Source organism: Rhineura floridana, chromosome 12 (assembly GCF_030035675.1).
Source record: "Rhineura floridana isolate rRhiFlo1 chromosome 12, rRhiFlo1.hap2, whole genome shotgun sequence".
Taxonomy (NCBI): Eukaryota; Metazoa; Chordata; class Lepidosauria; order Squamata; family Rhineuridae; genus Rhineura; species Rhineura floridana.
Window position 1 is genome coordinate 41,617,171 of NC_084491.1, and position 283,970 is coordinate 41,901,140.

General features: G+C 44.8%; 12 protein-coding genes, 1 long non-coding RNA gene and 1 pseudogene across 25 annotated transcripts; 8 read left to right on the forward strand and 6 right to left on the reverse strand.

Moving 5' to 3' along the window:
* The first annotated feature begins 3,599 nt into the window (after nt 1-3,599).
* Nucleotides 3,600-19,006, forward strand: C12H11orf52 (chromosome 12 C11orf52 homolog). The gene is made up of 5 exons (XM_061592483.1): nt 3,600-3,611; nt 6,382-6,920; nt 15,689-15,729; nt 18,328-18,377; nt 18,745-19,006. The coding sequence occupies exons 1-5, from the start codon at nt 3,600-3,602 to the stop codon at nt 18,994-18,996; spliced, it is 894 nt and encodes a 297-aa protein (XP_061448467.1). The 3' UTR covers nt 18,997-19,006.
* On the forward strand, nt 8,227-8,345 carry LOC133368892 (5S ribosomal RNA; annotated as a pseudogene).
* A 197-nt stretch (nt 19,007-19,203) lies between the features above and the next one.
* On the forward strand, nt 19,204-104,603 carry DIXDC1 (DIX domain containing 1). Of its 7 annotated transcripts, XM_061593432.1 has the most exons (23): nt 19,204-19,288; nt 25,661-25,831; nt 30,587-30,758; nt 57,805-57,934; nt 59,058-59,183; nt 63,608-63,866; nt 64,647-64,754; nt 77,640-77,752; nt 81,229-81,380; nt 86,922-87,011; nt 87,091-87,144; nt 88,371-88,421; nt 90,949-91,011; nt 91,392-91,496; nt 91,725-91,778; nt 92,156-92,248; nt 92,358-92,432; nt 93,109-93,195; nt 93,382-93,543; nt 94,875-94,941; nt 96,654-96,762; nt 96,965-97,073; nt 100,582-104,603. In XM_061593432.1, the coding sequence occupies exons 3-23, from the start codon at nt 30,702-30,704 to the stop codon at nt 100,660-100,662; spliced, it is 2,145 nt and encodes a 714-aa protein (XP_061449416.1). In that variant the 5' UTR covers nt 19,204-19,288; nt 25,661-25,831; nt 30,587-30,701; the 3' UTR covers nt 100,663-104,603. The 7 variants fall into 7 exon arrangements, with proteins under 7 accessions (XP_061449416.1, XP_061449417.1, XP_061449415.1 ...); XM_061593433.1 differs by lacking the exons at nt 19,204-19,288; nt 25,661-25,831 and adding an exon at nt 26,913-26,997; XM_061593431.1 differs by lacking the exons at nt 19,204-19,288; nt 25,661-25,831; nt 30,587-30,758 and adding an exon at nt 40,584-40,712.
* LOC133368797 (uncharacterized) lies at nt 64,586-74,210 on the reverse strand. 2 transcript variants are annotated; one of them, XR_009758756.1, is made up of 3 exons: nt 73,671-73,950; nt 67,106-73,110; nt 64,586-64,823 (listed from the first exon to the last, which is right to left on the reverse strand). It is a non-coding gene; the product is annotated as an uncharacterized LOC133368797 (long non-coding RNA). The 2 variants fall into 2 exon arrangements; XR_009758757.1 differs by lacking the exon at nt 64,586-64,823 and adding an exon at nt 73,987-74,210 and having other exon boundaries at nt 66,854-73,110; nt 73,671-73,815.
* Nucleotides 104,604-106,611: 2,008 nt separating the features above from the next.
* On the forward strand, nt 106,612-118,898 carry DLAT (dihydrolipoamide S-acetyltransferase). Its single transcript, XM_061592283.1, has 14 exons — nt 106,612-107,082; nt 109,378-109,479; nt 109,831-109,955; nt 110,645-110,816; nt 111,395-111,521; nt 112,086-112,282; nt 112,902-113,046; nt 113,145-113,212; nt 113,835-113,939; nt 114,752-114,859; nt 115,572-115,687; nt 115,932-116,094; nt 116,281-116,417; nt 117,108-118,898. The coding sequence occupies exons 1-14, from the start codon at nt 106,837-106,839 to the stop codon at nt 117,235-117,237; spliced, it is 1,941 nt and encodes a 646-aa protein (XP_061448267.1). The 5' UTR covers nt 106,612-106,836; the 3' UTR covers nt 117,238-118,898.
* A 1,303-nt stretch (nt 118,899-120,201) lies between these two features.
* Nucleotides 120,202-125,223, reverse strand: PIH1D2 (PIH1 domain containing 2). 5 transcript variants are annotated; one of them, XM_061592286.1, is made up of 7 exons: nt 124,668-125,223; nt 123,906-124,081; nt 122,797-123,084; nt 122,294-122,417; nt 121,781-122,020; nt 120,867-121,123; nt 120,202-120,736 (listed from the first exon to the last, which is right to left on the reverse strand). In XM_061592286.1, exons 3-7 carry the CDS (start codon nt 122,977-122,979, stop codon nt 120,599-120,601), a joined length of 942 nt encoding a protein of 313 aa, XP_061448270.1. In that variant the 5' UTR covers nt 122,980-123,084; nt 123,906-124,081; nt 124,668-125,223; the 3' UTR covers nt 120,202-120,598. The 5 variants fall into 5 exon arrangements, with proteins under 5 accessions (XP_061448270.1, XP_061448269.1, XP_061448271.1 ...); XM_061592285.1 differs by having other exon boundaries at nt 123,906-124,085; XM_061592287.1 differs by lacking the exon at nt 124,668-125,223 and adding an exon at nt 124,575-124,592 and having other exon boundaries at nt 123,906-124,085.
* On the forward strand, nt 124,758-134,527 carry NKAPD1 (NKAP domain containing 1). Of its 2 annotated transcripts, none has more exons than XM_061592292.1 (7): nt 124,758-124,994; nt 125,371-125,571; nt 127,893-128,038; nt 128,554-128,654; nt 129,555-129,713; nt 130,116-130,169; nt 130,615-134,527. In XM_061592292.1, the coding sequence occupies exons 3-7, from the start codon at nt 127,970-127,972 to the stop codon at nt 131,126-131,128; spliced, it is 897 nt and encodes a 298-aa protein (XP_061448276.1). In that variant the 5' UTR covers nt 124,758-124,994; nt 125,371-125,571; nt 127,893-127,969; the 3' UTR covers nt 131,129-134,527. The 2 variants fall into 2 exon arrangements, with proteins under 2 accessions (XP_061448276.1, XP_061448275.1); XM_061592291.1 differs by having other exon boundaries at nt 127,929-128,038.
* TIMM8B (translocase of inner mitochondrial membrane 8 homolog B) lies at nt 132,813-136,934 on the reverse strand. The gene is made up of 2 exons (XM_061592293.1): nt 136,705-136,934; nt 132,813-133,955 (listed from the first exon to the last, which is right to left on the reverse strand). The coding sequence occupies exons 1-2, from the start codon at nt 136,789-136,791 to the stop codon at nt 133,788-133,790; spliced, it is 255 nt and encodes an 84-aa protein (XP_061448277.1). The 5' UTR covers nt 136,792-136,934; the 3' UTR covers nt 132,813-133,787.
* On the forward strand, nt 136,867-199,746 carry BCO2 (beta-carotene oxygenase 2). Its single transcript, XM_061592284.1, has 13 exons — nt 136,867-137,058; nt 139,822-139,923; nt 183,336-183,540; nt 184,981-185,192; nt 185,673-185,788; nt 187,784-187,886; nt 190,086-190,217; nt 191,596-191,756; nt 193,001-193,168; nt 196,161-196,298; nt 197,444-197,626; nt 197,726-197,836; nt 198,748-199,746. The coding sequence occupies exons 1-13, from the start codon at nt 136,998-137,000 to the stop codon at nt 198,862-198,864; spliced, it is 1,809 nt and encodes a 602-aa protein (XP_061448268.1). The 5' UTR covers nt 136,867-136,997; the 3' UTR covers nt 198,865-199,746.
* Nucleotides 150,961-165,776, reverse strand: LOC133368732 (interleukin-18-like). Its single transcript, XM_061593348.1, has 5 exons — nt 165,648-165,776; nt 158,403-158,685; nt 154,284-154,433; nt 153,137-153,276; nt 150,961-152,026 (listed from the first exon to the last, which is right to left on the reverse strand). Exons 2-5 carry the CDS (start codon nt 158,674-158,676, stop codon nt 151,796-151,798), a joined length of 795 nt encoding a protein of 264 aa, XP_061449332.1. The 5' UTR covers nt 158,677-158,685; nt 165,648-165,776; the 3' UTR covers nt 150,961-151,795.
* TEX12 (testis expressed 12) lies at nt 176,290-178,178 on the forward strand. The gene is made up of 4 exons (XM_061593349.1): nt 176,290-176,304; nt 176,530-176,641; nt 176,736-176,787; nt 177,276-178,178. Exons 1-4 carry the CDS (start codon nt 176,290-176,292, stop codon nt 177,439-177,441), a joined length of 345 nt encoding a protein of 114 aa, XP_061449333.1. The 3' UTR covers nt 177,442-178,178.
* A 6,792-nt stretch (nt 199,747-206,538) lies between the features above and the next one.
* Nucleotides 206,539-215,534, forward strand: LOC133368345 (6-pyruvoyl tetrahydrobiopterin synthase-like). Its single transcript, XM_061592484.1, has 6 exons — nt 206,539-206,627; nt 208,200-208,279; nt 208,949-208,971; nt 211,950-212,006; nt 212,702-212,772; nt 214,158-215,534. The coding sequence occupies exons 1-6, from the start codon at nt 206,539-206,541 to the stop codon at nt 214,297-214,299; spliced, it is 462 nt and encodes a 153-aa protein (XP_061448468.1). The 3' UTR covers nt 214,300-215,534.
* LOC133368346 (6-pyruvoyl tetrahydrobiopterin synthase-like) lies at nt 214,306-220,268 on the reverse strand. Its single transcript, XM_061592485.1, has 5 exons — nt 220,171-220,268; nt 217,855-217,928; nt 217,255-217,277; nt 216,355-216,411; nt 214,306-214,332 (listed from the first exon to the last, which is right to left on the reverse strand). The coding sequence occupies exons 1-5, from the start codon at nt 220,266-220,268 to the stop codon at nt 214,306-214,308; spliced, it is 279 nt and encodes a 92-aa protein (XP_061448469.1).
* A 6,307-nt stretch (nt 220,269-226,575) lies between these two features.
* On the reverse strand, nt 226,576-234,019 carry LOC133368381 (uncharacterized). Its single transcript, XM_061592566.1, has 4 exons — nt 233,795-234,019; nt 230,610-230,805; nt 229,176-229,234; nt 226,576-228,156 (listed from the first exon to the last, which is right to left on the reverse strand). Exons 1-4 carry the CDS (start codon nt 233,964-233,966, stop codon nt 227,885-227,887), a joined length of 699 nt encoding a protein of 232 aa, XP_061448550.1. The 5' UTR covers nt 233,967-234,019; the 3' UTR covers nt 226,576-227,884.
* Nucleotides 234,020-283,970: the final 49,951 nt, after the last annotated feature.

The following is a 283,970-nucleotide window of genomic DNA, read 5'->3' on the forward strand; positions in this document are numbered from 1 at the left end:
TGAAGCTCACTGGGTGACCTTGGGCCAGTCACTGCCTCTCAGCCTCAGAGGAAGGCAATGGTAAACCTCCTCTGAATACTGCTTACCACGAAAACCCTATTCATAGGGTTGCCATAAGTCGGGATCAACTTGAAGGCAGTCCATAAGCTGATTGTATTTTTTGAATACGTCAGTTTTTTCCCTGTTCCCAGGCCAGAGTTACCAATGCAGTGCCTGAAGGCACCTCCATGGTGCCCATAAAAGGCCTCAGGAAAGATCCCCTCAAAAATCCACAGTACACAAGCAGCTGTTTGCTCGTTCTGCTCATTTCCTGTTTGCACTGTTTCAGCCTCTCTTACATTGAACATGCCCCCATAAGCATGCCCATAGTTCATTGGATGCCGGACTGGACATCTGGGAGGAGGCATGCCCACCCCATTTTGTGGCCTTGCCTCTTCTTCTGCTCTTTTAGGTGTGGCAGCCATTTTGTATCATGCCACACGCCTACGTCAATCATTTTATTATGCCACATCCCAAGGGAGCTGTTTTGTGTTATGCCATGCCCCAAGATTGCCATTTTGTAACTGGTGCCCACATCACTTTATCAAATTTCCAAATGTGCCCAGTGGCCCCAAAGAGTTGGCAAGCCCTCCCCTATTGTATCACTACTGACACGGATGGACTTTTTTCTTTTTGTGTGTGTTTTAATTGTTAAGCCTCATGCTCTGATTGTATAACTTTGTGTTTTTTTAAAAAATTAAGAATCATGGGAGTTGTGTGCATGTGCACACAAATCTTTGTGCCTCACAGCACCTCTGTATGTCACTAGCACTGCCAATTGCCACGTGTGCACTCGTGTGGGCGTATGGCCTTTTTAAGACACTGAGAGGCATGGGGACAGAATGTTCATTTCTCACACACGTGCATGCAAGGTATATAGGCGTGTATCCAGAATTTTTTCGTGGGGATCATTACTCATGTGTGCTGCTTGTACAACACACCTTGTAATTTACATGCATAGCATATGGTGCTACAACCTGTGCATTTTCCATGTGTGTTTGTGTGTGCCTGCTTTCTTGCTTTGAGTCACATTCCATGGCATTTTGAAGCTTACAGAGAATGGCAGAAAATCCTTAGAACTGGGCATTTGACAGCGCTAATGCAGAAGAGTGTTGCATTCAAGCGTCATAGAGGCGTCAAGAACAAGGAATGAGGGATACAGAGAGAGAACACCTACGAATGGGGGGGGAGACAGATGCACACAGTGCAGCAGTTTCCTGTTAAGAATGCCATTCTGGACATTTTCTGGCATAACCCCCTCCCTTATCAAAACACTGGCAGCTTCATATGACTCGTCAGAAAAGGGCTCCCCATGTTCTAGAGCAATTTCCTACACCTTGGAACCATTGGTGAACATTCTATGGCAGCCTTCACCAACCTGGTGCCCTCCAGATGTTTCACACTGCTGTGCTGGCTGGTCCCAAACACCTGGAAGGCACCAGCTTAGTGAAGGCTGTTCTGTGGAAAGGAGCAGCAGAGAATGCTCTGTCTCCTTTACGGCTGGATGCTACCAGCAGAGAAAAGAGAGAGAATAGCCACTCTCGTTGCTCCTGGTAGTGTCCAATTAGAAGGGCCTCCTCTCTTTTCGTCTGCTGGCCAATGAGAACATCCCAGTGAGGGGAGCAGAGTGCCTAGAGGGCACCCTTGGGCTGGGCTGCTGCTATTAGTGCTGCTTGTGGCTGTAGCCACATCAACTGCTTACGCTGTCATGGCAAAAGGACACTCTGCCACCCATCACAGGGCAGTTTGTTTTGTCATTTCCCCCATTAGGTCAGTAGGTTCAAGGAGCTCAGGTTAGTGGGATTCTGAAAGAAAAGCAAAAGTTGGCAACAGTGCAGCAATCCTAACATTGATGTGGTCCCCACCCCACCCCATATGTGAGACATGGGGCAATTGCCCTCAGCGCCCTTCCTTAAAAAGGGCCTGCAAGTGTGGATGTTCAGCAAACCAGCACACAACAGCTCCAGAATATTTCAGTGGGTGAACATGGTTTGGTGCTTTAGCAGATATGGGACGGAGGAAGGAACTGGCTGTTTTGGCAAAACTATGATAATCATGCAGTGATGCAAGAATATGAGAGCCACTGCGGTGTAGTGGTTAAGGTGTTGGCCTACGACCTGGGAGAGCACGGTCCAAATCCCCACACAGCCATGAAGCACACTGAGTGACCTTGGGCCAGTCACTTCCTCTCAGCCTCAGAGGGAGGCAATGGTAAATTGAATACCACTTACCATGAGAAACCTATTTGTAGGGTTTCCATAAGTCGGGATCAACTTGAAGGCAGTCTATTTCCATTTCCCAAGAATACACATCACTCCGAGAGCTCCTTCAAACGTCCCCACACGTTTTCCTCCCACTTCCCTGAAGCTCTAAGCATGGTCTTCACATCAACCCTGTAAGGTAAGTTAGGCTGAGACATTGTAACTAGCCCATTCTTCACAGCCAAGCTATTGCACTCACGTCCTGCTTGTCGGCTTCCCATAGGCATCTGGTTAGCCAGGTGAGAAAAGTAGATGGGCCTCTAGTCGATCCAGCAGGGCCGCTCTTCTGTTCTTAAGTGAGGATTTGCTGTGTAAATAACTGCAATGCCTGTCAAACCATTCACTTCCCAGGGCAGCAAAACTTGACAATTCTATCCTGTCTGCATCTTTTATCTGCCCCATGTGGCTCTGGGGACCTTTAGGATGAAACTTTCCAGTGACGGGCACTGTCCTCTTCTATTCAGTGCCCAGTTTCTTCCTTGTTATAGAGGCAGAATATCACATACACCTCCGGTCAGGCCCCAAAGGAGTGGGACTTGCTTTTGGCCCCAAGCATGGCAGGGAACTGCATTTCCAGTCTTTTGACAGCAAAGCACAAAACCCATACTACTGCATTGTTAAGCCTGGGCGCTGAGACCCAGACTCCCTTTTGTGCCCACAGACACGTTATGAAAAGGGAATGCGGACTGGCAGCCAAAAACTGGCTGGCAGAGGTGGTGTTTTTGATGCCTCTCTTTTTCCCCAGAGGAGCTAAAAACAAGCAACCTGAGCACATGTCCATAGAGGGCTTAAAAGAACAGACATGCAAACCTGTCCTGGGGTTTGCTTTATTTTTGGATCCCTCGACACGCGGCTCAGAAAACTCAAGAGATGTTTTTGAAATCAAGCCAGATTCAGGGACTGGGTTCTCATAATCATAGGCCCCGAGTGCTTTGGGGGGGGGATTTATTCAGGACTCCTTCACTGTTTGCACTCAGGGTGGGTGGGTGGGTATGAGAGAATACAGCTGAAGATTGCCACTAAAATCAGCAGACACTCTGGAAGCTTTCAGGCAACCTGTTTATTGAAGATTCATCTTGGTTGGTTTTTCAGGGAGATTAGACCATGTTGGCTATTTAAAGAGCATGCATTCCGATTTGTTTGTAGGGCGGTTAGAGATGACATTGCGTCAAAGCAATTGTCATCGGACACTTTCCAGTGCATTTCCCTGTCATTTTCCTTATCAAGAAAGTCCGATCTTGTTGGGAAGCAGCTTTGTTGGGTTGGGTGTGACCTCCTAATCAGCTATAACTGCACAACATGAATTTGCTGGTATGTGATTGAATCCAACCTGAAAATAGCCTGGAAGTGCCTGCTTTGCCTCTAATAGCTAGTAGAAATAAATTGGTATTCCTCACCCCCCAGCACAGAAATGCACTGAGGCTTGGGAGTAACTCTGCACATCTCCCTGATTTAAAAAAAAAATTGGGCTGGCTCCACGGTCCATCTTACCCAGCTAACCAACCATTGTTTTTCAGTTTCAAAAACTACCAATACATTGGCAAGCAAATGAGGAGAGGCAGATCTTGTATCTTGTCAGACCATCAACCGGTCCAACTCTAGTTGATATTGCCTGGAAGTAGAGACCTTATCCCAGTCTGCATCTGTGTTGGAATTGCTTTTTAATATATTTTTAAACTTTTAAAATGTTTTAAAACTTTTTAAAAAATGTTTGTAAATGTTCTTAATGGTTGTTCTATTTTAATACATTTTGAAGTCTGATGTTTTAAAGCATTTTTAGTGCTTTTGTTTGCCGCCCTGGGCTCCTACTGGGAGAACGGGCGGGATTCAAATCAAATCAATCGATCAATAAGTGGCTCTCCACAGTCTCAGACTTTACCAGCCTTTCCTGGAGATTCCATCTGCTGAACCTGGGACCCCAGGACATTGCTGGAGATGTGGGCACAATCCTGCATTTCCTTTTGCTTCCCATTATGCCTTCTGCAAGAGAGACAGAAGAGGTGGCAAGCTATCACCCTGAATGTAGGAAGCTGCCTTAGACAATCTGTTGAGCACTCACCTTGATTTGTTTGCACAAATCTTACGTGGAAGTTAGATTATATCTGTTTTTTATTGAGTGCTCATTCTGAGTTGTTTGCCAAGCAGTTATACCATGAGCATTTGTCCTGCATCATCCTGATTTGCTTGTTTCCATGTCTTCCCGTTAGTCATTCGTTCACACTTTTCAATGCATTTCCCCATTGCTTTCCTAACCACGAAAAGTCTGTTTCTTTTTAAAGTGGATTTGTAGCGCTAGGGCGATAAGTGTTTTAATGCAGTTGCACTAACCTACATTTCCTGGCATGTGCTTGAATCCTTCCCGCAAAATGTAGACAGTCTTGAGGCACCCGTGGACCATGGGCCCATCTAGTACTGCCTTCTTTGACTGACAGGGCCTCTCTAGGGTTTCAGCCAGAAAGATCTTTCTATCACCTGTTGCCTGTGCACAGCATACATTTACAGAGCATGGCTTCCCCCAAAGAATCCTGGGAACTGTAGCTTGCTAAGGGTGCTGGGAATTATTTATTTCTATATTTATTTATTATTTGATTTATATCCTGCCCTTCCTCCCAGCAGGAGCCCAGGGCAGCAAACAAAAGTTCTAAAAACACTTTTAAAAAATCATGAAAACAGACTTTAAAACAAAATGTTAAAATGTTTTTTTAAAGCTTTGAAGACATCTTAAAAAAGGTTTAAAAACATATTTAAAAGCAATTCCAACACAGAAGCAGACTGGGATAAGGTCTCAACTTAAAAGGCTTGTTGAAAGAGGAAGGTCTTTAATAGGTGCCAAAAAGATAACAGAGATTGTGCCTGTCTGATATTTAAGGATAGGGAGTTCCACAGGGTAGGTGCCGCCACACTAAAGGTCCATTACCTATGTTGTGCAGAACAGACCTCTTGATAAGATGGTATCTGTAGGAGGCCCTCACCTGCAGAGCACTGTGATCAACTGGGTATATAAGGGATAAGATGGTATTTCAGGTATCCTGGTGCCAAGCTGTATAGGGCTTTGTACACCAAGACTAGAACCTTGAACTTGGCCCAGTAGCAAATGGGCAGAGAGTGCAATTCTTTCAGCAGCGGAGTGACATGTTGGTGATACCCTGCCCCAGTGAGCAGTCTCGCCACCGCATTTTGCACCAGCTGCAACTTCCGGACCAACCTCAAGGGCAGCCCCACATAGTGCACATTATAGTAATCCAGCCTGGAGGTTACTAGTGCATGGACAACAGAGGTCAGGCTATCCTGGTCCAGAAATGGCCACAGCTGTCTTACCAGCAGAAGCTGGTAAAAGGCACTCCTAGCCACGGAGGTCACCTGGGTTTCTAGCCACAAAGATGGATCCAGGTGCACCCCCAGACTACGGACCTGCTCTTTCAGAGGGAGTATGCCCCTATCCAAAGCAGGCAACTGACCAATTATCTGAATTTGGGATTATAGCTCTGTAAGGGGGTAAACTACAGTCCCCAGGATTCCTTAGGGAAAGCCATGTGCTTGAAATGTATGGTGTGTCCACAGCACTGAATGGGCTTGTCTGCATATTTGTGCAGGTGCTCTCTCAGTGAGCTATGGCCTTTCTTTGGGCCACAGCTGCCCCACGTCACCCACATCCTACTGGGGATCAGAGTGAATGGAGTATCACCCCTTCATTGCTTGTTGTCTCCTGCAGGGACAAAACAACTGATGGTGTATAAGGGCTGACTAAGCTACTTTCACCCTGGCTTTGTTTCAAAGCTTGGTGAGTCTAACTAGCTTTTGGAACCAACGCCTTTTTTATTTTCCTGGGTCAGCTGCATATATTATGTAAAAACACCCAACCAACTGGTGCTGTTTGCCTTGGCAACGGGATGCGGTGATGATGGCAAAGGCTTCACCTGTTCAATGTCTGACTGTTTTGCATCTCCGCCAGGAAAGCGAAAGTTAGAAGACAGTTTGGCCACCCTGCTATAAATTTAAAGGGAAGGCGGGAGGAAACTGGGCTAAGCCCTCTTCATGACCTTCAGATGCTCCATGAAGCAAAAAGTTGCAGGAGGATTAGCAAATCAGCCCCTGTCTCCACTGGGGAGGCTTTAGCCTGGAGGCTCTCTTCCTATTTGGAAAGGTTTTAAATAAACAAATCCCGCGTATCTGCCTTGCATGTGGATACGATTTCTCCTCTGCCGGCACGCCAAAGTCCTTCCCCATCGCAGCCCCTGTGGGGAGCCCCGAATGGCCTGGGCGCCACGCTCCGAGCGGAGGCGAGGCGCCCCAAGACAGCTGTGGGTCTGACTCCCCTAATATTGAAGCTGCCGCCGGAAAACCGCCGCGGCCGGGGAGCGAGAGGCGCCCTCGGAGCGCCTCTGTCCAGCAGGAGGCACCCGCCGCCTTGCCTGCCTGCCTGCCTCGACGGAGGGAGAAACCTGACACGTCCGTCCCGGCGGACACTCCCTGGGATTGGGGCTGCCCGGGGCTGAAGAGGCAACCAGGAAATGCTGGCGCCCTGCGCGCCAGTGAGCGCCTGCCCTCCGCCCGAGAGAGACGGCCTCTGGCGTCCGGGAGCGCGATGGGCAACCTCTGCGGCTGCACGGGAGGCGCCGGGTGAGTCGCTGGGCGAGCGGGAGGGCAAGCCAGAGAGAGCCGCGGCGCGGCTGGCCTCGGCTCCAAGCAAGCACTTTCTTGGAGCTCGGCCGGTTCTCCCGAGCCGGCGCGGCCGCTGCCCTCCTCAGCCCCAGGACTGGGAGCAGGGGCGCCTGGGAAGCCCTCGGTCCGGCTCGGGGGAGGAGGGAAGGGCTCCCGGGTTGGGACCCGTCTTCCGCCGCCACAGGAGGACGCTGAAGGCGCTGCGGAGCCCGCCCACCTCCTGGACTGCGCTCGCGTCTCTGCGGGCAACGGCCAGAGATCCTCCGGGAATTGCCTTCGCGTCTCCTGGGTCTGCCCCACAGAAGGCGGAGCTTAGCCGGAGAAAGGCGGCAAGGGGGCTCAGCCCCACAGACCCTCCTTTACGGACAAAGCTCCACCTTGGAAAATGTTTGCTGAAGGCAGGGGTATCTCTGAGCACGCACAGAGTGTTTTTCTTGTACCAACCAGAGCTGCCACTACCCCCCCCCCCCGATCAGGGGTGGGGAACCCGTGGCCTTTCAGATGTTGCTGGATTACAGTTTCTCTCATCCCTGGCCCTGTGAGCTGCAGGCTGATGGGAGTTGCAGTCTGGCAACATCTGGAGGGCCACAGGTTCCCCATGGAATTGGAAATGGACTGCCTTCAAGTCGATCCCGACTTATGGTGACCCTATGAATAGGGATTTCGTGGTAAATGGTATTCAGAGGGGGTTTCCCATGGCCTCCCTCTGAGGCTAGTTCTCCCCAGCTGGCTAGGGCCTGCTCAGCTTGCCCCAGCTGCACAAGCCAGCCCCTTCCTTGTCCGCAGCTGCCAGCTGGGGGGCAACTGGGCTCCATACCATCCCTATACTACCAGCTGTTAGGAGAAGGTCAGCAGGTATGAGTTTGATGGGCATCCTTCAGTTCTAGAACCTCTCCTTTTTAGAAATTTAACCACTCTGAGGAGGGCTAGGGAGCCATATGGCTGGCTACCCAGAACTGCTGCCTCTTTTAAGAGCTGGCGGTAGGGTTGCCAACTGTTTCCGTGGTCGTTGCTCCTGTCTCCTTAACAGCAGTTTTGTTTTGCAAATGCTTTAACAGGCAGTTTTGTTTATTGTCTCCATGCTGTGAAAAGCTTTACTTGCCAGTTTCTGTGTACCAAGTTAAAAGCAGAAGAGCAGACCAGGAGGGGTGTGTGTTGGCAGTCCTTGTTGGAATGGCAGCCACCTGGGAACCCAGTGTGTGAATCTGCACTGGGGGCTCTTTGGAGGAAGGCTGGGATTAAAAAAAGATGGATTACTTCTGAAAAGTACAGCCATACTACCCTGGACACACCCGATCTTGTCTGATCTTGGAAGCTAAGCAGGGTCAGGCCTGGTTAGTACTTGGATGGGAGACTGCCTTGGAATACCGGGTGCTGTAGGCTTAGAGGAATGAAATGGAATGGACTGCCTTCAAGTCAATCCCAACTTATGGCAACCCTGTGAACGGGGTTTTCATGGTAAGAGGTATTCAGAGGTGGTTTACCATTGCCTTTCTCTGAGGCTGAGAGGCAGTGACTGGCCCAAGGTCACCCAGTGAACTTCATGGCTGTGTGGGGATTTGAACCCTGGTCTCCCAGGTCGTAGTCCAACACTCTTAACAGGCAATGGTAAACCACCTCTGAATACCTTTTAGCATGAAAACCCTATGAATACAACCAAAAAAGATTCATAGGGTTGCCATAAGTCATAATCGGCTTGAAGGCATATAACAACAACAAACTTCTGAAAAGAAGTGCATTCTTTTCCTTTTATTGCAGCTGAGGCTGGGGAAGGGAGCTAACATCACTGACTTAGGCGACATTTGAATGGGGAACTTCCTGGTTGTCACTCAGACACACTCTTTTGGGGGGTTCCAACCACCATTTGAGACCCTAAACTTGGGGTGCCAAAAATGCCTTCAGCTTTGGTTTGGGGTTTCGTCCCCTCTCTTGATGTCCCAAATGGGAGCGAGGCTGGGGTCATCTAGGAACATCGAGTGCTGCCTTCTGCACATGGAGACCACTGGTCCATCTAGTTCATGACTGTCTTCCCAGACTGGCAGCGTCTCTCCTGCAGGGTTTCAGGCAGGGGTCAGATGCTGGGAACTGAACCCGGGACCTTCTGCATGCCAAGCAGGTGTTCTGCCATTGAGCTACGGCCTCTGAGACGCCCCGTCTGGTCTGCCCCTTGCGTAGCAGAAGCAGAAGCACCAAGAGGTGGCTTCCTTTTACGGCAGATGGAAGGGTCTCCTGGATCTGCAGGGCTTGTGCGAGGGTGAGCTCAGGTTTGCGTGGGAGTGTCTGAAAGGCTGCTTTGAGCAGCAGGGGAAGAGAAAGCTCAACGCAAAACAGAAGTCCCAGTTTTCGGTTTTACTGTGATGTTGATAAGTTGGGCTTGAAAAGAGAAATAGCATCATCTAGTGGAGAGAACTGCAGGGTTATTTCCCTGGCATAATGTTGTCTGGATTTGTGGGTGGCTTTTCAATTTGGTGCTTAATTCCTAAAAAGAAAGGTCTGTGTCCTGTTCATTACCCCCCACCCCCATGCCAATGCTCTTGCTTGGGATATCTGGATTGCTTCCTGGATCTTCAAGTGCTCCCTTCACAACAACCATACAAACAACCAGGGAGCCTTTCAGAATTAAATTGCCACCAAATCACTGGTCTGCGGGCACCCATCAGATGTGGAGCACCGAGCCCTAAATGTGAGGACCAATCCAGCATCTCATGGAGACTAGGAGTGCAAGGCATGTTAAAGCCAGTTTGGGGCAATGGAGGTAAATTAAAAACCAGATCTGACTCAACTCTCCCATCTTTATGTGTGAAAACGTGATCCATGTCACAAAGAGAAAGGCTGGTCTTAGCTCCAAATGAGAAATGCAGTGATGATACAGGAGTGTAGGCATCCCGGGTCTCAGGGGGTCTTAGACCCCTTACTTTTTGAGGAGGAGGCTTTTCCTTATATCTCCATAAATAACGAGGACTAGACGCTTACTTTTTATTTTTATTCCTGGACTGCAAGGCATCCCCCCGAATTGGCATTATCTCTTAGGCTCCAGTCCACACTAGCTCCCAGATCTCTTTCTGCCTGAAATCTTTCAACAGCAGAGTCTCCATCTTCACAGCCCCAATGACAGAAGCCCTATTGCTTTGAAGTGCTTCTGGTGGTGTCAGGGAGGGGGAGATGAGGCTTGTCTGCCTGCCTGTGCAAAGGGGTCTTCTTCATTGCCCCCTTTTGTCCTGCCTGAGCAAGGTGTTCTATGCAGCAGAGATTTTGCAAACAGGCTGCTAGCTGTGCCCCCCTTCCTGGTCAAAGCACCCATTGTGCTGGTTTTCTGAATACAGAGTGGCAGAGTTACCCTGAAGGAGAGAGGGAAGTGTGTGTGTGTTTGTGTTCACAAGAAATTGTAAAATCAGTATTTGAATTTCCCCCATCTGTAGCTGAAACGAACAAGGCTAGATGGCTGGGACATAAATCCAGCTTTTAACATTGCTTCTCTCTTCCACTATCTGTGTCACATTAATAATACTTACAATGTAGGCAGCATTTTAGAGTGTTCAGAGTGCTTCAGCATTTCTTAGCATTAGGGCTGCCATGTGCAATCAATTGGTTAGACCGATTGATTCAAAAACTTTTAATGGACTGAAACTGTGCACCGTAATTAATTGAGCAGGAAATTTAAAACAACAAGTTGAATCCCAGGAGGAGTTGGTTGCACTCACCGAAATCAACTTCTAATTGAAATCAATGGGGCTCCAGTTATGTTGTTATTAACCTGTCCCACTGCTTTTGATAAGACCTTTTTTAAAAAAATCTATTTATTAAAAGCCCAGGAAAAAAGGAAACTTGCACTGCAGAACATGGAAAGGGAGAGATACAAGCACCCAATGCAGGCTAAAATCCCACAAATCAGTTGCTTGGTGGAGAAGAGACAGGCTGAATCCAGACCTCTTCTCCCCCCCTCTCCCTCTCTCTGACAGCTGAACTGCAGAATATTAATATTTTTTGACAAGGCTCTGGAGCAGTGGCTGTGCAACTTGGAAATGTAGGGCAAGCCACGCAGAACAGCCTGGTTCCACCAAGCCTCGACAGTCGCTTCAAGGGCTGCTGCTGCTGTTGCTGCTATTGTTGCTGTTGTTGTTTTGCTTAGCACCATCAATGCACATGGCACTGTACAGACAATAAAACCATAAAAACGAGTCCCTGCGAGAAAGGCGTACCATCGAAATAAAAATTAAAATAGATGGACAACAGTGAGGGAGGGAAGGGAATAAAACTGATGTGGGCAAAACCAGCACATCAGGTACACATGCTCTGGATAGACAGGATTATAAAAGGAAAACCTAAACCAGAATCCTACAAGCTTTTGAAAAAAAGAAAGGTTTAGCTGAGACTTAAAAACCAAAATTGAAGGATCAGTCTCCAAGTGCTCTGGGAGACGATTCTAGGAACAGAGAGAGGCAAGACAAAAATGGACAAAGTTGAGCGAAAGAGCAAACAACCTTGGGATGAGTATGAAGCGCAGAATTCAAAGAAGGCCTATACTGAGAAATAAGAGCTGGGTGATAATGGTGAGCCAGCACTAGTAAAGCTTTCAAGATCAGAAAGAGAAGCTTTTACTGGATCCTAAAATAAATAGGGAGCCAGTGGTGTCTATGTTCTACCTCCACTGTTGGAGGCAGTATGCTTCTGTATAACATTTGCCGGGAATTGCAGGTGGGGAGATTGCTGTTGCACCCAAGCCCTGGCAATGTTACTCTACAAATCTATGGTGCAAAAGCACTTGGGGTACTGTGTACAGTTCTGGTCACCTCCCCACAAAAAAGATATTGCGGAGCTAGAAAAGGGCAACCAAATGATCAAGGGGATGGAGTGACTCCCTTACAAGGAAAGGTTAGAACATTTGGGGATGTTTAGAGAAAAGGGTGAGTAAGAGGGAGCACAATGGAGGTGTAAAAAATCATGCATGGTGCGGAGAATGTGGACGGGGGAAGTTTTTTCTCCCTCTCTCATAATACTGGAACCTGATGGGATCATCCAATGAAGCTGAATCCTGAAAGATTCGGTGTGGGGAAAAGGAAGACCTTCTTTACTCAGTGCAGAGTTAAACTATGGAATTCGCTCCCACAAGAGGCAGTGATGGCCACCCACTTGGATGGCTTTAAAATAGGAGTAGGCAAATTCAGGGAGAATAAGGCTAAATGGTGACTATCTACAATGGCTATATTCTCCCTCCATGGTTGGAGGCAGTATGTCTGTGAACTGCAGGTGAGGAGGGTACTGTTGCACTTGGGTCCTGCTTGCAGGCTTCCCAAGATGCATCTGGTTGAGAACAGGATGCTGGCCTAGGTGGGCCTTTGGCCTGATCCAGCAGCCAGGCTCGTCTAATGTTGTTATGGATTTTCTCAGTGCTTTGCCTGTCCATGCATGAAAGGCTGGCATGGGAATCAATGGAGACTGGTGGCTCCGATGTCAGTGGGGCAGTGAATCTGCTCCAGATTTTAGTCCAAACATTCAAGAAGCTGTCCAAGGGAACCTTGGACAGCTCCTTGAACATTCGGACTAAAACCCGAGCTGATCTACACTGACAGGATTCCATTGACAGGAAGCACCAGGGGCTCAAACGGGGAACCCTTGGCTCTGCATGTAGCTGCCCCATCTGGTGAGCTATAGAATTGTGGGTCGCTTCCAGAAGACCTGTTTGTTGAGCATCCATCCTGATTTGTGTGCTGGGAGGTTAGACGACTTTGTGGGATAACACTTGATTGACCCAACTTTGTCTAGCCTCCCCACATACAAAGTGTGGGATACTTTCCAGTGCATTTTCGCCATCCTTTTCCAGTCTTTTGGGAAAGCAGATTTGTCACAAAAAAGCTCCAGATCAACTCTTAATTGTACAACCTGTAAATAGCAACAGTTTGGACGCGTCTGTAGTTTGGTGCATCTTCCAGCGTAGGGAAATATTCTCAGGCTCTGGACTGGTCCTGCCCCACACACCCGAATTGGCCACTGCCTCCCCCACCCAGCAGAAAGGAAGGGCTATAAAGTGTTTCCTGTTTGGGCTGTAATGTTACATGTGGAACAACTGTCTTCCTAGCGCTGCAGCAACTTTCCCCAACCTGGTGCCCTCCAGATATTTTGGACAACAGCTCCCAGCAGCCCTAGCCAGCATGGCCATTCTAACTGGGCTTATGGACGTTGTAGTCCAAGAGATCTGGAGGGCACCAGGTTGGGGAAGGTTGCTGTGGTGACTTCCTCAATTCTGGCTGGTTGCTGATGCAGCTCATTGTTTCCCCTGGCAACTTCTTATGGCCCAGACCAGGGAGTCATTTCCAGTGAAAGTGATTAGCTTGAGAACTATCCTCTTTCCATTAGCAATGGTTTTTTTTAAAAAACCTTTTGAAGTCCAGTTTATATAGTCCACAGAATCAAGCTTTCCTAGGCCATATCATTTTAGGCTACAGGTATGGAGTTGCCTATTTGTGTTAATGTACATCGTCTGTATGTACTAGAAAAGTATTTCAGGGAGGATACCTTGAATCCTTCTCCCTGAGACATTATCTTTCCAGAGACAGAGAGTTGGCTTTGAGGAGCATTCAAAGTCATCCAGTATATTGTAGTGGAACAGTTCAGGAAGAGTGTTACCACATGGTTCTGTGGCAGTAAAACTGGCTGTAAAACAAGGAACCCTGCATCACTTCTGTGAGTGGAATCAATTGGAGACTCTAGCAGTTCATTGATTATTTTATTAATATATGAAGCGCTTGCAAAGGCCTATGGCTATATGCAATAAAGTTCATCATTCAATTTATGAAGCGCCTTTCACGTGACAATTTGTAAACATACAATAAAAATAGCTAAAATTGAATTAAAAAGCACGGCTAAATATAGTTGTAAAACCAATACAAAATAAACACCTTTTCATCCAGCTAGAAAAGCTTATTGAAACAAAAATGTCTACCAGTTTCCAGAAAGCACAGGTAGTGGGTGCATTTCATATCTCAACAGGGATGCTGTTCCACAAAACGGGCAGACCTGAGTCTGAGTTGCTCTGGAGTGAGCCTCTGATATTTTTGGACTTTAAGGAGAAACTCTCCTTCAGAACGCAGTGACCTGTTACTGGATACATACGGGGTAAGGTGGTCTCTCAAGAAAGCTCTATAGGGCCTTATATGTTAGTACCAAAACCTTGAAGTCGGCCAGGTAGCAAATTGGCAGCCAATGCAGATCTTGCAGACAAAGTGTTATATGCCTAGTCATTGCATTTTGCACCAGCTGCAGCCTCCAGACCAGCCTCAAGGATAGCCCCACATAGAGTGCATTGCAGTAGTCCAACCTTGAGGTTACCACTGCATGGACAACTGTGGTCAAGATTACCTGTGAGACTGCCCACATGTGAAAAAGCGGTTTGTAAGGGGTAGGACTTAAGCCTCAAAGGGTAAGCTTTTCGGAGGACATTTTGTATTTGGATTGGAGAGAGAGTAGCCACATCGCTAGAGACCTCTCTCCTGCTCTTGTCCGTTCTAATTCCAGTTGCTCCAACAGAGGCTGAGAGATGCCTGTGGACGGAGGAGGAGCTGGGGATTAGCATGCGGACAGCCTCAGAATAGCCGTTGCCTGCAGGCGGCTTGTTAAAACGGCCCTCCATTCTGCCAGCCCATACAAGAGGAAAGCAGCTCTGGAAAATGATCCAGGGCCTTGTACTTCTTAGGAAGCAGCCTGGGATGCCAATGATTATATATCAAGTGGAGCTATTTTAATTGCGCTGCCCTGGCCTTGGCAGAACAAAGAAATGAATAAGTTGGTGCTGGCATGGAGAGGCAGGCAGAAGAGCTGCCAACGGGTCTTTCGTGATGCTGCATCTGATTCCCTTTATAGGACAAGGGGGGAAGCAATCTTCTCTGCACTTGCAGTGGGGGTGGAGAGCATTTTGGACAAAGTTGAAGGATTTTTTTTAATCCACATTGCAGTCCATTAGGGTGAATGGGGCATGTGCCCCACGGACCTCAGTCTGCCCTCAGCCAGCCCTCACCCGCCTAGCTTCTTACATCCAGACCGGGGTGTGGCAAAGCCTCTCAGCTGCCTCCTCCTTGGCCTCAGTGTTGCCCTTGTTGAACTCAGCAGGGAGCAGGTCGCCAGGTTGGAGAAGGCTGCTTTAGGCAGGGACCATGCATCTTAGGTGATCCATAGAGCACCTGACACACTAGGGTGGTAAATCTCCATTTCCTCCAGTTCTGAAGTTTAGACTGCCACTGTGTATGTGTGTCTGTTAAAAACAGCCTAATGAGCATTGGACATTGCACTGAACTCCCCCCTTAGTGGTGATGGAATATTGCCGAGGGGGAGGGAAGGATGAGAAACCGGGCAGGAGAGGGAATGGCGGTTTGTGGAGGAGGGCATGGCTGACTGGAACACAGGAGTACTTTTGTTGCAGGCTCCAGTTTATATACTAATGGAAAACTCCTTCTCTGAGTGCCTGTCCCCATGTAGCCAATATGGCACCACCCATGCCCAACGAAGACTGACCATGCTCAGTAGGCACAGAATGCTGACTTGCTGTTGGGGGCGGCAGGGAAATGGATGGGAGTGACTGGAAACCTGAGCAGGAGTCTTCCACACTGCCACATTTTGTTGCAGATCCTGCTTGTCATCATTAATACACCTTTATCAAGTAGTGCCTAGTGTGCCACTATTAGATGATCCAAATCGTCTCAATTTGATGCAGCTCTCTGTCTCTTCTGTTTTAGGAACTGCCCTTCACCATTTAAAAGGAAAAAAGAAAAGCCAGGTAAATTATCACCTGTGCGCATTTTGTGCAATGCATGGCTGTAAGCAAGACACAGAACGACCTTGAATACGGCTTCTTTACCATATCACCCGTGTATCACTCTAGTCTCCTGCCAGCAACTCTGCAGTACTCAGCTAGTCATCCCATGATTCTGAACACATATTCTAGGAGTGGCCAGAGTGTTTTATGGTTATCCGTAACTGTGGCTAAGAGATCAGGGGTAGGCTGTAGCATCACATGCTCCCCCTGAAGCCCCTCCCCTTTCACACAAATGCCTTTCCCCCCCCCTGCAATGGCCCTGACCACCGTCTTCCTCCCCCTAATGGTGTGCCTTCCCCCCCAATAGTCTTCTTGACCATGGATTTCCTTTTCCTGACGGTCTTAACTATATTCTCCCTTTCCTGAGTCACCTTGACCACAGTCCTTCCCTTAATGGCCTAGTCCGTGGCCCTGCCCCCCCCCGACCTTAAGTTTGATGAAGGGCCATGGCTGCACCGGCTTTAAACAGACCCCCTCTTAGCCAAGGTTTGCAAACCAGCCTGGTTATGCTAGAACTCTGGTGAGTGTTAACATCAGTGGAGGTATTACCCTTAATTGTGAGTAATGCTGTTGTGGGAAGGGCAGGGGAAATTAATGACTCAGAGGGACAAAAGGAAAAGAGCAGTGGCTGCTGGTGGCTCCATGTCAGTGGAGCAATGGAATCCTCTCCAGGTTTTAGTCCGAACATTCAAGGAGCCGTTCATGATTCCATAGCCAGCTCCTAATTAGCCAATGGTGGAGACATACTCTCCAACATTTCTCAGATGAAAATGTGAGCATGCTCATAATATCCCTTTGTTCTCATCCAAAGGACTGCTGCTCCCCTCCCCCTTTACTACTAAGTATTGCTGAGGGTTCTACCCCAGGGATGGCGAATGTGTGGTCCTGCAGATGTTGCCGGACTACAACTCCCATCATCCCATGCAACAACATCTGGAGGGCCATTGGCTCCCCTTCCCTACTCTGCACTGTCTGTTACGTGCTCTATTAATTTACTCTTGAATAGGCCATTGATCTAAGAACCAAGGGCAGGGAAATGTTCTTTTGATTAAGGACATACTAAAAAAACAGAATTGTCCTAAAAATAAATGATCGACAGTCCAGAAGATAGAGCAGCAGCTGCAGCGTGAGAAATGTCAGGACATACGCTGCACGGTGCCCACAATTAACCAACATTTAAAGCACATGGCTTATCCCAATGAATCCTGGGAACTGTAGTTTGTTAAGGGTGCTAGGAATTGTAGCTCTGTTGAGGGGAAACTACAGGATTATTTGGGGGAAGCTCTGTGCATTAAATATGCTTTAAATGTATGGTGTGGATGTGAGCAATGCACATGCATTAACATGCACATGCTCACACTCTGAGATCTGACTTCTAGAGAGGTTCCAGGGACGGAACCTGACCCCTTAAGAATGACATCGCTAGCAACTCACACTCACAACATTTAATCAAGACATCCCTAAAGGCATTTATTAGAAGCAGAAAACAGGGACAGTTCTTGGTGATGGGGGCAGAGAGTATGCAGACCCTGAGGGTTATGTCTGCACCAGGCCCATATCGACCTGGTGATAAAGAAGCATCTTAATTTAGTCTTTCTGCTTCGAGCTGAAAACATCCTTCCTAAAAGTGAGCAGGAGCCAAGAGCAATAAAACCAAAGTGCTACCTGGCTGCCCATTGCAGCCTCAGCCTAGCAAAACACACCACTTGACAAACAGAAACGTTAGGACCCAGAGAAATAAACAGAATGTTCCCAGGTTTCTTGGAGGACTTGAAAGGAAAACTCTGCTGTTATGTTCCTTCTGCTAGATGTTGCTATGGACACAAGGGTCATCTGCACCCACTGCCTCATGGGAAGCTTTGTGCCAAAGGAATGGATCTGGGCTTTCTCGACGGAGGGAGGAAGTCATGTGTTCACTCTGGCTCCACTGGGTTAAAAATTTGCAAAGGTCACAATGAGGGGTGTTCATGCTTGACACAGGATCACTTCAGCATTCAAATAACTGAATAAATAGCGGAAGCTCTACCCACGTTCACACACACACGAGTCTCAAAACTCTTACTTTAAAGTCCACATTCTGAGATTGACTCTACAGACTACGTGATTTTGTGTACATTGCAAACAACATGATTTTGCATCCATGTTCTGAATTTCCATTTCTTTAGTGGCAGAATCTTATTGTCTTACACTTTTTTTAGGCTTTTTTTGTTGTAGAAATTACAGATTTTGTTTTGCTTTTGTTCTCCTTTCACAAACAATACTCAGTTTCAGAATGGACGTTGAGGAAGAAGGTTGAATGGTCAAGATGGATAGATGAGGACTTTGGATGTGAATGAAGGAATTCTGCTTCAGGAAGCCTACTAGAAACTTCACAGTGCCCACATATTTTTAGAGGGGTTGGTTAAACTCATGAGATCTAGAAACTTGCTCTTTTATAATGAACTTCTATATTAATAGGATACTGCAGGAGCCATTGTATTCTAGTTTAGCCTCAAGTTTCCTATCATTTTTTAGGACCAGCTATGTTACTTCTCCAGTTATCTGCTGTTTCTTCTGCAGGTACAAGAATCAATAAGTCAAGCACCAAACAGCACCCAGAGAGCAATAAGGTAAAACGGCAGCTTCCTCCATTCAGTGGGGCTCAAGCAGAAAAATTGCCCAGTAGATTGTGCCCCATGTAATTATTATTTATGAACTGATATACCACTTATGTGCTTGTTGCCAAAATAAGCTTCTAAGCAGTTTACAGGTATAAAAGCCAATTGCACATAACGTTAAAATAAAAGCATCCATGATTAAAACACACAATAAAACAATAACGTGATTAAAACGTTAAAATATACTGTTAGCGAATGGAACAGGGGTGCAATATGGAGTTAGCATCTCATGCACCAAAATGTATTTGGCTGGGGTTTGCTTTAAAGTGATTTGCCTTCCTCTGTCTCCTCCCCTCCCCCTTTCTCTCTCTCTCTGAAGGGATTGGATGTTGGTCCCGTTTATGATGATGTGTCCGACTTCCCAGTCTATGCCACCGTGAGCAAGCCAAAGAACATGAAGCGTGACGACAGCAGTGTGCATTACGCAGACATCCAGATCTTCAGCAAAATACGTGAGCGCTCGGCTGAAGAGGTGAAGAGCTTCCCGTTCCAGAATGCCACGGAGTATGCCACCCTCAACTTCCCACGGGCCACGCTGAAGTATGACAGTAAGAACGGGACTCTGGTGTAAGAGCTGAAAGCCCTCTTGCTGTCTGACAACAGAAGCACATCACAGATTGAGATGCTGTGGATTTTGTGTCTCGACTCTCTTGGCTGGCCAACATCTAGAAAGGGAGCTTCGTCTTTTGGCTGCGTTTGACAGGAGAAGGCTATTGTAATAGGAGCAAAAATGTTTCCTCTGGTGTGCCAAGAAATGACTTGTTTGCGGCAAAGTAACCAGAGAATTCTGAGACTAATGGGAGTCTCCCCGTGTCCCTTTTACAATAGAAAGATGTTACTGGGAGAACAAGCCACATGATGAGGTGGGCACAACTGGAAACCTGGTCCGCTTCCAGACAACTTGTTTATTGACCATTCATCCTGATACATTTGCAGGGAGGTTAGACAACATTGACTATTTATTGAGTATTCATTCTGATTTATTTGTGGGGAGGTTAGATGACATTGCATCAAGCAAATGTCAAGCCACACTTTCCTGTGCATTTTCCTGTCAAACTCGTCATTGCAAAAAGTCAGTTTGGGCATGGGGGGGAGAAGCAGGTTTGCTGTGCAAAATCGTCAAATCAGTTTTAATTGCTCAACCAGAATTTGCCAGCCTGTGATTGAATGGCACCTGAAAATAGCGACAGTCTGGAAGTGCCTTTGGAGTAAAAGAATATAGAGGTTTCCCCCTCCCGTCACTTCAAATCAATAGTTGCTGGATTTCATTACCACATTATGAACATTCACTGTGAAATTACAACTGGGGAGTACCATTAAGGATGTACTGTGAGAGTGATTGAATTTTAAACAGAAAACAGGCATCAACAAAGTCAAAAATTTCCAAAGGGGTAGCTGTGTTAATCTCTTGCACCAAACCAACCAACCAAAAAAAAATCTCAAAGAGTCTTGTGGCACCTTAAAGACTACCAGTTTCTTAAGGCATAAGCTTCGTGGACTTCAGTCCACTTGATCACTTGCAAATAATCTAAAATGTTACTGAAAGATATTAGAGAAGAAACTTACCTGAAACTTATTTTCATTTGAGTTGTCAGCCATGTAAACGCATTCATATCAAGATGATTATTCCCAGTGTTTTGTGTGTGTGTAAAAAATGAGGTGCTGGTACCTTAATAAATGTGCTGTGACTGCCAGCTCAAAATGGTTGCCTTGGGCAGCAAAAAAAAGTGATGGTAGCAGTGAGTTCCATCACAAAAAAGCGCTGATTATTCCTTTGAGACAGAGGTGCAGAGACAAGTCGTTTATTTTAGGAAATTCAGGATGTATCTATATGCAATACATCGGTACAAGCTGATTTTGTCCAAAGTAAGAATTGGGCAAGACCATCAGCAGCTCAGCTATTGCTGAGCTACCTATAGCAAAACGGTTCGACAATTTCTCTGATATAAGCTCCTATTTGTGGAGTACACAAATGGCAACGGTGAAGTTTATTGTACAGTGTCCATATAGGGCTCATGTACATTACCGTTTTTCAGGCAGAAAATCACCGTCAGGCGACCTTCCCACCCATTTTCCATGCAATGAAGCTGTTTTGTAAAAGGGTCATTATGTTGTAAAATTGCAGTTTTCTACCTCCTAACATGGTTATTGTCTAGTCTGGAGTAGTCAGTGCAAGGTCTGACAAGGCAATCCGCTTGTTGTGTGGGTGCTTGTAAAGTGGACTTGCCATTTCAGAGGGAGATGCGGGAGGGCAGAAGGCATAGATGTTCTAACCTGCTGGCGTTACTACAGATTACCTTTCTGCTAGTATATTTCATAATGTGTACAAAATTCTAAAAAGCCTAAAGCCTAATTCTAAAAAGCCTAAAACACATACACACACACACACTTCGACCGTGCAAGCAGCGACACGGATGGAGAGATGGAGCGTCTCACACTCCACTTGCCTCTGGGATGCACAGAGCAGTACACCCACCAAGGGCAGATTGCAGAAGGGTCCCTTTACTCAGCACTGGCACAGGGTATGGCTTGGTCCGCTTACAAAAAGAAATGGGGATCCCTTTGGACAGCACCCCTCCTGCCCTGGAGAGGGGCTTGTCTTTATGATAGGTGAAACTTGGCTCTGTGCTAGAAAAAAAAATCTGGGGTGTAAGCAACATGAAGGAGGTTACCTACCCAGTGGCCTAATTTGCACGTCACGGAAAGCCTGAGTATGGGTTACCACGATTGTGCGAATGTGATGATTCGCAAGGAAGAGTTCACACGTGCTCTCCTTCTCCCTGGGCTTTTTGGGTCAGTGTAGACAGTTTGGATTAGTGCATCATCCTAACAGGGGATTGTGGTGAAGTCCTCTCCTCCTTAACCACAATCTGTACCCAAGGTTTGTCCTATACTTTACAGGGCATGGTCAAAGAGGCCTTAACCACAGTCCTGAGTTTGGACAGCTTGTTTAGCCAAAGCTTGGCTTAGTTGCTGTACTGCATTAATCTTAGAAGCCTGGGAATAAGCATCACAGCCAGTGCCGGATTTAGACTTGGTGAGGCCCTAAGCTATATAAAGCTTGGAGGCCCTTTGTTAAAAAATTACACCATATATATATATATATATATATATATTCAGTACACATAAAATTTTAAAAGCCCCCCCCCAAAAATTCTGAAATTTGTTGAGGCCCCTGTGGATTGTGAGGCCCTAAACTGTAGCTTGTTTAGCTTATGCCTAAATCCGGCACTGATCACAGCTATGATCTTCTCCTCGGGAGACAGCACATTCGTGCCAAGCAATGGTTTGGCCTAGTGTTACATACAAATAATGCCACTTTCTTGTTCTGCTCTTGGCTACATACAGACTGCTTTATAACGGCATCATGATTGTCACAAATAAATGGTTTCTTCCATATTTAGATATATTTACTCCTGGCAAAACTAGGAATGAAACCTCTGAAAGTTGTCTTCCATCCTTGTAATTTGATATAATTGGATAAACAGGCCCTAGGGCTTTTTTTATATTCTGCACTTGAAGTAACAGCGATAAACACAGCCCTCAAATGAGCTACATGTAAAGTCAGGGCTTGAATTTTATCTCCAGTTGCCCAAGGGAACTTTAAGCTTGCAGATGAGTCTCGTATTACATGCTTGGTTTTAGAGGTGCAACGTATTTAACAGATAATCAAATGCTTCTGCAGAGAAAGGGAAATAATAACTCGCCTGTTTTGCAAGCAGTAATTAGATAAAATGTGAACATTTATATTTTTTTGAAAAGATTTACCTGAATAATTTGTTTAAATTATTTGCACTGAATTTATAGATCCTGCAGACATATCTCCTGGGGTTGCTGGGCCTTTTTATTTCCACAACTGGAATGAGATCAAACCAGAAATGGGTGATATGTAGTTCCTAAAGTGTTTTTGTCTGGCTTATAAGCAAGAATCGTGATAATCTTAAACATCAAGAAACTAGTCTTCAGGGTAGTGGAAGGAATACTTAATTAAACACACACAAAAACCGAGAAACTGAGAGGCACTTTCCGAAATCTTGTTATTTCTAAGCTGATCTTATTATTTTATGAGGTTTACTCAGGATTTTGAATATGAGGATGCTCAGTAACAAGCCTTTAGTCATCTTTGGTTAAAGCTGCAGATGTGAGAAGATAGAGCATTGATTGTTTAGTGGAAATTAAATGTCACAGAAGGCACAGAGTTTGAGAAACTGAAATTTGAAAAGAGTTGCCCTTACAATTAACTATCAAAATTATCAGCTATTTAATTGATGAACCACACTTTTAGTTGGAGTTAACAGACTCATGCTGCCATCAAATATTGAAAAACAAGAGAATTCCTGTTGCTAAAATCCTTGGACAAAGTATAATAACTAGACATGGTGCCACATGCACTTAAACTAATGTTCCTTTGATGTCGTTGAAGTATAACCTGAAATCTCAGTTGCTTATCTTCAAAATATTTTTGAGCACTTTTCCCATGTTGAAAATTGAACAAATGGCATCCAGAGGAAGTATAAGATACCTCTTACTTGCGGCTTAGCACCATCTAAATTATATTAATTACATGTCAATGTGCATGCAGATCAGCTGTTGCCTTCAGCTCAGGAAATGCGGCCTCAATGACACACAGGGCCACACATCCATGCATAAAATTATCCTTCAGTACAAGGGTCTTTCAACAGGTTAATTTTAGCTTGCCAGCCTTATAAATGCTTAAGCTTTGTACAGCACTTCAGTTAAGTTTGCTCTAGATCCTGGTAGGATTTAGTTTTAGTTTAATTGCTTATATTTATTACAGTGTGAGCAGCTGAAGAAGGTGGAAGCCAAAATGTTTTGCTATAAAAATTTTTTCTGTTTTGTTACTCATCACTGTGTGTGCGTGCGTGCTTGTGTGTATATATATATACACACACACACAGTATATATGACTCAGTGACAAAAGTGTTGTACATATTTTGCTGGTTCTCTAAACTCCGTGATGAATGTGAAATAGGTTTTGTGTGTGTGTGTGTGTGCTTGGCTGGTCTTGCTCATGATGTTTACCTTCATGCACACACTGAGTAATAAATAAAAGTTACGCTGTATCTGAATCATAAAATGGTCCACATGGCTATAAAGAGATGAATTGGGGTAGTTCGGGACTGGTTTATACTGGCAAAATGTAGAATTGAGCAGTTTGTTTCTCTGCTTAATATTATATGAAGGAAAGCTATTCCTATTTATTTTTGGCAACAGCAAACCTGAAAAGCAGAGAATTCTGTATTTATCCTGAATCTTATTTTATTATAATTATTTGTATAATCATTTGTATACTGTTCAACTAAAAGAGTTATTAAAAGGAAAATTTCTGGAAACATCTCTGAAATTGTCTCTGAAAGGGTTTTTTCCTCCCTCACCATTTGATTATTTGTTGATAAAATTATTGGAAATAGTTAATAAATAACTTAATGGCTCCTAGGTTTAGGGGGCTGCACAGTTTATTATTGAAAATAAATATTTTTTATAGTTAATATCAGAGGTTGTGCTGGTTTCTGATTGCTATTTATCACCTTCAAATGTATATTATTTTATTTTTGAACCTGGTTATGATTAAGGCATATTGTTTGGAACTGTTCTTTTCCAACCTGGGCTTAATTTGAGCCAGGCCTCACTAGAGTTGAGTCCCAGAATCTATTCTGAATGCAAGTGTGCAGTTATGAATCATGGTAAGAGTCTAGAGAGATTAGAAGAGGGCCTCTGAGTGCATATAAAATGTAGTTACCTAACAACAAAGTAATCTAGATTTAGGCCTAAACATCTGAGCGTTGACTTGTCAGTATGGTTCAATGTGGTTTGAAACTAGGGTGGTCTCTTGTGCAGCAGCAAAAAATAAGAAAAGCATCAGCAAATAAAAGAAACAGATTAGCATCCTTTTTAATGTACATATGCACATTTTAATATAATAACTTTAAATACAAATACAGTCTATATCAATCTATATATAAATAGTAGAGAAGACTGTGGCCAGGTGACCTGTGTGTCTGCTCATTCTCCTGTCCAGGACCTAATTGTTGAACTACTACTTCAAGGGCACTGTGGCTCTTAGAGTTCTTTATCATTAAACCAGATTTGGACCTAAAAGCTACCTTCAAATAGAGGGCACCTTCAGACAGAGGACTGTCCTCTGACAGTCCTTCAAATACTGTACTTTATAAAGCAAGCCACATGGCCACTGTGACGTCCTTCCCTGGTTCTCCCTGTCAGGTTCCCACCTGCTTGTGGCTACTGCCTTTCACTAGGCACCACCAGGGATACCACCAGTCCGGACCGTCCTTTATATGGTTTCTCACTCCGCTCTAGCACAGATCTCACTAGATCCCCCTGCTAGGCACCACCACCAGTCACGTCCTATAACCAATACTCCCAGAGACTTTGCCTGAGTCTCTCTCTAGCTGGTTACTTTTGTGACACTGTGCTTATGCTGTTCCCAACCCCCTTGTATCTTTATAGATAACGCATACAACTCTGGGTTGCTCTGGATACTTGAATTGTTATTATTCCTCCCTTCACCGCTGCCACCATTAGATACTGTTTCTGTTCAGCCTTGGTAATTACCTTGCCCTCCCTTCTGGTCTGTATATCCCCCAGCCAAGGATCAGGCCTTTGGTAAACCAAATAAGTATTTATTAAATATCAGAAATAACAAGATTAGTTTTAGAATGTTTCACAAGCGTATGGTTTCATCTATTCCTGTTTTGTACTTGACTTATTATTAATCAGAACTCCAACTCCCTCTTTCTCCACACTCCTGACCTCCACCCTCAAACACCTCTTTCTCCACACTCCCAACATCCAAATACAAACAGTGGAAATACAAACAGTGGCTGGATGGGTAAGAAGCTTGTAAAAACATATAATTTTAATTGGGAGGAAAATTCACAGAGGATTTGAAATGGCAAGGGCTGTGCTGAAGGGAAGGGAGGTGATAGGAGGCTGGAGAATAAAATGAGGGACAGAAAACTATTCCTACATGTCTGAAACGTTAATCTTAAACCTTCCTGTTTCTCATGTATGTGATTCTTCTCTTGTGGCCACTTCTCTGCGGCCCTCTCTGCCTTGAAAAATTTGATTGGCCTGCTCTCAATCCCACTTTAGTTTTCTCTCTCTCTTGCATTTCCCTCTTGATGTGCTATTTGCCTTTGCTTGCTTCCTTTTGCTGGGTTAATAATTATATATTTTATTTCCTTCTTTCACAGTCTCTCAGCTTGTGCAGTTTCCCTTCCCTACTACTTATTGTGCCATGTACAACCTACATGGACCGCCTGAATGAAGCTCATGGACCACTACTGGTAGTCTACAGGCCACGGTTTAGGAATCCCTGCTGTAAACCCTGAGTGGAAAGTAATCCTATGCATGTCTACTCAGAAGTAAGCACCATTGAAGTAATGGATTGTACCCAAATTCTTTTCCTTATCTTTTGAAGCTGCAATCCTGCTGGGAGGAAGGGCGGGATATAAATCAAATAAAAAAAAATTATCTGAGAGAAAGGAAGCTTTTACCTTGCTCTGAATCAGTGAGACTTAAACTTGATTTCAATGTAAGAAAAGACTACAGTACTTTATGAATACTGAATAGGAAAAGTGTTACTTCTGTCTAGGTAATTTTAGTTGGAGGCTGCAATGACCATGCTTGACCATTGCTCCCATGCCAGAGGAGAGGAGACAGAGAAGATGGCTCCTTCTTCTTCTGTGGTCTGCAGAGAAAACAGGAAGATGAGTTAGAGGCGAGAACAGCTCCGAGACGAAAATCAGATCCATATAACTTAATGGGATTACTTATGAGCAGGAGTGCAGAAGATTGCACTGTTAAGCATACGAAATTGCCTTATACTAAGTCAGACCTTTGGTCCTTCTAGCCCAGTGCTGTGAACACTGACAGGCAGTGTCTCTCCAGGATTTCAGGCAAAATCCTGGGGAGCTTGGAAAAGTTACTTTTTTGAACTACAACTCCCATCAGCCCCAGCCAGCATGGCGCTGGCTGCGGCTGATGGGAGCTGTAGTTCAAAAAAGTAACTTTTCCAAGCTCTTGGGACCTTTTGCATGCAAAGCAGATGCTCTATCGCGGAACTCCAGCCCTTGACATTCCTGCTTTTTCCCCTTGCGCTATTTGCAGCAAATATAAATGGGCTGTCTCCAACGAAGTTCTACTCAGAGCAGACCCACTGAAATGAACGAACGCAAGTTAGTTCACGTCCATTCATTTCAAGGGGTCTCCTCTACTGTGAGTACGACTAGGACGCAACCCCCATGTGTTGGAAATAAAACGAATAAAAAAATGTAAACCGTAAAAGTGATGTTTGTGAAAGCTCCTGGAACTAGGCCAGAGCCCGGCCAGCCACCCACATTTCCCTCAGAGAAGAGCGATGGGGCGGGCGGCAAGGAGGGCCTAGGCCGCGGCTCCCGTCACCATGGCGACGAGAACGCGCCGGCGCTGCCACCTGCGAGCGAAGGCCGAGGCCAGCACTTTCCCGCGGGAGGTCGCATGGGGCGTACCAGGAAAGACTGCCACGGCTGCCGCTGCTTCCCGAAAGTCGGTAAGGTAACCATGGCGGGTATAACTCCTACTCTCCCTCAAGTGACCCCCCCCCCCCACGGACGGCCCCAATCCTCAAGTACAGTCCGGGGACCCGCGCCCTCCTCGAAAGCAACTTTCCCTCTTAACTCTGGGCTCCTACTGCGGAGGAACTGGGGGGATATAAATCTAATAAATAATAAACTCTGGGGGGGATTCTGAAGAAAACATATATAGCCAGTCGATCACTGCGCTCTGCAGGTGAGGGCCGCCCGCCGATACCATCTTATCAGGAGGTCTGTTCCGCACAACATAGGAAATGGACCTTTAGTGTAGTGGCATCGACACAAAGGTCCCCAAATGTAAAGATGTATCACTGAACGCTAAAGTCAGGGTCATTCAGACCATCCCGATCTCTGTGTATGGATGTGAAAGTTGGACAGTGAAACAAGTGGATAAGAGAAAAATCAGGTGTTGGAGGAGAGCTTTGCAGATACCATGGACCACAAAAAAGATAAATATTTAAACCAGAAGTATCCTTAGAAGCTAAAATGATGAAACTGAGGTTATCATACTTTGGACACATCATGAGAAGACATGATTCACTAGAAAAGGCAATAATGCTGGGAAAAACAGGAGGGAGTAGAAAAAGAGGAAGGCCAAACAAGAGATGGATTGATTCCATCAAGGAAGCCACAGACCTGAACTTACAAGACCTGAACAGGGTGGTTCATGACAGATGCTCTTGGAGGTCACTGATTCATAGGGTTGCCATAAGTTGTAATCGACTTGGAGGCACATAACAACAAGAAATATTAGACAGGCACCTTCTCATCTTTTTGGCGCCTTCTGAAGACCTTCCTCTTTCAACAATGCTTTTAAATAGAGACCTTATCCCAGTCTGTGTCTGTGTTGGAATTGCTTTTTAATGTTTTTAAACCTTTTCTTTTAAAAAAAAGATGTTTGTAAAGCTTTTTAAAAATGTTTTAAAGTATGTTTTTGTTTTAATATATTTTAAAGTCTGTTCCTATGATGTTTTAAAGTGTTTTTAGTGCTTTCGTTTGCCACCCTGGGCTCCTGCTGAGAGGAAGGGTGGGATATAAATTAAATAATAAATGAATATATTAAAAACCGTTAGAAGTGCATGAGATTTGTTAAAATAGTCTTCTTTGCCAAACGAAAAAGGCTACGGTTTGAAGAATCAATGCAATTCTGAAGAAAAAATATAATTAAAAACGTTGCAAATGTGTGACTTTTGCTAAAACAGCCTTCTTTGCCAAATAAAAAAGTGTTTTGGTGGGGGAGGCATTGCCCCCCCATGCAAAATTACTTATTTGCAAGGCAATCTTGTGTGTGTGTCTACTCAGAAGAGTTACGTTTTATTTAGCTGAGTGAGACTTACTCTTAGGTGTATGTAGGATTGCAGCCCGTTTTTAAAAAACCAAAAACCCTAAATAATAATAATAATATTAAATTTATTAGTCGCCCATCTGGCTGGATGTCCAGCCACTCTGGGTGACGTACAAGATAAAAAAAATACATTAAAACATTAACATTTAAAACCATAACAATAAAAACCTAACCCACCCCAAAAGCCTGCCTGAAGAGCCAGGTCTTCAAGGCCCGGCGGAAGCTTATCATAGAAGGGGCATGGCGGAGATCATTTGGGAGAGAGTTCCACAGGGTGGGGGCCACTATTGAAAAAGCCCTCTCTCTAGTCCTCACCAGTCTAGCTGTTTTAACCGGTGAGAGAAGGTCTTCTGAGGCTGATCTTGTTGAGCGGCATCCCTGACGATGCTGGAGGCGCTCCTTCAGATAGACTGGGCTAAAACCGTATAGGGTTTTAAAGGTCAAAACCAACACCTTGTATTGGGCCCGGTAAACAACCGGTAGCCAGTGCAACTCCTTCAGCACAGGAGTGATGTGATCTTGCCGGTGGCTGCCTTTAATCAGACGAGCCGCCGCATTCTGTACCAGTTGCAGCTTCCGGACCGTTTTCAAGGGTAACCCCACGTAGAGCGCATTACAGTAATCTAGGCGAGAGGTGACCAGGGCATGTACTACTAAATGGAATTCAATGCTATTCTTTCAAGTAGAAACTACTCAGAATGGGTAGCAAAAATAAAAATAAAAATGAGTGTATTGGGAAATTGAAAGGAACGAATCCTACATGTGTTTGCGCACATGTGCATGTAACCATTTGTATCGCCACTTAGTTTTATGGGTGAACATTGCTGCTGCCTTTAACAAATTGAAATCATTGATACGTTTTCTGGTGCAAAAATACAGGACACTTCTAGACTGTTGCTGTTTTTCAGTGGAATTCAGTCACATACCAACAAGTTCAGACTGCACAGTTAAAGTTGATTTGGAGCTCTTGCACAACTATCTGCTTCCCCAAAATCAGACTTTTTGCGTTAAGGAAAGTAAGAAGAAAATGTACTGGAAAGTGTTTAACTTCAATAACATTCAATAAATAGCTGATGTCATCTAATTTCCCTGCAAACTTTGTGGAAACAAATCTAGATGAGTGCTCAGTAGCAAGTTGTCTTGAAGCAACCCTAACCTTAATCCTAACCCTAACCTGGACCCAGTCCCTAACCCTAAGCCTATTGGACAGAGGCTTGTTCATGTTGCTTTCTGTGACATTGTCTCCCATGTAAAACAAACATGGGTGATGTGTGTAACTTCAGCTACAACAATCCTAAAGCGTTCTGAACTCAGTGGGATTTACACCTGAGTAAACTTGCTTAGGATGATACTGTTCTTCTGATGAACTGTTGGAGCTTGTGTATAGGATGTCTTTGGTTCCAGATAAATGAGACTGGGGTCACATCCGGTGCATACATTTAAGGCACTATTATACCACTTTAAGAGCTGTGGCTCTCCCCCCTCCCCCATATCCTGGGAACTGTAGTCTGTTAAGGGTGCTCAGGATTCTTTGGGGGAAACCATGATGCTTAAAGTGGCATTATTGTTGTTATATGCCTTCAGAGTGCTTTAAATGTATAGTGCTCTGGTTCAGTCTTCACAGTCACCAATACATGATAAATATGTGCTATGGAATCTGTTTCATTCTGGATAAATGAATAATATTGCTGGTTCAGTCCTCGCAATCTGTAATATAAAGTGGGAATAGACCATGTACATGCAGTGGAAAAAATGGGAAAGGCCATATCTTTATCATTTTAAAAAATCATCTTGGTTTGGAATGGTAAAAGGATAAAAAGCACAAGGTCAATAAAACTGTGGTATAAAAGATAACTAATTTTTGCTCATTTTTGACAGTATGAGTCCAATTAAAGTGATGGTGGAAACCCTCAAATGTATTTTACAAGTTACTCTAAATCTTAGTAAGCCCTCTGTTGTTGAGGTAGACAGTAGTCTCTTTGGACTCAAAGTCTATCTGTTCTTCATTGTTAATTATTCTTATCAATCGTTGTTGCCAGGCATGCCAAATCTGGAACTTAAGGGTGTGACGTCTAGGGGGGAGGTATGTCTATGCAAGAAATGAGCACTTGGAGAATACATATATATAGCCACATTCTGGTATTTTAGCAGCATATCTAATTTCACTTGCCATCCCTTTGTCTTCCTGTTATTTGCTGCAGGTTGGAAGAGAATACGTCTCCTTTAAAGACTGAAAATGAACGGTAATTTGCTACTGCATTATTACCTCTCGATTCCAACAGCCGTGTTTCTGTCTTTCTGACTCCGTTTCCTAACATGGGGACCCTTTTGGAAGTAGGGTGTCGTAATCTGTCACAGCCAAGTGAAACTTCGGTAAGTGTTCCAATAATTATTTCTGATTAACTAGAGAGAATATGAATTGTTTGAAGGGTACAAACGGGAACTTCTTCCCCCAAATGACAAAGATTATTCTTTCCTTGTTTGATCGTTCACCTTTGATGTCTTTGTGATGACATAGTGTAGTAGGGGTAAGTAGACCTTAACTTTGAACTAATTCAAGATTGGTCTGTTAACAGCACTGCTAGCTAAATGGAGCCTCCAAATGCTGACTTAGTATCCCTCAGTTCCAGATGCCCTGCTTATGACCACTCAGACATCTCATTGGCCAGTATTGGGAATAGAATGCCAGATTAGGTGGTCCTGGTTTGACACAGGACAGTTTATTTATTTATTATTTGATTTATATCCTGCCCTTCCTCCCAGCAGGAGCCCAGGGTGGCACAGTTTGACACAGCACAGTTCTTAAGTTCTTAGGGCAGTGCATTATGTTACAGTTTATAAGATGAGCAAGCAGAGGATTAAACAGTTCAGGTACTTCGTCCTGTTTCAGCTTGTTTGCATCAGTGCTGCATGTATGTTTAGCTGACGTTGATGAGGGCCAGGATCTCTTCTTGGTCATCCCAGAGTGCAGGACATGGAATAATGGGCTGAAGGAAGCCAGATTTCTACTGAACATCAGGAAAAACGTCCTAACGGTTAGAGCAGTACGACAATGGAACCAATTACCTGGGGAGGTGTTGGACTGTCCAGCACTGGAGGCATTCAAGAGGCAGCTGGACAGCCACTTGTCGAGGATGCTTTTACTTGGATTCTTGCAATGAGCAGGGAGTTGGACTCGTTGGCCTTATAGGCCCCTTCCAACTCAACTATCCTATGATTCTATGAATGGTCTCTACCTTTATGAGAAATTTCTGACCACGCACTGTGTGGCACACACTAGCAAACTTCATCCCTTGTTTATTAATGAAGTTAGTGGAACACTCTACTACGGCCTGGAATGTTACTGCTTCAGCCTGATGTATTGGATAGGCAGAAATTTGTATCATCAGCCCTAATTATCATACGTAAGAGTTTTCCCATGGACTCCTATGGGTGGTGCATCACAGCCCTATATGTAGAAATGCATTTCTATACTTTTAGTATATTAACTTAAAATAGATTTTCTTTATGGAAGAGTGAATATCATTTTTTGTGGAAAGTACTTCCACATTAACTTGTATTTCTAATAAACTAAAAAGCTCTGGCTGCTATGTAGTTTTGTATGGACGGTAAGGACTAAAAATGTTATGTATATCGAGTAAAGTATGAAAGATTTTGCCTAAGCAGAGATGATTGACGGGTTTGGTGGCAGAGAGCACACATTTTGTTGAAATCCGCCACCAGAGGTCACTGTCTTCAAACGATTGTAAATTTTGTTTTGAAGGTCACAGGCGGCTGGTCTGTACAAAACAGCTCCCATAAAACACTTACTTGGCCTTCTTCATTTGTATTCACTTGTGGCTGTTTTAAGTGGTAGCTTGCACGATGAAGATTTTTGCAGGAATCGTTTCATCTGAACATTTGGAGTCTGGCATAATTGTGTTTTGATCATAGCTAGTGCCTGGGAATGGGGTAGAGAGTTCTGATGTGGGTGAGTGTTGTACATGACGCCTGAAGGTGGAGATATGGTCCTTAGGTTGAATTTAAAAAAGACTGAACTGTGTAGTCCAAACAGGGATGGGAAAAACAGCTGCAATTTGCTTTTATTATTAGCAAGAATGCTAATTCTGAGTCAAGAATGACCTGGCAAAGGCCATGTAAGGTCAAACTAGATTTCACTTTGGCCCTTATATCTAGTACATTGGCATTTTACTCTGCTAGCCTTGGTTTTTTTTTTCTTCCTATGGCTGACAAGCTGCATAGAATACCAGCAGCCTGGCTGTCACAGTGCTGCCCCTTCTGATGGCCCGATTTTTGCAGTTCTGTGCCATTTGTTTAAAGAATTTGTATTCTTCCTTTACAATAAAAAAATATCAGGGTGGCTTACAAATAAAAATAAAATGCAGAGTAAAATACATAATAAAACAACAGTGAAGTTGTTGAACAGCACAGATAAAATGGTGAGTTACAAGGTCTGGGAAAATAAAAAAAAAGTTTCCAGGCACCAGAAAGGCTCTAGAGCAGGTGGCAGGAGAGCGTCTCTGGGGTTATAGCCCCTGTGAATTGGGCCCTTGTGATACAACAGAAATGGGGAACCCTAAGCCCAGGGGCCAAATGTGGCTCTCCGGCCTCTCTGTCTGGCCTTGGGACTCTCCCCAGTCACACCCCTCAACGGCCTTGCTTTGCAGCCTCCTTGTTTTTGCCTGGCTGGAGTGTATATTCTGATAATGTTTCTTGCTTCCCTGGATGGAAGATAGAGAGAGCTCTGTGTGTGTGTGTAGAAAGAAACCAGCCCACTATATAAAGGTAAAATTTACATTCATTGCATCACCCACTTTTGCCGATGGCCCAACCCACCACTGGCATGTGTGGCCCCCAGAAGGTTGTCCAGAAGAGAATGAAGCTCTCGGACTGACAAAGGCCCTCCATCGTAGTGCTAGAAGAGGAGTGATTTGAAGATTATAGCCTTAGTTCTTTTTTTGCACGAGGCACAGTGTACTTGGCTTCCCTTGTGAAGTGCCTTGAGCTCTGTATCGTGCCACAGTTGTCTCCAGTCCCTGTTTTTCATCAGGTTTTTCCAGGCAGCAGTGCCATATGGGTCCCCATGCTAGAACTGGGGATTAGTACTTCAGATGATGTTATGACCCCCTCCCCTCCTCACTCGACTTCTGTCGACAGCAAATCTGCATCCCAGACAGGCTGGAGTAGTCTCTCGCCCTCCTGTGAGCTCATTTATTATGACTTCTAGAGCTGAATAAAAGGTTACATTGTCTGCTGTAACTTAGTGTCAAAATAAGCTCTCCAGAGCAGCTGGCAGTATCCGCTGCTTTGGTCAGGCAAAATGTTTTCTTGCCTCTTGCTCTAGCTCTGTGGGATTGAAGGACTGTTGGGGCATAACCACACCAGGCCTAACTTTAGGCTTTTTCAAATGCATTTGATCCCCAAGGTATACAAAGTTGGTCCATGTGGCTGATTTGGGCTGCTGCAGGTTCACTAAAGGCTGTCTGTGTATGTTTGTGGGCAGTGTGATAGGATGCACATGCTTTACACGGAGAAGGTCCCAGGCTCAGTCTTTGACATCTCCTATTTTAATAGGGCTTCAGGTTGAAAGGTTGGCAAAATACCCTTCTTGAAACCTTGGAGAGCCACTGTCAAGTCAGAGCAGACAGTACTAAGATGGGCTGATGGTCCGGCTGGGTAGCTTTAGATGTGCATTCTGTATGGTGCTTTGAGTGGTAGGTGAGAGGGGAAAGGCCACAGCTTTTTGTGGGGATGCTTCTGTGTGCCTGATTGTATTATTAGCAGAACAGGAAGCTTTCACTGGGTCATAACCTTTGCATTATATCATGAGTGAGCTCGGTCCACATGGATAGGCTTGGAGCAGAAAGCCCTTCGGAGCCACGCACTCGCCGGGAGGGCTTTGGACCAATCACTGTTCTAGGCCTCACTTCCTCATCTTATTAATAATAAAAGACCTAGCTTCTGTCTCTGGGGTCTCTACATTTATCAACAGAATCAAGCTTCCCGTGGGCCATACCTCATTAATACTTAGTGGAAGCTACTTTGGGTGGAACAGCTGATGCAAATCCTATGGGAATATCTGAACAGCTGCCATGATCAATGGCTCCAAAATGCAAGTCTTTCAGGAGATCTTTGGAACTTGCACATGCCTTTCAAAACATGAGGGCCCTGAGAGCAGGTCCTTGTGAGTTGTTGCAGGGAAACGGCACAATCCATGGAAGTTCCCTTGCGCATGCCCCACTGAAATAAATAGGGGACTCCCATTCAGTGGTGCTCACGTAAGAGAACTTCCAGGCTAATTGTGTTGCAGTACTGTGAAGAAATCTTACCTTCTACACACGATTACATAGACAGCAATCGTTTGATAATCAATTCTCACCATCACATGGCAACTTGCAGAAGATTTGCTTCATGTCTAGAGAGCGGTTTGGCTCACCATTCAGAACCTGAAAAAGAGTTGTGTGAGTGAAGCTCAAAAGCTCATCCACCCACAGATGTAGGCTTGATAAAAGATCCTGCCTGAGCTGTTGCGTCTGTTTCACGACTTAAACAGTACATTGAAGGGATTAAATCCTGCAAACACCTCCCCCATGGTGTTGCTATCAATATTATTCAGAAGGATTATCTCTCTCTTTGTAGTGTAGAGAGGGTAAGTTTACTCCCCCTCCCTGCTTCTGATCTAGGGCAGGGGAAGCCATCCTAGCAGGCCTCCTATTCAGAAAATATCAGTTTGTGCATTGTAGAACTTAGGGGAAAACACAACATTTCTGCGTCTGTTGGAATTGCTTTTTAATATGTTTTTAAACTTTAAAAAAAATGTTTTTAAAGCTTTTAAAATGTTTTTAAAGATGTTTTGTTTTTATATATTTTAAAGTCTGTTTTCATGATGTTTTAAAATGGTTTGGTGCTTTTGTTTGCTGCCCTGGGCTCCTGCTGGGAGGAAGGGCAGGATAGAAATCTAATAATAAATAAAATATAATAAATAAACATGTTAAACCAGATTTGCTAAGAATGTGAAGCCACTTAAAAGACACCTGTCACCTCTTTAAATAATGATTGTTTATTTACTTTATTTAAACTATTTATACTCTGCTTAATATTTAAAAAATCTCTAAGCAGTACACAACATAAAAACAAACAACACTATTAACAAAGAAATACAACCTAAAACCAATAAAGCAGCAGCATAAAATCATATAAAAACAAACAAAATAGGAATCCAGGGGATTCATAAAACAAGGTCTGACTCTGATCTGATGGGTCGAGGGAAGCCTGGGCAAAAAGATAAGTCTTTAGAAGACATCTGAAGCCACTGATGGTTGCTGTGTCACATATGGCAGAGGGAAGGGCCTTCCATAATACCTGGGCAACAGGAGGAAATCCCCACTTTCGTGCCACCTTCCTGTGACGTTCTTTAAGATGCGGTGCCATGAGTAGCATTTCCCCAAACGTTCTATTCTAAGTGATGTAACAGGTTCTAAACGGGCAGGCGGTCTTTCAGTTAACCTGGTCTCACATTGTTCAGGGCTTTATATGTTAACAACAAAATCTTGTATGTGGACTTGTGTAATCACTCATGTAGCCTTCCCCAACCCGATGCCCTACAGAGGTTGTGGGCTACGACTTCCATCAGCCCAGCCATCAACAGGAGGGCACAAGGTTGGGGAAAGCTGCATTAGTGTATTCTACTAATGCATTCTGTTTGGCTTCACTTCATACACCACCTGCTATCATGTTAAGTTACTGGGTGCTACAGGAGGTGAACTTTGACATGCTATCATGTTATTGTGCAGGGATTGGTTTTGTGGGCATTTTTCAATATACAGCAGTAAAGAAGGTTTATGTAATGCAATCCTTTCTTTTTGGGGTGGGGATAGCAGCATCAGTGTATCACAGCTACCAAGATTGTGAACATTTTTTTCTGTCTGCAGAGTTACTGAGCTTATGCTTACTATATGAGGAAGTGTTGTCTATAAATCTTAATCCAGGGTGCACTGAAACAACATTTATTTAACTTATTTCTCAGGCAACACTTGTTCTTACCTTAAGGCTTAAATATTTGCCTTAAACATTTTAAGAATAATGGTCTTAAAATTTGATTATTTCTTATCAAGGCCACACAATATTCCTTGATTTCAAAGACACACAAAATATCAAGGAATTCTTTGTGGAATGTAATGCAGAATCTTATTTGAATTCTTGTAGTCTGTCTCAGGGACAGTTTTGCATGTTATTCCTGTGCTTTTAATACAGAGCATAGTTTATAATCCAGAAGTGGAAAGCTCTGGTTTTATTTTCATTTAAATTAAGTTTCTAGTCATTGTGATGGCAGAAGAATTGTTTTAGAATTTTCTAGCTGCTTCTGCTAAGAGGTGCAAAGATAAGTCCTGTTGTCACCGGGCTTCTCAAGGAGGTGAGAGACTCCCCAGCAGAAACACAAATGAGGGGAGCACAAGGGCAGGATCCAGGATCAGTCCAAAGTCAAGAGTCCAGAGTCTTCCTCAAAACCGCGGGGGTCAGGCAAGAATCAGAGTCAGAGCAGCCTGGGGTCAAAAGCCAAGCAGTCTGTAAGCAACGCAGGTAAGGAGCGAGGCAAGAGGCAGGTCTGGGGCTCACAGGCAATCTTTGGACGGGTCAGGTGCAGAGCTGGAGTATAGACTTGTTTCAGCAGACCTTCCAGCCTGGCACTGGGGTTTTCACGCTAGAGCTGCTGAGCCACACCCACAACCTCAGCTGACTCCCATTGATCACCTGCAGCTAGACTTTTTCTCCCAAGGAGTCTGGCCTTGTAGTCAGGGCGGATCATCATCTGGCATTGGAGGCGATGCCTCCCACTTGTGCTCGGGGGCTGTTCAGCCTCCGTGTCAGAAGTTGCCCCAGGTGCAGACAGACGGTCCTGGACCTTGTCATAGGACCTTGGCCCTCATCCTTGGATGGAGGCTGATCCAGGGCTGGGTCCAAGAGTGGAGCCTCCTAGCCTTCCTCCTGCAATGACTCCTCTGATGAGGACTCCCCTGGCTGGGATCTGACAGGCTAGAACATGGAGTTCCCGTAACTCAGCTCATGCTCTTTCCTTTATCATAGTCTCATTCACTGTTGTTCTCCATCCCCTGTAGTCTTACATGCTGCTTCTTACCCCATTCTCATGCTAGGTCTTTTTAAAAACAAACAAGCAAAAACAACCTAACTCAAATTTTTAACAAACTTGATTATGACAGTGAAAATGTCAGGGTTCAGCCCTTCCCAGACATCAAACCTGAGGTCTTCGCAGATGAGGAGCAAGGGGAGCAGGGCCCTTTGTTGGGTCTGCACGCTTCCAGTGACCCTGAAGAGTCGTTGGGTCCAGACATCCTTGCCCTGGTACTAGAGGTCCCCACACCAGCTCTCTGGGCTCCTGGCCAGCTGGGAAACAGATGTGTTATTTGTACACTGACTTTTGTTCTAGTTCCTTGTGGTATCGAATATGGGCTGTAATCCTGTGTACACTTATTTGGGAGCAAGTCCCATTGAAAGTCAGTGGGGTTTCCTTCCAAGTAATGATTCCTGGGATTGGACTCAAGAGCAGAAAAAATGCTCCATTTTAAGTGTGTTTTAAGTGTACAGCCAAATTCACATGGTGAAATTATTAACTAATGATTTCAATAGCACTGAGATGAGATTGTCCTGGAGCGATTCTTGCATAACTCCACATCTGGTTTTGTTAATGTTTGAAGCAGGGCAAAGAATTACCATTATTTTGTTCACTGAAGAGGAAGGGGGCGGGATGAAGTAATTTGTTGAGCAGAGTGAGAGTTTGCATGAAAATATGATGGTGCAGACAATCTGTCACTAAAAATATGGCAAGGAGCTGGCGCTGGCTACATCTTATCCCACTCTCTTGTCCCAGATCAGTGTTTAACTTCATTGGCATCTTAAAGGCACTAGCATTCCCAGTTTAGTTGGATGAATACCTCACAAGGTCTCTAATTCTTGCCATTGCTGTTTTTCATCACCTTCTGTTATTGGAGAGTTTTTATTTATTTATTTATTTATTTTATTTGTTTCATTTTTAAACCGCCCATAGCGAGTGGCTCTCTGGGCGGTGTACAAAAAGATTAAAATACAGAATATCACAATAAAATCAACCTACCAACAGTAAACATAAACAGCAAACAAAAAAAGATTTAAAATTATAACATTAAACGCTTAAAATGCCTGGGAGCATAGCCAGGTCTTAACCTGGCGCCGAAAAGATAGAAGCGTCGGCGCCAGGCGTACTTCTTCGGGGAGGCTGTTCCACAGTTCGGGGGCCACTACAGAAAAGGCCCTAGATCGAGTAACTGTCCTCTGGGCTTCCTGATGGGTTGGTACCCGGAGGAGGGCCTTAGATGCTGAGCGAAGTGACCGGGTCGGTTCATAGCGGGAGAGGCGTTCCACAAGATACTGCGGTCCCACGCTGTGTAAGGCTTTATAGGTCAAAACCAGCACCTTGAATCTGGCTCGGAAACAAATGGGTAGCCAGTGCAAACGGGCCAGAACAGGTGTTATATGCGCTGACCGGCTGGTCCTCGTCAGCAGTCTGGCTGCTGCGTTTTGCACTAGCTGAAGCTTCCGAACTGTCTTCAAGGGCAGCCCTACGTAGAGCGCATTACAGTAATCCAACCTAGAAGTTACCAAAGCATGAACAACTGAGGCGAGGTCATCCCTGTCCAGATAGGGGCATAGCTGGGCTACCAACCGAAGGTGGTAGAACGCATTCCTTGCCACCGAGGCCACTTGCGCCTCAAGAGACAAGGAAGGATCGAAAAGAACCCCAAGACTACGAACCTGTTCCTTCAAGGGGAGTGTAACCCCATCTAAAACAGGGTAAACATCCACCATCTGGGCAGGGAAGGCATTCACCAACAGTGTCTCAGTCTTGTCTGGATTGAGTCTCAGTTTATTAGCTCTCATCCAGTCCATTATCGCGGTCAGGCAGTGGTTCAGCACATCCACAGACTCACCTGTAGAAGATGAAAAGGAGAAATAGAGCTGCGTGTCATCAGCGTACTGGTGGCAACGCACTCCAAAACTCCTGATGACGGCACCCAGAGGCTGCATGTAGATGTTAAAAAGCATGGGGGACAAAACCAACCCCTGAGGGACTCCACAATGGAGAGTCCAAGGTGTTTTTAATTGGAAATACTTAATTTTGCACAAATCTAGCTTATTTTTCTGTTTTTTTTTTTTAGGGGTAGGGAGACCAAACTGGGGTGGTGGTGGCAGGCGCATGGTGCTATGGCGGACCTTTCTTAATGCCAGGTACGCACTTGCAGACGTATATTGTTCCCCAAGTAATGGAATTACATTTATTGGTGTGTAATGGATGCACAGCTACGATTTCACAAAATCAGCTGTATTTTTAAAAATCCCAAGAGATGGAAGTGTGTCCTATGGGAAACGTGCACAAAAGCTAGTAGGACAGAGACAATGCACTCCTGTATACATTTTCTCAGAATTAAGCCCGACTCTGTTCATTTCAGTTTACTCTCGGGGAGGTGTGCCTAGGAATGCAGCCTAAATTATATCAATAAGTTGAAAGGAAACTCCATGAGGACACAGACATACCTCATTTGTTGGTTCCCCCCTCTGGGTTTTAAAGATTGATTTGCAGAATGCAAGCCACGGAACATGGTTTTCACTACATTTTAGGCATTACCTTCCTTTCCTTTCTGTATACAATGTACCCTGACACTGAAGAGGTGACGTATAAATTGGGCATAGTCTGGCTTGTTGCATCTACACTGGCATTGGCTTTTGGCATTTTTGCAAAGTTTATCCCCACAGTTTTAAAAGTAGGCAGTCTTTTTAGCTTTATTCCTCTTACAGCTCTTTCCCTTCTTAGCTAAACCAGACTTGACCACCCCCAGCCAAGTGTGCTGTGTGTCAGATGGGGGGGGGAAGAGTGCCTGGAAATAGGTTTCAGATGTTTTCCCTGACCAGTTCCTCAGCCTGCATCTGGTAAGCTGCAGCGTTTCTATAGGAACGGAACGATGTGACATCTTGCCTGCTGCTCCCCCAGTGGCTCCCTCCTGAGCATGCCCAGTACGAGTTTTGACTTTGGCTCAAGTATCCTGTTTGCGGTTAAGGGCTGCACATATGGGACTATGAAAGAGGTCCCCCATGAGCTGCACGTCTTTGTCTTTAGGAGGAGGAGGAGGAGGAGGAGGAGGGGGAGGTCGTGCCCCAGGCTGGAGGATTTGTTCTGTATGCTCCAAGAACTCAGCCCTTTGGGTGAGCTTCTGAAGAATGCTTGCCTGTTTGGCCCAGGGAAATTTATTGGACATTCTGCACGAGGGCTTCACAGAGGTAAATAAAACTACTTTTCTTTTGTGTCACATCTCTGGAGTCCTCTGAATAGGACAAAAAAATCAGGAAAGTGAGCTAGACCTCAAAATGAGAGGATTTGGAGGACTGGAGTGGAAGCATTCAGCCGCCACACTGATGCTTTGCAAAACATAGTTTTAGAGAGTTTGTGTAAATGATGTGCTCCCACCTAGCTGCTTATGCGCCAAGTTTTGCAGCAGCAACCTTTGCAGTCTGACTCAGCGGTAAAGTGTAGCTAGCAACGTTGGGAGGGAAAAGCTGCCTTGTAGAATTGGCAGGTTCTCAGCATTGATGATCGGTGCTGCTGGAAATGCTGTAAAGTCTGCTTTATGGGCATGCAGATTCCTTAAGTGAGGGCTTCTGTGCTAGTTGTTTCCTGCTACCCCTTTCCCCTTCCATTTTGGTTCTAAACAGTTGGGGACTTTGGAATCAGCACACAAGGTGTGGGAAGAGTAATTTAAACAATTCTTTTGCAGTCATAGGAAAACATGTTCAACCCTTAGGTTGTGGGAAGGAGATTCCTGGCTGATACTGTGTTGAGGGTGTGTGTGTGGGCATCTCCTGGTCCTCCTTCAAGCAGTAAAGCAGTTCAGTTTCCTCCATCTGCTGTGTGCCTTTACCAAGGAATGCCATCAGTGGTGGTGCAGTGAGTCAAGGGTTTGCTATCTATGTAAAAAGGCTGAGAAGGTAGGAGACCAAGATGCACTCAGTGATCAGGATTAGCAGTTGTTTTCCTCCTCACCTGATGGAACTTGCATTGTGTTCCAGACTTAACCTTGTGCTAGCTGTTTGTGGTGCCTCTTGTCAATTGCTGGCCTTGGCTCCTCTTGACTGTTTTATGTCCTCTTTCCTAACTACAAACACATCCCTTTTGGTGCAGCCAGCAAAATGAGACTGCACAAGTGGAGCCTCACACTTTAAAGATACAAAATAAGCACTTTTCTCCCTCTAGTTTTCTTTCACTGCTGTTTCCCCCCCCCTTTCATCTGAGTAATCTGCTACTATTTGTAGGTGTTAGGTTTAGTTTATTAAAATTAATATATTGGTTCCTACTAAAAAAGTTCCAAAGTGATTTGTGACCAAAGTAAAAAATGCAATAATATTCTGTTTTCTATTGGCAGGTTAGTCTCCCCTCTTCCCTATCTTGTAACCAGAATAGGGGGCAGATAGAGGCAGAGCAATCCTGAAGGACTTCTGGGATCTGTGGTCAGGACATGTTCTTGTTTATCATTTATGCAGCAAACAGTGGTAAAGTAAATATGCATAGGGTTAGTCTGCATGAGAGAAAATGACCTGACCGAGACTAGCCAGAGTTCATTGCAGACAGATAGCCAAGGCATGTCCCACATACATTTACATCTTTGTGTGGTAGTCTTGCAGATAGGTCCATTGAAATTATTACCCCACAAAACTGGTGGCCTGCCTTTCCACATGTGCCTGTCTTAGATATTTGTGGCCCAGAAGTTGTGAGGACTTCCTGCCTAGTTGTCTGAAGACAACTCTTGCCACAAGCAATCAAGTGAGCGGCTATTTACACCGTGGCCTGAACATTTCTCCAGCAATAAAATATTATAGTGTGAGGTCAGGAAAGGGAGCAGTCGCTCCACAGAAGTGCTGCTATCAGGAAAGACATTTTGGGCTCCTCCAGACTGGTGATTCTTTCTGCAACATATCATTGATGCAATAATAGTGCGTTAGTTGTGGGCTTATATTGGACCATCCACACATCATTCTGCTTTATTAGTTGTTCTGCGATACTTCCTCTATGTTACCGTGTTATTGCCATAAGGGGCATTTTTGTGCTATAGTGCAAAAAAAGCAGGGCAAAGGCTCTCTGGAACATTTGTGGTATGAAATGTTACAGGATTTCATAAGGAAGCTATGGAACATGCAACAGTTGGAAATGAAACAGGATGTCCACCCTGAAACTTTTGCAGGTAAAAAGGCAGGATTGTATATAACCATCTCAATACCATCATGAGCGCAAATTATCATGAATGCATGACAGAAAGGTTGTCTGGAGGGGCCCTTGAATCCCCTGCAACACATGAGGAACAGCTGTTGCTGATTTGTCTGGAACTTCTAGCTCCTGGTTTTAAGAATTCAAGTCTACCCGCTGGGCACCATGTTGACTCTCAGGTCCCTTGACTCCCAACTCACTCTAGGGAACTGCCAGATAAGATAACAGGATCATCATCTCCTTATTTCTTCTATCTTAAATGGACCATGTGCTCCACTTAACAGCAGGAATCTCAATTAGCTTTGAGAAGCAATTTTTTCCTCCTTTTTCCTTTGTGATAACTTCAAACAAGGGATGAGATGGAGAATAGGCATCAGGGGGCATCCAGTGTCATAGCATCTGTGGTGGTTCCCTGTAGACTTCTGAGCACATTTCATGGTATTGATCTTGACATACACAGCCCTAAATGTCATGAGGTTCACAAGAACACCTCCATTCCTATATTCCATCACAGTGTCTAAAATCCGCCAAGAGTATATCATCGCAACACACAGTTTGAACATTAAGAACCCATGCAGAGGTATTTTTGGTGATTGTTCACCAGCTGTAGCATTTCTTCCTTTGGTTAGCCATAGCTAGACTACCGCATCTTGTAGACAGAGCTGTTCCTAACGTGGGGCCTGGAGCAAATCGGTAGAAGTGTTTTAAGAAAGTTGTGGGAATGTGGCCTGTGCTAATAAACACAAAGGCAACTGAAAAATTCTTGAACTAAATAGAACTGAGAATCTCCCAGGCACCCCTCATAGATACCGGCAGCAATTTGGCCAGAGATCAGGGAACTGTACTTGAGGTTCAGCCTCCTTTTCTTGCAAAAGGCAGGGGCAGCTTCATTTTGGCGTGTTAGAGCTAAAAGAAACTCGCTAGGGTAGGATGCTGCCATTATCCTCAATTCGCAGATGGAGCTCCTGAGGCGTAAGGGAGCATGGTCTTGTGGTTTCAGCTAGAAAGAGAAGCAGGGAGTTGTGATTTGTAATCTTCTTCTTTGACCCACTAGCCACAATTGTACTGCACTGTTTTAAGGAGATTTATTTGTAAACTCGCCAAACTTTGAAGCAGATGCAGTCACAGATGTGTGTGTGTGCCCCCCCCATCCCCTGGCCAGGTGATGTTGTCAGATGCTAATACAGGATGCCTGTTGGAAGAGTGAGCCTTTCAGGGTACAATTGTAGCAGGAGTGGAAAAGTGTCTTGGCTGCAGGGGACATGTTGGATCATGAGCAGAAGGACTGTAGCTAATGGTGTATTTCAGTTGCATGCAGGTAATACATTTTCCATGCTATCTTTGCAAGCATGACAAGTGTCTCAACAGAAATTGATGTACCTTTTGCGTGAAGCCTGAAAGATTTGGTAATTGTGGCCCCCAAATGTGAAGCATGAGAGTCACAAGCATTGAATAATCTTGATGGGTAGGTACCATATAGTGCAGAAAAAAATAATGAGTTGGGTGGCTTCTTTTAACACCCATTTCCTTATTTTGGCACCTTAAAGCAGTTTTTGTCACTGTTTTTAAATATATTCTTACAACCCTGAAAACTAACTACTTTAAAAAAAGGAATATCAAAGCGAAGGGAATCCTAGTCTGGCCTCTGCCACTGGCCGAGGGACCTAATGCCATGGGAGGGTGCATCCCCTGCCTTGCAGGAAGAACTTCATGGACCTCTTTACCATTGGCCAACCAAACTGGCCAATGAAGGGCACCTGCACCAGTGCTTTCTTTTCCATTCCTCTTTCATTTTGTGTTTTTTCTATTAGATCTTGAGTCTGCAAGCAATATTATTTTATCTTCTAATATCTGTACAGTGCTTAGAAAATATTAGGTGCTTTCTAAATGCTAATAATCATAATCATGAGTTTGAATGAAAGAGTTCTTAAATGCAAATGTGCAGGAGTGCGTATGCATACACAGAAGAACATATGGCTCTCAAGTAATCTCCATCTTGCTTTTTACTGTTGTTCAAGACAAAATATACTTGTGATTTCAAGAGGACTGCACTGCATCTGTGGTTGGCACTTTGGAATCTGGGTTTGTCAGGTGGATTTCTTTCTACCAGTCTCTCTTGCTTCATTTGCTGGCTGTGAGCACCCGCTTGGTCCCATTAACCAGGGAGAAGGGGCATGAGAGCGAAAGAGAAAGACGGCCTTGTTGCCTTACAGGAGGAGGGTCTGCACCTGTCAGAACCTCTTTTCTCAGGGGTTCCACTACACATTACAGCATGCTTTTAAAAAGACCGTGCTGAACACTGGGACTTTTAATGTGAGGGAAAAGCATACAACCAGCAGCTGTTGCTGGTGAGGAGAGGCAGTTAAACGGTAAATAGCAATCTGTCCTCCCTCCCCCTCTCCTGCATCAGAAACTGGAGAAGCAGTGAGGGAGGGGACTCCTGTTGGGAAGTCCTCTGGGGTCTTCCCCTGTGGTGCAGCCTCCTGCCATTTCTGATAAGGGGGAGTGGAAGTGGGCAAGCAAGAGCAGCTCCTTCTTTTTCAGCTCGCCCACCTTTTCTGGGCACTGTGGTGGGGAGGACTGGGCCCATGGTTGCTTATGGAGAAAGTGGAAAATGCTTGCTCCCTCTCTGTCTCTCCCTGGACAACTTTCCCATTCTGCACTTCCCATTGGTGAGTGAGTGAGGAGGCTGCTTGTGACTTCTGTCTCAATAGGACCATGGGCCCAGTCCTCCCTGCCATGGTGACCAGAGAGGGTGAGAAGGACAGCAGAGGCAGGAGTGTGACAAATATTGCCCTGCTTAGGGTAAAGACTTAGGAGTACCATTATGTATCAAATGTTCCATTCAATGGTTAAAGCAGCACCTTAGATTTTCCCAGAAACAGCTTTCACATTGAAGGGTGTGTGTGTGTCTAACTTTGCCCTCCATACCAGTCAGCACACAGTACATTTAGGGTTCAGGGAAGAATCTCAGTCCCTTAATTTTGAAAAAAATCCATATTTCATTAAGCAAATATAGTTCAGGATTACAGAAGAGAAAAATATAAGGTTAATCAGTACATATACAGATATAATTTAACAAGAGAATAATGCAATATAATCAAATCTGTTGAATTGCAGAGTGAGGCAGAATGCTTGATTACCTGGGGCACGCAAGCTTTGAGTTATCTCAAGTAGATAAGTGTGGCTTGGTATCAAAAAGGCAACAATATTTATACCCCATCTCTCTTTTCAAAAGGAAGAATATATGGTACATATCTAAGATTAATTATAGCTTCCCAATTATCAGAGGGAGATATCTATTTTGAATCAAATTGTGCAGGATATCTGTATACTTGAAAACAATAATTCTAATATCAAGGTTGCATATACAGATGTTTAATCATGCAGTTGTTTCATCATGGTTTTTGTTATATGCCTTCAAGCTGAGTGTGACTTATGGCAACCTTATGAATCTGTTTTGGATAAATTCATAAGGTTTTCATGGTAAGAGGTATTCAGTGGTGGTTTACCATTGCCTTCCTCTAAGCCTACGGCACCCAGTATTCCCAGTCAGTTTCGCAGCCACGTACTAACCAGGCCTGATCCTGCTTAGTGTCCTAGATCAGACAAGATTGGGCTTGTTTAGTGTAGTATTTACTTTTATATAAAGCCAATATATTTGATGTACCTCTGAGCACATCAAGAGTTGGCATTCAAAGATGTGAATTCACTAGCTCATGATGTTCCTAAAGATGTGGATTCCACTAGGCCAAGGGGTTCCTTTTCTGGCTAGTTAGATTTTAATTGCCAATTATCCCTTAACGTGTGGCCTTGAATTAAGTGCTATTTGTTATAAAAGATTTATTGCTTCCAATAGAGAGGAGCTTTGAAGCTTAGTTATGTTAAGATAAGGAAGCTCAGCATCTCTTGTCAGGAGTTTGGGTTGCTTGTCTATTCCCTGTGTAGCAAAGAGAGCGGAAATGAATTTGAAAGTTAGGTATCCCAGTTTGTTCCATGTGTTCTGCCCTTACCTTGTACAGAAGCAGTCTATGTATCTATGACAGGTGCAGCGGCTGCCTTCTCTTGTTTGCATGCTTCCCCCTCAAAGTGTCAGAGGTCGAAGGAAGAGATGCTGCTTGGGGCAGGGGCAGTCCAGGGGGATTCCTACCTGGGGGTATCCCCCCTTGTCCATCTTCCGCAGGGCAGGGGAAGGGAGAAGAGATTGCTGTTTACTGTATACTCGCCTCTTCTCACTAGCAAGAGCTGCTGATCAGTTGCTTTTCCTTCAGAATAAAAGTTGCAGTGTTAAACATGCCTTTCTTTTAAAAAAAGGGCATTTTTAACATATTGTCTGACCCTCAGCCACTAATATAATCCTTGAATCAGGGTTCAGAGTAGAACATGACCCTTTGTTTTTAAACATCCTTAGGCTACATGTCCCTGTGTCAGTACAGTGTGTCCCATTTAAATCAGGGCAGTTGCAGTTAAAAAGCTGGAAGGTCCCTTACAGGGACTACACAGCCCCCAGCCCTCCATTCATCTGTGGATTATGTTCCGCACCGAGGCTGCTTTCCTGCTATTTCTAAAGGACACGCTCCTTACTTCTTGGCACTTTAATAATTCAGCCTCCCAGCTGGATGGAGGCATGAGAATGCAGGGCTGCTATAAGTGGCAGGTTGCAAGGTAAAGAAATTTAGACAGCAGGATCTTGGCTGCCAATCAGCATTTTGTGGTTTTAGTGAGAAATTACAACTCCCCAAACAAACAAATCAAAGGCACATGAAGAAACTTAATTGGGTGAACTGTGGTTCATAGTATAAAACAACCTTCCCCAGCCTGGTGCCCTCCTAGTGTTTTGGACTACAACTCCCATCAGCCCTACCTGGCACAGACTGGGATTTATGGGAGTTGTAGACCAAAACATCTGGAGGGCACCAGATTGGGGGAGGCTGGTATAAGACTTGGTTTCAGCATCTGGGTTCTACTTTCCATAGTGTCCCAACTCCTGTTATCATCATAGGGTGTCTCCAGACTCAGCATTTTGCAGGAGGGATACACGCACATACCAGCACTTCAGGTATGCATAATTAAAAGTGGGTTTAGTGCACTTCTATAAAAAATGGACTTTTTGCGTTTTGGAAAGCGATGGGAAATGAATTGAAAAGTGTGGGATGAACGAATGTCTAACGGCAAGCTGCATAGTCCCAAGGAGCCCAGTTGCCCCCAGCTGGCAGCTGCAGACAAGGAAGGGGCTGGCTTGTGCAGCTGTGGCAAGCTGAGCAGGCCCTAGCCAGGGGGGAGGACTAGCCTCAGAGGGAGGCCGTAGTAAACCCCCTCTGAATACTGCTTGCCATGAAATTCCTATTCATAGGGTCGCCGTAAGTTGGGATCGACTTAAGTGGTATTGCCTTCCTCTGAGGCTGAGAGGCAGTGACTGGCCCAAGGTCACCCAGTGCGCTTCATGGCTGTGTGGGGATTAGAACCCTGGTCTCCCAGGTCGTAGTCCAACAGCTTAACCACTACGCGACACTGTCTCATTGAGCATTTATTCTAATTTGTTTGTGGGGTGTTTAGACAACTTACATCCAGCAAATGTTATCCCCACTTTCCAGTACATTTTCTTATCATTTTCCTTATTGCAAAAGGTCTGCCTTTTGGGGGGGGAGGGGAAATGGATTTGTTGCACGAGAAGACCAAAGCAACTAATTGTGCAACTTGAATTTACCAGTATGTGATTGAATCCCACCCCAAAATAGCAACAGACTGGAAGTGTCCAGTAATGAAACTACAGTTCCCTCACTCTGAAAGCAGTGACTTGCTGGAGAGGAACGATGACTATTTGTTAAGCTGTTGATTCCATTTATCATGAGCCTATGACTTGGCCCTACATGGAAAAAAGGGGGCCGGGGAGATAATTTTCTGCCCCATAGCACCAGCTGATGTTGCAAAGAGATGTGATTTAATAGGCCCTTTGATTCGTTTGATATGGTGGAACCAATTGAGATTTCTGGTGAAAGAAGCGCTTGCTCCAAAGTGCAGGAAGTAAGTAACCAGTCAGAGAAATCTGGCTGTGAAGGACAGAGCTTGTTCTTTGTGAATCAGGGGGAAGGAATATGGAAAGATTGTTTCTCCTTGAAGAAATGATAATAACACCGTCTCATTTAAATAAAAGCTGGGAAAAAAGTCACTGAGGCATGCTGGGTTGAGAAGGGGTGATGGGATGGGATTTTTATAGTGTTTTTAAGATGTTTTGTTTTAATATATTTTTAAAGAGGTTTTGTTTTAATGTTTTTAAGTCTTTTGTTTTTAAGATGTTTTAAAGTGCTTTTAGTGTTTTGGTTTGTCGCCCTGGGCTCCTTCTGGGAGGAAGGGTGGGATGTACATTTAATAAATAAATAGTGTAGGAAGAGAAAAGATGCTTGTTGCAGATTAGTGGGGCTAGAACCTGTTTGCAAACCTGCTTTTGCTGAGAGACAGAGAGAGCCTTTCCGGTTATCATTTGGGGATAAAGATGTGCATTCAGAAAAACATGGCTCTGAAGGCCAGCTTGCACATACAGCCCTTTTGCCTAGGAATTTACTTGGCCTCTTGAAGTGAATGAGGTGAGACAACTGGGCTTTATACAGGAATAGTGTTCACGTTATTCCTTATGGAGGCAAAGTGGTTAAACTCTGAATTTGACAGCATACCTCCTTAGACTCATTCCTGCTTGCCTTTCCTTGGAAACAGACTTGAAATCAGGAGGAAAATGTTACAGCTATTTTTAAACTTATAGAACCTGTTGCTAGGCACTGCTGAGCTCAAGGTCGCCAGGCAACCGCAATACAGGAAATGGTAATCATCATTGGCTGAGGAGAAAGCCTGAGACGGATTAGCTTCTCAGACCTCTTGGTCTCCCTGTAGCCATTCTGACTGCCACATTCTTGTCAGACCTGCCAGCAGGAAGGACTAAGTGGACTGAAATTAGGTAGTCTTCATCCAGTCTAGAATTCTTGTCCTAAGTGATCCTCCCAGGTACATAATGGGCCACTTCACACATCATGGTTAATGGCTCCCTCTTCCCTCCTTCCCTGTGTGAGCAGAAGCAGCAAGCCAAGGTACTTTGCCTGGTGCCATGTCCAAACCAGGGATTGTGGATTGTTTTGCTCCCAGACAAACCATGATTGCAAAGCCAAGAACAACCCTTGGCTTCAGATCTCTACTTGCTGCTTCTGCTTGCTTTGGAGGAGGAAATGAAGTGGGAGCCACCTGCGTCTTCACACCGTAATACATTAATTGTGTACAGTAGGGCCTCATACGGCAGGTTACGTTCCAGACCCCTGCCTAAAAGCAAAACCCGCCTAAAAGCGGAACCCCATCAATAAAATGGTGCCCGACGCCCGAAAAACACCGTAAAAGCGGAACAAGTGCCGTATGAGTGGGGTCTTACTCTAATTGAAAGCCGCCATATTAGCGGAACACTGAAAAGCGGGGCCCTACTGCATTACCATGAAGTGCAAACGAGGCCAATGTCTCTTTCACAGCAGTATCATCTAGGAAAGCTTCTGATTCTTTTTTGGTGCTCCCACAATCAATTTTAATCAATGATAATAATAAAAATAATAATTAGCATCTGTGTAGCTTTCCCTTCATGTACTCAGTGTTTCATGGTAACCAGAATTCCTCGAGTTTGGATGTGATGGGGAGCTCTGGTTAGTTTAAAACTGGAAGCAGACACAGCACCAAGGGGCGGGATGGCGGGACACAGGGAACGCATGAGCCAAGACTTGCTAAGGCTTGTTCCGGTAGTGCTGACCCCCTCAGAAAGGGTCCAGAGTGGCTCGCTTAGTACATTTATTTAAAATATTTATATACAGCAGAACCTTGTAGTAATGTGGGGTATGGGGGACAAAGGACGTCCGTGCGTGACAGGGGTTCCACGTTATAATGTAAGCTGCATTCCATAAACAGTATTTTACTCAGGACATCGTCATATTTGCAGTATATCTGTACAGTTTATTGTACGGTCATAGACCCGTTATACAAATAAGAAAATTAAAACAGGCAAGATAAAAAAGGATAAACAAGTAGATACATCTAGCACAAGAAAATCAACACGAAATACTAGAAATGTATTTACTGCGTAAAAATTGGGCTGCATGGAGAAATTTGGCAACCCCAAGCGATACTGATTTATCTGTGCCAGATAAAAGGAACTTCAGTTTGTCCAAGGTTGTACCTCCAAGCGAATTCACGATCAAGGGATTTAGGAACTTGATGCGTTCAGTGGAGTAAAGAGGACAAATAAAAAGAACATGAAACAGAGATTCAATTTCATTAAGTCGGCAGGGGCAAAGGCGATTAGCATGTGGGATGCCCCGAAAGCGACCTTCAAGAAGGGCTGATGCTAAACAGTTAAATCTAGCTCTGGTAAAAACTAATCTATAGCACGGCAGATCTAAAAATTCAAGATACGGGGCAGGAAGGGGGGAAAAGAACCTCAATCCAGAGTGGAGGGGGGAACAGGTTTTAGCGGGGTTGGCTATGTCACACTGAAGATCTATGTCCTTTAGGCGCCTGTTAATGGTCATTTTGGCAGTGCCAAAATCGAGTGTGGCTAAAAACTCCGTAGAGAGGCCAAGAGAAGAAAGTTTGTGCTGAAGCACTTTGGCCCAGGAACTGCTGAAGTGGTCAATCTGCATGGCATTGAGATATCCCGGTGCAGGATCAGCAAATGCTATCTTGGACCAGAAACACAATGTTCGGGACCAAGAAAGGCATTCTAAAGAGGAGAGCCCGGCCTCGAGTCTTAAGACTGCATTAGGGACACAACGGGGCACTCCAAAAATGGAGCGGAGGAAATTGGAAAGAACAGCCTCAATTTTGGGGCAGAAATTCACGATGGGAATTGTAGTTCAGCAACATCTGGAGGGCCAAAGGCAGCCCACCCCTGTGCTAGAGGAAGCACCTGCCATTAGAAAAATGAGATGAAATGGGTTTTATGCTCTAGGTGAGACTCCTCCTCCCCTGCCACTACATACCTTAAGTTTGTACTGTTATCTGTCAACTGGTGCTGAATCAAGACTACTGCCACATATCACTACACTGGATAATTGCTCCAGATAAATGATAGTCGCACTTCACTTTAACTGTCACAGCTTTTTAAAAGTCATTTGTCCATGTGCACCTGTTGATCAGGAGGTGAAACAAACAGTGGCAGATCACAGCATGTGGTGTAGAGAATACCTCCTCTGACAGTAGTAAATCACGTGAAAAACTGGGCTAGGCACACCCTAAGTCTGACCTGCTGTTGCATTTAAAATAGCAATAATACAAATGTAGATGTGTTGTATAGTTGCTGCAAATGGTGCAGACTCGTTTTCCTGACTGCAAGTACTGAAGAACGATCCATTATGATCCAGCAGCTTAAGGTCCAGCAGGAGATCCCCGATTCCTTTCTTTTAGAAACCTTTATGTTGACCTTAAAGGTATGTAAATGACACATACATATAGCAAGTTAAATATGAGAATGGAATACTGCCTGAGAGCTTGTACGTGAAAAGAGCAGCTACTTTCCCATCTGTAGAGTTTAGATAAAGCAAGCCTTCTTTTGCAATGCAAAGCTGTGTTAATATAAATAGGATTACGCCTAACCCCATGGCAATCCTACTAATCAGTGCCCTGTATAGTAACTCCTACACCAAGAATGATACAGGGAGAAATTTGGATTTTGGTTTGGGGTTAGCATTCCTAGGCCATTTTGGTGTATTGTCAATGCTCAGGATGATCAGAGCTATTAACAGTAGCAGAAAATGAAGCAAATCTTTGAGGACTAAGGAGATGGCAGTTCAGGGAAAGTGAGGAACCTTTAGCGCGTTTGCCCTTACCGATCCTGAATACAACTGTGAGCCTGATACTACCACGAACTGACAAAAGGGCACCTTTGGGGAATTATTAAGTATTGTACTGTTTGGAAACATCTGAGCTAGAGCAGGCTGCTTAACTATGTCAGAAGAACCGATGTAATGGAACCATAGGGAGTTTTCGCTCCGTTGGAAGGACGGGGTGAGCAGCTGGTAGGATAAGTGTTTAAACGAGCCACAGGAAGATGCTGTCTGTCCCAGGTTGTGATCATACAGCAATGATATTTTCTCTGTGCCAGTCCAGTGCCATCCTTCTGCTTTTTCCATCAACACTGTTACTGGTTAATATTTGTTTAATGCCGTACAGGGCATATATGGTCCCTTACCAGAGGGGCTTGCAATGCACATCAGTTAGACAGGATGACGAGAGAAGAGAGAGGTCTGGGCTTGACAAAGAAATAGTGGAAGTACATTCTGGCCATCTTTCCTGTGGAAGATAAGGCTTGGTGATGTGTGGATGGGTGCAGTTGAATGCAAAGTCTGTTAAACAGCCAGAAGAGTCCAAAGCCGGGGCATCAATCTGCAGGGTACAAACAAGGTGAAAGATGTGTAAAGGTAAGGAAAGGTAAGCCAGAGATCAAGCAGTTTAGGGTGAAGACACTTGTGTGTGTTGCTAACAATTTATTTATTTATTTCTATGCCATCCTTCACAACAGAATAAAACAATAATAAAACATAACACTTAATAAGCAGAAACATTAAAATAATTATCATAAAATACATAAACAATTAGCAGCATCATAATTAAAAAAAACCTTAGCCATCGGCATCTAAAAGCTAGACAAAAAAATGTGAGTTTTTACATGGCATCTAAGCGAATTTAATGTTTGGAGCAAGACACACTTCAATGGAGAGGTCATTCTGCAGACATGGAGCCACCACTGAAAAGGCTGTTCCACAGGTCCCTGCACTGTGGACCTCATTCAATGCAAAGACCAGCAGGAGAGCTTCAGCTGCTGCCTCTTCATCATTCATTTTCATGAAGGCAGCACCACACCACACTGCATCTGCATAGATTTATAGGTTAGTGCTGCAGGTCATGCCTATTATTGGGAGCTTGTAGGTTGCCATGCACATGTGTCACGAATGCCTCAAATTGGCACTGACCTGCAGGAAATTTATTTATTTATTGATGCAGATGAGCATGGTGGAGAGGAGAAAGAACCCTGGAAGCTCTTCAGCAGGTAAAAAGCATAATATAGGAAGCAATTCATTGGTGAGTGTTCATTTGAAGTAGTTGACAGTTTACAGCCAGAAAATTGGCCTCAGGAGACTGCTGGGTCCTGATAACCAACTGTGCAAGTAAGGTCTCCTGGGGAATTCATATTCCCCAAACAAAAACAACAGAGGGTAAAATCTTAGTCTTTAAAGATGAAAGCTACTAATTAGTCCTGTGAAGAAATTTTCCCTAAGGAGAGAAAATGATGAGCTGACTCTAGCTTTATTGCCTGCAGTTGTATCCAGACATCATGTAATGTTACTTATCTTGGTTAATAATCCCCAAATGGATATTATACATGTCCTCCTCCATCCACTCCCAGTTTGCTGTGACTGCCATGCAAGGCCAAAACAGAATGGAACTTCTGTCACAGGTTAGCAACATACAAGTTCCAAAATCCATATTAGGGCAATCTTTATTGGGCCACCCAAAATACTACAAAATGGTGTGCAAGCTTTTGAGTTCTCCAGGACTCTTAATCAGGCCAGATGCTAAGGAACATGGCCAGTAGTAGCATACCATGAGTCTGTATCTGGTGACAGTCTTAAGGCAGAATGTGGAAAGAGGTGACAAACATTCAGCTTTTGTAGGTGCCGTGCAAGCATTGGGTTGTACCAAGGCCTACGTGGAAGAAGTAAGATTGCGGTGACTAATTCCCCATCTCTGGAATTACAAAAAACAGCTGTTACTCAGGTCTGTCTCCCTCTTTACCCCCAGCCTGTTTTGTTGACCATCTAGCCCAGTGGTTCTTAATTCCCCATCTCTGGAATTACAAAAAACAGCTGTTACTCAGGTCTGTCTCCCTCTTTACCCCCAGCCTGTTTTGTTGACCATCTAGCCCAGTGGTTCTTAACCTGTGATCCATGAATCTCTAGGGGGTTCATGGATGAGCTTAAGGGGTCTGTGAACCAGGCACAAGAAAAATACGATTTTTTTCCTTTTCCTTCCTGATACTTCGAAATTTTTGTTTGTGTGTTTATGTGCATTTTTTCTGGAGAGGAGGTCATCAGTTTCTCGAAGGGGTCTGTGACCCAAAAATAGTTAAGAACCACTAGTCTAGCCTGATGAAGAGTTCTGAAGAAATCAAAAGTGTGCATGCTGTTTCATTATATTTTGGTTGGCCTAATAAGAGTGTTGCCCTAATAAAGATTCTGGAAACTTTTTTGTTGACCAACATGACTATCTTTATTTTTTGTGTGACTTAGAAAATAGTTGTTAAGGTACTTCTGCCGCAGATGGAATGCTGGTACTTTGTATATACATGCACAGACACTTCCTAATTCTGTATTAATGTAACAATTTAATTAGGATGCACAGGACAGTTATGATGTAAGGGAGTGATCAAACAAAACACTTTTCATTTTGACAGTTCAGAAATCTTCAGAGTTGTCCAGTGCCTTGTGGTTTCCTCAGTTCTGTGCATTTAATGCTGTTTTGCCACTATTTAGTCATTAAATTTTAATGTCTTTTTATTTCTGCTGCCTGTTAATCTCGGCTTCCAGGAATGACAAGCTGCTGATGGAGATTTTTCTTTTTGCAAGAAAATGAAACCTTTGGGGAATCTTGCAGGAATGTTGTAAGTGCTGGGAGTGTTCTAGACACATAATACTACTGAAACTGCTGCAGGAAAATCTTACACTCTGAAGGGGAAAGATGAACAAAACCCTTAATTAAATGAGAGTCTGCAGTAACTGTAGCATCATTTGCTCCTCTTTGGGAACCAGCACATTGCTTGATAGTAGCAGGAAATTCTCTCCCATTTGAAAGGGACTCTTAAGGTGGAAAGTAGCAAAGATTTAGTAGTGATTGGCTAAAAGTTAAATAATGTTTATTTATTAATTAAATTTGTATCCTGCACTTCCTCCCAGAAGCAGCCCAAGGCAGCAGTGTTAAACTTCTAATCATAATAAAAGATAATGCGAGTGAAAGGTACTCCTCCAGGCAATCTGTTTATTGAGTATTCATCCCGATTTGCTTGCCCAAAGATTATGCAGTACTTAAACTAAGCCCAGCCTTTACTGAGCATTTGTTCTGATTTGTTTGTGGGGAGGTTACACAACAGTGACCATTCATCCTGATTTACTTGCAAAATGTTTACATGTCTTCCCATTAATCATTTGTTCATCCCACACTTTTCGGTGCGTTTCCCCTTCACTTTCCTAACTGCAAAAAGTCTGCTTTTTTAAAAATGGATTTATTGTGCTAGGTTGACAGAGCCCATTACTCCACTTTAATTTTGCAAACCTAAAATTCCGGGATGTGCTTGAACCACAATCTGGAGGCATCCTATGATGATGAGATCAGAAGTCGGGCATTATGGAAAGCCTCTGTATTAATACTATTGGCATGGTGGGTGCTGCTTTATACATTCCAAGTGTGCTTCCAGCACATTACAGTACAGCTTTGAACTGGCCTGTGCTACAGCATTCTACTCTGATAGTTTCTGGATTCTCTATATTGTATTGCATCAACCTGCCCCACCCTCCTGCTGCTCCCCTGTTTTCTGTTGAGCAAGGGTGTCCAACAGACATCAATGGTTGAACACTTTTCTGAGCGAGGCAGTCCAAATCGTGTTGTGTTGTGGCTGGAGTTGGATTTCTCTTGTCAGGATGATTACAAGTGGTGCTGTGATCAGAGTTTGTGGCGGATGGGGTGCGTGGAAGCATATATTGTGACTGACATTGCTGAGATGATGTGGCGGAAGCCAGGCTTGAAACATGCCGCGTCGGCAGAATAACGGGGAGCTTAACAGAAAGGGAGGCAATACCATAAAAGGAATAAAACTTGGTTATGTTGCCTCGATGGCACAGGCTCTTGTCTGTCCCTAGGGAGTTCCAAGCACAATAGGATTTCTGTTCATTGCTGTACATATATAATGGAAATTATGTATTTTGACATTAATGTTAATTAAACTGATAAGCACATGTGGTTTTATGTATGTAGGTTTATTAGGTATGTATGTTTTTTCTAATATTTGTAGTCTGCCTTTTGACCAAAAGTCTCCAAAATGGTTAACAAAAAATTCGACCCCCCCGCCAAATTTAAAATGCCCTAAATAAGCTAGCAACGAAATTGATCAAATGAGCAGAAACTGGGGAGAGTGGGAGGAGAAGAGTAATGGGGCAACCCAAAAGTGTTCTGAGAGAGGGCAACCTTGGTCTGGCATTCAAAAACAATTAGGAAAGGAGTGAGACAAAATTCTCTGTGGAGAGAGTTTTGCAAAAGGCTCTGTCCTATGTTCTCACTTGCTATACAGCATGCTGTGGGGCACATGAAACAAAGACTCGAAGGAAAATCGCAACACACAGATGGGCTCAAAGGGGAGAGGTTGTTCTTTAATATAGATTTCAGAAAAAGCACATTCAAGGACTGACCACCATGCATGAATGACCTGCATACCCCAAACACCATGGGGAACATTAGTATTGCTTTACCAGTCGGTGACTGTGGGCTGAATGTAAATGACAGAGGGATGTTGCCCTTGCGGCATCCACATTGATTCCAGTATAGTCTGCGATAACAGCATTTTGTATAGTCTGACTAGAGGCAACAATGGAAATGTATGTACACCATAAGAAACTGTCCCTGTAATTTTATCTGCAAACAAACAAACAAAAAAACCCCAACTGTCTCCAACCATGATGTCTGAAAGTGAAGTGCTGGCTCAATACAGAGTCTCTTCACATGCACGAGAGTTCCAGTGTGTATGCTGAACCTCCTGGGTGCATAAGAGGTTTCTTAGGTGACTTCAGCGGCAAGGGCAGCTTCTTACTTTCATCCCCATTTCATATGAACTGCTGCAGTCCTGAGAGTGAAGTCAGCGGGTCAACCCTTGCGCATGCAAGAATTCATTGTTGTATGTCAGGATGGATGTGGCATTTTGGATTGGAGCCTTGTTGCTCTAGTTCTCTGTCTAAGGATGCAGTTGTGCAAAGGGTAGGAGCTGCCTACTAGTGCTGTCAAGCAGCTGGCAAACTTGTAATGGCATTGTGTTCCAATTCCTCTTTTCAGCAACAGTTGCAGGCGTACGTGGCCTGGGTGAATTCACAGCTGAAGAAGAAGCCAGCAGTTAAGCCAGTACAGGACCTGAGGCAAGATCTCCGAGATGGGGTCATCTTGGCTTCTCTCATCGAGATTGTAGGTCAGTAGTGTGGCAGGCAGAAGCCACTCATTGCAAACATGTTAGCATTGCTGGTGTGAGTGCAACACAATGTCAAAAGTGCGCTGTGGAGGAAGGCTGCGTGCATGGAGACCCTCGGCCAAATTTTCAGTAATAGCACTTCACCAGAATGCTGTTCAGAATTGCCACCCTGGGCTCCTTTAGTATTGCTGTGGAGTGTTTCTGCCTACGCTCCCATTGGAAACTGGGCACTGGCAGTCGAGGGGGGAGGGAGCTGTGTATATAATGGCTCCCGTGCCTGTTGTGCTTAGACTGATATGGATAGACCTTTAAACCATTGGTGGGAAAGGTGGGGCAAAACAGGAGGTTGGGGGCTGATGTGGCCGGGCTTCTTTAGCTTCAGGTAAGCTCAGGGTTTTTACAGTCAGTCCTGCAAAATCCTCAATCGGAAGTTGTGGATCACAGAAGCAAACTTTCCATATGTGTCCCTTGCTAATCTGAGGCTTTTGTGGTGCGGCAGCAGATGCCAAAATGCCTTCAGTGACTAACTCCATGGCCAAGGGTCATTTTATGGAAAGGATGGATGGAATTTCTTCTCTCACAGATCTGTTGTTATTAGAAGTAGTATTGGCTACATTTAGTAAGAGCCAGTCATGGTGTTAGGACTTCAGATGCTTGAAGGCCATGTTTGACCAATGCCTTGTGGACGATGGGAATCCCTGCCAGACAACAAGAGGTTATCTAAACTGTGATATTATTTGTTCACATCGTTTCTGTGGGTGCTAATTTCTTTGCCAAGATACTGCTGTTTATTTATAAAGAGGAAATAGTAGGGTTTGACGTAATGATTGTCAGGATAATGCCACATGGTGCAGGAGGACATGGCTCACTCCAGCTGATACAACGAATAATGAACAATCCCTCTTTGCCAGCTGTGTTTCAGGGCATATGCTCTGCCTATTTATTCTAGTCTTCCTGTGCCCTAAGAGGATGGTGAAATCTCAGCTTGTACTCCCCTCAGCCTTCTAGGAGAAGTGGCTTTTGAGGCTAACAACTATCCCCCTCCACCTGCAACTGCTCCGGTAGGCAGTTGTGGTCACACAGGCTCATTCTTCTTGATAATTAGGTTGTGTCTCTTTCGCAGCTGGAGAGAAACTGAATGGAGTGGAGGTCAGTCCCACCAGCCCGCAGGAAATGAGAGAGAATGTGGAGAAAGTCCTGCAGTTTGTGGCATCCAAAAAGATTCGTATGCACCAGACATCAGCTAAAGGTGAGGGCTCTTTAAGGCCATGCCTATAAATCCATGAAATAGCATTGCATGGACATGCCAGTCCATAGAAACAAGCAGTTGACTTTCCCTTTGCTTTGCAAGCTGTGTTTGCCAGCATTTCCATTGTGAGTACAGCAAAACATGCAGTGGAAAAGAAATATAAAGGACAAAGCCAGATGCTTTTCCAGCTTGTTTTTCTGGCATTAGCATTAGTCACAAACATCACATGAATTGAGAGAAATGTTCCCCTAGTCTTGTTGGTTTCAAAGTGCTCTCAGTGGAAACGCTGCTCACCTTGGGGCACTGGGTGTGGATGACAGAGGGGCACAGTGGCTTCGGTTGGAAACAGAAAGTGTGTGTGACCTTCACTGCTGCTTCCAGGAGGAGAAGGGCACAGCCCTGCAGGCTGCAGATGTCAGCTTGGTGCCCTTTACACATATGGGAAAAACAGCAGGCTCTTTGTGCCAATAGCAGCACTCTTGAAAGGCTGTGAGATGCTATCAGAGAGTTTGTACCAACTTTTATGTAAACTGCACCAGGCCAATCTGGGCCTGAGATTTTCATCGCACGCTGGGAAACCATCTCTCTTTTACAAGAGTTTGGATGTCTTACAGTTTTAGGTAGAATCCTAGGAAATGATAAATGGGCTTTGTATTTTGAACATTGTGAAAAGTTTGTATGCCTTGCCTAGCTGAACCTCTAACACAGGGATGGAGAACTATTTTCAGCCTGAGGGCCTCATTCCCTTCTGGGCAACCTTCTAGGGGCCACATGCCAGTCATGAACTGGGCCAGAGGTAAAAGCGAGCAGAGCAACTAATGTGACATTTACCTTTGTATAGTAAGGTAGTTTCTACACGCAAGGCTGTATCTTATGCCAGTCCTCAGAGTAGACCCATTGAAGTCAATGAACATAATAATAATAATAATAATAATAATAATAATAATAATAATAATAATAATAATAATAATAATAATAATAATAAAATAATACATTTTATTTGTTGGTCTAATTTAGGTTCGTTAATTTCAGTGGGTCTAATCTGAGTAGGATTTACTTGGATATAACTTGCAGACTTCTCCCTACCTTCCATCTAGGCAAGCAAGAGGCATGATCAGAGTGCAAGGACACATTCCGGCCAGGCAAAACTCTCAAGGAAGGTGCAAAGCAGAACTGGAATGGGTATGGCTTGGGAAGCTGGTGTTGTCCCGGCTCCCAACCAGAGAAGCAGGGTCAGGACTCGGTGGCTGGGTTTTTCTGCATAAAGCTGTATTCCAGGAATCAGAAAAGGGATCTCATGCTAGGCCTAAACAGGGATTCAAACACGAACAAGCATACTAGACGTTGGAAGCAACAGCAGACGAGTTGTCGTAACAACAAATACAAGCGGGGCTACTTCTTATATACAGAAATAGGGTGGGCCCTTAATGCTATTAATTCAGTCTCTTTTCAGCATGAGCTGCAAGGTGGGGGCTACAGCGGGGGGTGGATGAGATTGTACTACTTATAACCATCTCTTCTGTATCCTCCGCGACCTTGGAGACATGCCAGTTTCTGACTCTGCTGAATTGCAATGTTTTTGTTAGCACTTAACTCTTCTGCTGTTATGTTTGGCCTTGGTGCCTGCAGAGAATCCTCACCGGCTGGCTGAAACAAGGAAAGACTGTCTGAGACTTCCTTAGTAACTCCAGCAACTGCCTTCAAGGCTCCTGGAGACACATCCTCTGTAACCCCCTCATTTCCTTCATCAGTGCTGGCCATGTCCAACCATTGGGGGTTGGACTTGATGGACTTATAGGCCCCTTCCAACTCTATGATTCTATGTCCACTGTTGGTAACCCCATCTTTATCCTCCCAACCTTGCCAGATATTCTCCTTGAGGCCCATGACAGGTGTGTGGCTAGGGAAGGGGTGTGGTCTGGGGAGAGTCCTGAGGGCCGATAGAGAGACCTAGATGACTGCATTTGGCCCCCAGGCTTGAAGGTCCTCATCCCTACTCTACCATTAGCCCAGCTACTCCTTCAGAAAATTGAGTGTATCCTATTGCAATGAAGAGCAGATTATAGCAAGATAGAATCAGATTGGGGCTCATGGTGGTTCCTCGCCTGAAACAGAATAGAGTAAGTTATTCAACAATTATTGCCTCCTGGAAATTTTGTCATGGGCATGATCACAACAGCTGGTAGGAGTAGGTTTGTGCAGAGTGGTGACTTCACTGAGGAGGAAAGCTTCATTGTTGGAAGTACAGCATCCCAACTGTAGACCGATATGATACTATTTAAACTATTCTTAGGAGGTTTACCGCTTATATTAATACTGGTTCTTGAAAACAAGTGGCATTGCTAATCAACACAATTAGTGCCTGTTAAAAAGTTTTCAGGGAGTCTGCAAACGTTCCCTGGTGGGTTATCCAAACAACCAGTAAACACTTAGCCCAGCCACATGCTTCTGAAGAGTTGTAGTGGGGGGAACTATGGTTTATAAATAGATAAAACTAAATAAATCACAAAATGGTGTGGGCATAGGACAGGGTGGGGTATTGTTTTTTCACAAGCCGTTTGAGTTAGGCGCCTGTGACACTTCTGCACCAGTTGCAGTTGCTGTGCTTTCCCAGAAACAAAATATCTGTTCTTTGAAAATACGATGCTTTGAACACTTAGAAAATAAAATAATTTCCAAGTATTGCATGTAGTATATACTGTTCTCTGAAATCAATAAACTGTTGATAACATAAAAAAAGAAAAACCAGCACAACAGAAGCACTACTTGAAGGAAGAAATCTGGTTCCTCTGTAATAAATTAGTTGCAAATGTGTGTTTCAAGCCTCTTTTCTTATTCCCACGAAAGCAAACTAGATGTGCAGGGCAATTGCTCCACTGCTTTTAACCAGTTTTTTCTGCAGCTCATCTCTGGAAATAGTTGGAGTGAGCTGTACTGGGAGAAAATTGCTTAAAAATATGTAGCGTAGCAAGTTAAGGCAGGGGTTAGATTTAGCTTCTCTTTTTTGCATTAGAAGTAGACTCTTCCTGCTGAGCTTTATATGTGGACAGGGCAAACACATCTTTAAAATAAAATGTGATTGCCCTGAACAAATTAGTTTGGCTGTAATTTGGGTTGTTTACTGGAAGGTGTCCCTCCCATAGTCATGTGACAGTTTCCCATCTAGTGACCCTGAACGTGTACCATGGAGTTAAAGGCCTGACCTGTAGGTGGCAGTGACTGATTTTATTTTGAGTTGCTTATTCAGATGTGTTCTCAAAAAGTCCTAATGGAAATTATAAAGGTTGGAGGGCTGAGCTCCCTCACCCCCTCTGCAATGTATAGTTCAACTTATTCTGTGTTTAGACATTATTGTGCTATGCGTTTTCCTGCCTCCATTCCACTCCATTGGGAGTAGGAAATGAATATTGTAATGAGTAAGTTGAACTCCTCATATCAGTGAGTGATAGGGATGGGCGAGAATTCAGTTGAATTCAGATTTAGCACCAGATTTTTCAGTGATCCACATATTCTCCATCTTTCCAAAAGCACCACTTGATTAATCCAAACTCCAAGTGGGAGGAAGCAAGCCAAGTCTCACCCATGTTGATTGCAGGCTTGCCGAGGAAGTGGGGGGCAGTCAAAGCTGCTTTCCTCTATCCCTTTCCAAAAGGAAAACTGCCAGTTTATGCTTGCTAACATGAAAATTGACCAGCCTCAGTCACAGCGGAGGCAGCAGCAGAGAAACTGCTTTCCTTTCCTTTATCAATATTTACTTTCAAATAATCAACATTTACTTTCAAATTATCAATATTTACTTTTAAAACATTGATATTTCCTTTCAAAACATTGATATTTTCCAAAATATTGATATTTTATTTCATTTATTGATATTTCCTTTCAAAATATCAATATTTTGAAAGAAAATGTCAATATTAATATCAATATTTTTGGAGAGGAGAAGAAATCAGACTGGTAAAAGCAGCAAATAGAGGACAAAGAATGGACTCAAATCAATACTGCCTGTTTGGTTGACGGAATGCTTTCGAAGCAGCACCAGCTGATGGATCCCATCCCTAGTAGGTGAGGAAGGAACTCAACTCGACCATCCTTTTTGGTGGCAGCCCTGTGTTCTTTCAGCCCTGGACATGGTCTGAAGGAACATGATGCAGCCACCTCTGAAGCTAAGCGGGTTTAGTTCTGGACGGTATGTGGATGGGAGATTGCCTAGGAATCCCATATACACAGCCTAGAATTCCATGGTGCAAGAAAGCTGGGATATAAATCTATTAGAGGTGTTTTTTGTTTTTTTAAGTTATGACATGTAGTTTTGTTTTTTGGATGCCCTCTTGAGTTTTAACTATAATCACTACAATTGGCCAGACTCAGTCTTCCTGGGCTTCAGGCAAATAACCTCAGTGTTTGGGCTCGGTTGTATTTTTCAGACATTGTTGATGGGAACCTGAAATGCATCATGCGGTTAATCCTTGCCTTAGCTGCTCATTTTAAACCTGGCTCAAGCAAAGTTGCCAATCAGGCCCCATCTAGTACAATGGGAAAGCGCTCAACGGGAACACGAATGTCATCAGCCAATCACAGACCTCATTCAGCTGCTGCAGTTGCCCAGGGTGCAGTGGCCGCCCTGGCAGATGTTCGCCACGATGTCTCACGCTTGGGACGTGATGTTTTCCGGCACAGACGGAGGTAACCCATTTAACTTATTCTTACTTGAAATCTGAATAGCTCACATATTCAACAAACAGATCTTGATTGGTTATGCTGATAACATTAGAATTCCTGCCCGTTTAGCACATCACGAATTGGTCAGAAAGGAATTTTCCCTTCAGTGGATTGGCTGCTAACCTTGTTTTTTATTTGTTTTGGGTGAGGGAGTTTCCCCCCCCCGCAACATGTGGCTTGGCTTGCTTTCTTGAGATATCTGGAGGTATACGTTTTGTAGACACCTTTCTGCAGCATGCCTGCCCATTTCTTGTAGCACTCTGCTGTGGATTGTGCAAGTGAACTGGTGAGTGCAAAATGCCATGTCAGAGTCAACAAAAGGAGAGATTGGAACTGTAGGCTGATGGGAAGAGGTTACAGTCTTACAGACCTTATTTCTTATAACAGGTTGGATTGCTGACCTGCCCCCTCCCTCCATTCATGCCATTAACCCCTCTACTTCTCTCTTTGGATGAAAGGTTGTCACTTGGCCAATTTTCTGCAACCTTTGTTTAGGTTGGTCACCCCCCCCCCTTGTGTACCTATTGGTACAACCTTTTCTTTAAAAAATAGTGCGCATGTTTAAATTAATTATACGCCAAGGAATGATCTTGTCTTTTTAAAAAATCTGGATAAGGAAGCAGTGCTAACCAAATCATATGAATGTGCCTCATTAGATTCAGCCCAGAATGAAGCCGGGGGGTGGATTTGTTCTTTATTTTTACCCTCTTTGTCCTTCCTCATGGTGCAGTCTTTTATCTTCAGAGATAGCAGCCTGGGTGAAGAGACTGAGCATCCCTACTGGAGCGTCCGAGCCCTGGTGCAGCAATACGAGGAGCAGCAAAGTGTGCCTTCAGAGTCCCACTCCTCCAGGTAATAGACATGTTCCTTGCAGCTCCTGTCTTGGTGCTTTCCCAATTCTATCCTTTGTAGAGATCAGTCCTGTTTTATTTTTTTAAAAATAAGTAAGAATATTTTCAGTACACATTGTGAGCTGCATGGAACCTTCACTCTGATGCAGAATTTTGTTTCCTTAGATTTTCTACTTTCATTTATCTAGTCCTCAGAGATCTAGATCTGTTAGAGAAAGATCACTGGTTGCTGAAGGCCCCCCAAAACAAAAGGGTTTCCAACACATGGCTGTTGTGGGACTTGTATGTACTACCCAGCTCTTTGCCTTCTCCCACAGCTTTTCGCCCTAGTGCCTCTGCCCCACAGTTTTGCCAAGGCTATGACTCCTTGGCCCTTACCTCCTGAAATCTTGCTAGAAAGATTTCATAATCCACAAAAGAAAGCAGTACACTGTTTAACTTGTGCTAACCTTTATGCTGTTTCTTTGGATTTAAAAGTGGGGAGGTTCTGTGATCACATTCATTAGAATCTAGCAGTTTTCCCAGAATTCCAGCATAAGACCACCAATTGTCTACTGTGACATAGTGGAGAAATATCAGATGCCTCCCCATCTGATCCCATCAAAATGTGGCTGTGTGCCTGTGATACATTTAAAGGACATGACTTCCCCCAAAGAATCTTAGGAACTTCAGTTTACCCTTCACAGAGCTATAATTCCCAACACCCTTAACAAACGACAGTCCCCAGGATTCTTTGGGTAAAGCCAAATGCTTTAAATGTGCTTTAAATATATGGTGTGTGCACATCCTCTGTTGCCTTAACTGGCCTGAAAATTCCTCTCCAGAGCTTTTATTTGTGGTTCCCATTGCTTTTTAGTCCCTGCTGAAATCCTCACAATTGTACAATCAGAAAGTGCACCCTCTGAACCCAGGATGTTGTATGTTAATCAGTTTGCTGCGTCTGCCAATTTGTGTACTATTTTGTGCTCACTAGGCTTTTTGCTACTTGCCAAATCCAGATTTCTGTTAACATGCATTTTCTTTTTTGGTTTAAAATTCACAGGGCACAGTAAAACATTAGTGCTTACAAGTGACTTCCCTCTCTCTGTGGGAGACATGAGGAGGGGAAGGAACCTTTGATGGCATGGTGGAAAAAGCCTGACACCCTGTAGAGGGACCTTTCATGGCCCAGTTGGGTGGAGAAAAGCTTATTTAAGTCAAGGACTGTTGCAAAAAGAAAAGGGAAAGAGCTTCCTTTTTGTGACTGAAAGCAACTGGGGCTTAGCTGCATCTTGTGCTACCATGATGCTGTTTTGCATTGTCTCTAGATTATTCATTATCTTGTTTCTCTGCTATCCTTAAACCACACCCACCCATCTTGATTTTCACATTCGTTGCAGTTCTGAATTTAATTAATTTCTGAAAAGTCTCTCCCTCTCCCTCCCACAAACCCCCTGTGGGGGAAAAAATAAGAGTCCCCCACAGCGAATGCTCTGCCTTGAAGTATTGAGACTTGCAACTAGGGAGCTATAAATAGCCCTACTATCGTGGCTGCGGACTCAGAGAACCTCACAGGCAAATTGAGGTTTGAGCCAGGGCAGTAGTTGAGAGGGAGGCCGCTGGGAAAAGGATCTTGCAGGAAGTGGTGCTTGTCTGTAATCACAGCTTATTTTCACTCAGGCCCAACCAAGAAGGCTAAAGCGGGTGCTGTGGGTGCCTCTCTGCAGCTTGGGCAGCAGAATTTATTCCTTCTTTCTCAGCTGGGCCTGTAGGGCTACAGCTGGGAGCACAACAGTGCAAGTCTGTGGGTCAGCTACACATCAGGGTGGCATGTGACACACCATGCCACACAGTGTTTTTTCTTTGTTTTGTTGCACGTGGATGTGATTGCTTCCAGAGTAGATTCCACACTCTGAAAGCAATATCTTCTCACACGGTATGCCATGCCACACTCTTCCTAATGCAGAGCCAGAATTTGTATCTGCTGTGCTGTGCTGGAGCTGCTAGTACAGAAAGAGTCTGGGTAGATAGCCTTCCCCTTAGTTTAACAGTGAATGGATGAATGATTTATTATGGTCGCAGAACAATAAAAGTGGATACACAAATAAAATGTACAGCTAGTTAAAACGTTAAGTTAAAAATTCTTTCTTTGTCCTGTAAGAACCCAACAAAAAAATTCTGATTTGCATTGAAGTTAGGTGGTTGTTTTTTGGCAACCATCTCAGTAACATGGGAAGAATCCTGCCAGACAGCTGTGCTCCACAGAAATTCTTATAGATCACAGTGAACATTGGGGAATAGAAAGAGAGAGATACACTAGCCATGTAAATTAGTCCACAAAAAGTTAACTAGTCCACGGTTTTTTTTCTCTACCTGTTTCCAGCTAGCAGTGGAGGAGGGGAAGCCAGGATGGAAATGCAGGATCCTACCCTTGTATGAGACTAGTAAAAAAAATAAAAAAATAGTCTTCTACCAAGCGGCTGGTAGAGACGGGATGGAGTCTGAGGGACTGATTTTCCTTCCTCTGTAGCCAGCACAGAAACCAGACGGACTGGCAGGAAAAAGGTGGAGCGTCTCTGTTCCTCCTCCACAATTCTGATTACTCACCCACATGGGATTCCTTGTCACCTGGGACTGCCAGGCGAGTTGTTTAAATGTAGGATTCAAGGTTCTCCGGGGCTTTCTTTGCCACTTCCTTTTTGTATAGAGACAACTGGTCTAGCACAGTGGGGAGGAGAGCCTGGCTGGGAGTCCAGAGTCTGTGAGTTCAAATCCCCGCTCGTGTCTCCTGGGCGTCAAGGACCAGCTAAAGATCACCCCACAGGGTGTGGCTCAGGGGTTACGTGCCCTGCCACCTGTGCAGCCGCGGGCAAGCTGCAGAGTCCCAAGGAGCCCAGCTGCCCCCCAGCTGGCAGTTGCGAACAAGGAAGAGGCTGGCTTGCACAGCTGTGACAAACTGAGCAGGCCCTAGCCAGCTGGGGAGGACTAGCCTCAGAGGGAGGCAATGGTAAACCCCTGCTGAATACCACTTACCATGAAAACCCTATTCATAGAGTAGCCATAAGTCGGGATCCATTGAAGACAGTCCATTTCCATTTTTTTTAATAGAAATGGAAACAAGGGAGACGGTGGGATAACAGACATGTATAATATTTGCGCGTCGATTCATTTAAACGCATGAAAATTTAAAACTGCCACCGATTTAGATTGCAACTATGCTTTAAAAAAACCTCCTAGGAGATATATATCTGTCTCCTAGGAGGTATGCAGTTACATGCAATGAAAACAGTATAGAAATATAGGAAGTTGCCTTATACCAGACCTTTCGTCCATCTGACTCAGTATTTTCTGCATTCACTGGCAGTGGCTCTCCAGGATTTCAGACAGGGAGTCTTTCCTAGCCGAGCTTGGAGAGGCCATTGGGGATTGAACCTGGGACCTTTGGCATGCAAAGCAGATGCAAACCACCCTTCCAAGGTGGCTGGTTCAATTCCATCCCTGTGCCTACCCTGTGTATAATATTTTAAGACATTTCAGAGAGTGAGATAGGGATTCTCAGATTTTGTCAGCACAAGCCCCATCAATCCGAAGAATAAATTATTTTAGCATACCCTATTTTTTAACTAAAAAATAAAAGTGAATGCAGATTGGTAGAAAGAGTGCCCTCTTGTGACAGGCAGTGGGCTCAGGGTAGGCATTTGAGAGAGAAAGAACATGGTATCCTATAAGATCCTCCAAGGCAGCCAACCGCTCTTAAAATCTCTGCAAGAAGCAGGGAGTTGCCCCATTGGCTGTTGCAACCATCAAGACAGAGCCAAACTAGACAATGTTTTAGCTCCGTATCTATTTTTAAGTTTTAACACAAATTGCTAGCTCAGGGGGCATGATCAAGGCCTTGCCGTGGGAATTAGGAGCTTTAACCCTTTACCCCGTACTGTGATGTCAGTTTGGATTGGACTCCCTTCACCTGCAATTTTCTTAGGAAAAAAGTTCCCGTTGAAGTAAATAGAAGCTTTTTCCCTATGCAAATTGCCTGTGTGAGGGAGGGGAGGCCAATCCAAACTACAACGGGAGGCAAAAGGTTCAAGCCCCCCATCCCCTCCCTGTGGTGGCAATTTGTATTTAAAGAGCAACCTTGCTCGATGCAGAGCTAACATACCACTGCATTTGGCTCACAGATGGATAGCTGCCCTTCCTGTAGAACAGCTCTTTCCCTCCTTCTAACCAAAAGCAGCACCATTCCACCATTCCAGCCTGTGCTCATCAACTTGTGGGGAGGTGCAGAGTGGGGGCAGGGGGGCTCTTCTTAGGCCATGGAGAAATATACAGAAAAACTGGTGTGGCAGGAATCTGCCAGAGTGTTTGTGCCTGACTTAGCAACTGTTCCAGCCCCTGGGTTTGAGATATGTGGGGCAAGGCGAGATGGTGCCACCAAAAATACCCTTTGAAGGAGAAATAAATGGAATTCCTGGTCATGTGAGCTCATTAAAAACTGTATGGCACATTTCACAAGAGTTAGAGTGATTGGCCCACAGAGCCCTGGCCCGATTCCAGGGAGGGCAATTACAATTTGCCTCCTGCAGTTCCCTCTACTGTTCTAATTGGCAACAATTTTTCCTTTCTTTCCCTGATCTAAACTCTGTGACTGCATTGATAATCAGTAGCTGAGATTTTTGGTAGTGAGCAACATGGCGATTCCACTATTTGGGAACATTAAAGAGTGCTTTGGAACCCCCCCCCCAGCTCTGTTGGTTCATAATATATTCATGTTTCACACAGAACAGGTTGTTATGTGTACAAATGTCTTGGGCCCAGCCTACAACAGAAATTACTTCATCCCTTTTATTCTCTAGACTAGAGCATTTCTTTGATTGTGTCATCTGTGCACTGTTTGAATATTGAGGACACAAGGAGAGGTATTCCCACAAGAACTGCCTTGGTGGATCCAAGTAGCCTCTTTAGTTCAGTGTTCTTCAACCGTGGGTCCGCAGATGTTGTTGGGACTACAGCTCCCATCATCCATGGCTATTGGCTAAGATGGCTAGGGATGATGGGAGTTGTAGTCCAACAACATCTGGGGAACCAAGGTTGAAGAACACTGCTTTAGTCCAGTATTCCGCAGCCAGCCAGATGCCCCTGGAAAGCTCACAAACAAGGCATGAAGCTGGTGACCTTTCCCCCATTGTTAGTTTGTTCCCAGCTTCAAGTACTTGGAGGTCTTCTTTACACCATGTTGTTGGACTGCAATTCCCATTGTCCTGACTATTGGCAGTGCTGGCTGAGGGTGATGGGAGCTGAGAGTCCAACAACATCTGGAGGGTCACAGGTTAGGTACCCCTGCTGTACATGGAGGTTCCAATTAAATACTGTAGTTTATAGTGGTTGTCTGTGTCCTCCATTATTGAGACTGTACAAGAGGTCAGAAACTTCCTTCCTTTTGACTTTCACGAAAGTCCATGTGTGAGTGTATGTTGGGAGCCATGTAGTGTCTGTGAATGAGAAGGAACTGGGTGGTTTCTCCATGTCCATGTCATATATTATCTTGGATCCACAGCCACAGGCAACTTTATATGCCACAGGGAACCTAAACTCCAATCATCTTCATACTGAGTTTCTCATTGAGGCATAGCCCTTCCCTGATGGCATTAAATCTGTCTCAACTTCCCTAAGACTTTTTGGGGGGCCTTCTTGACTCCTCCCTGCAGGTGCTTTGGTTCCTGTGCAGCTGCCAATAGAAGAGAAGACCCCAAAGATTTGTCAGGTTTGATCCAGCGTGCGAATTTCCCAGAGTTCTCCTATTTGTGTAGGTCTGAGAAGCAGGCAGAAGGACAGACAGCCTGCTAGGAAATTGATCGGAGATTATGTGAAGCTGGAACTAAAATGTGTTTTAATTAAACCTGGGACTGTGCTGTGCTGTGTAATTAGATTTCAATCGTAAATGTCTTGAGAACGGGAGATATTCTCCATCCGTCAAATGTGGATCTGTGTGCTTGCTTTGTAACTGTATACAGACAAAAGGTAAAAACTGCATTGTGAAACTGAGCAGCAAGACCCAAGGGACAGGTTGAAAAGGTTGTTGTCTCCATTATCGTAAGGAAAAAATGTAGTTTCTGTGTGCTGTTGGAAGCGAGTAGGGGAGAAGCTGACATGGAAATGCTATTTCTCCAGAGTAGGGTCCCAGATGGAGACATCAAATCCAGGCTACCTCACAGAATGGTTCTCCACGTCTCCACCGGTGTGTGTGCCTGTGCCTGTCTGTCCATCACAGCAGTGCCAGATGCACAACTTGTTGCATGTGAAAGGAGGCAGTCGATTGAGCCTTTCTCAGATGAAGGCATACGATGCTGGTTAACCAAATTCAGAGCTGTCACAGACATGGTAAATGTGTATGTACACTGCAGCATAACTGCCAAACTGGTAAGGGGAGATAGTGGCTGCAGGCTAGACACAGCCGCTCAGAGGGAGAATTCAAGCTTAGTCAGCATCAGGACAATTTTATGATGCTTCAAGAGGTGATGTAGGTGGTTCTCATTGGTTTTAAATCTAGGGCATAAACTCAAGAGCGCTTGCTGCAGATTAGTTATACCTTAATATGCTTCTTTAACCATCCTGTCGTATTCACCATGAGGGTGGCAAAAAGGGTGGTTATTTGTGTCCTGACCTTTTAAATGCATGCTTATCGGTGAAGTCAGGTTTCTAATCTATGCCAGTGATTTCAGGATTAACCAGGAATGTAAAGGACTCCCCACACATGACAGGGGAGGGCCCATGGCTCATTGATGGAGCACAGTGCTTTGCATGCACAAGATCTTGGGTGCAATCTCCAGCATCTCCAGTTAAAAAAGGAATTTGGATAGCTGACTTGGGAAAAAGCCTTTGTCTGAAACTTTAGAGAGCTAACAGGAGAACATAAGAAGAGCCCCGCAGCTGGCTCAGACCAAAGACTCATCTAGTCCAGCATCCTGTTTCCTATGATGGCCAGCCGGATGCCGCAGCGGGAACCCCACAAGAAGGACGTGAGCTCAAGTCCTGCTCATGATCCCCAGCAACTGATAATCAGAAGCATACCACGCTTGATATTGGAGATCCTAGCCACAATGGCTAACCTTATCCTCCAGGAATTTGTCTAGTCCCATTTTAAAGGTGTCCAAGTTGGTGGCCATCACTTTGTCTTTGGGGGATGAATGCCATAGTTCAGTTATATGCTTGTTTAATAACTGTTTCATTTTATCTGTCCGAAATCTTCCAACATTCAGCTTAATTAGATAACCACAAGCTGTAGTATGAGAGATGGAGAAAAACTTATCTCTGCCCATTTTGTTCACACCATGTATAATTTTATACACCTCTTTCATGTCACCTCCTTCCTCATCTTTTTTTCGGAAATAAAAAGCCCCAGATATTGCGATCTTTACTGAAGGGAGAGTTGCTCCATAACCCTTGATCATGCTGGTTGCCCTTTTCTGAACCTTTTCCAGCTCTACAATAAATCTTTTTGAGGTGCAGCAACCAGAATTACACACAGTATTCCAAGTGCGGTTGCACCACAGATTTTTATAACATCATTATGATATTGGCAGTTTCATTTCCAATCCCTTTCCTATTTATCCTTAACATGGAATTTGCCTTTTTCACATCTGCCACAAACTGGGTCAACATCTTCTTTGAGCTATCCACTACGACTCCAAGGTCTTGTTCCTGTTCAGGGTGTATGTTTGTGGCCATTACATTGATACATACGTTGATTATAGCATTGCAACTGCAACTATCTCCCCATTGTGTCCATTAAAAGTTTGAGTACCAGTGGCTTTTTGTTCAATATTTCAGAGACTTCAGTGTAGCTGGCCTTCTTAGTGCTTAAAATGCCTTTTGGATAGAATGTAAAGTGCATTTTCCTTGGTCCTGCCCAGTCACCCCTCTTTTCTGTGAGATCGTTTTGTATATAGAAATGGTAGCTGTTGCCAGTAGTAACTGAAGAACAGAGAGCGACTGCTAGATCCAAGTTATTTTATTTCTCTCTGACTCTGTGCTTTGCTTTTCCCATCTGTGAAACATGGATAGTGCATCTGATTGTGTCTCTGGCCTCTCCGGTGACTGTGAAGCACTTGGAGGTAACTCCGTGGCACAGATTAGCAGCAAAGCATGTCTGCTTGTCTGTCTGTCTGTCTGTCTGTGGTTCCTTTTGATCTCAGATGTCATCTTGTCATAAGTGATGTTCTATTCATACTTGGTGCATGTTGCAGTTTTTAATAATACTAATTTAAAAAAAACATGGGCACCAATAAAGCTGTCTTGTGCATCCTCGCTGCCAAATGGAAATTTCAATGTTCTTTTCCCCAAAAGGAAATAACAGCAGTGAACGAGTTGCTCAAATCTGACTGGAAAAAGACATGCCACCATTTTATTAGTGCCTGAAATCTATTTTATATAGATGGACAATGTCTGCAGCATCTCCCCATCCCCTTGACTGTGACATGGCCAGAGATCATTTTCTTTGGATCCTTATCAACACTCTCTCTCTCTCTCTCTCTCTCTCTCTCTCTCTCTCTCTCTCTCTCTCCTCCTCCCCCCCTGTATTCCCTATGCATATTCTTGGCGTCACAGTTTCTGGGGAAAAAACCCAGCATACTGCTGTGGAAAGGCAGTAGACATGATTCAGAGAGGAATTGCCCAAATCGCGCTGTGTTTTTTTTCTCCAGGCCATGAAGCACGTCTTCCTTCCCTCCCCTCTCAGCCCCTCCCCTCTCATCGACCATCCCTCTTCTCCACCCTGTGCTTAGACATCTTAGAGAATAGGTTTCTGCCTCGCACAGCGCTAGTGACAGCGGGAGGGAGACGGCGAGCTGCAGAGAGCGAAGGAAGGAGCAGCACACACATAGGCACTCGCCTGTGCACACAGACACAACACGCGCAGAGGAGTGGGGGACTGCTTGCTTACCCACCGACTGTGTCCCAGAGACGGGTCTGAGGCTGGAGGAGCGGCTTCTGTGGCTTGGCTTTGGGTCTCTCTGGTGGCTGTTGGGGAGCCGAATTGATCAGCATGGGATGAAAAGCAGGACTTGCCGTTCAGACTGAGAGCCTTGCTGTCGAAAAGATTTTGGGCATACGTCAGACCAAAATGCAACAGTGCAAAACAAACAACAACCCAACAGGCGACCGAGCCAAGCCGAAAACCCAGGCTGCTGAATGTTCAGCCTCCTCCTCCCTCCCTCTCTCCCTCCCCAAGCCATGCTTGTGGGCTGCAGATTTATTACCGATCTGCCCCCGCCAAAGAACCGGAGCTACTCTTTTAATTTTTTTTCTCCCCTTCTTCCTGCTGTGAATTTCTTGGCTCATACGAGGGAGTCCACCTGGCAAACATTTCTCCGTTAGTTTGACAGGAGCCGACATCCTTGGCGCAGAAATTCTGAGCACGTGAAGGAACGAGGCATGCCTGTGGCTGGGACTGATGGAAGACTGAGGCTCCCTGGGAGACTGGCTCTGTGAGGTCAAAGGTCAAAGGGGGATCATGGGAGGGAAGCAGGTCAAATGGTGAGCCATCGGCGGTGGTTGTTCTCATTTTAGAGAGGGGGCAGGTTGTTTGTAGAAATGGTCCAGGGAGGCAGTCTTGGTTGCAGAAACTCATTCTGTGGTCCCTTGTTAGCTGCTCATGTAGCTGACTTCTTTTTTTTTTTTAAAGCTAAGGAACCACTCAATGCTGGAGGGAATTCTGCAGAGCAGTAATTTCCCTGCACCATAAATCCTGCTGAAATTGATTTTATTTTCCAGAGCTAATTTCTATATGTTGCTAATGGAAGATGAATTGGAATTTTTTAAAAAAGGAATTCAAATCTGAAAGCTTCAAATGCATGCCTCCTTCTGGGAATTGATGTGAAGACTATGAGTTCCCTCTCCCCAAAAGCACTTAATTAGCAGGATGCATTATGAATGGAGATGACATTTGACCTGTGCTTTGGGCTTCAGGTGTAGTCTTTGACTCAGTGGCTTTCTTTTGGGGAGGGGTGGCCTGGTGGCTGTAACTGGTAATCCACGGGCCCACAAGTTATAAATGGTACCAGACCGGCACTGTTATCTCACATGCTGTGAAACTGCCTTGAATCTGAGCTGTGTCTGTCAGGTTGTTAATCCTGTTACGAAATCCTTCCGTAGCTGCATTTTGAAGTATAGTTGAGCGTTTTTTTGTCTGTGTTAACCCCAAGATGTTTTAGGGGAGGGCTTGATGGAAGATACTATTCCAAACTGAGTAGAAATGTTATTTCTGTGGACCAGTATTTCTAGATGCCCTCCTTCTCTTCCAGTGACTTCTGTCTGTTTAGTACCACCTTCTCCCACATGCATACCACTTCCATCTTGCTTTGCCTCCCTGTTGGGTTGCTACCTTTTTAACTGGCCCTGCTCCCATGCCTTTAGTAGAATCCTGCCTGATGTGCAGGTGAAGCTAATCCTGGCATGTTGATGGAAAGGCTGCTTCATTTCTGCAGGTCTGTTAAAGGCAGAGGACGAGTGTCTAATAAATTAATAAAAGTGGGCAGTCCTACCAACCTCTGTGATTTCTTCTGTCGTTGCTGTGTTGTTGAGCAAGATAGAAAATGTTCAGGTACCTTAATCTCAAAGAATCAGACCACAGTCTGTCTGTCTCCAGCATATTGTTTCCAACAGCATGCAGTCAGATGCCTCTAGAAGCTCACTAACAAGCACATAGGTGATGATGGTCCCTCGCTGTTTGTCCTCAGCACCTAGTTTTCTGAGGTGTACTGCTCCTATGCATGGAGGTCCCAAAAGGAGCTTCCAGGGTCAGAGAGTGTCATCTGTGCTCTTCCAGCCGATACCCATCAGGATTGGGTTGACTGCTGTGCTGAAGTCTCCTAGTCCACATTGCATGGGTGGCACAGCGCATACTGAGCCAGTAGTTCCTTAGGGTCTGATATGTTGGACTGCAACCAGGGTTCGAATCCCCACACAGCCATGAAGCTCACTGGGTGACCTTGGGCCAGTCACGGCCTCTCAGCCTCATGAAAACCCTGTTCATAGGGTCGCCATAAGTCGGAATCGGCTTGAAGGCAGTACATGCAAAATGCACAACTTTATGTCTCTTACTTTGTGCTCGCTGCTTGCCTGCCTGCACCCTTGGGGCTGGTCTGATATAGCACAGCTATTAGCGTGGGAACCTGTGTCCAAGCTCTTGAATGCAGTCTAGCTGTAGCAGAGTGAGTGGAAGGAGTACTCAGGAGCCTGGGAAATGAGCTTGGGGAAGTCTTGCTCTTGCACTGTGAGTTAACAAGGGACATGCTAAGAAGGGGCCAAGGTTCACGAGATGCTTTGATACTATTTGTTGTGTGTGTCACCTGGCTAGTGTGTTCCAGGCGCGGAGTCTGACTCCAAAGTGCTGTGAAGATCTAGAAAGCAGGCTGGCTGGGAAGCATCTTCTAGTTTTCCTTTTAAGCTATTACTGTTTTCTTTGCTCCTTTCCTTTCCTTTTGTTTGCTCTTCCTTTTGTTTCTATCTCTGGGAAAATGATACATTAACTCTTGCTCACACTTGCAAGGAGAAATTCTCTAGGGACACGTTAAATGGGTCAGTGAGTTTCAGATGCCTTTCTCTGTTGTCTGGGTGATGGATATGAGAAGAATTGGGGGGGCAGAAACTTTGAGTGGTTGGAGCAGAAAAAGCATCGGGAAGGACTGGCACTGAAAAAGAAAAAAAGCAGAGTTCAGGAATTTAAAGCCACATCATAAGTTGGTGTATTTATTTTTAGCAAATTACAAACTCCCATGAGAATAATCTGTTTAACTTCTGGCTTCAGTTGCATATGGCCCTTTGATACAAGGACCAAATGAGAGATGGGGTCTTTTGGGAAGCCTTTGTTAGCAACTTTCAACTCCCAAGGGAAAAAGTTGCACTGAGAAGTGTTGGTAAGCCAGGGATGGGGAAGCTGTGGCCTTCCAGATGCTGTTGGACTCCAACTCCCAGCAGGCAGATGGCCAGTGGTCAGAGATGATAGGAGTTGTAGTTCAACAACATCTGGAGGGCCACAGCTTCCCCACCCTTGTTGTAAACAGAACTCCTGGTGTGTAAGTGTAGAATAAACTGCTTGACTTGGGGGCTATGTGCTAGTCCTCTTGAACTTTCCTCCTTGCATCTGTGTACGTCAGAAAAAGACATTATAGAAGAAATTCTCCCAGTAGCACTTTGTTTAGCTGTCAGCATTTAGATAAGGGCAGGTTAGGCTTGGCAGCAGCAGTGTCCCCTCCTAATTGGGCAAGGTGAAATAACTGCATCAGGCAGCAGGTTCAGGTGCAATTTATGGTGGCAAAGGGGAGAGAGAGAGATCTGGCTGATGGAGTGATTCCGTTGGGAAGTTCTTCCGTACTCTCACACAAATCCTGTTCATTTCAACGCTGCTTGCACAGGAGAACTTCCTTACAAATGATGTCCCATTTTTAATTAGTGGGAGGCTGCCTAACATTGAGAGTTTTTCACAAGCCCCAGTTGGAAGTCGCAGTGGCCCCTTCAGATTACCCTGTCAACCAGCAGTGGCTCATGAACAGGGCAGAGGCAGCGACATCCTCCTGGTGGCAGTGCTGCACTAATCAGGACAGGGATGGGGCAGGGTGAGGTTGGGGGAGCTCTGGGTTGGTGGCAGTGGCAGCCTTATAGGTCCTCCTTCACTGCCTCGCCCTGTCCCATGCCGATGAGTGCAGTGATGCCATGCCAGGGGCCATGCCAGGGGGACATCACTGCCTCTGCCCCCCACCTTATGGGCCGCTGTTGCTGTCTTGTGGGTAGTGTTTGCTGTAATCTTGCAACTTCTTGCATGCTAACATTATTTTACATACAAACACGATGGAATTATATTAGCTTGCACTGAAAAGAACTATTGCCTTCTTTCCCTACCCTTCCATCACAGCCTTGCATCACCCAGTCCTGTAAACAGCGCACGGAGTGAGTCTAGTGTTACACCTTCAGAGGAGAAGGCAGGCTTTGAAATTGTTCGTGAAGAAGAAGCGGATACGAGAACAGGTAGGCAAACGAACAGCCAGCCAGCCTAACTTTGGAGATAAGTATGAGTCACTTTTGCTGCTGCAGCCCCGTCCTCTGTTTGAGATTTTACTCTGGTTCAGTGTCTTGGTTAGGGCTGCAGAAGTTGATTAATTAATCAGTTAGATTAAACAGTTTGAGCACTTTTAATGTATTGAAAAGGTACCCCTGATTAGTTGGGCAGTAATAATGCAGGGAGCTATAAAAACTGCAGATAGCAAGTACAAGAAGAATGTAAGGAGAGCCCGCTGGATCAGGCCAAGGGCCCATCTAGTGTAGCACTGTGTTCTCACTGTGGCCAACTAGATCCCTCTTACGGGAAGCCCATAAGCAGGACCTCAGCACAACAGCACTCTCCCCACCTGTGAACCTCTGCAGCTTGTATTCAGAGGCAGAGGGTCTGTGACAGCGATGGCCTTAGAAGGGGCAGTCCCCCCACTTTCTCTCCCCCAAGAGAGAATGCTTGTGACACTCGCATGCACCATCTCAAAACAAAAAAAGGGTTTGTATGCAAATTAAGACTGATACAACAAAATCACCTAAAATTTCTTTAATCAGGTGACAGTCTTACTCTTGGTACTTCAGTTCAGAGTTGGAGCAGTATCTTGCCCCAGAGAAGGACACATTAACTGCATTAATGAAAACTCTTGCAGTACTATATGAAGCAGGGTTAGTAAACCTGTATCTATGGTGGTGTGCTTCTTAGATCCTACTGTATGTATTACCCCTGATTTTGCCTCTGTGTAATATGTATAATGGTCCTTAATCTTCAACCAAAATTGTTTTTACACCCATGTGATCTTTATGTTGGTTTTAATCAGTCGATTAATTTTAACCTGCTCTTCCTCCGTTGAGCTGAGGGCAGCCTGCATGGTTATCTTGTCCGTCCTTTATCAATACAACAACCCTGCGAAGTAGATTAGGCTGAGAGACTGACTGGCCCAACAGTCACCCAGTGAGATTCAACATTAAGTAGGGATGTGAACCTGGGTCTTTCTGGTCCTCATCTGTCACTAACCACTATAGTGGCTGTCAAAGCTGTCCTGCCTTTGTAATTTGAATGATCCACATTGTCTAGACCATGCAGTTGGTTTTAAAAATGTCTCTCTCCTGTTTTCTGTACAAAAATAACATTCACAAAGAATGTGATTAGGGTTTCAAAGCATCCTGACATGTCCCTATAGAAACAACTTAAGTCTCAGTTGCACAGAACAGATATAAACTCTGCAGCTTCCCCCCTGATTTTGGGATTCCCAAAACAAAGGGTAGAATAGAAAGCTGCAGCAAGGGCTCCATAGTCAATGCCGATGATGTGAGTTTAGGGCAAAGGCTTGTCTGAATGTAAATCTCATACCTATGGTGGCTGGGATATATTTGTAGTCGTCTTGGGGAGACTCACTTACAGCTGTGAAAAGGAAGAAAAGTCCCAGAGAAGTCCCTTTTTATCACACACAGTGTAGAAAAGGGTGCTTTGTCCTTAACTCAAGGAAAGCGAGGCTGGGGGGAATCCTCAAAACAAAAGCCTGAAATACAACGTCTGACTGAGTCTGAATCCATAATCACAGGAGCTGGAACGGAGCCTGGGAAAATGGGGCTTAATACTTCCCCTCAGTGATTTGGAGTAGCTGTTTAAAAAGTATGGGGTGATACATGCTGTTTTAGTAATACTAATAACAATAGCAATAATTTGTAGCATTTTTAAATGTTCAAAGCATTTTACAGCTTTATCTCTCCAACCCTTACAACAGCTCTGTAAGTAAACATTTTTCAGTTAGGGGGCTGTGTTGAGGCTGAGAAATAGTAATTTGCCATTGAGTTTTGAATGGGGACTTCACACTCTTACAGTACTGTCCTACGCATGCTCACTTGAAATTAAGTCCCACCGAGTTCAGTAGCCCTTACTTCCAAGTAAGTGTGCATAGGAACGTTGCAGGGCAGAGCAATCCAAACCCCCAATCAGCTGTGCTGGTGGGGGTTTGGATGAGGTGGAGGTGTCCTTCTGCCCAACCTTGCTCAGATCTGTCTGCCTCTGCCTTGGGGGAGGTCCGTAGGCAAGGAGTGCCCAATGTGCCCCCCAAATGGAAGGTGGGCTCATAGTACTGCTGGAGGTAACCCTGCTGGCATCAGCCAGCAGAAACCCTCTGAAATGGGGAGGGGGCTGGGCTGGCATAGGATCCGCTGGATCCTAAGGCAGCCCTGCTGCCATTGCATGATGGCAATGAGCCATGTTTGGCCCTTTTTTCTATGCTAGCCTGGGAGCTGATGAAGCAAAGAGGTCTTTTTCCTGTCCCCTACCTTCCACCCTGGCTGGTGTGAGCAGTGGAGGTGTGGATGCAGCAGTGGCTATATCACTCCATTAAGCCCTACTGCTGCTGGCCAAGGATCTGGATTACCCCCAAGCCACTATAATAGCTCTCTTTAAAGTGTGAATTGGGAGCCTGTCACCTTACAGATGTTGCTGGACTCCAGTTCCCATCATTCCTTGGCCATGGTGTCTGGGGTTGATGTGAGTTGGAATCCAACAACATCTAGAGGGCCTCAAGTTCTACACCTCTGCTTTAAACCCATGATGTCACTGCTTGGTTTCAAGCAAATCTTACTGTCTCCAAAGAACTCCTGTGTTGCTGACACAATTTGATTTGTGCACATATTCATTTGGTACTACTTCCCATTTATAGAACACTGCTTAATTTACAGATGTGAATTGTGTTTGACCTCTTGATAACCCTGTAAGGTAGGCCGCCACGATTCCTTTCACAGAGCGGAATGGCTGTGTGAGGAACTTGTCCAAGAGCTGCACAATGTATCTGTAAACAGAAGCGGAACTTCCTCCATGCCTCCCAGATCCAAGTACAGCTGTTTAAGCTATCTAACTTCTTGGCCACGTTGTGATTGCAAATGTTTACCTCTGCTGTTGAGCCTATCACTTACCCAAGTAACTTAGGCCTCTTGCTAAGGGTGTTTACAAACTGCATTAGATGGGCAAGACAAGGGTGGGCAGAGAGAGAGAGAGAGACTGGGGAAAAGATGGCAAGAGGCTGTACAAACACAGGAGCCAACATGGCAGGAGTCAACATGGGTATATGTGGCGCTATGGATTTTGACACAGGAGTGGCTTAACAGCTGCCCTCCTGAAAAACATTAGTGTTGCTATTGGACCTTGTATAAATTGGCACTTGTGCATGCTTGGCAGTGAGGCAGATGCTGCAACTAGAGCAAGGCATTTGTTCAGATGAGCACAGTGTGCCCTCTTTTTTGCCAGCGCTGAGAGAATTCTGTCTAGATGAATTTTCACCAAAGGACTTAACATCTTGTTGTTAATAATAGAAAATCATGGAAGTTTAGGGAACGACCTGGAGGTGTGGTCTACAGTCTTCCCCCTACTTCTTTCAAGTGCAGAGAACACTAAAGGCGTGTCCTTCCAGAGTTGTTCAGCCAGCATGTTGTTTCACTTGCAGAAGAGACGGGCTCTCCTTTCCCCCCAGAGTCGCAGCAGGCCAGGTGTCCTGCAACAGGCTTGGAGATTTCATGGGAGGAACAGCTCCTAGAGCAGCAAGATCACTTGGAAAAGGAAATGGAAGAAGCAAAGAAGATGATTTCAGGACTGCAGGTATCAGCTCTGCCCCCCTCAGTCTGCATTTATCCCACTTGTTTTTAGTGGCCACTCATAAGTTGATCTTGCAATTTGAGGAGGCACGGGTGTGGGAATCAGATGCTGTTGAGTCAGTTCCTGGCTCAAGCACAATCCTTAAGACAGTTTTTTAAAAGTGACCTGCAGCCAGCCCTGGGAAAGGTAATTCTAGAAATACTGAGGCAGTCCAGGGAAGACAAGTTAGGCATGCTGCTCTTTGAACTTTAATACTAAATAATAAAATGTACTGAATGAATGCTTCAGTACTGAGGAAGCACACTCAGGAAGCACATAATCACCAAAAACACTGTAAAGTTAAAAAAAATCACAAAATGGTACCAGCATGGGACTAGAGATGGATTTATATCATTCATTGCACCAGTTGAAGACTATAATCATTGCACAATTATGTTCTGCACAACAATTGCAAATAATTATTGGATGTGCTATCTGGGGACAAATTGTGTTATCCCAACATGTAAAGTGCTGGGAAAATATGATATCCACACATCAGAAGTGCAATGTCAGGCAAACAGGTCTGGACTGTACCGTTATTTATTTATTTTATTAAGTTTGTAACCTGCCCTTCCTCCCAAAGGAGCCCATAACAAATGGGCACCAAGTACATGTTGTTTAAAAAAAAGAAAAGAAAAGGAACACACAGAAAGACCCATAAGAGTAAAGAAGGCAATGCCCTCATCAGATCAACAACTGATCAAAATGTTGGAATCCAGATAGCCATCCAGGGTCACTAAAGGATCAAGTTTATTTCGTTTTTAAAAAGCCAGGATCCTATGGCATTCTTCCTGACAAGTTTGTTCCTCCACCTCTGAGCCCTCTCTGGCTACATAACCCACCCTCCTCCATGCTGCTCTGCTTGGAGGTCAAGTGCTCTGTTCCCTATAGTAAAGACTCTGGATGCTCTCAAGAACCCGGGTGTTCTGTTCTGGTAACTGCACTGATTTTGAATTGTAAATGTTTATGTATGAGTGCACAAAAGCAGCATTGTGTTGGCAGCATCGAGCAGGGTAGGCAAGAGGCTGCATTTGCAGCCGGCAGCGCACAGGGGACACGAAAGACTTTAAAAGCAGGCAGGGCTGCTTGGTGCCCTGGTGAAAATCGATTGCCCACTGTACCCTCTGAGATCATGCACAACCCTCTCTATTTTCCATGCTCCAGGAGCCAAGGGAGGCAGCTGGTATTGGGGGATAGCAGCTGCCTGGCATAGCTTCTGCTAAGAGAAGTGAGGAGGCAGCTGACCCCACCATCCAGGAAATCTGATCTGAATAATCAGTTTTCCCCTGTAAAACCTCCAGACCATGAGGGTTTGATTGAAGGCCCAGGGCTTAGTGTGCTTCTTTGGAAAGCAGCATGGTAGCAGTTTCCTGACTGGTCCTGACTAGATACCCTGCTGGGCAACCTTTGGGAGCTCTTGGCACAGGGAATACCAATGTGTATGAGCGTGGCGTTCTGCCAGGATTGCCTCTCCCTAGGTTATAGCGTACCACCTGCCAACTTAAAAGCATGGCCTTTCTGGATCTCAGCTGGACTATCTCTGCTGGTGAACTGAACAGCAGTTTTGACTTTTTGTGCTCTCTTTGGGATCAAAGTCAAAATAAATTCAGCGCACAAGGTAAAGACTATTTCTTGCCATGCAGTCTCCATATTTAAACTCCTGCTTGGCTTCTGTCTCTTATAGTGGTCTTCATTCTCATGTCTGTGGAATAAGAATAATTTTGACCTGACTTCCGGGAAGGGTGACTTAGCCTGTGCCTGCTTTTGAGACGGGCTCCTGCCTCAAAAGAAGCTTATTCAGATATATCAGTCAGTTTTTTCTCTTTTTTTTGACTGATTAAACTTCTCCCGGGTAGGGAGAAACGAAGAGATTAACCTCAAAGCCTATTTTTGTTGGGACGACCAGATCTCATTAATTTATGGGACGAGGTCCAGCCGACGAAGGTGGGACGGATTTTCAACAGCAAGCTCTATCTGTTAAAGCGAACGTTCATCTTATCTTCTAAGAGAGAACGCACTAACAGGCAAGCACCCTTCTTTCTATATTTTTCTTTTACTTGACTTAAATTGTTGCTGTTTAAAAGAGATTTGCCAGATTGATCAGTTTTTGACATCTCACTGGGGAGCCATAACTTCTCTCTGCTACGCACTAATTAATAGCTTATCTCTGTTTTTGTTGCAAAAAGCTGTCCTGGATTTGCATTCTAAAGATATACACAGAAGAGGGATTTCTATTCCAGATTTTTATTTTGAAAAATATTATACTGTTTTGAGACTACTCTCTTTTTGGTCTATTTTATTTTGACGAATCTGTTTCTTGACGATTGCCATTAATTGTTTCGATCCTGGGAACTGCATTTTGTTTACTTAACTATTGGAGAGATAAGGCTGTCTGCTCTGTTTATACTGTGATGTCACCAAGTTTGGAGAATTAACCCAATTGTTGCTGAAATAAGAAGTGGTTTTCCTATATTTTTCTTTTAAAATGGCAATTAAGAAAGTGGCTGAAAATCTGGAAATAACTATGTTTCAGAAAATAATGGATGAGATTGAGATAATGAAAATTGAATTGAGTAAAATGAAGCAGGAGATTAAAGATATAAGGGTCCCTGTGAGAGAGGTGACCCTGGAAGGGGTCCCTGTGAGAGAGGAGACCCCGGAGATTGGAACAGGGGTCCCTGTGAGAGAGGAGACCCTGGAGACTGGAATAGGGGTCCCTGTGAGAGAGGAGATCCCGGAGATTGGAACCAACGTGGAACAGGAACAAGATTTGGAGTCTATGGACTTTAGAAATAAAATCTATTGTTTGGAACTCAATGTTATCTCTGAAGAAATGAATGAAGATTCTAGAGATAAAGTTATCAATGGCATGGATAATCTTCTGGACTGGAATGATGTGATGGAGCCCAATATAGAGAAAATCTATGGAATTAACTCCAGCCATGTGACAATGGAAAAACTTTTAAGAGATGACCCAGTGTATTTTGAAAAAAAGAACAGAGATATGATTTTACAGCAGTATTTCAGCAACCTATTCAGAATGGATGGCAAGAAAATATTTGGGATAGAGGTAATTCCCATCAGACTCTTACTATATGACTATGGCTTTGACAGCAAGATTATTATGGAATACTGATAATGGAAGATTGGATATTGAAATTACTGGACTTAACAAGACTACTGAAGATGGAAGATGGAAAATGGAACTAATAGAGATAATAGAACAATGGCTACTGAAATTATTGAACCTAACAGATTCTGATGTGATGGATTAATTGAAATGTTTATTTTGACTATGGTTATGACAATAAGATTATCATAATTAGTAATGAGATGGATTAATCGATATGCTTATCTGGAAAAAAAAATTGATAGATATATTTCTTAAAGAATTGAAACCTCTCTTTGACTTTTTGTGGAAAGAATAAAGTAATGTTTATGAGATTTGATGATTAAGTAAGATAACTACTGGAGGAAAGTGATTTTATAATATGACTTAAGAGACAGGATTGTTATATATTATAGACTTATAACTGATTTGATCTTTGACAAATGGGAAGTCAATATTTTACTCTTTATTTTTTATTTTTGTTTTTTTTTTCTTTTTTTCTTTTTGTTTAACTATTTTTGATTTTGTTTTTTGTCTTTGAATGTTTTATGATTTTGTCTTGTATGTTTTATGAAAATCTGAATAAAAATTATTGAAAAAAAAAAAAAAAGAATAATTTTGACCTAACTCCACAGGATTAGTGTTGTATATGTCATACATGTATGTAGGCATATAGTTCAGAGGTGAGTGTTGATAGCTATGGCACTGTCCGTACACATGTGGGAAGTAGCAGCAGCTGGGGGGACCCCAAGATCATGCAGTACAAAAAATATTTAGAAAAAGCCCAAAGAAGAAGGGTCCCTGACAAACAGTCCAGTGCAGACTGAATGTGCTCTCCCTGATTGCCTTCCATTGAATCAGTTTCGCTATGGAAGCTGTCTGGGTAAATACAACTGTCTTCGCAACCTTACCTGCAAGCGCCAATTTTTTTGTGAAATGCATGTGCTGCTTGAAACCTAGCAGTTGTATCCAATGCTACTCCTACTCAGAGTAGACCCATTGAAGTTAAAATGACATGACTAACTTAGATTTATTAATTTCAGTATGTCTACTGTGAGCAGAACTTAATTGGATACAACCCACAATTTATAAATATCTCTTGATCAGTCAAACAGATGCATCTATAAAGGGTCTGCTGTCAACTATTTTATTTACTTACAGAAATACTTTATTCCACAATTTCATTAAGAAAAAAATCAAAGGGTGGTATTCAACAAAGTTCATGCTCCCATTGAAATGAATGAAGTTAAGTTAGTCATGTCCATTAACGTCAGTGGGTCTACTGTGAGTAGGACTGGTATCAGGTACAACCCAAAGTGGTTTGCAACAATTAGATATACACAATAAAAAACATAAAGATTTAAAATTACAGCCCATCAGCTAACTATTATAGAAAAATGTTTTTCTTAATTGTCTGCATAGGTCTGGCTGCACAGAACATTTCTCAGCAAATGTTTCAAGGTTAATATAGAAGACACCTGCTGAATCTCTGTTAGAAGAGCATTGCCCAGGACCGAAGGCTCAGTTTCTCATTGATGTCAAATGAGCCTCACAGACTTGGGGGACAAAAGTCACTCTGCAGAAATCACTCATAATCAAGCTTCCTCTGTCTATATTTGAAAGATTTACTATTGTACCACTCTGCCTAGTGCAAAGTTCTGTAGATTCATGAAAGACTGTGTACTGCTGTTAAAAGAGAGAAAGCATTTCAATTATCGGGACGTAGGAAGCTGTCTTGTATCATTTCAGGCCTGTGCTCCTGGCATCCCACTAGATTGGCAGCGGCTCTCCAGAGTTCAGGCAGGGAAAGGTCTTCCACATCACCAGCTTACCTGATCCTTTTAACTGGAGATGCTGGGCACTGAACCCAGGGCCTCCTTCCACATGCAGAGCATGTTCTCTTACCGCCAAGCTGCTGTCCCTCTTTTAAGTACTTTACACCTTTGTCTTTTTGGACTACCATGGCTGTTATTTTCCTACTGAATGCACCATTCCTAGCAGCTTACTAGTTCCCAGATGTACATCTCTCTCTCTCCTCCCTCCCCCCCTCCCCCCTTCCCAAACACACACACACACACACACAATTTTTCAAGTTAAAATAGTTAGCTCTTTGGGAAATGAGACTTGTTTATATTCTTCTCTTGATCATTTTCAAACTTGACTCCAAAAGGGCCTTAGGGCTCTGCCAAAAAGCAGCACTCTTGTTTCTTTCTCCTTTTAAACATTGCTTTTAATGTCATCTGAGGATAAAATTCACTTTTTCTGTAGTTAGGCACTAGTTGCTGAAACATCCCCAGCCGGATCCTTTCCAGACAGGATTGAATTTCTCTCTCCTGGTGTGTTTCCATGGAGGTGTCTGATTGGTCATTTCCCTTTTGCCTTTGTTGTTTTGCCAGGCCTTGCTCCTCAATGGGTCATTACCTGAGGATGAGCAAGAAAGGTCGTTTGTCCTTTGTGAACAGGATGCCTGCCCTGGAGAACAGCTGGTGAGTCAGAATGCCTTTTCTCTGGAGTCTCCTTTTCTGTGCAGGCACTGCTAAACCATTGCAACATTTCACCTTGCAGATCATAGTCCGAAGCCGACTGGATCAGAGCATAGAGGAGAATCAAGAGCTGAAGGTAAGAGGCAGGCAGTTGGACACTAGAGAATTGGGCTTTTCTTGGCTTCTGGGACATCAGGTAGTGAGCCATGTTCAGGGTCTTGTTATTAACATCTAAAAGCCCAGAACACCATGGGACCAGGTTACCTGAAAGACCACCTGGTCCTGTATAAACCTGTGAGACTACTTAGATTGACTGGGGAAACTTTACTTGTAGCGACACACCCAACAGAATATCGCAGGATGGTTACCTGGAAATAGGGGTGGGATCCGTTGGCTGGTGCCGCTTCGAAAGCATTCTGTCAGCCTAACAGGCAGTATTATTTGAATTCATTCTTTGGCCAATATCTGCTGCTTTTACCAGTCTGATTTTTTTTCACCTCCCCAAAAATATTGATACTAATATCAACATTTTATTTCAAAATATAGATATTTTTGAAAGAAAAGATAAATAAAGGAAAGGAAAGCAGCTAGGGCTCTTTACAAATATCTTACCATAAGGATTAAACTTCCCATGTACAGTATTTATAGGTTTTTCTATAGAACTATGAGGACTATATTCTTGCTCTGGGTTTTACTGGAGTCATGGCATTTTCTTGATCTTCTGTGTGATGATGGTTGCAAACATTTCTGTACCCCCTTTTCTCTCCCATTATGACACCACTTGTCTTTTCAACAACAGATAGAAGTAAGACTAACTGCATATGCTGTTCAAGGCACTCTTGATTATCCTGGGAAGTTGCACTATATTTGAAGAACTAACCAGGGTGTTAGTTAAGATTTCTAGCCATGTCTGAATGTAAACACACTTTCACTGGCAAGATGAAAGCAGCTCAGAAAAAGGCACTTCTGTCATGCCTGTCTCATCTGGGGCCTGTGCAGAAGCTGGCTGCAAGCCCAGGACTCTCGCTGGAAGCTACATACTCAGCACTGGGCCAGAAGGGAGATTTTGAGGGATTGACGTTTTTCCCCATTTGCCATTTAATGTCAAGCGTTTAAGCAAGCAGGCAGTATCGAGGGGATGGAATTCACACAGGCATTGATTTCTTCTTGGTTCCGTCAGGCTCGTTAAAACAGGTCCTGCTAGAAATTTTAATTTGATTTTCAAACACAAGAGAGGGTTTCTTTAAATCATGAGGGTTCAGGTGGGATGAACAGTGAAGGGTGGGGAGAGAGGTGGCATTGGTTTTGAGACAGAAAATGACATTTAGATGTCATCTTAACCTCACTTTGCCCAATTTGCAGAAAGAGTTGCAGAGGCACAAGCAAGAAGCTCGAAGCCTGCAGGGAATAAAGGTGAGAAAATAAAGTTTTAAATATTGAACATGGCCTGTCATTGACATTCGTGGGGCTGGAAAAGGAGTGCAGAAATAATAGTAATAACAACAACATTTATATCCCACCTTTCCTCCAAGGAGCTCAGGATAGTGTACAAACATGGCTCTTCCTCTCCTCATTTAATCTCCACAACAACCCTGTGAGGTAGGTGAGGCTGAGAGAGTGACTAGCCCAAGGTCACCTAGTGAGGTTCGTGGCCGAGTGGGCCCAATACTCTCATCACTATACCACGCTGGCTCTCGCAACCTCTGATGTTGGATTATACTTACTTTTCAAAGAGGCTACTTCTGCTCATCAAAGAATCCAAATGGTTAGTTGGAAAAGCTCATCTGTGGACGCATTTTCTGAAATCCACCTCCTGACCTAATCACAACACATTAAAACTTGCCTGGAAGATGATGCTACAATGTCTGGAGCCTCTTTAGCAGCAGCCCCTGCATGTTGTGAGAGCGTTCCTGCCTTAAAGAACTGCTTTCTCCGCCTGAGAAATACAGAGTTTTAAAAGCAGCAGATGTGGGGTGGGGGGGTCTGGAACCTTGCACTACGCTCATAAATCTGTCATTCCACCAGACCAGGTCTGACCATCATGCAATGCATATTTAATCCCTTACCCCTACAAATGCTGACTTCATAGCTTCATAGTATGAAGTTCTTCCACTCTGGGATATATGGAAGTTGGGGGTGGGAAGACACGTCCATCCATGAAGATAAGTATTTTGGAATGTGTGAGTGAGAGAAAGGTGCACACTGAGTTGCAGTGTCCTCCAGATCACAGAAGTGGCATGAAGATAAAGAACTCCTCTCTCCATCAGAGCCTCCCCCGAGGACTTGTGCCCCTCCTCTGCCTAGTGATCTTGCCCTTTCACGGTTGGTGCGTTGTCCAGGGGGAAATTAAAGTGTGAAGAATAGCTGGAGAAATCGAGAAGGCCATTTGAGTGGCATTTGTGCTGAATGTGCAGATACTGGTTTATGCGTCTGATTACTTCTCTTGGTGTTAAAGTGAATCTCTGCAAGCAGGCTGTAGGGTTGGAAGCAGCTTTTGCTTTGTGATTCAGTTTCTAAAGGACAAACTGAATAGTTAAGGCTGGAAAAAGACCAGGGTCCTGGTCACTGACGTCTCTAACATTTTTGAAGCTAGCCCTTAAGAATTGTTGTTTTTCTTCTTCCCTCTTCCCACCCCACACGCAACTGGTGGCAAAAATATATACGGTGCTGACAATTAAAATGAAATTGTGGGCTGTAAGAAGCTAAAACGTTTAACCAGACCTGAGAACAGGAGATTCTGACTGAGCCTTTGAGTGGATGGAGACAACCAATTATTCCCCAATAAATGCTGTCTTTGCAGTGTGAAATGTGTGACGGATCCGGTGGAAGTAGGTTGCCTGAAGGGGTCTCCCAAGCAGCGAGCTCTGCAATCAACGCTCCTTGGACAGATAGTCATATTCTCATTGTGTGGCAGTTGCAAAAGTCAGTGCTTGCTTTGGGGGAAATGGTGACATGAATCTACCTGATGTGCTCTCTGATGAAGGGAGTTGCTGAGGCCTGGCTTTGTGTATCAGTGTATTCCTAGGTATACAACACACATACTGCAACAAATCTAGGTGCCATGTTTGGCTGCTTTCAGCTTGCTCATATCCCTACTTGCTCACATCTAGCTCTGTCCTGCAGCACCAGCTGTGTGATAATCTGCTCCACACAAGAGGTATTTTTAATTCTGCCTCCACACCTGATGTTGTGGAGGAAGAAACCTGTGAGAAACGCGAAGGGAGAGTTTTGGAAATGCTCCTTGACTTGGCCAGAGATGATAGAATTGCAGGGCTGTGTAGTTCATAAAGCTTTGTGTAGCCTATCCATGTCTCACATTCATTTCACTGCAGATGAATGCATGTTTCTTGCTGGTCACTCATGGGATCGCCATAAGTCGCCATTTTTTGTAAGCCGCTTTGAGGGCCTTTTGGCCAAAAGGCGGGGTAGAAATCAACAACAACAACAAGAAGTTCTAATCGACTTGAAGGCATATAACAACAACAAAATATTGTTATGTGGTCCACTAGCAGCCCTCAAAAATGGCTGTCTCAAATGGATAACAAGAACAAGAGATACCTATGCCTGAGTTGAGGGGCAGTTTTAGCAAAACAATCCAAATTTCTCAAGAGCTAATCTGCATGTTGCAGAGATCATATTGGCCCTCCCCTGCCGTCTGAAGTAATGTACCCCACACAGGTTTGCCAGTTCATCTGCTGCTTGTGAGAACAAGGCCAGAACGTTCTCTGAAGTCTGTAGAGCAGGGAGCCTGTGGCTCTCCCGTGTGTTGCTGGACTACAACTCCCATAATCGCTCACCGTTGGCCATGCTGGCTGGGGCTGCTGGGAGTTGTAGTCCAACAATATCTGGAGGGCCACAGCTTCCCCATCCCTGCCATAGAGATTAGGGTTGAGAAACTTTGTATGGCGATACTCAGAATTTTATGTTCTCAATTCCGTAGCCCTGGCTAATGTTTGCCTCTTTTCTGCTTCGTGGATGGCATCGGTGGCGACTGGGTGATGTGGTAGGAACTGACTCTGTGCCACCCAAGGGAACCTCTGGGGGCATATCTTTTCACCTGTATTTTTTTCACTTTAGCCACCTGAGCAGCCATGGGCACAGATAACACCTTTTGGGATGCTGGCGCTGGCTAGAACGGAGCTCGGTGCTGGTGGCGGCGAGATGCTGGAGTTAGGTCTAAGCAGCTCACCTGGGTTGGTCTGTGCAGTTCTCTTCCCAAAGGGCGAAAAACCAGTCACTGTGCGCTTGCCTTGTGCACATCCCTTCCCTTTTCGTGGTTTTATCCTTCACAATTTAGTCCATAAGCCCTTTTCATTTTCACTTGAAGCAAGGAATTTTGGACTTATTTCTGCCAGCCTAAAGATGGTGCGGTTATTTTCCCAGGATGCCTTGCAGCAGCGGCTGGCCCAGCAGGATGCTCTGATTCTTCAGATAAAGCAAGAGCTGTTGAGAGCAAAAATGGACAAGGAGGAACTGCACAGCCAAAATGTGAGTGCCCTTTTTGTGTTGCAACCTTACATGCGAGGCTGCTTCCTCAGAGCTAGAACTGCCCCTCTCCCCCTGTTACAAGTTTAATGTGGAGGAATCGTTGCTCCCTGGGAATGGGCCAGGAAACTGTTGGGCTCTCTGTGTCCAGTCATGGCACATATTGCTGAGTGCTGCGCTGGTCCTCTGGAGCTGCACACCCAGCTCACTATACAGTTGTTTCCTCTGCAGGTCGATTTACAGAGGAAGGTAGAAGAGAGGAATCGCCTCCTGGTGGAATACAAAGTAAGGACATTTTCCTTCCTCTCTAAGGTTGGGGATGGGCCATACTGCCCAGGTCAGCCTTGCAGCTTAGAGATATGATAACCTAGAAATCTTTCTGATGTACCCTTATCATTCTGCCTCTCTCTCTCTCTCCCTCTCTCTCTCTCTCTCTCCCTCCCCTCCCCCCCCTCTCTCTCTGCCCGTTGGCCTATAGCAGAGTTGTGCCAAACCCCCATGCAGCCTGGTGCACTGGGCACCCAGCCAACCTTTTCTTTCTGAAGAAAGCCATGTAGCAACAGCTACACGGCCTGTGCTGACCTTTCCCCCCTCCCCATTTGCTCCTATCCAGTGCGAGCCTCCTTCCCCTGCTGATGACCCCAATTCCCACTGTGTTGCAGAAGGAACTGGGCCAGAAGGACCGGCACTTACACCAACACCAGGCCAAGATGGAGGAAATGCTGCGGCAGCTCTCCGAGGCCAGCTATCAGCAGGTACTGGCATACCCTGCCCTGCTGCTCCCGGTGCCACCACCGCCAATCCCTGTTTGTGTCCCAGCCCTCTTGGTATTGCCACTTGCTGACTCGCCTCTTCCTGTTGCAGGCAGAGCTAGAACGAGAGCTGCAGCACAAAGAAGCCCTGCTGGCGGCTCAGTGTATGAAGAAGGATGCGGAAGAGGTGTGTGAAGCAGCAGCCCTAGGCCCTGGTGCTGCTGGTGCAAGGGCTGGCAGGGCTTCCTCACGTGCCCTTTTCAGAGTGCTGCTTTTGCTGTTCCAGCACAAACCTCTGATTGCACCGTCAGGGAGGCAGCAGCATTTGCATCATGAGGTGAAGACAGATGGAATAGAAGCTGTGGGTTTTGCTCAGTTTCTTCCTGGTTTTGCAACTGAAATGATTAATGTGCATATCGGAGCAAATTCAATACTGACTTTGGTGTGGCCCCCACCCCCAATAATTTAGGCAGGTTCTCTGACTTATTTTAAAAATCAACATCACACGTACTTTTCATCAGTTCATTTGTTGCCTTATTAACTGAAAAAAGAGAGAGAGAAAAAGGTTTCATCTAAAATGCAAAACTTCTCTTGGAATTTGGGAGGGTGTGGCATCATAGGCGCTGGCCAATCAGCATAACGCAGAGCTGGCTTCTGCTGCAAACATGCAGAACCGCTTTGTGAAGTGCTTCCAAGTGGGCTCCTCTATAAACACCTTGGATCACCCTCAGAATATGGTGGTGACTGAGGCACAGTCTCTAATGCATCCACAGCTCTGCCTCCTTGCAAATTGCCTGTGGTGGGTGGGGCAGACCCAGCCCTGCCCACAACAGTGTTTTCTTTCTGCCATTCATGCAAAGCAGGTGATAGTCTACAGCAATCATGGCTGTCAGAGCAATGGCTTCCTGCAGACATCAGGGAAAGGAGCCACTTCCACAGTGCACAGAGGGGTAAGTCCTTTCTTCCTCCTTCCCTCAGGGCTTCATTGAGCATGCTTGGCTTTGACAGCCATCTGCTGGTTGGGCAGAGGGGCGACAAGCCCTTGGCGGGGGGATCGGGAGCATAGCAAAGCAGAGCCTTCCAGAGGAACCGGTCTTCCCCTGCTTTCTTCTGATCACTCCTGGTCTCTTGGGCAGACCAACGACTTGCAGCTGGTGCGCGAGGCTCTGCGCAGCTTGCGGAACAGTTTCAGCGGCCACGACCCCCAGCACCACACCATCGACAGCCTGGAGCAGGGCATCTCCAGCCTGATGGAGAGGCTGCACCGCATGGAGATGCACAAGAGGCAGGAGAGGAGGGTAAGAGGCGCGCTCAGGTCAGGTTGACTAGAGAGGCTGGGGTGCTTTGGCCTCCTTGTGTAGCGTGTGTGGCTTGTGGTTTCACTTCCACAGATGGCCTGGAGGGGAAGGGTCAGTGCTCCGTAAGGACCTTGAGCCTGCATATACAGACTGTGTGCCCATGCTAGCTCGGCTGTGACACACACACCCCTTATGCCATGTGTGCAGGTGATGGGCCAGTGTAGGCTCCGCTCAGGGCACATGTGCTTTTTGGAGTCCTAAAAAGCACTGTGTGAGAGCGTTGCAGGATAAGCTTACATTATTACAATGGGGGTGGCCTCTGCAACCCCTGATGGACCCTGGAGAGATCCGTGAGGCAGAGGAGGTGGTGATGCATCTTGATGCATAGTAACTTTATAACCACTAGCTCCACCTAAAGTGAATGCTTTTCCATATAGCGTCTGGGATTTAGATGTCCTGACTTTGCTCTTGGTTTTGTGGTTCATGGAGGGTGCTAAGATAAGGTGAGTGGGTTTCAGGCTTCATACCATAGTGGCATTTGTGCCGGAATATGCCAAGCAAATAGGCTCAAGGAGATGGGAGTGCTGGTTCCTGCTCTTGGCTCCAACGACTGTTCTAGCTTGCTGCCCCTTTGCCCGCTCCCACTTTGACAAACTTCTTGTCCCTGTCCCATTGGAGCTTCCTCCTCTAGGAAGCTGTGAGGGCGACTCAATGACAATTTGGAGACAGCTGTGAAACTGCAGAAAGGCTGCAGGCATCAGTTGTTATCCTTGACCAGTCCTGTCACCAGTTGTTGTCCTTGGTGAGGGTCCTTTTTAGCAGGCTTTTTCTGACATTACAACAGCATGCAGCCCCTTTGTCTCCGATTGGTGTGCATGCTTGTGTTAGGCCCTTTAATCAGTGCAACCCATCTGTGGTTTTCCCTTCTGGTGACATTTGAGTTGGAGCTTCTCATGTGTAACTGTTACTCAGTAGGCAAACCTGGCCTGTGTGTCAAGCCCTGAGTTCTCTCAAGTCTTTGTGATGTTTACTGTGCTCAGTGAGTTTGCAAGGGCTGGCAAATGGTTGCTTTGCATCAGAACAGTAAACATAGACCCTTCAGCCAGGGCTTCAAAGTGGTTCTCCAAGCCTGCCAAAAGCATAAGACGGGGGTAAGAGGCATGAGAGGGTTCCATTTGCAAGCCATTCTTGTCCTTGGTTTCTCAGCCCCAGAATCTGTTTGCAGTGCCAGGACTCAGTCCTGGAATCTTTGAAATAATAATAATGGTAAGAGACTGCCTGCGGGCGTGTTTAGAGTGTCTTCCCCTCATTCTTCTGGCTTCTTCCTCTAGGTCCAAGGGAAATCACCTGCCAGCCACACCACGAACGACTACCGAGAGCCCTGGCCCTCCAACTCCAGTGAGTGCAACGTCGGGGCCTCTCTCATCCCAGGTGGACGTTGTCCTGTTTTAGGATGCCTCCAGACTGTCAGTGTTTTGTGGGCAGCACATACCAGAAATTTAGCTTTGCACAGTTAACGTGGATTGAAGCACTCTGTTGCCTAGCGCAACAAATCCACTTTTAAAAAGGAACTTTTTTGTGTGTGATTACGAAAGTGACAAGAACATGCCCTGAAAACTGTGGGATGAATGAATGGATGATTAACTGGGGGTGGGGGATGGGAGGGGAGATATCCCAGAAGCAAATCAGGATGAATGCAGGATGAATTCTCATTGGCTTATAACCTCCCTATAAACAAATCAGAATGAAAGTTCGGTGAAGACAAGCAAATCAAGATGAATGCTGAATAAGCAGATAGCCTGGAGGTTTGCTTACATGTTGCTGAGCAGCGGCTGCTCTTGGGAAGCTGGGCAAGCTTGCTCCTCTCCTCACTCCCATCACTTTCTCATCCTCCTAGCTGTCCCCCTTGCCTTGGAGTGTTGCTTTCTTCAACTTTGCTTGGCATTAGGAATCTGCCATGGTACAGTGGCTGGCACAAATCTACTGCTGCAGTCCTTGGACATTACTGCAGCATAAATAATTAATAACTCCAATTAATATTTATTCTTTAAGATCAAGCAGAAAACACCACGTTTCTCTCTGAGACCTTGCAGTAGTTTTAATTGGCTTATTGAAAGCAGGTCCTGCCATCTAGTGTTCTTGGGTGGTAGTGTGACCTTTTTTTGCCTTGCTCTCCAATCATTTTGAAAATTTGAGCTACTCATCCTGGGAACACCACCTCTTTCTCACCTTCTTTGCATTATGGTAACTGCTTTAGTGCATTTCAGTATGCTCTATAAAACAAGGATTTTATATTGTGAGGATATTCTCAAGCTGGTAACAAGCCAGGTCTTTTGGACCACTGTATTTTCCGGGAGGATCAGGCATAGCTGCTGTCTGTGCCTTGTGATCCATGCCAACCTCTGCCTGCCCTGGAGATTGTGTTGGGTGCAATGGCAGCCAGGAGTAAAGTTGCCTCATGTCACCTAATTCCTGGTTAAATTGGTTTGTTGAACCCCACACCCGCCCCCTGCATCCTGTTCATTGGAAAAAAGCATAGATGTGGCATGAGGGATGTACACCTACACAGCTGTTTCAAAAGAGGGGATAGAAGAATGTGCAGTGTAACCCTTGCATCCAGATGTGCCCGCAGCTACATCCCAACACCACTCCCCTGCTTGTCTGCATCAGAAGCGGCACTGGTTTTGGGGCCAGTGGGGGCATAGCAGGAGTTGTGCTTGGAGCCTACAAACAAACCAAAACAGAGTGTTTGATTTCTTATTGGCTGGATTTTTGCCAGTACCCCAGAGGCTGCAGGCGGAATAACTCTGTTGTGGGAGAGGCGTTGTGTGGGCTGCAGTTTGTGTAATCCAGTGGTGTTATTCCCTAAATCCTGTTGCTGACTGACAAACTCTATAGGGGTGTGTGTGAACCTAAGTAAAGCCTGCTGGATCCAGTCAGCGGCCCATCTAGTCCAGCATCCTGTTCTCACAGGGGCAAACCAGACGACTGTGGGACGCACGCAGTTTACTGTCAGGATGGGGTCTCGAGCCTTTTTTAAAGAGTTGAACGAGTGAAGAAGGCTATAATCTCACTGTGTTGCAGCTGAGCCTGTCTGTCTGTCTTTGCAGAACTGCCTCATTCTCACAGCACCCCTGCAATGAGCAGCAGTGCATGCACCAAAGTGCTCTACTTCACAGACCGCTCCCTCACACCTTTCATGGTCAACATACCAAAGAGGTGAGGCCGGCAGCCCTGCGTTGTGTCCTGTTGGGGGGGGGGGGGCTTGGAAAGAATATATGCCTCTGTGGGGTATTCTTTCTCTCTCCCAGCATGCATTGCAATGGCTACTGCACCTGAGGGGCCACCACTAGTTCCATACCACAAGGTGGCTCTCAGGCCGGCAGGCCTCTTTCTTACCCTGAGGTGTGTATGTTTGCAGGTTAGGTGAGGTGACCCTGAGGGACTTCAAAGCAGCTATTGATCGGGAAGGAACGCATCGCTACCACTTCAAAGCCCTGGATCCAGAATTTGGTACAGTAAAAGAGGAGGTATATAACAGTCTCTTGTTAAAGCTTACTTTCACAGTTATTTTTTTTTTTTTACAATAATTGTTATTCAAATTTTCATAAAACAAACAAAACAAAATCATAAAACATTCAAAGACAAAAAACAAAACAAAACAAAAATGATTAAACAAAAATAATAAAATGTTGACTTCCCATTTGTCGCAGATCAAATCAGTTGTAGGTCTACAATATATAACAATCCTGTCTCTTAAATTATATTATAAAATCACTTTCCTCCAGTAGTTATCTTAATTAATCATCAAATCTCATAAACATTACTTTATTCTTTCCACAAAAAGTCAAAGAGAGGTTTCAATTCTTTAAGAAATATATCTATCAATTTTTCTCCAAATAAACATGTCGATTAATCCATCTCGTTAATCATAATAATAATCTTATTGTCATAACCATAGTCCAAATAAACCTATCGATTAATCCATCTCATCAAATCTGTTAGGTCCAATAATTTCAATAGCCATTATTCCATTATCCCTATTAATTCCATCTTCCATCTTCAATAGTCCTGTTAAGTCCAGTAATTTCAGTGTCCAATCTTCCATTATCAGTATTCCATAATAATCTTGCTGTCATAGCCATAGTCATATAATAAGAGTCTGATGGGAATTTCCTCTATCCCAAATATTTTCTTGCCATCGATCTGAATAAGTTGCTGAAATATTGTTGTAAAGTCGTATCTCTGTTCTTCTTTTTTACAAAATGCACTGGCTCATCTCTTGAGAGTTTTTCCATTGTCACATGGCTGCAGTTAATTCCATAGATTTTCTCTATATCAAGCTCCATCACGTCATTCCAGTCCAGAAAATTATCCAAGCCATTGATAACTTTATCTCTAATATCTTCATTAATTTCTTCAGAGATAACGTTAAATTCCAAACAGTAGATTTTATTTCTAATATCCATAAACTCCAGATCTTTTTCCAGTTCCACATTTGTTCCAATCTCCAGGGCTTGTATCTTCCCTTTATTTTTTCTTTTCTCATCTCTGATCTCATTCTCCTCTCTCACAGGATCCCCTATTTCTTTAAGCTCCTGCGTCATTTTGCTCAGTTCAATTTTCAGCTCCTTACTGCCCTGTCGCAGGGTTTGTTTCGTTATCTCAATCTCATCCATTATTTTCTGAAACATAATTACTTCCAGATTCTCAGCCACTTTCTTGATTGCCATTTTTAAAACCATGAAAACAAAACAAAACAAAAATAAAGAAGAACCACTTCTTATTTCAGCAACAATTGGGTTAATATTCCAGGCTTGATGACATCACAGTATAAACAGAGCAGCCTGCCTTATCTCTCTATGTTCAAGAACACAAAACAAATTTAGTTCCCAGCATCAAAACAGTTAGTGGCGTCGTGAAGAAGCAGATTCGTCAAAATAAAATAGACCAAAAAGAGAATAGTCCCAGACAATATAATGTTCCAAAGTTCATATTTTTTATTTTTTTCTCCTCGGAATAGAAATCCCTCTTCTGTTTATATCTTTAGAATGCACTTCCAGGACAGCTTTTTGCAATAGAAACAGAGATAAGCTGTTAATTTCGTGAATAACAGAGAAGAGTTATAGCTCACCCAGAAGTTCTTTAAAGATGATTCATTTGACAAATCTCTTTTTGCTGCAACAATTTAAACCAAGTAAAAAAAAAAATAGAAAGAAGGGTGCTTGCCTGTTAGTCCGTTTTCTCTTTGAAGAAAAGATAAACGTATCGCATTAATCAGATAGAGCTTGTTCGGAAGTCCGTCCGGCATTGCTGGCTGGACCTTTTCTCATAAATTAATGAAATCCAGTCCTCCCAACAAAAACAGGCTTTTGAGGTTGATCTCTACATTTCTCCCTGCCCGGGAGAAATTTCATCAGTCAAAAAAAAAAATGTTCTGACTGATTTATATCTGAATAAGCTTCTTTTGAGCCGGGAGCCCATCTCAAAAGCAGGCACAAGCGAAGTCACCCTTCCCGGAAGTCCTTACTTTCACAGTTATTGCGTGGCAAGAATCACCCACACATACAGGGCTGCAAATTGGCAGTGAATCATAGGAATAGGGGAGAAATTAATTTTGTTTGGGCTTTTTTGAGAAACTATGAACTTCTCAGACTAATATGTAACTAACTGTAGCACAGCCATCCTTCAAAATTCATACTACTTTGAATTTTATCATGCAGTTTTCCAACCAAAGAATGTGTGCAAACATCCATGTATTAGGGGGAAGTGAGCATAAAAACTTACATCAGTGAAAACAACATACAAAAAGGCATTGTATTAATGGAAATTGCTTGCAAAAATGTGTATATTAGTCAAAACTGCCATCAAAAGTATGTTTTGTTAGGTGAAATTTGCACTAAAATGCTAATGAATTTTCATGAGGATTTTAAAAAATCACAATTTGCTGTGTAAATGCAGACAACTGAATTTAAGGTTGGAAAAATGAGAAATAGAGAGAAACCAAATTTGAAAGTGTCACCCATCCTTCATTGTGCAGTGACTCTTTTTCGTCTCTGCATGCTCAAGCTTGGCCCATGGAGCGGAAGCCCAGGGGCAGAAAGGTCAGAGATGGCCCAGGGGCATGGGTGTGAGTAAAGAATCCAGCCTTAAGGCACACCTGCAGAATGTGCATCAAAACAGCCTGACTATCCAGCAGCTGCCCTCCGAGAGCTTCAGGCTGAAAGGGAAGTCTCCAGACAAACCACCTGTCGAGTGTTATCCAATCAATAGAGTGCTGATGCTCTGGGAACTTGTCCTGTTTGATTTGGCTCAGAAAGGACAGGTTTTTTGCAGCACTCCGCTTGGGTGATGTAATTGTAACAGCTAAGAGAGTTTAGGCTGCCATGTATCATGCTCTTGTGTTGCTGCTGGATTCCTCTGAGCTTACAATGGCCAAATCATTCTGTAGCTTGCAGAAGGGAAAGATTTTCATCATGCTGGGGCTCACTGGTACAACCATTTGACTGGCAGCCTTCCAGCCACATGCCAGCAGTGGGCGGGGCCAGAGGCAAAAGTGGACAGAACAACAAATAGGAATTTTACCTCTCTACACACACTCACATGCTTACATCTCTCTATTCTTCACCCAGGCAAGCAAGAGGCATTGTCCGAGTTCAAAGGCATATGCCAGTCAGCCCAAAACACTCAAAGATGGTGCCAAGCGAGCCCATTGAGGGAGTGGTCTGGGGAGAGTGCTGAGGGCCAGACAGAGAGCCGGGGCAGCCACATTTGGCCCCTTGCCCTGTGGTTCCCCATCCCTGCCCTAAAGTCACCTGGAGAGTCTGTGGTTGAGGTAAAACTTGAATTGGGGACGCCTAATTGCAGCGTCCTCGCTTAGCCTGGCAGCTCAAAATGCCTCCAGAGAGGTGCTTACGGAGATGCCTCAGCCCACCCCGAACTGAAGCGAGCTGCCGGCTTCGGGCTGTTGGCACGGTAACTGTTGCAGATACCCTCATTTCATTGACAACAAGTTCTCTCACTTTGCTTTTCCCGTAGGTCTTCCATGATGACGACATCATCCCTGGGTGGGAGGGAAAGATTGTGGCGTGGGTGGAAGAGGACCATGGGGAGAACTAATCAGACACCTGAACTCTTTTTTACCCTGAAGATCCTCCACTGGCTGCTGTGCTTGCCAATACTGACCAAAAAGTGTGTTGAACTGAGATGCATCTGTCTCAGACTGCCAAAAGAAAGGAAACGACTTCTCTGCAAATTGACGGGTATAATGTTTTGCCACAACATGGAGGAAGAGGCGCTTGAGTTCCACGGCCAAATGTTGCATTGTTTAAAAGTCTGGTGGTGTGGGGAAGGATCCACCTCTCTTTATTCAGTCATTGTCAGCCTTAATGATGTGTCCGTCCCTGCCCCTTGTTCCCACTGCTGTCAGTGAGCCAGAGAATTTTCATTGGAAGCTTGTAGGAACAAGGAACATTGCACTGAATGGCTGGAACTAGGAACTGTCCTCCGGAGGCAGGCATTGCAGTTGCAGCTGCATTTTCCATATCAGAAACTCTTGCCAGCCAGTCACACCAAATGACTCTGTGCCCAATATGCTTTCCTGCAGCAAAGCCCTCTCAGCTCTGCCAGTATCAGGAACCAACAGGACTTTCTCTAGAGGAAGACACGTGGGCTGGATTGTGGTCCAAATCAAAGGTTACCAGGTTCGCAGCATCAGGGTGGGGGAGGGGGATTTGCTTCTGTATTTCTTGTTTTTGCTTTCCTATCCTGGAACTCCTGAGGGACGTGAAACAATTGCTGCTTTGTTTTGGAGTATTGATGAGGAGGATTCTTTGCCCTTTTCTTCAATAGCCATGCCACCCTCTTGCTTTCATTTCGGCAAAGAAGGCCACAGAAAGGTCCACGTCTTTGCTTCTCCAGAGGTTGAGTGGCAGAAGACAGTCCTGTCCATTCATTCTCTCTTTCTAGTCTGAACAGTAAGAGGATGTAGGGTGGGTCCCTGGAGGGGGCGGCTGCTTTGTGTTCTTCCACAGCTCAAGTTGGATTCATGACACTGCTTTTCTTCCACCACTAGCTAAGTTCTTTTCCAGTCAGCCTATGCTGAGACTTGTAGGGAACTGGGATCCCCATTTGCTGTTGGAATGGTACATATTTGAAGTCAGTGGCTGGGCAGCAGAATGCACATTGAACCCTTCACTGGGTGCAGTTTCTTGGGAATCTCATCATGGGTTTTCTGGTGGGAGCGTGTGACTGTGAAACCACCTTCAAGATTGCAGAAAGAGGCCAAGGCATCACTTATCCTCTCTGATCCCTGGTTTGAAAATTGCATCTAACCACCCTACTTGTGGAGGCCAACTTTTTCCCCCTACTGTCCATGGTGGTGCCCTTGCTTATGATGAATGGGGTTACCTGCCTTGTATGTCCCGAGCAGAATCTGCAGTTTTGCCCACCACTACTTACCCCAGACAGAAGGGGTTTGCAGTGACATGCAAAACTGATGACTTATGCTTGTGGAGAATGAGTTAACTGGTTCTCTTAGCCACTGCAGGCACTGTGAGCCAGGCAGATGCACGAACTGTCTTTTAAGCATAACACACTCACCATTAATAACCTGTATACCATAGTGTAATAAAGGTTGGACAGAGATGGTAATGGCAAGATAAGGGCAGCAAACCATTCCGTGTAGGTTTTATGGAAGAATCCTTGGACAACACCTACACATTCTTTCGGGATCCACCTACTGGCTATTTGCATCTGTTCTTTACAAGCCAAATTTGGTCTTCTAGTAGTCCAGCTAGCAGAATGGAGCTGTTACATGCTTAGCCCAGCCAGTACTGCTTCATGCAACATGGTACTTGATAGGTTTTCTTGGATATGGACTTTTCTGTGTTTCCAGTCAGGCTCTAAAACACCAAACTTGGGAGTGCAGGAAGTGCCTCTTGGTCAGTGCACCTGTGGCATTACTGAACTGAAAAGCAGGTGGTGGTCGGCAAAATCGGGAATTTCACTCTAGCTGCTGCCTCAGATTGCTGCCTCCACCAGTCTGTGTTTTTGTGTGTGTCCCTTCCTCCTCCTCCTCTTCGCAGCACAGCCCTGTGTGTTGAAGACTGGGCTGCAGGCCTCCATGTCTTTGGTGCATGCACCAGCACTCTGAACAAATGTCTCTGTGTGTCAGCCTGTCTGTGTCTTTTTCCATGTGAGGTTGAAAGTTTGAAGGAAAACTTGGCTTTTATCATTTTATAGATTTTAACATGTCCTTTTTGTAAACTTGTTCCTATTTTTTGGAATTATTTTGTATCCATTTGCATTGTTGTTGTTCAAGGACGGTGTATATTTTTATACCAGTGCAAGCAGTCCCTGCCCATCCCCCTGTATATTTCCACACGTACATTGTAGTGTACTTTACCCATTTTTCTAGAGGCTAATATGTTTTGTACAGCATCCTGTTAATGCCACCCCCCCCAAGTGGCTGCCAATACTAGCTTTATTTTATTATGAAGGTATTGGCAAGTTTCTAATGGTTTTATATTTTGCCAGCTATCTTCTTGTATAGACTGTGCTTTATGTGGTGTTTGTTTTCTCTGTGTCCTCAGGGTACCGAAAGAGCAGCAGTGCCTTTCTAAACCCTGCCCTTGTTATGATCTGCGTCTGCTGTTAACATTCAGAGGGCAATCTTTGTTGTCATTCAGAACAGCATCTACAAAAACTGGCTTTTGGGGGTGGGGAGGAGAATTTATTAGTAAAGGGGGAGAAACAGGGTCCCCACCCCGATAAAGAAAAACTTTCTTCCTTGTGTGAAATTTACTGATTTCTCTGTTGCATGAATTTTGGTAGATTGCGAAAAGACAGCATGGAGTTGTCTTTTGTTTTTTTGTTTTCCAGCAAGAGATGTATTTTTAAGGTCGAACATGTACTCACTTCTCAAGAACTTATTTCATTTTAATTGAATTATTTCTCCCTTTTTGTATAGACTCCTGGCCAGAAATGTGGTGGTGGTAGGGAGAGGGGGCAAAGATCACACTTGGAGGAGGTTGTCATCTCTGGAAAGTCTTAAGGAGTCTGGCTGGCTGCCATTCTACATGCTTCTCGGCTGCTTTAATCCCATGGACTTGAATGGGATTTAGTTGTCCAAAGTGGGTGCAGGATTTCAGCCCTGGTCTTGTAGCATTTAGCCTGAAGTTGCAGCTTGTATTTTCCTAAGATTAACCCCATGCCTTCTTATCACTGTTGTACCCTTTATCTAAAACCCCTGGCTTTACTTTGTTTCTGCAGTTGCACTAAAGGTGTATCAATCCACACTGCTGATCTAAAACTGGCTTAAGTGCCATTACTCCCTCTCCCTCCCTCTCAGCAGGGAACCACAGGAAAAGGCCCAGGCATCTCTTAACAATGGATTTTCAGCACCCTCGCAAAGCTTCCCAGAAGCTGTGACATCTGGTTTAAATCCTATATAGGTTTGTAGTGTAGATATTGCCGCCCTGGGCTCCTACTGGGAGGAAGGGTGGGATATGAATCAAATAATAAATAAATAAAATATGCCCCACATTTTATTTACAGTGCTCCTGTGGAAAGGTACAAAATAGGTCTGGAACGAAATGAATCATTCATGGAATTGGAGGCCATGCCTAATCTGGTGGTCTCTATAGGTTTTGGACTACAACTCCCATTGGGGCTGATAGGAGTTGTAGTGCAAAACATCTGGAGGGCACCAGTGGGGAAGGTTGTATTAGAAATTGAAAAGGAGGGAGGGAGACATTCTCCTCTTGTTTGTTTCCCCCCTTTATGCCTGGTTTTTATACAGCCCCCCGAGTTGTTCTGCTTCTTTTTGAAACTCCTCATTTTGGGTTCATATTCTTGCAGCAAGTCCCATGTATAAAATACTCTATTTTGTATAGAAATGCTGAAGTTTGCAATCATTACTATTAAAAAGGAGGGTTACTCTTGCTATCCCCCTGCAGACTGGCCAAGAGAGACCTGAAGCTTGTCTTGTGTGCTCTTAACAGTTGAACATATTTTGGATTTGTGGACAAAGACTTTAAAAGAAAAAGAAGAACCTTCAATAAAGAGTTTGCAAACAAAAGCGTGATTTGCTTTTGGGGGGCAGGGTGTGGCGAAAGTCATTTGTGCATTGGGTATTACATCATAAACATGTTTCCTGCATGTGTACTGTGTCTGTTGTGTTTGAGGAAAGACACAGGATACAATAGGAAGTGGTACCTTAGTCTGATGAAAGCCAGTGTGGTGTAGTGGTTAGAGTGTTGGACCAGGGTTCAAGTCCCCACATAGCCATGAAGCTCACTGGGTGACCTTGGGCCAGTCACTGCCTCTCAGCCTCAGAGGAAGGCAATGGTAAACCCCCTCTGAATACTGCTTACCATGAAAGCCCTATTCATAGGGTTGCCATAAGTCAGAATTGACTTGAAGGCAGTCTTTCCATTTCACCTTAGTCTGATGAGAGAATAAAGGCAGACAGCCGAGGTACAGGCATTTCCTCCACCCTGATTTGAGGGCAGCTGGAGAGTTTGGCAAAGGGAAGAATTGCAGTTTCCACCCTAAACATGCGCTAGCCAAGCAAACTGCTTCGTTCTTTTGCAAGTAATTGTGAAATGAGAGTCTGCCTACTACCTGCTGCTAAGTAGTTGGTGTGTTGCAGCTGCTCTCTTGGATGTGGCATTAGTGAATCCAAGGAACTGGCGCCATTGTACTAATGGTATTTGATGTGAGTTTGGGGGTGGGGGAAGCGCCAAGGGGTTTTCAGAGTAGAACTGGAGAGCTGGGTTCAAATAGGTGACTTTGAGCTAGTTTATTTGTTCCATTTATATCCCCCACCTTTTCTTCAAGGAGCTCAAGGTGGCAGACATGGTTCTTTCCCTCCTTATTTAATCTCCACAACAACCCTGTGAGGTATGTTAGGCTGAGATGTAGTGACTGGCCCAAGCTCACCTGGTGAGCTTCATGACTGAGTGGGGATTCAAACCCTGGCCTCCCAGGTCCTAGTCGAACACTCTGTAACCACTATACCACACAGGCTCTCTAGGCCTGATACACCACTGGGGTGTTGGGTGTGTAAAAAGTGAGAAGCCTGAGCTGCTGGCAGGATAATATAAACATATATTGGGCAGACAACAGTGAATTCAGTAGAGTAAAAATGTATTTTTCTGTTTTGTGCTTTCATGCTCTTATTATAAGCAGGGCCTGCAACACAATGTTGTAATGTGTAGGGTTCCCAGCTCCTATTTCCAGCCACTCCAACCAATTCCTACACACAGACATACATGCCGGCGTGCATGCAAACATGCTTTCCTATCAGCATTTGGCAATCTGTGCCCACTGAGTGTGCTCAATCCTTAATCAGCTGCTTTGGGGGATTCCCCACTTTTTATCTGATGCAGGATTTTGTATTTTAACTTTGACAAGACTTGGGAATCCTTGTTTTAAAGGCTGAAAAGAGCATAGACCAGCTTTCTGCAGCCTGGTGCCCTCTAGAAGGCTGGAATTGATGATGGGATGAATCCAGCTAACTTCCACTCAAGAGTTGTTATGTGCCTTGACTTATGGCAACCCTATGAGTCAGCAACCTCCAAGAGCATCTGTCGTAAACCACCCTGTTCAGATCTTGTAAGTTCAGGTCTGTGGCTTCCTTTATGGAATCAATCCATCTCCTGTTTGGCCTTCCTCTTGTTTTTCCAAGCATTATGGTCTTTTCTAATGAATCATGTCTTCTCATGATGTGTCCAAAGTATGATAACCTCAGTTTCATCATTTTAGCTCCTAGTGATAGTTCTGGTTTAATTTGTTCCAACACCCAATTATTTGTCTTTTTCGCAGTCCATGCCTAATAATTCCAAAGACTCCATTCTGAGCAGGGCTAGCTCTGGTACAAAAACATTATTATTATTATTATTATAGGACCAGCTCCGGATGCAATAACATTACTACTACTACTAGTAAGGCCTCATACCCATCATCCATCCACCCATCCGTGGTTCAGACAGAGAGCGCGCTCAGCCCCTCGTGACGTCAAAAGGTTGCCTTAGGCCAGAGCTGGGAGGCAGCTCCGCCCTCTCACCCGTGCTGCACGGCCCTCCCGCCCTCTTTTTGCGACAGTGTCGCGCGCAGGGTTCCCTCGCTTTACGGCGCTGCCCGCTCCGGGGAGTCTGAGGGAGGTCAAGTGGGCTCTCCTCTCTCGCGGCCTGACGGAATCCGGGGTGGGGGGACCCTTGGCGGGTCTGGGTCGCCTCGGCCTCCTCCTTTTCTTCTCTTGAGGGAGGCGCGGCGTGAGGCGAGCCCGAGATGTGGCGCGTGCTAGCGCGGCGCGCGGCCCAGCAGTGCGCGGCCCCGCGGACGGTCCGGCTCCTGCGGCCGCCGGGCGCGGAGGTCCCGCGACGGAGCCGGACCTGGAGGGCCCTTGGCATTGGCGGCGGCCTCGCCTCATGGGGGGCCCACGGGGGGAAGACGCCGCCGCTCCTGCTGCTCCGGGGAGGGCCGGCCGCGCCCCAGCCCGCCCGGCACTGGTGCACCTTCCCGTCCCACCAGAAGGTGAGTGGGGGGGCTCCTCGCACACCTCTCCCTCGTTTCGGGGGCTGGGAGACCCGCCCCAAATGGGAGTGGGGGATGGAAGGGAGTCCCCCCCCACTTTTGGGAGGGCTGCAGGTGGACGACGGGGCGCTTGCTTTGCACGCAGGGAGAAAGGTCGTAAGAAGCGCCCGGCTGCTGGGCCAGGCCGAAGAGGGGTCCGCTCCCAGTCCAGCATCCTGTAGTCTCAGTGGCAAAGCAGAAGCCCTGAAAGGGAAGCCTCGCAGGCTGGGCTTGAGCTCAGGTTTGCTGATAACAGCAAATGGTTCAAGGCGGTGAAAGCAAAAAGGGGATTGCAAGGAGCTCCAAAAGAGGCTATCCAAACTGGGTGAATGGGCGTTAAAATGGCAAATGCAGTTTAATGTAAGCAGGTGGAAAGTGGTGCACACTGGGGCAAGCCCCCCCCCCAAAAAAACCCCTTAATGTTACATATACACTAATGGGATTTGAACTGGCAAAAAGATCTTGGGGTCATGGTGGATAGGTTGATGAAAATGTCAGTGCAGTGTGTAGCAGCTGTGAAATAGTTGAATTCCGTGTTAGGGATCATTACAAAAGAGATTGAAAATAAAACTGATATCATAATATCTTTGCACAAATCTATGGTGCAACCACACTTGAAATACTGTGTTCTGCTCTGGTTGCACCTGAAAAAGGATACTGTAAAGCTGGAAAAGATCAACCAAAATGATCATGGGGGTGAAGCAACCCCCCTATGAGGAAATATTGCAACATTTGGGTTGGGTTTTTAAAAAAAGATTAGAAAAAAAGGTGAGTAAAAGGAGACATGATAGACAGTAGTATGGCAAATTCAGAAGTGCAGGGTTCCTTTATTATGGTCACAAACACGCCCCTTTCTAAGATTATACAACCTTCTAAGATTATAAAATAATCTGGCCAGTCTTGAATATTGCTTTCTGCTTCTCTTTCACTGTCACCATTTGATTGTGCTTTCTCGCTGTCAGAGATATTGCTTGAGATATTAAGTTACTGAATTCAGTGTTTATCTCCTGCTGTTAACAACTGCTTGGTGATATAGGTAGAATGCTGTCATCAGGATTCACTGTCTTTTCTGCAATTACAGAATTCTCAGTCCCCACAGCTTGTCTTGGTTTTTTAAAATATGAACCAATAAAGGCTTGCTTGCAATTGACACTCATTGGGACTCTTCTCAGTGGCTAACATACTGCTCTATCATGCTGATTAGCTCTTAGGATGCTGGAGCCATAGGGACCCTGCTCAGACCTGGCTCCCAAAAAAGTAAAGGTCTAAGACCCTCTCAGACCCCAGACAACTACACCCCTGAGGTGTATAAAATTATGTATGTATGTGTGGAGAAAGCAGCTTTTCTCCTCTCATAACACTCGAACCTGAGGTCATCCAATGAAGTGGAGCATTGGAAGTTTCAGACGAATTAAACTACGGAATTTGCTGCTGCAAGATGTAGTGATGGCATTAAAGGGTGGGATTAGAAAAATTCATGGAGGACAAGGCAACCAGTGGCTGTTAGCTATGATGGTTTTATTACCTCCAGTATCAGAGGCACTGAGCACCAGTTGTTGGGGAATCGCAACTGAGGAGAGACCTGTTGGGCTTGTGGGCCTCCCAGAGGCATCTTCTTGGCCATTATGAGAATGCTGGAGTAGAGAGGCCTTTGATCTGAGTAGGCAAGGCGCTTATGTTCTTACACTCTGCTTTTAGCCTCTGTGACCAGCATGGAAATGCAGGATACTAGCCTCTCAGCAGGCTAATAATTTTTTTGCTTTTGCAGGCTTGTAACTTTTATGAGCTTATTTACAAGGCTGATGTAAGGACCCACAATCTAGGCCTTTCTTCTTTAGTATGGGGTGGGCTGTGACTAGTGCCTTGGGACTCTTGTCTGTTTCCCTATAAGAATTATGTCTCTGCCCTCTTAATAAAGGCATCCTGTAGCCCTTTGAATATTCAAGACAGCTAGCCTATACGGAAATTTAGACAGCTTGAGTGTGTTTTTTAAACTGATTTGTGCTCTCTGTTTTCTAATGTTTCGTTGACTGATTTTGTATTTTGATTGATCGTTACCTGTCCTGGGGTCTTATAATGACAGGTAGGCTATTAGTCCGGTAACTGGACCCCCCCCCCCAAAAAAATAAAATTCAGGCTGCTTCTTTTCAGAAGGGGATATGTAGTCAGGGGCTTGGGAACTGAGAGGGAAGTCCTATTGACATTGATACTCCCAAAATGGGATGTTGCTACTCATAACAATCTGTTTCTTTGTAGGTGCCTTTGCCGGCTCTGTCTCCCACAATGCAAATGGGGACTATTGCACGCTGGGAGAAGAAAGAAGGGGACAAGATCAATGAGGGGGATCTGATAGCAGAGGTACCTTGAAATTGGCATAACTGGCTGGTCAGTAACCTTTCATACCAATCAGGTGGACAGGCTTGCTCTGGATTTGGGGCAAAATGGTGTCACTAACACCATTTGCATTCAGTGGTTTCTGAGCAAGCTTTGACAATTGACTTCCTAGCAACATCCTGAAGGAATGACAGTCTCCATTATCCGATACTTTATCCTGACCATTTGTGATTGAAAGGGAGGTGGGAATTGATATGCACTGGTATCTTTAAAAAGGTTCAGATGGTTCTTATCGGTAATATGAAGTTGATGAGATGCAGCTCAATTAAATAGGATAGTTCTTTACTGTAACAACATTGCTGTGTATGTGTGAAGGTGGAGACCGACAAAGCTACTGTGGGGTTTGAGAGCATAGAAGAATGTTACCTGGCCAAGATCCTGGTGCCAGAAGGAACACGGGATGTTCCCATAGGAGCGGTAATATGCATCACTGTGGACAAGTGAGTAGAGCTGGGAACATCTTTGTAGAATTCTCTTGCTTTCCTAATGTCTGCTCTAGTTTTCTTCACTTCTCTCCCCTCCCCTCCCCTCCTCTGCCCCACCTCTGCCAAATTACTCCCATTTTCTAGTATAGCTTCCCAAATCTTCTCTTTTTCTGGCCATCTTTTGCTCATTTCAGATTATATCCCTCCTCCAAACCCTCTTCAGCAGCAAAACCTTTTCTGGATCTCTCTATTATGTTGTATTGGTTAACCTTCTTCTGAGTCTCAACCTCTGCAATGCTAAAACATCTAAAACAAGAAATCCAAGGGTTAAAATCTAACTGGGGAACCTTTAAGATGTGTGGAGGCTGCTTGCCATTCAGTGGTCTGAAAGAGGTGCTTTTCTAGTCCATGTTCCTCTACACTGGAGCAGGGTCTAGGGATGTACCCCGGCTCAAATTAAGCCTTGCGTCTCTCTTTTCAAACCCAGTCCTCTGCTCTTTCTCCCGTTCGCCTTACTTGGCTTGAAAGTCCTTTCGGTAGGTCATGTCTCTTCTGTGTTCTTTACAGCTGCATGCTTGGGTGTGTTGTTGGGGCATGCAGATGTTAATCGGCAGCGCTGTGGGGCCGCCTGGGTGGCTGCATTTATATCTTTAGGTATGTCATCTCCTTGTACTCGCTCAAGGCTCCTTCCTGCCTCCTCCTAGACCTGAGCTTATCGATGCCTTTAAGAATTACACTTCGGATTCTTCAGCAACTGCCCCACCAGCCTCAGTGCCGCCTCCTCCTCCTCCTCCTCCTCCAGCAGCGGCTTCCCCCACACCAGCAGCTCAGCCCTCTGCTCAGGCTCCAGGCAGCTCCTATCCTCCCCACATGCAGGTATGGCACAGGCCCCAATTAATATTTCTCTCTCTGTTTGTATTCTTTACAGTTTATTTTTCTGTGCTTTCAAACTTTATTCCCATTCCTCATTGCATTGCAAAATCAGTGCAAGCCAGTAGCCTCATTTGCTATAGCAGGAGGAGCAGAACTTGCTTTGGAAATGGAGGATAAAACAAATTCTGTCCTTCTGTCAAATTGGCACATGAGGGTGGGGACGACTAGTAGTATTAGCTGGTTGACTTTGCTCCCTGCCAAGAGAAAACATACACCCTGGTTGGCTAGCTAACAAGCAGAGTGCTAGAGGGTGAGGGAGTTTCTCTGGTTGCCATTCATGTGGGTAGGAATGTCCCTCTGCCTTATCCCCTACAGTGCTGTAGGAGGAGGAGGAATGGCTATTTGGCTTACTCTTTGGGGTGCAGTTATGCCTTCAGCTTCTCTCCTTCAAATCAAGTATTGTATAAGGATGGCAGATCAGAACCGTAACAGCTTGTGGACCTTGCCTTCTGGGTTGGGGAATGTTGCTGCTTGATTTTAAGAGATCTGCTAACGAAGGATGTTGCACTCTGTTTCCCCAGATTCTTCTCCCTGCCCTCTCGCCTACAATGACGATGGGCACAGTTCAGAGATGGGAAAAGAAGCTTGGTGAAAAGCTGAGCGAAGGAGACCTGTTGGCAGAAATTGAGACAGACAAAGCTACGATAGGTGAGAAGTTTCTAAATCCTAAATTTATAATAGAGTTTTGGTGCAAGGGCGAGGAGCCTGTAGCCCTTCAAAAAAATGGTTGGATTCCAACTCCTATCATCCATAGGCAGCATGGCCAATGGTCAGGGCTGGTGGGAATTGTAGTCCAGCAACATCTGGAAGGCTGCAGGTTCCATACCCCTATTTTGGAGGATGCTGTGCCATTCACATTTCATAAAGAATAGGTAAACCAGACAAGGTGACTTCTCTTCGCTCTCTCACCCCTCCCAAAGCACTGATACTGCAGAAACCAAGCAATCTAAAACATTACCCTATCCCACTGCAGCTCTGCAAAAAGGTGCTCCAGACTTTTCCTTTTATTATGTGAAGATCTCTCCTCAGTTAATATTGCTTCTGTGGACTACATCTCCCAGATTTGCTATAAATTGCTATTTTATTTTGTAAGCAATACAAAATTAGCATGTCTGCTGGAATTTCTTTCTCTCTGTAATGGGATTATGGCTTCTTCAATATTGGTCTCAGTTATTGCTGGTTCCCTGAACAATTTCTCTCTCTTCTCTTAAGGCTTTGAAGTGCAAGAAGAAGGTTATTTGGCAAAAATCTTGGTGGCGGAAGGCACAAGAGATGTGCCATTGGGAACCCCACTGTGCATCATTGTGGAGAAGGAGTCTGACATTCCAGCATTTGCAGACTATAGGGGTTCTGGAGTGGCAGATGTCAAGCCTCCAATGCCACCACTGCCGCCACTACCACCAAGTCCTGTAAGTGCAACCTTCTTAGGGGTATCGCTGATGGGAAACAGAAGTATTGGGAGGCCCAAGTTGATCAGTTTGAGGCCAGATTCTTTAGACTTTTGCTTCTCTTACACAGGAGGATCACTTGTATCACTAGAAATTACCTCCTTGAGTCAATCCTCACAGAGGAGAGACAGGATTGTTTCTGCAATCTGCTTACCAGTGTGATGTCTCTTTTCAAATACTTCCAAGGGAAGGGACTGCCAGTCAGCATAGAGAGAAACCTTTCCTAGCTGCCCGCTGAACACTGTTCTTGAGAAGCTTTTTGTGAGTCACTGAGACTATTTAGCCCTCTTCCTGACCAATGTGTTTATTCCATTCCATACAGTCCTCTATCTTTTGTGCCTCTTCCAAGGAAGATGGACTCCTTGGCCAGCTCCCATTAGGACTCTGTGCTCTTGGCGGTCACGCCTATGCTAGCACAATTCCACTGTGGTGCTATGTACTGTACCTGAGTGGCCTGCACTGTCCCCATGCCCAACACACATCCATCTACACAGAATAGTTGAGCTCAGGTTGGGGAATTACCAAAAGCTTCCATGAGCTAGCATCTAGCTAATCACTTGGCTTTATCCTTTCTGTCAAGGCGGCAGTGGCAGCTACTCCTTCTCCATCTCAGCTGGCAGCCCCTCTGTCAGCCAAGGCTCCTGCACATAAAGGGAGGATAGTAGTCAGTCCTCTGGCAAAGAAACTGGCAGCAGAGAGAGGAATTGATCTTTCACAGGTGAAAGGTGAGTGACCTTCCCCAGCATGCTTTTGCAATCATACTTTCTGGTTCACTTGGTTAGCTCTTGCTTGAAATGCTTTCCCTCTTCTGTGTCTCCACCAGGCACAGGACCAGACGGACGGATAACAAAGAAAGATATTGAGTCATTTGTGCCATCAAAGGTTGCCCCGGTGAGTAGCACACAGATAATGCAACATCCTGTTACTTCTGCCTTGGTTGCATCAAAGTTATATACCCATTTGACAAACCTTTACTGAGGACTGTTTCCAATACATTATCTGAGCCAGGGCTTAATATCAGAACCTGACATAAGTGCCCTTGTTTCAGCCCTGGGATGTGTGAGACAATGCCTTGGAGTACATTCTAGGTGTCTGTGCATGGATACACCCACAAGTATCTTCCCCACCACTGCTCCAGGGCTTTTTACACTGCCTTTTGGTCTTCCCTTTGTGTTGGAGCTCTGATTTCCAAAGCTCCCTTGCCTTTCTGATTCTTCTCCGCCAACTGCACCAAGCCCCTTTTGATGAAAATGTTGATTTCATAAACACAAATGGGCTGCAAATTAGTCTGATGGAACAAGCATAAGGATTTGAAGCTGGGTTCTGTAGACGGGAGAAAATAAGGGAATGGGAAGGTAGCAGGGGTCAAAGCTCTTACCTTTTATATGTGCAATAACGGCAACACCTTAAAACTCATCAGTTGGAAAAAATGAGCCCTTCCTCCCATCTGCCCAACAATCCTTCGGTTCCATTCTTCACAATCATTGTAACAGAAAAGTTTCTCTGCATGCAGCCCCAGGCAGTAGAAGCAGCTCCCCTGGCTGCGCCTGCAGCAGCAGCTGCCGCCACCCTTCCCACAGGTGTCTTCACAGATGTTCCAATCAGCAATATTCGCAAGGTAAGCCATCGCCAGTCCTCCTTTAGAGAGAGTGTTAATAGCCCATGTCTCTTGTTGAGCATAATTAAAACATAGGGGCTTGGGTGAAGGCTGGTCCTAAGTGGTTCCTGATGTCAAGTGTTGGCAGCGGTTCACGAAACACGAGTTTTAGCACATATGGTTTCCAAATGCCAGCATGCCACGGGTGGTATATTGGTATATATGTGTTTTAGAGTAACATAAGGAATGAAAAAAGTGAACCCTACCCTGAGAAGCTTATCACAGGGTTGTATCCACTGTACTGCTAAGTGTCCTGTCAGTGTAAGGATTTCTGCTTGTGCAATGGGACTTTCTTCCCACATACACTCTGCTCCCTCCCCAAATCTGCTGGGGAATCCCTAGAGCAGATTTTTTTTTGGGGGGGGGGAGGGAGAGTCCCATTGCGCAAGCAGAAATTCTTGTGCTGACAGGGCACTTACTTGGCCCTAAATTGGGTTCAACCCACAATTTTGATGGGGGAAGGAAGGAGAGAATGGGGGAAGGTGAGGTAATATGGGCTCAATGGGAGCAAAAGCATATACTTGGTCTTTGTTCCAGTTGTGGGTGAGGACAAGGGGATTAAGGCCAAAGGTTTCACAGGAAAGGTGGGCTTTGAGGAGGGAGTTGGAGGAAGAGAAAGAAGTCACTCTTGACTGATAGTCAGGAGGGGATGGCTTTGTGTGGTGCATTAAAAAAAATCCCACCAAGCATAGGCCGCCCAGTTTCGGTGTGGCCTTAACCCTCAGCGGCATCTGTTGTGTCTGAATGCCTTCTCCTACTGGCTTTGCCTGCAGGTGATTGCCCAGCGTCTGATGCAGTCTAAACAAACAATACCTCACTACTATCTCTCTGTTGATGTAGACATGGGAGAAATATTGGTGCTAAGAAAGGAACTCAACCAGGTAACTTGCTGCGTGGGGGTTTGTGATGTGGCAGACTGGTGGCTGCTTTCTCATAATTTGATGTTTCCTGGAGTTTTCCTTTTGTAGTAAAGTAGAAGTTTTAACGTAATATGGACCCTGCCTGCCATCCATAGGCATTCCCGCAGTGTAGAAGTTCACATCCATCCCTCTAGTTTCCCATAGGTGTGCATTCCCAATGAAGATCGCAGAATATGTAACGTGAGATTGAAGGCTATAAGGGAAAGATGACTAATTTGGCGGTAGTTCTGTCGAAGGGTATCTCCCCTGAGAGATACAACATAATTAGGACAGAAGCAGTGGGACGTTGCAGTGTCCTGGAATTAAATCCTGTTACTGAATTGGAATGAACACCATACATTCTAGAAATGTGGCTTATGAGAAGTGCAGCGTACACAAAGTGCAATTCAGTTTGAAAACTGAAGGTGGGGAGACCATTTGAACTGAGTTATGTGGCTTTCCTGACATGGCTGTATTAGACACTTGGCCTGTTCTTGCTTGTGTGCTGGTTTCTGTGCATTTTAGTTAATGTAATAAGGTGGCTTCTTCTGTGATAGCTGACCTTGGGTAGCAATTTCTGACATTCATTGTCATTATGTGGGAAACACTGATATGAGAATCGGTCCTTTTTCAGTCTGACTCTGGCAGATGAGCAGTTTTGCAAGCATTTCCATTTTCTGTTTTGTCTTTGCAGGAGATGCCACAGGACACTAAACTTTCAGTCAATGACTTCATTATTAAGGCTTCAGCGCTGGCTTGTGCAAAGGTGCCTGAAGCAAATTCCTCTTGGTTGGACACAGTCATTAGACAGTAAGTAAATGGTCTTAAGTTAGCCAATAAACTTATTCATAACCATGCTGAAGTTTCTGGCCAAAATGGAATGTAGAGGCTGCTGTTTTGACACCATTTTGTGCAATTAGATTGAGGTTGGCTTATTGTAGAAGGCAGCAACAATTAGATTGTGAAAAATGCCTTCCAATTTCTTGTCAGTTCTGAATTTCTTTTCAATCTTGCTAGGTTCATATAGACACTCGCCCTTTTTTATGTCTTCCAGGAATCACGTAGTCGATGTAAGTGTTGCAGTCAGTACTCCAGCAGGGCTTATAACTCCAATAGTATTCAATGCGCACATAAAGGGATTAGCTTCCATTAACAAAGATGTTGTAACGTTAGCAACCAAAGCTCGCGAAGGCAAGTTACAGCCGCATGAATTTCAGGTGAGAAACATGGAGCAGGAGGGATTTCTAAAGTTGCGACTGAACTCTGGTTTTTTGAAGAGATGGGAAAAATGTTTTGTAGTGGTGATGGTAGTTTGGCAAACTGATCCTTTTCTGTTCTACAGCTGACAACACATCATGCACGATGATTTGTCAAACAGCATTAATGTATTCGTTTCCTTACAGGGAGGAACTTTTACAGTCTCAAATTTAGGAATGTATGGCATTAAGAATTTCTCTGCGATAATCAATCCACCACAGGCTTGTATTTTGGCAGTTGGTGCCTCTGAGAAAAGGCTGATTCCAGCAGATAATGAAAAGGGGTAAGTTTTTTTTTTTAAGTACCTACCTGAAAGAGGTAACGCGCAAGGGAATGTCTGTGGCCTGCTTTACATGCCATGTTAATGCATGCAAGCACTTTGTTCCTCCCATGCTCCTGGCTGTGCCATGTGGTGAGGGAAACAAGCCAGGGTAATATTGCCTAGTGTGACATATGAATCCAGGGTCATAGTTTATTTCTCTCCAAACCAAAGTATGAGCGGAAGCCAAGTCTTGTCCTTGGCTTACTTCTTGTGGCTTGGGGAACCCAAACACAAGCCCAGGTTCACAAGACTCTGGCTTGTTTTCTCCACTGAGATGCAGTCAGGAGCCATAGGGGGAGCAAAGTGCTTCTTTCTGTTAAAACATAGTTTATTTTAAACTATGGCTTAACATTCTGTGTAAAGTGGGCCAATATAGTCCTGAAGCCAGGAATAATCCAAATTTTGTTAAGAAAAAAATACTAAAAGTGGCCTCCTGACAATGACAGTATTCATGCTAATTATTAAGCCAGGATATGCACAATCTGTATGCCCACCCCACAGCCCCTCTGATGCCACTTTGCCCCTCCCTGGCTTCTGAATCTTGGTTTGTTACATTCCATTTTTTTAACAAAAATACCAAACACATTTCTTCTTCCATTGATTAGTTTGCAGAGGGTGTTGAGCATTTGAAATGTTTTTTTTCCTCCCCAGGTTTGACGTGGCCAGCATGATGTCTGTTACGCTTAGCTGTGACCACCGCGTTGTGGACGGAGCAGTTGGTGCCCAGTGGCTTGCTGAGTTCAAGAGGTTTCTTGAGAAGCCAGCCACCATGCTGCTATAATCCTTCGAGGCCACCAGGACTTTCTTAGGTCACATCACTTCATTCTAAAGAAGCTATTTATATATCTAGTGTTTAGACTTTTAAACAAATGTTCCTTTCTTTATTTTTTTAAAAATATATCTAAATATATATATATGGTTGCTGGTGATTTTTATTACCAGTTGTACAGATTAAAATGGTTTGCAAGGGCTTTCTGGAGCCAAGTTCAGCTATACTGTATTTTATACAGTGAATTAATTTGCAAACTTTTCCCCTCCTAAATAGTCCAAAGTGTTTTAAATCATGTGGAGGAGCTCATGCTTCTGACCAAGAGATCACAGACCCACCCAGCAACCTGAAGACTCCTCTGTTCCCAAAAATGGGAGCCAGATTATAAAAGCAAAGAAAGCAAAAACTGGAGTTGAAATATCTGGTGGCTGAAATCTCCTAACCAGCAAAGAAAGTGAGCCTGCTTGTGTGTTGTTCTCCCATCCTTTTAGATTAGCAGGCTGTCCAGAGGCATGGAAGAGAATAAGCTTCCTAATGGTTCACATTCCAGCTGATTGCTGGAATTCAGCAGTTAACACAGATTTTATAGCCACAGGAACTCTTTCAGAGCACTTTAATGCAAAAACTCCAATCAGATTATCCAAATTGTATGGCAACATTTTTTTAAAAAATAAGGCTAATATGTTTCTGCCAGTGAATTTTCCTAACTTCTTTTTCTTTTTTTGCATTGAAACTTTCATTTTAAGAGACTGCTTCCCCTTTAGTTTAGTGAATGCTGCTTCATGTGAATGAAGCAGAAGTCATTGTTCAGGGAATCAAAGAAAGTCAGTAGGAGCTAGAATACATGAAACAGTGTGGTCTCAACATCTGGATTCCGGTGTTTGGGTCCCCTTCCCCTTCCCAGAGTTTGACTTAGGAAGCTCTGAGAGGTGTTGAGGGTAGGTGCAATCCAAATGGGACTTCTCCTGTCATTGAAATGAATGTGAGATCACAGTCTTCCTTCATAGAAGCAGGAAAATTGTACAGAAAAGATGACCCTAGTAGTGGCTTGTGATCACTGGCTGTAATCCAGAGTAAATGGGTTGTGCCTAAGTTCCATTGAAGTCCATTAGATGCAACTACTTTTCTCTGGATCAGGGTCAGTTCTATAACAACTTTGTCTTTCACCTATCCCAGCCTTGGGGTAGTGGTGGAATTTATTTGGTCATGTAAATAGTGTACAAAAATTAAATTGCTTGAAATTGTTTTCTTTTGAAATTGTGCCCATTTGCATTGATGATTGTGTCTGTAGTGGGAAGAATACACTAATGGAAAACTCCCATATTTGCTTCCCAAAGGAATGTTAATTTACAAAGGAGGATCATGTAATAGCTCCATGGTGTGACCAGGAGAGCCAAGCAGACAGTTAATAAATATGCCCCAAATTATTCTGTACCATATGCATTGTGTTAAGTATTGTAAAGTTGTGCTACCAAATCCACTAAAGATGATATTCAAGAAGATTATACTGTGGAGATTAAATATTTTTCTGAGACCTATCTAATGTTCTGTTGATTTGGTTGCAGTTTTGCCTAAGAAGTTTTGGTAAGAAGCAAGTTGCACTTAAAATGTCCTAACTTGGTTCCAGACTGGCTAGTTAAGCCAGCTATGTTCCATTAAATGTTTGAAATTTATTAGATGGCTTCTCCTTGTCCCTGGTGCTTCATTCTTTGCTGTGGGTATGTGTGGAGCTGATCTTACTGCTCAGATAGATTGTTGAAGCTGCTCAACTATCTGAATCAATGAAACATGATTCTTAATGTGGCCTGTTAAGGGAATGGGGAGAGATTTGTCCCGTGAGTTATGAATAGCTTGCGCTACTAACTCCATAGCTGCTTTAAATATTCTTCAGTTATTTTTAGAATCCAAATTAACTAAAGCCTTGAAATGTTTGTTTCTTTGTTGTAATACAGAACATGAGTGACCTTTTTGCTATACTGACTAGTTTTATCAACAGAGAATGGCTAGTTTCTCATTTTACTTGGCTGTTACAGCAGTGTATTTTCTGCTACTGTTGTAACTGAGGAACAGTATGGACAACCTTTGAGCCAGAAAATCCTACTTCAGTTCCAACGAGCAAGTTAGCTTTTTCGATTCAAAAGATCAGGAGCAACTGGTAAGTCCATTTGCCCAGTGTTCTAAATATGCTCCCATCAACCACCTGTGTATCATCTTTAAGTAGTGCCAAGGAGAAGCATGTGTTTGGCTGCTTTCACACATGAGACTAATAGTGCTAGAGTAACGGATTAACAAGGTAGTACTTCTGTCCCGATTTCTAAAATCCCTTTCACACTGCAGTACCTCTTGCGATAAGGAACAGTACTTGTTCAGCCGATACAGCAGCTTTTCGAGCAACTTTCTTTCACACAGCTTGTTTTCGTCCCTCACCCATGCACATTGTTCCCCACTGTGTTAGGAGGTCCAAGATCTTGTCCTGTCGCCATGCAAGCCCTCTCCCTTTAGGATCTGACTTTTTAAATTGTTTTAGTTGTATCAAGAGGGGTGGGTGGGGGTGGGAAATGCTGCTGCTATCTGCCCCGATGCCGGAATACTGGTACGACTGTCAGGCAAAAAACCCCTGCGCAACTAAAGGGCGGGAACACACTGCATGCTGGGATGCCTGTTATGTGAGTGGCGGCAGCTACCAAAAATCTCCTGCAATCTTCCGGGTTCCCAGCCTTGCTAACAGATTATTTCTGGTATCATTTATTGCGGAAATTAGCTCTATAGTTGCACTACATTCCACCAGAATTCTAGAGCTACCCGGTATGTCATGTGAAAGCTCAAATATAATGCGCAAATTACCAGGTAAGATAATCGTCAGAATAACGGAATAAAGTGCAGTGTGAAAGTACCCTGTCTGTGCTCTCAAGCTGAGCTCTAGTGAAGAGGTGTTGGGGCACAATTTAAATCCAGAAACCACTAGGATTTGTTCTTTTATTGTTTGTTAATGGAGCAATGTAAAGGTTTTTTTTACTATTGCTTTTATAGTATTTTCATGCAGTTGTTGATCTCTTGCAGTTTGTACAATATAGCAGAAACGCCATGAGTGATAAGAATATTTAACATAAATGTTGGAACACTTTCCATTAGTGTTCAGTTACAGTACTGTAGTTAGAGGCATATCTGATCTCCAGTCATCATTACTGAGCTCTGCATCTGTCCAAAGGGCAGCTAAGATTCCTGCTTTAAGGAACATAGTTTTGAAGGCAAGCAGCCAGCAGACTTTAATATTAACCTAGGCAAAGTCTTTGGAAGTGCTGAGTGAGCATTTCTCTCTCTCTCTCTCTCACACACACACACACACTCACACACACACACACAGAGCTAACATCTATTGGCACACAGGCATTGAGATAAGCAAGACTCTTTTTCTCTTGTAAAATGTTGCTGCTGTTGCTTCTTCATTCACAGACCATGGAAGATCCAAGTGTAACTTGTACTTTGTAGGACATTCAATCAATACATCATCCTAAAATTGAGTAGAAGAATATTTGTAAACGAGGTACCTATGACTGCTACAGGCAAAGCCTGCCAGATGGATATAGGATTGCTTGAAGACAGGGCAGACAAGAGTTGAACATAATTTATGACTGACTCACCTTACAAATGCTTAGGTTACACTCAGAGACACAGTGTACCTCAGGCAATTCAACTTTTAGTTCAATCTTCAAAGGTTTCCCATTTGCATCTGTTCTGGTGGTGACTTCATAGGCTGGTGTGCACAAGTCCTCTGGCTTCTCTGTACTGGAAATCTCTTCAATGAGGCACGTTTTAGAGGGCACCATGTTCTCCAATAGAGTACGGTCACTGCTATCTTTCTTTGTTACGATGTTTCTCAGTTGGTTGAGTGTCATTTCTTTCCAAGATGATTTTCAGATATGGGAGTTTTAGAAATATTTAAATGATCATGTAGCTACAGAAGCATCAATTACATGTCCTACCTGCCCTCATGCAATACTAGTAGGGCTAGAAGACAAAGGGGGATGTTTGTTGGCATACAAAGCTGAAGATCAGCCGCGTTCTGGGTCAGATCAAGAATCCTGTTAACCCCACTATGCAGTTAGGGCAGTTACTTGATTAAAGAGATCTTAATCATACGAGTTTTTCAATTAAATTTGGGTAAACTTTAATTGTTTGTAAGCAATATGCATATTCTGGTTTTAGATGATGCATACAACTGTCAAAGCAGACATCTTAGAAGGGCCACTTTGTTAAAGAAAAGGGGGATGCCTCAGCTGCAGTTTCTTACAAATACTTGCATAAAAATGTATTTAAGGAGGTGCTCTTTTGAGTGTACCCAACTTTTTTAATCTATTCATTTTACAACTGATTAAACATTGCCGACCTAGTGTTCCTCATAAATACATAAGAATATACTGAGGCATGCTCAAGCCAAGATGGCTTTTGTGAGTATCTCTTAATGCGGGATATGACCTACATCCTAAACAGTGGTGTGAGAAACATATCATCACATCATGTTTCAGTCCAGGTAATGATTTGGAAGGTTATTTACCTTTCCTCAGGTTCTTCTGGGACACTGGTGCCTGCTCTCTCCTTAAGCTCTGTCTCATCCTTTCCAGGCTTCCCTTCAGTTGAAATTTCACAATAGTATAGGAGTGGAACAGAGTCATGTTGTAATGCTCCTCAATATACTTAAGGGATAGGCGTATCAATTGATCCTTCATTGCTCGGTCATTCTTTCCCTTCTCAAAAACAGATGGATTGTATGCAATATCAATGACACTGTAAAACTCTAGAAGAACAATTTGTTTAATTATTGCCACATCATGTACACCTTGTTGCAGAAGACAATGGGGGTATAGACAAACATGAGGGATAGAAACTTGTTTTTTAAAAGCACAAACTTCCATTCTCAAGATGTGAGATTATACTTTATTTGGCCTTTCTGGTTAGAATGCATGTTGCTTTGCTACTCTTATCAGCTAAGACTCTTTGGTTTATAATGTTCATTGCTACCATCTTCACCCCATTGTAAGCTAAGCCTTCTGCAAGAAGCAAAGCTGACCTGATTTGTCAGATACCTCCTCCATTTTGCCAGCCCTTAATGGCACTGGGTCAGATGGTGACTGGGGTCCTGGAATCCGATTCCACCTGCAGAGGTTAACGAACAATGATTTTTCAGTAGGATCCTGCAAAAAGAATACAAAACCAGTTAATTTTGGATACTTCATTACCCTTCAAGAAGGCATGAACTAGCAGTCAAACCCTGGTTTGCATTCTCTGGCGTTTCTGGTTTTGGATATAGACCTCCTTGTGTTTTTGTGTTAACTGAAAAAGATTATAATTGCATCTGTTATGTTTTATCCACATTGTTTCCTATTCTAAATAAATAAGAAATAGATATTCAGGAAAAATAATAAAATCAGAAGCTTGCAATGAGTAAACAATGCAAATTAAGTATACACATGCATATTGCATCTGCCGGGCTAGCAGATGAAAGATTTGTTAAAAATGCAGAAACATTTTGATGTCAGACCTTTTTTGCTGCACAGCTATTTAACAACATACCAGGATGCGGGCCTCCAGGCACATGTATGGCTCTGCAGGAGCATAATACTGCTTTGCATCCTTTAGCTGCTGCTGCATGAACTGGTGGTAACTCTCAGGATTGCTCTTGGCCATGTCATCCAACATCGTCCAGAGCTGGGATGCTCTTGCCAGTGTGTCCTCTGCGTCACAAAGGCCCTCCATTATTGCCTCTTCAGCAGTGGGCAGCTGCAGCAACACAAGGCAGCGGGAGAGGAATGCTAGGTGCTGACGGTGCTTTATAGCACTCTTCTGTGGCAGTGCTAAAATCTAATTGGGAAGAAGGGGGGAAATGATTTTGGCTGTTATTTGAGAGTTTCTAAAGTCTCTTTCAGCACCAGCCTCAGCTCCTCTAAAGAAATGGGTAAATTAATGAGCTCATCTCACCTAGCTATCTCTTGTGGTGCTGGGCACCTGTCTTCCCTAACCTGGTGCCTGCCAGATGTTTTGGACTACAGTCAGACTCGGGTGGATAAGCTTTGAATTCCAAAACATCTGGAGAGCACCAGGTATGGGAAGACTGCTTTAAAATTGATGGGCATGAATGTAACAGATGTGCCTTTTCCAGCCACTGTTATACAGATGAAGAAAATGTCCATCTCTTGAAAGATGATGTGACAAAAAGTAGTTAAAAGAATGAATCAGGACGTCTGCACTTTTAGGCCACCCAATTCCTAAGGCTGCAGTCCTATCCAAGCCTACCTGGGAGAAAGCCCCATTGAACACTGTAGAACGTAACCAGTAATACAATCTGAACAAATCTAAAAACAGCACACAAAACCATCTCATTAAATGTTGCAAGTGTAGCTGAGAAAGGGAACATGAGGTTTCAGTCTGGTACACACCAGTGGGAAATAACTCTCATGACCTCAGTGGGGCTTACTTCTGAGTAGACATGCACAAGACTGTGCTGTGAGAAATTTTGAAAAGCAGTATTAAAAGGCAAAGGCACCTCTGCTTACCTGGAAATAAATCTCATGGGGGGGAAATTGACATTTTTCTGAGTAGAAATATAAAGGATTGTTTCTCGTAAGACTGCAATCCTACATTCATTTATCTGGGAATAAGGCTGCAATCCAATACATGCTTACCTGAGAGTAAGTCCCATTGAACCTTACTTCTGAGAAGACATGGACTGCAGCCTAAATATGTTGGATTTAGTGGAATTTACTTCAGGGTAGACATGCAAAAGGTTTCACTCCAAACAACACAGGATGCTTGCCTGTTTTATTCTGGGTATTTCCAACCATGCACTGGGCTTCCCCTCCTGCCTGAAAACCAAGAAAATTAATGAGCAGCCCTGATCCCACACCATGATTGTGCAAGAGTAAATCCCATTCAGTTTGTACTTGAAATTTAACCTGAAATTACACCCAGAGATTGGGCATGGGGGAGTAGAGGCATTTTGCACGTGTAAAAAGACCTAGAGAAATGTAAAAAAGTAATACGATGGAAGAAGCAATAAGATCAGAAAATCACTCATCATAAAACAATTCAGTTTTTGCATTGCATTTTTGTATTGTTCAGTAACCTTGAGACTCTCTTGTAGGAGACGGTGAACAAACTTCTTATTAATATTATTTATTAATTTTATATCCCGCCCTTCCTCCCAGAAGGAGCCCAGGGCGGCAAACAAACACTAAAAACACTCTGAAACATCTTAAAAACAGACTTTGAAATATATTAAAACATCTTTTACAAAACAACTTTAAAAGCATCTTAAAAAGCAATTCCAGCACAGCCGTAGACTGGGAGAAGACCTCTACTTAAAATGCTTGCTAGAAGAGGAAGGTCCTCAGGAGGCGCCGAAAAGATAAAACTATCGTCGTAATTATACTATAAAACTTACTCACCCAACCTACGCGCTCGTGTCAGCCGATGCCGTGTCCATGGCAACCGCCGGAAGCAGGAAAAGTGGTTCCCACCGGAAGCGAAAGCTCCGCGTCCCTCTTCCCCCGGCTCCGCTCGCCCCACGCCTTCCGGGTTCTGGGGCCTCACCATTCTCAGCCCGGAGCGCGCCACTCGCGTGTGGTGGAGATCCCGGGCTGGCGCTGCCTGGAGGCGGGAGAGCAGCCTCGTAGCAAAGAGAAGAGTTTCCTTCGCAGGGAAGTCCGGGACTCGGGTCGTATGAATGGGTGCTGGCCTGCGACTCGCGCGCTGGGGAGACTCGCAGATTGTTGGTAAGAAGGATGTTTTGGCTCTGTTATGTTTTACCCGGGTCTCTTTCCGAGGGAGTCAGGGTGATGCACGAAGCTCGGTCGCGGTCTTCTTCCCCTCCTACTCCTGTTTTATCCTCGCAACAACCCCGGGAGGCTGGGAGACGATAACTGTCCCAAGATGAGCTTCGTGGGTGGGTTTTTCCCCACGATCCCGGGTGGTGTACCGTGCCCCCTTTACAAATACCCATTCACTGAGCCGTTTAGCCAGTATCGGCTTGAAGGGAAATGCACGCACATGGAACTCCTGTGCCACTGCACGATTTCAAAGTAAAATCGTTCCAAAATGGTTTTGGCTAATTAATTAATCCGGAATCGCGCTTGCCCATTTCTTTTGCAGTTGGTATCGTGGATGAAAATTCTCTGCGTGTTGTTAAGAAACTTGGGCACTTCTTATGGCAGAGGCGGGGAGTTGATGGGCCTTAAAAACTTACTCAGAAGAACAAAAGAGCCTTGCACCTGGATCAGGCCAGTGGCCCATCTAGTTCAGCGTCCTCTTCTCAAGGTCGCCAGCCAGATGCCCCTTCTGGGAAGCCCACAAGTAGGTCCTAAGCGCAACAGCACTCTCCTCACTTGTGCGTCCCAACAGCTGTTATTCAGAGGTGTACTGTAGTTATAACTAGTAGCCCTGGACAGTCTTTTGATCCTCTAAGTTTTTCTCACTCCCTTTACATGCCATCTTAGATGGTGGCCTTCACAACCTTTTGTGGGAGGGAATTCCAGAGTTTAATTATGTGCTGGGTGAAGAAGTTCTTCTTTATCTGGCCTGAATCTTCTAACATTCAGCACGACCAGTGGTCAGGGATGATGGGAACTATAATCCAGCAACATCTGGAGCCACACGTTTCATGTTTCTGCTTTATTTGTAGAATTGTTAAAGGGCAGCTACATTGCATCAAGTGCTCTGCAGTACCAACGTTCAGACACCAAGGCAGCGGTTTCTCTTTCAATGCTGGACCTTTTACTTAAATTCAGAGGCATTTTAGTGGCATTTCAAAGGACAGAATTGTTCCCAAAGTGTGCAAGGAGGACCAAGGGTCTTATTCAGCTAACTTCTCTTCAGAATAAACCCACTGAAATTAATGGCCTTAAGTTAGTCATGTCTATTTGATGGGTCTATTGAGTAGGACTAACATTAGATAAAAGTCACAGCCACCCCTGGAATAACTTGGTAGCTGTGGGTAATGAGCATAAATGGAGAGTGAGTGATGGATTAAGAGAACCAGTTTCATATCACTTTTATTCTTCTGTGCATTTTGCTATTGGATGCACAGCCTGTTGTTTCTAAATATATGGCCCCTGTGACGTCCTTCCCTGGTTCTCCGTCAGGTTCCCACCTGCTTGTGGCTACTGCCTTTCACTAGGCACCACCAGGGACACCACCAGTCAGGACCGTCCTTTATATGGTTTCTCACTCCGCTCTAGCACAGATCTCACTAGATCCCACTGCTAGGCACCACCACCAGTCACTTCCTGTAACCAGTACTCCCAGAGACTTTGCCTAAGCCTCTCTATAGCTTGTTACTTTGTGACTGTGTGCCTATGCTGTTCCCAACCCCCTTGTATCTTTATATATAAAGCATACAACTCTGGGTTGCTCTGGATACTTGGCTTGTTACAATATCTCCCTTCACTGCTGCCACCATTAGATACTGTTTCTGTTCAGCCTTGGTAATTACCTTGCCCTCCCTTTTGGTCTGTATATTCCCCCAGCCAAGGATCAGGCCTTTGGTAAACCAAATAAGTATTTATTTACTAACAGGAAATAACAAGATTACTTTAGGAATGTTTCACAAGCGCATGGTTTCATATATGGTCACTCTTTATGTTTTTGTTCATATATTATATACTCTTTAAATATCAGCCAAATACAATCCAAACTTCCCTCAGAACTCTGCCAACCAACCCTCACCAACTCCCCCATCACTCACAAACCTCCATTTATACCTTCAGCCACTCAGCCAGCCAGCCAGTCAGCCAATCATCATCCAGCATACTTCAGTTTCTCACCCATGTACTCCCCCTTTCTCTCTGTCAATTACCATACATCACCTAATAGACCCGCACTTACCATATTTACAGATGCTTAACCTACAGGAACATCACAGCCCCCATCTCCCCCAAATTGCTAGCTGATGTGTTTGAAGTCTAGGAATGTTGGAGTCTCTCTGAACGTGGATACAGCTAGCTGGCTGGCTCACAGTGTCTTTCCTATGTAGACGCAAAAAGGTTCCTGGGAGCTTGAGAATTTACTTTGGTATAAAGACTTCTTAGGGAAAGAGAAATAGAAATCTCAGGGGTGGTGAACTTCAGGCCTTAGGGCCAGATGTAATCCTGTTGGCCTCTCTAGGCCAGGAGTAGCCAATGTGGTGCCCTCCAGACATTGTTGGACTACAATTCCTATCGGCCCCAGGCATCATAGGCAGCAGTCAAGGCCTATGGGAATTGTAGTCCATCACCATATGGAGGGCACTGTGCCGGCTGTCCCTGCCCTAGTCCATGCCACCACCCCAGGCTGCACCCCTCGGCCGCCCTGCTCCATGCCCTCCTCCAGTGCTCTTGCCTGGCTGGGATGTGTCCCTAAGCTGTGATAAAGCTTCGTCCTTGCCTGGATGGAGAGGTGCATGTATGGCAGGAACGTGGCCTACTGTGCTAAGACGAGTTTCATCTGTTGCTATCCCCCCTTTCCCTATGGCCAAGCCCACCACTGGCATGCAGCCCCTGGAAGGCTCCTCATGAGGAAATGCAGCCCTCGGCCTGAAAAACATTGATGCCCTCTAATAGCATCAGCTGTTGTCATTTATGTAATGAGTTTCTTTTCTGAACAGCCATTGAGGATGTTTACGTACTTTGCTTTCACAGCAGGCATATTGTATACTTGTCGTTCACTGCTTATAGGGTGTTTTGTTATGCTGTTTTATGCCTGAGGCTAAAGAACAATGTCTCGTGTCCCTTTGGGGAAAGTCCTTCTGCGAAATGTCATTCGGCACACCGATGCACATAACAAGGTATGGAGAAGTGTATGAGCCCTGCGATCCCATGACTCATGGGGAGGGCACCCCGGGGCTAAAGGATCTATCGTAGCTTCCCATTTGAGGGCGGAAGGAGAGTTCGAACCTCAGAGAGGGAGATTCAAAGTCAGATTCCTATTCCCAGTGGCTGCAGCAACTTCTGTGGCCCTCCTCCAGCTGACGGCAGAGCTCTGAATCAGCAGGGCCAAAGGATCCATAGCTTTCCCAGTCTCCTCACACAAACCCCCAAACCAAAGATTTTGCCAGCTCTAGAGCTGGCGTAGCTTGGTCCCATTTCTTTCCCTCCTGTTGTTTCCAGTTGGGGGGGGGATGCAAAAGGCAGGAGGCATGCAAGAGTGCTTCTCTGACCTGACAGGAAGGGTCTGGTGGGCTGTTGGGAAGAAGGCAGGTATGCTGCCTTTGGATTCCTCCCCCCCCCCAACATTGGGATCATTCCTGTAGAATGCTACACTTTGATGGGTAGCCTCTAATTAATATTTTTTGTGTATCAGATTCAGGAAGAGTCAGAAATGTGGAAAATACGGGAAATGGAAAAGCAGAGCAAAGATGTACAGTGGAGCAAGGACAAGAGACTGCTTCCTAATTGTTCCAGGTGCAACTCTGAAACATTACCAGTGATGCCTCTGTTTTAGGTTCTCCTAAAATGAGAGCTTTTAAAGCAGGAGTGGGGAACTTGTGGCCCTCCATATATTGTTGAGCTGCCATTGCTGCTATCCCTAACCATTGGGCATGCTGTTTGGGGCTGATAGGAGTTGGAGTCTAACAACATAGAAGCTGCTATATCCTGAGTCAGACGGCTGGTCAACCTAGCCCAGTTCTGTCTACACTGGTCAGCAGCAGCTCTTGAGTTTCAGGCAGGAGTCTCTCTCCCAGCCCTACATGGAGATGCTGGGGATTGAACTTCTGCATGCAAGGCAGTTCCTCTCCCACTGAGCTACAGTCCTTCCCTGTGCTAAGGACAGCACAGCTGTCAGGGGTGGCAGGCAGGATCCTATCTTAGTAAAGATTGCCAAATCTTATCATTTGCTAACTTAACAAGGAGAGGTTAGGGAGGTGGTGCACCTTCTTCCTTCAGCACAGCGCTGTTTCCAGGAAATCTGTACCAGTGGAACATCTCTCTTGATGTACCCTGGCAAATGCAACCCCAGCTGCATGTTTGTAGGGCAACAAGGCTAAGAAACTGAGTGACGCACCATAGCTCAATGGTAGAGTACATACGTTGTGTGCAGGAAGTTGTCTGTTCAATCCCCAAAGGCAGCTCCAGGTAGGGCTGGGAAAAGACCCACGCCTGAAACCCTGGAGAGCTGCTGCCAGCCCGTGTAAACACTGAGCTAGATGGACCAACGATCTGACATGGCATATGTTCCAATGTTGTTTGTAGAGCTTATTCTGAGCATCTAAAGGGCTTTCTTTAGCTTCTTTTCATGACTGCCTTCCGCAGAAAGCTGTTTACCCCTTGAAACATACAAAGTCTGCTGTCTTTTGTCTGCAGCAGCCGAATGCGTAGCGATGGGTTTGATGAGGAGACCCAGCAGGCCAACTGGAAGGCAAGGAATTTGGCCCCTGTGTCAGTGACAATGGAAGATGACCTCCAGCATGTCCGATACTGGAACAAGAAGCTCTACGAACATGAAGCGAACATGCCAGACAGGTTTAATATTGTTACTTGTTGAGCACCATCAGTGCATGTGGTCCATTCCCAAGAGACATGAGTTAAAATAACAGGCCGCTATCTAAATTTCAATTTGGGGGCAGGCTAGAGAAGCAAGGGGTGCAAGGGAAGAACATGAGCACGCTCAATTACACATCGTAGGCTTTCTTTCAGTTGGGGAGGACTACAAGGAATGTTATTTCTTGTTGCCCTTTGACTCTGCACAGCACACTGCAAAGTGAGGCACTACAGCATGCAATCCTCTCCTCCCCCCGCAATTTGAAGTGGTACGATACAACTAAGGTTGCTCCATGTGGTTTTGCTGGCTCTGTAGCTTGGCTCTGTGTTGGCGTAGCTTGTGTATTTGCGACTATCTCAAGATGGTTTGGTTTTCTTTTGCAGGTGGGGCCACAGCGGCTACAAAGAGTTGTATCCAGAAGAATTTGATACAGATAGGTAAAGTGAATAAGGTTGCTTTAGAAAAAGAAGAATACTACACTTGATCTTTTTAAATGTTTAATGCTAATCTTTGGCTTAGTGTGCCAGAGGGACTCTGGTTAGCTTTAACCAGGAGTGGGGAACCTGTGGTTGCCCACCAAATTTTGTTGGATCCCGACTCTCATTATCCCTGACCGTTCGCCATTCAGGCTGGGGTGGATGGGAGTTGGAGTCCAAACCATCTGGAGGACCACAGATCACCTGAAGAGGTGCCTCTGGCCTGTGCCTACCCATGCAAAAGTGTGGGGTGGCCATACCTACCATTGGCATGCGGCCCTCAGAGGGTTGGCTGATGATGAATGCAGCCCTTGGGTCAAAGTAGATAAAGTCACTACTGTCATAGATCGTTACCGATTTGTTCTTTAATAGCATGCAAACTTTCATCCTCCTGGTTGTTTTACAGTGACCAAGAGCGAGACGAACAAAACCCTGTGAATGGGAAAAGAAAGTCCCAGCCGGGCAAACTTTCTCCTTTGGAGTTGCCCAAAAGGAAAAAGCCCAAAAAGTCACACAAGAAGCAGAAAAAGAAATCTCACAAGAAGCGAAAGAAGAAGAAACAGGAGCAGCCGAGTGCAGCGGCAGATTCTTCTCGGGAATCCGACTCCTCGGAGCGAGACGCCGGCAAGAGAAAGCGGAAGCGTCATAAAAAGGCCAAGAAGAGGTCAGCAAGGGCAGCCCCCCCCTCTTCCTCGGGGCAAGACAGTGACTCCAGCAAGGCCAGCAGCTGCCCCTCCAGCAGCTCTGAGGACAGTGAGCCAGAGGAAAAACAGGAGAAGCAGCCAAAGAAAAAGAGGAGGAAACGCCATGCGTCGCTCTCGGAAAGCTACGCTGAAAAGGTGGAAGAGAAGCGCAGCAAGAGGAAGAACTGGAAAGTGGCTGCTGATGAGAATTCAGAGGATAGTTCGGACGAGGACTAGCAAAAAGGGACCAGCATAGTGTGTGTGGTGGTGGGTAAGGGGCTTATTTTCTGGGAGAAGAGATTTTGCCCCTAGGAACATATAATGATCTGAACTGGCTGCGTAACAGTTCTGTGATCTGGACGCTGCAGATCTTGGTTACTCCCAGGGGGCTTCTCTTCAGTTTCACGCTGGTCAGAAACTAGTCAGGAAAGAAGCGTTCCTGGCCAAGGCTCCCGTTTGCCCACCCCAGGCTCTACCTGAATAACAGTTTGTTTGTGACAATGTGAAACCTTAACCCACAAAAGAAGGGAACTGTGTCCCCTTTGCTTTTTAAAAAAACCTAAAAATAATCTATTTTTGATGGCCAATACCAACATTTAATTGCAATAAAGAAGAGATGAGACTCTTCTCAAGCTGCAAGCCTGCGTTTCCCACCTTGAGTAGTTAACCCAGATGGTTGTGTACAAGATGTAGCCAACCTAGGTTCAAACAGGGCCTACTGTGTGGCCCAGAGAGCTATCCAACCACGCGCTGGTGTGAGGTTAGGTGTAAACTGCCTCTGCTAGCCATTTTGTGGTTAGAGGAAGGTTATAGTCATCCCACCTCTGCAAGAATACGCTTGCCATTCTTTCTGGTAAAGTGGTTGCTGCCTTTGCTGGGAGCTGCCTGGCTCTTCGGGTTTGTCATACAAGCCATCGCTTGTTGCAAGCAAACAAACAAAAATCCACTACCAAGCAGATGCCAGTCAGCGAACAACAGAGCAGATGGAGAGAGAACCGGACTGGGGATTCCTGTAGCAATGTTTATACAGTTAGCAAGAGAAGTGGCTTCTCGGTTGCATAATGGAAAGAGGCTGTTGGGACTTTGCTTCTCCTCCCTTCCCGGCAGTTCTTGCTAGGACACTTTAACTTGCAGATTCAGAAGGAACCGTGGTGTAAGTCAGGCAGGGAGAGCCCATGGCTCTCCAGAGGGTGGTTGACTACATCTGACCATTGGCCGTGCTGGCTGGAGCTGGGAGTCCACAAATATCTGGAGGGGCACAGGTTCCACATCCATGGTGTAACTAGTCAGCTGTGGCTTGGCTTTCACGCAAACCATGTTTCAGACCTGCATGGCAATGTGTTAGGTGGCTGCAGAAGAGGTGGTGGAGTTGTTGTTCTCTGTAAGGCCAGCTCATTGTATAGCTATGTGTGTCGTGTAGATGCCATCATTCCTTCTTTAACAAAAGGGACCATTGCAAACTCAAGGAACTAACTCAGGATAAGGGGGTGGGAGTTAACCAGCCGCCCTTCCATGGTCACATACTATCTTCTTTCTCACAGTAACTTTCTTCTGGAGTTTTGCTTCATCAGCGATTCGGCCCACCTCCCTCCACGAACACAGTTGTGTCGCCTCTTCCCGTATCTTATCTATGGAATGATGCTGTTCCAAAGATAACAATGCCCAGCTTTCAGTCCTGTGTTGCGGTACTAGTATATAATACTTATTTTTGAAAGCAATTCTAATGTGTTGCTATGACCAGCAAAGCAACTGAAGTTATTTCCATAAAACTAAACTCTTTTCTATATATGTGCAATATACTGGGATGAATAAATTCAGAGGGTTGATTTCAGCCAACAACAGCCAAAGTGGGGAGCCTACAGTAGTATTTCAAATTTTACACACCATTGCCAATATGCATTAATGATACACTAGACAGAGGTTGCATGGGACGGGGGCATATTTAATTTAGTGGTATTAAAGCACAGTGAAAGGACTAGGCCTACAGAATGAAACTTCAGATTAAAAATGGCACCCTCCCTATAAATGGAGTCCCAGCTGCTGTTTTGGGGGGAGGGGATGAGGCAGAGTTGCTGGCCTTTTCAAGTACAAACCAGGCAATCTTAACTTACACCTACAGAACAGAGTCTTTGGCTTCCCCTATTGCACAGATCTAGAAAGCACTGTTTGAAAATAACCCCCCCCCCCCACACACACACACAATGCCAGAATTTGTTTGCACGGATGAGATGTGCTTAACAGGCTCACAGGTATTAAAAAATAGTCATTCATGAAGAAAACTGTTTCAATACCAATTAGCATGCCCACAGAACAGAATTAAACTAGTACAAACCCCAAAGTGGGGAATCGGATGTCTGAATGGGTTTACATCTTAACTAATCGTTATCAGTAGTTACAAATTATAGTTTAGTTGTAAAGTGACGGCGTTTTTCTATTGTCTGTCAAACCAAGAGGAGGAAGGAGCCTTCCTGCACAGGCAGGCTCTATAAGCTGCAAGATCCCTCATGAGGCTAATAAATAGGGCCCCCAAAGACAGCTACCGTAGGAATAAGTTTGCAAATACTCCAATAAAACACAGTTTTCTAGCATTTCCTGAAGACTTGAGAGACTTTTAAAAGCAAGCTATTTATCACAAGGGCACGACTTATCCCTCTCTTCCTGCATTGGGAAGAAATCAAAAGCAGTCAGCTTCTGCTCTATAGGCTCAACTGGTTTAGACAAGTCTTGATCTATTAGCCTGCATGTAGCCAAGATCTGGTTCTACATGACCTGGTCTAATGCCACTTGGGAACAGACAGTCTTGCATGAATGGCTCTTCAAGCATTTCTGCCCTGAGGAGGGACAAAAGGCTGGGTACTGTTAAGCCCATTGACCAAAGTGGACCTTTGTGGGGCAGTCAGTGGCCTCCTTTCTGTAGTATTTGTGCAAAGCGATTGGTGATGGACAGCGTAGTGTCTATGAAGCTGTTGACACAGTTGGCAAGGCAAGTTTCTGTTCTGGAATCCAGCTTGGAACCTGGCTTGTCGACACATTTATCCCAGCAGACCTCCATGAAGTTGTGAACCTGAAGCAGGGAGTGGCAGAGGGAAGAAAAGCACGGATATGAGAATCTGTGAGCAGCAGGAGCTTTTTTACAGCATGATTCATCAGGACCGGCCTTCTGTTCTACTCATTTCTTTTACCATGGCACGTGTCTGGAACCCTCTGGTTCAGTCACAAAAGAATCCCCGCTGCCCTCTCCAGCTTGGGGTGTGCCATATGTGTGTGTGAGCAGATATCTCCTGCAGTTGTGTTCAGGTTTAGACAGCACAATGCATGCACGGAAGAGATCTAAACCCTCAGAAGATGGAGGTGGCTGTTTGGGCGATGGGTGGCAGAGACCCTTTGAGTCTCTCGCCTACCTCAAAAACAAACCAAAATGTATGGGTTTAGTGGGTAAAACGAGGACATTTGAAGCAACTTCCGATTTCAGAAACACATTTAAGGGGGGATGATCTGGGTATGTAAACTTCCCCACAAAGTCACCTATACAGCGTGTACACAAGGCTACATTCATACCCAACAGCCATAGTGATCACAACAACCAGAGACCAAGTGAGCAGAGTCCTCCCCCCCATTGACAGACATGCATGCACTTCCTAATTCTGCTTGTCATTACTTGATAAGATCATAGCTCTGTAGTAGAGGACCCACTTTGTATGCAAAAGGCCCGATGTGCAATTCTTGGCATCTCCAATGATCAGAACGAGGTAACCGGTACTGAAAAGGCCTCTGCTTAAGGCCCTGGAGAACTGTTGCCAGTCTAAGTGAACTATATTGGCTAGAGGAAGAACTAATCTATGTACATGTGTGTGTGTGTGAGAGAGAGGGGGGGGAACGGAAATTCTGGCTTTGAAAAAGAAAGCTGGAGATGTCCATTTGGATACTCTGAGCACCATGGCAGGTGACATCAAAACAACTCAATTTCTCACAGCGGAGAAGTGACACTGCGAGTCATTCTCCCCCTCCATGCCTTCTGCACTTGGAAACATGACAGTGTCCCTGGCCTGGCCTTGCACAGTAGTGCAACATAAGGCTCAGGGCAAACGGTCCAATCTCATATACGTCTACGCAGAAGTAAAGTCCCACTGGATTTGATGGCACTTCCCACCAGCCTTGGCACACCACAAAGGCAGCTTTTGTGAGAACAGGGTTGCAATTCCAGTGGCCCTTACGGGAAATGCCACGTATGGCTTCTTGGGATGGTCGACAGGGCAGAGACGACATTCAAAGATCCTGAAGGAGCTTCCAGAAGGAGGCTGAAGATCTAAGAAGAATCAGGCCAGAGGAGGGGGCCAGAAGGGTGTGCCACTGTGACTGCTAAGCAGAGAGAAGTTGTAAGGCAGGTGCTGCCTTTTCAGACAGCCTGCCCATCTGAAAGGCCTTCCAGGCAGAAAAAATTGAAAAACTATAGCTCAGGTTTCTGCATTGGAGGAAGGCCTCAGTATGAACTCTCGATGCAAGGGAGTGAAGTGGCTAAGGGCGTTTGGACAGCAGAGGTGCTGAGCCTCAGGCCTGAGGAGTCGGTACGCCAAACCTTCGACTCCGACTCCTCTATTTTTCTACTGTCCGACTCCACCCAAAATTGCTTCCAACTCCACAGCCCTGGAAAGGGCTGTAAATGTCTTTTTAAATTGGAAGCTCTCATAGGAGCATTTTTATCGCTGCCTGAATATGCGCTGATCTTGGCATCACAGCATTTGTCTTCATCTGGGTCTTGTGTCATACACTGACACACAAAATATTTTCCATCTTGGGTTATGGTGAAATGCTCAACTACAGCTGACTTCATGGGAAGCTTCGACATTTTGAATTTATATTTTTAAAAATTTGTCAATCATTTTGAAGCTGGAGTAGGTACATTTCTACCGACTCCGACTCCACCCAAAATTGTTTCCAACTCCGCCTCCACAGCCCTGCTGGGGACTGAATGTCGCTGTCCAGGACTCCCTAGCTGGCCCTCTGGACTCTACCCAGGCTATGCCCCACAATGGCCCTCCTTGAGTGCTTCTGCCTGCTTTGATTGTGCCCTTGCTGTGAGAATGTCTTTTGCTTGCCTGGATGGAGGGCGTGTAAAAATTTCTGGGTTTTGCATGGCTGCTGCATCCACTTTTTGACTCTGGCCCTGCCGGCTGCCAAGCATGCAGCTCCCAGAAGGTTCCCCATGAGGGAATGTGGCCCTCGGACTACAAAAGATCCCCCAACCCTAGTTTCCAAGTCTCTGAGAACGGGGAGAAGAGTGCCCAAAGGAGAAGGGCCTGCTGCTGCCATGGACCTGCCAGTGGGCAGGAAAGCCGGGCGGGGCGGGGGAGAAACGGGTGCAATGAGGTCAAAACCCCTCCCCCATGTTGGGGGGGAGAAAGAAGAGGAGCGAAAGAGGGTTGTCCTGCGAAGGAGGGAAGCGATAGTGGACTTGAGGTGGGAGAGAGGGACACACAGCCGAGGGTGGTAGTTGGAGGGGGTGGGTGGGAGAGCCAGTCTCAAATCAGTCTGTCAGTCAATGCTTCTACTTGAGCCTGGCCCTACCTCACAAGGCTGTTGTGAAAATAAAATGCCCCCCTCTGGGTGTCCTGGAGGAAAGGTGAGACACAAATGCTATACATGATAACAGCAAACAAAACGTCCCGAAATATGTTCAGCGGAAGGGGGCCGCCCCAGGCTCCTTCTGAGAGGAAGGGCGCGATAGACATTTAATAAAAATAAAGAAATTATATCTATATCAAGTGTATATATAGTGGATATTTTTATTTATACATTTATTTCTCTGCGCGTACCTGGGCGGTGAGGCGGGCCCGCTGCTCCTCGACGGCCACCAGGCGCTGCAGCTCCGAGGCTTCGGCCTCCCTCTCCGGGTCCTCCATGGCGGGAGGCGGGAAAGGCCTCTTTGCCGCAGCAACCGCCGCCGCCGCCGCAAGAAGGACACGAGGAAGAGAAGAGCGCGGTCCTCCACGCCTCTAGACCGCCTACCGGAAGCGCCGCCTCTTTGAGCGGAAGTGCGCCATGGCGCTTCCGGGCCGCTGAGCGCCCTTGGCCCCCTCGGAGCGGGAGGAGGAGACAGACGGGCAAGATGTCGGCGGGGTTGCTGTTGTTGCGGGCGGGGCTGGGTAGGCCCCTTGGCCGGGGAGCCGGTGAGTGAGTGAAGGCCCGGCTCTCCTCCAGGCGCCCGTGGGAGGGCTTGTCCGAGGGAGGGGCGGGAGAGTGTGTGTGTGGGAGAGGGGTATCTATATCTCCCTCCTTTGCGGTGGGGTATTTGGAAATAGGGGATCTTTTTCTTTCCCCTCCGCAAGGCTTGGTGGCTGCCCTCTTGTCCCGGGACGGAAGGGGCTGCGTTTGCGTCTCCTTTTCTCTGGAGCTGCTAAGGTGGAGGGGGGCCGGCTGGCCAGCCAGAGAAGCGCGGCCCCTTCAGGCGCTTGCAGCAGCAACAGCCCCGAGCCGCCTTGTGGCGCCCAAGGACCCCCGCCTCGCCGCCCGAAAACGCCTCGCTGGGGTGCTTCGGGTCGAGCATGACGCTTGCAAATGGAGTAAAGCTGCCTTGTCAGCCAGAGCGCTGGTTCCGTCTCGCTCAGTATTGCCTACACTGACTGGCAGGGGCTTTCCAGGGCCTTAGGCGAGCAGGCCGACCTGGAGATTTTTTTTGGGGGGGTTGAACCTTTGTACAGGCAGAGCTCGGGTTGTTCTGCCATTGGACGCGCCCTTCTTCTGTCCCTTCTCCCACCTTCCCCTCTTCTATTTTAGGGACTGAATAATGACCAGGTATTACTGCCAAGATTCCTTGTTTGCTTTCTCGTTTTCCCTCTGCTCTCCTGTAGTGCACCGCCTTTGTGGCTTTTCCTTTCCAGGTCTTGTTTTTTTCCTACCTGACATTTCCCTTCAGTTCAGAATTGTTGCTGGGCTGCGCAGAGCTGCAGCTTTGTCCTTCTGAAGGTGACTCTCCTCCTTATGCAGAAGTAAACTCTGGAGCTCTCTAGAGTAGCATGGGTGGTATTCTCTCTTCTCACCTAGGAAAAGTTTTTTTTCCTTATCGTGGCTCTTAGTTATTATTTTTATTATTATTATTTATTAAATTTATATACCGCCCGACTAGCGATAGCTCTCTGTTATCTGTTAGTGTCAGACTTAGTTGGGTTTGTGGCTGCATTTTCTTTTGCTTTCTCTCTCTGTATGTGTTTTCCTACCAGCTGAGGCTCCCAAGTGGTCTGCTTTGGGGCAGGGCACATGTTGCTGCTTCTTGAATTAATTGGATTAGGGGAGGAAGGGAGAGTGGCATTCTGTACTTAGGACAGATGCTGAAATCTCTTTCCCGTATTACCAAAATATTTCCTCATTTGGTATCTCTGTGAATGGCAGAGTCCACATTGTACAGATAAGAGCAATAAGGCTTGTTCTTTCTCACGGATGTGAAAGGTTGACACTGTAAAAGCACTTATTTTTGGGCAAACACAGCTGTGTTAATTACATAAGTCACTAGCTTGAGAACATGACTGCCTCAAGGCGTGGAGACCATTGGATGGACTGCCTTCAAGTCGGTCCCGACTTATGGCTACCCTACAAATAGGGTTTTCATGGTAAGCGGTATTCAGAGGGGGTTTCCCATGGCCTCCCTCTGAGGCTAGGCCTCCCCAGCTGGCTAGGGCCTGCTCAGCTTGCCCCAGCTGCACCAGCCAGCCCCTTGCTTGTCCGCAACTGCCAGCTGGGGGGCAACTGGCCTCCTTGGGACTATGCAGCTTGCCCACGGCTGCACAGGTGGTAGGGCCCGTAATCCCTGAGCCACTCACTTTGGGGTGATCTTTAGCTGGCCCTTGACACCCAGGAGACATGAGCAGGGATTCAAACTTGCAGACTCTGGACTCCCAGCCAGGCTCTTCTCCCCACTGTGTTATACCAACCAGGCCTGAGTATCATTGATGCCTTGGCAAACTGTTCATTGCTTACACTTTGGGATATTGTACCACAGCCTGTAGCATCATGAAATACTCCGGAAAATGTGACCTAAGACATGTCGTCCTTGGTGACTGTTCCCCTAATCCAAGCAGTCATGCCCGTGAGTGGAGGAGAGGGAAGTCTTTACTGCATAGAAATAAAAAAAAAATACAAAGAGCCTGTTGGATCAGCCAGAGGCCCATCTAGTCCAGGATCTTGTTCTCACAGAAGCCAATTAGATGCCTATGGAAAGCCCACAAGCAGGACCTGAGTGCACGACCACTCTTCCCTCCTGGGATTTCCAGCACCTGGTATTCAGAACCATAGCGCCTCTTGAGTGTGGAAGCAGAACACAGCCATCATGGCATTGAAATGGGACATGCTTTAACCTGAGCATCCTTTCACTTGCACTGCTGTTACTCACAACACAAAATTCTGTTAAAACTGGGATCTGGAGGATGTCCAGTCCTATCCATTATCCAGCACCCCGTCTATACTAACTTATGGGCTGCTTCACCCATGCGTATTCGTTCCCTGAATGTGGAAGTCTTGGGATCTCTCTTTTCTGCACCATGGGAAGTGGTCCTTAGAGGATGCTTCTATACCACCTAGGCTTCTTGTGTCACATGTTTGAGGTCAGTAGTAGCCCATTTTATTACTCAGTGAGGTACCAATCTCTTTACTCTATCAAAGTTTAGCTTTCCTTTATTCCTAAGAACTTCACTTTCAAAGTCGTTTCCTTTGAGATATATTTTCTTTGTGCATTTTTTATTGCACATAGCATAATTTGTTTGGTAGAGTCTGAAGATCAAAGGGCAGTATTTAGGTGGTTTGCCAGGAAGGCAGGAGGAAATCCCATTGTGCTAACGGCAATCACTGCACTGACTTAGTGACCCTAACTTAGTGCTACCATTGACTATAACCAGAAGTACCCTTCCTTCTTGGGTGAAATTTGTCTGTTCTGCCCACAGTTCTCCTGAACAAGGTTCTCTTGACCAGACCACCTGTTGTTTGTGCTGCTGTTGAGGAACGTCATCTGGCACGTAATATCCACACATCCCCCAGGAGTTTAGGTAGGTCTTAAGTTTCTCTATTGTGATTTCGTTTCATGTGGCTATGCCAAATGGTATATTTTTTAATTTATTTTTGCTGCTGGAGTTGTGACAGGTGTCTTCATCTTGGCAAGCAACACCTGGAGACATGCTAGGGACAACCTGCTTTCTGTAGTTTTCTAAATGGTAAATGAAATCCTGGTGATGTTGGCAATAACAAATATATTATTTATTATTATTGAGTTCACTCTTTCCTGAAGGTTTGGGCAGATCATAATTATGAGAAACCCCATCCCTTTCAATTATAGAGCTAAAGTTTCTAGTCCTGATGGTTTCAGAGGACAGGTTGGGAATATGCAGGGACTGTTTGAAAAACCAGGAACCTGGGAGGAGAAAGTCAGCTTGGTGGAATTTTGGTTCTTGATATTTTGCTATCCCTTGCCTAAAGCACACTGGTACTATCATATACGCTACAGACATGTACACTGGGCAATCTCTGTTACTTTCCAGTTGTGACTAACAAATTTCAATTTTTCTCAAATAGCAAAGGGGTGTGCTTATATTGCAGTACGAAAGGTGTGCACTAATTTTATGCAGTTTGCTTAATTTGCATCCTTTTATTCTGAACTTTAATGATGTGGTGAACAACTGCAGGGAACTGAATTGCATACCTGAAGGTTGTGGAGTCTCGGGTTATTAATACCCTGGGCAGCTGCAATCTGCTGCAGAAGGGAAATCTGTCCTCATGAGTTGAGAAAAAACACCATTTGGTTGTCCTGCCTGCAGTGCAACATCCTTCTGTACCACATAGTCCATAGACAGTGATGTACCTTGATGTCTCTGACCTGTTTTGGATGGGATAAGGAGTTGGATGTTTGGCTTCCAGGTGCATTGAAATTTGTGGGAACTGCACAGTAGATTTTGTGGGATAGAATTTGTTGGAGCCTTGCAATAGATGAAGTTTTCCATGTGGTGTGTTATTTTTTAATTAGACTTAAAACTGTTTCAGTTGAGGGTGTTCTCTTTTAGTTGACCTTTAATACTGACTTCTGCTCCTCTCCTAAATGCATTATGTGAAAGTAAGTTCTTTTGCAGCCCATGCTTATGTAACTACTTCAATGTAATATATCTAGAATTAAATGTTTTGAAAGTAATCCAGCAAGGATGGATAAAAGCTCAACCATGGGCTGTTTACAGCTCACTTTGAAACTCGGCACTGTGTTGCAACTTGCAGATGCTTGTTAATATTCTGAGAGTCAAAGCTTGTGTTTTAAAGGTGTAAGGGTCTAGGTGCTAGGAAGAAAATCTTGGGTGAGTAGTGACTGAAAAATGCATTTACATCATGCCATAGACCCTCTGCCTTTGTGTATTGAGATATGCCATTTCAACTTCTCACTTGGTGGATGATCATCTCCAGAGTTAGTCCTGAATGAAGTTGGCATTTTCCCTTATGTGTAATAGTTCCTTCAAATATTCCATATATTCTGGTTGTGGCATGTGCCTTGCATGTTGCATCCTTAAGTCTATTAATCTCCTGCAGTTTGTATGAAGAATTCTAAACAGAATCTGGTGATCTGGCTTACAACTTGGATTCTTCGAAATCACATCTCTTACTATGTTTTTTTAAAAAGCAAGTTTCTAGCACTCATGACTATGGAGATACGCTTGCGGACACCCAGGCTTTGTGTACAAAAGCTTCAGTATTCAGGGAGCCAGGCTTGTATACTCCCCCCTCCCAAGGCTGCCTGTCCCTACTCTCTGAATTGCAGTCATGTTCCTCTACCGAGACACCCTCAACCATCCCTTTCTTACATGTACATTTACTTCTGCCACCAACTTGCTACATCGCCACACCCCCAAAAAGGTATGCAAATATCCACTCTTGGGTTCAAAATAATGCATGCAAATAGAATCTATGATAAGCAAATCTGCATACATTGCATTGGTCTGCACAATTTGGGCTCCTGATTTTGGGGTGGAAGAGAAGAGAATGAGGAGTGGGGCTGTGCCTTCACATTGTTTGTTTTGTTGATATGAGCCACTTTGGGCACAATTTTGTGTAAAACTGGCATGCGATTAAACAGATCAATCCATGAGATACCTGTCCTTCTCTGTACTGGACACCTCTGCACTTAACCAGACTTTTTCTGTATGTCTTGAAGGATCAGAAGACAGAAAATGTCTCGGGCTATCCACCCAAATTAGTGTATCATGTGAACCTATCTGCCTGCACCTATGGTTGGTGCTGGGAATCAATGGAATAATTCCCTGTTCTTTGCAAGAATCCTGCAAGAGTTTTTCCATGTTTTTTCCCCCGGAGTCATGTGGCAGGCCCTCCTCTTTTTCCTCTCAACTTGCTTGCTACCAGATCTGGGACAAGACTTGAGCTCTACCGATGTTATTCTGCTAGCATTTCCACTTTGAAGGCTCAACTGATTTGATCCTTGGTGTAAGGAAGCCCACTGTTGTTAAATTTCGGGAATCCTTTTTGGAGGAAGGGAGACCTATAGGTCTTTCTAGCTTGCTTCAATACTTCCTCAGTTTATAAACGTTGAACTGTTAAAGATACCCTTTATTCATTCCCACCTTTCGAGCAGCACAAGCAAGCTGTGCTTGGGAATTAAAAGTGCTTCTTCTCTCTGTAGCTGGTTCCAATGCTGCATCTCTACACTGGACAGGCGAGCGAGCCGTCAGTGTCTTCCTGCTCGGGCTCCTGCCTGCAGCCTACTTGTGTCCTGGACCGGCCATGGACTACTCTCTGGCTGCGGCTCTCACGCTCCATGGTCACTGGTGAGTAAGGAGGAAAGCAACCTCTTCTAGTTTGGTGTCTGTTGCCTCTCCTGCTCAGTTCAGAACCCTGATTTGGAGTGGTTTCCAGGGACTGGTATTCTCTGTGTTGTTTTGAATCCATAGCCCTGGACTCCTTCTAAGATTTTGACACCTTCCAAATGTGGTAGCAAATTCAATATGGTGAAATAAACTGTAAAAGGGCTGAGGGAGACTCTTGGCTTGACAAGTTGCTTCTCGGAGGACAAATGAATCTCTAAACAACAGCAGGGTTGGAGAGGAAGTTGTCACTTCCATAGCGATGGACAATGACCTGTTTGCTTTATTTCAGGGATGGGGAACCCGCAGCTCTCCCATCAGCCCCAGCCAGCAAGGCCAGTGGTCAGGGTTGATGGGACTTGTAGTTCATAAACAGCTGGAAGGGACTAGGTTTTCCATCCTTGCTATATTTAAACCTGCTTTTCAATAAAATTGTCAATCAAAAGTGGCAAACAAAAAAGCAGTACATCAAATTTGGATTTAATAGCCACTTCCTCTTTGAATACCAAATGAGGTATACCAGTTCGTTGCATTGGGACTGGCCCTGCCTCTGAGGGGTTAAAGAGGAAGAGGCTGACCATTATTGGAGGCAGAGGGCTGGGCTATAAATGCTTTTAGTCTGATCCCACAGTAATTTCTTATGTTGTGTGAAAACTTCTCAGGTTTGGTCTCTTGCCTTTTGCAAGTGCAAGATGTTCCTGCCCTAGAAATTGACTCTCCTTTACTAGGTTCTTTGGCTCCTAGTTTACAAACATTCCCAGGATAAGGCCTGTATGGGACGTGCCAGAGAGAAGCTTTTGATTTCACCACCTGTGAAATGAGGCACAAAGGAAAAGCCCAGCTTTTTCCATGTCTGTTATTAAGCTTAACATTAGAGGGCACTGTGGCACTTCAGATACCCAGTTTGGTCCTGAAGAGACATGGGTTTTTTTAATAAAATGAAATTAAAATATCTATATACTCCTTTCCTGTCTGATATCAGTCAGATATTCAAGGTGTCTAGCAATAAAACCTCATGCTACGATAAAACCACAATTTAAAACATCAACGATTACCTTTTTAAAAAAGCTACTAACTTGACAGAAGAAGGTTTTGACTTCTTCTCAGAAGCAGGAAAGAGCAGAAGCCACAAAAATAGAAATTTGTAAAAAAAAGCCCAAAGAGTGTTAAAGATCACAAAAGTTGTAAATTGATTATAGAAAGTACATAAAAGATAAACTCATTTACTCAATATAAAGAGAAAAAATAGGAAAAAGGAGGAGGGGAGAGCCCATTAAAGAGTAAACAAAAAGCCCCCCCATACAGCGGTTCCACAAATGAAGTGCTTTTCATTGCAAAGCAAAATATTTAATAATAGAAGAAAAATGTTACCATGGACACTTCCAGTTAAATAGCCTTCTAATTGTTTCATGGTGCAAAATACTTTAACTTGGTTTCCTGCAATGCAATGCCAGTCCACTTTATGTAATAAAAAATCTTTGTTGTTATGTGCCTTCAAGTCGATTACGACTTATGGCGACTTTCCACAAAACTCAAGATGGCTAACAGATTAAATAATAATACAATCTATGATAACATTCCAAGCTAAACCCAGATTAACAAATCCAAATCCTTTTAAAATAGAATACAACCTGAGCCACAAGAAGTTATTTAATCTGGTGAGAGCCTTGTTAAAAAAGTCCTTAAAGATGATGGGAGGTAAAAGAATTTCTGGTGCAGACTCCTTCCTGTTCTTGGAGCTTCTGACAGCCACAGTAGAATAATTCATGTCTCGGAAGTGTGGTGTGTTTGAAGGAATATCTTTAATATTTACGTGGAAGAGCGGGCCCTCCTCCTCCTCCTGCAAGGCAATGCCTCTGCATTCTGGAGTGGGTAACTGGCAAAGGAGGCTTTTGCCCTGGACTTCCTGTTCTGCTGTGTTGTTGCTTTTTAAAACTGTGTGGGTGTTTTTGTCAAGCTCAGCGCTTTCTCCACTTAGCATATGAACTCAGATATCATTTTCAGCACCTTGTTTTTTCTTCAGCTGCAATCTTAAAGACGTATACTAGGAAGTAAGCTCCATTGAGTTGAGTGGGACTTATTTCTGAATAAGCATGCATAAGAGTATGTTAAAATCTAAATAAATGTATGCTACTGAGTTGCCGAATTTCAAAACATTTGCAAGTATTCAAATAAAAATAATGCCCTAGTAAAGTTTGAATGTGACATTAAACCACACAGATAGAGGAATTAAAATAAAGGGGGTGGGAATGGAGTCTGAAGGCAGACAAGCCACCTCCTAGGATTACAGCTGATGTCTAGCTGTCTGTGTCAAGGGACATATAATGGTTAGTCAGCTTCCTATATAGGGTGGATTCCCAGGTCCATCTTTTAAAACAACAGCAGTTCTTAAAAAATGTAGGCATGTTGGTGTAGGTAAGGCTCAAGTTAATATCAGAGTGGAAAGCAATTCTGATGGGATCCCTTAAAGCAGCAATTCCTCTTGGTGAATTCAGATTAGGAACCTAGGAAGATGACTTATACTGAATCAGGCCATTGGTCCATTTAGCTCAGTATTGCCTACACTGACTGGCAGCAGCTATCCAGAGTTTCAGACAGGGAGTCTCTCCCAGCCTGACATTCCACAAATGGAAAGGGATTCTTCTTTGATGAAGGCAGCCAACACCCCTCTGAGGAATGTGTCAAGTGATCAAAGGTCAGGCTGATAATGGGGATCAGCCAGAATTCTCATGGAGACTGCTCTAGAAAACATGTGAAATTAGGTAGGGCTGAGCCATCTGTATTTTCAGCCTGCTTTCTCCCTTTTTCTTCCTTATAGGGGCCTTGGACAAGTTGTAACTGACTACATCCACGGGGAGACATCTGTTAAACTGGCCAACACTGGCCTCTACGTGCTCTCAGCACTCACCTTTGCCGGCCTCTGCTACTTCAACTACCACGACATGGGCATCTGTAGGGCTGTAGCCATGCTGTGGAGCCTCTGAGGCGCAATGTCACCTACCAGCAACATGCAATGATTGTTCATTGCTGCTTCTGCTTCATTGTATTATTGCTGAGTCATTGAATGAGGGAGAAATAGCAACAAAGGGTCCCACGCTGCATATAGCAGAATGGTTTGGGGAAAGAGGCGTCCAAATCCGGGTCCGCAGCTATAGCCATTCAGCAAAATGCGGGATCTCTCGCTAAGAAATGGGTTATACTTAAGACAGGCTAGAATCAGGGAAGAGCTCACATATGAATATGGGGGGCAAACCAATAATGATTGTAGCGGCAGCCTTTGCATATGGCTGATACTTTTCCCTGTGAAATGGCAGCTTGGTTTCAGCAGAACTGATCTTGATTTCCCGTCTCTTGTTTTTTGGTCCTGATGTTGCAATTAGTGGATTGTGTACACGGCATCTCGCATGGTGCTCAGGCCTGGCCCTAAACAGTTGCTGTGCAAAAAAGGAAGATTTTGTTTAATCTGTGTACAATAAAGAATTTACAGAACCTCAGCTGTTTGATTATAAAGTCAATTTTTTAATCCTTTCAATTGTCTCTGATGTTGCTTTGCTGCTTTTTAAAAAAAAACACAGTTCCTTTAAATGAAAATAGCATGGTACTGCATATGTGCCCTCTCCTGCTACCATCAAAGTAATTAACACTTTGCAAGCTGGGCTGCAGGCTTTATTTAGTAGATGAATCAAGTAATGCTTTAGTTGATTGATTTAAGAACACCTTTTCTTTTTTTGAAGATCTCTTGGTTTTGCTGGGCTGATATAACAGAGAATTTAGAAAGAAAGTCCTAACGTTGGTGGCTTATGTTGTATATTGAGGTTTGGCATTAGACAAAAATGCAAAGTACAATTTAAAATATGATAAAAAAGCAGAAACGGAAGCTAATAAAAACTTCAATAATATGAATGTAACGGTCCTTCAGATAACTTGGTCTCAAACCATTAATGGCTTTTAAAAAAATAACATTTCTATTGAGCCCAGAAATGAATAGGGAGCCAGTGCAACTGGCATGGTATCGTTAACAGTAATATTGGAATAGGCAGGCATTACCTAAGAGTCAGATCATTGGTCCACCTGGCCCAGAATTGTCTGCCTTTGACAAGCTGGCTTCCCAAGCTCTCCAGCAGAGACATCCTCTCTCTCATCCTTGTTACCCAGGATCTTTTCTGCTGGAGATGCCAAAAATAGGACCTGGGACCTTGGCTAAGCATGTGCTCTAGTCTTGAGCTATCGCCTCTTATTTGGAATAATTGAAATATTCTTTAATTATTTAACTAATCTCTGCCAAGCAAACTCCTTTCAGCATCTCTGGAAAATGAACTTTAGCTGAGGTTTCCCTGTGAACATGCTCACTGCATGTTTTCAGACATCTCATGTTACAGAAAAGACTTGAGTCAGTCTTCTCTGGAAACAAGGCAACTAGGACCCATCTCTGGCTGTGCCACATCTTAAGTCTTTAAACTAGATCAATTCTTGCAAAAATGTGGCATTTTTGTCTCCAGACCACTGAAGAGCCCAAAGCTGTTGAGTGGAGGACAAGGCACAGAACCCCCTCCCCATAATAATTCACTCAGGTTCAACAGATCTGATGCTCATGGCTGAATTCTGTGTGAGTGGAGGCTTTCCAATGGTGGTGAATGTCTGAAACAACATGTATAAACCATGGAGTTTCAGACTGAAACCTCTGTTTGTTTCTACCTTTTTTCATATATCTCCATGGTCACAAGGTCTAGAAACTTGCTTAAAAAGAACATCTCTGATTTACAGGTGTTTGCAGAGAACAGACTGCATGAAACGTCAGAAGCTAGCAACTCTTACAGGGTGCCTCATCTGTACTGGGTGTCTTGCCAAGTGCTTTCATGACTTGCGTTTCTCTTCATCACTTTTGCTTAATTGATTTCCTCACTAGTGATGGTTTGACTTTAGTCTTGGTTTGTAGTTGAGTTGAGCTCATTCATGACTGCAAATCTTGTATTAAGGCACGCTGAAGTTGGCTGTAGATTTAATGCTCTACTGATGGGCCTTATGGCAGAATGTCCTGCTGTGGAATATGAATGTCCATGTGGGTCTGATGAAGTGGGAAATCCATTTAACATATTTTTTTCAATGCAATTTTTATGAAGGCTTATGTGAAGTACTTCCTTGTCCATTGCTTGAACCTTACCTAGAAAGGTATTTTTATATATTAATTTTATATTAGCAGATGCCAGGCCTTAGGTTACAGAGAAAAGCAGCTGTTTGGTTACCACTGTAAAGAAGTATAATCTGACCACAGAATCGATACATAACAAGTCAATAGTAAATAATATGAGATGCATGCAGAGCTTGGAAAAGTTACTTTTTTGAACTACAACTCCCATCATCCCCAGCCAGCGACATGCTGGCTGGGGCTGATGGGAGCTGTAGTTCAAAAAAGTAACTTTTCCAAGCTCTGTCTGCTTAACTGTGTAGGTAGACTTTGTGTAATTTGTCTGTAGATTATATTGTTATGGGTTTTGGGGTTGAGATGGCCTCTGATTTGGAATCCTGTGCCTTGGGGTGAGAAACTCGCTCTGCTGGTCAGATGAGTTTCTTTTGTTAATCTAATAAGAGTGGCCAGGTGGATTAATGGGTCTATCACATGCCCATCAACTGTGAATAGGCCAGAAAGATCCTTTTGCAATTAAACTCTTCAGGAGAGCCCCCCCCCCCTCCTGGCACATAGGAGAGGCTTGTGTTTTTAGTTGTCTGATAATGGCTGGGAACTGGAGGCAGGCAGAGAGACTGGCTCTCTGCCCCATGGCTTTGGGGTGCCTCCTATAACCCTGATGGAAAAGCTGGATATTGGACTGCTGATGCCTTGAACGCCTGCATCCTAAGCTCAGGTTGGATTTGTGTAAATAAACCATATTTCATAAAGACACCACAGTCTCCGCTGATCTTCTTCCCATGGAAACCAAACCCTGGGTGAGCGCAGGGACCCCTGAAAATCTCACTGCTTGGAGATTGGGGTGGCGTGCAACAGTATATGTGTGTGTGATGTGCCTTCAAGTCGATTACGACTTACGGCGACCTATGAATCGGTGACCTCCAATAGCATCTGTTATAAACCACCCTTTTCAGATCTTGTAAGTTCAGGTCTGTGGCTTCCTTTATGGAATCAATCCATCTGTTGTTTGGTCTTCCTCTTTTTCTACTCCGGTTTTTCCCAGCATTATTGTCTTTTCTAGTGAATCATGTCTTCTCATTGTGTGCAAAATTTGATAACCTCAGTTTCATCATTTTAGCTTCTAGTGACAGTTCTGGTCTAACACCCAATTATTTGTCGTCTTTCGCAGTCCATGGTATGCGCAAAGCTCTCCTCCAACACCACATTTCAAATGAGTTGATTTTTCTCTTACCCGCTTTTTTCACTGTCCAACTTTCACATCCATACATAGAGATCGTGAATACCATGGTGTGATGATCCTGACTTTAGTGTTCAGTGATGCATCTTTGCATTTGAGGACCTTTTCCGGTTCTTTCATAGCTGCCCTCCACAGTCATAGCCGCCTTCTGATTTCTTGACTATTGACTCCATTTTGGTTAATGACTGTGCCGAGGTATTGATAATCCTTGACAAGTTCAATGTCCTCATTGTCCACTTTAAAGTTACACAACTCTTCTGTTGTCATTACTTTAGTCTTCTTGACGTTCAGCTGTAGTCCTGCTTTTGTGCTTTCCTCTTTAACTCTTATCAGCATTCATTTCAGATCATTACTGGTTTCTGCTAGTAAGATTGTATATACACACACAAAAATTGAAACTGATTGGCTATAAGTTCCTGTCCTGCATTTGGGCTAGAGCTTATCACCGTTATCCTTTTTCTTTGTGTTGTTTGTGCATGAAATGGAATCCTTAGAGTAGCCTTTGTAAAGTTAGTAGATATCGTCCAGGTGTTTTGGGCTACAACATCCATCTGCTACAGGTGTGCAGGCTGTGGCTGGTGGGAGTTGTAGTCCAAAACATCTGAAGGGCACCAACTTGGTGAAGGCTGCTTTAGAGGCTTTCAAGATGTGCAAGAGTTTGGATGAGTTTTAAAATAGCTGTGTTCGGTTATAACAGCAGGGTAGAAGAACACACTTTTAAAAACATAATAAACTATTTCAAACAGAAACAGTGATTCACATCAAAGTTTTTTTTATAACAGGTTAACTTCAAAATTGATCCACTGTATTTGCTGAGGTTTTCGTGGCATCTATTGATTTATAACTGCACAAGATTTCCCTGGTTAGTCACCTTCACAGGGCTGATATTTCTCAAGAAGAAAATCCATTGTGGATGTTTGATTTTGTTGAAGTGGTAGCTTTTGTTGCATAAATGTTTTTCTTTTGCAGCAGATGTTGAAACTTGCTGTGTAAGGGCGGGGGCTTGGCATCTTGTTTTCAAGTGACTGGAATTGTTTTTAGTCATAAGACAGAGCCTCTTCCAAATTTGATGAATCCTGTTACAAAGCTGTTTTGTTTCCTTGCCTGTGTGTGATGTGAAAGTGTCGCTCTCTCTCTCTTGCTCTCATTGTTCAAGGATGTTCAAGGATCTGGTAATAAATGAGTCATTGGGAGTATATCTTATGTTTACAATGCAGAAACACTTTGTAACAGCTTCAAGAACCTGAAAGTTCTGTATGTGAATAATTCCTGTACTGAATGATGTAACTATTTTACCATCTTTTCTACCTTTAGGATTTGTGTAGTGGACTTGCATTGGAGACAGCATTAGAGCACACTGAAAAAGTTCTAGGTTCAATTTCCAGTAAAAGGATTCTGAGCGTATAGGTTGGGAAAGGCCCATATTTGAAACCTTGGATGGTTCTGACTTAGATGGTTTTGATTTGCTAAATAGTGGCTTATATATCTATATTGGTTAATCATGGGCAGGAAAAAAGAGCGTTTTGGAATCACTGGAACACATGAAGGGGGGAGACTTAATATGGTGCAAAGGTACAGAAACCTTAAGAGTTACATGCCCAGCTGCACCCTGGGTCCTGTGCCATGTGGGGAAGGGAGTTCCTGGCAAAGTCAGAGTGTCCCCCTCTGCTTGCTCACCTTTCCTGAAAGTCCTCTTGCTGCCACCAGGTGAAAAAGTTGTTTTACCCTGCCTTTCACAAACAATGTAAAAACATCAGTTGTGTCTCCCCAATAATAAAGTAGTGTGTGACCTGGCTTTTAGACTTGGGTGGTGTATAAATGGAGACTGTAAGGTTTTTATGAAACAAAGTTATAAAGTTAGGAAACAAAGTTAAAAAGTTTACTAAAATGATAAAAGAAATATTTCCAAGGGGAACAAAGCATAGGAAAACTAGCAAACCAGCAAATTTCACCAATGGAGCAAAAAGTACAATAAAATGAATGTAGTTTAATGATCCAATTCTCTCTCAAGCAGTCCTTACCAACCTTTACCTGGGGAGTGATCCTTTGTCTCTGCCTTGAACCTGAATCGCAAAGGAGTCCCTGGATAATTATAGTCTGATGACCCCTGCAATTTACAGTCTAATCAACATGCATTTCAAAAGCTTCAAAGAAAACAATTGACCTTATGCTATGATAGACAAGGGTTTACTACAGTGTGACTTCTCTAATTAGTTTGTTAACCACCAGGCAAGCCTGCAAGTCAGCCAACAATTTCATCTCATAATCCGTAAACGCAGGTCGCATACAGGATTTATATCTTATTAGACAGCATTTCCTTCAGTGTGTCATTACACTCTTTTCTCAGGGGCCCTGAATAATAAGCCTTATTTCAAAATACTCAGTACAACAATTTTCATTAACTCAAATTACTTCTAGAATCCAGTCCTGAAACAAACACTTAGGATTAGTGTTTATAACCATATTTTTCTTTATACCATAAATTCTACAATCCTTTAAGTATTTACCTTGCATTTACATTGTGTTTTTCCAATGGAGTTTTATAGTGTGCATTGTGGTTGTTTCAAGATTCATTTATTAGTTAAGGGCCATTTTCACGTAGGCATGTGGTGTTTTACATTTCGGTATTCTGTATTATTTGTCTTACTCTTTGTATCCAGATTTATTTTTTACTTATGTTTCTTTTATTCTGGGAACGGGGAAGGATATAGCTTTGTGGACTCGTCGATTAGCTCCGTTCTCTTTATGATCAGTCGTGTGGCACTGCTGCTCTGGTTTCTCTCAAAGGCAAGAAAGTAACCTCGCTCCAGTGTTGACTCAAACATGTAGCATTGTGTGTCGGATCTGGAAAATGGTATTTTGAAGAAGATCATGTCACTGGTTTCTCCTTCGATGGCATCTGGGACTTCTCCTTCCTGAAATGAAGAGAATACATACTTGATCTATCTTAAAAGGAAATGCCAGAAACCTAGAAATGGAGTCTGAAGCAAAGCCTTGAGCCAGCCACCAAGCATGACCACCTGGGTCACAAGAGTGCCCACTTCTGAAAGCAGCCCAGAGAGATCCCATACTAAGCAACCTGTTTATCTAAAGGTTAGGAAGGCTTCATAGTGTTTGACTTAAATCTGCCTGTCTGTCATGTAAGCCCCTTGTTGGAGAGTAGACTCAAGCAGTATATTCCTGTCCATGCAAGCAGTCCTGGGAATCCCTTAATATTTCACACGTACTGGCATGGAAAATGCAATATTTCTCATTCTCATGATCATGACAGTGGCTTATCAGAGGTGAAGCCTTAGCCCTCATCACTAGCATTGCTGCATACTACATCTGTGACTGTGCACAGTGAAATGGTTCTGTTGTAATGCCAAACCATGGTTTGTTGTGATATCTGAACTGGTACCATCTAACTAACCATGGTTTAAGAGGGGCCACTAAGCAAGGATCTGAAACTTGCTAGTTTGCAAACTACTGTTTGGACAAACTGGTTTAGGGTTACCTCTGAACCAACCTGTGTGTTTAAATGAGTCCACACATTGAGACAGTTGGAGCTACCTGATAGTATTTAATCTATTTAAAATATTTTATTCAGCTTGTCTAAAGTCTGTTCCATTTCATTTACACTGGCATTCATTCATAAGTCCACTCCATTCTGTTGTGTATAGATGTTTTGATAGAATACATGGAAAGTTTGCATTTAAATTGTATGCATTATTGTGTGCATTTTCCCCAAATAAGTATTTCATTTTTTTCAGTGCAGTTTCCTGTAAAACATGAATTTTAACCATAAATACATATTTGGGTGCTCACTTTTTGTGCACCGAAACTGCATTACAAAATCTGGAGGAATGCATAATCCAGTCAGGATCTGTGTTATGGACTGTTGAATTGGGCCAGTCCACTGTAAAAAGTGACTAAACAAATTCCTCATCCACTTGTGGAATTCCCTGCTAGATAGTCAACAAGAATATAACACTAAAGATACAGCACTTAAAATACAGTGTTTATGGCAATTAGCAGCGGCTTACCTTAAATACCACCCTCATTTTGCCACCTTTTTCGATTTTCATGATATAAGTTTTGCCTTTCCACTGTGTGCTGAAGGCCACTGGCAGTCCTCTCAGGTTAGTATCTTTGTACATGTGTACATTGAATGAGATTCCAGATTCTGCATACAAAAGACAACCAGGAACCTTTTTTTAAAAAAAAGTATCTAGCAGTAGCTAACAAAACTTAGAACTTGGCTTCTATAATTGTTCTGCTTCTTTGAGATTTGTTGCTGATTGTCGTCCTCATTACTCATCCCTCCCTTTGATTAACGGGACACAGCTCCCCCTTCAATGTATGTTGGTGTTCATGCCTTCTGAATTTTTACACTAAGAAACCTCAAAAAGTATGTCATGTTGCATCAGGGATTCAAAAGGCATTTGACTTAAGAGTATTTCTGTGATTAGGTGATGACCTCTGTCTTGTTTGTACTGGAGGTTAGGGCATGTATTTAACACTTCTGCAAAGCAAGCACTGGTCTCTTGCTTAAGGCAAACTGATTCAGGTGGAATTGAGGGCTGACCAGATGTCTGCGTACAGCTGACTTTTAAAAAGCCTGATATATGACCCTTTTTAGTTTTGAATTTGAACATAAGAAATGTCCTGCTAGATCAGATCAAAGGCCCATCTAACTCCAGCACTCTGTTCTCACAGTGGCCAACCAGATACTCTAGTGGGAAACCCACAAGCAGCACATCAGCACAGTAGCACTCTTTTACTTGTGATCCCCAAAACAAAGGGGGGCATGGTGGCAGAACTATGATCACTTGCATCTGAAGGACAGCTCAGTGTGCCTTCAAAAATTCTGAGTGATTTTTAATTATCTCTTTGCCAGATAAAGATAGAGTTCATGAGACCCTTGCTCCAGATGTATTTCCTGCCTTAACACAGGCTGTCTTGAAAATCGGCAAGAAAGTGGTTTCACAACTTGAGCAGCTTGTTCCATTACTGAACTGCTCTTGTACTTTCAAATGTATTTCCTGATGAACTGCTTAACTATACGTCCCTGTACTTTTAAAAAAGTTGATTTATCTTGTTCCAAAGATCTTTCCCAAATACATGAAATGTGAGGAAAAGTAAGATGGGACAGGTGGTATCTGTTCGGACTTCGGGGAACTATTATTGTACCATTCCGCACTTCTAGGTCTGTCATTGACTCAAATACTGCCATGGCATCTGCTTGATCCTCTGGTCTCACGATGAGCACGTGATTCTCTCTGTTTCGGAAGATTTGAGCTTTCCCAGATTTTGCATGTCTCCAGCTGTCAGCTTCTAAACCTTTAAACAGATATGTTAGATGTAGAGTCAGAAGGAAGAAAGGAAAAGAGCTATAGATCTTCTGTTCCAGAAAGTAACTGCACCCATGTGCACACACACAAATGAGTGCACAGGTGCTTTAAAATAGCACCATTTTCTAATCTTTGGATCCCATTATGAGCTGTACAATAAACTTTTATTCAGGCAGGTTCACCTATAAATTAATGTAGCAGGCCTTGATTTTGCCCCATCCTAATGTTATTGATCTAATAAACCATGTTTTAGTACACTGAGTACAAGCATTGTGCTTCTTCCTCTACCCTTCTCTTGCTAAAACATTTCTGAGGTTTAAGCCACAGTTCCCCATTACCCCTGAACAGGGAAACTCTGTCATTTTTGCTTCTAACCAGAAAGGATATGAAACCAGGCCCTAATACTGGTTCCATATCCTGGTTTTTAAATGGAGATTAAACCACAGTTTCCCCATGCAGAAGTAAGGGGAACTGACGTCATACGCCACAACTGAAGTGCCAAAGCTGAGTGAGCAAGCAGAGTATTTCTAAGGTACAATATTTGTTCTCAGTGTAATCATAGTGTTTGAGATAGTTTTGAGATTATTATGAACTGAATCAATGTCTCCTCTCTTTTGACAATTTTTCAACACTGCATCTTGAATTTTTTTGGTTTTCTTTCATCTGTATTGGGTTATACAGAACTGTACGCAGTTATATCTAGGATTGGTATATAATTCTGATGGGCTGGGCTGACCTAGCTTGTGGTTTCATAGCATCAAAGAATAGTAACATAGGAAGGCAGCTGTAAGGCCATAGAGTCCAACCCCCTGCTCAAGGCAGGAATCCAAATCAAAGCATAAATTTATATATTTACTGAAAGTTTGGTGACCTCATATCATGTATTGCACTACACCACTGTAACGTTTGCTGTGTGATATTCCACTGTGCATGTGGAACTATATTATCATATTAATACATTGTTGGAGCTAGACACCAACGTTGATAGTGGAAAAATAGCCTAATATTGATTTTCCACAAAATTTGATTAGTTTTGACAAAAAAATACTACCCCATGAAACTGCAATTCTTCATACAAAAACTTAACACTATAAAAATTTGGCACAGCTCTATTTGTTGAGACTGGAAATCAGTTAAGGCACAGTAGTTTATAGCAGATACATGTTGATACCTACCTTGATCCTCTGTTCCGGGCAACCATGCAGAGAGTGGGAGAGAACAGGGAAAAAAAGTGTTAGAGTGCATCCAGAGAAGTTATTATTTGCTACCTAGATTTATTCTATCCCCAGAATAAAGTGGAATTAACTTCTTCCACTCTCCTTCCTTATTGCCATTTGGTTTAGGACAGGGGTTGCCAACAGGAGTGTAGTTGTCTAGGGTTTTGGGTGGTCTTAGACCCCTTACGTTTGGGGGACTAGGGCCCTAGCAGGGTCCCTATGTCTCCAGCATCCTACCATCCAATCAGCATTAAAGGGGAGGGTGTTGGCCACTGAGAAGAGTCTTCTAACATGCTTCCTTGTCCTTTCCTGCTGATTGGAGCCAGTCAGAGTGAAAGGAGGTGAGTTGGCCACAGAGAAGACTCTTTTCAGTAGCTAATACTCTCCCCTTTCATGCTGATTGGCCCCTAGCGATGTCTGTTGTGGTGGGTGAAAGCATTAACAAGGATCTCATTCTCAACCCAGCAGCAAAAAGGGAGGAGAGGTATGGCTGTGACTATCATGAAGGGACCCTGCACTTCTGAATTTGCTACTACAGTACTGGTTGCTAATCTTTTGTGGCCCTAGGGCTTATTTGCAAACCAGAGAAATGGTACCATATGCACCAACCTACACTGCAGCCTATTCTGTTGGCTATAATAGAATACTTATTTCAAGCCTAATTTTGGTAGAGGGAGGGGGGTCCTGTGTGTCCTAGGGAAGGCCATGCTGATGACCCCGGTTTAGAATTTCGAAGGTCATAGAAATTGCATTGAAACTGTGCCAGCAACAGAAACTGATTTCTTCCACATGAGCTTTCATTTAAAAATTTTTTTCTGGGCCTTCAGGATCCTAAGAGGTGGGGGAAGATCAAAGGTTTGGACATGGGGGAATACAACTTCCTAATTCCAAAGCACTGCCCCGTAGTGTCTCTTTTCTGTACCCTGCTTTGCTGCATCAGACCATTTGGACTATCGAGCCCACTGATGTCTAGTTTGACTGGCAGAAATTGGCAGCTGGGCTACCTGAAATCTTTTAATTGGAGGTGCCAGATATTTAACTTTGCACTTCACCATGACAAAGGTGAGCTCTACTACTGAGCTGAAGATCGTCTTCTAAGTGCAGATAGAAGCAACAGAAATAGTACCCATAAGCCATGGAGAACAACTTAATCACTCATCTACAGTGGCAAGCAATCTTTTATTTTGCCTCTTTCACTGTATTGTTATGTAGATGTTGCCCTCCATTCTTTCAAGAATCTCAGCTCATATCATACATTTTTATTCAAATATTATCCTATCCTTATCATGCTTTTTTTGGAGAGACTGGGCCCCAATCCAACTCAAAGGTAAGAGTGTTTAAGCCTAGTGGTGCAGTTTGGTAATGTTGTCCTCTGGCTGCAATCGTCTGAAGCCCACTTCTTGTCAGAAGGCAATGTGCATTACCTCACTGACTCTAAAACATGGAAGGCTAGCCTTGTTGCATGTGGGGACTCGCCTGCTGCTGAGTGGGGCCCTGGACTTCTGCCCCAAATGGCACCACGGGGCAAGCCATTATTTGGATTGGCCAGCTGCAGCCATGGCAGAGCAAGAAAAAAATATTTCACATTCCTAGGCACCAGCCTTCGTGATGGAGAGGCTCAGCCTCAGGTGTTTGAACACATTATTTGCTCAGCTTCTAAACTTGTGTTGGCAGAAAATTTCTAGCAGTCAAGAGGTGAGATCCGTAAGTCATACTCAGAGTGGATCAGTTAAAATCATTGACGTAAGTAGCCATGACTAATGACTTAGATATCACCCAAGGTGTCCACACGTCCACTCTAGCTTTTTATCCTATCCCTCTAGTGCAGTGGTTCTTAACCTGGGGTGCACGCACCCCCGGGGGTGCGAGACACTTTTTCTAGGGGTGTGAGGCATTGTTCAAGAGATTTTAAAAATTCATTTATCTTAGCTAAGTTAGGCTAAAACACACATTAAAATTAAATTAAATTAAAATAAAAAATGAATGGTATTTTTTCAGGGGGTGCGAGATCATATTTTGGAAATCCAAGGGGTGCTGGCAGTGGAAAAGGTTAAGAACCACTGCTCTGGTGTGTTGAGGGGTGGTTCCTGCCCTCAGTGTATGGGAGCAGCAGCAGTTTGGTGCCATCCTGCATAGCCCTGCCAAAATGATGGGGTGAAGCAGGAGGCACACAGTCAGTGGTGCAGCTAAAGTGTTTTAGTGCTTTGTTTGCCGCCCTGGGCTCCTGCTGGGAGGAAGGGCAGGATACTAATTAATTAATGAAATAATAATTTTGGACCCTGGACTTAACGGTCTTATGCATGCATACACATATATATCTCTTTTGACAGCTATGTGTATTACTTCAGTCATGAAACATGCAATTAACATTTCTCTTCTCTCCCCACCCCTATCCAGACATTGTGTGCTTTACAACTGTTTCTACGTTCCTGACATGTTAGATAAAAAAAATTATTGAAAAACAGTTTGCCAACCTAATGAGATGAGGGTGATGGTAATAATTAATAGAAATACTCTGCACATGTGCAGTTCTACATTTTAAACTCACTTAAATCATAGCACCATCATGGCTGCAGGAATAAAATTGAACTTTCTGCTACTGCCCTGATGCTAAACACATTTGGGAATAAGCACCATTTTGTTGTAGAAAATATTATAATAAAATGAACATTAAAACAATGCACATCCTCAGCCAGCCCCCATCTATAAAATATGTTGGGTGTTTTTTTTTAAAGAAAAACCCCACGAAAAAAGAATGCTGTGGTGGCTAGTATCAGGCCCAGGTGCTGATGTCAGGCCTGTTTGCTGCTGCTTCCATCTGCCAATCTCTGGGTAGTCATTTGGTAGCCAGGGTGGGGGGGGCTGATCTGTGGGGCCCTGGCCTTTGGCCCTACCTGCACCTTTGCACAAAATCCAACACTCATAAAAACAAGCCAGCCAAGAGTTACCTTCAAAAAAGAGGGTCCCGTCATCTCCAATGTGCAGTGGATACATGTGAACTACATTGTCATCCATCTTTGCTCTCTAGGAGGGGGTGGGAGGAAGGAAAAAGGTAACCTTAGAATGATACTGGATCTATCTAGCATGGCCCAAGGTGTAGGGAGCTTCTTTGCTCCAGTCTCAGGTGCTCAACAATGTTGTGTGGCAGAACAGGCAGGGAGACTGTATGGCATGGAATTAGCCAATTGGCCATTGACCAATGGAAGGATTTTTCGAGGGCTGCAAATGGTACATCCTGTAACAAGTAAAACTTTAGTAAAGGTCCATATTGCAGTGCCCATGAACGTGCCTCTTTGAGGCTCTTTGAGAAAGAAGCCAGCATGCCTGAAAAGCTGGCTCTTTACAACTCAGCAGAAAAGATTGACAGATTCTTATAATGTCCACTTTCAGGGCTCTAGACTTCCCGTATATCTAGTGACCATTGCTCCCTCAGCTTCTCCCATCCCAGCAGAGCTCCCACAGTCCCTTCCCTTGGCAACAGAGCAGTTAGCACAACTGGCACAGGGGAAAGTCCATAATCTTTTTCCAGTGAATTCCAGCGGCTGAAATGCTGTGATTGCAGATTATTGTGACCCATATTGATGCAAGTCAGCTTTGTGTTACTGACTTCTCTCTCAGAGACTTTGCCTCAGCTGGGTAATGAATAGAGGCAATGGGGCTGCTCTTCAGGAGCTGGCATGCTTAAAGGCTGCCAAAGCCTCACATGTCCCCCTCTCAGCCTTCCTTCCTTTCCCTGTGGTTAGAGAAGTGTGGCTTGCTTCATGCCCAGAATCCAGTATTAAACCAGTATTTTGAAAATGCTACCAAATTGAGGCCCAGGCATCATGCATTTATCTGGAAGCTTTCCAATTTGTCAGTGTTAGTGGTTGCTATGCTGGACAAGGTTGCCATCTCTTTTCTAGCCCTGCATCCTTGGCCTTGAACAACAGTCTGACATGCAGAAATTTACCTGGTGAAGGCATGAAGGTAAAAGGATGGGGAAAGTATATATCAGAATAATTTTTTTCCCTTACTGGAAAAAATAGTTTGCAACCCAAGATGTGTGCTGCTTGTTGTTCACATCTGCTTTCTCTTGGTGGCACTTGGAATATGGAAGAACCTAGCTTGGGTCGTGGGTTAGACCATTTCTGGTTGCTTCTAGTTATTTCATTATGGGGAAATCAGTATTTTTAGGCATACACTTTTGTGGACTACAGTTTGCTTTATCAGATGTATGAAATGTAATTCTGAGTTGCAAGTACGCCACCTCGGGCATCTGATGAGGTCCTTCGTTGGTTTGGGTGCAACAGACTAACATAGCTACCCTCTGGAATGCTTTTAGACTATATCCAAGGTTCTAGACTCCCAACTATTTAATCATAATGAGGCTAAGGCTGCAATCCTATACACACTTACCCAGGAGTAAGCTCCATTGAACTCAATGAGACTTACTTCTGAATAGACAAGTATATGGTTGTACTGTAAATCAGATCAGTTGGAAAACAGCAGGAATTCCCAAGGCTGGTACCCACATTTAACCAGCATTTCTAAGGCCAGAAGTCTGGTTTGCATGCCAAGTTTTCTTGTGGTTTCCTGTACTGTGGGCAATGTTGGTCCCAAAAGGAAACTGCAGACCAGTCTCTGCACAGATCATGAAGAATTTCTGATTACAAAATGGTTTGAGAGATACCACAAGTCAGGGTTTTCCCAAACAACTGGTGTCTTGTGTAATCAGTGTGCATTGGTTGATACTCATCAGTCTATCTTCAACATAAAACTTTTGAGAAATCATTTTTAATCCAGAGGGCCATGTGGGCATAAAGCAGCCTTCACCAAACTGGTGCCCTCCAGATGTTTTGGACTGTGGGAGTTGTAGGTTTGCTGAAGGCTGCCATAAAGGGAGTCAAGGAAAATGTGGCTGATGCATATTTCTTGTGTATGTATATGTATGTATAACTTTATTGCTTAGCCATAGGCCATCGCACAACAGATAACACATGCAGCATTTCAGTACACAAGTTACAGTTAAAATTAAATTAAAATTCAATCGTTGGATGCATACCAACTAAAACCTGAAAGTCACAACAGACTGTTGTGCTTCCCAGCTAAAGGCCCACTATTAACTGATTAAAACCCTGTTAACACTTACAGACTGTTACCATAGGGCATCCCCCTGACAGTTTATCGCATGATCGGAGATGTATTTCGTACATAGCTTTCGGGCTGTGAATGCAAAAAGGGCAACCCTATATGTTACGAAAATGTCTAAATCAGACGTAAGATAAGAGATGGTTTGGAGAATCTGGTCCAGGCACAAACGGGCCAACAAACAATTGGTATTTTGCTTGGGGACAGGAGTATAAAGGGCAGAACAGTAGATAATGAGGCAGATCTTCAACCTCCGAGACACCACATATGCAAAGACGCTGGGACCAAGGGGTCTGTGTGTAACGACCATCCAGCACAGCGTTCGGGATAGTTTGGAAACGAAGCGCTGTAAATGCTTGCCTAAGTTTTAGATTTAAAGGCTGGGTCAGGTATGAAGCTCTATGATGGTCACCTTTATAGAGCTTATACCATTTGGAGAATTTAGAAACATGAATGACCTGCCTGTCTAAAATGGCACTGTGCTGATAAATTTCACCTCTAAACTTTAATCTGGTGTTTATGGTAAACGGTACCTGTCTCTGGATGTGATATAGATGATAAAGACTATTGACTCTTGAGGCCCAGTATTTAACTTTTGGTTCTTGCTCAAGGCACAATTTGAGTAGTGACTTGGCTGGGGCTACTTTGGAGATGTTCCAATAATTAATCAAAGCGTAGTGAACACGAGCTCCAACTGAGGGCAGACCGGTCTCTGCTCGAAGCAGGGCGGCTGGGGTACCATGAGGTAAGAACAGTAACCTTTTCAGGAAACTATTTTGAAGAGACTCGAGCCTTTTTAGCTGTTTTTCTTCCCACCCCCAGACTGCCGCACCATATAAGATCTGCGGAAGAACCTTAGTCTGAAAAATTTTTAAGGCAGGGGCAATTAAATTGCCACCTACTGTGCGATAAAATTTTAGTATAGCTCCAATTGTTTTTAATGCAGAAGCTATAGTCATATCCACATGCTTTTTCCATGAAAGATTTTCGGAGAAGTATACTCCCAGGTATTTAAATTCACGGCATTGTTCAATTTGATGTCCTTCAATTCTCCATGTGAAATTAGTGTGCCTTTTGCCAAATATCATCACCTTTGTTTTCTCGTAATTGATCGTCAACTTTTCTTTAGCACAGTAATCACTAAGTTTCAACAGTAGCCTCCTTAGACCATTGCGAGTGATAGATAATAGTATCATATCATCCACGTATAGTAAAATGGATATTTTCCTAGTTCCAATTGAAGGTGGAAAAAACTCCGGCCCAGATAGATAAGGGACTATGTCATTTATATAGAGGTTAAAGAGTATTGGGGCCAAAAGGCACCCCTGCTTTACCCCTTTAATTATAACAATGGAATCAGTTAGGGAACCAGATATCCCCACTCTTACTCGTGCCGAGGTATTTGTGTGCAGTTCTCTAATCAGGAACAATAGACGTTTGTCAATGTTGGTATTTGCCAACTTAGTCCACATTAAGTTCCTGTCAATGGAGTCAAACGCAGCTGCCAGCTCGACAAAGGCAGCATATAAACGCTTGGTGGGACCTGCCATACACTGTTTGGCTAAAAAAAGGAGGGTCAGGCAGTGATCAATAGTCCCTATTCCTTTCCTAAATCCAGCCTGTTCGGGGTGAATAACCTGGTTAGAGGATTCCCAGTCCTCTACTTTTAACAGAAGATATTTACTATAGAGCTTAGAGCAAATATCCAGGAGGCTAATGGGGCAATAATTATTTGGATCCTGCTTATCACCCTTTTTATAAACAGGGAAGACTATGCTCTGCTTCCAACCCTCGGGGAAGATGCCCGAGCTATTGATTTGATTAAACAACTTTGCCAAAATAGGGGCCCACCAGTCAGGAAAGGTTTTATAAATTTCTGGAGGCAGCATATCTTCTCCTGAAGCTTTGCCTGATCTAAGGGCTGATATGAGGGATTTTATTTGTAATACAGTAACTGGTGACCATTGAGGCATGCTTGTTTTCTCAATGGGAGGAGGGTTATTAGCGGGGGAGGTCATGTATAGCTTACTGAAATGGGAATGCCAGGCAATTGAAGGTATTTGTCCAATAATTAAAGGTCTGGGAGTACCCATGCCCTTAGAGACAAGGTTCCAAAATTGGCTCTCATTCCTCTCCATTACGGCTAGATCTAGCTGTTGCCATTGGAGTCTAGCGTATAATTATTTTTTTTGTTTCAAAAGTAACTTATATGAAGACCTCAAATGGACTAGGTAATCATGCGAGTAAGTTACAGTGTCTCTAACAGCTGAACGTGAATAGTTCATCAGCACTCTCCTGGCTATCCTACACTCCTGATCAAACCATCCGTTTCCTGGTTGTCTAAAAGACAACATTCGTTTTTTCTGGACCAACATTGGTCTTAAATGTTGCACAATAGTCTGGTAAACCTGAATGGCATTCGTTTCGGAATTCATAATGTCTTGCCGTAGGGAATGAAGAGTGTTGCTAACAAGTAGTTGTGAAACAGAGGAGTGCAGGGCAATGGACCAGTGAATTCTCTGTTCTGCATATTTCTTGTGAAAACCCTGAGTGATTACTTCCTCCTTCTCTGTCAAAGAACTCTGACCTTTTTTGTTTATTATGACACCACTGGATTATTAACCAGAATTTATATAGTCCAGGAATGCAATGCATGCACAAATGAGTGTTGTGGGTGCTGTAGGGTCCTCTGTTGATATCCTGTTGAGATTGAATTATTGCCTGATGCTCAAAAGGGAAGCTTTTCCCATTCTTTTATCTCCATGCTAGGAAAAGCTTCACCAGGTAAGTTGGTGCAGAAATTTATTCTAAGGTTCCTTGGCCACCGCTTCAGATACCCCCCCCCCCACAATACTTGACAATTGTGCCCCTACCCCAGCTGCAAGGCTGGGTTGCGAGAGTTACGAGAGAGAAAGTTCTAGGCTTAATGGACAATATAAAAACTGACAAATCACCGGGCCCAGAGGGCATCCACCCGAGAGTTCTCAAGGAACTCAAATGTGAAATTGCTGGTCTGCAAACTAAAATGTGTAACTTGTCCCTCGGGTCCTCCTCCGTGCCTGAGGACTGGAAAGTGGCAAATGTAACGCCAATCTTCAAAAAGGGATCCAGAGGGGATCCCGGAAATTACAGGCCAGTTAGCTTAACTTCTGTCCCTGGAAAACTGGTAGAAAGTATTATTAAAGCTAGATTAACTAAGCACATAGAAGAACAAGCCTTGCTGAAGCAGAGCCAGCATGGCTTCTGCAAGGGAAAGTCCTGTCTCAGTAACCTATTAGAATTCTTTGAGAGTGTCAACAAGCATATAGATAGAGATGATCCAGTGGACATAGTGTACTTAGATTTTCAAAAAGCGTTTGACAAGGTACCTCACCAAAGACTTCTGAGGAAGCTTAGCAGTCATGGAATAAGAGGAGAGGGCCTCTTGTGGATTAATGACCTAGAATTAGGAGTGAGCAGTGAAGTGGCCAAGTTTGCTGACGACACTAAATTGTTCAGGGTTGTTAAAACAAAAAGGGATTGTGAAGAGCTCCAAAAAGATCTCTCCAAACTGAGTGAATGGGCGGAAAAATGGCAAATGCAATTCAATAAAAACAAGTGTAAAATTATGCATATTGGAGCAAAAAATCTGAATTTCACATATACGCTCATGGGGTCTGAACTGGCAGTGACCGACCAGGAGAGAGACCTCGGGGTTGTAGTGGACAGCACAATGAAAATGTCGACCCAGTGTGCGGCAGCTGTGAAAAAGGCAAATTCCATGCTAGTGATAATTAGGAAAGGTATTGAAAATAAAACAGCCAATATCATAATGCCATTGTATAAATCTATGGTGCGGCCGCATTTGGAATACTGTGTACAGTTCTGGTCGCCTCATCTCAAAAAGGATATTATAGAGTTGGAAAAGGTTCAGAAGAGGGCAATCAGAATGATCAAGGGGATGGAGCGACTCCCTTACGAGGAAAGGTTGCAGCATTTGGGGCTTTTTAGTTTAGAGAAAAGGCGGGTCAGAGGAGACATGATAGAAGTGTATAAAATTATGCATGGCATTGAGAAAGTGGATAGAGAAAAGTTCTTCTCCCTCTCTCATAATACTAGAACTCGTGGACATTCAAAGAAGCTGAATGTTGGAAGATTCAGGACAGACAAAAGGAAGTACTTCTTTACTCAGCGCATAGTTAAACTATGGAATTTGCTCCCACAAGATGCAGTAATGGCCACCAGCTTGGACGGCTTTAAAAGAAGATTAGACAAATTCATGGAGGACAGGGCTATCAATGGCTACTAGCCGTGATGGCTGTGCTGTGCCACCCTAGGCAGAGGCAGCATGCTTCTGAAAACCAGTTGCCGGAAGCCCCAGGAGGGGAGAGTGTTCTTGCACTCGGGTCCTGCTTGCGGGCTTCCCCCAGGCACCTGGTTGGCCACTGTGAGAACAGGATGCTGGACTAGATGGGCCACTGGCCTGATCCAGCAGGCTCTTCTTATGTTCTTATGTTGCCTCTGGTAGGAATATCTTTAGGGGTGTCAAGGAAGCAGCCCCCAATCCGAGAGGCTGCATCCCAGCAGCATCCTCTGGAGCACCCCTCCTGTGTTTGAGGGACAGCCTGAGCTGCCCCAGCTGTGCCCAGCTCTGCGTTCTCTTCTTGCAGGATAGGACGATCGCGTCCCCAGCCAGTGCCTTCTTAGGAGCCCCGGGCAGTTTTCCAAGCCTCACCCTCGCGCTCTCCCCGGCTGGCTTCCTTTGGTATGTAAGGAGAGCTTCACTGGCCCGAAAGTATCGACCCCAAGCTGGGAAGGGCGCCCGCTGCAGCCGGCCCCGCCCGCTTTGGCCCAGCGCCAGGCTCCCCGTCCTCGCTTACCTGCCTCCCGTGCAACCCAGGCGCTGACAGCAGCGGAGCCTTCCCGGGCGACTGAGGGAACGCTTGCGGACTGAGCCGAAGTGCGTGCGGGGAGGGGAAGAGGGCGGGCGGCGGGGAGGAGGAAGGGGGAGGGACGGGCAGGAAATAAAGCAATGCCCAACCCGGGCCCGCTTCCTCTTCGGGAAGAGACGCGTTTATGGGGTTGTCATATTACTATGGCTGGAGAAGGGTGACTCAGGGGCTGCGCAGCTGTTGCTTGACACGCGGGAGGTTCCAAGCCCAGGCCTTGGCACTCCCAGGGTGGGCTGGTGGAGAGCCGCTGCCAGGCGGTGCAGGAGACCGCGGCTAGGTGGAAGGCAGGGATTTCTGACTGCCACATGTTGAACGATGGCAACAACAAAATGACTCCTACCGCCACTCTCACCCACCCATCAAATGATTACTGCGGACACGAAGAAAGCTGAAGTGGGCTTGCGCGTGGAAGGATTGCCAGGTCACTTCATTCTTGCCACTGGATTCGAACCAAACTCCTGGGCTGCCAAAACAAAACTCCAAAAACAAAAGCGATCCTGCAGGCCTGAAGTAGACAGTCCCCAGCTGGGATGGGATGGGCCAATGGTCTGACTACAGATTCTTAAGGCCTTTTCTGTTTTGTGGAACTTTAAATAAATAAATAAATAAATAAATAAATAAATAAATAAATAAAACAAGTTAATAATCTGATGGCTACACAAGAGAAAGAGTTACATAAATGGGCTTTAGGGTGGTAAGATATGCATCCTTTAATATTTTATCTTTATTCCTAACTGGAGAACTAAATTGCTTAAAATTCCCTCCTATATCTAACTTTTCTTTGTGTATGCAGGCTTATTTCTCAAAAGAGTGTTGATGGAGCTGAAACCTGCTTGGCAGTCACATTCCCTAATCAGGAAAATCTGCACATGCTCAATGACACCTTTTATTTGTTCTTCAGTTACACTCTGGCACTGAATACAGGTTCTGGCTAGGATTGACTGGGATTGAGCTTTGGCTCTAATTAAGTGTTACACTTCACAAGTTGGCAATCCTGGCTCTGTGGTTTTTTGAAACCTTTTCTAATTGTTTAATGCATTACTTCTTTCTCTATTCACAGGTTTCTGCAAACTATCTGCATCTATTTTAATTCATTTCCCAGAAATGGAGCTGTAGCTGCCTCAGGGGAGACCCAGGACAGCTGAGGTGTCAGTACACAGCAGAACTATCAGTGGAGAAGCCCATTTCTCCATCCTTTAGTTCCTAGTTTAATTCTTCTAGCATTAACAATCTTCCCTTTCTTCCTAATTTTATATTTATATATACATGCCTTTGCCCTTAACTTTAACTGCATATGAAGAGTTCATAATCATACCAGCTTTTAAAAAGTAGTTATTTAGCCTAACAACCTTGAGTACTAAGACAGAAACTATTTAAGTAGAATTTAATTTTAATCAATAAAAGCATTCTTACTTCCGTCAGAACAGGATGGTGGATCCAGCAGGGCTTTTATGTTTAGAACAGAAAAATGATTAACAAATGCTACATGTAATGTTTTTTAAAAATGGAAACATTTACTGATAGCTGTGCTCTGAGCATCAGTGAGCATTTTAATGTGAACTGTTATCCAAATTTTCAAAAATACATGCAATTTTATGAGAAAAAACGAGTAAGACTGTGAATGTACTACCCCCAGAAGGTCACACAAGTATAACATGTCAATTTTCTTGCCTTTGGGGAAAACAGTTTGATAACAGGTGGGAGTTTGCACAGAATCTCTAGCATAAAGACCCAGACCTTCCTGCCTCTTTATACTTCTGTAGAATTCAAACTGTGTTTCCTAAAAGAACAGGTAACTCTAATTATTGTCCTTTGAAAAAATGGTGAATATTTGCTTGCATTCCATGGAAGCAGGCTGTGCATATAAATAAATGCTTTAAGTTAGAGGTGTCAGTTTTGTACAGGTACTTATTTTGATAGCCTAACCCATTTAACATCTCCAACTCCTTTTCATAGGTGAGGAAATGAATAGTTAACAGCTCAATCCTAACCATGTCTACTCAGAAGTAAGTTCCATTCAATTCAATGGGGTTTACTCATTGGGTCAGGAATGCAGCCTAATGTGCTAAGGAAGTTAGGTATTTGCTCTCTTAAAGTATATGCCTGGAGACCACACATCCAAATTTGTGTCAGTGATGGGAATTGGAGATACTAAAGTTAAACTGTCAAACAAAATTATTTTGTGTCACTGTTGTCAATGTGATTATGTTTCAGTACCACCCATTTCATTGGGGAGAGAATATTACTGGAATAAAAGGTACAACATTTTGACAAGAAGGAACTGAAAGAAGGAGAGGAAGTAGATGATTTTGTGTGTCTTTGCACCCTGCCCTCTGTCTGTCCGGGAAGTGTCAGTATGTTGTGGGCAGCAATGATGTGGGAGAACTGAATTTGCAGAGTGGAATGGTGCCTCGTAAAAGAGTGATGATGTGGGAGCCCTATATTCACTCCCTTGACTTAGTGATCCTTATGTTTAAACTGTAATCAAACTATTAAATGTCTGTCAAGGACAGTTTTGTCTCTAACGATTCCTGCCGTTCCTGGAGATTCCCTACAGAAATCAATTCACTATCATCAAATTTGTTGTCTGTGTTCAGCTCAGTGTAATAACAGTTCAAGCCAGATATTCTGCACATTTGTTGGAAACTTTAGTTTCCCTTCAGTATTTGTTTTTACAGTTATAATTTTATTGGCATTAGCTGCAGGGATGACACTTTATCCACCATTAAGTAAAGAAGCAAACTATTCAGCTGAGAGACTACATCCATCTGAAAGCATCTGTAATGCCAGGAAATCTGTTTTACCACTGTGTTAACTTTCCAAATTAGTTTAAAATACTGCTTTCATTCACATCTTAATAAGCATCACTTAGCATTTGATGGAAGTGTCTGCAACATATAAAGTGTCTAATTCCTCTTCAGGACCTGCCTGCAGAGTCTTAACAATGTTACTGTAGTGTGGGGTTTCAGAGTAATAATATAATAATAATAATAAAATTTTATTTGTGAGTTGCCTATCTGGCTGAATAAACGGCCACTCTAGGCGACGTACATTATCATGATAAAATACAATATAACCAGAAAAATAATAATTAAAATTAAACAGCACTAAACAACATTAAAAACTGACCTATCCCCGGAGACCCCATAGGCCTGCATGAATAGCCAGGTCTTCAAGGCCCGGCGGAAACCTGTCAGGGAGGGGGTGTGGCGAAGATCAGAGGGAAGGGAGTTCCAGAGGGTGGGGGCCACAATCGAAAATGCCCTCTCTCTGGTCCGCACCAGCCTAGCTGTTTTAACTGATGGGACCGAGAGAAGGTCTTGTGTGGCTGATCTTGTCAGGTGGCATAATTGGTGATGCTGGAGGCGTTCCTTCAGATAAACTGGGCCGGAACCGTATAGGGTTTTAAAGGTCAATACCAACACCTTGAATTGGGCCCGGTAAACAACTGGTAACCAGTGTAGGTCCACTAACACTGGGGTGATATGATCACGGCGACGGCTGTTCTTAATCAAGCGCGCCGCCGCATTCTGTACCAGCTGTAATTTCCGGACCGTTTTCAAGGGTAACCCCATGTAGAGCACATTACAGTAGTCTAAGCGAGAGGAGACCAGGGCATGTATCACCCGTGGGAGCAGATGGACAGGAAGGTAGGGTTGCAGCCTCTGTATCAGATGTAATTGATACCAAGCTGCCCGGCTCACTGCCGAGACCTGAGCCTCCATAGACAGCTGGGAGTCAAGAATGACCCCAAAGCTGCGGACCTGGTCTTTCAGGGGTAATCTTACCCCATTAAACATCAGGTTTATATCTCCCAACCTTCTCTTGTCCCCCACGAGCAACACCTCGGTCTTGTCGGGGTTCAGTTTCAGCCTATTCCTTCCCATCCATTCACTTACGGAATCCAGGCACTTGGACATGGTATCCACAGCCAACTCTGGTGAGGACTTAAACGAGAGATAGAGCTGAGTGTCATCTGCATATTGGTGACACTGCAGCCCAAATGTCCTGATGATGGCTCCCAGCGGCTTTACATAGATGTTGAATAGCATGGGGGAGAGGATAGATCCCTGTGGCACTCCACAATTGAGAGGCCAAGGGTTTGAAACCTCATCCCCCAATGCCACCCGTTGATGTCTGTCTGAGAGATAGGAGCGGAGCCACTGTAAAACAGTGCCCCCTATTCCCAATCCCCCCAGGCGATCTAAAAGGATACCGTGGTCAACGGTATCGAAGGCCGCTGAGAGATCGAGGAGGACGAGGAAGGTATATTCTCCTCTATCCAACGCCCTCCTCATATCATCCACCAGGGCGACCAAGGCTGTTTCAGTTCCATGTCCAATCCTGAAGCCCGATTGGAATGGGTCTAGATAATCTGCTTCATCCAAGTGTGTCTGTAACTGTTTGGCCACCACGCGCTCAATCACCTTGCCCAAGAATGGCAAATTAGAGACTGGGCAAAAGTTATTTAATTCTTGGGGATCCAAGGAGGACTTTTTCAAGATGGGTTTTATTACTGCCTCCTTGAGGGCTGTTGGCATTGCACCCTCTTCCAAGGATGCATTTACCACCGCCCTGATCCCTTTGCTCAGCCTCTCTTTACAGCTCATAATGTGCCACGAGGGGCAAGGGTCCAGCAGACAAGTGGTTGGCTTCACAATAGAGAGCACCTTGTCCACTTCCTCAGAAGGAAGAGGCCGAAACCGATCCCATCGGACCGGAATGCTACTGACCGCCTCTGGCTCACTTCCTGTGTCCACGGCGCACGGAATCATGCTCTTCAGTCGTTCGATTTTATCGGCAAAGTGTTTAGCAAATCTGTCACAGGAGGCTTTTGAATGCTCCGTGGGTTCCTGAGCAACTGGATCGACCAGGCTACGGACCACTTGGAACAGCCTCCTGAGGTCCCCCCCCCGCCATTTCTGTTCTTTCCTCCCATTGTTTCTTTCTATATGTGAACCTTTTTAGATAATTTAATTAACTACAATCTCATGTGCTTGGGGGCCCAAACTTAAATGATGCTTGCATGTCTGGTAGTAACTTATTATGATAGTGCAATTAACTCACAGCATAACAGTACTGATTTGTTACAGTTGTATTACACAAGGTGCTATCTAGCTACATTGCCACAAGCCATTCTTTGCAACATCAGGTTGTAAATGTTCTGTGCAACTCCAGCATGCATCCTAAAAGAACTGGTACTTAAATGAAATTATTGCAAATTACACTTGGCAGAAATTAATTTGAAGAAAAAAAACATATAATGAGACACTAACATAGAGTAGACATTTGCAATTAGATAGAAAGTTCCATTTTAGAGAAAGAGATTAATGGAGAATACTGCTCCAAGTTGGCACAATCAGGCAAGATATATTTTCAGCAAAATATGACTGAGGTTTAAAGCTGAAGGGGAGCAATGATACAAACCCCAGGCAACCTTGCTGAATCTAATAAGTATGTCTGGACAGTATCTTGATGAGAGACTACCTGAAAGCCCCATGAACACAATGTTAAAAAACAATGGTAGCAGATAGAAATGGCCCAGGCTGTCCCTCTTATGAAAATGGAGAACATTTCAAATGGCAGAAACAACTGTTCTGGCCCCAAATCCTCCAATTTATCTCATTTCTCAGAAACACCATTCAATTCTGTATGGAATATACTGATGGAGATTTAACCCCAAAAGGTCACCTTCATTTGAATCCATAACTCCACCTTTTGTTTACATCTAGCCTTCTTTGTTCACATCCAGTAGGATCGCATCTTAACCCTATTCAATATTTAGGTGAAACAGCTTGGAGCATCTTTGAACCCTTCTCCAGGGAATCTGTTGGTTTGCTGTCCCGCATATGCCCACCATCTTGTATCTCTCCTCCATTTTGAAAGCAAAGCAAGGAAACAGCAACAGACACTAGAACATCTGAACTTGGTTGAGAATTATTGCTTTTATTTATTTATAAATAAACTTTATTTTTATATAATTTATTTACTATGTATTTTCCTCCTCTTTAGCCGAAGAAGGCTCTCAGAGCAGCTTATACATATCTGTGATAAGCTAGTCCCTGCCCATAAGTTTACAATGAAAAGACATTAACACAAAATGAAAAGTTTATTGGGAGGAAGAAAAAAGCAAGCAAAGGCATTCGTTCTTAATTAGTCATTTTACCCACCCAACCATTTCTGCAGCTTGGAGCCTCAGCTTAGAACAGACAGCAACTGGAGGGGGATACTCTTTAGATCTATGGGCCAGTGAAGGAGGAACCCCCCCCCCATAACTGTCATCTGCTGCAAGGGTGCGGGAGGTGGTATCGGGTGGAGGAGAAAGCCAGATGAGAGTCCCTAATCATGTTTGGAAGTGAGAAGGGGTTCAAATATTCTTTGTGCTGGCCGCTTTCAAAATCTGCCTGGGTGGAAAGGCAAGATACAAATGTTTAAAACAAGTTTTCCATTGCATATTTAGATGGCAAATGAGATAATGTTTTCAGCCATTTGTGGTCTAAAATTCTGGAATACCTTCATTGGCACATTGATGAGGAGAAAAATAAGAGCTGGATAGAATTTGAATTTGTTGTGGTTCTTTTGGACCAGTGACAAGTATTTCAAATGTTTGACTCCAAGCGTTAAGCTGCTAAAATGCGCCTTATCTCTATTGTGTTCCCACACTGCAACAATTCTCTGTTGAACAAATATATTTTGATTGTGTAATGTTAGCAATGATGTCATACCTGTTGGTAGGGAAAAAATATGCAACATTTAAAACTAAGAAATATTTCTGTAGTGTTTGCTTATACTGTCTTCTGCCCTTTCCACTTGTTCTGACTCTTTGTTTCTGGAAGGATTTCCTTATTTGTCTGATCTGCTGGAGGGCCAGCTAACCTCCCACAATTACACCCTCAATCTGTTTGTGGTTTAATCTGGAATAATTGACACATGAATTCTCAACTGGCAATAGAAAGTAATACAGATAAGATTCCTCACCCAATAAGCGCACACAAACCTGCTGAATTGTACTACTGTCAGTGTTCTAAAAGCCTCACGGCTGCTGGCCTTGGCTAATCAGAGGGCCACACCCACACCAGACTTGATTTCACTTGAGACAGTCATGGCTTCCCCCCAAGAATCCTGGGAGGTGTAGTTTGTGAAGGGTGCTGAGAGGAGACTCCTATTCCCCTGAGAGAATGGTTAACAGTCAGCCACTCTGATTGAAGGTCTGTGGGAGGAACAGGGCGTCTCCTAGCAACTCTCAGCACCCTTCACTAACTACACTTCCCAGGATTCTTTGAGAGAAGCCATGATTGGCTTTGAGCCATGGCTTTGAGAGAAGCCATGTTAAATTCTTTTAATTTGTTTTTAAAAGTTGTGTTTTTAAATTTGTATATTTGTTTTTAATGTTTTTAGTTATTGTAAACCGCCCAGAGAGCTTTGGGTATGGGGCAGTATATAAATACACTAAATAAATAAATAAATAAATACTATTATCCTTTCTGTTACAGCTCTAACAAGAAACTTGTTTTGAGTAGAAAAGGGTTATGAAAAGGTGTAGTGATTTGAGTGTAGGATTTGAGGCTCCGGCTCAAATCCCCACTCAGCCATGATGCTTAGTCGAGCCTACCTCACAGGCTGTTGTCAGGATAAAATTGAGAGGGAGAAACCATGTATAGCACCTTGAGCAGGTGGGATATATACATTGCAATAGACAAAAATAACTGTCTTGAATAAACTAAGGATTCTAATCTGTAGTTCTTGTAATTATGAAAACAATCACCAAGGGATGAGTGATCCTTGATCAGTTTCACACTGAAAACTGTATAAATAAATATGTCAGTCACTGAAGGATAAGTGACCATGTAGTTGTCCTAATATTATCTTATTGTGACTTTTTAACCAACTAAATTCTTTTCAGAGCAAAAATGTAAATGTACTGCCTTCAAGTGGCGACCCTATGAATAGGGTTTTCATGAGGCTGAGAGGCAGTGACTGGCCCAAGGTCACCCAGTGAGCTTCATGGCTGTGTGGGGATTCGAACCCTCCTAGTCCAACACCTTAACCACTACACCACGCTGGCTCTCTTTTCTCAGAGCAGACCCACAGAAATTAATGGACCTGAGTTAGTCATTTATTTCAGCAGCTCGACTACGTTGGGGCTACAAGCCTTTGTGTACAAACAAGGTAATATAAATTTCCAGGATAAAAGGAGGCCTGGATTGGCTCTGGTCTGGGGGAGGGGCTCGAAACTTTTGAAATAGTTTCATTTGCAGATACTGTATATAATACAAAGGGCTGAAAGGCTGCCCGAAAGGTGCACAGTAAACGTCTTCAGAGACAATTCGCTTCGTTATGCTGTTTCCACCTTCCTAGGATGAAAGGGCAAGGACGCGCCTTTCCACCGGAACCGGCAGGGCACGAGCCGACCGTTAACGGTCGTCTGAGAGAGGGTTTTTTTTTCCGAGGGGGGAGCGCAGCGCGTGTCGCCTCGCTCCGCCCGCCCCTCGAGCTTCAGGGCATGCGCGCGATCCACGGGCAGGAGCGGGTTTCTTCCCCCTCTTTCGCCACCATCACCGCACTGAGGGAGGAGTAAGGTGATAATAGGGCGAAAAGGCGGGAAACCTGTTTGTGAGAGGCATTCACACGAGGGGGCAGTGTGAAACCACACACACACACACACACGCTAAAAGTTAGAGGGCACCCATCGTTTTGATTTACTAAGGAGAAAGAGTGTGTGCCCCCCATGGGTGAGGGGTTAAATTGTCTGTCATGTTTGGTGTGTGTAGTTTTAAGCAGTGTCCTTGATGGGGTGGGGACTTGATGGCCCATATTTGTTTCTGCTGCTCTGTATGTCTGTTGAGAAACAAGCAACGTCCCTTATGGGTTTAGTGAAAAGAAATGGGTTTCCTTTAAAATTCCCCACTCTTTGTCAGGAGAACCATTTTAGGATTCATTGTGTGTGCGTGTTAGGTGGTAGTGATGTTGGCGTGATGTTGGTACAGGTGGCAAAAAAATAATATCACGGCAAGCCTCAGTGTCCTCTAAATAAATGCAAGCTTGAGGCTACACTCCTATACTCGTTTCCCTGGGAGTAAATTGAATGTGGGTCTTCTGAATAAGATGTGTAGAGAGGATTGTACTATAAGGTTGCAGTGCTACTCACATTTACTAGGGAGTGAGTAGCATTGTACTTAGTAAGTTTTACAATGAAATCGGTAGAATATAAATGATGTGGAAATTTGTTTGCTTTTTAAATCTTAACATAGACAACAAATATAAACTTTTTTTGGCTAGTGCTGGGTTATAGCCAGCATCTGAGAACTTGCCTAAAATTTATAACTGTTGGTTGCATGTCATGAAAATATGGACAGTATCTTCTTTTGGGGTTTTAGTGCTGAGTTTGAAGCAACAGGAATCAAGCAGTTGTTGACAATATACAAGAAAAAACAGTATCCTCAAGCTTCTTAAGATGCCCTCTGTGGCAAGGGATGTAAGCAATTCTCACAGGTTCATCAGAATGCACATACAGACCTGCTCATGACTACAGACTCCACCCTGTACATCCATTTGAAACAGCAAACAATCCTACAAATTGTGCGCTTAGGCTCTGCCCGCATGATCAGAGTGCCTGCCTATGCAGAGGTTCCTAGATCACACAGATAAAGCCTATGCGAGGGTGCTTCCAGATGGCCTTTCTAATGAGCATTCATCCTGATTTGTTTGCAGAGAGATAAACAACATTGACTATTTAAAGAGAATTAATTCTGATTTGTTTGCAGGGAGGTTAGATGATGATGTGTCAAAGCAAATGTTTTCTCACACTTTCCAGTGCATTTCCCCATCATCAATATTCTTACTGCAAAAAGTTCAGTATTTTGGGGAAGTGGGTTTCTTGTGCTTCCTACTCAGTTGTAATTGTGCAACCTGAATTTGCCAGTACATGATTGAATCCCACTGAAAATTAGCCACAGTCTGGGAACACGCTAAGTACAGTTTGCACATAAGGGTATATAGGGTAGGGTGGGCGGGGCCAAGAGCTATGTGCAGGTGCAATTCTGCATCCCTTTGATTGCACATTCATCACTGAGGTATCAGTTATCTGATATAGCTGATACCTCATCAAAATGAACATATGAAATATGCCATAGTCTTTACAAGTCATTAAACCAGTTGGATCAGCTCATCCTCTCAGCATTGATGGCCAATATGTTATGTGAACCTCCCCAACTGTTTCAGTCTTTTCCTAAACAGCTGTTATTGTTTTTCCTTGCTTTTGGTCTCTTCCATGTTTCATACTATAACGTTTCCAATGGAGGATGGGGAAAAATTCTAGGAAACCGTTGTACAACTTGATATGGTGCCATTCATGTAACAGAATAATACCCTCCTACTAGGCAAGTTATTTTGTCACCATTTTCTGAAGCTCCTCTCTCTCTCTCTCTCTCTCGTTTTGGAGCATGAGGAACAGCTCTATGATCTTATTTTGCAGTTACATTGTTTTTTAATATGCTTTTATCTTGCAGTGCCACCACAACAAAAAAGTATTCTTTCTCAAATATGACACTACATTTTTTATGAGGTAACAATGACAAGTAACACGGTAAAGTCTCATGAAAATAGAAATAAACGTAAAAAGGAAGGAAAGGTGAGAATTTTGATTAGCTAGGTTTTCTTTTTCTTTTTAAATTACAGGTTCTTTTTTTAAAAAAGCCTCTAAGGCATATACAGCCACAAATGATGAGGTAGGTGTAGAAAACTGTGTGTGCACAGTTCTGCAGGGCTAAAAATCAGTTCCAACTTTTTATTGTTTATTTTCTGTTGGTAGAATGAATCTTCAGAAAATCCACAGTTGTCTTCTTTTGAAAGAACAGATTTGTTCCTTTCTGAAAGCTCCCAGGCAGTTCATAAAACTGAAGCCCTGGAAAAAGTTTTAAATGGTGATGTATTAAAAGTATATCAACTATTCATAAATGTTGCTTACAATTAACATTTGCATCCACTTTTTATTAAAATAAGTATTTATATTAACAGATACAAGCAAAGAAATAAATATTCTATTATCAAAATATGCTAACATTTTAAGGCAAGTACATTACTTTATTAATATATTTTATTTCCACAATTTATAACAGATATTCAGCTACATTTCATTCGTTTCAGGAACTTAATTCACCAGTTGGATGGCTCTTATTTTCCACTTCAAGCGTAGACGTATCTCCTGTTAGTGATTCTCACTGATAATAAATTACTTTGAAATTGAAATGATCCTTATGTCACTGTGTGTGGCATGTTCAGTAAAAAGACATAGCTTCATTTCTTGTTGTAATCTTCCTACATATTGACATTACAAATCATATTTTATATAGGCACTACAGTTATTTCTGCTGTTAGTTAGGAACCTTTTAACTACAATATTATACTTGAAAAATGAGAACATGTACTGCTCCATTTACATGTATTATTGTAGAAATGTTTGCAAACTATGTAGTTATCAGCAGAAATCACTAAAAATTAAAGTTAATTTTTAACTTTATTTTAACTGTAGGTGTTCTTTGTTTTTTATAAATAAAGTGAGAGAGCAACGATGGATGCCTCATATGTAGAGGAGCTTGAAGGAATTCTGAAAGAAGCTAGTTCTATAGAACATCATTTGAAGTTGAAAAGGGAGAATCTAAGGCACAGATTTGCTGCAATTGCAGGTCCTCTGCAAAGTGAAAATGGATTATCTGACAAATGACCTGAATTCTGAGCACAGGCTGCATGTTTAGAGTTGTATATCTGCTGTACACTATTCCAGAATGAAATACACATTTATCTGTTTTGATGCTTTCATATATTAGTTAGTATTGATTATTCAGGAAACATCCCAATACTTTTCAAAGCAATGTCACCTTATTTAAAGAATATCAGTAGTTTTATTAAAATAGTATATAGGATTTTGGTTTTAGAATGGTTATGTGGGATTGGCTTCTATGAGGCCCAACCTTTTTTCTTTTAGAAAACAAAAAGTTTGGTTGTGGATTTCCCTCCATTTCTGACTAGTGATATATCAGAAAGACAGAATGGTGAAAATTCTGGAATGCTTGACCTAGAATAGACTGAAGAATAGTGAAGAATAGTGATAGAAAACTTATGAGCATTATACAGTGACAGAAAAAAAGACTAATTTAGACTGAAGCTTCCTTATTGTGGGGTACAGACCATATTGAGCACTTTAAAATCCAATTATTGTGTTCAATGGAAGAGAGTCAAACACATACTTAATTGTCACATTGAAATGTTTAACCGCGCTTAACCGTGGCTGGATTCTGCTCAGTATATATTTTGGTAAAACCATATTTCAAACAAAACACCTGTCTTATTTAAACACAATTTTAAAGGGTCATCTTTCTGGATGTATATTTTATTATATTTGAATGTTGGGGGACTCAGTAAATGAAAATAAAATAGAAAAGAAGGAAGTGTTCCAAAAATTACCTTATTTTGCTTGTACATAATATTTGCAATGTCTTCTTGCAAAATCATGCTTTTGTTACTAATCTTCAAAAATGAGGGAGATTACTTTACACAGTGTTTTTCATTGTCAGTCAGAAATGTAATTCCTCAGGGATCTGACTGCCTCTTTTCCTTCCATAATCCGCTTTCGTACTGGGTTAGAGAGGGTGAGGTTTGAACTGAAAATTAATTGGGTTTAAAGCTGCCACAGCTGATGAGCAGAGCTTAGCTGGTAATTACTTTTTCCTCTAATGTTTTGCATTGTATTCCTGCAATGTTTGTAATATCCTAGACAGGGCCAACTCACTCAAAGACCTCAAAGACCTGCATCTTGAAACAACCTCTGATGAGGCTTCTAGCTTCTACAGGCTGAGAGTTGATGTGGCTACTCTGACTACTATGACCATTAGCAAACATTGCCCACAGATGTTGAATGGCAGCACCTTCCTGGATTATTCTTGCTTCTAAAAGTATTAAGGTGTAGGGTGTGGAATGTCCATTTAAGCATTCGCAACAGGCCAATGGAGTAGATTTTATATATTTAGCTTCTGTGAACCAGGCAAAAGTAGGCACCATTGGGCAGTCCATTAAATAAATCAGTGGCTCTGGAGAAGACAGTGTTTATTTGACCCCTTTTTATTTTTACCCCTCGGCTATGAGTCCTTCATCCTGATTAATTTCTTTACACAGCCTTCTTATAAAGACGGAGGTGTGTGGCACCGACGACTTTAGCATCTGCAGATGGGTTAGGGAGTTTTTTCCTCTCAGTCCAGACTGGTTCCAGTTTTCTTTCAGTCTACTTTCTGTTGGTTAGAAAGGGACAGCAATAGCAACTGAGTGGAGTACTAAAAAAAAAATAGAAGGAAAATGCACTGGAAAGGAAAATTCATTTCTTTACTGATTGTCACAAGATGAATATTTGAATATTTTGAGACAACTCACTCACTATGTCATGTTTATTTGAAATAATTAACTGGTAGCAAATCTCATTAGAAGATTCCCTGAGCATATTAATAAATAATTTCAAATGTGTTTGATGCTAAATATTGTATATGCGAAAAGGAAAGCAGTCTTAACTGGGGAAATGCACACTCTTCCCCTAATGCTTTGTAAAGGAGAATGATTCATAGAATAAACTTGCCTGTGGTACAAAAATGGAACACTACAGGATGACTGCACAAGAAACTGATACAGTACCTATTTCTGCCAGTTCTGTGCAGCTTCATCCCTGCTGCCATCATTCAGTCAGACAAGGCTGAGCAGAGCCAGGCTTTTATTATGAAATGATGTGTTCAGCCAGCCTTGTTCTGCAGTCTCATCAGTGCCAGAGTGCTGTGCCATCTTTGGCATAGATGGTTTGTGCAGGTTACTCAGATCTACTGCCTTTATTTGAGTTCAGTACCACACAAATGCTTTCCTGCATGTTTTCGTTCATCAGCCTCCTGTCTAAGAATGTGGCTTATTTTCTTTGGTCTTTGCTCCAGTACATCTCAGGTAAGATTTCCAGTTTCTGCTAGGGGCTGTTTTCAAGCTGAGACTGGATGAACTGAATGCAGAAGTCTCTGGGGTTCTGCCTGTTATACACAAAATTAGTGGCTGGTTATTCAGATGGCATGTACTGATTATTTCTTATTCTCTACATGAATGCGGATTTGGGGCTGGGAGGTCATCAGTGGCCAATAACCATTTATGTAGCTAGGTTGCTGTTTGAATGGTTTTTTGAGAAAGGTGCTTGTTCAAAACATAGAACATTTAACCAAAGCTTTTGCCTACTCTCCACAGCCTGAGAATATCAAGACAGTCACCCTAGGTGGTGATCAGCTAAGATAATGTCTAATGTGTTTCTTACTGGTATCAAGGGGGCTGAACTCTGGGGGCTTCCTAAGTTATGTTACTATCCTTGGGGTATGGTAGCTATGAAGGGACAGATTCCTCTTATGCTGATGAGTCCTGACATGAAATTGCTACCTGCTATCAGGTTTTCATCAGGATGGAGCAGGAAAGCAATAATGGATTTATCCATGTATAGTGAATTCAGTTTATCTGCTCAGGGTAAGCTTTGGTGCTGTTATGTAATAATCCACTAGTAGTATTGCAAGCTTTCTAAAGACAAATTCCCTGAACGATATGCTTTCTTTCTCATGTACTGTATTGCTTTACCTTATTCTACTTTGGCATCAGTATTAATGTTTTTTGAGAACAAGAGATGGACAATGCATGGGAGAAAAAGAACATTTAATCACAGCAGTAAACCAAAAATTGATTCTTACTAAAATTATTGGTCTTTAGCTTCCCCTCTTTTGATGGAAATAGGAACCTTTCCTTTAAATTTTTTGGATCACCCCCCTCAAAAAAAGAAAAATTGCTGAAAGGAATAAGTTATAAGTCTCATAGCTGACAAATCTCAGAAACATTAAAATGCCTCTCCCACAAATGGCAATCATGAAAACATTCTCAATCTCTATATCATTCTATACCTACCACATCATATAAACATAACCCCTAGCTTTGTTAATATGAGGGCTACCACGTTTCTTTACTTCTGCTCTTCTCCCTCACCCCTATTTTTTCTTTAACATTCTGGCCAAGGAAAAACTCTGTAAAACTTCAAAATTAGCTCACCTTTTTGTGACTAAAATATATATATAAATGTACTGCCTTCAAGTCTATTCTGCCTTATGCTGACCCTATTAGGGTTTTCATGAGGCTGACAGGCAGTGACTAGCCCAAGGTCACCCAGTGAACTTCATGGCTATGTGGGGATTTGAACCCTGGTCTCCCAGGTCATGGTCCAACACCTTAACCACTACACCACAGTTTTAGCTGGCCTTAATAAACAAATAATGCTATTGCTACTTTTTAGATTTATTCTTGGCTTCACTACATAACAAGAAATAATCAAGTACTGTTCCTCCAGGCAAGGGTTATGAATACTTTAAAATTTTGACTGGGTGAAATGCAGCAAGCTTCTTCAAAGTACCAATTTTCAAGAAAATTATGTATACACTTTCCATGGTTCTGATTTTCAAAGACCACAGCACTTCTGACAGTTTCATTCTCTGTTCTGGTCCCCGGAAAGTTTCACATTAATCCAGAGAGATGGAAAAGACCAGCAAAATCAGGAACCGTCTTCTCATAGTTCTTGTGCACTATGCTTAATGCCACTCATCCTCACAACATAAGAAAAATATTTATTTCAACTCTGATGGGGAGAAATGTCCAAACGCAAAGTTGTAAATCTAAAATATATGGTCTTCAAATCCCTCTGAGTATCTTAGATGATGCATTAGATTACAGTGGCAGCTCCACGTCCCATCCCACCCCTTTGCTTTGTGGGTATTTCACCAGAGCTTAACCACTGAAGGGATAATTTTAGCTCTGCAGGTGGATTCCCCCCCCCCCAAGCTTCTTGATCCTTAAAGATATAAGAAGGGATTTTAGAACAGATTTAAGAATGTTGATCCCTGTTGGAGGCTGAACTACACACAAAAATATAATTATTTTTAAGTATTAAGCTTGAGCATGCCAATCAGTAGATGATGGTTGCTAGCTGATATAAAGTAGGTAATATGTCTCTCATTTACATGACCTAGGTTGGTGTATAGATGTATATCCTGTGAGTTTCATTTTTTTAAAGGTAGATTCTCAGAGGGCAATTTGTTTATTTGGTTTATATGCTGCTCAATATAATTACAGTCATAATCACAAGCAAAAAGTAAATATATATTATCAACATGCAATACAAATCCAAGAAAATGATAAGGAAAACTTTAAAGCAGAAATACTGGGCAGCGTGATCAGAAAATTAAGAGCCAGAGGAAAGCCTGATGAAAGACCTATGTTAAAAGATTTAGCCCCCATCCCAATCATGTCTCTGAGGGCACATCTTTATTTTCCTCCATGGAAGTTCATAGTGCTGGATTTGGGGACACACCATGGTGAAGACAAACCTGACCCCATGTTCATGACACGGGGTGGCCTCCACTGGGACAGAACTTTCAATGTTTCTTGGAGTGCCCCTTCTGCAGCATCCATGATTCAATTGCTGGGGAAATGCATTACTTTCTTCAAGTACATCACATTCTCTTATGACTACTTAGGTTGCAACCTGGAAATGTTTCCACAACAGCGTAAGAAAATGCTCCTGGATCTTGCCAATTCCTAACATGCACACACATACCATCCACTGTGAAGCCACCCTACAAGTGTTATGTATGACATACAGATGTGTGAATCCTATAATCGCAGTGTCTGATATCATCACCAGTGACTGGACTCCTTCTTGCCTTATGCCATGGGCATTAGCATGGCATAAGCCTACCATAAAGTAACAGCCTGGGGCCTAGAGTAGCCCAGTGGACAAAGGGCATGTTATGAGAGTGAAGGGGCTGGTAAGACAGAAGAGCAGCACTACAAACACTCATCAGAAGCAAGGTTGTTGAACTGACCTTCCGGATGATGAATGCAAATTAACAATGGTATGGAGATTTCCCCCATGGAGTGAGATGGTGTTTGCATCTTCCTAACATGAGTCCACAATTGTAATTTGTGTTCATGACAAATTAATTCAGATGATCCATTTGCCACATGAAGAGGCCAGTCTGGGATGGGAAATTAGAGTGGGCCTGCTAGATTCATCATTTTCATCACAGCCCAATTTGGAGACCAGATACTCAGCTTCTTACCACCTCTACTGTTTTTAATGTACAAGTCTGATACCTTCTATACAAATGCATGCTTTAAAACCATCTCACTCAATGGCAACTGTGTTGAGCTGACAGCATAATTTTAATTGTAAAATCAATAACACTTGAGTTGTTTTGCAGGGCCAGAGACATTGCCTGATACTGATTTATTTTATTTATTATTGATACTTATAACCCATCTTTCACCCAAAGGACTTGAGGCACAGTTCCATGATACAAATTTGCACATGCTAATATATTTGTATAGATGTCTCTGAGAAAATGAATTGGTGGCTGGCTGACATCTCACCAGAAAAAAAGGAGGGCATGGGGCAAAAGATCTAGGACCAACTACAAAAGACTTGTGGCTCAGACCTCTGGGCCAGTCCCTGACAAGAGCCAAGAACAGTATTCTTTTCTGGTTTGCTAACCTCTTAGTTTGTCTCTTCAGTTGCAGAGAGCCTCATGTCGAGCCAGAAACAGCAGCAAGGCACTTTCAGTAACCGGAAGGGCTTGGAATGCCTTGCGCCATTATTCTCCAGTGCAGAAGAGACACCTCAGGCTATTCCAACGAAGATTGAAGGGCATGTCCCCAATTGGCTCAAGGGCAAACTGCTGAGGAATGGCCCAGGGAAGTTTGAATTTGGAAAAGATAAGTAAGGCCTGTTTGGTTTGCTGTTGTTATATCCTCTCATAGATTCTAAACCTTAAGAGATTAAAATTGCAGCTCTTTATGGATAAGGAAGTGGGAGCCATTCACAAAAGTTACAAGCCACACATACTTGTTAGGTCACTTGTGTTCCAGAAAGAAAATAAAAGAACCATCTTCTTTGTTTCCACCTTTAGGAAAGTACATCATGCCTGTACAAAAAAGAAAGCTTTCTTTGTGGTGGCACCCTGACATGAGGGTCTAGAATGGCCCCCCAACATGAGGGAGATACACTTGGTGCCGACACTGTATTCTTTTCAGTGCCCGCTTAAACCTTTCTATTCGTTTTGGCATTTTAGTTTAGGGTCTTTTTAGCTGGATGAATTGTTTTATTCTTAATTCTATCGTATTGTTGGTTTGGTTGTATAATATATTTTGTAACTTTAAATTTCTTTGTATACCACTGTGAAATCCATTTGTTGGGTGAAGGGAGGGCTATAATTTTTTTTAGATAAACCATCCTTGCCTGGCCACCTGAAGACAATGCCACAGAGGACCTGCCAAGTGACAATTGAAAAGATTGGCCCAAAGGGCACTTTGTTGGCTCAATTAGTTGTACTAACAGCTGGGAAAATTTGTCCTTAGGGCTTAGAGAATGGTGCTTCCTCCCTCCCCCAGCATGCCCCATCTGCCTAGTTTTTTAGAAGGCAAGTCTCTCTCCTGGAGATAGATACTCTATTAATGAACATATCTTGTTTCCCTCATTTAGAAAGAAGTTTATTAAAATATTTGAGAATTGTGAGATTTGTATTCATCAATATTGAACACTCTGCCCACTTTGTGTGTATTTTACTTAAAGTCAATTAAAGAAGAGTTTCCCCAAGCTTGAGGAATGTATTCTCTCCCCTTCTCCTTTTTACCTGACTGAGAGGGGAGCGAGGAAGGAACAAACCAATGTGTCTTCTTCAAACCCCTTTATCAGAAAGTAGTGTGTACCTGATCTTCTTGCTACTTTGGTACGTATGTACATTTTACATGGGCAAAACTCTACATACATTTTTCCTCAGCCAAGGAGCTGAGTGGGCATGCTCGGGTGCCTAAGGGTAGAGACACGCTTACTGTTCTGCCGATTCCAGTGCGTCTCCACCTCTCTTTGCTGAAAACTGGGGTACACAGCACTAGTCAAACCTCTTTTTACTGTAAAACCTGGTCAGATCAGCTCAAGATTTTTGTAAAAAAAATGCTGTTCAAAGAGATTTTGCAACTGATTGGCAGATCAACCCATTTTCCCTCCAGGTGCGACCAATGGAAAAGCTTTATTGTAGGCGACTAGTGTGCTCACAGCCTGAATTGGGCAGGATTTCGGCCTGAGAAAGGGGAAGCAAGGGTGGAATAGCACTCATGTTCCATTTTCTCATTTGATTGGCTTTCTCTTCTCCAATGGAAGTTATAGCCACTGGTTTGATGGCATGGCCCTGATGCACCAGTTTGAGATCAAGGATGGAGTTGTGAAGTATAAAAGCAAGTTCCTAAGGAGTGACTCTTATGTGGCTAACAGCGAGAACAACCGGATCGTGGTCTCTGAGTTTGGAACCTTAGCCATGCCAGACCCTTGCAAGACTGTTTTTGAACGCTTTGTGTCAAAGTTCGAAATGCCACGTAAGTGTATTTCTTAAGTAAGTAAGTAACTAAGAGTGTCAGTAGGGAGGCATCTCATAGACTCCTAGTTGCTTTTGTTTCCTGTTGGATACCCATAGGTGGCTGAAGATCTAGGTAAAAAGGATGTCTCAGGTTCTTCTGAATCAGTTCTACTGAGACCAGGCAATGTGTTTTATTTGGTCGCAAGGCAATCAGGTCTCACAGTGTTGACAGTAATCCAAGAGAAGGAGCCAAGAGAAGGAGCCATTTCATTGGCTCAGAGCAAAAAGAACCTTAGTGATTCTCACTTTCATGCCAATCACAGCACTTAGGCAGGTTGCCACCACCTGTTTTCCCCCCTTTCATCTGTGAGTCCTGGAGGCATGAACAATTTTAACAAGGATTACTCTTTGTTCAAATGCATACATGCGACTCCAGTAAGCTGGAATGTTTTATATCACACTCACAAAAAGCCAAGCCAATCTGGGATTTTTGTTCCAGGATCAACAGACAACTGCAACGTGAACTTTGTTGTCTACAAAGGTGACTATTACGTCAGCACAGAAACCAACTTAATGCGCAAGGTGGATCTGGAAACCCTAGAAACAAAGGAGAAGGTAAAGGAACATAGGTAGCTACCTCATATCAGATCAGAGTAATTGTCCATCTAGCCCAGTATTGTCCACTCTGACTGCCAGCAGGTTTTCCAGTACTGCTACCTCATCCTTTGGAGAGGCCGGATATTGAACCTGGGAGCTTTTGCAATCAAAAGTGTGCTCTACCGCTGAGCCATGTTGCCCCCAGGCCCAGAGACAGAATGCCACTGAATACTACAGAGCAAGAGCAAAGGATTATTGCCTTCCAGTCCTACTAGTGGTCTTCCCATTGGGGCATCTTGTTGGCCACTGTGGAAACCAGTAGCACTTTTCTTAAGGCCATGATAGGTATATGGAACCTTCATGTTTGGAAGCAGTGTGCCACTGAATCCCAGTTACTAGGGACCAGCAGTAGGAGGTGGCTGCTTCCTTCATGCCCTGCTTGTCAGTTTCCTGGAGGCATCTGGATGGCCATGGGCAAAGCAGGCCACCAAACAAGATTTACCTTTTAAGCTGTTCTAACTGTTGGTGTGTGAAGGAATTGCGTGTCCGGCTCCTTACAGGTGAACAGTGAGAAGCGTATAAAATCCAAACACAAGCCGAGAACTTGAGTAAGAGTCCTTTACTGTGGACATTAAAGACAGCAAAACACAGTACAGCTTACAAGACTTTTTCTCTTTCCCTCTCGGCCACAAATCTTCCTTACAAGAACTGCTTCCCCCAGGTTTTATAGCCGAACAAGGGTTGGTCTGCAAGCTGAATAAATCTCTGTATGGCTTGAGACAGAGCGCCCGTTGCTTTTCTTAGGCTCTTATGCTCTTAGAAGGTAAAGGCATAGGTTGGGACATTGGGTTAAGGTTGCACAGGGGGGAAGTGGGATGGGGTCAAAGGTTCATAAGAGTGTTCATTTAATTTCAGTGTACAATAGAAATAAGTCATATTGAAGAAGAGGCCACCCCAGGTAAGCTCACAGTTTGAGACCCTGTCTGGTCTACACATGCAGCAGAATGAGGTGGGAATCATGTGGTGGAGTCCTGAAGTAGCATGGCCTCGGCCACTTCAGACTATAGGTGCCAGGGTCACATTTTTGAATCTGATCTGGTTGGCCACTGTAAGAACAAGATGTTGGACTTGATGGACCATTGGTCTGATCCAGCAGATTCTTCTTATGTTCCCAGTGGGAATAACTCAATGAAAGTAGAAATTAGCACAGCAAGTAGAAATCTTCTGCTGCACTTTTGCCAGCCCAGCCTGGTACTGTCCAGATGTTGTGGACTGCAACTCCCATACGTTTTCTGTTTGCAATACAATTTTCAAATTGTTTTCTTTTTTAATACAGGGGAACATTCAGAAATGAGATTCCCCTTGAAGTGGTGCAGTCCATTCTCTACCCCAGCAGGCTACCATCTCTTTCCCTGTTGCATGCGTATATGAAATAGTGGTATGCACTCTGTTGCACATCCATCTGTTAATACAGGAGTGGGAAACCCTTTGGCCCAGTGGGCCATATCTTTATTTCCCCCAACCCTGCAGGCTAATTTTGACAGGTGGGCACATTGGTGAACAAAAACCCAGCAAGGTTGACATCTCTGCTCATTAGCTGATGAGTGGAAGGTTGAATCCTGCTCTCTGCAGGGGTCTGTTCTCTGCAGGGAACATGCTGGTGAAGCAGCACCCAGCAGGACTGAACCCTGTCCCTGCCCATCAGCTAATGTCACCCAGTGACATCAGCTCATGAACGGGTGGGCATGGTTTGGGAAGAATGGCCTCACGGGTCCAAGTGGAGCCCTTGGCGGGCCAAGACTGGCCCACAGATCAGAATTTCCCCACCCCTTTGTTGAGAAGTCCAATAAACCATTTGCTGAAATTTGGTTGTTAGAGATATCCAATTAGCAGCATTCATGGCTAGTTGCAAAGGTAGAGCCATGTATTTAGTATATACCAGGACTGGAAAAATATTTCTAAGTCAATAGCTTCCACTTAGACCTGAAAATAAAGATGTATTTGCACTTGTAGGTGAATTGGAGAAAGTACGTTGCAGTGAATGGAGCAACTGCCCACCCACACTATGATCCAGATGGGACAGCCTACAACATGGGCAACTCGTTTGGAAAACATGGTGAGATCATATGACTCAGGAAGAGGCAGGCTTGCCCGGCTTGCTTGGAGAAGCATCTTAAAATTTGTAGGGGATTCCTGTATGCCTGGAAAATAATGCAGCAGTCTGCAGAACTAGTTTTGCATTCTGTCCTGCATATATTCAGAATGTGTCTAAGGCAGCTGCACTTTAAGGGATCAGATGTCTGTCGTGTTATTGTTCAAGCATTACTTTTGCAAAGACAGGCACTTCATAAACAAAGGTTTTATTTGCAGGTCAGTGCAATATATACACCTTGCTCTTTTACATATCTCTCTAATCATTCTGTTTAACTGCAGTGCCAACTGACTAACCTATTCCTATTTGGAATTATCAGTGAGCTCCAATAGGTAAAGGTCTACTATCATTACAATGGCCTTTTTCAATGCATCCGATAGTGGACAAAGGCAAGGGGCTTTTAACTTGCTGAAGAGGGGTGGTGATGGTAGTCAGGGAAGGTTATGTAAGAGACAATATTTTCTTCAGGCTCTTGTTTCTCTTTTGGGCTTATTGATTTGTTTATTTATTCAAAGCCTTTATTCCCCTTTCTTCAGCAAGAACAGCTCCCAGAGTGGTTTACACATCCATAAAAATAACATAACCCTTGCCCTTAGGCTTACAGTCTAAATATACATGACACAAAAAAGAAACAAAAAGGACCAGGAGGGAAGTGGTTGCATGCTCTAATGCAGCCTTCCCCAACCTGGTGACCTCTAGGTGGTTTGGACAGCAGGTCCCATCAGCCCCAACCAGCGCGGCCATTATAGCCCAAAACCTCTGAAGGGCACATGGTTGGGGAAAGCACTCTAATTTCATGGACAGCATGGGAGTTTGGGAAGCTGTTCTCTGGTTAGATCCTTGGTGCCCAGCAGTGAGATTTGGTGCTCCTAACTGCCTGTGGCCCTTGGATGTAGAACTACTTCTTTCACATTAAAAAGAGGACTGGCCCAGAATCTTCAGGTGCTTTGCATTCTACAAGCATGACTTCAATGCATACGTATGCTAGCCCTTTCTAGTAGCCAACACTACCTAAAGAGGTGTAGGCAGAGCATGCTTATGTTGAATTCATACCTGTTGGTGTCTTGTGTTCTTTGCAGCCCATGTTAGCTGGGTTTGGCATGTCACAATAATGCTTTGGTATGGGTGCTTTTTCCATGAGTGGCTGCACCGTGAATTTAGTCTGTGGTTCAGCATCCCATGAGGATCTGCACTACTTTGCAGGCCAGAGCTGCAACAGGGGATCCAGAGAGCCTGTGGCAATAGTGTTACGTAAATTTGTATAAATGAGCAGAGATTGTCAATGGTCTGAGATGCATGTGTGCCAGTGTGTGTTTTTACCTAAGTGGCAGGCTTTTACCCTGCATTAAGATCACTGAGACTTAAGATTTAGTAAAATAAGAAAAGCTACTTTATTTATAGAAATACATAGTAGATAGGAAAGGCAAACCTAGTTCTAACTAACTAAGTTGGAGGTGCAGTGCCCAGACGAGGGTACTGCCCTCATGGCTCAGGAGAGAGAGCAAAAACAAAGATGTCTCCTCTCTCTTGGGCAGTCGAAGAAGAGAAGAAATAAAGGGCAGAAGGAGGAGGGGCAGATAAGCTTCCCTGAGCATATCCGTTTACAAGGAAGGAAGTTAGTCAGAGCACAGCACAGGTAAAGGTAGGCAAGGCTAGCCATCTGGAGGACCCTAACTCTGTCTTCCCTTTGGAACACAAACAAAACAACTCAAACAGGAGTTGCTCTTGCCCCACTTCCAACAAATAGCTGGTGCAATCATGCTACTCCTCTTTGCGGATGAAGGGGCTTTGGGGGTACCCTCTACAATGTACCTTTCCATTTTAAATCTGTGGTTCATTTGGGGTTGTGGGTAGCATTTAATGCTAATCCTACTCAGAGTAGACCTATTGACATGACAAATTTAAGCGCATTAATTTTAATGAGTCTATTCTGAGTAGGATTTAGCTGACTACAACCCTGTGTCTCCCACTCTCGGGGAGTGGCAGTGGTGTACACACTCTTAACTCTCAACTGGTAACATGAAGGCTTGTGAATAGCAATGTCTCGAGTCATGTGTTGGTTCCCAAAACCCATGTCAACAACTATGGAGCCAGTGTCTAAATCCATCTGCAGCTGGACTGCTGGCAGGGTCATTCTTAACGGATATACTTTCTTTCTTCCAGGCACCAACTACAATATCATCCGTATACCCCCACAGCCCTCTCACCCTGATGAATCCAGCCTGCAGGGCGCAACAGTGCTGTGCACTATTGAGCCAGAGGAAAAGATGAAGCCTTCCTATTATCACAGCTTTGGTGAGAGCCACCCCTTCCTTTTAAGTGGACTACCTGCATCAGAAGTATTAGGAGTGTCCAGTATAGATGTTCGACGTTGCAAGTGTTGGGTTCTCCAGTGGCTGGTAGACCAATTAGAGATTTAGTAAATTGGTACAGTTTAGCTCAGTGTAGCTTGCTCAGCACTCTGTGCTGCATGGGTGTGATTTTTACCTGAGAAAAGGTGAGCTTTCACCTTGCTCTGAATCACACTGACTTAGACTTGGTTTCAAAATAAGAAAATACTACTTTATTAATAGAAATACATACTGGATAGGAAAGGTGCTACTTCTGTCTAGCTAAGTTGGAGGCTGCAGTGACCATGCCTGGACATTGCCCCTCATGCCAGAGGAGAGGAGACAAGGAGAACATGGCTCCTTCTCCTTCGGTGGTCAGCAGAGAAGAGAGAAACAGGAAGGTGAGTCAGAGGTGTGAATAGTTCCCCGAGACATATCAAGCTTATACAGAAGGAAAACAGACAGAAAAGATGAGCGCAGGTCAGTGGCAGCCTAGCCAGCTATGAGAACTGCATCGCTCTCCCCACGGAAAGAGGACCAAATGGGAGTTGCCCTTGTCACCCTTCTAAGGGCAAGAATGGAAGATCTCAAAGTCAAAGCCAGTGGTCTGGAATATCATAGGTGCATGATATTATGCTGTATGAATATAATAGGTCAGGAGGGGGGAAACCCCCAAAACATGCAGTCAGTGGAATTCATTGCTCCAAGATGTGATGATGGCCACTGGATTAATTTTAAAAGTATTAGATAAATTCTGGGAGGATGGGTCTATCAACTGCCATGAGAGCTCAATGGAACATCCATGTTCAAAGGATGTCTATCTCTGAATATCATTTGCTGGGGACAAAAGATGGGGAACAATGGCCATGACCTTCATGCATTGTTTGTGATCTTTCCAGAAGCATCTGGAAACAAATTGTTGGGGCAGGTAGACCTTCAGTTTGATCCAGCAGAGCAATACCTACACAAATAACATTTCGTATAGTAAGAAGTGCAATAGAAATAGTGCAAATAACACTGAGTACATTTATTTTATTCAGATAATTACGTAGGGCAGCCTTTCCCAACATGGTGCCCTCCAGATGGTTTTGGACTACAATTCCAATCAGCCCCTGCCAGCCCTCACTGGGACAGATGGGAGTTATAGTCCAAATCAGAGGGCACCAGCTTTGGGAACATAGGGGCTGTTGGATAATTTGAGACTCTTTTGGCAAGGAGTGGTCAAGTTAGGAAAGTTAGGAGTGTGCTGGCAAAGGAGTGTGGTTAAGCAGTCTTGATGGAAAGCAAAGCCTAGAAGTGTTATCGGAAGATTTTGCCTGAGCCTCGTTGTCTCCTGCTTCTAGGAATGAGTGAAAACTATGTGATCTTTATTGAGCAGCCCCTCAAAATGAACCTGTGGAAGTTTATCACAGCTAGGAGTCTTGGGAAGTCAATTCTGGATGTGTTCAGCTGGGACCCTCAGCAAAGCACCCGCTTTCATGTAGTGAACAAGCTCACGGGGCAGGTACGTCTTCTGGGTTCACTAGCTCACGGTCTGGAGTTTTCCCAGAGCCTATAGACCCAGCCAGGGCTGGCTTTTGCTGCAACAAGGTGGTAAATTTCCTGAGGTTTGAAGGAACGAGGTCATATCTATTGCTAATGAGGTAGTTGCAAGTATGTCTTGGGAAGCCTTCTGCAGCTCGAGGATCATATGCCTTCATGGGCAAACATACAAGGGCCGCATGCCCATGATGGGTGTGGTAAGAGGCAAAAGTGGGCAAAGCAATGGATGTGACTCATAGCTTTCTGCAATAAGCTACATTCCAGCCATATGAAACTCAAAAAGTTTTTATGCACATGCCTACATCCAGGCAGGCAAGAGGCGTTATCGCAGTCCAAGGACAAATGTGAGCCTGGAAAAGCACTTGGGAAGGAGGAAGGGAAGGAGCAAGGAATACATGGCTTGGGAAGAGGAGAGCATGGACTGGGGAGAGCCTTGAGGGCCTGATAGAGAGGTTTGGAGGGCTGCTTTCAGTCCACAGGCTGGAAGTTCCCTACCCATGAAGCAGTTCATTCTTTCCAAATGTGACTCTCAGTACCAGATTCTGGAAATAAGCAACTGGGGATGGATCTCATTGCTGTCAAGGCCTGCTTATGAGATTCCAGAGATCTCTGACTGTTTACTGAAAACAGAATGCTAGACTAAACACACCTTGGGATGGTCCAGAAAGTCAGATTTTTGTTCTCAAACTCCTGCTAGGCTTCTGCAATCTCACTCAAATGTAACAACATGAATTCAGTAGTCACCCAACTCTCTTAAAAACAGACTCTTGCTCAAATGCCTGCAGTTCCATGCAAATCCCATGCAAAGTAATTTGTATGAACTTTGCACTTTGAATAATGCTGCAACCATCTAGGGTTAGCTAGAGCTGGTGATTTGAGGGATCAGATTCCTCATGCACAGCTGCCTGGCTGTTTGTTGTCAGGTGTATGGAAAAGTCACCATCACATGGCATTGCTACTTCCCTCCTGCCACTGCCCTGCCCTGTTGTAAATTGTGCTGCTTTAGCCACATCCTGTAGCAGCAGCAGGCTATAAAGTAGAGGCTGGCTTGCAGACTTTCTACCCCGAGCAAATCCTAAAATCCTTTCCAGCAGCATTGAAATATATCATTGAAGTTTTACAGAAGGGATGCTCCCTGGAATGTTCTCCAGGTGGCACTGAAGGGCTGAAATTCCGTCACTTGCATGTCTCGTGTTTCTTACACAGGTTCTGCCCGCGCAGTACTACAGTGAGTCTTTCTTTTCTTTCCATCAAATCAATGCCTTTGAAGATCAAGGATGCATCGTCCTTGATCTCTGCTGTCAAGATGATGGAAGCGCTATTGGTGTTTACCGGCTGCAAAACCTCCACAAGGCAGGTGATGCCCTGGACCAGGTAAAACCAGTGTTTGGAGGTAGCAATGCTTAGATGGAGGCCAATAAACTGAAGCTGAATCCTGGCAAGATGGAGGCACTGTTGGTGGGTGGTGCTCATGTCCAGGAATTGGATAAATAGCCTGTACTAGATTGAGTTGTGCTCCCTGGAAGAAGCCAGTACAGTTTGGGGGTACTTTTGGATCTAGCAGTGTCACTTGAGGTCCAGGGGGCATCAGTGACAAGGAGTACCTATTTCCAGCTCCAGTTGTGCAGCTATGGCAGTTTCTGGACCGAAATGGCCCTTGTACTACATGCTTTAGTAGCTTCACATCTAGAGTACTGCACTCTATGTGAACCTACCTTGAAGATGGTCAGTAAACTTCAGCTAGCGCAGAATACAGCCATCAGAATGTTGGCTTCCGGGACACATCTTTTTATGCAGGCCTTTGGTGCAATTTCATTGGGTTGTCCAAGGTCCTTATGAATTGTGTTTTAAGGTTTTACAGTTTGCAAGGGTTTTCTAGATATGTTGATTGATTTTGTGGTTGTAGATTTTATAATTTTAATTGTATTTGACTGATTATTTAATGCTTGTAAGCCTCCCTGGGATCTATTTTGATGAAGGGTGGCTTAGCGATACTATGAATGAATAAATAAATAAAATAAAACTGCTTTGCATATAATGTTATATGCAAGGTGTGTTTAAAAGTCATGGGGTGATAGAAGAAATTGGCCTCATTTGGAGGCCTCATATTCTAGACTTTTAAGTCACACTTTCTCATTTGCCAGAATTCACACACAAAAATGGACAAATGTGAACATATGATCTCCCACATTTCTTTCTGCCTCATTTTGCTCTTTCCCTAAAATCTATTATAGTGCAGATAATTTTCTGCACCCATATTCTGGCCAAGCTGTGAAATATTCATCAAATCAATAACTTGGCTGCTGCTTCTCTGCCTCATGATGAGGGAATAGCCACTGTAGTGACGACATGCAGGGAATCTGTCAGGAACATAGTGTAAGAGCATGATCAGGCACTTTCAGTATTGGGAAACCCAAGAAAATTAAATCACAGAAGGCCAAAACGTGGCTGCCTTCTCTGCTTTCTAGATGTCTTCACAGTACAGGATAATCCAGACCTGATAGTGTTGATGCTCAACCCAGCTTTGTGCTCCTTTGTTGGGGATACAATTGGAACCCAGAAATGGTAACTATAGAAGTGAAATGAAAATGAAGTGTTGCTTTCCCCTAGCTGGAGACTGAAGGAAAATAGAGAGGAATTTGGTGAGGTGGTGTTTAGTTTGCAATTAACTATGGTGAAGTAAAATTGCTGTGTCACTGTGGGTACTTCTGGGTACGGGGTTGTAGTCATGAGTGCAGCATTTCAGTCTGTTCTGTGCCGAAAACACACGTTGCTTGTAGCTGCACTTGATGGCTAGTCTTATAAGCAGTTGGAAGCTTCAGCTATTCAGAAGGAAGAGGCTGAGCCACTATTGGTATGTTTAACATTTCAGGCTCTTTAAACTGTTGCTACTTTTGATGACAACATGTGTCCTGTTAATGAGATTTAAGCCTTTTGTAATGTTCCTTCTCTTCAGCTATTCTTTTCTACCTGGAAAGTGGGAAGGGAGCATGGAAAGCAACAGTGTGGGGTGAAAAAAGTTGCACTTGTTGCTTTTGAGCTAGACACAAGTGGGATTCTACATGGGAAGGAGCTAGACAGGGACACATCTGTGTTATATACCCAGTTGATCACTGCTCTCGGCAGGTGAAGGCCTCCTGCAGATACCATCTTATCTGGAGTCCCGTTCTGCACAACATAGGAAGTGGACCTTTAGTGTAGTAGCACCGACACTTTGGAAATCCCACCCTTTAAATATTAGACAGGCACCATCTCGGTTCTCTTTTCAGTGCCTAATGAAGACCTTCCTCTTTCAACAAGTCTTTTAAGTAGAGACCTTATCCCAGTCTGCTTCTGTGCTGGAACTGCCTTTTAAGATGTTTTTAAAGCTGTTTTTAAGATTTTTTTTATGTTTTAAAAGATGTTTTTTCTTTAAGTTGTTTTAAAGTGCTTTTAGTGTTTTTGTTTGCCACTCTGCGCTCCTACTGGGAGGAAGGGTGGGATATAAATTTAGTATCAACAGCAATAATAATTTTTGGTTTCTCTCAGCTTCTCATTTTTCTAGTTGTAAGTTCGGTTCTACACATTTCTAAATTTATATTTTAAAAAAAGTCCTCATGAAAGTTCATCTCCATTTTAGTGCAAGGAATTTCTCCTAATATAGAAGTTCCCAGACATTGTTCTGTGGACCACCAGTGCTCCATGAGTTCCATTTAGGTGGTCTGTTGGTTGAAGACAGGAGATGGCACATCCATCGCATTCAATATTAATATTAATTTTTAATTGTATTTTAATTGCTTTACTCATTTCATATATTATACTTTATTGTAGTACTATTTGAATTCTGTGGAATACAATAAAATGCAATATACTGTATAAGAAATAAAAGAAGCAATAAAATACGCAATTACAAACCACACAGCATCTCGCAGAGGACATTACGATGGCTATAACAGGCAGAAAAATCATTAAGTGGTCCGCCAAGACCACTAGCCATTTTCAAGTGGTCCATGGGGAAAATGCTTAGGGACCACTGCCCTAATATGATTAATTTTTTATATGTTTTCACTATTATATGCATTTTTATGCACACTTTCCACTAACACACATTTTTTTACACGTTATTTGGTTGGAGAACTGCAACACAAAATTCAGAGAAGTACAAATTTGGAAAGATAGCTATGTTTTGGTCCACATATTCTTTTAGAAAGTGCAGATTGGGTAGGTTCACATTAAAATCCAAACAACTGAATTTCTCCCCCATCTCAAGAAGGAGCCTTAGTTGGGAGGCACAGAAATGTAACCTTTCTCTCCTGTAGTTGGGTTTTGCTCCCCATCCCCAGATCAGGCCTGCAGAAGAGAGCAGTTTGTACTATCTTTTTGGCAGATGTATAATTCAGTGGCGAGGACGTATCCACGGCGCTTTGTTCTGCCCATTAATGTGGATCCCAGTGCACCCGTGGGACAGAATCTCAGCCCCTTGTCCTACACAACCGCAAGAGCCACGAAAGGGGCCGATGGGAAGGTATGTGGTCTCTGTATAAATGGATGCTTTAGGATAGGGGTAGCCAACTCTAGATGTGTTGGACTGCAACTCCCATCATAGTTGACCATTGGCCATGTTAACTGGGGCAGATGGGGGTTGTAGTCCAACATCTGGAGGGCACCACATTGGCTATCCTTGCTTTAGGGGCTACTGCATTGATCTTATGCCTGGCATTTCCACACTGTGCCAATCTCCCTCTCCATATGGTCACATTGCCCACCAGCATCACTTTTGCCCTGACGTGCTCCAGCCATCACACTGTTCCTTGCAAAAAGATAGTGTAAACATTGGGCTCAAGGGGGCAAAGTGAGCAGGGATAGGAACATAGGCGTTGTTTTCCCAGATTGGGCCAAGAGCCATCTTAGAGCCAGCATTCTCCTTACAACGGCTAAGTACTTGGCCTAGCCAAGCACCTGTGCAAGTTTACAAGGGTGGCATGGAGGTGTGGTAGTTGTGGTGGCGATTATGATGGAGATTATGTCCATCCCCTGTAGTTTGTCCCTCATGCTGTCTGTCAACAAGGGGACTCCCATTTATCTAGCATGGCTAATAGACTATCTTCCATGAATTTATCTGATCCTTTTTTAAGCTTGTGACAATTATTACATGAAAAGTAATAGACATAAGCAAGTCCTGTTGCTTGTGCATTCTCGATTCTGAGTTCAGAATCTGGACCTTTTCCTTGGTGTATTATGTGAAAAAGCGTTTTTATAAAGACGCTTGCAAAAGCAACAACCTGGGATGGCATATCATTGCTTGTGGAAAGGAAATGTGAATCTGAAAACCTGGATGAAACCGCAACACCTTTCATTTGCTCCTTACATGGCCTTTGGAGGAGATGGAGCATGAGGTTACCAGGGTCAGTTCACTGGAAGCAGCCTGCAGAGAATAAGGGGTGGGATCACATCTTTTATTGATAGAACACCTGCTTTGCACACAGAAGGTCCCAGGCCCAATCACTGGGATTTCCAAAGGAGCAGGTAGAAGGTAATGGGAAAGGCCCCTATCTGAAGCACAGGGAAGCTGCTGCCGGTCAGAGTAGACAATATTAAGTTGAATAGACAAATAGTCTGACCTGGTATAAGGCAGCTTCCAATGTACTTATAATGTAATTCCTTTTCCAGATCTGGTGCACATATGAAAGTCTACATGATGAGAACCTTGAGGAAGCAGGAGGTCTTGAATTTCCCCAAATTAATTATTCTTGTTGCAATGGGAAGAAATACCGTTTTTTCTATGGCTGTGGCTTTGGGCATATGGTTGGAGACTCATTGATTAAGATTGATGTAAAGACCAAGGAGATGAAGGTGAAATAATGTAACTCTGCTGTTTCAGGGTGGGTGAGATCCAGCCCTTAAAACCCACACTAAAGAGCCTATTCTGTCCCCTTTGTTTTTCCCTGCTAGATTTGGCGAGAGGATGGAATGTATCCTTCAGAACCTGTGTTTGTGCCAGAACCTAACTCTGCTGCAGAAGATCGTGGCATCATTCTGTCTGTCGTGCTTACACCCAAGCAGGTAACTTAGTCTGCATTGCCTGTAAGAATGGCCACTGTATGAACATTAATTTTAGGGCTGCAAAAATACAGTTTTGTCATGCCCTCTAGTGAATACTGGCATGCAGAGCCGGATACTACATTCAGCTTTGAAATCCAGAGATCTTGTGGGTGCTGCCACATAAGAGTTTATTGTGGACTTGGTGTTCCTCTTGCATGCCAGTTTTGTGTGGTGTCCTCCCAATGCCATCCTCTTCAAAGTGCCACCCCATATTCTTTTCCTATTTAATCTATATTTACTGTTTCCTCAGAAAAGTCAAGAAGTAAAAAAACACTGCAGTAATGGCCCATCTGGTTTCAATGGGGGGAGGAGGAGATATGGAATGTCATTTTGATGGGGACCACATTGTGAGGATGCTGTGCAAAACTTGCATGCGTGGACAGCGTTGAATTCATGCTAAAGTGCCAATGCGGAAGCACTCTGTATAGCTTCTGTATTTCTCTGAGCTTTACCTTGCTAATTGAATTGATTAAAATGAGAATGTTTTTGGTGGTAATCATAGAATAGTAGAGCTGGAAGGGGCCTATAAGGCCATCGAGTCCAACCCCCTGCTCCATGCAGGAATCCAACTTAAAGCATCCCCAGCAGGTGGCTGTCCAGCTGCCTCTTGAAGGCCTCCAGGGTTGCACAGCTCACCACCTCCCTCGGTCATTGGTTCCATTGTCGTACTGCTCTAACAGTTAGGAAGTTATTCCTCATGTTCAGCCAAAATCTGGCTTCTGGTAACTTTAGCCCGTTATTCCATGTCCTACACTCCGGGATGATCAAGAAAAGAACCCGGCCTTCCTCTGTGTGACAACATTTCAAGTACTTGAAGTACAACACTGCACTTGAGTATTGCTGCTTGACTTTGACCATCATTCTTGTTTCAGAATCAAGGTACCTTCCTGCTTGTTCTGGATGCTGAGAATTTCACTGAATTGGGCCGAGCAGAAGTCCCTGTCCAGATCCCCTACGGTTTTCATGGCATGTTTGTTCCATGTCAATAGATACTCTGTTAGCTAGTGGCCACATAGCAGAAAGGGGAGGAGAAAGAGTCTGCTATACAAAGCTCTACACCTAAAACTTCCTTGCTGTGACTTTGGGCAAATCACTTAATCTTAACATGTCTAGTGGTGCCTATTTTGTGGAAGCCACTGAAGCGAATACTGTAAATTTAGATTTGTGCAATTACAGCGCTCTTGCCCTACTGCAACAAATCCACCTTAAGAAAGAAACAGACACTTTTGTGGTTAGGAAAATAACAAGGAAATTAATGGAATAGTGTGAGATAAACAAATGATTAACAGGAAGGTGTATAACCTCGCAAACAAATCAGAACAAATTCAGGATGAATGCTTATTGTTGTATAATTGTCCTGCAAACAAATCGGAAAGAATGGCCAGTAAGGATCAGGCAGACTAGCTTCAGCGTAAGCTTTGTGCAAGCGAATCAGCTCAATAAACAAGTTGTCTGGAGGAGCCCTTGTTTTCTTCAGTGGAGTTCTCAGTCCACAGAATTCTAATCCACAGAAATGTTGCAAGGGAAAATAGGTTAATGACTGTGATGGGTATTGCTAATGAAAGATAGAAAAATATTGCCCATAAATAGAGATTTTTAAGGAGGCCCTCAAGGGATATAAACTTTGGCTTATATTCAGTGCTAGTCCTCCCCATGGCTAAGTTAGGTCCATTAATATCAATAAGTCTACTCTGAGTAAGATGGATATGATCCTTTACATTTAACCTTTTTGGTAATCTTTATCTTTTACCCTTTATTTTTGTATTAAATTATCTAGATTACGGTTTAATTATGTAAATGTGATTAAAGCCCTTTGGGCATATGCTGCATTTTTAGAAATCTTTTCAATAATAAAAAATACGTTTTAAAAACGTTTTGCACTTTTTTGCAGGGAGATAGTTGGCTGAGAGAGAGAGGAGAGGATGCCCTCTCACTCACTCATGTCTTTTTCTTGTAACACTCACTGGCACCTGACAGGTGGAAAGGAGATATTTTTCTTCCCAGGAACAGCATGCTGAGAATGGGAGGACCACCTCCATGTCTGCAGGGAGACGCTGCTTTTGTTATGGAAGGCAGCCTTTGCCAACCTCATGCCCTCCAAATGTTTTGGACTACGACTACCATCAGCCCCAGCCAGCATGGAGATGCCGTCCAAAACATCTGGAGGGCACCAGGGACACAGGAAGCAGCCTTATACCGAGTCAGACCATTAGTCCAACTAGCTCTCCAGAGTTTCAGGCAGGAGTCTTTTCTCAGTCCTACCAAGAGAAACGAGAGATTGAACTTGGAGCCCTTAGCATGCAAGGTAGATGCTTTGTCATTGAGCTATAGCCCTTCCCCAGGTTGGCAAAGGCTAATACAGGATGATCAGAAGTGCTCCCAAGCTAGGTGTTCAGTATGGAACCATCATGCCTCTTTCACTTGCTTTCTACGAGGCATCCATTCAAAGTTGTCACCAAATGGCTGCCCTCCTGTGGTTTTTTGCAACTTCTTCCTCTTTTCTAATCCCACATAAAATCTGAATTATTTTGAAAAAACTAGAATAGTAGCAAAAACTCCACAGGTCTGATTGATTCTTCCATCTTCCCAAAAGGCCTCGTGTCCACATCTGCAGTGACCTATTTGATATTAAATTCAATTGTGGATACAAGTTGACAGTATGATAGCCTCAAGTTGTACCGGGGGGTGGGGGATGAAAAAAAGATGCCTAAATCCATTGGACACAATCAGGAACTCTGCAAGGTCAAGCTCAAAAAAAGGGAGCTGCATATTTAATCGGCATCATGCAAGAGAACATCCAAGTAAGTATTACTGCAGCTACTACTAATAGATACATATGTTGCTATGCAAAAGCCTCTAAGTCAATAGTCCTCAACTTTCTCAGAACAGGGACCCACCATTAGCCCAAACATGCATTTGGGGACACACACTTTAATTTTACAACATATACATTTATATGGTGGTAGCTGTTGCTGCTGCAAACCACCTTAAGTCAAGCTGTGACCCATCTGTTGTTAATTTCACTTATGAATTGCTTCCCATGAGACATCCTAAAGTGATTTACAATGTACAACCCTATATAGTTGGGTCCCCTGACCCACCACTTGAAGGCCAATATTCTACTAACTTACAGTGCACAATATCAGAAATACATCTTTTTAAAATACAAAAATTACTTATAAAACCCCCAACCAATAGCAGAAACCCAATGCCTTTTTTTACTGATGCTCTGGCAATTTAATTTTGGCATTATACATATGGCATGAACTGGGCTTATGAATTGCAAGGTTTTAATTCCTTTTGTGATTATATCTCACGGCAATGAATATTTCTAGGGGTGTATTTTTTATGTGAGTTACATTCTTGTCATGAATAACTAAACATAAATGTTTGTGTTTCTGTATGCACAAGGATCCTTTCCTTCAACCCACAAAATGAAATGTAACTTCGGCATTCTTCCATTTTTCATATAAATGCTTCTATTTCTGATGTGATCTTCGGTGATGAACAAGTTGTACTGGTATAAATTATATTCACGGAAGAACAAATGAGCCAAAATACCTCTTAAGTCTGTCCTAGTCACACCCAGGTACCCACCAACTCTTTCCCAGACCATCTATTGTTTGACTTACTTCTCCATGGACAGTCACCACAACTAGAAGAGAAGAAGAAAAGGATGAGTCACACAATGAATTCTCCAAGACCACTGATGTCTACAGATTCTCCTGGCTCGCTTGTTTTGAAATGGGACAGGGCTGCAGTCTCGAGGCAAACCTGTCAAAAATGTGAACTTGCATAAAGCTGGATAGTGAAAATTAAGGGTAGGAACACACTCCCTGTTCTGCCGGTTCCAGTGCATGTTTCTCCACCTCTCTCTTCTGAAAATGGGGGCACACGACAGTAGTCAAACCTTGCCCCTTTTTACCGTAAAAATTGGTGGGAGCAGCTCAAGTGGTTTTGTTTTGTTTTTCAAAAAAATTCTGCTTCAAAGAGATTTTGCAACTGATCGGCAAATGAACCTGTTCCCCCTCCAGGTGTGGCTAATGGGAATTCTTTGCTCTGGCAACTAGTGTTTTTACAGCCTGAGTTGCTGCTGAAGTGTGTTTGCAGGACGGGTGGTGAATAGATGCAATGTTAGCAGAACACATGCACGTTTCATCTCCAGGCTCATAGGAACATAGGAAGCTGCCTTATACCGAGTCAGGCTACTGGCCCATCTAGCCCATTATTTTCTACACTAACTGGCAGCCGCTCTCCAGGGTTTCAGACTGGAGACACTCCTAAGCGCTACCTAGAAATGCCAGGTATTGGACCAATCAATTGACTCAGAGGGGCCACAGAGCACATACTTTGCATGCTAAAGGTCATTTGCTGACATCTGTGGTTAGAAAGGCTCTCAGGTGATGGCAGAGCTGTGAATGACCTGCATCTTCCCAAGGCCACAGAGAGCTACCGTCATTTAGAATGGGCAATGCCAGCCAAGATTTTACAAGGCAGATCCATAGATTCATATCCTTATTCCTGTTTTGGCTCAGTCTTCTCCCAAAAGGAAGCCTATGACCTTCCTGGCAAACCTGAAGTGCAAGTTGAAGGGGCAGGATTGCAGCTTGAGACTGATAGACAAATAGTCGAGGACTACCTAATCACTTTGAACAAGTTCAGATCTCCAGGGCCCAACGAACTGCATCCTAGAGTAATGAAGGAACGGGCTGAAGAACTCTTGGAATCTCTGTTTATCGTCTTTGTAAAATCACGGAGGGTTTGCGAACTGCCAGATGACTGGAGGAGGGCTAATGTTGTCCCAATCTTCAAAAAGGGCAAAAAGGAGGAACCTGGGAACTACAGACCTGTCAGCCTGACATCTATCTCTGGGAAAATTCTGGAGCAGATTATAAAGCGGTCACTCTCTAAGCACCTTTATTATTATTATTATTATTATTATTATTATTATTAGTCGCCCATCTGGCTGGTTGTCCAGCCACTCTGGGTGACGTACAAGCAAAATACATTACATATTACAATATTAAAATATAAAACCCAATAATAAAAACTTAACCCAACCCAAAGGCTTGTCTGAAAAACCAGGTCTTTAAAGTCCGGCGGAAGCTCGTCATCGAAGGGGCATGGCGGAGATCATTTGGGAGAGAATTCCACAGGGTGGGGGCCACTATTGAAAAGGCCCTCCCTCTGGTCCTCACCAGTCTGGAAAACAATGCAGTGATTACTAGAAGCCAACATGAATTTGTCAAGAACAAATCCCGCCAGACTAATCTTTTCTCAAGTTTTTGATCAGACTACGGGAATACTGGGGACATAATATATCTTGACTTCAGCAAAGCTATTGAGAAAGTACCCCATGATATTCTGATTAGCAAGCTAGCTACATGCAGTTTGGATGGAACAACTGTCAGGTGGATCCACAGCTGACTACAAAATTGTACTCAAATAGTGCTTATCAATGGTTCTTTCTCAAACTGGAGGAAGGTATGAGCAAGATACCACAAGGCTCAGTCCTGGGCCAGTGTTCTTCCACATTTTTATTAATAACTTGGATAAGGAGGTGCAGGGAATGCTTATCAGATCTGCAGATGACACAAAATTGAGAGGGATAGCTAATACCCTGGAAGACAGAAACAAAACTGAAATGATCTTGATAGGCTGGAGCACTGGGCTGAAAACAACAGAATGAAATTTAACAGGGATAACTACAAAGTTCCACACCCAGGAAAAAGAAACAAAATGCAGTTATAAGATGGGGGATACTTGCCTCAACAGTATTACAGGTGAGAAGGATCTTGGAATTGCTGTTGATAACAAGCTGAGTATGAGCCAACAGTATGATGTGGCTGCAAAAAAAGGCAAATGCTATTTTAGGCTGCATTAACAGAAGTATCATTTCCTGACTGCATGAAGTAATAGTTCTCCTTGATTTGGCACTGGTTAGGCCTCATATTGAGTATTGTGTCCAGTTCTGGACACTGCACTTTAAGAATGATGCAGACAAACTGGAACAGGCTCACAGGAGGGCAACAAGGATGATCAGGGGACTGGAAACAAAACCCTGTGAGGAGAGACTGAAAGAACTGGGCATGTTTATCCTTGGGAGGAGAAGACTGAGGGGAGATATGATAGCATTCTTCAGGTACTTGAAAGATTGTCTCAGAGAGGAGGGCCAGGATCTCTTGTTGATCATCCCAGAGTGCAAGACAAGGCTCAAGTTGCAGGGAACCGTATTTCAGCTGAATCATAGAAACGTAGAATCCTAGAGTTGGAAGGGGCCTTGTAGGCCATCGAGTCCAACTCCCTGCTCACAGCAGGAAATCCATAGCTAGAGCATCTCCCGCAGATCGCTGTCCAGCCTCTGAACAACTGTTGGAGCAGTACAACAATGGAACCCATTATGTAGAGAGGTGGTGGGCTCTCTAACCCTGGAGGCCTTCAAGAGGCCGCTGGACAGCCATCCGTCAGGGATGCTTTAACCTGGACTCCTGCACTGAGAAGGGGGTTGGACTTGACGGCTTTACAGACCCCTTCTAACTTTACTATTTGATTATTCTTTTTCTTTAAATATTTTATGGCTGCTGGGTATACACTGTACATTTAACACCCACTTAAAGCACATGGCCTTCCCCCCCACAATCCTGGGAATTGTAGTTAATCCCTCATGGAGCTTCAATTCTTCCAGGACCCTTAACAAACTACTGTTCTTTATGATTCAGTTATCCACTCTCTGGTTACATAAAGTACCATCTCATCCCTTGTATAGCCATTTGATTGCTATTGTCTGTGGGAGAGGGTATCCTGCAGATACATCTTATCTGGAAGTCCATTGTGTATAGTGTTGGAATTGGGCCTTTAGTGTGACAGCACCTACGCTTTGGAACTTATTATGTTCCAGACTGGCACCATCTCTACTGTCTTTTCAACAAGACTCATAAGTTGATATTTTTTATCCCATTTGGTATCTGTATCACGCCTTGGACAGCTCCTTGAAAGTTCACATTAAAGCCCAGAGTGGATTCCCTACCCCACCAACATCAGAGCCACCAGTCTCCACTGTGTGTGTGTGTTTCTGTAACTCTTCACCAGACGAATAAATAAATTAATGTTTGCAGGCCATATGACTGAAAAGACACACTACCATCTCTTCAGAAGCTGGATCATAAGGGTAGGAAGTAATTGGGTTCATCCATAGCTTAAGGTAAAGGCAAGGAAAAAAATGCCACTTCGTTGTTAATCATTGAGGCTGTGCTCCATTCAGAGCCATCAATCAAAATTAAATGCATGCATATGTTTTATTTTGGCTCTGTGACAGCTTTGCAAGCTTCTTACCTTCAGGGAAGTTTCCCCATATCTAGGAAATTAGTCCCATCCTTGTGACAGACTTTTGTAGGAATTTAATTACTGCTGGTAATTTCCCCTTGGATGACACAGAAGACATGGTTTAGAATGCAGAAAAAATGGGTAGATATCATGAGCAGGCTGGCATGAGTCTGTGGAAGCCATTGCCCAAAATGACCTCCAGCCATCCTTCTGTAGCACCTATCTCATGAACCATGGTATCTATGTCCATAAATTTTGTGTCATACGTATGTTTTTTGGTGCAACAAAGTCATTGGCATCACCTCCCAAAGCTGCAACTTTTTGAAGTTACATTGCAGAGTATCGAAATGTGAAATAAAGGTTTTTAAGTCTGATTCCATAGCTTCTTCACAAGTGATTGTTAAGTTTCACTTCACTTCATTAAGCAGCACATTGCATAACGTGACAAATATGACAGTTCTGGTTTAATTTGTTCTGACACCCAATTATTTGTCTTTTTCGCAGTCCATGGTATGCGCAAAGCTCTCCTCCAACACCACATTTCAAATGAGTTGATTTTTCTCTTATCTGCTTTTTTCACTGTCCAACTTTCACATCCATACATAGAGATTGGGAATACCATGGTCTGAATGATCCCGACTTTAGTGTTAATGGACCTTAACTACCCCTACTGAGGTTTGCACATACTATGGACTGCAAAAAAGACAAATAATTGCGTGTTAGAACAAATTAAACCAGAACTGTCACTAGAAGCTAAAATAATGAAACTGAGGTTATCATTGGACACATACTGAGAAGATACAATTTACTAGATAAGACAATAATGGGGGGAAATGAGAAGGGAGTAGAAAAAGAGGAAGGCCAAACAAGAGATGGATTGATTCCAGACCTGAACTTACAAGATCTGAACAGTGTGGTTTATATCAGATGCTCTTGGAGGTCGTTGATTCATAGGGTCACCATACGTCGTGATCGGCTTGAAGGCACATAACAAATTAATCTCAGGGGAACTACAATGCAACTCTAATCTATCTAACATTTTCTTCCATAAAGATCATCTGTGTAATGCGTAAGGTCAGTGGATGCATTGGGAGACCGGTCTTGGCACCGTTCTGCAGCTCTTGCACAAACTTTCCAAACAGCAACAAAACTGTTCCCTCGAGGTCCTTCTGCCAATGGCATCCTTGCTCCAAAGGAGGGCAGGGGGAGATAAGGAGGTGTCAATGGCCGCTACTGAGCATGCGTCCTCGGCACGCTGCGCAGGCTCAGTACCGCCGTGAAACCTTGAAGCGCAGGCCCGGCGGAAAAAAATGAGAGAGTGTCGCCTGCCCGGCATTGCTATGGCGACACCTTTGCGCTTTGCTGGGCCTAGCCGCCTGGCTAGGGTCTCCCACTACATCTGCTTCAGTGCCTCCCACCTGCTACACAGGTGCTGGGGGCGTGGGGGAAAGATAACCGAGAAGCGCTCCATTTTGGCTGTTTGCTGAAAATGTGGGGTGGGGGCGAGCTGTGTTTGTGCGCATGCGCAGGAGTGGTTGTTTGTTTGTTTTTTTCCCCCGGGGTGGGGTGGGGTTGCTTGTGCGCTCCCTCCTTGACTGCCTGTACACCAAAGCTCAGCCTAGGAGTCTTTTTGCAACAAGGTCGTGGTTGAGACTCCTAGTTCTATGAGACGTTAAGGTTAAAGGAGAGAGTGCCTCTGAGTATGTGCAAAGTGCTGAGCAAATAAGAAATATGGAGGTATCCCACTTCTTTAAAAAATTACAGTGTGTGTTTTCGACATCGACACCACAGCAGCAAGTGTGTATAGGAAGTGTTCAGAGCGTATTGTATGCATACAAGAAAGGATGATGATTGGTTGCCATTTTTTTCCTGTATGGAGTGTGGCTGTGTGTGTGTGAATGTTGGTGCAGGGGCTCAGCCTCAGAATGGTTGTCATACCAAAAGTGAGCTCTCAAGCAAGGTATAAGGATTATGGATAGTATCTTTGAGCATGTACAGTGTGTCCAACTCGTTTTGTTGCAGAGCAAGATAAATGTGCTGGGTTTTTTTTAAAAAAAATGTTTTCCCCAAGGTTTCATTTATACCAGGGCTGAGCCTTGGAATCTGCTTGCAATACCAAAGTGAGTCATGATGAAATTGGGGAGAAGGGAAAATACCTCTGAGCATGCGCAAAGTACAACCTTCCCTCTCACCACTGACCAACCACAGTTGTATCTTGCTCACCTGCTCAGTGCTAATTCACCCCTTTATATGGTGTGAGGATTAGGACATGCAGTTGTGTCTCATGGAAACATGCAAAAGAGTGAAAGTGGAGAGCTGTGTTTCCAAACATGAAGTAGACATGAGCAAGGGAGGCGCAGACAGCTGTGTTTCTCAGTCCTGCGTCTCTGCAGTGTTGGCGGTAGAGGAATGATGGACCTAGACCTCAGCTTTCCCTTTTGTCCTCTACCCCCAAATCAGGGGTGGGGGGGCTAACTTTGTAGATTCTTCAGGTCTTGCACTTTTACTAAGAAATATTCAGTGTTGGACTCAGTGGGGCCTACTCGTGAGTAAATGTCTTCAGGAATGACTGCAATCCTTACATGTGAAAATGTTCCCCAAATTATTTCTGCAGCTAGTTACGTGTATTTTTTCATCCTCTAAAAGAGCCTGACTAATTTTTTTGCCTTTTCATTATATTTGATTGCGAGCTGTCCTTGAATCACCCAGTCTAGATTCCTATGATTTAAAAATCATGCAAGTAAAAGCTCTGGAAAGGAAGTGCTGGTCATGAAGTACAGTGCTCTTCTAAAATGTCTTTGTCAAAAAAGAAAAGGGAGAACAAGCTCTGCTTTCTTCTCTGGTGATGGACATGCGTGGAATGAAAAACTAGCCTGAAATGTGTATAAAACTGGTGTTAAAACTGTAGGAAAAACAAAAGCTGGCCCACCGCACATATTTAAATCAGTGAAAATATGCACTAGTAACTAATTCTTTAATGCAGTCCTTCTCCCCTCCACAGCAACTTGCTGAGTGATGAAGAAAATCTGAAACTTTTGGGGAAATGCAATAACCCCAATGGACATGGACACAACTACAAAGGTGAAGACCAGCTAAACTGAATACTCATCTACAGCCACAGCAGGGTGTAGTTTTAAAACTCCTGGTATTAGGATAGGATTTGAGCCAAGAGCCTTACCGACTAAACTCTTCTAAAGCGGGCTTGTTTGTACTTATGCCTGATAAGCTTGGTGTATTCGATGTGGTATATTATGGAGGAGGTATTCATGTGCAGGTGATATTCCTTTGGAGAATATCTTCTTCTACTTCTGTGAAAGCATATGTGTTGGAAACCTTGCATTGGAATGGAAAATTAATGTGGATTGGAAAGAAAAAGACTACTCTGTACACTTGTTTTTTTTGCAAAATCCATGTGAATTTTGCATTCTTGAAATAAGATTATTCCCCTGTAGAGGAAAATCATTAAATTACAAGTTGCCCTTTGTGGAAGTCAGCAGAAGTTTGGTATAAGAAGGAGGAATAAATTGTAACTATTTGGTATCTCCAGACCTCCCGTGTTGGCTGTGGATCTGTTAAATGAGCCTTTGAGAGGGACTGAAGGTGGGCAGAGGAAGATGAAATGGAAAGGTTTTTTTTTTTTGCTGAAATTGATAAGTATCTCTGTGTATGTTTTCCTAATTATTTATCTTATCTTGACACCCACCCTAACTTGGTATTTTTGTTTTTTTTTCCCCTGTCCCTCCCCCCCAGTGGCAGTAACTGTGCGTGGAGAGGTAAGCGTGGTCTTTTCAAGAGTTTGCAAAATGTCTCAGATGTTTAGGCACCAACATGATTTAAAAAAAAAATACTTTAATAAAGAGGAACACAGTCAGACTACTTACAACAAAATAGTAAACCTTCCTCCCCCCCTCCCCCCCTCCCCCCCTCCTTTGCAATCTGCCCATGGTCAGTAATTACTTTTACATTTCTTATTTTTTATTATTTGTTTATTTATACAAGAAAAATAAACACAGGTATAAAAATACAATAATATACAATATAAACAATACAATATACAAAAATTAAATTAAATGGAAACAACATTCCTCCTTACATCCTTGCATATCATAACAGAAAATTGGCTCATGACAGTTACAATTCCAAGAAGGCATGAAAGTCCAGAAGGTGTCCAAGTACCGGTTCCAGCATGATATTTCTAGGTTCTAGTTATCTACCAACCTGGGTTTTGTCCAGTCTTCGCTTTGCAACATTTTGGCCTTAGTAAAGGTACTGCCCATACTGTGGTTTTTGGATTTCAACCTAGATGGAGGTTCTTCTCGGCAATTGCTAGTGTTGAGGGTGGAAAAATGGGTTTCCTTCATGTTGGGGAAGGGAACATCTGGATCCGGCCAGTGGCCCCTCTCGTCCAGCATCCTATCCTGTTCTCACGGTGGCCAGCCAGATGTCACTTCTTGGGAAGCCCACAGACAGGACTTGAGTGCAACAGAACTCTCCCCTCCTGTGGGCTCCAGCATCTGGTATTCGGAGACATACTGCCTTCAACAAACTCGCTTCTGATTCTGGATTCTCCAACATTCCTGGGTTCACTTTCAAGGCACAAAACTGTTTGCCATGTGCATCCAGGCTTTCCTTCCTTGCTTCCAAGCTGTGGTGCCTCCCTCCTCCAGCTTCAGAACTGGGACTGGGCATCCTTTCCAGGTGAAGTCCAAGGGTGATCTCTACACCAAGAAAGCTATAATTGTCTACATCTTGTGATTCTGGCAGTTGTTTCTTCATTACTCAAAGATGTGAAACTGTTGCCGTGATGGTTTTTGTCATGGAGAGAATATGGGGAGGAGAAGACAAAAGTGGTCCAGATTATTGCCAAATGGCTAGAGCTGAGCAGCAGAGCCCCTGCTTTGCATGGACAGGTTCCCAGATTCAGTCCCCCACATGGGAATGCTTTGATTTGGATTCCTGCATTAAGCAGGGGGTTGGACTTGATGGCCTTATAGGCCCCTTCCAACTCTACTTTTCTGTGATCTGCAGCGGAAGGGTTTTAAGTTAGCAGGTGATGGAAACATCCTCTGCTTGAGAACCCAGAGAGCTCCTGCCAATCAGAGTAGACCATACGGGGCTAGCTTTTTGTTAGGGGCTATGAGGGAGTTACAAGAAGCCATGTGTAAAGGACAGGGAAGCCTCATGCCTTGAGTTTTCCAGTTTGGGGCACAAAGCATCAAGCATGCCGGAAGCAATGCTGTTTCTGTTTTACCGGATCCCTTTGCCTTAAAAAAGCCCAGGCATTAATTTCTGATTTCTTAGACCCAATTGTACTGGGAATCAGATAATTGCCTTTTCTGAGTGAGAAAAGTTCCAGAGCTTTTCCAGAGAGCTGAAGGGTAAAATTCTGACGTTACTGTCTTGAATAGATCTGGTCTGCAGTTTGATTTAGAACTGTGTCTTGCAGGGAGGAGGACTTGGCACAAAGTAAATGCCTGAAAGAAGAAAAGGCAGTCAGTTCAAACAATTTCTCTTCCTCCTGCTCCCCGCAATCAAAACTTCTCAGTTTTGATTGCAACGTCAAACTTTTTGATAACAAACTTGAACATAGAAAACTTCCGTCCATCACTGGGAGCTCCAGACAGACTTCCCTAATTTCTTGCAGCTGTCGAGGGTGCTGTGAGGTTGCATACACTTTTCTGTGTTGTCTAAAACAGAATTTCTCCCACATCAGGGCTGCAAAATCTTATGTCTGTGGCCTATAACAAGTCGCCCCATCAGGCAGAGCTCATGTTCTCTCACCAACTGTGAGAGATCAAAGTCCAACATACGTGGCAAAGCGTGAGCTGCAGAAAAGTTACATTTTGGCTCTCACTGGGGCGGCAAGGCCTTCTGCTAAGGCCGGTATTTAAACAGGCTATTCAAAGAGTCGTTACGCAGTGTGAGATTTTGGCTACCAACCTGTTCGTCTTTGTTATGGACTAAGGCTGAGAGTTGGTCACAGATAGACAAATGTCTTTGATGGTTCCGTTATGGAATATGTAGCTTTTTTGCTCCTTTCCGCTCATAGGAAGAGCCCTGCTGGCTGAGGCCAAGAGCCAGCTTTTCTAGCACTTTGTCCTCACAGTGGCCAGACAGATGTCCCAGTGGGAAGGCCACAAGCAGGAGCTGAGTGCAAAAGCCCTCTCCCCACTTCCGGTTCCCAGCAACCGGTCTTCAGAGGCCCCCAACAGTGGGAGTGGAGTATAGTCATTGCTGATAGCCTTATAATCCTCCATGAATTTGTCTGTTCCTCTTTTAAAGCCATCCATGTTGGTACCCATCGCTATAGCTTGTGGCAACAAATTCCAAAGTTTTACTGCATGCTGTCTGTGTGAAGTCCTTTCTTTTGTCCATCCTGAACTTTTCAGTGTGCCGTTTCATTGGATGGCCCCGAGTTCTAGTGTTAGGAGAGAGAGTGTGTGTGAGAAAAACATATCCCTGTTCACTTTCTCCACACTTAGGTGTGTTTTGTGAAGGAGGACCTGTTGTGGCACTCTCTTCTTTGGACATGACAGTTCCCCTTCTGGCGTTGAACCTGCCCCATCTTGCTCATTGGCCCTGGGGTGTTGCCATATTTGCCAGAAAGTTGCATACAGTTTTGGACCGTAAGCTGAGGCAGTTTTTCTCAGAAGCCCCGTGGATGTCAGACAGTGGGCCTTCCCGATGCCTTTGCTTTTAGGACTGCAGCCGATGACTCTCAGTTCAGACTCTGCTTGCGTTTGTCTTGCAGATTGATCCTGTTACAGGGATGGTGATCAACCTCACTGATCTGAAAGGCTACATGGAGGTAACAACACTGTGTTTTCATTGAATGAGTGGGGGTGGGCAGGCGGTGAGCGCAACCTTGAGGGCTTGTGAGAAGAGGCAGGGGATGCATCAGCCTCCTAAGCCAAGGCCAGAGGTAGGTGGCCAATGAGTTGCTTGTCTCCCTCGATCTTAGTGGCGGGGATGTATCCTCCGGAGCAATATGTGTCGCTACTTTGGGAAAGGTTCCTCAGTGGGAGACTTCTGTGCATGAGAGTTCTTTTGAATCCTGTGCGAGAATGTTGGGGACTCAACAATTGGAGCAATGAAATATTTCTCTCCCACCTTCCTACATGAGATGCAGATCATGAGATGCAGCAACCTGATCAGAAGCAACCCACTGAAATAGACATAATTAGGCACCTATAAGACGAACCAACTGCCAGTATGCGGACAGAGCAGGCTTTCGTTCATTTTTATTTACATGTTATTATTAATTATTATATGTTTGTTATTTATTCGCTAGGGAGCTCAAGGTGGCCTCCCCATTTTGTCCTCACAGCAACTGTGTGAGGTAGGCTAGGCTGAGAGATGGTGACTGGCCTAAGGTCACTCAGTGAGCTTCGTGGCTGAGTGGGGATTTGAATCCAGGTCTCCCAGGTCCTAGTCCAGCACTCTGACCCCTACACCACACTGGCCATGGACATAGCTGCTCAACCTCCCTTCTGTCTTTCTCAGGAAGCTATTATGGAGCCTCTTGATCACAAGAATCTGGATAAGGATGTCCCCTATTTTGCCAATGTTGTAAGGTAGGCAAACTTCCCCCACTTCATGATGAACCGGGGCTGTTAAATTCCTCTTGCACGATTAATCTTATCTCTCTCTTCATATTAGGTAACTAGCTTAGTGGATTGTGGGAATGGTGTAGGCATAATTTAATCTTGATGTCAGCAAAACGTTTGACAAAGTCCCCCGTGATATTTTGATAGCAAACAGATGAAATGCAGTCTTCATCCGAGGTGGGCGACCTGTGGCCCTCCAGATGTTGCTGAACTCCAGCCCCATTGGCCCCAACCAGCTTGGCCAATGGCTAGGGATGGTGGGATTTGTGGTTTAACAACATCTGGAGGACCACAGGTCACCCACCTCTGGGCAGGTGATAATACAGTTGGGTAGTTTCACAGTGGGTTGGAGAACCCAGAGAGCTCATCCATTGTTCCTCATCAAACTGGGGGAAATGTTCAAGCAGGGTTCACTCCTGGGACTCAACAGCATCTTTATTAGTGACTTAGATGATGGTTTGGACAGAATCCTTGTCAGATTTGCAGATCACACAAAACTGGAATGGGATTGCTAATGCCTCAGAAGACAGGAATAAAATTCAGAATGACCTTGGCAGAATGGGACTTGGGCCAAAACTACCAAAATGAAACTCAGCAGAGACAAATGCAGAGTACCGTTGGATGTTGTACTCATGGAAAGAGGGGCTGGGTGAGTGAGTGAGTGAGATGTTGATTGCTTGAGGGGGAAAGGTTAGCTTCTAACGCATAGTGCCTGCACTCTTGTAAGCTGTAGCCAGCAATGAGGGCTAGAAGCTGGTTGTGTTGAAACCAAGGAATCATCCATGCCCTGCACCATATGGAACAGCCATGCTTGGATTTTTGTACAGCTGGATTAAAGGGCAGCAGTGAGCATTAGCAGTTACCTGGGATGGGCATTCCATCTCTTATTTCTCAGCTGGTCTTTCTGAAGCTTGTCGGATTCCTTTGCCAAGGTTATGGTTTATCCTCAGATGTGCAGCCATCCTGCCTGATTAACACCACACTGATTTGGGTGGAGGATCTGTTTTGATGCAGTTGCAGTACTTGTAGCTGGGGTAGCCCTTGCCAGTGTCTACTCTTAGTGAAGAGGGCAAATCTTCCTCGGCAGCAGTTTCTAATATGAGTGCCCAGATAACCTGTTTTGGATTAGCGCAAAAAAGTTTTATGAAACTCAAAAATAATTGGCAAAAACATTCAAAGAAGTGTGTGGAAGGGTATAAAGGTTACGTCAACAGAGGACTCTCGTACCTCATTGTGCAGTGATCTGCAGCAGCTTCTCTCTCTGGAGTAGGAACATCCGAGGTGTGTGTGAAGATGACAGAAATCTGCACTAGAAGGGCAGAATAGCTAACTCTCACAATTTTTTCTTGCAGTACTACAGAGAATGTTGCTGTATTCATCTGGGAAAACCTCCAGAAGTGCCTTCCTAAGGGGACTCTTTATAAAGTCAAAGTATACGAAACAGACAAGAATGTTGTTGTTTACAAGGGAGAGGAGACTGTTCCTGAGAAATGAAGACATTCATATCTTGATGCCTTTGAACTGGTGCTGGAGAAAGAACCCAATCAGTCAGTGGATTAATGAACATCATCTGATAAGTGTAGCCATCAGACATGTAGACTGTCGCCTGTTTGTTAAAGATATTCTATACGAGAAGTGGATATTTTATGCAGTTCTGTGCTGTTGAAATTTGCTGCTGGTTTGATGTTTTTAAGTCAAAGCGTGCCGTTTTCCCCCCCCAAACAGTGAAGAAGATATAGTTTCTGTGTTCTTTTGTATCTGTATCCATTTAGATGGCACAAGAGAAGATTCACGCCTTTTCAAAATTCAGAGTTCTCACTCTGACTGGCAACAGACTATCAGTCAGAGGCAGAGAAGGTCTTTCCTTTCACGTGCCACCTGATCCTTTTATCTCAGGAGTGGGGAACCTCTGCCCTGCAGGCCCAGTTAGGCCCAGTACAGGCCCCAGTTCGTCCTGCAAGGCCATTTTCCCCAAATCAAGGCCACCTCACCCACACAATGTCATACGTGGCATCAGGCCTGGGGCAGTTAAGGACGCAACTCCAAAGGAACAATCGGGTGCTTAATATGAGCTCCTAATTGCTGCTTGGCAAATGGGGCTCATTGACCCTGCTGATCAAGTGATTAGCACTGACAGCAAGCCCCACTGGGATTGGCTGCACTATGGAGCTTGTCGGGAACTGCGTAGTGCAATCAAGAGGGTTTGCTGCTAGCTGGAGACGCTGTGGATTAAACTTGGGGCCATCTGCATGTACTCCCCCATTGAGTTGGCTGCGGTCTCTTCCCTTTACTCATAGATAAGATTATAAGAAGAGCCCTGTACCTGGATCAGGCCAGTGGCCTATCTAGTCCAGTATCCTGTTCTCACAGTGGGCAGCCAGATATCTATGGAATCCCGCTAGCAGGACCTGAGTGCACTCTCTCCTGTGGTTTCCAGCAACTGGTATTCAGAAGCATGCTGCCTCTGACCGTGCAGGCAGATATAAGAGCCCCCACTTCAGATCTGCCATGAACTCAGATCGTAACCTTCGGCAAGCCACCCTTTTTGATGTCGGCCTTGTGATATGGGGATAACTATTTCCCCCTCTCTTACAGTATTGTTGAAAGGACCACAGGGATAATGTATGCAAAGTGTCATGCTATATAAAAGTTAATCATTATTGTTTTGTGCTGCTTCCACTGAGATGTGACCAGTAGCCATTAAATGTTGTTTAATTAGTGGATTTTGATTCTTCTCCCCCTCCGCTTCTTGTGGTAAAGAGAAAATAAGAAAAGCCACAAAAGTGTAGTTGTGCCCATTAACATCAATGAGTCTTCTCTGATTTGTGTTGAACACCACCCAAAGAGCTTCAAAACTAAATGGTATGATATGAGTTTGATAGAATTATTCATGGTGTGGAGAAAGTGGACAGTGGACAACCTCTCGCATAATACTAGAGCCTACTCGGGTCATCTAATAAAGCCGAATGTTGTAAGATTCAGAACAGGCAAAAGAAAGTACCTGTGCATAGTTAAACTATGGAATTTGCTCCCACAGGAGGCAGTGATGGCCACCAACTTGGAGGCCAATGGTAAACCCCCTCTGAATACTGCTTACCATGAAAACCCTATTCATAGGGTCGACTTGAAGGCAGTCCATTTTCAGAAGAGGAGTAGGGAAAAGAGGAGTAGGCAAATTCATGGAGGATAAGGCTATCAATGGCCACTGGCTGTGGTTGGTAATTGAATCTTAGTGATCAGAGGCATTAGGCCACAGTGACAATTACCAGTCACTGGAGAACAACAGCAGGATGGAGTTCTTGCTTTCACCCCCTGCTTGTGGTCCTCCCATTGGGGCATCTGCGTGGCCACTGTGAGAAAGAAGGTGCTGTGACCCAGCAAGGCTGCTCTGTTATGTTCTTAGGCTTGCTTCCTGCTCAGAGTAACAAATGGATTGCCCTGTAAGAGGCTGCCTCTGCTTTGCCCACTTGGTCCCATACCAGGACTTGGGTCTGAGAGGTATCTATAACAATGATGTGCAAAAGGGTTTACTCGGAACTATGGAATTACCTGCATATATTCCTGAAGCTTGTAAATATTCATGAACATGCCACTGATGGGGTCGATCTGTAAGGCAAGTTCAAACAACATCAATTTATTCATTTTTGTTTCAGGTGTGTATATATAGCTTCATATTCGGAATTTCTAAGTGTTGTACATAAATGTAAAAAAAGTTTTATTGTTATTTATTATTTGATTTATATCCCACCCTTCCTTCCAGTAGGACCGCAGGGGTTGTTGTTAAAATCACAACATATTTTTTATTTTCCCAGCTCTCAGAGCATTCACAGCCTACCCTTGTGACCAAGCACAGGGCCTGGGACTGCTCCTGGGCATTTATTATTATTATTATTATTATTGTTATTAACAGCAGCAGCAGCAGCAACAACAACAACAACTACAAGAGGAATCAACCCTAGGAAATATGACAAGATGTGCTGATGGACATTATCGTGATCTAAAAAGGAATGGAGGAGAGATTTTTCAATGGATATTAGCTTGCAGAGACAGTCTACCTCGAAATGCCAGGTGCTACGGACAAAGGGCAGGGGAAAGACATGGCCATTGTGCCCAGGTTATGTGTGGCCAGAGGCACTGGGCTGGCTGAATGGCTGGAAGCAAAAGGCTGAACTGGATGGAGATGGCTGAAATCCAGCAGGGCAGCCCCTATGAAAAAATGAGGGGCTCTGATCTCTCGGCCATGCGTTGAAACATGACAGCCGATGCAAATCTCGACTCTCAAACACTGCTGAGAAGTTCAGATCCTTGTAAAAGCACAACATCTGTTTTTAAAACGAAACAGAATAAACAAACAACAATAGGGGGTTGGACTCAGTGGCCTTGCAGGCTCCTTGCAACTCTACTATTCTATGAGAACAGCAGGGGAGATAAGACGACAATAAAGCATACCTGTCCACGTATGGTCACTGTCACTAAGTAAAAGAGGACGGAAAAGGGCAAGGGGAGGAGTTGTTAACATTAATTGCAGTCCCTACTGAGTACCACAAGGTGGCAGCAAACAGTTGAGAAAAACACATCTCTAGCTGAAGCTCATCTCTGCAACAACAGAAAAGATGGATGGGGGGGGGTCAAGCCTTTCCGGGATTGCTCCCCCCCCCAATAAAACAGCTCCCTGTACATAGAAAATGAGCATGGCAGGCAGACCTAGTCTAAAGCACTGCTAGTTTTCTGCATGCAGTGTATTCCCTCTTCTCCAGTGGAAGAGCATTCAGATATACAGCAGCCCTGCACCCTAAAGCGATGCAGTCCAGGAAAACCTTTACTACTCAGTTTTGCCAACTGAAGCTGAGTTTACCCCATTTGATTTCACTCCCCCGCAGTGTGAAAATCTCTGCTCACATTCCAGTTTTCTCAGGAAAAAAATGTCAAACAGGATCACTTCCTGCAAAGAGGAAAACTTTTCCAATGTTGGCCCATCTCCAGTTCACCTGCAGTCTTAGCACAGAGGCAGCATGCAACAAAAACTCACTGGAAAGGCCTGCTCTTTACCTCTATAGTTGTGCCCATGGCTCTGATTGCATTTGCCAAAAAGCTTCCTGTTCTCATCATCATTCAGAGATTTGTGGGAAGAAAGGGGGAGGGGGGAGAGAGGGAGAAACATCCAAGATGAATAAGATGGCAAAAGCAGGAGAGAAAATCCAGTTCCAGACAGGCATAGAAAATAAGCCTCTTAGACATATAAGCTACATCTATTATCAGTGGTTAGCCAGGATAACTAAAAATGGAGCCTCCATGGTCAGAGGCAATATAGCACTGAATACCAGGTGAAAGAGCCTCCCTTAACTGAGCCCTGTGTTGCTTCCCTGCAGCTGCTTCCTCCTTTTATTACTTCATTTATATCCCACCTTTTCTCCAAGGGGTTCAAGGCTGGCATACATGGTTCTCCTCCCTCCCCATTTTAGGTTAGGCTGAGGGAAACAGCGACTGGTGAAGCTCCAGTGAGCTTCATGGCTGAGTGGGGTCTTGAACGCTGATCTCCCAGGTTCTAGTTCAGCACTCTGACTGCTACGCCTCTTGTCCCACCAATACAGTCGTTGACAATTCCTGACTTTCCCCTTCACTGAGACCTATCCTGTCCAGGTAACACAAATAATAATGCCCAATTACTGCTATTGTGGATGGTCACGGTGCTTATTTGGCATGTCATTGAGCTTTGCATAGATGAGGGGTGAGCAGGCGTCTCACATCTGCTTTGCTTGATACACAACCCCCGTGATCCACGAACCAGAACTTCACCCCCAAAAAACTTTTTTCAGCTCAGCCATCTACAGTATTTTTATTGTTGCTATTGTTAAACAATTGGGAATCAGAATCCTCCTTGATCTACTGCACATCACTCAGAGATCTACCAGCAGATTCTGATCTGCCTTCTGTTCACCCCTGGATAGACATATCTCACGCAGCACCTTTTGCATTTCATTGCCTTTTGCTCTGCCTCTCTCTCTGCGTATGTGTGCTACATAACACTTCATTTGTCTGATGAAGTGGGCTCTAATTCAAAAAAGCATCTTCCACAATAAAAACCTGCTAGTCTTTCTTTCAGGAGCCACAAGATTCTCTCTCTGTGTATATTTGTGTATGTGTTTTGCAAGAGACTCTCAGACTGCCCCTTCAGAGGAATTTGTCCTCTGAACAGGGTGGGAAGTCCACTTCTTAGATCTCTTTGCAGGCCACGCAGCATTAGCTGGAATCATTTTCTGTTTTCTACCGGTGCAAAGCAATTCTTATTCATTCTGTCCCAGAACTTGGTTTGCCAGCTTACATGGACCAGCCCCAATTCCTGTGCCTTTAACTGCAAGTGGGGAAAATGCATTTTTTAGGTATCATGAAAAGCTTCCATCAATGGACAACCTTTCCCAGCACCTTGTTCCTCAGTTTAGAGTCGACTTGGACAAAACTCTCTGTTTTCCTTCTGATGCCATCACCTGCCTTTTCCCAGTGCTCAGCCTGCCCTTAATGTCATTGCCAAACTCAGGCAAATAAACCCTCTTTTCTAGAGAACATGTCCCAAATTATCTCCCTTTTTACACCCATCTTGGCCCTACTCTCTTTCCCAGGCCATCTGCTTGCTCCCTATCTTGTTCAAGTGATAAACTTGCACGGAGGCCTGTTGGACCCTGAAGACGAGCCGGCTGGTTGTTGCATGAATTTTTGTCAGCCAAGCGACCCAATGAAGACAGAAACCTACAGAAATGAATGGGACAACTTCTGAGTCTCCTTTGACTTTGCCTCTCGCCATAGTTGTGGAGTGGGGCATATAAATTAAAAACATTTAAATTGTTGTTTTTTTTAAGTGTTTTAAAATTTGTATATTTGTTTTTAATTGTTGTAAACAGCCCAGAGAGCTTTGGCTATGGGGTGGTATACAAATGTAATAAAGAAGGAGGAGGAGGAGGGACAGTAGAGAGAGCTGAAATTAACACATCCCAATGGTTCATATTGCATAGTTGAAATAAAGGTTATGGATGAGTCTCTTCCCAGATGTTGGGTGGGGATCCATTAACAATAACCCCCTAGCCATTCTTGCCCTTCAAACCAAACCTGGTTAGAATTTTACCCTTTGAATGATATGATGGTTAGCACAGAGATGCCATCTTGGGCAACTGGTTCCTTGTACTCAGAGAATTGTGGGTAAAGGAATTATTCATCCCAGTATCCATTGCACACGCACACTGTTCCAAGAGGCCGCATCCATCCTCTTTTCCAGGGATGGGAAAATCCTGGGTGCTTGGTCACCTAGGCACCTATGAATCTGAAATATTTTCCCCCTCCTAACCCTGCATCATCCAGCTTCCCCATGGTTACCTGCTCGGTCTATGGGCGGCTGCAAAGGTTTCTGTGCATGAAAGGAAGGTAATCTTGGCCGTGGTATTCAGCTTGCTGTCTTCTGCTACACTCTCCATTGTTAGGGGCAGTCCCGGGAGCTGATCTGCTGATAAGACCCTCAGGAGAGGCATGAATAAATATACTCACAAGTCGTCATATGATCAGTGGCAATCAGATGGGGAAACATGATTCAAGTAGTGTATCTCCTGGCCTAAATATCTTTGAATAGAACGACCATCCATAACCATTGCTTTTTGTTTTTGACCAGTTAATTCAGCATATCTCCTTCTTGATTAAAGCCAGGATCGACATGTGCTTTTTAAAAAAAAAAATTAGTCTAATGGTTGTCTAATTTGGGTTGGGACTCTTCAGAAAAGGAGACGCTACTATGGAGGGTGCATTCTAAGGTCAGGAGAGCTGCTTGTTAACACATACCCCTCAGTGTTAGGCTGTATCACACCCCATACATTTAAAGCATGTGGCTTCCCCCCAAAGAATCCTGGGAACTGTTGTTTGTTAAGGGTGCTGTGATGGGTAAACTACAGTTCCCAGGATTTGGGGGGGAGAAGGCATGTGTTTTAACTGTATGGTATGTATGCAGCCTTAAATGGATCATTTGTATTTACATTTCAGACATTTTGTCATGGATGAAATATAAATAAATGTGGTTTTGGCTCAGAATGGGATTCTGGAGATTTATGATAAGCTAGGTAGCTCAAATCTAAATTCTTGCTTTGTTACTCTGAGTCTGCAAGCTCAGCTCCACCCTCGGGGACAATTTACTTTAGCTGACAAACTGTTTAGGAACTGGCAACGGGTTTACCATAATTGCCAATCAATGTTGCTTTATGGTTTCCAAGACAATCAGAACGCAGGAACAATTGAGAGCTTACTTTTGAAATCTGGAGGGAGATTAGACTTAAGATCAATCAAGTGCCTCCCAGATAGGGAAAACTTCCACTGTAGAGCATGCAATGTCAAGAGATCCCAGCCACTCAGTGTCAGTGTTGGTAAGATCCAAGGCTCATCAGAGATGAGGGGCTTCAGCTAGTGACAAATGCTATGAGTTGCCAACTGAAGGCAGTTTTGTCAGCAGCAGAAAACTGAGCCAGGCTTCTGGGGTTCTGCAGAGGTTCACAACTGCATTTCCAGGCTCAGTTTAAGGTGAGCTCTAGATAGCCTGGGACTGAGTGGCGTCCTCTACTGTTCCTACCATCCACCGCGGCCTGTAATATCACCAGAGTGCCCCTTAAGTTTAGAAACAACCTAGAGTGACCGAAGAGCTGGCTTTTGGAAAGGATTAGACAAATTAATGGATAGGCCTATCAGTGGTAAACCTCATATTCAGAGGCATTCTGTCTCTGCTTACCAGAAGCTGGGGGCAAACAATAAGGGAGGTTATCTCCATATTGCTTTGCTAGTGAGAGTCCCAGGGGCATCTGGCTAGCCACAGTTGGAGACCAGTTGGAGACCCGGGAGGGCTGCAAAGTAATCCAGAGGGGGCCACGAACAATAAAGAAATGATTTTTTTTTTTTAAAAAAGTCTTCCTTCCCTGGACACTGTCTGCTCCCCACTGCTACTGCAGATGACACCTTGCTCCAAACAAGAGGAGAGGACTTTTACTGACGCATCAGAGTGTCTTTCAGGCGCACCGAGGGCAGGCATCTGCCTATAAAACACGTGGCAGATGCCAAAGGATGCTGCAGGTGGTGCTACCACGAAGAAGAGGGGAATTACTATCACCGACTCCCGTCTCCTAGCACTGCCACTGCTGCTGACACCCTTGCTCAGAACGAGAGGAGAGGGCTTTTCGTGAAGCAAAAAGAAGCAAGGCTGCAAGGAAAGGCTGCTTTCCCCCTTCCTTCCTGGCAGCCAGCCTGCCTGCCTTTCTTGGCTCTTGATTCACTGCCATCTCCCTTTAAAAATTACTCTTATTTGTGAGGCTGCCCAGATCTCGCCTTCGGCCCAGACGGAGCCAAGGAGCAGTGAGGAAGCTCAGGACTTGCTTGCCCCCCATTTCTGCGGCTGTGTGTGCGTGCCAGTGTCCCTCCTTTCTTCCACCTACACTCTGCCCCCAACCTCTCTACAAGACTCTGCAGTACTTGAGGGCTTCCCCCCCCTCCCACGGGCCCAAATACATGCCTGCCTGCAGATGCTTACAGGAGGGGCAGGTGTGTTTCTGTCTCTGTGCGCTGATCTGTCTTCTGTTCCGTTCTCACTCCCCAAATGCACGCTAACCAAGTCATCAATTCTGATGATCATCCCAAGGCCTAAAAGCACTAACCCCCCTATTCAATTTATCCATCCTTTTGTCTTCACAATCTATCATCCCCACCACTATCACATTGCTTCTTCTTCTTCATCATTAAAAAGCTCAGCAGGTTACTGCAGCTGAAATGTATTTATTTATTTAATAATTATTGCATTTATATCCCACCTTTCCTCCAAGTTGCTCAAGGTGGTGCCCATGGTTGCCCCCCTTTCCATTTTATCCTTACACCAACCCTATGAAATAGGTCAGGCTGAGAGACTGCGTTTCGTCCAAGGTCACCCAGTGGGCTACATGGCTGGGTGGGGATTTGAACCTGGATCTTAGTCCAACACTGTAAACCAATGGTGTTGGAAGACAGGACTGCACATCTTCAGACTGTGTTTGTGTGTGGGGGGAGAGGAGAATACCAATTTAATTGGACCTTTGCATTAAGAAAAGAAAGCAACACCTCCCTGTCTTTTTATGGAGCTTTTTATGGAAAGGGATATTTGGAGATGTGATTTTGCCATGCACCATTTTTTCAATTAACAGAGTCTAAAATTACAATTAGCATGGGGGGCGGGGGGTTTGTCACGAAATGTTTTGAGTTATAAAGGGGGTCCCATACTCATAAAGGTTGGGAATCACTGCGTTACAGGAAAGGTGGGACATAAATGTAACAAATAAATAAGTTTAAGCCTGCTTCTTTTTGAGTTCCATCTGTTTATTATATTATCATTCTGGGCTTCTCCAACATCACAGCCGAGACGGCCTCTGCCAGCTCCGTCAGAGAAGCTGACCAGCAGCAGGATGGACAGTACACCAGCAGCAACCCTAGTTTACTGTCTCCTTGGCCCAACACCAGGTGCAAGCCCTCACAGCCAACTCCAAGACAGAGTGGTTTCCTGGTGACAGAGATGGAAATTCTGTAGACCACAGCAACTCCTCCCCCCCCCTCCGTCCCTGCAGCCTGTGCTGGTGTTGCACCGAGTATCTAGATGGGCAAAGCTGGGTCAAATCAATTCCTTCCACCTCACCCACCCAGGTCTCAGTAATGCACACCAAAGTGTGGTCTTATTGTGTACTGATCTGGCATTAAACAGCACACACAGGCCACAGTTGCTCATCTGCTGGGCTCAGCAGATGAGCAATGAGGAACCCATCCATGAGAGGAGTGGGAACGAGGAACAAGGCATAGATAGCCTTGTCCTCATCTTCTATGGTAGTTCACCACCTCCCCATGGCCATACCTCCCTCTACCCATGTTCATTGAAATTGGAGTGGCATCACCCATGTTCCTCCTTACTAAGACTCCTCTTAAACACCTAATATGGACACCGCAAGAGCCTACCAACAAAACCTACTGGAACCAGTTATCCCAGTAGGCCTCTGAGAGAATTGGGAACAGTCAGACCCACTCAGTAACTTTCATACAGGGTATATCTATTACCCCCCCATCTCACACCCAGGGAGGGCCAGCCTTCTGCCAGTTGCAGGCTCTTATTCTGAAGACATCTGGCAATTTCTCCTATCATTCAGTTTACTGCACAGGCTCTCACTCTGCACAGGAACTACACATGCAGCATATGCCCTCCCCACTACCAATCTCCTCTAGATTGGTCTAAAAAAAATGGCAGAGGGTAGCACCTTCACCCTTGGGACTCCTCAAAGGCAGCTGGGCTTTTATGCCCCCTGACACAGCCAGGAGCTGATGCAAGAGGCTGCAAGACTGCCTGTACCCTCTTTCTGGAGCCAGGGCCAGGCAGGGGGTCCAGTTGCGGCATGGATTCGTATAATGGCATGGCCATATGGGCTGTTCTGTTTTCAGTCCCTTTCCTAATGATCCCCAACATGGAATTTGCCTTTTTCACATTCCATTAGCTTCTGTTATTATTTATTTTATTTATTATTTATTGTGGTTTTGAATAACAGTCAAGCCTCCTGGAAGATTTGGTCCTCCTGACTTTCCCTTTCCATTCCCATTTTTATCACCTCCTCACTTTTGGCAAGTTTTGTCTTTTGAAGTCAAAAGTGTATTGGATCTAGAAATGTTACCTCTTTGTCATGACATGAATATGCACGTGCCCAGTCTATGTGAAGGTTGTTGAAGTCACCCATTACTTCAACATCTCCTCCTTTGGATGCTGCCTTGATTTCATCCCCCATCTCAAGATCACCTTGGCTTGGGCACATACCCCAGCAGGACAACAGTATGTCTCCAGGACTAAATGACTTGTGGGAACTGGTATTTACCACCCACAGGGATTTTGTGGAGAAGTGTGCCTTTTGGGGGGGGGCAGGGGTGTTGATTCTACTTTGATTCTTTGTCATCTTTAACATAGAGTGTCATCATGCCTTGTATGCCCTTCCTCCGGAATAAAGCAGCATGGAAAAAAGGTCCATGGGCCACATTTCAATTCTGGGAAACCTTCTGAGGCCCACATGCCAGTGATGGGTGGGGCCAGAGGCAAAACTGGGTGGAGCGATTAATGCAAACTTCATCGTTCTGCAGTAGCTAGTTTCTACACAAACTCACCCACCCCTTTTGATTCTCTATCCTGACAAGCAAGAAGCATCCCTAGAAATTCAGAAGTGCAGAATCCCTTCATGAGAGTCACAGCCATGGCATGCCCCCTTCTGAGATTATAGAAAAATCTGGCCAGGCTTGAACAGTGCCTTGTGCTTCTCTATCACTGTCAGAAATATTGCTTGAATTACTGAATTCCGTGTCTACACATTTAGCTCCTGCTGCTACCAAAATCCGTGAGGATCTAGATGGGATGCTATCCTCAGGATTCACTGTCTCTTCTGCAATTACAGAAATCTCACTCTCTGCAACTTGGCTTTCTGAAGCAAGAACTAGTAGGAATTCCTTTCACTCTAAGTGGCTCCAATCAACAGAAAACAAGGAAGCAAGTTGGAAGACTCTTCCCAGTGGCTAACACACTCTCCTTTCATGCTGATTGGCTCGTAGGATGCTGGAGACTCCCCCCCAAAGTAAGGGGTCTAACATCCCCTGAACGACTACACCCGTGCGCATGATCAGAGTTCAAACACACATCTGCATTGGCAATCTGCCAACTCCTCAAGACACACCTGTTTAGGTATGCTTTCCCTGCATCTGCTTTTAATTGGTTTGACTGTTTATTTTTAACTGTTTAAATTTTTGGCTTTTCACTGGTTTGTTTTATTGTATATATTAATTAAGGAGGTTTTAATTGAATTGTAATTTGGTATTTTGTTATGTATGTATTTTATAATCAAATTTATGTTGTAAACCGAAGGCATTTTGGCATATAAGTGGCACATAAATCAATTGATAAATAATAAAAATAATAGCTATCAATATCCATTATCACTCTCAATCAATATGTCATAACCCAGCCTTTGCCAGCCTGGGACCCTCCAGATGTTTTGGACTGGGCGTTGGGGTCCAAAAACATCTGCAGGGCCCCAGGTTGGCAAAAACTGCCCTAAACTGTCCTAAATATGCTTATTTGGAAGTTAATGCCATCAAAACCAAAATAATTGTTTCAAAGACAAATCTGTGCCATCCCCCTCCCCCATTTTTTTTCCTGGTGAACCATACAGACTGTTCTCTTAAACTGGATGCTACTGATGCAAAACCAGGTAATTCCTGTTTGTTGCTGGGTTGCTGAACCAAAAAAAAAAAAAAAGCAAGGGTATGATTGTGTTCACTTCCGTTAGCATCCCAAATGATTTGCAATATCCTAGTCCTCATTAAAATGGACCAGGCATTGCACAGCACCAATAAATCCTGTTGTTAATCTGCAGCATTAAATGTATGCCAACATAAAGCAGGTGGGCTGGGGGGTTTCCTGGCTGAAACTGGCTTGGAAGGTAGTTAAGAAGAAAGCAAGCTCATGCCTGAGGGTTGGAAAAAAACCATTCAAAAAAGTCATGGCTGTGACTTTTAACACAGGCATTGAGTAAATGGGGAGAATTTAACCTTGTTCTTTCAGTTTCCTTTTGTCCGCGACCTTGAGAAATGCATAAACCTGTTGAAACCAAATCACAAATTCTTCCCCCCCCCCTTTTCTAACCCTTTGCTCCATCATCCAAGCTCTCATGTTCCTCCCCACCACCAAAAACAGAGAAGGCCACAGTCATATATAGGACATTATGACATTTTATTGGGATCAAGGTCTTTCAAATAAAAATATATTTCCATAATACTTTTCCTCAAGGAAACACAGTCTGTACAAAAGCTAACAGCAACAGCCCCAGCCTGTTTGGAAGCCCACAATTAATAGCTTAAAGACTCGCTTCATCCTTCTTCTCAGTTCCTGCCCCCCCCCTCTACTTGTCCCATTTCTATCTCTGGATTTGCCTACAGAGACAGTAGAACGGGTTATTTCCCAGGAAGCACCACAGTTATTTGGGTATTTCAGAGCAAAGAAAATATTTTACAGACATGGAAGAGATGCCCTGCCCGCAGGGGGTTAGACAAGTTAAAATGTTGTCATTTAATAAAGGGGCCTGTCCCCTCCTCCCGCCCAAAATTGCAGAGCATCTTCTGAGGGTTGTTTAGGGAGGAGAAGTCAGGGCTGGATTTGGCACATGGACATCTGGATCAGTGTTTTAATTAGAGACTCAGGAACTCCTTCCTCGTTGCAACACAGAAAAATAAATTACAGTGAAGGGTAGTGTGAAGGTCAGAATTCTGGGACAGTCTTTTGTTCTGCATTGGAGGGGACATTCCTTCACTTCTTTGCAGGGCTCAAGAGAGTAGGGGTGGCTCCGATTGTGGCTTGTAGCGCATAGTACTGATTCCCAACTGATCAGCCTTGTCCCATAAGAAGCTAAATGAAAGTCCTGCAAGTACAGAGACAGCTGTCCTAGAAGGTCGCTTCCTTCAGAGAGCTGGAACACGTCAGGATTGGAAGGAACTGTTGGGGAACTACTTTCTCTAAGACTGTGTTTTTGTCTCTGTTCTGATCAAGTAATATTAAATTAACTGGGTTTTTTTTTAAAAAAATTGCCCTGTGCCTGCCTCTTGCCATAAAACATCTTAGCACCTTTGGATCCAAAAGTGCACCCTCTTCTCATGTTTGGCAGATTTGTTGATTATTTAGTTCATGCTTATATTTTTCTCCCAAGGAAGGGGGCAAAAAAAAGGGGGGGCACTGTTTGGATTCCCGTCCACCCCAAACTTCACAGCCACGGGCCACCTCTCTTTGGATCTCTCAGTGCAGCTGTACTGCTGTGAGATATCTTGCGTCAACAGCTGGGCTACACGGGGATTAATAAAACAAATGTGCAAATAAGAATGCCTAATGGTAGAGAGGGGAGGGAAAAGAGTGTGTGCGGTGGGGGGAGGAGGATATCCTTCCTGAGGAGATCAGCCATCCCTGCTTCACCTTCTGGCTGGAAGCGAAAATGGCAGGGTGGGTCGAGGGGAATGCGTTTAAGGATTCGGTTTAGGAGAGGAGCTTGTAGCCGAGCGAGACAGAGAGCAGCTGCATGAGAGCCAGGAGGAAGGAGCTGGCTTGGGCGGTAGAGACGGAGCTGTGAGGCTCTTTTGTCCACTCGTGGGAGGAAGCAAAGTTGTGGTGCTCAGTTGTTGAGTTGAGGAGGGTGTGGTGGGCATCAGTCGAGTTACTGTGAAGCGCTGGCTTGTGGGAACTTACAGAAACTGTGCCGGGTTGAGGAGTTGACAATGGCTTGTATGTGATACGAGCTATTGTGACGTCTGAAAGGAACAATGGAAATGAGATTTGTTAGAGTTTTCATGTCTGTCTGTCTGTCTGTCTGTCTATCTATCAGCAGAGTGCAGAAATAACTGGTCTGTTTAGACTGGTAGGTTGAAAGTATAAGGAAACTTAAGGTTTATCACTACAAAGTGGTAAAGTCATACATGCTGAAGCAGTCATGAGGCATGTACTCAGGGAGCTTTTACTAACTGAGAACAAAGACAGGAAGAGAAGGGAGGAAGGGAAGGAGCAAAGCCTGCAAAAGCAATGAATGCTTTAGAGGAGGAATGAGCAGGGGGAAGAACAGATTGCCTTTCTGTATATCGCCTTCCCCCCACTGGTTCAGGTCGCGTGTAACATGTGTCAGTGCTTTACTCCCAACAAGATTAGGTGAGCCATTGTGGTTTAGCAGAAAAAAATTTGGAGATGAACTTGGGAAAGACCTGGGTTCAAAGCCCCCTCATCAATCATGGCCTTGGGGACATTTCTGTCTTCCAGGATCTGTTGGGGAAGGGCCGTAGCTCAGTGGCAGAGCATCTGCTTTGCCTGCAGAAGGTCCCAGTTTTAATTCCTGGCATCTCCAGGCAGGGCTGATAAAGACTCCCTGCCTGAAACCCTGGAGAGCCACTGCCAGCCTGTGTTGTACACCAGCCTTCCTCAACCAGATGTTTTTGACTCCAGATGTTTTGAACTGTAACTCCTATCTGCCCCAGCCAGCATGGCAGTCCATAATATATGGGGGAGGCTGTGGCAGACAGTACTGAGTTTATTTATTTATTTATTATTTGATTTATATCCCGTCCTTCCTCCCAGCAGGAGCCCAGGGTGGCAAACAGATCTTAGAAGAGCCTTGTAGCTGGATCAGGCCAGAGGGGGCCCATCTAGTCCGGCATCCTGTTCTCACAGTGGCCAACCAGATGCCCATTACGGGAAACCTGAAAGCAGGACCTGAGTGCAACAACACTCTCCCCACCTGCGATTCCCAGCAGAGGGAGAATGGATTTTCTCACAAAATTACCTTTGTCCAGGTTCAGAGTCTGGAGCAGGGATGTACCATTGGCAAAGGAGACAAAAGACCTGTTGTGAAACAAACGAAAAGAACCACACATGAGAGAGAGGAACTGAAATCATCTGTCAGCAGCACTGCTAGCTAAAGAGGGAGATATTGACAGTGACTGTATCATTTATTTGTACATACATTTGCACATTGCCCTTCATTAGCCAATTGGCATTTCTTTGAGACTATTGCAAAACAGGGGCATGGCTTTTAGGCTTGCAACAGAGCAGCCGATAGAAATTAAAAACAAATTCATCATAAAATCATGAGATGACTGACTGGTACATGCACCACTGGATAGGATGGTGCCCATTACATTTATTTATTATTTATTTATTTTACATATTTTATTTATTATATTTCTATCACATCTTTCTTCCAAGGAGCTCAACATGGTTCTCTTCCTCCCCATTTTATCTCCACCAACAACCCTGTGAGGTAGGTTAGGCTGAGAGGCAGTGACTGGCCCAAGGTCACCCAATGAGCTTCACGGCCGAGTGGGGATTCGAACCCTGGTCTCCCAGGTCCTAGTCCGACACTCAAACCACAATGCAACACTATGCCATGTACAACCACATTTTGGGCAGGACATCTATTCCTAATGTTGTGCACAAATAATGAGTCACACAGATGAGCAGATGGGAAGGGGAAAGTGCTGGAGCTCAGGGGCACAGCATCTGCCTTGCATGCAGAAGGTCCCAGGTTCAATCCCCAGCATCTCCAGGTAGGTCTGGCAGAGACCCCTGTCTGAAACCCTGGAGAGCTGCTGCCCATCACTGTAGACAGTACTGATTTGACGGAAGACAGCTTCCTGTCTTCCTGTGAACACAGAGGGTCATAAAAGCCCTCCTTAAAGGAAAACTAGACAATTCAAGCAATTACAGCACTGTTGATTTAAATCATTAATTTTGATGGCTTCTCATGGGAGAAAGAAATACATTCCTCCACTGTTGTCACTTCCGCTGTTGTTCTCTGTTGTCCCCAGCTATCAGATAATTGTGCCAGTTAGTTTTCCCAGCCGCACCCTTCCATTCCTCCAACTTCTTAATTAGCTTGATATAGTTTGTTAAGAATGTAAGGATTTTCCCTCTGGATCAGGCCAAGGTCTATCTAGTCTGTACTAGCATGCTGGATTTGACTGAGTGGCAAGCTGTACTTGATTCTGGTCCTATCTCTCCACCCCACACACACTACAGTGGAGACTGGTGGCTCCAATGTCAGTGGGGCAGTGAATCCGTTCCAGGTTTTAGTCTGAACTTTGAAGGAGCTGTCTAAGTTCAGACTAGAACCTGGAGTGGATTCGCTGCCCTACTGCCATCGGGGCCACCAGTCTCCCACAATGGAGTCCCTTCTGGGTAGAAAATGCCTGCTTTCACCAATGGTCAGGATTCTCACCTTATTAGCACTGATTCCACGTTAACGTTGTTTGGAGCGATCCAACGGGTTCGGGTGTTGTTGCCGGAGATGTTTCTCTGCACAATGTTCTCTGTGGTGCTGCAGCTAATCAGTTGGTTTTCACTTTCCCACAGGCCGCTGGAAGGCAGGACTTGAAGGATAACGGAGGTGCTGTTGTCTATCCCGCTAATGGATACTGGAAAGAGTGGGAGAAGCACATTTTTACTGGGAAGAACTTGGATGGAAGAAAGGCCTCTCTGTGATGCTGGAGGGACATTCCAGGAAGTCTAAAGCACAGGCATGCCTGGAGAGGCTCGGACATTCCTATCCATAGGGAGAGGGGCTATGGGGAAGGAGATCTGACTCATACCATAGCTAATCCCCGCTGGATTCGACCGGCAGGCAGGAGTGGCTGCAGGGATAGTCAGGGGTCGATAGCAGGTTAGAATACAAAAGAGAGGAAGAAGCTGCAGGGAGGGGAGTTGAAGGGAAGGGGCAACTGTCAGCACCAAGGGGTTGTTTCAGGATCATTCATACACCAAAGTGACGAGGCATAGTGACACCCAGCTGGCTTCCAGCTGCGCCAGTTCCCCTCTCTGCAGTATGGGTGTAATAACACTGAACTATCTTAACTAGGTTTTATTGGAAGGATTATGCAGGATAATGCACCTCATGCATGTTGAACACCTTCCAGCCCTTCTTATCACTGTCCTTTCTGCACTTTTGCAGGTCATGATTTGGAGTGGTAGAATTGACGGAGCCTGGAAGCTATCTATGGCTTTTCATGAAATTTATTTCAAATGTGTTTTTTACATTTATCTTGCCTTCCCTAAGCTTGAGGTGGGTTATGACACTGAGCAGCATGAATATAAATACAAGATATTTCATTGAAAAGAAAAAGCAAATATGAGTGGATTAACAGATTTTTTTGGGGGGGGGAGAGATACAGGGGCACTGCCTGCATGTGCTTCATTGAAGACCCCCATCTCTAAACCCCCTGGTGTATGGAGTCTGGCATAATTTAAGACAGCCAGTGTGGTCAGATGGACCTGGGAGACCAGGGTTCAAATCCCACCTCAGCCATGAAGCTCACTGGGTGACCCTGGCTCAGCCGTTGCATCTCAGCCTACTTCACAGGGTTGTTGTGGGGATATAATGGAGGGGGAAGAACCCTGAGCTCCTTGCAGGAAAGGTGGGATAGAAATATAATAAGTAAGTAAATAAGTAGTTGCTTTGTGGGGATGAAGTTGGGATCTGAATGCTGGTCTCAGTCCAACCCAATCTCCACTGCACCACACTATTCATCAATGAAGAGCAAAACACTTCGCACATGCGCAGAAGCATCCTTTCGACTGCATCACATGCTCCAGCGATGCAAAGCTTTGGCACTGGAAAGAGGTTCCAGGGCTCATTCTTAATATGCAAATCGTTACACTGCTGTCAGTGAATCAGTTCAGTCCAGCAAACCCTCCTCCTAATAGAATAGGTGTGGGGAACCTTTGGCCCACCAGATGTTGCTGAACTACAACTCCCATCAGCCTCAGCTGCCGGCATGGCCAATGGCCAGGAACAATGGGAGCTGTAGTTCATCAACGTCTAGAGGGCTAAAGGGCTCCTCCCACCTGCCATAGAAGGAGTGTCCAGGTGGCGGTGATGGGGAAATGTTCTATGTTTGGTACGAAAGTGAAGCCTTTGATTCTTAAGTTCTAGTGAAGCCTGAGGATGTATAACTCTCTGCTGACAGGTTCATCTCTTTGTCTCTCCCTATTCTTCCGTCTAAGCTTAAATTGTGAGCTTGTTGGGGCAGAGACATCCTCCATCGCTTACCACCCCCTATGTCTGCTTCAGATATCACAACATATTTTGGCCTATGGTTAAAAACCATCAACTTTATGTGTCAATCAGATGTTTGAAACTCATGCAACAAACAGCTGAACTGGCCACAGCTCTGGGAGCATTACTTGCACCTTTCCCGTTGTGTAATGTGTGAAGCAGCAGGCAACCCTCACTGAAGCCGCTGACAAGCAAGGTCTTGCTTTCCTTCACATTTCCAGGCCAGGAAAACCAGCCAGCCCGGATGTTGCAAGGAGAGGCTTCCCAACAGCCACTTACAATGCACCTTATTAAGTTCTGGCCTCATTAGCAAACAGCAAGCCTTCATTTGCGCCCTGGGTTGCACACTGGGTGTGGCTGCGGGTCAAATCTCTGCTAGGCTAGCTCAACGCGTGGCACAATGTTGGGGAAATGTCACAGGGTTCATTGTTCACATCTGCACACTCACAATGGTGAAATTCTTTGGGCACAAAAAAATTCAGAAGGCAGCATATGAGGCCCAATTCTCTGGGGGTGCAAATCGCCACTTTGTTCCCTTCCAATATAATCCACATTTCATTCTTCTAGGGCTAGGCATTCATTTGGTTTATTTATTTATTATTAAATTTCTGTCTCACCCTTCCTCTCAAAGAAGGTTGGATCCTTTTTCAAATGAAACTTGTAGGATCTTTGTACTAGATTTTAGTGACTTGACTCTTTCTGACCAGGAACAGCATTATATAATAATAATAATAATAATAATAATAATAATAATAATAATAATAATAATAATAATAATAGCATTGTTTTCTGTGCAAAGACTTTAAGATCCATGGCCATCCGTCGACTCCATGGCCAGCAGGATTCACAGCCCTTTGCAAGGCACTGTCTTATGAGCTACTTCAGAGTTGGTCTTTCTATATCTGATGCCAACTGAAATGCCCCTAGGAAGAATAGATCCCCTAACACAGTGTAAGCCAACATGATGCCCTCTTGATGTTGTTGGACTCTAACTCCCAACGGCGCCAGCTAACATGGGCAATGGTCAGGGATGATGGCAGTTGGAGTCCGATATCATTGGAGGGCACCACATTAGCTACCCCTGTCCTGTCACCCCATAACAGCACGCATCAAACCCCATAAATATCTTTCATCCCACTGCGGTGCAGTTTCTCAGCTTCTCTATGTTGCTTCGACAACGCTAGCTTAAAATCCTAATAAACTCTGTGTTCACGGGCTGGAGGTGAGCCTGGATCTACGAGGCAACTGTACGGAAAGTGGCAGAGCTAATTTTGCATCCAAAAGTTGGCTAAAGACAGCTTAGCTCTGAACACGCAAAGAGGCATGCCAAGAAACAACAGAAGCTGGCTTACCTGTGTAGATTGCACCTGGTTTGTAATAAGTAGGATCCACATCCAACTTGTACGTGCCCCGTCTAAATGTGTTCTTGGCAATCTCACAAGGTGCTTGCTGAAGATAAGCCGGGGAAACATATAACACCCCAAGGAAGAGAAGGTGCAGCATGGTGGACTTGAAGGGAGTCATGCTCACAGTTTGATTTTCTTCTCTAAACTTCTCTTCGAGACCCAACTGTCTTGAACCTGAGACCTGAAGAGGGACTGAAGCTTGCAGCACTATTTATACTGCCAGGAAGATGCAACTCCTCCTCCTCTCACACTCTCATCAGTGGGAGGTTTCTGAGAGGTGACACACCATTTGGTGTGTGCCTCCTACCTCCTCTCTACCTGCAGCTGTTGCTCAGCATCTCAATGGCCTGCCTGGGTTAAGGGGTGGGGGAGAAGCACAAACCACCTAGGAGGAAGCTGTTGCTGTCGCTGTTTGTTACTGGAAATGTATGTCGACATGAGTCCTCGGCATGCAACACCTGGAACGTCAGGCCTGGGAATAGAAGGGTGCTTCCAGGCAGGTGTTTGTTGTGGCTTGGGTGCCCCTTTGATGTGGGCAAGTTGGCATCAGAATGCCAGCTCATGTTTCCCCCTGTCATTTAATCCTGATTTCCTTTTTCCAGAGAAAATCCATTAAGTTAAAGAGACTGGTTGCCAGTGGCCTTTTTCTTTTTGGCATCATCTCAACGATGTCTTCACAGTGTTCTCAGTGCATTATCTCAGTGATGCGCTTTCAGAATCGAAGCCAGTCTGGCATACAAGCAGTATATAAATCAATAAATAATAACAAAAATAACAACAATAATATTAAGCCCCCATCAGGAAGTGCCTGAAGTCCTTTAGTCGCAAAAAAGGAAAAGGGCGTCTTTCTGTTTTCTTTGTATTGCTAATGACAATAATGCTTTGCAAAGATGGAAAGACAGCGGTTCAGAGCTAAAATGAATCCCGCACACATTCATTCAAGATTAACTCCTCCTTGGTCAATATTATTATCTTTCCTTTAGGAAGGGGGAAAAAAGATGACTAAGAAACTGAAAAAGGTTTTTAAAATGAAGCATAATGTAAGTGGTGGAGATATTTTCTCTCTCTCTTCCGTAACAAACTCAGGGTCCCAGCAGCGCAAGGGAGAGGAAGGACTTCTTCACATAATTCACAGCCACAAGATGTGGTGATGACCACTGGCTTTGACGGCGGTCTAAAGGAATTGGACCAATTCTTAAGAGGATGGCAAAATTGAACCTCCATATACAGATGCCAAAGACCTTGGAATAGCAGATGCTGGGGGAGCAACAAATGGAAAGAGCTATTGCTTATGTGCCATGCTTTTCGGCTTCCCAGAGCTATCTGACTGGTCACTGCAGGAAATGGGATGTAGGCTTAGGTCAATGGACCATTTATCAGATCCAGCAGGGCTCTTTATGCTTCTGTAACTCAGCAGGGGGTTTGAGAGAGTGGCTATTAAGGGGAGAAAGGCAAGACATTCTCTCTCATCCCGTCTCCCCCCTGACAACTGCAATAAAAATAATAATACTAACCTACCTCACAGGGTAGTTGTGAGGCAGGCTACCTAGTAAGTTCATAGCAGACGCCTTCCTGATCTGGAGACAGAGTGCAAGCTGATAGCTACTTTGCCCTACCTCAGGGACTGACAGACTCCAGCCTTGTCAGGTCTAGTTTGTTTTCCTTGAACCCCAGGATCTACTAACCAGCACTAGGGGCAAAAGAGATCCAGTTAGAATAGGAGATGGTGCCTCTGGGCTGAAGTATATATTTTCAGTTCCAGAAATGAACTGACCTCACTCACAATCCTTGCACTCAAAATTGCAGATCAAGTTAGTTCAATTGTTCCAGCAGCCTAATTTAGGTGGGGAAGTAATTTTGTAGCTGCTATTGTTAAACCATTGGGAGACAGAAACCGTTGCTGCTGCTGCTGTGGATCTGCATGTTTATATTGCAGATCACCCAGAGATCTCCCAGTAGATTGGGCACTACCATCTGCCTGTCCTTTCCTGACACCTACACTCCTTTTAAAGTCACAAACACAAAGTTACTTCATGTGGATTCTTGGTTTGCTCCTCCCTCCAGGACAGGCCGCTTTCCCTGGGATGAAGATGCAACGTCATGAAAGGCTTCACCTGCTGAATGTCTGCCTGTCATACAGTGGGAGTTCTGTCTGGGGAAAAAAAGAAAGTGGCAGGAAGGGAAAGCGGAGCGGTACAATCCCGAGGATACCAAATAGAGGGAATCTTGACATCAGGAAAATCTGATAAAACACTCTCATCTGGGTTAAAAGCTAACAAGGAAACATAATACATGAGCCATTTATTACGCAGGGAGTTATTTGAACAGTAAAGTCCACTTCTAGTATTTTAGCATCACTTGGGCCCTCTAAAGATAACTATCTCTGCTTCATTTCTTGAGGGGCTTTCATGCTTTTGATGCTCCGAAAGCACATTTAGCATGGAGAGGCCATCAGTCATGATCACGTAGGTTTATTTTCACTCTTCCAAAATGCTTGCATTTTCAGACACCTAGGAAGCTGCGTTAATCAGATGAGATGTGCTTTGAACTTTCACGCAAAATAGAGCTGGGAAGTAGGAACCAGCACCATATACAGCACCTACTAAACAGAGATAGTGGATGTGCTCTGTACACTGAGAGCGCAGTCTGATAATTAACCATTAAAAATCTGAATTACCTAGAGAGGTAGTGGGCTCTCCAACACTGGAGGCATTCAAGAGGCAGCTGGACAGCCATCTGTCGGGATTGCTTTGATCTGGATTCCTGCACTGAGCAGGGGGTTGGACTTGATGGCCTTATCGGCCCCTTCTACTATTCTATGATTCTATGATACTATGAACACGTACTTAGGAATCAGAAATAACTAACACTGCAGAGTGGATGGAACAAAATAATATTTGACTGTCAGTTCTAGCTTTTGAGTTTGCAGATATTTTCATGGATGGCCTCAAGTGAACCTTCTCAGTCTTTTCCACGCAACTGGTCCTGTCCTTCACAGTTGCAAAATGTCAAGAGGATCTCTCAGTTCCAACCTTGTAAATGAATACGTTTCAGACAAACTGATGAGTTTGGGAGTGTGCGTGAAATATTTGGTGCAATATGGCGGCTGTTTTTTTTAAAAGGGAAGCTGATATTTCCGCTACAGGAGTGGCCACACCTCAGTGTATGCCTGTTACAGGATCAAGCATCTTCCCTGCCCTGAATCTCGGTCTCTGCCAATGTCGTCTCCCTCAGCATTTTCAGGCACAAAGGGCTGGACTTCATTGAGGGCCTTTGGCCGAGAGGTGGGGTATTAATAAATAAAGAATAATGATTCCTCCTCTGCATCAGACAGGGGCTGACATCGACAGATGCCCTGATCCACAGCCGTGTCGTGTATTCAGCTAACATGCTCTCCTCTGGAAAAACTGCAGCCCCAAAGCTGTCTTCTCTGTTTCATGACATGCGCCCTCCCTCCCTCCCTCCCATCCATAACAAGCGCTGCAACATTCTATTGCTGATACCTTCCTGCTGAGCAGCTGGAATGCCCATGAAATTTCCATGACATCACAGCAGCTCAGACAAGGGGCAGGACAGTGGCATAGGCAAAAGGCAGCAGTCCGTTTGAACCTAGCCTTGTATGGTATCAACACAGCATACAAGAGTATAGGATCATGCCCTTCTCAAAATCAATATCACCTTGAAAATCAAAGCCACAGTTTCACAAAGGATCCCCAGACATCCATCCGGGCCTCAAAAAAGAATTGGTCAGCCCCTCCCAAACCAGCAGCAATTTTTCCACCACCTCATCAGAGTTAATTATACTCTTCACCTCTCCATCCTTTGAGGTAGATCATTAACTCTTCCTCTGGGTTCGTTTACATAACAAGTGACTTTCCATCCTATTCATCCTTCTGATACTCGTCCCCCCCCCCCCCCGCCCGCTCTTTTCTGCCAAGGGCCAGTTCATGACATGCTGATGAGTCCCTGCTGTTTGCCATGGCAACCACAGCCAAAGGCTGACTGCAGAACCTCAGGTGAGGCAAGAGCCCAGGGGATGAATCTGCAGGTATCTCACCCACTCACTCTCTGCAGCTTTGCAATCTGCAGCCCTAGCTGCTTCTACATTCCAGGACTAAAGAAGCCAGCAATGAGACCTGCCTTGCCTTGGGCAGGAACGATCCTCTTGGCATCCCGCCCTGATTTATGCGTCAGCTTGTTTCCTTCAGTTGCAAATCATTCAGAGAAAAGAAGGTGGAAGATGTAAAGGAGGATAAATAACTAAGGACAATCATGGAAGGAAAGTCCCAGATTTCCTAGACAGCCAAATGGGGAGGCGGGGGGGGGGGAATAATTGCTCTCAAAGCGCCAGCTGGCCTGCTTCCAAAGTAGCTACCATCTCCTGTTTGGATTGGGCCCTCTTTGCCTGTGGGATACCCACAAAGGTGGCCATGTGTTAGCATGCTGCAGCAAACACCACCTCCTGTTCTGAGGTATCAGAAAGACTAACCTACCTCACAGGGTTGTTGTGAGGATAAATGGGGAGCGGAAAAACCATGGATGGTATTCAATGTTCGTCCTACTCAGAGTAGACCCATTGAAGTCAATAGACACAACTAACAGGCTCAGCCATTTCAGTGGGTCTACTCTGAGTAGGACTTAGTTGAATTCAACCTCATGTTCACCACCTAGAGGAAAGGTGAGCTATAAATGTTATAATAAATAAATACATAAAATAACAATGTTTCTAGACCTCTGTGAGCATCTGGAAGTTTAACCCTCATGGCTAGGCGAACAAATGACTTCATGGAGTCACAGGACCTTTCCCTGCTTTTAGCTTGGGATGTCTTGACTGTTGAGAGCAGTCTTGGATGTCATCATAAATGTAGCTGCCTCATGAAGAGAATCTTCTACCAGAGACTTTGAACATGTATCCATTTGACATAAACCTTTCTTGCGTAGCTTTCTCTTTGGATATTTGCAACAGAAGTAGGGAAACCAAATTGATGAGGTGGTTTGTTTACCCAAATGGCTGTGCTTATGGCAACGTCTGATGCCACTGCCACCTTCAGCATTAGCGAGCCATGTCTACCGTTTATCAAATGGCTTGGAAGCTGCTGAAGCCCTTCCTCTGAAGAAACTGGTTCAGTTGTCCCCTGAGGGATGGTCCCTTGATTTAAAATGCTTTGAGCCTCAGTAAGCAAACTCATTCCTCTGCACCTTTGAGGTTTCATCTCCTCTTTGCTTGAGGCATTGGGGACTCCCATCCTTTCTGCTTCCTGGCCCATATCACTCCAAAAATCCCCTGAGGAAATAATAAGTATCGAACGAAGTTTTACTCAGAGTAGATCCATTCAAACGAATGGACCGAAGTTAGTCATCTTCATTAATTTCAATAGATCTGCTCTGTGACTAACATTGGATCCAAGCCAATGTTTTTAACATAATAAGGAACTGAAACAAAATGTTGCAGTATCTCCTCACCTTTTATTATTGTTGTTATTATTCCGATTTCTTACCTACCCTTCATTACCTATAATTAATTAATTAATGGTCTGCCCCACCGTTTTTCCCCAAAGGAGCCCAGGGCAGCAAATGCCAAAATGTTAAAACAATGCAATTAAAGATAAAAGAAAACAATTTTTAAATCATTAAAAACCCAATTAGAAACATGCAAAACATTTTAAAAAATTAAGAACATCTATTTTTTTTTTAAAAAAAACACCCAATCACATACTCCCACAACTAATAATTTCAAAACTGCCAGGAACAGTATTGTTCAATCACCTAATGCCAGGGTAAACACTCTGCATTTAAAGCGCAGATACCATACACTATTCTGAACATAATTCTGTCAGGGTAGGGTAGACAACAAAGGAACCCTAACTGAGCATTTTTTCAGCCAACTTATGATCCCCAGGGATTTTTGGGAGGGAAATGATGGATTTATTCTGCTTTAGCTTGTCCTGCGATGCTTCCCCAATGGTACCACATTGTTGCTGCCTGGAAGGGCTGTAGTGCAACAAAAGCAGGAGAAAAATAAATCACATTTGTGGTATAAAAAGTGATGGGATTTCAGAAGGAGATTACAGGTCATGCACTCAAGGCTGGTGCCAGAGGGCGGTCAGGCCGGGCCCTGGCTGAGGGCCCCAGCGGCCCAGAGGAGCTCCTCCTTAGGGTGGGACACTAGCACTCCCATTCCACGATCCATGGCAGTTGACTCCTGATCCTGCTGCAGATTGCAGAGAGGGAGCTGCCAGCCCCCCCCAAACCGTGTGGACCCGTGATGCCAGTCCACAGCCCCATCTGCTTTTCCTGTTGCAGTGAATGCTGTGTGCTCTGCGCACGCATACCTACCATCAACCAAGATGGCGGCGGAGGCTTCCCTAAGGGGCTGATGCCCCAATCTTGGTTGATGGCAGCCATGTGCGTGTGTAGCATAGCGTGCATGCACACCATCAACCAAGATGGTGGGGGGCATCAGTCCCTTAGGGAAGCCCCTGCCAACAACTTGGTTGATGGCAGCCATGCGCGTGCAGCACAACTTCACATTCACGATGAGTTGATGAGAGAGGTAGGTGTGGTGTGCGGACAAACGCCACAGGCCCAGGACAGACTGGTACCCAAGGGCCCAGTCATGCCTGGCGCTGGCCCTGCATGCACTGATTGGATAAAAGTTGGTACCCAACTATTGCAGGCACAAACAGTACTGAAAGCGGTATTGTGTGTGACTGTCCTGGTAGCATCAAGAACACAAATCATCATGATTGCTCAATAAAAAGGCCCTTAGTCTTTCAGATGCTTCATGGCTTTTTTTTTCTTGTGACTCCTATAGACATCTAACCGGGCTACGCAGATCAGGAAGACATCTCCCCAAAGAGAACAGGCATCTACAGTCTTCTTCCATTTGTCTCCCTCTTGTTTAAGATTGTAAGCAGTGAGGGCTGGTCCATGAGGGCAAATGGAGCACTGCCCACCAACCTCAGCCTGCCCTCAGCCTGTCTCCATCTGCCTGCCTTCTGACTTACAGCCCTTACTGCCTGGCTTCTTACATCCAGTCCAGGGGGTGGCAAAGGCTCTCAGCTTCCTCATCAGTGTTGCCCTTGTAGAACTCAGCAGGGAGGAGGAAGATGGGGGCAAAATTAGAATTCATTGATTCTGCCTGCCATTGGCTCTGGCTCCACCTACCGTTGGCCCTGCCTGCTTTCTGCCCTGCCAGTCCCAGTGGGCACCAGATACCACTGATTGTAAGCTCCCTGGAGCAGAGACCTGTCTTTTTGCTTGTACATGGTAATGTACAATTCCATGTACACTGATGGGAAGGGGGAAAAGGAGAGAGAGAGAGAGAGAGAGAGAGAGAGAGGTGTTAAACACTGGAGCCAATTGCTACCTGTCCCCCCCCCCCACTGCAAAGTGGCCTCAATCAAACTTCCTCTCCCCATTGCCTTACTTTGAGGCAAGGATGCTTAACAGTAACAAGGGAGGCGACAGCACTAAATGGGGTCGGAAATAAACCTTGAGAAATGTTAATAGGCTGAGAATAGCCCATTAACAGAAGGGACCCTTGGGGAGGTGGTCAAGAGATCACTGCCAGCCTTCGTCCCGTTCTCGTTTGCTATGCCACAATTTAACATCCTTAGCACTTAATTGGAGAGATCCCCTCCCTCTCCCAAAATTCCCACTCCTTCATTTCACTGGGGTGTGCCCAGGAGAGCTTTCCGGTGGATAATTTCCCAGCTATTTCCATGAATATTCCACCCACCAAATTGGTTTTTAAAAAATGGCAGTAGTTGGAATAACTAACTATAGTGAAACTGGAAGCTTATGTGCTCTAGCACTGATTGGCTATTCTGTTGCTGTTGTGATTATTATTGCATTTATACCCCACCTTTCTTCAAGGAGTTCAAGGTGGTGTACAAACATGGTTCTCCCCCTCCTCATTTAATCCCCACAACAACCCTGTGAGGTAGGTTAGGCGGAGAGATAGTGACTGGCCCAAAGTCACCCAGTGAGCTTCAGGGCTGTGTGGGGATTCAAACCCTGGTCTCCCAGGTCCTAGTCAATGCTTTCTAAGGGCCTCTCTAGACTGCTGCTTTATTGCGGGTGTCTTCTGCAACATGCTCTTAACACAATAAGAGTGCATTAGTGATGGATTTATTCTGCTTTATGATGCCCCAATGCTACCACAGTATTGTTGCTTTGGAGGGGCTATAGTGCAACAAAAGCAGGACAAAAATATACTAGAATATTTGTGGTATAAAAAGTTATGGGATTCCAACAGGAAGTAACAGGATATACACTGACTGGAAATCAAGCAGTATGGCCACCCCAAAACTTTTGCAGGCACAAACAGTATTGAAAGTGGTATTGCGTGTGATCGCCCATGAACACAAATAATCTTGAATGCACGATTAAAAGGACATCCGGAGGGGCCGCAGTTTTTTTGTGACCTGCTGAAACAAACTAAAGCTGAATGGGAAGGGCTAACCAAGACAGATAGTCAGATAATATCAGGACAGTCAAATGTTACCTATGGTTTTTGTTTTGTCCAATCATTGAAGGCACCCTTGGTTTTCAGCCAAAACTGGCTCACAGCGTGGCTTGCAATTAAAATCAACACAAAGTTAAAATGTAAATAGGGATATGATGGTGTCCGTGCATGTCCATGTGTGTCTGTGTGGGTGTTTGTGGGTGTGGCAGTTTTTTCAGCCTGGGGCTTATGTGAGTAGTAGCCCAAACCATCTGGAAGGCACCAGGTTGGCCAAGGCTGCTACTATAATCCTCTGGTTTCCAGTAGCTGGTAATATAACCGAGGCTGTATCCAGGTTTGACATTAACAATCAAGTAAACATCATATGCCTAGCCCTCTAAACATTTCTTTAACCCACCCACCCCTTTTCGTGGTCACATCCATACTATATATTTAAAGCATATGGCTTCCTCCAAAGAATCCTGGGAACTCACAGTTTATGCCTCACAGAGCTACAATTCTCAGCACTCTTAACAAAGATAGTTTCAGGATTCTTTGGAGAAAGCCATGTGCTTTAAATGTGCTTTAATTACACAGTGTGAATGTAACTTTGGTCTTCAAATGTTCTGTCCAGACGATAAATGTGTATGCAATCAACACATGTTGGGGCAGTGGTCCTTTTCTGGCTTTGTGTGGTGAGTGGCACATGGCAATATAGGGTCTGTTCAAAAGCCCCAGACAATGCACAGAGGATGCAGGGCCAACCCAATACATTTTGACCACTGAGAAGGACAAGATGATGCCCCTCATTCTACATTCGATTGGAGCTGATCAGACCAGTCATTGAATCCTACATCAACACTGGTGATGTCACAGGGTTCTTTACCACACCTGAGAGGCCAGGTAGCTGGATCAGGGGGTGCTGGGCAGGGCTTGTGGCATGCACATCTCTCTCCTCCAAAGCCTTGCCACCCCTGCTTAGCCCTCAGAATCTGCTGCCAGAGGCGGGCATCTTATTCTGCCTAATGTTAGGGCTGGCCTTGGCTTGAGGGTGGAGCCAGTGGGTATGATCCACTACTCCCTTTGACATGTGGATTGTACAAACATTTGTTGCCAGAACAGTGATAACTTTTCTGGGAATTTTACATCTCTAAGCAGGGCAAAGGTTTCTGGAAATTTCACTTCTGTAAATGCCACTGGGAAACATATATGTGGCAATTATGCAATAGATCAATTCTGGAATTTAATCAGGCCACCCTTGAAATGAAAAACCCACCTTCATCTCAAGTGTGTGAGGGTGAGCTGTGGGTTATTCAGTGGTGGTGATGGTGGGAATGCACTCTGTATATCCTCAGGGAAGCTCTCATCTTTATCACTGTCATATATTCCAGACCTTGGGACTGCTGGTAAGTAGCAAAAACAAAAACAAGAATTCTGGGAATGAGCTTGGCCTCAAATTAATGTCAAACACTAATTAAACTAATTGAGGGTTAATTTATTTTTAGAACCCTGTTGCCGCATGTGATGTTTTTATTAGCATCAGACAGGATAAAAAAAAAAGTCCCGTCTCCCATGGAAAAGGTAATCTAAATTGCACAGGCATTTGCGTCCTCATTTACTTTGAACCCCTGGACACCATATGCCTTCCTCAACTAATTGGTTGAGGGTGTGAGGTATGCTGGTCATGAGGACAAAGTCGGAATGGAATAATAGCAGCAGAAGCATCCCAGCACAGCATGCAGGATGGGAAAAGAGGAGGCAGCAGCAATCTGAGACTCTTCTGGATTGCTCAACTGAGACTCTTCTGGCCCAGGCCCAGAGGCAGTTTCGGCCAGATACCGTAAGAGTCACAGCCTCACCCTAGCTGAGTCTGGAAGCTCCCTGGAGCAAGGAGACTTCCAAATAGATACTGGCAGCATGCAAACCATACACTTAAAGCACATTATTTCCCCCAAAGAATCTTGGGAACTGCAGTTTACCCCTGACAGAGCGACAATTCCCAGCACCCTTAACAAATTACAGTCATCAGGATTATTTGGCAGAAGTAATGTGATTTAAATGTGTGGTGTCTACACAACCATTGTCCCTGAGGAGAGGGCAAAACAGAGGCAGAACCTCAATGAGTGATCCTTTCGTGAACATAAACAACAAAGAACCCTGCACCACCTCAAAGGCTAACATGATTTATTATGGTGTTAGCTTTTGTGGGCCAGAGTTCACTTCCTCAGATGCAAGATGTGGTGACGCTCACACCATACATTTAAAGCTCATGGATTCTCCCAGAGCTACAATTTCCAGCACCCTTAACAAACTACATTTTTGGGAAAGGTAATGTGCTTTAAATACGCTTTGAATGAATGGTGTGGATGTGCTCCTTTATGTGGTATAGTGCACTGGCCAACTGTCATATCTTGGCCTGATCTAAAGTGGGTTGTAACAGCAGCACAAGCACCATCAAAATACGTGATGGAAATGGGTCCACATGTGCATGTTTGAGTGAAAGGTTTATCCTGGGTCTGAAAAGGCTGGAGGCTAGTGCTAGTTGTTAGAGTGTGCCAGACTAGGACCTGGGTTCAAATCCTCACTCCAGCCATGAAACTCACAGGGTGACCTTGGGCCAGTCACTCTCTCTCTCAGCCTTACCTACCTTTCAGGGTTGTTGTAAAGATAAAATGGGGAAGGGGGGAATCTTCTGCACCACCACAAGCTCCTTGAAGGAAAGGCACCATAATGGTTCAGGCTTGCAGACTGCAGTCACTTGAGAGTCAAGGAACAGACAAGGATTTTATCTTGTAAAATTAAGGAACAACTTAAGTGGACAATTATAGCAATGAGCAAACAATTAATCAGCCCCCCCGGTCCCCAGACCAGTAATGGTTGTTGGGCCCAGCAAAGCCTTTGGATAAATGAGTTAATAATGTCAGATAAGTCCTGCTGTTTGGGTAGGAGTTCCTGTCTCTGGGGTCTTTCAGCCGGTCAGAGCTCACGTTGCGGCCTGCTCTCTCCTCTTCACTGCTCCCTTCCATTCTTGCCTTGTCCTCCTCCTTCGCCAGGCCTCTCTCTCTCGCCCGGTCCTTTGCCACTCTTCCATTTCCTCTCATCTCTCAAGGGAAGCTCAGCGGCAGAGCACTTGCTTGACACGCAGAAGGGCCCAGGGTCAATCCCCAAGGGCATCGCCAGGGAGGGCTGGGATGGACCCTCGTCTGAAAACATGGGGAGATGCTGCTGGTCAGCGTACAGAACGGTGGGAGAAACCTTGACAACTCAAGGGCCATATTCCCTTCCAGGCAGTTTCCCCAGGGGCCACATGCCAGTGGTGCTCGAGGACGGAGGCAGAAGTGCCACTCGCTCACCCCTCTCTGTCCTACCGCCATGAAAGCAGGATGCATGCACAGGCCACCCAGGCAAAACCACCCAAGGTGGGCATTAAGCCAGGCCAGTGAGGGGTGTGGCCTGGGGAGAGGGGGTGTGGCTATGGAGGGGTGTAGCCTGGGAAGACTTGCAAGGGCCAGATAGAGAGGATGGGGGGCACTTGGCCATCGGTCCTGAGATTCCCCACCCATGGTATAGGCAACACTGAACAAGATGGACCCCTCCCATTTGCACAGCTCACATTCCAAGATCCTCGGAGCAGGTACGTGAGTGTAATAATAAGCAAGCAAGCAAGCACCCCCCCCCACAAATTAGAACACGCCCACCACGGTTCCATAGATCAAGATCGGTAGCTCTCACGTTCAAGTCTTCTTCTCCACCTGTTAACATTGCTGAAGGCTTTACTCTGCCTGCTGTACACTTTATTCATTCACTTTGCAATCGTCTGTCCTGCACTGATTTAAAAGCCGTGAGGGGTTTGGGTTAAAGTTCTAAAATGCAACTGCTTGACAAAATGAAGAGTGTAATCGTTCCACTATATGTTAGCAACTGCTCAAAGAACAGGCCTTGGCAGCTGCAGGGTATGGAGCGGCGGGTTGTGTGCTGCCTGGCACTTCTATCCTCTCGGGTGCGCACTGATACATGCGCAGGGAGGGGCTGGCGCTAAGTGGTGGAGAGCTTGCTTTGGAAGCAGAAGGTCCCAGGCGGAATCCAGTTAAAGGGTCCCGGGCAGCAGGTGATAGGACAGATTCCCTCTCTGCCTCTCTCTCCAGCAGACAATCCTGCCCTCGATGGGCCAACAGTCTGATGTGGTTTAAGGCAGCTTCCTATGCACTAGAGTAGCCTTCCCCAACCTAGATATGGTGGACAAAGGTGCGGGCTGGGGCTGGAAGAGGACACCATCCTAGGAACTTAGGAAGCCACCTTATACTGAGTCAGACCACTGGTCTATCTAGCTCAGTTTTGTCTACACTGACTGGAAGCAGCTCTCCAAGGTTTTACAGATGGGGTCTCTTCCAGCTCTCCATGGAGATGACGGGGATTGAACCTGGGACCTTCTTTATGCAAAGCAGATGCTCTACCATTGAGCTACAGCCCTTCCCCAGACTGGGGAAATCTCCATTAGAGACACCCCCACACACAAACATTCAACTATATGAAAAATGGCAACTCTAAGAACTTCTGCTAACAAAATGTTATCAGTTTCCAGATAGGTAGCCACACTAGTCCATTGTAGCAAAAAGGACAAACTGTCTTGTGGCACTTTACAATATTAACAACCAGGGCTGGCGCCAAAGGGCGGCCAGGAGGGGCCCTGGCCAAGGGCTCCCAGGGGCTTCTGAAGGGCCCCTTGGTAGGGTGGGGTGTAGTGCTCCCCTTCCGCGATCTGCAGCAGGGTCGTAATGCAGATTGCAGGGAGAGAGCTGCCCGCTGGCTTGCTCACTCACTCCCCCTTCCCCTTCCTGCTTGCTCCCCCTCCCCCACCTGCTCGCTCACCCCTGCCCACTTGCTCGCTCGCACTACTCCCGCCCACTTGCTCACTCGCTTGCCTTCTTCCGCCCGCTCGCCCAGCCTCCCCCTGCCCGCTCGCTTGCCCACCCACTCTCTCACTCGCCAGCCCATGCAGTAGGTAGGTAGGTAGGTGTGGCGTGCATGCTTGCTTCCCACTCCATGTGTTCATAATAATCCACATATATGGTGGCATGAACAAGGCTCATGACCCAGCCTGGACAAGTCCTCTCCTCTCGGGTTCACATGCACTTAAAGAGGAGTGAGTGCAACTGACACTTCTGATGCTTTGCCTTGGCTGATGAAGATTCTTTACAAAATAGGATGGGGAAAGCCATCTTGAGCAACCCTACTACCCTTCTGTATCGGCAGATGTCATAAGAAATCTTACCGATACATTTCAGACAGCTAAACACAACAGGCCCTGCCTTGAGCAAGGAGGACAATGGGACCTGCAATTCCAGTATGACCTGATGCACAAGAGCTATGCAAATGATTATACCCTTGTGCTTCCCATTGATTAATCCAGAGTAACTCTAATATTCTATCATCAGTTTAGTACAGAGATGAGGGACCTCAGGCCCCTGGGTTGCAATGTGGCCCTCCAGGCATCTCTGTCTGGCCCTGAAGACTCTCCCTAGGCCACATCCCCATCCCAGTGACAGCCCACCTCCCTGGCTATGCCCTTCACCAGCCTGCTTCTGCTCTCCTTGAGTTGAACTCTGAAAATGCTTCCTGTTTCCTTGGATGGGGGGACAGAGAAGGGTGTGAGGGTGTGGGTTGAAAGTAGCCCACTGGGCAAAGGTAAACCTTGAATTCATTGTTCTGCCCATTTTTGCTTCTAGCTACATCCACCCCTGGCATGTGGCCCCCAGAAGGCTGCCTGGAAGGAAATGTGGCTCTCAGGCTGGAAAAGATTCCCCACCCCTGTTTTGGTGGAGGGGGAAACAAAGGGGAGTGAGCTCCAGGACTTCTTCAAGGATGAGTAATGATGTCATCTGCCGGAGCACCAGGGTAATTGACAGACCCTCCTCATTCTGCCAATGCAAGAAGGTGATAACGAGGCTTTCAAGTTTGTTTGTGACAGATTTTAGCATAGAAGAAGTCAGAGAATGAGGAAAACAAAAAAGCAGTCAAGATGTTTCTTTCCTTTGATGGGGCTCCTATTTCACGCTAGCAGTTTAAATAGGAGCACGTCTTTGCAAGTCTGCTTGCATTTCTAATTAAAAAGCTGAAGGTTACTGGTTGCAGGGAATGACAGGTGGAGAGAGTGCTGCTGTGTTCAGGTCCTGCTTGCAGGCTTCCCAGAAGAGGCATCTGGTTGTACACTGTGAGCACAGGATGGTGGACTAGATGGGCCATTGGCCTGATCCAGTAACCAGGCTCTTGGTATGTTCTTATTTTCCTACAGCTTTAAACCTATTCCTGCTTTAAATTCATTTTATCCAGGCAATGGTTTTTATGCTATTTACTAGGGGCTGTGCCCCTGCTCGTGTTGCTCTCCAACCCCACCTACCATTGTGATGTCACATGATTGACAGGTGGGTCGCCCCACCGACCCAGCAAAATCCCAACATCAGAGGTTGAGAAGTGGAGGCTGAAAGGACTTGCAAAGCCCACCCTGAGTGGATCCTTTCAACATTTTGCGAACATCTCCTTACTTATCGTGTGCACCCCTAATATCCTTTGCACACAACAGCATCTCTTCCCCCCACCCCATGTATCTTTCTCTCCCTTTTACTCTCTACCCAAGAGTACCACTTCCCCCATCCTTTTCTCCCTTTCTCTCTCTGTCCAGCAGTATCTCTCCTTGTATACCCTTCTTTCCCTTTCTCTCTCTCTTCCCAAGAGCATCTCCCACCTTATTTATTTATTTATTTATTATTTCAATTTATATACCGCCCTTAGCAGAATAGCTCTCAGGGCGGTGAACAAACAAGATAAAATACAATATATCATAGTAAAAAATCACAAAAACATGTACAAACAAACAACAGAAAGCACAACAAAAACGAAATACAACACAAATTAAGAAGGATACATGTTAAAAGTAGAAAGATTAAGAAAATTAAAAGATTAAAATGCCTGGGAGCATAAAAAGGTCTTTACCTGGCACCAGAAAGATAGAAGTGTAGGCGCCAGGCGTACCTCTTCGGGGAGGCTGTTCCACAACTCAGGGGCCACCACAGAAAAGGCCCTAGATCTAGTAACCACCCTCCGGGCTTCCCGATGAGCTGGTACCCGGAGGAGGGCCTTAGATTCTGAACGAAGTGAACGGGTAGGTTCATAGCGAGAGAGGCGTTCCACAAGGTATTGAGGTCCCACGCCGTGTAAGGCTTTATAGGTCAAAACCAGCACCTTGAATCTCGCCCGGAAGCAAATAGGGAGCCAGTGCAGATGCGCCAGAATAGGTGTTATATGCGAAGACCGACTGGTCCTCGTCAATAGTCTGGCAGCCGCGTTCTGCACCAGCTGAAGCTTCCGAACTGTCTTCAAGGGCAGCCCTACGTAGAGCGCATTACAGTAATCCAATCTTGAAGTTACCAGAGCATGAACAACGGAGGCGAGGTCGTCCCTGTCCAGATAGGGGCGTAGTTGGGCTACCAGTCGAAGATGGTAAAATGCATTCCGTGCCACCGAGGCCACTTGGGCCTCGAGAGACAAGGAAGAATCGAAAAGAACCCCCAAACTACGTACCTGTTCTTTCAGGGGGAGTGTAACCCCATCCAGAACAGGGTGAACATCCACCATCTGAGCAGGGAAGGCGTTCACCAGCAGTGTCTCGGTCTTGTCTGGATTGAGTCTCAGTTTATTAGCTCTCATCCAGTCCATTATTGCGGTCAGGCAACGGTTCAGCACATCAACAGACTCACCTGAAGAAGATGAAAAGGAGAAATAGAGCTGCGTGTCATCAGCATATTGATGGCAACGCACTCCAAAACTCCTGATGACCGCACCCAGCGGCTGCATGTAGATGTTGAAAAGCATGGGGGACAAAACCGACCCCTGAGGGACTCCACAATGGAGAGTCCATGGTGTCGAGTGATGTTCCCCAAGCACTACCTTCTGGTGACGGTCCGCGAAGTAGGAGCGGAACCACTGCCAAGCAGTGCCCCCGACACCCAACTCCGCGAGTCTCCCCAGAAGGATACCATGGTCGATGGTATCAAACGCCGCTGAGAGATCAAGGAGAATCAACAGAGTCACACTCCCCCTGTCCCTCTCCCGACACAGGTCATCATACAGGGCGACCAAGGCTGTTTCGGTGCCAAAACCGGGCCTAAAACCGGATTGAAACGGATCTAGATAATCGGTTTCATCCAAGAGCGCCTGGAGCTGGCCGGCAACCACCCGTTCCAAAACCTTGCCCAAAAAAGGGACATTCACCACCGGTCTATAGTTGTTCAAGTTACCTGGGTCCAAGGAGGGTTTCTTTAAAAGACGTCTCACTACTGCCTCCTTGAGGCTACCAGGGACTACTCCCTCCCTCAAGGAGGCGTTAACCACTTCCTTGGCCCAACCGGTGGTCCCAGCCCTGCTAGCTTTCACTAGCCAAGATGGGTAAGGATCCAGAACAGACGTGGTTGCCCGAACCATTCCAAGCACCTTGTCCACTTCCTCGAGCTGCACCAACTGAAACTCATCCAATAAAGAAGGACAAGGCCGTGCTCCGGACACTTCAATGGATTCATCTGTCGCAACATCGGAGTCAAGATCCCTGCGGGATCCCTTCCTTCCTTTCTCTAGCCAAGGGCATCTCTTCCTTACCACACTTCACATATCCTTCTCTCCCTAACCCTAACCCGAAACCTAGCCCTAACCGGAACCCTAACATAGACCCTTACCCTAACACTGACCCTAACCCTCATTGGAACCCTAACCCTAACCTGGAACGTAACTCTAACAATCCCCTTTCCAGCTTTCTGCCACTCCTCCGACATGACCCCTTAGAGCTTCCCCTTCCATGCAACAACTAAGCTCCTTTTTCACCTTCCCAACCCCATTTCTGAAATCTCTTCAATTCTGCAACCCTGCTTTGCACCCCTGTTTTCACCTTCACCCCAATGTCCATGGATCCTCCTCTCCCTCCTTTTGTGCAGCTCCCCTTTGCACACAGACCACCTCCATAGTAATCCTGCACCTTCCTCCTCCCACACAGTGGAACTACCAAGCACCCTTTCCACTGTCTACTCAATTATGAAGCCACCATCTCTTCTGTTCCACAGCCCCTTTCATATCCCCATTTTCACCTTCACCCTTTCCCCTCTCTTCTTCCTCGTCCCTTTCTGCACTCCAGTTTGCATCCCTCCATGATGATATATGTTGCTGTGTCTTTAAGATGAATAGAATCTTACCAGCAAGCCTGTCAGTTAGCTTGTTCTGTTGGAGAAGGTTAAGTTCAGTTGATGGATGTTGTACATATATCAGTATTTGCTTGCTAATAAAATACCTGTTCTAAATTACTACATTGAATCTGGAACTTCATGTTGAAGACAACACATGGTGCCAGGACGGAAATACATTGTGTGAAAGTACTATAGAATATTTGAGGGCTCTGCATCTGAGACAGCTGAGGAATGGAAGAGGAAGCTGTCTGAGTTCAGCAAGAAAGGAGGGACACTAAGGGCTTGTTCACACAGTGACTTGCTGTGACATTGGTGCTACTTGCATCCCTGTTTAATTTGCATGGTTCACATGACGTTGCAGGCAATCAGCAGCTATCACACAGTTTTCCCATATCAAACCAATCCAATTTTAATGTGAAAAGGAAAGGAAAAACTGTTTCAGGTTCGCTACGCTCCTCCATGTAGGTGCTTTGGCTCGATTTTTTTTAGTGGGCAGGCTCTCTTATGCCCCATTGACAGCTCCCCCCCTCTCTCTGCCAGCAAAAGCTGCCTTTCACTCACTCCCCCCTCTATTCAATTACATACAGTTTCGTGACAATTGCACCCCCACCCTCTCCCTGCTTCAGCAGGGAGAGGTGTGCAATTGACAAGAAACAATGAAACTGACAAAAAGCCCCTCCCCTTCTCTATTATCAATATCAATACTCTGGAGGGAGTAAGCATGTAAAATTAGGGGCGGGACACAGAGAAACAGCGGTACTAAACCTTTCCACAGGAACGCCTGCTTGTGTGAAAGGAAAACAGCAGATTTGAAGGTAGGAAGTGTGAACCTTGCAAATCTATTGTGATGGCAAAAACTGTGTCCTTACTGTGAAGTTCAGCTCCCGTGTGAATGAGCCCTAAAAGGAAAAATGTGGTGGTTTTAAACAATGGCAGAGGTTTGAGTAAAGCAGGGAATGAGAGACACTAAGAGAAAAATTGTGGTTTTAAAGAATGGCAGAGGTTTGAGTAGAGTGAACATGGGTTTGAGTACAGCAAGAAGGGAGTTGGGCTCTATTGTGTTAGCTTCTGTGTTGTACCCATCTCTGCTATTTCTCCTTGTTAAAACGTTTTTTAAGCAACAGCAACAACAGCAACCCTCAATGTTCCTCCTTGCCAATCTATTCTGGCCCCTCGTGTTATTTTAAACCACCACTTTTCCTCTCTGTGTCTCTCCTTTCATGCTCCCATGTCATGCCCGCTGCTGTTGTGCAACCTGCCTTTTTTTCATCTCCTACTCCACCCTGTCTTCATGCAAATCCCAGGATCGTGATGAGGCACTACAAGTCCTCCAATGGGAGCTGTGTGATGACATTCTTACGTTTTTAGTATATGTAAAATACATACTTGCTGCATCTATATTTCATTTATGTAACAGGGTTATAAGGCAGCACAGATTTTTTTTAAAATAAAGAAATAATGAATGAATCATGCAATGACGTGGGGGGGGACACACACAATCCATGCTTGTGCCACCCTCATAGTGGCTCAATACAAATGACCCTTTGCCAAGTGGGAACTTATCTAGGCATGTGCAGGTAGCCACATCATAAGCTGGGCCAGTTGTCTGTATCGCTCTGCCAAGTGATATGGAGAATTAATCTTCCCCAGATTTCTGATCAGGTGCAGACAGTTATTACCGCATGGCAGGCTAAGAACTTCAGGAGAGGCCTGCTTCATCAGATGAAGAGTGCACCTAGCTCAGGGTCCTTTTTTCTTGCTGTGGCCAGTCAGATGTCTGTGGGAAGCCTGCAAGCAGAACATGAAGGTATTTGTTCCTCCCTATGTTATTTCACCCCCCTTGCAACTTATATTCAGCCTCCTGCCTCTGAACATGGAGGTTCCCTATAGCCCAGTCTTTGCCAAGCTGATGTCCTCCAGATATTGCTGGACTGCAGCTCCCATCATCCCATTTCAAGCCAGTGACTATCACCACAACCCGTAGCCATGAGTGCCATAAGTTAACGATGCATTGTTGAAATGATGCATTGCATTGTCTGTCCTGTCCACCAGTTTCTTTGACTGACCTGACCTTTGCTGTTGGGGATGCGGGTGGGTGGGGAGGAAGACCTCTGTGTTGGTTTTCTCCAGACTATGCATCATTTTAGGAACGTCTACAATGTGATCCTCTCTACTGTCTGCGTAGTGGTGGGGAGGAGCATCCCAAGTCTATGCTTATTGCATGTATGCATACGCATGTTACATGGTACATTTGGTTAATGATCATATTCAGATCCAGTGAAGAGGATAGCCAGGAGAGGGTTAAAGGGTGCAAATGGGGTGTAATGCAGCATGGTGCACTGTTTAAACCTGCTTGCTGGTTTCCCACAGGCGTGTGGTTGGCCACTGTAATAACAGGATGCTGGACTAGATGGGCCATTGGCCTGATCCAGCTACAGGGCTCTTCTTATGAGTGTTGGACTAGGGCCTGGAAGGCCACGGTTCAAAACCCCACTCAGCCATGAAACTCATGCAACTCTGGGCTAGTCACTGTCTCTCAGTCTAGCCTACTACATAAGGATGTTCTTAGGATAAGATGGGGGAGGGAGAACCCATCCTGACCTCCTTGGAGGAAACATGGGATAGAAATGTAATGAATGAATGAATGAATACTTTATATTAAGAAGTGTTCCCATGTGGGATGCTCCCTCTCCACATCTCTGCCCCCCCATGCACTTCCACCATCAGGCAAGCACAGACTTCTGGGCTCCAACCCCAAAAGCACACACACAGACTCACTCATGAATCAAGGAGGAGGGGGCCGCCCTTCCCTGCAGGATCACACCCAGATCTTCAGTGGGGGTGGGGTGGGGTGAGGAAATCCCTCTGAGTCAGGCTGTCTCCATTGGGATCTGGGAGGTTTATCTGCTCCTCTCAGGAAAATGACAAAGGTATTTTGAGCCTTGCTTGAAACAGCCCTTTTATTATTCAGAGTTTCTGGTCCATATGATAAACAGGATTAAAGGCAAACCTTTTCCTCATATGCAAGTTTATGTGACTTTAATCAATTAATTAATGAATCACAGTGAAAAATGATAAGATTAATCAACCAAGGTGTCATAGAATAGTAGAGTTGGAAGGGGCCTATAAGGCCATCAAGTCCAACCCCTTGCTCAATGGAGGAACCCAAATCAAAGCATTCCTGACAGATGGCTGTCCAGCTGCCTCTTGAAGGCCTCCAGTGTCGAAGAGCCACTACCTCTCTAGGTAATCGGTTCCATTGTCATATGGCTCTAACAGTTAGGAGGTTTTTCCTGATGTCCAGTCGAAATCTGGCTTCCTGCAACTTGAGCCCATTATTCCGTGTCCTGCACTCTGGGACGATCGAGAAGAGATCCCGGCCCTCCTGTGTGCGACAACCTTTCATGTATTTGAAGAGTGCTAGCATCTCTCCCCTCAGTCTTCTCTTCTCCAGGCTAAACATGCTCAGTTCTTTCAGTCTCTCCTCACAGGACTTTGTTTCCAAACCCCCGATCATCCTTAATGTCCTTAATCAGATGACAGCCCTAGAATTTACAGGCTGACTATACAGGCCCTCTGGGAGCAGGTAAGCAAGCCTCTCACGTTGGGGGAAAAAGGGGGTCCATGGTTTGGCAGTGAGAAGCCCGAAAATGTACAGCACCCTTCTCCAACTGGGTGCCCTCCAGTTGGTTTGGACCACAACTCCCATCAGCTCCAACCAGCACGGCTGTGCGCCCCTCAGCCTCAGATTCATATGGTTGTGCTGGCTGGGGTTGACGGGAGTTGTGCTCCAAATCATTTGCAGAGCACCAGGTTGGGGAAGGTGGACGTAAAGGCCTTGTGCTGGTTTCTCCTGGCGGCTGATGAGTCACTCAGGATTGATGGAAGAGGCTCCTTGGAATGAGTCACCAGCCACAAGCCACATCTGAATCAACAAAGCAACAGAGAAAAAATGAAGATAGGCCAGGCAGCCTGCTTGCTACACCATGTACCCAAGAGATTCTAGGTCAGGCTGTGACGTCCAGCTGACACGCTCGTCCATCCTCTGTTTATCGGTGTGTCCACAAGATTGGGCCCACAGCGACTCGCAACATATCAAATGAATGATGACAAACATAACAATGCTACCAAGAATAAAAGGAAGAAGGGGTGCCTGATACTAACATGAATAACCACGGAAAGTCACTACACTGAATGTGCGGTTAAAATGCAATTTACCACTGAAATGAGGAGAATAACAAATAACAGAGTAAAAAATAAACAATACAAAACCATGTAATGTACAGCCGAAGTAACAATAATGGCATCTTCACAGAAGAAAATGCAGACCCTGCGGGGTTAGCCTCCCTCCTGGTAAGAAGTTCTTATTTTGCATGTGAGGACACGCTATCCTCACAAGAAGACAATTAGTGAACCACGACATTGACTGCTTCTACAATTTGCATTTTCTCCTGTGAAGGTATTTATGGGGAACTCAAGGCTGGCTGCTAACATTTGAGTCTCCTGAATGTCTGAAGAAGTACTGAAAGAGTTCCACATTCCGGAGTAGCTGTCATCTTCTTCTCATCTTCTATTCACGTGCTATTTCTTTCTGCCATTATTATTACTTCGGCTGTACATTACATGGTTTTGTATTGTTTATTTTTTTTTACTCTGTGTTATTTGTTGTTGTTCTCATTTCTTTAAATATTTAACCCTTCACTTCAGAAAGAGTGGAAATTGAGCAAGTTTCAAGAAATGCATCATCAACACCAGCCCTGCTGTTCTCAGCCCACGCCACTAAAGACCAGTTTTGTGAAAAGTGCTGGAGAGAGATGGAATGCAGAATCAGACTCCAAAAGGAGAAGGCAAATAGATCACCAAATGGAATGGAATGGAGACTGATAGGATAAACTGGCCTAGTTCATGCAATCAGTCCCTGGCTGAACGAGCCCAGATATGCTCAACGTACAGGATGTCCTCACAGTTCCTTTGCAGCCACTTCACTCTTCCCTTTGGCCAAGTGAGCCAGGATTCAGCTTGCAAACCAAGAAACCAAGCCAGGATAGGAAGGAAGGCAACTTCAAGCCACAGCTTCATAGCCTGAAGCCAACAATCCATAGTTTCTGGGGCCACATGTAACAAGAAACCTTGGTTAAGCCCTGACTCCTAGCTGGTATTGCTGCTGGTGTAACGGGAGGAGCAAAGCAGCCGAAAAGCAGCCTGCTGCTCATTCATATCCTGGCTCATTAAGCCAGGATTTGATTGTGCACATTTGCCCAATGACTGATTAAGAGCTACCACCATCACAGGGAGGCCCACAAGCAGAACATGATAGCCTTCCCCTGCTGTTGATTTCCAGTGGCACACTGCCTCTGACAGTGGAGGTTCTACATTGCCATCACTGATTGGTGTCTGTTCCTCCATGAATTTGTCTGATCCTGTTTTAAAGATGGTTTATTGGAGGTCTGTCTCCGTATATAACTATTTAGCTGCAGCAGAAAGTGGGATTCTTTTGAAGCTATCTGACCAAACTTCATCCCTTTTGGGTCACATCTTTCTTTCTCAACCTTCACAGCTGCCCCTGCTGTGCATTTCCACTGCCATCTGGTGGACATTCAGCTTTCCTACAGCAATAATTTAATTCCTCATAGCAGAGGCAGAAAGGCAGCCCAAAGGTTTCAGGCTCACTCTTGAATGTACTTATCATCATCATCATCATCATCATCACTTTGGACTGGGAATTTGGGGGGTGATTTCTCCCAAAGTGGATCTTCCTAGCAGAACTGCAATTTGGCCTCATCTGCACTACACATTTAAAGCAGTCATGGCTTCCCCCAAAGAATCCTGGGAACTGTAGTTTGTGAAGGGTGCTGAGAGTTGTTAGGAGACCCCTATTCCTCTCATAAAGCGACAATTCCCAGAGTGGTTTAACAGTGAATCCTTCTTCCCAGGGAATCCATGACTTTTTAAAGTGGTATGATCCTGCTTTAAATGTATAGTGAGGATGGGGCATTTCTGTTAATAATGGGTGATTAGGGCTGACACAAGGTAGTTTGTGGCCTGAGGGAAAGGACAAGATGGAGCCCCTGTACTCCATGAACAAAATCTGACTAGACTGGCAGTTGAACGCTGACAGCAGGACAATGCCCTTCACCACACCTGCGAGCAGCAGGCTAGCTTAGGGGGCACAGAGCTAATGGCCTGAGGCAGCTGCCATACAGTTGGGTGGAGTTCACCCTGAGGGTGAAGTTCACCATGTGCTTTATAGCTAAAGTGAACTTTGGGAGAAACAAAATCCTCTCAGCTTTAAAATCAGCAAGAGGCAACTTCCGCTCATTTTCCCCATCTGGAAATCCACACGGATGTGTTGGGGAGTAGCAAAAGATTCACTCTGAATGTACACTCTGAATGTGGTATTTTTTCATACAGTTTTTCAGCGAGTGCTTCAGGTTTTGAGGGCATCCCTCAACTTTGCATAAGGCAGTTTGTTCCTGCTGTGACAAGCCTTGTGTTTTTTTCAGCTTGAAAAAAGGAATGCATTCTTTTGCATTTGTAGTTGAAACATAGAATTTCTCATGAGGAATCCCAGGAAATATCAATGTGATGTATATTGAATCATAATTTTGCTTCTGATATTTCAGTATTTGTAATAGATACACCAGTATTCTCACTAGCATTGGCATGAGTTTTGGTACGTAAATTCGCAAAGAACACGTAAAACTTGACAATTGTCAGTATTTATGCAGACTTCCATCTTGCCTCAAGGGAGGCTTTTGTTAGACAGTTCCCTCTTTGTTTGATTCCAGTTCTTACTTTATAGCCACCATGTGGGAGGACTGGGAGGCTCCTGAGAAAATCCTCAGCTGCTGCATTTATCCTTTCAAGCAGGGTTCTATGGCGTTATGTGCATGCTTAGGACTCAGCTTGCTCACAGCTGGTGGTTTCTTTGACGTTTCCATTGCAGCTCACAGTTGAAGAGGCAAGCGTCAGTACGAGAGGGCAATTGGAGGCCTGTCCAATCAAATTACATGCATATGTGGGGAGATGTGTGCAGTCCATGGCGTTGCAGAAGAGGCAAGCTGGATTTCGCTTCAAATTTCAAGATTTAAATGGAAAAGCAGCTTGCTTCTTCAGCAAGTCTGCAGATTTGAAGTGTAAACCGAAATGTTGGCTGCCTCTTCAGCAAGTAGTGGGGACGGAAGGAACATATATCCTATGCCACTTCAGCTTTTTCTTTTGCTTTCCCTCATGGGCTCACACGGAAAAGCACCAGGGGCCACACCATAAGAATCACGTGGTCCTAAGCTATCTGTTTCAGTGGGGAAACATATATTATTATTATTATTGTTATTATTTGCTGAGGATCTGAATTAAACTCTCTGCATTGCTCCTTTTCAATGGGAGGCAGGGCTGGCCCAAGCCTTTTTGATGCCTGAGGCAATGGACCAGATGGCAGCCCCTCCCTCCATGTACAGCAGCCACCCAGACTGGCAGCTTGCTTTGACACTGGCAATGCTACACCTTCCTCCACCACAGAGCAGGGCAGTGGGCTTGCACGAGGAGCACTGAGTGGCTGCGTCCCCAACAGAAGCTGGAAATGCTGGGGAGGGAAGGAATGGCCTGGTGTCCTCTCTGCCCCAAGGGCACCCTCTGCTAGCCAAGGTGGCTACCTCGCTCTGCCTAATGGAAGGGCTCAAACGAACTGATTAAAAAAAAGGGAGATATTTTTATAAAGGATAAGGAAGCACTTCATTCAGGGTGAAAAAAACCAGGCTGGCTGGCTCAGTGGAGTGTAAAGTTGCTTGTTTAGCCCCAAAGGGCTCCCTGATTAGCTGAGCAACTCAAAGGCCACAAACATCTCTCAAATGCATTCTGTTTCTTCCTTCAGAACTTCATTAAATAAACCCATTTCCAAAGCCATTCAAAAGCAGCCACTGTCTTCAAAGTATCGAGTAGATCAGTCCCAGCCAAGCTCGGGCCGTCATAGAGAGGGATACTGAAGTGCAAAACATTGAAAAACAGTTCTCCAAAAGGGTAAAAATGCTACTGTCACCCGCAAGCGCCCAGATCACAGGAGAATGCTAGAGGCTCTGCAGCTCAAAGACTTTCCTTCTGAAGTCAAACACTGAGCAATTTATCAAACACTTTGCTTTGGAGGCAGACTCATTTCCTTGCTCTTTTGAACACGCTGAAACCATCCTGGACAGTAAGCTCTTTTTGGATTCACACTTAAACATTCACGGACTGAAGAATGTGGGAGTTGGACATTTCTTGACACAATAGCAGCCATCTTAGTCTACCTCCAAATGAAATAGTCAACCCTGAAGCTCAGGAGTCTGTCATTACCCTTATTCTCAATAGCGCCTCTGTAAAACATCTAACGGTTGGGCCAGGCAGCCTGACTGTCTACGCACACAGAAAATGACTTGACACACATCAGTGGGGCCTGTGACCCTAGCCCCTCATGAATGAGCTCAGAAGGCAGAGCGGGGGAAACCTAGCCAGTGAAAGGGTTTCTAGAATCTTCTTCTGGGTTTTGTAAGTCTTTTTTGCTGTACCCTGTTCCAGGCTGAACCTTACGCGGTTTCTATTTATTTAAAAGCATTTATTTAAAAGCATTTAAAAGCATTTATTTATTTAAAAGCATTTAAAAGCACATTTTCATCAATCAAAATGCTTTAACTGACCAATTTAATGGATTCATCGCTGAAAGTTTGCAGCCACACCTTGGGATGGGTGAATCTTGTCAATTTTGGTTTCTCTGTTTCTGATTTTCCCAGACTTAAGCTCCATTTTCTACATCAGTTTGTGAATTCTTTGTTTTAAAAAGTCCTCATGAAAATTCACCAGCATTTTAATGTGAATTTTTCCTAATATGCATATTTTTGTATGCAATTTTGTCTAACATATGCACAGTTTGCCAAAGCAATTTCCCCTAATATAGTGTAATTTTGTACACTATTTTCACTAATATATGCATTCTTATGTACACTTTCCCACAATATATGCATTTTTGAATGCATTATTTGGCTGGACAACTGGATTGCAAAATTCAGAGACAGGTGGATTTCGAAGGATGGCTGTGTTTTGGTTTGCATATTGTTTCAGGATGTGCAAATTAGGTAGGTTCGCCTTTAAATGCAAACTGAATTGAATTTCTCTTCCATCCCTCACCACAGCAACAATAACAAGAGTCTTCAAAACATCTGAAGACCGAATGACAATCTATGGGAATCCCTCCCCTCAGCATTAGTATGTTTTCAGAAATTTGTCTGCTCAAAATCCACTGTATGCTAATTATACCATCAACTAGCACTCTTCAAGTACATGAAAGGTTGCCACACAGAGGAGGGCCGGGATCTCTTCTCGATCGTCCCAGAGTGCAGGACACGGAATAATGGGCTCAAGTTGCAGGAAGCCAGATTTCGACTGAACATCCGGAAAAACTTCCTAACTGTTAGAGCCACACGACAATGGAACCAATCACCTAGGAAAGTAGTGGACTCTCCGACACTGGAGGCATTCAAGAGGCAGCTGGACAGCCATCTGTCGGAAATGCTTTGATTTGGATTCCTGCACTGAGCAGGGGGTTGGACTTGATGACCTTATAGGCCCCTTCCAACTCTACTATTCTGTGATTCTATGATTCTAACAAGTACAGCAGCCATAATTTCTGTAGCTCTTTTGTACTGTTCAAAGCACTTCTGGACCGTATATATTATGGAATACATGTTCGCTCAGCAGCCTGTGCAATGTTCCTACATCATTATTCCCACCTTGCCTCTGGAGGGGCCCACGCTCAAAGAGATCATAGCTTGCCAATGATCCCTTAGTGAGTTCACAGCTGAGGTGAAAAGGATCCTTTTGTTACTCCAACTGCTGGATACCAGCAGAATCCTAACGGTTTCTTATGCACCCAAAACAGCATTGGACTGGAAAGATGGTGCCCGGGGTAGGATGAGCTGCAGAGATGCTGTCCCTGTTGCTATAACAACTGCTTAACCTTCTCTTCTCCAGCCTCCTGAAAGGAGAGGCTTGGCTGTAAAACAGCAGGTTGCCTGCAGGGAACGAGAAGCACCTTGGAGAGAAGAGCAAACCTTCCACATGAACCAAGAAAGGCACAGACAGGCGGGAAGACTCTACCCTTTTCTGCTCAATCTATTTACTGCAGTTAGGACGAGATCATAGCATTTTATCAAGAGAAAAGCCTAGCTAGCTCTCGGAATATTTTCTCCTTACTCTGGAGACGTCTGTTGTCAAGCATGAAACAGCACCTTGTTAACCAGGTGGATGGCAAGATACTTTATTATACCTCTCTCTCTCTCTCTCTCTCTCTCTCTCTCTCTCTCTCTCAGGAGCCTGGCAAGGAGCTCAGCTTCAGTACCTAAATTTAACCTTCCTTGAAACAATTTCACTCAACGTGCCTATTGAATGGCTGCTTTTGAAATTAAATTAAACAAGTATGCACCCACGGAGAAAACGATTCATGGCACAGGGAAGACAGGCATAGTGCTCAGAGGAGGACATTTTATTCTCCCTCCTTCCCAACCCTCCCCAGGTTTCTTCTTCGCCTGCTTACAGGGATTATACAGGGAAACAACCCAAGAGATTGTGGCAAAGGTGTGTTTTCTATGCCCTCTGGCATGTCACAGATTTTTTTTAAAACAAAACAAAACACGGATGTAACAATCCCTGTTTTCACACCAAGGATCACTTCCTAACCAGCTTTTGCCCACGTGCATTAAACATCCTGCTCTGCATCAGGTATGGAGAACCCCTTTCAGCCTGAGGGCTGCATTCCCTTCTGGGCAATCTTTCGAGAGCCACGTAGCAGTGGTGGGCAGCAGCAGAGACAAAAGTGGGTGGAGCAAAGAATGCTAATTTCACATTTGCACATTAGGTAAGTTTGTACACACATTCATACACCCTCTAAGGACACCGTCCATCCAGGCAAAAAACAGTGTGGGATGTGGCCCCAGGAAAGTCTTGAGGGCCAGTTAGGGAGGCCTCGGGAGGGGGGTCACATTCAGCTGCCCCCCCGGCTGTACATGGTATATTATATCTCAATGGCCTGTCCAGGCTGGTTTCTGAACCAGGTTGTCCACAGCGCATTGTCACAGCACTAGGAGCACTTTGCAATTAGTTTAAGGGGGAAGAATGGTGAGCGGGGCCAGCCCCACCGTTAGGTACAGTGGAGTGGCTGCCACAGTCAGCAGATGGGGAGAGGGAAGCATCGGTGGTCAGGTTTTGGAGGATGAAGCTGTGTGTGCCTCGTGGCCTGCCCTCTGCCTCAAAGATAGCCTGCTTTCTGCATGTGCAGGGGAGGACACAGCTTGCTTCCCGATGAGGTGCACATGGAGCCATCGCCCTAATTTGCATGGTTTTTTTAAATAAAAATTTGCTGTCAAGTAGTAGTAATCTTTCATTTCATTTCGCATTGTAGTTTACCATCACTTTGCTTACCGCAAAAAGCCCATCCCCCTCTCCGCCCCAAGTGTACTTGTTGCACAAGAATGTTATTTAGCTGCTGCTATTTATTGCAATGTTCCCACTTTCTTTGTGGCAAGTTATGAAATTGCACTCTGCTTGTGCACAGATTATATACCAGCACCTACCGAATGGGAGAGAGATCACTGCAGAAGTGCAACAGCCTGAAAATGTGCTGTCCCAGCGCTTAAGGAAGGCTGCTTCCAGATGAGGATTCCTCTTGATCTGTGTGCACAAACTGTCATAGCCAACTGACTTGAAATGAATGAACCTAATTTAGCCATGTCTATTCATTTTAATGGGTCTACTCTGAGTAGGAGTAGCATTGGATACAACCAGAAATTTGCAGGGAGGTTATACAACATTTACTGAGCCATTATTCTGATTTGTTTGTGGGGCAGTTATACGTCATGTCAAGAAAGAAGTCCAACATTTTATTTATTTATTACATTTATATCCCGCCCTTCCTCTGAGAAGGAGCCCAGGGCAGCAAACAAAAACACCAAAAACAGTCTAAAGCCTCTTAAAAACAAAAGACTTTAAAACATTAAAACAAAACATCTTTAAAAAGAATTTTTTTAAAACTTTAAAAACATCTTAAAAAGCAATTCCAGCACAGATGCAGACTGGGATAAGGCCTCTACTTAAAAGGCTTGTTGAAAGAGGAAGTTTTCATTAGGCACTGGAAAAAAACCCCAGAGATGGTGCCTGTCTAATATTTAAGGGGAGGGAATTCCACAGGGTAGGTGCTGCCACACTAAAGGTCTATGTTGTGCGGAACGGACCTCCTGATAAGATGGTATCTGCAGGAGGCCCTCACCTGCAGAGCATAGGGATCGACTGGGTATACAAGGGGTAAGACAATCTTTCAGATATCCTGGTCTCAAACTGTATAGCACTTTATACATCAAAACCAGAACATTGAACATGTGTGTGCATATATGTGCATGTGCACCAAAGGACAAAATGTGCCTGCTACAAGCCCCCACCCCAAGATTTAACTTCTAGAGATCCAGAACAATCCTAAAGAACTTTAGTGGACTGAAGTCCATCTTCAGTATATTCACTCAAAAGCAAAATTGGAACGAAATTGGCAAATAGGGACATTTGGACCAGATGATGTACTAACCTCTTATTCAAGACACATCCTGCAGAGGTTCCTCCTGTAGAACTCAAGACCTGCTTTTGCAATTCCACTAAAACACTTGTTTTTCCAGCTCACACTAGGGGTGCCAGGCTGTATGGAACTCCCTGCTCAGCGGGTCGCCCTTGCCGTGCGTTGCCAGCTGTTACCCTGGCAAGGTGATGTGTGTCAACTTTACAGTGTTTCCTGGGGGGTAGACAGTGGTTCCAGCTGACTTCCACCCAGCTTGCAGATCTCTCCTGCGCTAGGAGGAAGGGAGGAATGACAACAGCAAATGAGCACAATGCAGCAATGCGCTCCGAGAGCACAACAGCACCTGTGTGCAATTAATCAAATCAAAGTGTGTGTGTGTGTGTGTGCACGCGTGCAGTGGAGACTGATGGCTCTGATATCAGTGGAGCAGTGAATCTGCTCTGGATTTTAGTCCGAACTTTAAGGAGCTGTCCAAGGTGAGTTCAGTTCATATTAAAGTTCAGACTAAAACCCAGAGCGGATTCACTGCCCCACTGACATCAGAGCCATCAGTCTCCACTGCAGTATGTGTGTGTGTGGGGGGGAGAGAAGGGCCCAGAATTAATTACATGCTAAGGTTTGTAAGGTTGCACAAAAGCAGGACTACAGCTGAACGCCAAGAAGACTAAAGTAATGACAACAGAAGATTTATGCAACTTTACAGTTGGCAATGAGGACATTGAACTTGTCAAGGATTATCAATACCTTGGCACGGTCATTAACCAAAATGGGGACAATAGTCAAGAAATCAGAAGAAGGCTAGGACTGGCGAGGGCAGCTATGAGAGAACTAGAAAAGGTCCTCAAATGCAAAGATGTATCACTGAACACTAAAGTCAGGATCATTCAGACCATGGTATTCCCGATCTCTATGTATGGATGTGAAAGTTGGACAGTGAAAAAAGTGGATAAGAGAAAAATCCACTCATTTGAAATGTGGTGTTGGAGGAGAGCTTTGCGCATACCATGGACTGCGAAAAAGACAAATAATTGGGTGTTAGAACAAATTAAACCAGAACTGTCACTAGAAGCTAAAGTGATGAAACAGAGGTTATCATACTTTGGACACATCATGAGAAGACATGATTCACTAGAAAAGGCAACAATGCTGGGAAAAACAGAAGGGAGTAGAAAAAGAGGAAGGCCAAACAAGAGACAGATTGATTCCATAAGGGAAGCCACAGACCTGAACTTACAAGATCTGAACAGGGTGGTTCATGACAGATGCTGCTGGAGGTTGCTGATTCATAGGGTCGCCAGAAGTCGCAGTCGACTTGGAGGCACATAACAACAACAAAGGTTTGTATGAAAATAACTAGAAGGAGGCTATTCAGGGCATTTGGAAGGATATGCTAGCTGTTGTTCATTCCTAGGTGTGACACAGCTTTCCACTTTGGAAAGAAGGAAGGAACTGCCATGGGCTTGTGAGGTATCATTTCTCCATTCCTTTGCCTCGCTTTCAAGCTGCGACTGTTGTTTTTCGGCTAGCTATGCACCATTTTCCATTTGCAGCTCCAGGCTCTTCACAATCCTCCTCTTTTTCAAATGCCTCTTCATTACACTCTTAAACTGGGTATGACATGTGCTTTGACAGCCATAGCTTCTTGCAATTAAACCATGAAAGGAATTGTGCAGGTGCTGAGATCCTTTGATGCTTTGAAAAACTGACATTTCCAAAGTTCCTTATTTGGCAAGCATAAGAGCCAGCGTGGTGTAGCGGTTGGAGTGGCAGACTACAACCAGGGAGATCCAGGGTTCCTCCAAGCGACCATTTTATTGAGCATTCATCCTAATTTGCTTTCACAAAGCATATGCGGTGGTTAGACTATGGTAGCAATTGAGTATTCATTCTGATTTGTTTACATGGCAATGAGCATTCATCATGATTTGCTTGCATGATGTTTATACATCTTCCCATTAATCATTCATTCATGTTTCATTCATTCATTCATCCATTCATTCATTCATTCATTCATTCATGTAATCATGTTCAGTGCATTTCTCTGTCACTTTCCTTACTGCAAAAAGGCAGTTTAAAAAAAATAGATTTGTTGAACTAGAGTGACAGAACATTTTAATGCACTTTACCTGCACAAGCTTAAATTTCTTGTTATGTGTTTGAACCTTTCCTGCAAAATACTGGCAATTTGGGGGCAACCAAAGATCCAAATTCTTACTCAGCCATGCAGCTGCCTGAGTTGCATGGAAACAGTCACTATCTTTCAGCTTATCCTGCCTTCCAAGGTTGTTGTACGGATAAAATGTATGTAATGGGCAGGGGAGTAGAAGATATGTACACTGCCCTGAGCTCTTTGGAGGAAAGGTGGACATAAATGTAATATATAAACACATATGGGCTTGAAACAGGTCTCTCTTTTTGATACAGAAGTTGCAAACTTATCTCCTCAGTGCTCCATTTCTGAAATGAGAAGGGCTGGGGCTCAAACCTACTTTCTGACCTGGAAATCCAGTCCTCAGAAGTAAGGGCACCTCAGTCTTCATTCTCTATCTGTACAATGGGTATCTAAGAAACCATGTTTGGAGTTGGTGCTTGGAGGGGATAGGGGGAGTAAATGCCTTGGAATATGGAATGCTGAGATATGTGGGAGGGAGGTGTTTGCCCATGCAATGCCTGTTGGGAAGTGACCTTGGAAGAGGAAGAGGGTGAAGAGAGCTGATGGATTAGCTGGGTGGGAAAGGGCTTATGAGATGACTAGCTCTATTTGCATTTGTCCCAGACTTCAGTTGACTGTGAATTTATTTCCATTGTCCCTCGAATAAACACTCTGTGGTTAACCCTGGATAACTGTCAGTGCAACTCACCCTTAAAGGGTTTTTCAACAGACACCTACCTCATTACCAGCACCTACATGGTGCTGTTATTAGCACCGTAAGACTGTGACAGGTGTAATATTTACATAGCACCTTTTGATTTTCTTTAAAAACCTCAAGGGAATTAGCAGGTTGAAAAGATAATTAAAAAGATCAGCAAAAGTAGTAAATTGTAAAGCACACTGTCAGCTAAAAGTGTGTGGTTAGGGCCCGCTAGAAACTCTCGCTTTTATCAAATTATCAGGCCTCTCATAAGCTGGGATCTCTTAGCCCACCACTTGCCCTGCCTTAAAGGGTTGTTGGAGAAAATGTATATGAACAGTCTAAAGCACAACATGAATGCTTATTAATAATAATTATTATTATAATCCCCCCCCAAAGCATGCAGTGGAAAGATGTTTTGACCCTGTCTTGTGCTATGTAACTGCCGCTCTTAGGAAGTTGCTTGGTTAATTGCTATCCAGACACATTCTCCTGTCAGCTGAACCTGCAGCTGTAAAAAATAATGAACGGCATTCTTAGAATGTGTTTTGCCTCCTCTTGCTCCTTGTGGACCTTTTTGGCTCCCACACAGCGGCTCCCAATCCCCTGTGGTTGGCCTAAGTCAGTCTTGCCTCCAGGCTCCCGTCTTGATGAACAAACATCTTTCCATTCCTTTAAGTAGTTCTGAGGAAATCAAAGTTAGAGGCCTGTCCAATGGCCCCCACCCCCATAACTCAGCCTTTTGAAAAAAGTTTGGCAAGGACAAAACTTTCTCAAAGCTTTTTCCTTAATTCACCACAAGATGTCCCCCTCCCAATATGATTTTTGTTATTAATTTCCCTTTTTTATTTCTAAGTGGAGAATTCACACACACACACACAACATGCAGTGGCTCTCCAAGGTTTCAGATAAGGTTCTGTCAGCTCTCCCTACCGAGAGATGCTGGGGACTGAACCTGAGTCCTTCTGCAGGGGTGTAGTTGTCCAGGGTCTCAGGGGTCTTAGACCCTTTACTTTTTGGGAGCCAGGTCCCAGCTGGGACCCTATGTCTCCAGTGTCCCATGAGCCAATTAGCATGAAAGGGGAGTATATTAGCCACTGAGAAGAGTCTTCTAACTTGCTTCCTTGTCTTTTCCTGCTGATTGGAGCCATTCAGAGTGAAAGGCATTTTTTTCTTCAAAAGCTGAGTTGTGGAGAGTGAGAATCCTGTACTTGCAGAAGAAGTAACAGTGAATCCTGAGGACAGCATGCCATCTACATCATCAAGCAGTTTGGTAGCAGCAGGAGATAAACGCGCAGACACGGAATTCAGTAATTCAAGCAGTATCTCTGACAGTGAGAAAACGACACTCAAATGGTGACAGTGATAGAGAAGCAGGAAGCAGTATTCAAGCCTGGCCATATTATTCTATAATCTTGGAAGGTTGTATAATTTTAGAAGAGGGCATGGCTGTGACTCTCATGAAGGGGCCCTGCACTTCCGCCTACTGCAGATGCTCTACCACCAAGGTATGCCTCTCCCGCAGATATTGTATCCTTTCTTGCTGTAATAGTTTTGTTTTGAAATGTTTGTTTAAAAGGTAATTTTTATTGTTAGTTTATTTGATTTCTTCAAAGGAAAGTGGTGCAGTGAGTGATGTGTTTACTGACACGGACGCCTTCTCTTTGGCACCCTCTTTTTGCATTCCTAGTCCCCTGCCGCTGCCTCTTCCTCCTCCTCCTCCTCTGCCATTCGGCTCTTGCATATGTTCCCCTCCCCACCCTGTAGGTGATTTAATTGGAAGTTGCCTAATAAATTGTGCAGAAGTTGTAGAATTCATGCTGTTCAGAAAAGACCATTAAATAAATCACACTGTAATGTATATAAATGAACCCTGATCATGATGTCGGAGTGGGGAGGGCATCACTGGAAAATCAATCTGTAGGGTTTATAAAAGCCGAGGCTTGTCTGGGCTCTGAAGTATTTCAAGAGGAGGGGAAAGAAATATATGAGGGCAATTTATATGAGGAAGCATCAGTGCCTGCCGCCGCTGCCGCCTTAGGAGTGACTTTTCTTGACTTCGTGTTTTACTGTCTCACTTGCCAGGTATGTGTGCGTGCATGCGTGGATGTGTATTTCTGAAAGAGAAATTGATCAAGATTATTCCATCTATTCTGACTTCTTTCCAGTATTCTGAAATTGTACCAATTTATTCCAGAGAGCCAGTGTGGCGTAGTGGTTAGAGTGCTGGTCTAGGAGCTGGGCCTTAGCGCAGTGGCAAACTCAGAAGTGCAGGGCTCCTCTCCCTCCCTTTTTGGCTGCTGGGTTGAGAATGGCATCCTTGTTAATGCCTTCGCCCACAACAACAGTTGTCCCTAGAAGCCAATCAGCATGAAATGGGAGAGTCTTGTCTATTTTCACTCCATTGAATTCAAACTGAAATACAAGCAAATGCAACATTTATTCATTTATTACATTTAGAGACTGCCCCATAGCTGAAGCTCTCTGGGCAGTTGACAGCAACCTGAGGAATAAAAGAAGTAAACCAAAAATACAGTTAAGAACCAGTGTGAGTATTCATCACATGGACATACTGCGGACCACCTGCATGAAGCTCACGGGCCACTGGTGGACCATGGGCCATAGTCTGGGAACCCCTGGTGTAAAGGGTGAGAAGCCCCATCAGGCTTCTCCCTTAGTTGTCATCTATAGCAGCTGCTCTGTCAGGCTGAGAAATGGGGTGCAGGGCTTCTCTGCTGACTCTGCTAGAAGTCCCCAAACATTTGCCTCTTCCTCTTCTTGAAATATTCTGATTCGAGGAGGTCATTACAAGAATTAGAGAATTTGAAGATACCCTGCCTGAGCCTGCTATTTCCCTCTTCCCTCATCCCTCCCAGTCCCTTTTCTCTTTATGTTGTGACCTTTCAGAGGTCACACTCTGAGGGAAGGGGCTGTCCTTTCATTTACATTTGCAAGCCACTCTGGGAGCCCCTTTTGGCTGAAGGGTGGGATGAAAATGCTTTAAATTAATGAAAAAATACAAACACAAATAAATATGAACCAACTCCAGTCCCACTGACCAAATCATTAACAAAGAAGTTCTGCTCTCCTCACTGACCACCTGCAAGGCAGCTTCTGCTACCGGCTTTCTTCTTCAGTGGAGCCTGGCAACTGTAGCACCTTCTGAAGTGGGCTTGCTAGGATATCCTAGATTCCTAACCCTCTCAACAAACTAGACTGCCTTCCCTCACAAGAAGTCTGGGATAATGCACCCGTTAACCTGACTGGATTATCTTGTGTTCTTCAGAAGAATAGTAGTGAGTTGGGAATTGTTTTGAAGCCCCTCTTCAGCTATCGTACGAAAGTATTAATTTTTTTCTTTACTGCAAACAGCTTTAACAGTTAACCCTGTGAATATGGAGCACCTAGGTGTATTTATTATTGTTATTTTTTAAAAAGAAAGAAAACACTCTTCCGACAACAGGTGATCTTGAACCTTTTCATAGCCATCCATGCTCTTTTGGGTGAGAGGGTGCTGTTGTGACACAGTGGCCCCTAGGGGAGGTGGAGAAATTAGATTTTGGTTTGCATTTAATGAGAAACGATGGCTATTTCTACCTCCGCTGTCAGCTGCAATATGCCTTTGAATGCCAGTTGCCGGGAATCGCAAGGCGGGAGAGTGCTGTTGCACTCAGAGCCTGCCTGTTAGCTTCCCAAGATGCATCCAGTTGAGAACAGGATGCTGGACTGGATGGGCCTTTGGTCTGATCCAGCCGTAGGGCCCTTCTGATGTCCTTAAACTACCTAATTTGAACTTTTCAAACCGATATGCAAACTGAAACACAGCTGACCTTGGAAATTCGCACTTTTGTTCCCTCCCTCCACAAGCACAATAATGTTCACGATAAACTTTGCATTGGGTCAAGAGCAGCTGCTGTTTGTGGTGGAGATCAGCACCTTGGAGCTGTTTATTTATTTTATTTTATTTATTAAATTTATATCCCGCCTTATGGCCAAAAGGCCCTCAAGGCGGCTTACAAAAACATGAATATAACACATCATAAAGCATAAATACAATAATGCAATTCTCAAAATTAAATAACAAATAACATTATTAAAAGAAAAGAAAAAACATTTAAATGTGTCACAATAAGAGAACCAAACACTTTATAAAAAGGCCTAGATAAAAATCTTCAATTTCCCAGCAAATAAGTAGCATTTTTATTTTTAACATATAAATATACACAGTATATAAGTAGCCAAACAATAATAATAAACAACAAACTAATGAGAACAATATACAATTAAACAATCCCCACACACTTCACAACAGTGTTTAACAAAAATATGCTATAGTCCAAATAACAGCAAAAATGAATCTCCAAAATTAAATCTTGACCCCCAAAACAACTAAAAAACAACTAACCCCAGTAGTCTATAGACATCCCGAGCAGCAGGTTCACAGGCACATACACACACACGGTCTCTGGCCCCTTCAGCAGTTGCTGCTTTTGCAGCTGGAGAGAGACAGGGCCCCGCCCTTCCAGGCCAGGTGGAAATCAGCCAGAAATGCAGGGAGCAGGTCTTGCAGAAACTCACACAGGTCGATGGTCTCTGGCCACTTCAGCAGCTGCTGCTTTTGCAGCTGGAGAGAGACAGGGCCCCGCCCTTCCAGGCCAGGTGGAAATCAGCCAGAAATGCAGGGAGCAGGTCTTGCAGAAACTCACACAGGTAGATGGTCTCTGGCCTCTTCAGCAGTTGCTGCTTTTGCAGCTGGAGAGAGACAGGGCCCCACCCTTCCAGGCCGGGTGGAAATCAGCCAGAAATGCAGGGAGCAGGTCTTGCAGAAACTCACACAGGTCGATGGTCTCTGGCCCCTTCAGCAGTTGCTGCTTTTGCAGCTGGAGAGAGACAGGGCCCCACCCTTCCAGGCCAGGTGGAAATCAGCCAGAAATGCAGGGAGCAGGTCTTGCAGAAACTCACACAGGTAGATGGTCTCTGGCCCCTTCAGCAGCTGCTGCTTTTGCAGCTGGAGAGCGACAGGGCCCCGCCCTTCCAGGCCAGGTGGAAATCAGCCAGAAATGCAGGGAGCAGGTCTTGCAGAAACTCACACAGGTAGATGGTCTCTGGCCTCTTCAGCAGTTGCTGCTTTTGCAGCTGGAGAGAGACAGGGCCCCGCCCTTCCAGGCCGGGTGGAAATCAGCCAGAAATGCAGGGAGCAGGTCTTGCAGAAACTCACACAGGTCGATGGTCTCTGGCCCCTTCAGCAGTTGCTGCTTTTGCAGCTGGAGAGAGACAGGGCCCCACCCTTCCAGGCCAGGTGGAAATCAGCCAGAAATGCAGGGAGCAGGTCTTGCAGAAACTCACACAGGTCGATGGTCTCTGGCCCCTTCAGCAGTTGCTGCTTTTGCAGCTGGAGAGAGACAGGGCCCCACCCTTCCAGGCCAGGTGGAAATCAGCCAGAAATGCAGGGAGCAGGTCTTGCAGAAACTCACACAGGTCGATGGTCTCTGGCCCCTTCAGCAGCTGCTGCTTTTGCAGCTGGAGAGAGACAGGGCCCCGCCCTTCCAGGCCAGGTGGAAATCAGCCAGAAATGCAGGGAGCAGGTCTTGCAGAAACTCACACAGGTAGATGGTCTCTGGCCTCTTCAGCAGTTGCTGCTTTTGCAGCTGGAGAGAGACAGGGCCCCACCCTTCCAGGCCGGGTGGAAATCAGCCAGAAATGCAGGGAGCAGGTCTTGCAGAAACTCACACAGGTAGATGGTCTCTGGCCCCTTCAGCAGTTGCTGCTTTTGCAGCTGGAGAGAGACAGGGCCCCGCCCTTCCAGGCCAGGTGGAAATCAGCCAGAAATACAGGGAGCAGGTCTTGCAGAAACTCACACAGGTCGATGGTCTCTGGCCCCTTCAGCAGTTGCTGCTTTTGCAGCTGGAGAGAGACAGGGCCCCACCCTTCCAGGCCAGGTGGAAATCAGCCAGAAATGCAGGGAGCAGGTCTTGCAGAAACTCACACAGGTCGATGGTCTCTGGCCCCTTCAGCAGCTGCTGCTTTTGCAGCTGGAGAGAGACAGGGCCCCACCCTTCCAGGCCAGGTGGAAATCAGCCAGAAATGCAGGGAGCAGGTCTTGCAGAAACTCACACAGGTAGATGGTCTCTGGCCTCTTCAGCAGTTGCTGCTTTTGCAGCTGGAGAGAGACAGGGCCCCACCCTTCCAGGCCGGGTGGAAATCAGCCAGAAATGCAGGGAGCAGGTCTTGCAGAAACTCACACAGGTAGATGGTCTCTGGCCTCTTCAGCAGTTGCTGCTTTTGCAGCTGGAGAGAGACAGGGCCCCACCCTTCCAGGCCGGGTGGAAATCAGCCAGAAATGCAGGGAGCAGGTCTTGCAGAAACTCACACAGGTCGATGGTCTCTGGCCCCTTCAGCAGCTGCTGCTTTTGCAGCTGGAGAGAGACAGGGCCCCGCCCTTCCAGGCCAGGTGGAAATCAGCCAGAAATGCAGGGAGCAGGTCTTGCAGAAACTCACACAGGTAGATGGTCTCTGGCCTCTTCAGCAGTTGCTGCTTTTGCAGCTGGAGAGAGACAGGGCCCCACCCTTCCAGGCCGGGTGGAAATCAGCCAGAAATGCAGGGAGCAGGTCTTGCAGAAACTCACACAGGTAGATGGTCTCTGGCCTCTTCAGCAGTTGCTGCTTTTGCAGCTGGAGAGAGACAGGGCCCCACCCTTCCAGGCCGGGTGGAAATCAGCCAGAAATGCAGGGAGCAGGTCTTGCAGAAACTCACACAGGTCGATGGTCTCTGGCCCCTTCAGCAGTTGCTGCTTTTGCAGCTGGAGAGAGACAGGGCCCCACCCTTCCAGGCCAGGTGGAAATCAGCCAGAAATGCAGGGAGCAGGTCTTGCAGAAACTCACACAGGTCGATGGTCTCTGGCCCCTTCAGCAGTTGCTGCTTTTGCAGCTGGAGAGAGACAGGGCCCCACCCTTCCAGGCCAGGTGGAAATCAGCCAGAAATGCAGGGAGCAGGTCTTGCAGAAACTCACACAGGTAGATGGTCTCTGGCCCCTTCAGCAGTTGCTGCTTTTGCAGCTGGAGAGAGACAGGGCCCCACCCTTCCAGGCCGGGTGGAAATCAGCCAGAAATGCAGGGAGCAGGTCTTGCAGAAACTCACACAGGTAGATGGTCTCTGGCCCCTTCAGCAGTTGCTGCTTTTGCAGCTGGAGAGAGACAGGGCCCCACCCTTCCAGGCCAGGTGGAAATCAGCCAGAAATGCAGGGAGCAGGTCTTGCAGAAACTCACACAGGTAGATGGTCTCTGGCCCCTTCAGCAGTTGCTGCTTTTGCAGCTGGAGAGAGACAGGGCCCCACCCTTCCAGGCCAGGTGGAAATCAGCCAGAAATGCAGGGAGCAGGTCTTGCAGAAACTCACACAGGTAGATGGTCTCTGGCCCCTTCAGCAGTTGCTGCTTTTGCAGCTGGAGAGAGACAGGGCCCCACCCTTCCAGGCCAGGTGGAAATCAGCCAGAAATGCAGTGAGCAGGTCTTGCAGAAACTCACACAGGTAGATGGTCTCTGGCCTCTTCAGCAGTTGCTGCTTTTGCAGCTGGAGAGAGACAGGGCCCCACCCTTCCAGGCCGGGTGGAAATCAGCCAGAAATGCAGGGAGCAGGTCTTGCAGAAACTCACACAGGTAGATGGTCTCTGGCCTCTTCAGCAGTTGCTGCTTTTGCAGCTGGAGAGAGACAGGGCCCCACCCTTCCAGGCCGGGTGGAAATCAGCCAGAAATGCAGGGAGCAGGTCTTGCAGAAACTCACACAGGTAGATGGTCTCTGGCCCCTTCAGCAGTTGCTGCTTTTGCAGCTGGAGAGAGACAGGGCCCCACCCTTCCAGGCCAGGTGGAAATCAGCCAGAAATGCAGGGAGCAGGTCTTGCAGAAACTCACACAGGTAGATGGTCTCTGGCCCCTTCAGCAGTTGCTGCTTTTGCAGCTGGAGAGAGACAGGGCCCCACCCTTCCAGGCCAGGTGGAAATCAGCCAGAAATGCAGGGAGCAGGTCTTGCAGAAACTCACACAGGTAGATGGTCTCTGGCCCCTTCAGCAGTTGCTGCTTTTGCAGCTGGAGAGAGACAGGGCCCCACCCTTCCAGGCCGGGTGGAAATCAGCCAGAAATGCAGGGAGCAGGTCTTGCAGAAACTCACACAGGTAGATGGTCTCTGGCCTCTTCAGCAGTTGCTGCTTTTGCAGCTGGAGAGAGACAGGGCTCCACCCTTCCAGGCCGGGTGGAAATCAGCCAGAAATGCAGGGAGCAGGTCTTGCAGAAACTCACACAGGTAGATGGTCTCTGGCCCCTTCAGCAGTTGCTGCTTTTGCAGCTGGAGAGAGACAGGGCCCCACCCTTCCAGGCCAGGTGGAAATCAGCCAGAAATGCAGGGAGCAGGTCTTGCAGAAACTCACACAGGTAGATGGTCTCTGGCCCCTTCAGCAGTTGCTGCTTTTGCAGCTGGAGAGAGACAGGGCCCCACCCTTCCAGGCCAGGTGGAAATCAGCCAGAAATGCAGGGAGCAGGTCTTGCAGAAACTCACACAGGTCGATGGTCTCTGGCCTCTTCAGCAGTTGCTGCTTTTGCAGCTGGAGAGAGACAGGGCCCCACCCTTCCAGGCCGGGTGGAAATCAGCCAGAAATGCAGGGAGCAGGTCTTGCAGAAACTCACACAGGTAGATGTGCCTTAGAACAGGCACTCACCAAGGCATAATTGCATTCATCGGGAGTTCGCCTCCATCTGCACTCAAGCCTCCTCTCTTGCTTCATCGCTCTCAGCTCTGAGGTATACCATGGAGCTGTATGAGCTCTACATAGGAGGGGGCACATGGGAGCGATCGTGTCAACCGCCCGGGTCATCTCCATATTCCACAATTCAACCAGGGCTTCGACAGGAGCGCTAGTCTTCTCAGTCGGAAAAACCCCCAGAGCCCTTTGGAAACCTTCAGGATCCATTAGTCTCCGGGGGCGCACCAATTTAATAGGTCCCCTGCCCTTGCAGAGGGAAAGGGTCGCTGTGAGCCTATACCTCAGCAAGCAGTGATCTGTCCATGACAAGGGTGTAGATGAAAAATCTCCAACCTCCAGATCACCATCTCGATGTCCAGTGACGAAGATCAAATCAAGGGTATGTCCTGACACATGCGTTGGGCCAGTAACAAATTGAAACAGCCCCATGGTTGTCATGGAAACCATGAAGTCCTGAGCCGCCCCAGATAAAGCAGTCTCGGCATGGACGTTGAAGTCCCCCAGTACCAATAGTCTAGGGGACCTCAACAATACCTCCGAGACTACTTCTGTCAGCTCAGTTAGGGAATTTGTTGAGCAGCAGGGTGGGCGGTACACCAACAAAATTCCCAGTCTGTCTCTCTGGCCCAACACAAGGTGGAGACACTCCAGCCCAGTTGTCACTTGGACAGGGTGCTTGGTGAGTGAGAAAGAACTCCTATAGACCACAGCAACCCCACCTCCCCGTCCTTCGGTTCTACCATAACGCTGAACCGAATACCCGGGTGGGCAAATCTGGGAAAGAGCAACTCCTCCCTGATCACCCACCCAGGTCTCGGTTATACACTGGCACCCCTGCTGGTGGGCCCAAACTGGCCTGAGCTTGCTACCGCTGCCCTGCCCCATCCCTGCATCGTTCTGATATGGGGCAACGACACCACTGCCAGGTGGCCAGGTCCACCCCGCTGAGCCTCCCTGCTGCCTGCTTCTGCAGTGAGCACCATCTTATGACCCAAATTGAAATCAGTCTTTTAATTCTGGCTAAATTGCTTTTCTGGCTATAGGTTTTTGTTTTTTTTAAAAAAATGAGTGCAATACTACTTAAATGAAAGAATGTTATAGCTCTGTAACATTATGTTGCTGGAAAAAGAACAACTGGGGTCACCACCATTCGCACAAGGTGTAGCAATGGTGGAGGCTGGAAAGGGTGTTTTTCCCAGCAAGACTGCTAAAATTAGCATGATAGCATTAAAGAGCCATAACCCTTTCATTTAAGTGGTATTGCACCGCTGTTTTAATATTTCAAACAATTATCTCCCGAAAAGCATTTTAGCCTGAATTAAAAGTTCTATTAAAATAAACAGGGTGACAAAACAGTGCTTGCCGTGAAGGCGAAAGTGAACGTGTGCTGAGCTTGTGATAGCTTCACCTGCCTGATATGGCACACCTCAAGACTCTGCTCTTAAAACCCCCCCAGAAGATTTCTTGTAGTTGCTGTTGTTATTATTATAATTATATAATTCATACACCACTTAATTGCCAAAGTGGCTTCTAAGTGGTTTGCATGTATAAAACATTGCAAAAAAAATAGAAGCATAGCTAATTAAAATACACCATAAAATAATTCCACCAAAACATTAAAATAAGCACCCACAATTATTAAAATACTAGCGCAAAAGGCATCTACATCTGTGGAGGTTGCACAATGCTTCCAGGCTTTTTGGGGGGAGGGGGAAGTACTTTCTGTGATCTGAGAAAGGATGGAAGGATCACAGGGAAAATTCAGGATGATGATGATTGGATAATGGCATTGTGTAGATGTCCCGTAAGAAGCGAGTGAACGTAGTATGGCAATGCCACCCTAAACTCCCAGTGTGGAAGATCCTTTGCTCCTGGGGGTTGGACTTGATAGCCTTATAGACCCCTTCCAACTTTACTATTCTATGATTCTATGATCTCTCTGCTTATCTGTGCTCATCTGCTCATTACGACTTTTGGCATGTTCTAGATCCCTAGCAATGGAAAAGGGGCAGCCGATGAAGGAAAATGAAGACAGCCAAGTCATGCTGACTTCAGAAAGCAACCTGACAGGGTGGGGGTGGGGTTACAGTGTGCAGGAGCCAGGTGGTAGATAAGGAATCCAGGGTCAATGCAAACGAGAATTGAAGGGATGCATGTCACTAAAGACATTGAGGACTGGCCTCTTGGGCCCAATATGAAATAAAATTATATATATGTATAGCCAAACAATGGAGGCTGTTGCCCCCCCAATAAAACATGTCCAAGTTTGCTACAAAGAGCCAAGTATGTGAAAAGTCACTCCCACTCATACAATCTTGCTGTGGATCCCACGGTACCTCCTCCTGGGCTTGTCTGGTTTATTTTTACCTGACCTTGGAGGGGGCAAGGTCCTGATGGGCTCCAGCTGTGGCTTCTGCTGCCCAGGATGCCTTAAGACCAACAGGGTGGGGTATTGTTTATGGATTGTTGCTGGGGGAGGGCAAAATTTCGATTTGGAGATGCCTTTTTTCTTTGCTGTTCATCTGGGTTATGTTCTTGTACTTTTCTTGTCAGACCTTATGACGAATGATCAGTGGCTTACAAAATGGGTTGATGCTATAAACCTCCTGGAACCTCCTGCACTATGGAAAGGCTGCATACATACAGATGATGGTGCTGACATCGATTTATTTGGCACTCAGTGGGAATTGTGGCTTCAGGGCCTGGACTCAGAGCTGGGGGTGTGGCCGGGGCCATGTAGCTTGGAGGAGAAGGGCATCTGGGGCTCTCTGGAGTGAGAGGGGCCGGGAAGCTCCCTGAAGAAGGTACATAAGAAGCGCTTGGCTGCTTCAGGATCAGGCCAGTGGCCCATCTTGTCCTATCCTCACAGTGGCCAACCGGACGCCTCTTATGGGAAGCCCGCAAGCAGGACCTGAGTGCAACAGTGAGCTCCTCACTTGTGGTACTCAAGGACTTACGGTCTCCAACAGAGAAGCCTCCAGGACCTGCCACCTCTGCCATGGAGGGAGAAGAAGCTGATGGTGGCTAAGATGAGCCCCCAATCATGGCAGGATTCCATTCCTGGAGGGCTCTGTAAGCACAGCTGAAGGTTTCAGCCTCTGTCCAAGGAGGAGGAGGCGGCAAGAGGACCAAGGGTGGATCTGTAAACAGGCTGTCACTGACTGAGGGGGAGGAGGGAGATGCCTGAATAAAAAGAGGCTTCCGTGCCCCACTTCATGCCTGCTGCCTCTGTGTGTCTTGAAAGGCAATGTGAGGTGAGACTCAGGTGGGCAAGGTGACCCCCAGCCTCAACTACTGGTTGGTGGAAGAACTTGAGGCGGAGACGCTGGAGCAAGAGACGGATCCTGCTTCGAGCACAACAGGGAGGCAACCAGGGCTGTGGAGTCGGAGTCAGGAGCGATTTTGGGTGGACTCGGAGTTGGAGTTGGAGTCGGTAGAAATGTACCGACTTCGACTCCGTTTCCGACTCCGACTCCTTCATAAATGGCAAATGTATATTAACTGTAGTAAAATGGTAGCACAAGGCATTTCATCAGCACCACCATGAGCCCAATCCCCGGGGCTGATGGGAGCTGTAGTTTAAAAAAGTAACTTTTCCAAGCTCTGGATTCACGAGGTGGTGATGAAATGCCTTGTGCTACCATTTTACTACAGTAAATTTGTTATTACTAGTTAATATACATTTGCCATTTATGAAGGAGTTGGAGTTGGACAGTAGAAAAATAGAGGAGTTGGAGTTGGAGTTGAAGGTCTGGCGTACCGACTCCACAACCCTGGAGGCAACCTCTTTGAGTGTTGGGGCAAGGAGGTTGGCTCCCTGTTGTGCTTTTAAGCTAGTGTGACAAACAGATTTTAATCTAGTGGTGGACTCTCACCTCTGTGGCAGAAGGAGCCATTTTCTGGGAACAGGTCTGTGAAAGAAGCAGGTCTGAGTAATTTCACACTTGGACACCCCCAGCTCGTGCAACTCTGAGGGCTTCATCGAACTTTCTCCTGGGGTTTTGTGCAAGAGTCAACTCTTCTTTCTCTCCTCCTCGGCCCAAGGCTTGGTCAATCCACCTGCTTTAAAACAGCTTCGATGCCTTGAAATGACCTTTTATCTCATGCCCAGCACGATGGCACGCTCTCTCTTTCTAGCAACTGTGGCAAGGCAACAAGGCATGCTGGTTCCCTATCATTCTTAACTGCCAAGTGGCTGGGGAACTTCAAGACCAAGCGAGGTGTGTTCAGGGGCAGGCACATGCCATTTTCACGGGCCTCCCCCATCCACATACAAAATGGGGACTGCAATGCCTGATTTTCACCCTGAAGCTCTATGAGGGTGAGGGGAGCCAAACACTTCCCCTGTCCACTGCTTAACCTTCCTTTTAGCGACGGTTGGTGCCTCCATGTCAGTGGGGCAGTGGAATGCAATCTGGGCTTTAGTTTGAACTTTCAGGAAGCAGTCCAAGGTGCAGACACCTTTCAGCACCCTGGACAGCTCCTTGAAAGTTCAAACTAAACTCCCCACTGACATTGGAGCCACACATCTCCACTGCTTGCAAAGACAGTTGGAATTGCTTTGGAACTCATTCCTAGCTTGGGGTACTTTCCTGGGGTCATCCATGTTATCTTTTTGATGCCTACTGAAGACCTTCCTCTTTCAACAAGCCTTTTAAGTAGAGACCTTATCCCAGTCTGTGTCTCCGTTGGAATTGCTTTTTAAGAAGCTTTTAAACCTTTTTTAAAAAGATGTTTTTAAAGCTTTAAAAATGTTTTTAAAGATGTTTTGTTTTAATATATTTTAAAGTCTGTTTTTATGATGTTTTAAAGTGTTTTCAGTGCTTTTGTTTGCTGCCCTGGGCTCCTACTGGGAGCAAGGGTGGGATATAAATCTAATAAATAATAATAATAATCTCCAGCTCAGAGCTCCTGGACCAGTATGCACCCTCCCCTCCAAAACACCCAGGAGCTGCAGAATGCAGAGTTAAGCCTCTGCTTTGCTTTAGTGTCAATTCAACTTGAAGGGCATATTTGCATCTCTGCCCTTCATCTTTCTAGCATCCAGGGCAGAGCGGAGGACGTGAGAGGTCAGGCTGTCAGCTCCAGCTGCCTTTGACACTGTTTCTGTTTGTGCTGAGGCAAAGATGGCTGCCGAGAGAAGCGGCTGTGAGAGGTTTTGTGGGGGGGAATGGATGGGGGAGCTTTGGCAGCCAAGTGACACCCCACAGGCCAGCTTTGGCAGTTGCAGTTTGATGGCCTGCATCAGCATTCAGCACTCTGACTCGGCCGGGCAGGGAGGCAAAGCTCAGAGAGCTGGGCTTTTTGTCTCGCTGCCTTCTGTGCTCGGAAGACCCGCAGGAAGATGGAAGTCTGGCCTGTGCTGCATCTCATTACCCAGAAGCCCCTCTCTTCCCATCCAGCAGAGCGAGACCATCTAGCTACCAAGTTGCAGCGGCTGGTGACAGCCGAGTGGCATCCCATCTGTGCAACTCTCTTCCCTCCTCATTCAGAACATTTACGGAGCTGGAGTGTGGTGACACATGGAAAGGAGAATCTCTCTGCTTCCGGACTGTTAAGGGCCACTACAACTGCCTCTGACCATGGAGGCTCCACTTTTGACGTTATTAGTCTTTGAGGCTGGCTGAAACCTCCATGCATACATTTATTCCCCCTCTCCCAAAAAAGGGCTGTCTGAGTGCTCAGTGCCTTATCTCATGGCATCTTATTCCCTGAGCAGTAGTTGGGAACCTAGAGACCTAATTAGGACTGCTAGACCTCCCCATTTGGCCTGAGAGGTTGTTTTGGCCAAGCCATGCCCACTGGCCCTCAAAGACCTCATCAGGCAGGTAACAGCTGGGCCAAAGAGAGGTTTGCAGGCTCTGCCAATCAGCTGGTTGTTGAGGCTTGCATTGCTGGGCCTAAAGTAATGAATCAGATGCTGAAGGAAATGAGAGATGTGAGGAGGCCGCGATGTCTTTCCTGTCTTAGGTTTGTCACAATCAGCTCCATGTCCGGCCCGCTATTGTTCAGCTTCCACGAAAACCTACTTTGTTCACCTTGCTACCCATTACAGCTAAAACTAATGTAATTAACTATGTCATCAATTTCAGTGCATTTCAGTGGAAGGGAAGTGTCAAAAGCAAGGCAGAAGGCAACCTCATTATTTACATGTTTGCAGACTAAAACACCAACAACAGCAAATACCGCTCGCAATTGCTCGTGTGATTTCTGTTCCTGTCCTTGGATGAACATGCGGATTGTGGCCATTTCCACCCTCATTTCGGTGTATGATGGAATCTTCCAACATCCCTATGCAGGATTCACTGCCACAAGATGTGAACATGTGGGCCATGAGCCATGTCAGTGAAGTGGAATATAACAGTATGCCTATTACCCCCATTGCTGTATCAGGTATGTGGGCTCACAGACTGTTTCTGGACCCAATTTAAAGTGCTGGTATTAAAGCAGGGTGGGGGATCTGCGGCCCCCCAGATGTTGCAGGAATATAACTCCTATCATGCCTGACCCGTTGGCCATGCTGGCTGAGGCTGATGGGAGTTGGAGTCCAGAAACATCTGGAGGACCACAGGGGTCCCTGTCTCTGATCCAAGTGGAAGCATCCCTCACTCGCAGGAGGGGAAGCCTCTTCTGAATGGAGGCCTTCCGTCTCTTGCATGCAGTAGAGAATGCTGCTTCTCAGCTCAGCGATGAGGAACCTCTGACCCTCCAAGCACTGCTGGACTCCAACTCCCATTGTCCCTGAGTCACTGGCCACGCTGGCAGCTGGGCATGATGGGAATTAAGGACAGAAGAACACAAGAAGCGCCTGGCTGCTGGATCAGCCCATGGCTCATCTAGTCCAGCATCTTGTACTCAACCGTGGTCGACCAGATGCCCTAATGGGAAGCCTGTAAGCAGGACATGAGTCCAATGGCACTCTCTCCCCACCTGCAACCCCCAACAACTGGTATTGAGAGGCATACTGCCTTCGACAGCGGAGGGAGAACATTGCCATCGTGGCTAGTAGCCAATGGCTAGTAGCAATTGGAGTCCAACATCACCTGGAGGGCAACAGCAGGTCCCCCATCGTGCCTTTAAACCTTGTGGATCTCTCTTCCTCTTCCTCCCACCTGCCTGCTCCTGCTGGCATTCTCAGCCGGTTCAATTACATAGAGGTGGACGCATCATATTTCTCTGGAGCTGGAACTCTCTTTTTGCTTTGCCTCTGTGCAAGAGAGAAGTGTAATTGGATATTTGCCGTCTTGTAATGACTTCACCTTCTTTTCCCTCCTGTTCCTGAACAAGGAGCAAAAAGGGGGTGCATAGCACTTAGACGGCACAGCCGGAGGGGCTGGAATTAGAACTGTAATTGTAAATAGGAACCAGAGGAAAGTGGGGAGGTTGGTTGCTTGATAAAGTGAAACGGTTGCAGCTAGGGGTAGGCTTTGAGGCCAAGGTCCAGGGCCACAAATGATGTTGGCCACTGTGGCATTTTCTTTCTAAAAACATTTTTATAGTGAAGGGGTGGCCAGCCAGGGGTGTACATGGTGCCCATTTTAAAATGTTAGTCCACTATGCAGATATTGCTATTTTTTTCCATTAAAAATATATGCTTTTAAAAAAAAATTACATGGTGCTTATTCTCAGGTAAATGTGTCTCGTATCAGGAGAGTAGAAGCCAACACAATTTTATTCCTATTGTCATGATGGTGCTATGATTTAAGCGAGTTTAAAATGCAAAACTGCTCATGCTCCGAGTTATCTCCCCCTCTCCCTTTTGAAAAACATCCAGGATAGGCAAACTGGTTTTTTTGGTTCATTTTTTTTTTTGCTTGAATATAGCAAGAATGTAGAAGCCATTGTAAAGTGTGTGGTGGTGGCATGTGTGGAGGCGAAGAGACACAGGGTGCGCCTGGCAACTTCATATACAGTTCTTGACGAATGCTGAAGATGCACTTTTCTACCCTAGCCTTTGACACCTGAGATGTATACTTTTAGGACCCATCCTATTTTTTGGGTGTGTGTGTGTGTGTGTTTGTAATTTGTTGCCAGTTGTTTTTAAGGACCTCAGGGTGAAGGGCAGGCAAATGATGATGATGATAATTTGTGTGCTCTGCTACTTAAGTAATATACATGGCTGTCTTAAGTCACCCCATAAGCCTGAGTCTAAAATTAGTTGCATCACTGAAATAACTAGCATTTATTACCATACAAAGCTGCTTCACCCCAAGTCAGACCACTCGGTCCATGTATCCTGACTACCCACAACTCTTCA

Bases quoted from the DNA above. Each gene is read 5' to 3' on its own strand.
- LOC133368381 (XM_061592566.1), bottom strand. From the start codon at position 233,966: ATGACTCCCTTCAAGTCCACCATGCTGCACCTTCTCTTCCTTGGGGTG. The intron at 230,806-233,794 runs GTAAGCCAGCTT...CACTCTTTCCAG, and splicing joins ACCAGGTGCAATCTACACAG to TATCCATTAGCGGGATAGAC. The intron at 228,157-229,175 runs GTAATTTTGTGA...TGTTCCTTTCAG, and splicing joins GACTCTGAACCTGGACAAAG to ACGTCACAATAGCTCGTATC.
- PIH1D2 (XM_061592286.1), bottom strand. From the start codon at position 122,979: ATGGAGGGCCTTTGTGACGCAGAGGACACACTGGCAAGAGCATCCCAG. The intron at 122,418-122,796 runs GTATGTTGTTAA...TTCTTTTTGCAG, and splicing joins GCCTGGAGGCCCGCATCCTG to GATCCTACTGAAAAATCATT. The intron at 120,737-120,866 runs GTGAGTCAGTCA...ACTCAATTTTAG, and splicing joins GTAACCTAAGCATTTGTAAG to GATGATGTATTGATTGAATG.
- LOC133368732 (XM_061593348.1), bottom strand. From the start codon at position 158,676: ATGGATGACAATGTAGTTCACATGTATCCACTGCACATTGGAGATGAC. The intron at 153,277-154,283 runs GTACAATAATAG...TTTTGTATGCAG, and splicing joins AGACCTAGAAGTGCGGAATG to AATCTGGAATCTCATTCAAT. The intron at 152,027-153,136 runs GTAAGCCGCTGC...TCTTCATTTCAG, and splicing joins AAATGAGGGTGGTATTTAAG to GAAGGAGAAGTCCCAGATGC.
- NKAPD1 (XM_061592292.1), top strand. From the start codon at position 127,970: ATGTCTCGTGTCCCTTTGGGGAAAGTCCTTCTGCGAAATGTCATTCGG. The intron at 128,039-128,553 runs GTATGGAGAAGT...TTTGTGTATCAG, and splicing joins ACACCGATGCACATAACAAG to ATTCAGGAAGAGTCAGAAAT. The intron at 130,170-130,614 runs GTAAAGTGAATA...GTTGTTTTACAG, and splicing joins GAAGAATTTGATACAGATAG to TGACCAAGAGCGAGACGAAC.
- DIXDC1 (XM_061593431.1), top strand. From the start codon at position 40,653: ATGCTTGCCTGTTTGGCCCAGGGAAATTTATTGGACATTCTGCACGAG. The intron at 91,779-92,155 runs GTAAGGACATTT...ACTGTGTTGCAG, and splicing joins GCCTCCTGGTGGAATACAAA to AAGGAACTGGGCCAGAAGGA. The intron at 93,544-94,874 runs GTAAGAGGCGCG...TTCTTCCTCTAG, and splicing joins ACAAGAGGCAGGAGAGGAGG to GTCCAAGGGAAATCACCTGC.
- LOC133368345 (XM_061592484.1), top strand. From the start codon at position 206,539: ATGGCGACACCTTTGCGCTTTGCTGGGCCTAGCCGCCTGGCTAGGGTC. The intron at 208,972-211,949 runs GTAAGCGTGGTC...TTTGTCTTGCAG, and splicing joins CAGTAACTGTGCGTGGAGAG to ATTGATCCTGTTACAGGGAT. The intron at 212,007-212,701 runs GTAACAACACTG...TGTCTTTCTCAG, and splicing joins ATCTGAAAGGCTACATGGAG to GAAGCTATTATGGAGCCTCT.
- LOC133368346 (XM_061592485.1), bottom strand. From the start codon at position 220,268: ATGGAGAGTGTAGCAGAAGACAGCAAGCTGAATACCACGGCCAAGATT. The intron at 217,929-220,170 runs GTAACCATGGGG...CCTTTCTTCCCA, and splicing joins GCCGCCCATAGACCGAGCAG to CAAATCTCTGAATGATGATG. The intron at 214,333-216,354 runs GTAATTCCATAG...TTCTTTCTCCAG, and splicing joins AGCTTCAGGAATATATGCAG to CACCAGTTCAAAGGCATCAA.
- C12H11orf52 (XM_061592483.1), top strand. The intron at 6,921-15,688 runs GTGAGTCGCTGG...CTTCTGTTTTAG, and splicing joins GGCTGCACGGGAGGCGCCGG to GAACTGCCCTTCACCATTTA. The intron at 15,730-18,327 runs GTAAATTATCAC...TTTCTTCTGCAG, and splicing joins AAGGAAAAAAGAAAAGCCAG to GTACAAGAATCAATAAGTCA.
- BCO2 (XM_061592284.1), top strand. From the start codon at position 136,998: ATGTCGGCGGGGTTGCTGTTGTTGCGGGCGGGGCTGGGTAGGCCCCTT. The intron at 137,059-139,821 runs GTGAGTGAGTGA...TTCTGCCCACAG, and splicing joins GCCCCTTGGCCGGGGAGCCG to TTCTCCTGAACAAGGTTCTC. The intron at 190,218-191,595 runs GTGAGAGCCACC...TCCTGCTTCTAG, and splicing joins TTCCTATTATCACAGCTTTG to GAATGAGTGAAAACTATGTG.
- TEX12 (XM_061593349.1), top strand. The intron at 176,642-176,735 runs GTGATGTATTAA...TTATATTAACAG, and splicing joins CCTGGAAAAAGTTTTAAATG to ATACAAGCAAAGAAATAAAT. The intron at 176,788-177,275 runs GCAAGTACATTA...TTATAAATAAAG, and splicing joins AAATATGCTAACATTTTAAG to TGAGAGAGCAACGATGGATG.
- DLAT (XM_061592283.1), top strand. From the start codon at position 106,837: ATGTGGCGCGTGCTAGCGCGGCGCGCGGCCCAGCAGTGCGCGGCCCCG. The intron at 107,083-109,377 runs GTGAGTGGGGGG...GTTTCTTTGTAG, and splicing joins CCTTCCCGTCCCACCAGAAG to GTGCCTTTGCCGGCTCTGTC. The intron at 113,213-113,834 runs GTGAGTAGCACA...CTCTGCATGCAG, and splicing joins TGCCATCAAAGGTTGCCCCG to CCCCAGGCAGTAGAAGCAGC.
- TIMM8B (XM_061592293.1), bottom strand. From the start codon at position 136,791: ATGGAGGACCCGGAGAGGGAGGCCGAAGCCTCGGAGCTGCAGCGCCTG. The intron at 133,956-136,704 runs GTACGCGCAGAG...TCCCTGCTTCAG, and splicing joins GGGCCCGCCTCACCGCCCAG to GTTCACAACTTCATGGAGGT.